General features: G+C 39.8%; 1 protein-coding gene across 3 annotated transcripts; it reads left to right on the forward strand.

Moving 5' to 3' along the window:
• Window positions 1–29,549: 29,549 nt before the first annotated feature.
• On the forward strand, window positions 29,550–186,540 carry FOXN2 (forkhead box N2). Of its 3 annotated transcripts, XM_053712218.1 has the most exons (7): window positions 29,550–29,676; window positions 51,896–52,431; window positions 93,318–93,442; window positions 110,452–110,516; window positions 111,438–111,506; window positions 153,145–153,192; window positions 181,924–186,540. In XM_053712218.1, exons 2-7 carry the CDS (start codon window positions 51,910–51,912, stop codon window positions 182,442–182,444), a joined length of 1,350 nt encoding a protein of 449 aa, XP_053568193.1. In that variant the 5' UTR covers window positions 29,550–29,676; window positions 51,896–51,909; the 3' UTR covers window positions 182,445–186,540. The 3 variants fall into 3 exon arrangements, with proteins under 3 accessions (XP_053568193.1, XP_053568194.1, XP_053568195.1); XM_053712219.1 differs by lacking the exon at window positions 153,145–153,192; XM_053712220.1 differs by lacking the exon at window positions 111,438–111,506.
• The last annotated feature ends 101,818 nt before the right edge of the window (window positions 186,541–288,358 follow it).

Consider the following 288,358-nt stretch of genomic DNA (forward strand, 5'->3'; position numbering starts at 1 on the left):
TGTATGTGTATATATATATCTCCTGTATTAGGCTACAATGTGTGATTTTTTTTTAATTTTGGGATGGTGGTGTGCCACAGGATTTTTTAATGTAAAAAAGTGTGCCACGGCAAAAAAAAGGTTAAAAATCACTGATTTACAGTTTGTGTCAAAGGTTGAGTAACTGTATGCTCACAGTCTTTGATCCTTTCTCTGCAGACATAATTTTCTATGACACCCCTGGGTGTTCCTATACCTTTGTTGAAAATTATTAGTCTAGATGATAACTGGTATATTAATTTTGGGTAGAGTCCCAAAACATGCAGGTTGTCTGCTATTGGTTTAATTCATTCGTTTAATTTGCTGAATAAGCCTGTGCTATAGAACAACTGTAATAAAAACAGATAACAAATGCAATAAATGTTTCAAGGCCCAAAAAAACTACCATTGTGTAGTTCAAGTGGAATTTGAACAATTCTTAATCTGAATAGTGATAGTCTGTAACTAGTTGGAAAATGGTTAGCACTATGAGTGTAATAAAAAAAGCAAAGAGAAAAAATAACCTTGTGCAGCTGTTCCCAGCATACAACTGACCAAGCAAAGGAATACAGGACACTTAAAATATCCATTTTGTGAATGGAAACCACATAAATTTACTGTGTTACTAGTATTCATGGGAGGTGTTAAAACACTGATCTTTGTGTTTTACATTAAGTCATTGGGGTATAATGTCTTTTTACTGTAAATTATAGGTATGTACAAACATTGCTATATGTTTGCTACTGGCAGTCAAGGGCTCTCAAATCACTGCTGTATTTTTGTGGAGACAGCAGGAAACCCTATTTGCTTGATGATAGCTGAACACCTCAGTGCTAAGAGGAGATACCATTGTGTGACTAAAAAAAGAGAAAAAGTGAAAAGGATTACACAATTCATGCCATTTACAGGCCTTTATCACACCCAAATCAGCTGGGGAAAAAAGTCATCTTATGACACAAAAGACAGATCAGATCTTCTTCTGGGCAGAAAGGAATGTAAGTTCATCTTTCTGAACCAGAGAATACACAAGTGACTTACCTAAGCAGGTCTCAGGTTTACCAGGAGGATGGAAACTCAACAAGTGCATATTCCAGAAAACTTTCAGGACATATGGCCCACAACCCCTTAACAACATTATTAGCTTCTAGTTTAGTCAGCCAGATCAGACAGCTTATGTGACAAATACTTTCAGTCTAACTTGAAAATTTAGCTAGATAGATAGATAGATAGATAGATAGATAGATATATCTCCACCCTGTACTTCCAACAGATCTGTGCAATAATCTTAAAAACAAGACAGGCAACAGCAATTTAACCATATTGGCCAAGCCATCCTTTGGAAAACTAGTATGTAGCTGCTTTGCAATGCATGAAAGAAGACAATCTGATAAAGTTACTGAAATGCTGCCTAAAATAAGAAAGCATCTTATGTTGCATCCACTGGTGAAAATTAGATTCCCCACATGGGATTTTCCCTTGGTTTTAGAAACACTTATGCTGCATCCATTTGTTCTATTACAAGTCTCTATAAAATATGAAATTGAAGGTGCTCTTGTTGGCAATAACTTTGGGTTGCAGAATGGCACAATTACATACCTTGTGTTCTTCCTCACACATTTTTTTACCGTGAGAAAATGGTTTTATGTTTAGTGGAAGAATTTCTCCCAAAGTGTCTCAGTTTCACACCATATAAGCAAACAGTGTTTCTTTAATATGCCCTTTAAAGTAACCTGTGAACAATTCCCCATTGTACACTTTAGATATGATTTAAAAAGTTCATATTTATGTAGAACAAACTAAAGAGAGAGAGCGGGTAATAGACTCTTGCTGGTTCCCTAAGCTTCAAGATGTCAAATGCCTGTCAAATGTATAATTTCCAGAGGGATTGTACTCTGTGGAGTTCACCCTGGAAATATTCTGTGAGGTTAAATACTGTGAGTCTTCAATACATAGGTGAAGGGTGCCAAAAACAGAATTTATGCTTACCTGATAAATTACTTTCTCCAACGGTGTGTCCGGTCCACGGCGTCATCCATTACTTGTGGGATATTCTCCTCCCCCACAGGGAAAGGCAAGGAGAGCACACAGCAAGAGCTGTCCATATAGTCCCTCCCAGGCTCCGCCCCCCCAGTCATTCGACCGACGGTTAGGAGAAAGAAAGGAGAAACTATAGGGTGCCGTGGTGACTGTAGTGTATAGAGAAAGAAATTTTTCAAACCTGATTAAAAAAACCAGGGCGGGCCGTGGACCGGACACACCGTTGGAGAAAGTAATTTATCAGGTAAGCATAAATTCTGTTTTCTCCAACATTGGTGTGTCCGGTCCACGGCGTCATCCATTACTTGTGGGAACCAATACCAAAGCTTTAGGACACGGATGAAGGGAGGGAGCAAATCAGGTTACCTAAACAGAAGGCACCACGGCTTGCAAAACCTTTCTCCCAAAAATAGCCTCCGAAGAAGCAAAAGTATCAAATTTGTAGAATTTGGCAAAAGTGTGCAGAGAAGACCAAGTCGCTGCCTTACATATCTGATCAACAGAAGCCTCGTTCTTGAAGGCCCATGTGGAAGCCACAGCCCTAGTAGAGTGAGCTGTGATTCGTTCAGGAGGCTGCCGTCCGGCAGTCTCATAAGCCAATCGGATAATGCTTTTCAGCCAGAAAGAAAGAAAGAGAGGTAGCAGTAGCTTTTTGTCCTCTCCTCTTACCAGAATAAACGACAAACAAAGAAGAAGTTTGTCTGAAATCCTTTGTTGCTTCTAAATAGAACTTTAAAGCACGGACTACATCTAAATTGTGTAACAAACGTTCCTTCTTTGAAACTGGATTCGGACACAAAGAAGGGACAACTATTTCCTGGTTAATATTCTAGTTGGAAACAACTTTTAGAAGAAAACCAGGCTTGGTACGCAAAACAACCTTATCTGAATGGAACACCAGATAGGGTGGATCACACTGCAAAGCAGATAGTTCAGAAACTCTTCTGGCAGAAGAAATAGCAACCAAAAACAGAACTTTCCAAGATAGTAACTTGATATCTATGGAATGTAAGGGTTCAAATGGAACCCCTTGAAGAACTGAAAAAAACTAAATTTAGACTCCAGGGAGGAGTCAAAGGTCTGTAAACAGGCTTGATTCTGACCAAAGCCTGTACAAAAGCTTGTACATCTGGCACAGCTGCCAGTCGTTTGTGTAACAAGACAGATAAAGCAGAAATCTGTCCTTTTAGAGAACTCGCTGACAATCCCTTATCCAAACCTTCTTGGAGAAAGGAGAGGATCCTGGGAATTTTAATCCATGAGAATCCCTTGGATTCACACCAACAGATATATATTTTCCATATTTTATGGCAAATCCTTCTAGTCACAGGTTTTCTGGCTTGGACCAGAGTATCTATCACTGAATCTGAAAACCCGTGCTTGGATAAAATCAAGCGTTCAATTTCCAAGCAGTCAGCTGGAGAGAAACTAGATTTGGATTTTCGAATAGACCTTGTACTAGAAGATCCTGTCTCAAAGGTAGCTTCCCTGGTGGAGCCAATGACATATTCACCAGGTCTGCATACCAAGTCCTGCGTGGCCACACAGGAGCTATCAGAATCACTGAGGCCTTCTCCTGTTTGATCCTGGCTACAAGCCTGGGAAGGAGAGGGAATGGTGGAAACGCATAAGCTAGGTTGAACGACCAAGGCGTCACTAATGCATCCACTAGAGTCGCCTTGGGATCCCTGGATCTGGACCCGTAGCAAGGAACCTTGAAGTTCTGACGAGACGCCATCAGATCCATGTCTGGAATGCCCCATAATTGAGTCAACTGGGCAAAAACCTCCGGGTGGAGTTCCCACTCCCCCGGATGGAAAGTCTGACGACTCAGATAATCCGCCTCCCAGTTGTCTACTCCTGGGATGTGAATTGCAGATAGATGGCAGGAGTGATCCTCCGCCCATTTGATGATCTTGGATACCTCTCTCATCGCCAAGGAACTCTTTGTTCCTCCCTGATGGTTGATGTAAGCTACAGTCGTCATGTTGTCCGACTGGAATCTTATGAATCCGGCCTTCGCTAGTTGAGGCCAAGCCCGGAGAGCATTGAATATCGCTCTCAGTCCCAGGATGTTTATCGGGAGAAGAGACTCTTCCCGAGATCATAGACCCTGAGCTTTCAGGGAATCCCAGACCGCGCCCCAGCCTAATAGACTGGCGTCTGTCGTGACAATGACCCCCTCTGGTCTGCGGAAACTCATTCCCTGAGACAGGTGATCCTGTGACAACCACCAACGGAGTGAATCTCTGGACATCTGGTCTACTTGAATCTTTGGAGACAAGACTGTATAGTCCCCATTCCACTGCTTGAGCATGCACAGTTGTAATGGTCTTAGATGAATTCGAGCAAAAGGAACTATGTCCATTGCTGCAACCATCAACCCTACTACTTCCATGCACTGAGCTATGGAAGGCTGCAGAATAGAGTGAAGAACTTGACAAGCGTTTAGAAGCTTTGACTTTCTGACTTTTGTCAGGAAGATCTTCATTTTTAAAGAATCTATTATCGTTCCCAAGAAGGGAACTCTTGTCGACGGAGACAGGAAACTCTTTTCTACGTTCACCTTCCACCCGTGATATCTGAGAAAGGCTAGAACAATGTCTGTATGAGCCTTTGCTTTAGAAAGAGACAACGTTTGGATTAGAATGTCGTCCAGATAAGGTGCTACTGCAATACCCCTTGGTCTTAGAACCGCTAGAAGGGACCCTAGCACCCTTGTGAAAATCCTTGGATGATATTTGTGGATAGGAATATGTAGATACGCATCCTTTAAATCCACGGTAGTCATAAATTGACCCTCCTGGATTGTAGGTAAAATTGTTCGAATGGTTTCCATTTTGAACGATGGAACTCTGAGAAATTTGTTTAGAATTTTTAAATCCAGAATTGGTCTGAAAGTTCCCTCTTTTTTGGGAACTACAAACAGATTTGAGTAAAACCCCTGACCTTGTTCCACAGTTGGAACTGGGTGTATCACTCCCATCTTTAACAGGTCTTCTACACAATGTAAGAATGCCTGTCTCTTTATTTGGTTTGAAGATAAGTGAGACATGTGGAACCTTCCCCTTGAGGGTAGTTCCTTGAATTCCAGAAGAAAACTCTGAGAGACTATTTCTAGTGCCCAGGGATTTAAACATCTCTTGCCCAAGCCTGAGCAAAGAGAGAGAGTCTGCCCCCTACAAGATCCGGTCCCGGATCGGGGGCTACCCCTTCATGCTGTTTTGGTAGCAGCAGCAGGCTTCTTGGCCTGTTTACCCTTGTTCCAGCCTTGCATTGATTTCCAAGCTGGTTTAGTCTGGGAAGCGTTACCCTCTTGTCTAGAGGCTGCCGAGTTGGAAGCCGGTCCGTTCCTGAAATTGCGAAAGGAACGAAAATTGGACTTATTCTTAGCCTTGAAAGGTTTATCTTGTGGGAGGGCATGGCCCTTTCCCCCAGAGATGTCTGAAATAATCTCTTTCAATTCTGGCCCAAAAAGGGTCTTACCCTTGAAAGGGATATTAAGCAATTTTGTCTTGGAAGATACATCCGCCTACCAAGACTTTAGCCAGAGCGCTCTGCGCACCACAATTGTAAACCCTGAATTTTTCGCCGCTAACCTCGCTAACTGCAAGACGGGGTCTAAAATAAAGGAATTAGCTAACTTAAGTGCGTGAATTCTGTCCATGACTTCCTCATATGGAGTCTCCCTACTGAGCGACTTTTCCAGTTCCTCGAACCAGAACCACGCCGCTGTAGTGACAGGAATAATGCACGAAATAGGTTGAAGGAGGTAACCTTGCTGTACAAAAATCTTTTTAAGCAAACCCTCCAATTTTTTATCCATAGGATCTTTGAAAGCACAATTGTCCTCAATAGGAATGGTTGTGCGCTTGGCTAGAGTAGAAACCGCCCCCTCGACCTGAGGGACTGTTTGCCATGTGTCCTTCCTGGGGTCGACCATAGGGAACAATTTCTTAAATATAAGGAGGGACAAAAGGTATGCCTGGCTTCTCCCACTCCTTATACACTATGTCCGCCACCCGTTTAGGTATCGGAAAAGCATCAGGGTGCACCGGGACCTCAAGGAACTTGTCCATCTTGCACAATTTTTCTGGGATGACCAGATTGTCACAATCATCCAGAGTAGATAGCACCTCCTTAAGTAATGCGCGGAGATGCTCTAATTTAAATTTAAAAGTCACAACATCAGGTTCTGCCTGCTGAGAAATTCTTCCTATCAGAAATTTCCCCATCTGACAAACCCTCCCTCACTGCCACTTCAGGTTGGTGTGAGGATATGACAGAAAAATTATCATCAGCGCCCTCCTGCTCTACAGTGTTTAAAACAGAGCAATCGCGCTTTCTCTGAAATGCTGGCATTTTGGATAAAATATTAGCTATGGAGTTATCCATTACTGCCGTCAATTGCTGCATAGTAACAAGCATTGGCGCGCTAGAAGTACTAGGGTTCGCCTGCGCGGGCATAACTGGTATAGACACAGAAGGAGATGATGTAGAACTATGTCTACTTCCTTCATCCGAGGAATCATCCTGGGCAACTTTACAATTTGTGACAGTACTGTCCTTACTTTGTTTGGACGCTATGGCACAATTATCACACATATTTGAAGGGGGAACCACATTGGCTACCATACATACAGAACATGATCTATATGAAGGTACAGACATGTCCAACAGGCTTAAACTGGTTAATAAAGCACAAAAACCATTTTAAAACAAAACCGTTACGGTCTCTTTAAATGTTAAACAGGGCACACTTTATTACTGAATATGTGAAAAACTATGAAGGAATTATCCAATCTTTACCAAATTTTCACCACAGTGTCTTAATGCATTCAAAGTATTGCACCCCAATTTTCAAGCTGTTAACCCTTAAAATGTTGAAACCGGAGCCGTTTACAATTTTAACCCCCTTACAGTCCCAGCCACAGCCTTTGCTGCGACTTCACCAATCCCAGGGGGGTATATGATACCAAATGAAGCCTTCTAGGAACGTTTTTAGTGGATTTCAGACCCTCACACATGCAGCTGCATGTACTGTACTCAAAAGTAACTGCGCAGTAATGGCGCGAAAATGAGGCTCTGCCTACTACAGAGAAGGGCCCTTCCTGACTGGGAAGGTGTCTTAACAAGTGCCTGGTGCTAAAAACGTTCCCCAATGTTATAAAAGTGTGAAATTCAACTTCAAACTGCATATAATACTTAAATAAAGCAATCGATTTAGCCCCTAAAAGTGTCTACCAGTTTATAGCCCATAATAAGCCCTTTATTCTGTTTGAGACTAAGAAAATGGCTTACCGATCCCCATGAGGGAAAAATGACAGCCTTCCAGCATTACACAGTCTTGTTAGAAAAATGGCTAGTCATACCTTGAGCAGAAAAGTCTGCAAACTGTTCCCCCCAACTGAAGTTCTCTCATCTCAACAGTCCTGTGTGGGAACAGCAATTGATTTTAGTTACTGCTGCTAAAATCATACTCCTCTTTCAAACAGAACTCTTCATCTCTTTCTGTTTCAGAGTAAATAGTACATACCAGCACTATTTTAAAATAACAAACTCTTGATAGAAGAATAAAAAACTACAACTAAACACCACAAACTCCTCACCATCCCCGAGGAGATGCTACTTGTTCAGAGCGGCAAGGAGAATGACTGGGGGGGCGGAGCCTGGGAGGGACTATATGGACAGCTCTTGCTGTGTGCTCTCCTTGCCTTTCCCTGTGGGGGAGGAGAATATCCCACAAGTAATGGATGACGCCGTGGACCGGACACACCAATGTTGGAGAAAAGATACATAAAACCTTTATTGAGGGGTACAATTAAAATAAAATGGGACCCACTTAAAAACACTCTCCATAGAAGATAAATATATATCATAGAAGTTGTGGAGAGTATAAACTGCAGGGAAACAAATCCCAGAAGACAAAACGGGGGCTACAAATGAGACCTTATAGTAATAGGGCACTTATGCTGCAAAGTCCTAATGACACAAAATGTCAGTAGCACTAAATACAAAGACAGCTATGGAAACAAATAATTGTGATACTCTCAGAACAAAAGTTTTATTTATGGAGCTCTTATGTGTTAAAATGCTGCATATGCAAAGCTAAAGAAGCATAGATTATTATAACAGCTGGGGGTAGCAGGTTGGTGTCTTATGTATTTATAAGGGTCGCCAACCCTTTATATATCTTTAGATTCAGTATCAGTACATAGCACCATTACTCATAACATTTGAATCCCAAGTTTTGAGGATTGATTAAAGAGATAAAGATTTCCACAAAACATAATAAGTAGTGCCATTGGTTTCCCTTGTTTTTGATAGGATTACACACTGTAACTTATTGGTTTACCAAGCAATTAAGACATTAAGGGGCCCATTTATCAAGCTCCGTATGGAGCTTAAAGGGCCGTGTTTCTGGCGAGAATACGATTGGGTTGATTGACATCCCCTGCTGGCAGCCAATTGGCCGCGAATCTGCAGGGGGCGGCGTAGCACCAGCAGTTCACAAGAGCTGCTGGTGCAATGCTGAATGCGAAGAGCGTATTGCTCTCCGCATTCAGCGATGTCTGTCGGCCCCTAAACCTCACTCACTGAGAGCTGTCTCTACTTCCTGGACAACAGATGAACCAGATGTGCATTGTGGCTGTTTACCGTATACAGTACTGCTCTGAAGCACTATACGTGGATATTAAAACTTAGGCTGAATAAAAATAAAAAAAATAAAAAAATGTTTATCTGCTTTACCTAAAAAACAAAACAGTTCTGTTTGCGGGCAGTGACATGCCACACAAGCATATGTTTATGTTTCCGCAAAGGATCATCCATATTTTATTTAAAAAAAGTAAATTCATATAAAAATGTTGTATTTTAAATGTAACAAAAGAATAAATTACTTTAAATGTCCCTTTAAAAGGCATTTAAAACAGTATTATTTTATACTGACCATCATTTCTTGGTAATGCTTGAAAGAGTAGGTTTGTTTGTAGCTTTTATATATTTATCCTTGACTAGCACCTAAAAATACAATAAAAGAAAACAGTAGCATAAAAAAACAAAACATTTTATCTTAGATGCTTAGACAACATTCTTGTCACTAAAAAAAAAGTATTTTTGTTTGTTTTCAGGTCAAAATTGGTCCACTATTATGGAAGAAATCACCCTATATACTCTGTTGCATATTTGTCTAAGTTTACTTGTTATGTTATTATATAGAATATTTTAAGTTACGTTTGTTAATAATAAAAGGAAATCAGGCATGTTATGGACCTTTTGCTATGCAAATTAGCACTTACAGGCTGCATTAGGCTGCTATTGCGATAATACTAGAGATATTCTTACTGTGTTGGATGCTATTTTTTCTCATCTTCCTCACTGTGGTGACATGAAGACTACATCTTAGATTGATTTATTTTTTATCTGTACGAACTCTTGATGTTGATATCACACTTGTACAATTCAATTATGTGATAATATACTCTCTGATGTATTGTTATTAGACTTTGTATACGTCTTCAATAAAAATAATTAAAAAATGAATTTTCTTGTCTAGACATTCTATATTATGCTTTTAGATTCTGTTATGGCAGTTGGTGTAATGCTCGTGGGATATTCCACTATCAGACCAAACTCGGCCAATAGTCTTCTTATCCCGGCGTCAATCTGGAATGATAGGGAATATCCCAGAGCAGAGAAAATTCGCGAAATGAGGAAAACAGTACTAACAATATGCAGGGTAGTCTTTGGAGGCAGCAGGTAGGAATCAGCGGTTAGGCAGTTCAAGGGTAAACCACTTGAAGGACTGGAAACAGACAGGATAGTTTTTAACGGCAACAGGCTGGAAATCAGCGGTTAGGCAGTTCAAGGGTAAACCACTTAAAGGACTGGAAAATAGACAGGATAGTCTCTGACGGCAACAGGTAGGGAATCCAGCGGTAAGGCAGTTCAAGGGTAAATCAATAGAATGGTCAGGCTACCAGAGTTCGGCAACAGAATTGCAATCCAATATTTTAGGGTTAAGGCAAGCAGAGTATTCAAAACAGGCAGAGTTCATCAACAGTAAAGAAATCCAGCAATTCAGGGGTTAAGGCAAGCAGCATAGTCAAACAGACAGAGTTCAGCAACAGAGAATCAATACAGCAATTTAGCATAAAGATATACAGCACCCAGGAGCACAGGTGAGAGAGACTGAGGCCTTTAAATCGTGAAGACAGGGCAGGCGGTGATGATGTCATCACTGTGCTGCAGTTACACTGTCGTATCCCAAGCAACAGTAGTGCCTGTGTCCGTAAGCAGTGTGACAGTTGGAATATCAACTGTGACAAAATCATGCACACAGAATCATGGACTGAGATTGTGCTACCCACAACATTGAGGTACGACAATATCCCCAGTCTCCAATCTCAAGCCAGATGAATGGTAACATCATGGTTATAGTTATGGCTAGTTCTAGGGCTAATGCCTTGGGTGCTAGAGAAGGCTTCAACACATTCAAAAGTAATGCTTTGCAGTCCACTCTGGTTAATGGAAGTTGAAAGGATGTAAAGGACAAGGTCAAAAACCACTTCTGAATGTGTGTGATCTTCAAACCCTCAGACGTCACTGTCTCAAAAACCATCATGAGTCTGTAATGGATATCCAGACATAAGCTTGGGAATACTTTGGTAAACCTTTGTCAGTCAACACCATTCACCGCTGCATCCACAGATGCAAGTTAAGGCTTTACTATGCAAAGCAGAAGCCATACATTAAAACAGTCCAGAAACGCCGCTGACTTCTCTGGGCTCGGCCTCATCTGAGATGGACAGTAGCACAGTGGAATCGGGTTTTGTGATTTGACGAGTCAACATTTCAAATAGTTTTTGGGAAAAACAGTCATTGTGTTCTCCGGGCCAAAGAGGAAAAAGACCATCCAAGCTGTTATCAACATCAGCTCCAAAAGCCAGCGTCTGTCATGGTATGGGGGTGTGTCAGTGCCCATGGCATGGTTAACTTGCACATCTGAGGGCACCATTAATGCAGAAAGATATGTATACATTTTGGAGCAATATATGCTGCCATCCAGACGTTGTCTTTTCCAGGGACGTTCCTGCATTTTCCAGCAGGACAACGCCAAACCACATTTTGACCGGATTACAAGCGCATGGTTGCGTTAGCAGAGAATACGGCTGCTAGCATGGCCTGTTTGCAGTCCTGACCTGTCTATGATTGAGAATGTGTGGCGCATTATGATGAAGCACAAAATAAGGCAACGAAGGACCCGTACAGCTGAGCAGCTGAAGACATGCATAATGGATGAATGAGGGAAAATTCTGCTTGCTAAACTTAACCAACTGGTGTCTTCAGTGCTTAAACGCTTAATAAGTATAGTAAAAATACATTAAATTCACAAGTAAAACATCAAATAATGTGTTTTCAATAAAGTACAAGGTAAATTGAATTTTCAAATGATTTTTTTTGTTTGTTTTTTTTTTTGTTGCATTTTCCATACTGTCCCAACTTTTTCTGAATTGGTAAGAAAATGGAAAGGGGAGATCCACCTAAGCATACACAAATAGCACTCCAGAGTCCAGAAAAATTGGCAATTGTTAATTCGCAACAGGATAAATATCAAATGGTCATGGGTAAGGTACTAAGACTCTAAAATTTAAAATATAGCTTTTATTAAGATAAAACTAAAAAACAGGGTTCGTATTAAAATTACACCCTGGGACAAGATAGAGAGTGATTGTTATTGCTTATACTGATAATATAATAGTATTAAATGGTCTCCTTGATATAATAAATGAACAATAAATGTGTTCCAAACCTGAAATTGAATCACTAGCAGCAGTATATCGCTAGAGATATGATTGGTGCATACAATAGCAGGCAGGAGTAACAGTCTGGGCACTTATTAGTCTATAAATGGTCAGTATAAAGTCCATAAACCAACACAAAAATTATTGTAATCTAAATGTGGAAGTTTAAACTCAAAGTTGCCACAATTGAACATACATCACTATAAATATATAAGTGATGTATTTTGGCAAATAAAGTTCATATCTGCATATCCACATGAGTGTTTGGAAGCATAGTAGTCTCCCATTTAAAGGGGCAGTCAAGTCCAAAAAAAACTTTCATGATTTAAATAGGGAATATAATTTTAAACAACTTTCCAATTTACTTTTATCACCAATTTTGTTTTGTTCTCTTGGTATTCTTAGTTGAAAGCTAAACCTAGGAGGTTTATATGCTAATTTCTTAGACCTTGAATACTGCCTCTAATCTGAATGCATTTTGACCACTAGAGGGCATAAGTTCATGTGTTTCATATAGATAACATTGAGCTCATACACGTGAAGGTACCCTGGAGTGAGTACTGATTGGCTAAAATGCAAGTCTGTCAAAACAACTGAAACAAGGGGGTAGTTTGCAGAGGCTTAGATACAAGGTAATCACAGAGGTAAAAAGTGTATTTCTATAACAGTGTTGGTTATGCAAAACTGGGGAATGGGTAATAAAGGGATTATCTTTCTTTTGAAACAACAAAAATGCTGGTGGAAAATCTCTCTTATGTAACCCCAGAAGAATCTCTGTGAGCAGTTACTAGATAAGTACACTGTACAAATATGCCAGATATAGTGGGGAATAAGCGCTGGTACGTAATGCAGTATACATAAACTAAGGGTTAGCTCAAGGGTTCAATGTTGATGCGTAACTACACAAATCGGCGTTCTTAGTGTATATGTGCAGTAAATTACTGAATTATATTGTAATAGTAATATATTACAGGCGTCCCAAGTCCTAAAATATGTGCCTTATCAGAATTAAATCACTAGCAACATTGCATTGCTAGAGACGTGATTGGTGCATACATTATCAGGCAAAGGTAACATTGGGGTTAGTACCAGGTTTGCAAACCAGCACAATTATGATCTTAAATATGCGAGATTGAGCTCCGAATTACCACAATTGAACATGAATCACTATAATGTAAAGTGATATATAGGGGAATATAATTCCACAGCTAAAATCTATATATCCATATAAGGATTGGGAGCATAGTGCCAACCTCCCGTTTTTATACAGGGCACATAAAGTTAACACGAGATCAAGGTGACCGCTCTTATATAGCCACAGATACTCTCTTGAGACAGTTCTTGTGTAACTGCACAATATGTAGATATGCCAAGTGTAATAAGGACATTGAGTGCTGATGCGTTATGCGCTACACATAAGCTAAGAGTTAGCTCATAAATTAAGTATAGATACGTAACCACATAAACCGGCAACCGTTGTTAAACTTGCAGGAGATAAATGCAGTATGTTATTATAGTAATGATGTATTGCAGGCATCCCAAACCCTACAAGCCCAGAAAGGGACTCTATGTTCAGTATCAGTAACGGTATAGGTAGACCATTAAGCAATCAAAAGTAATGAGATCACGCTACTCGTGCCTCCAGGACGCTAACCTAAAACACAGGAGTTCCCTAGACTCCTCACCAAAACCCTAATATGTTTCGCCGCTGATCGGCTTTGTCAAAGGGTGCGCGCGAGGCGCACGATGATGAGTTTTTATACTGTCATCTAGTGAAGCCCAACCTACTTAGTGATGTAATATGAGTGGGCGGTTCTTATCAAATGACGGATCGCAACTTATACACTACCAAGGATATTATTACTCAATAGTATGAATACTTTAACAGATTCGGTGATACATACAACTATGCATACAATGATATAGGGTGTGTGATTAGTCCTGACAAAAAAAAAATGTGTGCTGTGACATGAGCTTACGATCAAATAAATCAAGTTAAATCATTTGAGACAGTGGGGCCTATCTATCAAGCTCTGTTAAATAGAGGCCAGTGTATGTGACATGAGTGACAGAGACACAGTGAGAGCGTGGCTATAAAATAGAGAAATTAAAAATGAAAAGTAATAAGTGTTAGAAAATAAATAAAAGGTGACAAAAAACTAGTGGGATTCAATGAATACCCACTGATGTCAAATTTAAATAATATTTTGAGCGTGATAAGATCATAATGTGAATGACACTTACAAATACTATATTGTTGTGTCATAGAGAAGCTGTGCACTAACTTTCAATGTGAATAGTGTGCATCTTATAGTTGCGGTATTACTACCGATATTATAACATCAGTGCATATATGGTGTGTAGTAAACGTGCTTTATATCAGTGTATGAATTAAAATGGTTTTGTTGTAAAAATATATAGTAAATATTACAATGTGCATTATGTACACCCTTAGGGTACAGTGTTACTGGCAATATTGTAACACCAGTATCTTGGTATCCCATCATAATGGTTAAGATAGAGGGTTTTCGTTTTAATCAGTCTGGTATTATTAAAAGAAGACCCAACCCATAAGTATACTCAAGATGGATGTAGGCATAATTGGGGACACTAGTGTTGGTCATGTTTATAGAAATGGTTCGAAGTTATTCTGTTCATTTAGTCCGAATGGTTGGACTGAATTCAGTAAGAATATCCATCTACTTTCAGCCTTTAATAATGCTTGTTCTGTATTTCCTCCTCTTATACCCCAGTCAACTTTTTGTATACCCCAAATCAGATTATTTGGATTTGTGGGTTTGCAAGAAGTGTCTGGCGACTGAAGTAATGGTTTTGCCCGCCTGTCTATCTTTGTCCGCATTCTTAATGTTTCTCCGATGTTCTTGTAATCTGACTCTGATTCTTCTGGTGGTCATACCTACATAGAATTTTTTGCAGTTACATTGAAGAACATAGATTACACCTTCAGTTTTACAATCTATGTGAGCCTTGATTTCATGTATCTTAACCCACTTGTATCCTATCTCCCAATATAGTTGACAATAGGTGGTTAGATTGCAAAACATGCCAATGTTCTTGTAAGATGTTAATAACTTCTGTTGTTTTAGAGTTATATGTAGTAATAAATCTGACTACTTATTGTGTATCTTTTTGTTGTTGTTTAGAATTCAGCAATTGTAGTCTCTGGGTAAGTTTTCCTCTATACTCAGCTTTTTTTTTTTATAGATCTTTTACTATAAGCTCTTTGGAGCAATCTGTTTTTTTTAATTATTTTGCTCTCATTTGGTACATCTCTGCTGTTGAGCAATTCCCCTATTGGGAGTCATTTCACTGTATTCGGAGCATGGGCACTGGTACTATGCAGAATACTGTTAGTGGCTGTGGATTTCCCAAATAAATCTGTGCTTAGGGTACCATCATCGTTTATGATTTCCAAATCCAGAAAATATATTTTGGTTTTGCTAGCTTCATGTGTTAATTTGATGTTTAGATCATTCTGGTTAAGGTGTTTAAGAAATATATCAAGTTCCTCTTTAGTGCCTTCCCACAGGAAGAGCACGTCATCTATATAGCGTAGCCATATAGGTATTTTATTAATATATTCTTCGTTAGTATCTGAGAAAACAAAATTCTGGTCCCACCAGCCTAAGAAAAGGTTGGAGTAAGAAGGTGCACATGCGGTGCCCATAGCAGTTCCCCTTGTTTGTAGGTAGAAGGCATGGTCAAACGTGAAGAAGTTATGATGTAATACAAAACTCAATAGTCTCAAAATAAATTCATCATGTTCAGTTTCTTCTTCTGATCCCCTTTGTGGAAAGCTTTTAATGGCTCTGAGTCCCAATTCGTGATGTATACTCGTATAGAGGGACTTAACATCTGCCGTCACTATCCAGGTATCTTTATCCACAAATATCCAGTTATCCAGTTGCTTAAGTACATCGGTGGTGTCTTTCACACAGGAAGGTAGTTGGAATAGATATTCTCTTAACCTCAAATCAACGAACTGACTGGCTTTTTCAGTTAAGCAGTTAATGCCCGACACTATCGGGCGCCCTGGTGGGTGTTGTAGATCTTTATGAACTTTGGGTATCAGATAAAATGTAGCTACTGTTGGTTTAGTTAGCTTCAGGAATTTCATTTCTTTAGAAGTTAGGAGTCCATTGTGTTTGGCTGTTTCAATGATGTTCACATATTTTTGTAAGAATTCATCTGATGGATTATAACTTAGCTTCTTATAGCATTTGTTATCTCTCAGTTGTTTTTCAGCTTCTTGTACATATTTATTGATTGGCCAAATCACAATGTTCCCTCCTTTATCTGAATTAAGTATAATCACTCCATTTTTTCATGTCTTGAAGGGCTTGGAATTCAGGTTTTGATAAATTTTGGATAGTCCAGTTCTCTTTAAAATTCAATATTTTATTACAGACCACTTCATTGAAAACTTCCAATTGTGGACAATTATTAGTTTAGCCATGTATTGAGACTTGTTTTTGATATTATCTATCAAGTTTGGTTCTCTTTTCGGTTCATTGTCAGTTAGCAGTTCTTCAAGGGTTTCAAGAGAATTTCTCTCATCTTCAGACCAATTTGAGGTTTCATCCTCCATATTTGTATGGTCTCTAGCGTTAGTATACATTCTTTTGAGTGCAATCTTTCTCAAAAATAACTGAAAATCTTTTATAATATCAAATTTGTCTCCTTTAGATGTAGGGAAAAATGACATGCCTTTAGAAAGTACATTTTTGTGGTCTTGTGTTAGAATCTTATGAGAAAGATTAATTATTCTCATTGTTTCATCCTTAATTCTGAGAACGGACTCGGATCCCTTTTGTATGGTTTACAATTCTTGCATTCTGATTTCTTGTGAGGTTGAGTTTTGTTCTTCTTTTGTCTTTTTGGTTTGCCTCCTACCTCTTCTTGTATGCTTGGTTCGGAAGAGGCACTTTCTTCTTAAAAAAATTCTCTCTCTTTCTGCGAGTCATTCTATTGTTGCTGTTACTTTCTATGTTAGACATTTGTAGTTCTGAATCAGATTCAAGGGTATCTTGTTCTTCCCCTTCTGTATCCGAGACATCACTTTGTACAATATTGACTCTAGGTTTCTCTTTATTATAGTTTGCTCTTTTTTTCCCCATGTATAAACTTTTTTGTTCGCATAATCAGTTTTATCACGACTCAATTTGCCCTGTTTAGTTTGTTTAACCCCTTAATGACGGACCATTTTTCAATTTTCTTACCCTTAATGACAATGGCTATTTTTACATTTCTGCAGTGTTTGCGTTTAGCTGTAATTTTCCTCTTACTCGTTTACTGTACCCACACATTATATACCGTTTTTCTCGTCATTAAATGGACTTTCTAAAGATACCGTTATTTTCATCATATCTTATAATTTACTAAAAAAAAAAAGATAAAATATGAGGAAAAAATGGAAAAAAACACACTTTTTCTAACTTTGACCCCCAAAATCTGTTACACATCTACAATCACCAAAAAACACCCATGCTAAATAGTTTATAAATTTTGTCCTGAGTTTAGAAATACCCAATGTTTACATGTTCTTTGCTTTTTTTGCAATTTATGGGGCAATAAATACAAGTAGCACTTTGCTATTTCCAAACCACTTTTTTTCAAAATGAGCGCTAGTTACTTTGGAACCCTGATATCTGTCAGGAATCCCTGAATATCCCTTGACATGTATATATTTTGTTTTAGAAGACATCCCAAAGTATTGATCTAGGCCCATTTTGGTATATTTCATGCCACCATTTCACCGCCAAATGCGATAAAAAAAAAAAAAAGTTCACTTTTTCACAAATTTTGTCACAAACTTTAGGTTTCCCACTGAAATTATTTACAAACAGCTTCTGCAATTATGGCACAAATGGTTGTAAATGCTTCTCTGAGATCCCCTTTTTCAGAAATAACAGACTTATATGGCTTTGTGGTTGCTTTTTGGTAATTAGAAGGCCGCTAAATGCCGCTGCGCACCACACATGTTTTATGCCCAGGAGTGAAGGGGTTAATTAGGGAGCTTGTAGGGAGCTTGTAGGGTTAATTTTAGCTTTAGTGTAGTGTAGTAGACAACCCCAAGTATTGATCTAGGCCCATTTTGGTATATTTTATGCCACCATTTCACCGCCAAATGCGAGCAAATAAAAAAAAAAACTTTACATTTTTCACAATTTTAGGTTTCTCACTGAAATTATTTACAAACAGCTTGTGCTATTATGGCAGAAATTGTTGTAAAAGCTTCTCTGGGATCCCCTTTGTTCAGAAATAGCAGACTTATATGGCTTTGGCGTTGCTTTTTGGTAATTAGAAGGCCGCTAAATGCTGCTGCGCACCACACGTGAATTAGGCCCAGCAGTGAAGGGGTTAAATTAGGTAGCTTGTAGGGAGCTTGCAGGGTTAATTTTAGAGATCAGCCTCCCACCTGACACATCCCACCCCCTGATCCCTCCCAAACAGCTCTCTTCCCTCCCCCACCCCACAATTGTTACCGCCATCTTAAGTACTGGCAGAAAGTCTGCCAGTACTAAATAAAAGAGTTTTTTTTTTTTTAAATAAAAATTATAAAATATTTTAGTTGTGATGGACCCCTGCCTTAGCACCAACCTCCCTGATCCCCCCCTCCAGCTCTCTAACCCTCTCCCCTACCTAATTACCGCCATCTTGGGTACTGGCAGCTGTCTGCCAGTACCCAGTTTGGCCCCACAAACCAAACTATTTAAATTTTATTTATAACTTTTTTATTTGTATTTTTAATTATTTCTGTAGTGTAGCAGCCCCCCCCCCCACAATACCCCCACCCCCTCCCCCTCCCAGATCCTTTTATATGTAAAAAAAAAAAACTTTTTTTTTAAACTTTTTTTTAACTTTTTTTTTCCCCCTTCCTTCATTGGTGTCAGTGTGGCTAATGCGCGCACGTGCACGCGCATACGCGTGCACGCGCATGTGTGCGCGCATCGTGCACTCGCGCGCACATCGTGCACGCGCGCGCACACGCTCCCTCCTCCCACCGGGCAAAGGCACCATCGGCACCATCACTACCGGTGCAGAGAGGGCCACAGAGTGGCTCTCTCTGCATCGGAGGCTTGTAAAGGGGTATTGCAGGATGCCTCCATATCGAGGCATCACTGCAATACCCTCAGAGCTGCTGGAAGTGATTGTGATCACTTCCAGCACTCTGTTAGACAACTGACGTACCAGGTACGTCCATTGTCATTAACTGCTTGTTAATGCATGACGTACCTGGTACGTCAGTTGTCATTAAGGGGTTAATCTCTTGTTCGTATTTATCTAGTTCTTTTTAGAATTTTTTGTATGACATGTCAAATTCTTTAAGCGTTTTGAAATCTTTGAGTTTAATATTTAGTTCTTGTATCTGGGCTTCTAGAATTTTGTATTCTGATTTGTCATGTTTAATTAGGATTTGCATCAATTTTTCAGAGCATTCGGAGAGTGCCTCTTCCCATTCTGTGCTCAAATCGGTGTTGTGAAACTCGAAGGCAGGAAATAACTGGATCCTCAATCCCCTTGGTATAAGTTTCAATTCAATATATTTTTCAAAAAAATGGTGGTTCCACCATAATTTGTCTTGTTTATGCATAATTTTATGAATTTCCCTCAGGGATTGGTTCATCATATCTTCAGTATTATTTGGGCTTGTGGATGGATTTTGAAAAACTTTGTTAAAATCTGCTTGTCTTTTTTGTTGTCTTGAGTACCTATCTTGTTCCCATTTAGTTGACATATTTGATAATAATAGTATAATCCTTGTTTAAGTCGTTACCCGTGTGCTCTATTGGTAGAAACACCTAATTATCAGGTGCAAGATTAGCAAATAGATATAAGAAACCAATGGCACTACCTTAAATGTTTAGAGACTACTGCCCTATTTATGAAATCCACAATATTGTCACTCTAGATTAAAGGGGAGGCGCTTTGTATGATACTTATTGATAAGAAAATGGAAGTGGGAGATCCACATAAGCATACACAAATAGCACTCCAGAGTCCAGAAAAAGCGTTAAGCGAAAAATTGTCAATTGTTAATTCGCAACAGGATAAATATCAAATGGTCATGGGTAAGGTACTGAGACTCTAAAATTTAAAATATAACTTTTATTAAGATAAAACTAAAAAACAGGGTTCATATTAAAATTATGCCCTGGGGCAAGATAGAGAGTGATTGTTATTTAATCTACAGTGACAATATTGTGGATTTCATAAATAGGGCAGTAGTCTCTAAACATTTAAGGTAGTGCCATTGGTTTCTCATCTCTATTTTCTGAAATGGGGTTGTATATATGATTATATATAGGTAAAGAGATATATATATATATATATATATATATATATATATATATATATATATAATTTTTAAAAATAGAACATATTCCCATATGTGAAGAACATTGGAATGTGAAATATTTAAAGTAAATGCACAGTTAAACATTTTATTAAATATGAATATTGCATAACAATGATTTTACATGTATTCAGCTACTTGACTGCAAAGGGCTCCAATGCACATATATATATATATATATATATATATATATATATATATATATATATATATATATATATATATATATATATATATATATATATATATATATATATATATATATATATATATATGAGTTTGTGCATATGGCTGTAAATACATATATAAATACATATGTACATACAATACACATGCATACATTTATAGATATGTTTATGTATTTCTGTGTTAAAGGAATATAAAAACTAAAAACTTTTTTTCATTCGTTCAAAACTTCATCATATAATAAAGCTATTTGTTGTAATTTTAATAGTAAAAATAATGTGCATTGCCATCATTACTACGCATGTGAATACCATAAATTACAAGTATGCATGCGATCAGGGCCGTCTTTAATATTGACTGGACCCTGTGCAAAAATTTTCTTGCCCCCCCCCCATGCAATTTCGCTCTCCACCCCAACATCCCAAAAAACAACTAAATCATTTTTAAAAAAAATTACCCAGCAGTGGATTATCCACTGCTGAGCTAATCATTTTAAAAAATGAAATAAATTGCAATATGTGAAACTGGACCTAAGCAGTACTAATAAGTAAATAAATACATAAATTCCTCCACTGTGGATTCATTTAATATTCTTTTGAATGTGATTCTGGTGTGAGGTTAGCTGCTTAAAGATATTTAGGGCAGCCAACAGGAGCAAAGCAAGGTAAAGACTGAAGAGGAAGCATGGAGGTGCAGTATAAGTTTACTGACTGGAAAAGCAGAACTACTATGGGAAGCCGTAAAATCTGAGACAGAGAGAAAACAAAAATTATAAAAATAAACCTTACATTAATGTGTAAAGTATCAGCATGACATTATACATCAGCCACAGCAGCACATGTCCCTTCTTTGCTAGGAACAAGTTCCCTCTCACCTTGCACTAGACAATGCTGCATGGGGAGGGGTGTGTGTGTGCACTCACTTATTCTTCCCACTGACACCTCTCTACAAAGCACTGTTCCCCTAACAAACTTCAGTTAGTTGATCTTAGGGCCACAGCAGAAAGAGCAGGGCTAAGGGGACCAGCAGACTGGATGCTGTCTGTCCAAGGCTGCATGGATACAGTGTGAGATGAGTCACACAGCCTCAAGACTGAAGAGAGCAGTGCACAGATGCTCAAATCCTCACGTGCCTGCCGCTCCAGCTTTCTGCTGCATGCGCCTACAGTCAGCCCTACCCAGAAACAATCCCCACCACCAGAGCAGTTACCTGGTAACAGTGGTAACCCCAGTAGGACCTTTTATGATGCAGAGGGAATGGCTGGATGCCGAGTTAGGGCTTAGCATTCAGTGCTGTACAGTGCACATCTAAAACAGCACATGGCACTAGCTTGGCATATCACATGACACTGACACGGTCTGGCACAGTTTAAAAAAAAATATATATATAAGCAGAGTACTTTTGACTGTGACAGTATTAGCACTGAATGTGTGTGTTGCCCATGTCACATCAGCAGTCTGGTATGAACCATAAAAAAAAAGGACTCTTGGGCCCCTCAACAGAAACTGGGCCCTGGGCAGCTACCCTTTTGCCCAGTGTTAAAGACCATCCTGCATGCGATGTACACTGAATTTAATATGAAAATTAACCCTGCCATACGCTTCACAATTTGGGGGGGGGGGGGATTCATTTACATAAACTATGTCTACTTTTATGGGCAGTCATTGACGCTTGTGTCATGATAAATTATACTTAAAAATGAAGGTATGTAAAATCTTTCGGCTAGATTACGAGTTTTGCAGTAAAGTGAAAAAGCAGTGTTAACAGGTCCTAACGCTGCTTTTTCACGCCCGCCGCTATTACGAGTCTTGTAGGTACAACTGTCCCGCACACTTTTTTGGCCTTACCACAAATCAACTTACGCAATTTGCGTATAGTCTATTTTCAATGGGACTTCCATAGCGCCGGTATTACGAGCTTGTCCTGGAAGGCCAAAAAGTGAGCGGTACAGCCTATCCCGCAAGATTCCTAACGCATTTTAAAGTCAGTAGTTATGAGTTTTACACTACAAAGCTGTAGCATAAAACTCATAACTAAAGTGCTAAAAAGTACACTAACACCCATAAACTACCTATTAACCCATAAACCGAGGCCCTCCCGCATTGCAAACACTAAAATAAAATAATTAACCCCTAATCTGCCGCTCCGGACATCGCCACCACTAAAATAAACATATTAACCCCTAAACCGCCGCACTCCCGCCTCACAAACATTAGTTAAATATTATTAACACCTAATCTGCCATCCCTAACATCGCCGCCACCTACCTACATTTATTAACCCCTAATCTGCCGCTTCCAATGTCGCTGCCACTATATTATATTTATTAACCCCTAAACCTAAGTCTAACCGTAACACCCCCTAACTTAAATATAATTTAAATAAATCTAAATACAAATTACTATCATTACCTAAATAATTCCTATTTAAAACAAAATACCTATAAAATCAACCCTAAGTTAGCTACAATATAACTAATAGTTACATTGTATCTATCTTAGGGTTTATTTTTATTTTACAGGCAAGTTTGTATTTATTTTAACTAGGTAGAATAGTTATTAAATAGTTATTAACTATTTAATAACTACCTAGCTAAAATAAATACAAATTGACCTGTAAAATAAAACCTAACCCAAGTTACACTAACACCTTACACTATACTACAATTAAATAAATTACCTAAATTAAATACAATTAACTAAATTAAATTAGCTAAATTACAAAAAAAAAAAAAAAAAACCCACTAAATTACAGGGGCCTTTTGCGGGGGGGGGGGGGGGGGCCTTTTGCTGGGCATTGCCCCAAAGAAATCAGCTCTTTTCACCTGTAAAAAATATACAAACAACCCCCCCAACAGTAAAACCCACCACCCACACAACCAAACCCCCAAATAAAAGCCTAACTAAAAAACCTAAGCTCCCCATTGCCCTGAAAAGGGCATTTGGATGGGGATTGCGCTTAAAAGGGCATTTAGCTCTATTGCGGCCCAAAGTCATAACCTAAAAGTAAAACCCACCCAATACACCCTTAAAAAAATCCTAACACTAACCCCCGAAGATTCACTTACTGGGAGAATCTTCATCCAAGCGGCAAGATGTCCTCAACCAAGCCGGCAGAAGTGGTCCTCCAGACGGGCAGAAATCTTCATCCAGACGGCATCTTCTATCTTCATCCTTCCGACACGGAGCGGCTCCATCTTCAAGACATATGGCGCGGAGCATCCTCTTCCAACGACATCTTCTTGCTGAATGAAGGTACCTTTAAGTGACGTCATCCAAGATGGCGTCCCTTAGATTCCAATTGGCTGATAAAATTCTATCAGCCAATCGGAATTAAGGTAGAAAAAATCCTCAGCCAATAGGATTGAACTTCAATCCTACTGGCTGATCCAATCAGCCAATAGGATTGAGCTTGCATTCTATTGGCTGATTGGAACAGACAATAGAATGTGAGCTCAATCCTATTGACAGATTGGATCAGCCAATAGGATTGAAGTTCAATCCTATTGGCTGATTGCATCAACCAATAGGATTTTTTCTAAATAAATTCCGATTGGCTGATAGAATTCTCTCAGCCAATCAGAATCTAAGGGACGCCATCTTGGATGACGTCACAAAGTGAAGGTAAAGTTCGCTGTATTACTATGCACTTATCTGCAATACAGCACAAATCAATGGTACTTTCATTCATGAAAATCTTCAATTTTAGCTCTATTATTAGTTTTAGAATATTTTAACCGCAGTCTAATAAGCCTTCGATTCAACCCGTTTTTTTGTTATTTTTTTAGCTTGTTGGTCACGTTTTAATAACAGCCAATTGACTTCCTGGCCGCTAGGCGGCCTTCATTTGACGTCACCGCTATCTACAAAGCTCTGCGCATGCATTGGCTTCCTTCCTCTCCCTGGAAAACCAAGCGCGGCCCTGTTTAGCGCATGCTTACTGACCAATGATTCTTTCAACAGCAATACGTAGCAGCCTTATGCTGTGTAAATCAAAGACTGACCGATGTTTTGCGCATGCGCAGTAGTTTTCTTAGCCGGGCACGAGCATTGTAGGCAAGTATAGAGCGGGTGGGAACGCTCTATACGTCATCAGCTAAACAGAGAGGAAATGGATCGTGGGCGGAGCTTGTAACGGAACGGTAGGGGAGAAAAACATACATTTATTAACTAAATATGTTAGGTAAAAAAAAAAAGTTAGCGACTGTGGATTTTACAAGGCAATAAATTAAATAATGTTTGCAGAAAGAGAAAACTTTACCTTCATTTTAAAGGTATCTTCATTCAGCAAGAAGACGTTGTTGGAAGAGGATGCTCCGTGCCGGATGTCTTTAAGATGGAGCCGCTCCACGTCGGAAGGATGAATATAGAAGATGCCGTCTGGATGAAGACTTCTGCCCGTCTGGACCACTTCTGACGGCTTCGTTGAGGACATCTTGACGCTTGGATGAAGACTTCTCCCGGTAAGTGAATCTTCGGGGGTTAGTGTTAGGATTTTTTAAGGGTGTATTGGGTGGGTTTTATTTTTAGGTTTGGGCTGCAATAGAGCTAAATGCCCTTTTAAGGGCAATGCCCATCCAAATGCCCTTTTCAGGGCAATGGGGAGCTTAGTTTTTTTTTTAGTTAGGCTTTTATTTGGGGTTTGGTTGTGTGGGTGGTGGGTTTTACTGTTGGGGGGGTTGTTTGTATTTTTTTACAGGTGAAAGACCTGATTTCTTTGGGGCAATGCCCCGCAAAAGGCCTTTTTAAGGGCTATTGGTAGTTTAGTTTAGGCTAGGGTTTTTTTTTTATTTTAGGGGGGGCTTTTTTTATTTTGATAGGACTATAAGATTATGTGTAATTAGTTTAAAGATCTTGTAATTTGTTTTTTATTTTCTGTAATTTAGTGTTTTGTTTTGTAATTTAGCAGATGTAATTTAGTTAATTGTATTTAATTTAGGTCATTTATTTAATGTTGTAGTGTAGTGTTAGGTGTTAGTGTAACTTAGGTTAGGTTTTATTTTACAGGTCAATTTGTATTTATTTTAGCTAGGTAGTTATTAAATAGTTAATAACTATTTAGTAACTATTCTACCTAGTTAAAATAAATACAAACTTGCTTGTAAAATAAAAATAAACCCTAAGCTAGATACAATGTAACTATTAGTTATATTGTAGCTAGTTTAGGGTTTATTTTATAGGTATTTTGTTTTAATTAGGAATTATTTAGGTAATGATAGTAATTTGTATTTAGATTTATTTAAATTATATTTAAGTTAAGGGGTGTTAGACTTAGATTTAGGGGTTAATAAATATAATATAGTGGCGGCAGATTAGGGGTTAATAAATGTAGGTAGGTGGCGGCGATGTTAGGGGTGGCAGATTAGGGGTTAATAATATTTAACTAGTGTGCAGGAGTACGGCGGTTTAGGGGTTAATATGTTTATTATAGTGGCGGCAACGTTGGGGGCGGAAGATTAGGGGTTAATAACATTATGTAGGTGTTGGCGATGTTGTGGGCAGCAGATTAGGGGTTAATAAATATAATGTAGGTGTCGGCGATGTTGGGGCAGCAGATTAGGGGTTCATAAGTATAATGTAGGTGGCGGCGATGTCCGGAGCGGCAGATTAGGGGTTAATAAGTGTAAGATTAGGGGTGTTTAGACTTGGAGTTCATGTTAGGGTGTTAGGTGTAAACACAAAATGTGTTTCCCCATAGGAATCAATGGGGCTGCGTTACTGAGCTTTACGCTGCTTTTTTTCAGGTGTTAGACTTTTTCTCAGCCGGCTCTCCCCATGGATATCTATGGGGAAATTGTGCACGAGCACGTACAACCAGCTTACCGCTGGTATTTGAGTGCGGTATGGAGCACAATTTTGCTCTATGCTCAATTCTTGCCTTTTAACGCCGGGTTTGTAAATACCTGTGATACCAGCGATGTAGGTAAGTGAGCTGTGAGAATAACATGCAAGTTAGCAACGCACCCCTCATAACGCAAAACTCGTAATCTAGCCATTTGTTTTTTAAGAAAAACTCTAGTTATAATATATTGTATTTATAATAGTTATTTTAATCATATTGTTTAATTAGGTTCAAATGTGCATAGTTTTCTAACCCTTTAAAGCCCTTTGCAGCCCTCATATCTTTGAGCCCTTATAACTTTTTTAATGCAGTATTTTTGTTTAATATGTTTTATCAATTATAAGTGTAACTGTACTTTTAAATGTAATTTTTGTGCAACTTGTTTGCCAAGCGTAACAGGCCAGATTATCAGGATTACCTCGGTGAGAGCAGGTTAATAACTATATTTACTATTACTAATCCTCTAATTATTTCACATGTTCAACACTTTATATATCCTATAAATCTGGCCTCTTAGGGGGGCCTCAGACATGTTTGAAAACCCCTGGTATAGAGGAATGCAACCACTGCAAAATCGTACAGCTCCGCTGTGTTCTGCACTTAATGTCAATTGCCCCATGTTTTAAAAACCTATTAAAAACGGGGCACTTTCATTCATCAAACTTTACATTTCACTTGTTTTGTTAAAATATTTACCTTTTAATCTTCAAAGCCGCTCCAGCGCTTCCCCCGTCCGTCGCAAGCCTCTTCATATGTCAAAAATGACGCATCCTCCAATCACGGTGTTGCCTCAGGGAATGATTCCCCTAGGGGGGAAGCCGTGATTGGAGGATGCCGAATTAGTCATTGCTGACATATGAAGTGACGAGCGGCAGGAGGGGGAAATCGATGGAGCGGCTTTCAAGATTAAAAGGTAAGTATTTTAACAAAACAAGTGAAAGTAAAGTTTGATGAATGAAAGTGCCCCTGTTTTTAATAGGGTTTTTAAAAACCGGGAACTGATTCATCAAACTTAACATTCACTTTAAACTGAAGCTTGTCAAGAAGACAATATCACTGATCAGTGAATACACATTGCTTCTTTCACAGTGTGTGAGAATGATTAAAGGGACAGTCAACATAAGAATTTTTGTTGTTTAAAAAGAAAGATAATCCCTTTATTACCCATTCCCCAGTTTTGCATAACCAACACAGTTATAATAATACACGTTTTACCTCTGTAATTATCTTGTATCTAAGCTTCTGCTGACTGCCCCCTTATTTCAGTTCTTTTGACAGACATGCAGTTTAGCCAATCAGTGCTCACTCCTAGGTCACTTTACGTGCATGATCTCAATGTTATCTATATGAAACATGTGAACTAATGCCCTCTAGTGGTCAAAATGTATTCAGATTAGAGGCAGTCTTCAAGGTCTAAGAAATTAACATATGAACCTCCTAGGTTTAGCTTTCAACTAAGAATACCAAGAGAACAAAGCAAAATTGGTGATAAAAGTAAAATTTAGAAGTTGTTTAAAATTGCATGCTCTATTTAAAAATCAAGAAAAAAATTTTTGGACTTGACTGTCTCTTTAAACTCCACGTTGGGAACGCCCAGTGTTGAAGATACATTATCACTAACTTGCACTTGTAATAGGTTAAAATTAGAGTAAGGCTTTAATAAAAAATAAAAAAAAAACCTGCAGCCACAAAAGAAAAGCAATTGCATAGCGAGTAATAACTATAGTGGTTGTGCTCAGAAGTTTTATGTCCCTATAAGCAGATGTTATTGCAAGTATTCGACAAATTTGAATCCAAATTGATTGCATCTTTGTTACTTCATGAAAAATCACTCAACAGGAGCTGGTCGCTGTGATGTATTTTGTCTGCTGTGCAATTTCCATAGTTAAAGTGAAAGTAAAGTTTTTCTAAGTGCAATGCATCTTATAACATATAATCTGACCAACATCCTAGTCGCTAACTTTGTTTTTTGAATAACACCATTGCTTTCAAGTAAATCTTATATTTATTCATACCCTATTTTCTCCGCTTCCTCCTCCCCCTTGCATTCTTCCTGCTTTGTCTCTCTAAATGATTTATGCGCTCCTCCTGAGTGCGCGTTCTCGATGTTTGGAACTATGCGCATGCGCAATTCTGCCATCTACACTCCGATACAGTATATCAAAGTATGTAAATATTTTTTAAGAGTGTGTATATATATATCAATTGCATTTTATTATATCTAAACTTACTTTGAAAAAGGGATTGCAGAAAGAAGAATGTTTTGGTCCGATGCCGATCGATTGTTCAAAGTGCGCATGCGGGAGTTGTGAACGCGCAGATCCAGAGTACTAGAGATTAATCTCTAACGCATGCGCAATACAGGAAGTGGGAGTCATCAATTCCTATGTAGACGCCAGTGGGGGACCCAATCCGTTAGATACGGATGAGAACGTCACTACTAACCGAAAAAAAATTTGTATGCGGGTGGAGGAAGGAGGTTATTAGACGGGATAATAAATAACTAAATTACTGCATTAAAAAAGGTATTTAAAAAAAAACGATGAATGAAACTATACTTTATTTTTGATGTTATTTGCATTGGTAGCGAACTGTCAGTTTAACTTTACTTACACTTTAAATAACATTCTGTGAGTTATTAATTTAGAACGCACCTGTGTGCGTACTGCTGGCACTGCAGCACGTGCAATAGGACACCATAGAGCCTGCACAGCAACTCCTGCTTGCCTCACACCCAGCATCCTGACATCACAAAGCCGCGTGCTCGAGCTCCCGGTCTCCATGGAGACGCATCGCGTGACCTAACCACGAGCTTTAACGCGTCAGAGGTTCTTCCTTTTATTATGCTACTTTGCAACGTTCTCGGAGGGTTAACACACGTCACGTAAAAATAGCCATGTATATATAGGACATATAGCAAAGCAAAGCAAGCTGTTGCAGGATATTAGCGACTGAGTACGTGACACACTAAACGCTCAACACTGCTGATGAAAATGTGGAATAAAAAGAGACCACTTATTCATGTATATACAATGGCGAATTTATAGTCATTCAGTCCAATGCATTTACCTGCGTAAAAAACGTTTCAGAGAATAAACAAAAAAACCTATACACACAATGCAAACGTCGGCAAATAAGCACCACACGCTCGGTTCATGAGCTAGAAATTAGAATATAAAGCTCTCGTGCCAGTTGACTGCCCGCGGGGAGGCACGTGGGCGGGGCCCAGCCTGCTTGCCCTCGCGCTGTGGGCGGGAGGCGGTGCTATTGGGCGCCGCGTTGCCATGGCGACTCGGTGGGGGATTTGGTGGCGTTGCTTTTGCGCGGATGGAGGGAGCAGCTGCTGATCTCTGACACATTCTCTTTTCCCCCCAAGCACCACTGCCATATTGTACCGGGACGTGTTTCATGCCGGTGAGTAAGCCCGATACTAACTCGTGCTGCTGGCTTTTCTGAGGCCCTGTAGTGCATTGTTTTTGTCATTCTTCATCCCGGATGGGAAAGAATGCTGAGGTGCGCGCGTTGTTTAGATTGATGGCAGCGATCACGCTGGTGTGAATTTGCTCGGGGGCATATGTTAACTCCTTGTTTACCAGTGTGTGGAATGTAACGAATTTGTCGTAGTCTTCTTGAGCAATCAAATGCTTGAAATATATTTTTGGATAATATGGAGCTTTATACGGAGAAGTAACCTTCACCTTTGGTCGCCTTTTCCCCTGCAGTGTCTGTGCTGCACACAACGTGCTCGGTGATGAGCTCTTACACTGGGGTGCTGCTCACATATGGCAGGCTTTGTCTTCCTACTTAACCCCTTTGCTGCCAGAGAGGCCTATGCCACGTCTTTTCTCATAACAGCATGCGTGCACGAATTATTTAACTCCTTCGGCTGCCACGACATTGGCTCACAGCCTGAGAACCAAGGGGTTAACCTGTATTTTCTTTAATTTACGTTTTTACTTCACTAGCATTCACGGTTTTAACCAATTTGGATTTTAAGTGTAAACATTCCTAATTTATTTTTTTAATATAGTCTGGCCACACATCTTTATTGTTAGGTTCTTATCCGTTGTCTTTTATTTACGTGATACTTTGTCATGTGTCATTTCCTGTTACAATATCCAGTATAGCGATGAAGAGGTCAATTTATTCTTGAGAGGTGATTTACTCATTTCTGAAAATTGTTACTTTATAATTGTTTTAAGTGAGATATCTTTTGACACTTTTATTTTTGAACACAGGCTTGATGTTGTCAACTCTGTCACTATATTACTTGAAGTGATTGAATGTATATAAATTATTTTGAACAACAGTTGTAGAGTTTTCATAGTGACACTTAAATTGTACAGTCAAAAACAGACACTGACTTTTTTTTTTAAGGACTACAATGAAAATTAGAACTTTGAACTAGAGTATGTCATGACCTCTAAACACACAACACACCCACATACAGTGGAGCTGATAATGACTTGTTTCCAGTGACAAGAATATGTATTGCTTATAATGTGTGCTCATGTTGTTTACTTTTACAATTTGGGAAAATCTTCATACTTTCTGTTCACTATATTATGTTTGCAGATGGTTTTTCTACCTCACCAATTGCAAACAGACCATGTAGAGTAATTCTACATTTAAACCTCTATAGTTGTTATATATGTATGTGTGAGATATATATATATATATATATATATATATATATATATATATATATATATATATATATATATATATATATATATATATACACACACACCTTTGATTGAGTAGCAAATGAGAAGGCCAGAATGTGTTATTGTGATCAATGAAAACACATTTGCTACTTCAAAAAACTGTTATTATTTTTCTGATGAAAAGCTCAGCACTGTTTTCAGTTTAGTGCAGACAACTCATACTCTAAATATAATGGGGTCTGAAAATGTAACTGATAAGCAGGCTCCCAGCTTTGCTGTGAATGTGACAGGCACATGGTAAAGAGAAAGCTGAGCCAGCAGTAGCTTGTGCTGGTTGGTCATAGGTTCAGTAGCTTTCTCCACCCACCTTTTATCCTCTTCCTTTTTGCAGATTTCAACATTCCTGGGTGTGTGTAGCTTGTATAGTCTAGCTTGTTGTCACAATATGCTGCTGCGTAGTTGATCCTGATTATATTTTTTTTTAATGAGAACATAAACTTGCACATTTTATGGTTAAGATATAAAGCAATACACATTATGATTTTACACTTATTAAGAAATTGTGACATTGCAAAATATAATCATGCAGTTTGCTCATGCTGTCATTTCACTAAGACAGTCTGCTTCCTCATTCCACGCACCTACTGCCACTTCTGTGTTTCAGATATGTATCAGTAGGTGTCAATCAAGTAAGACAAGATCATGTAGAAAGTACACAAATTGTGTGTGTATTTTTCTGCTCTGACGTTTGTGGTCACCCAAGTTCTGTCAAGTTAGTTTGTTTTTCACTTTGTTGACACTGTTCAAATGATTATTTTCTCTATTTTTTTTTTACTGTAAAAAAAACATGAAACCCCACATTTGTCTGTCATGATTCAGATAGATTTTCAAACTTTTTAATTTTACTTCTGTTATCAAATGTTCTTTTTTCTGTTGGTGTCTTTTGTTGCCTGGAACACTATTTGGCAGCATTATTGCAAGAATGTTATCCATTTGCGAGAGCACTAGATGGAAGCGCTATTTCCTGCCATGTAGTGCTCCAGACACTTACCCGGGTATCTCTTCAACAAAGAATACAATGAGAACAAAACACTTGTTAATGGAAGTAAATTGGAAACTTTATTATTTTTTTTTTTTATTGCATGCTCTGTCTGAATCACACAATCATTTTTGGGGGTTTCATATTCCTTTAAATATAATCTACATGTGACACAATTAGTGGTTAAACTGCTTCAGGTCATAGTTTTCAGTGTATTTTTATATGGTGATGTCAGAAAAAGAAGCCTACTTATATTTTACAAATTGGTCCCTCGCATTCATTTTGTATTTCAGTCTTGATTCTAGTTTGATTTTGTATAACATTTTTATAACATATTGCTCAGTATTTAGAATTAGGTAACCTATGTTTATCTAACTAAATATTTTTAAAACAAGTGTAAATATTTGTATTAGTATATAAACATAAAGCAATAACTACAGAAAGATTTATCACTTGTCCCCTTACCTTACATATTAGTTTGGTTCTTACTGTATCATCATCATCAGACACAGGGAACTGAAGGAACGATGTAAGGGCAGGAGAGTGTAACTTCACATTTATCTCTGTTGGTGGCAAGCAGAAATGTCTTGCAGCTGTGCCAATATTTTATATCGGGGATAAATAATTACCAGGTGCTTCTGATGGTTCTCCCCTCTAGTCTACAATGTGCATCAACACATCTGCCTGTCATTTCCATATGGCGGCCTTGGACATGCTGCAGTCAGGCTCAGCACTCTCTCCTCCACGTTCTTCCCTTACACATATTTGTATATTTATATTATATGTGATATTTTTCTGCATACGCAGGTAGTTAGGATTAACCCTTTAGACTTAACCACTCATTTGCCACTAATACACACAACTGTAGTTTATAAATTGACTGAGGTCTACGTGTGCTTTTTTGGCAACTACTTGGTTAGTCTTTGAGGCATTGTTCTGTGTCCTTGTGTGTTCTCTCATTGCAGGGATCTGGGAATAGAAAATATTATAGGTTACCCTTGTAATTATAATGTCAAATGTCTCTTCCTTATGTCAATTTGAATTTTGTGAACAATAAAGCTTGTTTATTAAAAAAAAATAAGAAAATATAGATTTCAAGTGCAGCTCCACGTCCCTGTGCGTTCTGTCACTTTAGGGTTCTTGCATTAAAAAACAAAGGAAATCTGAGTTGTGGCTCTGGGTCACCCAGCTCTCTTACTGTAGGGACATGGCAATAAAATATTTGCTGCCCTAAAGTTTTTATAACTTCTTGCATTAATTGCTGCAGGGAGTGGAGGAAAAGCAAAGCAACCTGGCTGCCAACCAAAGGCGCCCTCCAGTAATTGCAGGTATTTTACCTGTTCATGCTGCTGTTCACATTGGTGCAGGGAAGGAGGGGCATAGGGGCCCACAATGCAAGCTTGTCTGATTTTCCGGGAAAAATGTTATAAAGTATATTAATATAGCAATTTTGGCTGTGAAAAGCTTGGGAATTGGTAGTAAAGGCATTATCTATCTTTTTAAACAATAACAATTTTGGTGTTGATTGTCCCTTTAAATCAGAAAATCGAGAGGCTGGAGTGAATCTTGCAATATTCTGAGTTCAAACCCCAAAACATTCTGCCAATCTGTATGTGTGTGTGTATGTGTGTATATATGTATATATATATATATATATATAATCAGAGAATGCAATTTCTTCTGTTAAGTGTGATCAGTCCACGGGTCATCATTACTTCTGGGATATTACTCCTCCCCAACAGGAAGTGCAAGAGGATTCACCCAGCAGAGCTGCATATAGCTCCTCCCCCCTACGTCACTCCCAGTCATTCTCTTGCACCCAACGACTAGATAGGATGTGTGAGAGGACTATGGTGATTATACTTAGTTTTATATCTTCAATCAAAAGTTTATTATTTTATAATAGCACCGGAGTGTGTTATTACCTCTCTGGCAGAGTTTGAAGAAGAATCTACCAGAGTTTTTACTATGATTTTAGCCGGAGTAGTTAAGATCATATTGCTGTTTCTCGGCCATCTGAGGAGAGGTAAACTTCAGATCAGGGGACAGCGGGCAGATTAATCTGCAAAGAGGTATGTAGCAGCTTTTATTTTCTGACAATGGAATTGATGAGAAAATCCTGCCATACCGATATAATGTCATGTATGTATATTTTACACTTCAGTATTCTGGGGAATGGTACTTCACTGGAATTACACTGTGTACATAAAACTTTAGCCTATTTTGCAGGGACTAGCAACAGGCTTTTTAATAACTCTTAATTTATGTTAAACGTTTTTGCTGGAATGTAAAATCGTTTTCATTTTCTGAGGTACTGAGTGAATAAATGTTTGGGCACTATTTTTCCACTTGGCAGTTGCTTGATCTAATTTCTGACAGTTTCTGATCTCTCTCACTGTTGTGTGTGTGAGGGGGAGGGGCCGTTTTTTGGCGCTTTTGCTACGCATCAAAAAATTTCAGTCAGCAGCTCTTTGTATTTCCTGCATGATCCGGTTCATCTCTACAGAACTCAGGGGTCTTCAAAACTTGTTTTGAGGGAGGTAATTCTCACAGCAGAGCTGTGAGATTGTAGTTGACTGTGATAAAAAACGTTTATTCTGTAATTTTTTTTCTGCTATCAGAGTTAGTTGTCTTTGCTAATGGGAACAAACCTTTGCTAAAGTTGTGTTGTTTACAAGGATTGATGCTATAACTGTTTCAGTTTATTAATTTTCAACTGTCATAAATCTTCTGTGCTTCTTATAGGCACAGTACGTTTTTCATAATATTTTACTAGAATTGTATTCCAAGTTGCAAGTTTATTTGCTAGTGTGTTAAACATGTCTGATTCAGAGGAAGATACCTGTGTTATTTGTTCCAATGCCAAAGTGGAGCCCAATAGAAATTTATGTACTAACTGTATTGATGCTACTTTAAATAAAAGTCAATCTGTACAAATTGAACAAATTTCACCAAACAGCGAGGGGAGAGTTATGCCGACTAACTCTCCTCACGTGTCAGTACCTGCATCTCCCGCTCGGGAGGTGCGCGATATTGTGGCGCCCAGTACATCTGGGCGGCCATTACAGATTACATTACAAGATATGGCTACTGTTATGACTGAAGTTTTGGCTAAATTACCAGAACTAAGAGGCAAGCGTGATCACTCTGGGGTGAGAACAGAGTGCGCTGATAATACTAGGGCCATGTCAGATACTGCGTCACAGCTTGCAGAACATGTATTACTAGGGGAGGTGTTAGCGGCTCTGAATGATTGTAACACAGTTGCAATACCAGAGAAAATGTGTAGGTTGGATAAATATTTTGCGGTACCAACGAGTACCGACGTTTTTCCTATACCTAAAACACTAACTGAAATTATTACTAAAGAGTGGGATAGACCCGGTGTGCCGTTCTCACCCCCTCCGATACTTAGAAAAATGTTTCCAATAGACGCCACCACACGGGACTTATGGCAGACGGTCCCTAAGGTGGAGGGAGCAGTTTCTACTTTAGCTAAGCGTACCACTATCCCGGTGGAGGATAGCTGTGCCTTTTCAGATCCAATGGATAAAAAGTTAGAGGGTTACCTTAAGAAAATGTTTGTTCAACAAGGTTTTATATTGCAACCCCTTGCATGCATTGCGCCGGTCACGGCTGCGGCGGCATTCTGGTTTGAGTCGCTGGAAGAGACCATTAATTCAGCTACTCTGGATGACATTACGGACAAGCTTAGAGTCCTTAAACTAGCTAATTCATTCATTTCGGAGGCCGTAGTACATTTAACTAAACTTACGGCTAAGAATTCAGGATTCGCCATTCAGGCACGCAGAGCACTGTGGCTAAAATCCTGGTCAGCTGATGTTACTTCTAAGTCTAAATTACTTAATATACCTTTTAAAGGGCAGACCTTATTTGGGCCTGGTTTGAAAGAAATTATCGCTGACATTACAGGAGGTAAAGGCCACGCCCTGCCTCAAGACAGGGCCAAACCTAAGGCCAGACAGTCTAATTTTCGTTCCTTTCGGAATTTCAAAGCAGGAGCAGCATCAACTTCCTCTGCTCCAAAACAAGAAGGATCTGTTGCTCGCTACAGACAAGGCTGGAGACCTAACCAGTCTTGGAACAAAGGCAAGCAGGCCAGGAAACCTGCTGCTGCCCCTAAAACAGCATGAATTAAGGGCCCCCGATCCGGGATCGGATCTAGTGGGGGGCAGACTTTCTCTCTTCGCCCAGGCTTGGGCAAGAGATGTCCAGGATCCCTGGGCGCTAGAGATAATATCTCAGGGATACCTTCTGGACTTCAAATACTCTCCTCCAAGAGAGAGATTTCATCTGTCAAGGTTGTCAACAAACCAAACAAAGAAAGAGGCGTTTCTACGCTGCGTACAAGAGCTTTTGTTAATGGGAGTAATCCATCCAGTTCCACGGTCGGAACAGGGACAAGGGTTTTACTCAAATCTGTTTGTGGTTCCCAAAAAAGAGGGAACTTTCAGACCAATCCTGGACTTAAAAATCCTAAACAAATTCCTAAGAGTTCCATCGTTCAAGATGGAGACTATTCGGACAATTTTACCCATGATCCAAAAGGGTCAGTACATGACCACAGTGGATTTAAAGGATGCTTACCTTCACATACCGATTCACAAAGATCATTACCGGTACCTAAGGTTTGCCTTCCTAGACAGGCATTACCAGTTTGTAGCTCTTCCATTCGGATTGGCTACAGCTCCAAGAATCTTCACAAAGGTTCTGGGTGCTCTTCTGGCGGTACTAAGACCGCGGGGAATCTCGGTAGCTCCGTACCTAGACGACATTCTGATACAAGCTTCAAGCTTTCAAACTGCCAAGTCTCATACAGAGTTAGTACTGGCATTTCTAAGGTCACATGGATGGAAGGTGAACGAAAAGAAAAGTTCACTCGTTCCACTCACAAGAGTTCCCTTCCTGGGGACTCTTATAGATTCTGTAGAAATGAAGATTTACCTGACAGAAGACAGGTTAACAAGACTTCAAAGTGCTTGCCGCACCCTTCATTCCATTCAACACCCGTCAGTGGCTCAATGCATGGAGGTAATCGGCTTGATGGTAGCGGCAATGGACATAGTACCCATTGCACGCTTACACCTCAGACCACTGCAACTGTGCATGCTAAGTCAGTGGAATGGGGATTACTCAGACTTGTCCCCTTCTCTGAATCTGGATCAAGAGACCAGAAATTCTCTTCTATGGTGGCTTTCTCGGCCACATCTGTCCAGGGGGATGCCATTCAGCAGGCCAGACTGGACAATTGTAACAACAGACGCCAGCCTTCTAGGTTGGGGTGCCGTCTGGAATTCTCTGAAGGCTCAGGGACAATGGAGTCAGGAGGAGAGTCTCCTACCAATAAACATTCTGGAATTGAGAGCAGTTCTCAATGCCCTCCTGGCTTGGCCCCAGTTGACAACTCGGGGGTTCATCAGGTTTCAGTCGGACAACATCACGACTGTAGCTTAAATCAACCATCAGGGAGGGACAAGAAGCTCCCTAGCAATCATGGAAGTAACAAAGATAATTCGCTGGGCAGAGTTTCACTCTTGCCACCTGTCAGCAATCCACATCCCGGGAGTGGAGAACTGGGAGGCGGATTTCTTAAGTCGTCAGACTTTTCATCCGGGGGAGTGGGAACTTCATCCGGAGGTCTTTGCCCAAATACTTCATCAGTGGGGCAAACCAGAGATAGATCTCATGGCGTCTCGACAGAACGCCAAGCTTCCTCGTTACGGGTCCAGATCCAGGGATCCAGGAGCAGTCCTGATAGATGCCCTGACAGCACCTTGGGACTTCAGGATGGCTTACGTGTTTCCACCCTTCCCGATGCTTCCTCGATTGATTGCCAGAATCAAACAGGAGAGAGCATCAGTTATTCTAATAGCACCTGCATGGCCACGCAGGACTTGGTATGCAGACCTGGTGGACATGTCATCCTGTCCACCTTGGTCTCTACCTCTGAAACAGGACCTTCTGATACAGGGTCCTTTCAAACATCAAAATCTAACTTCTCGGAAGCTGACTGCTTGGAAATTGAACGCTTGATTTTATCAAAACGTGGATTTTCTGAGTCAGTTATTGATACCCTAATACAGGCTAGGAAGCCTGTTACCAGAAGGATTTACCATAAGATATGGCGTAAATACATATATTGGTGCGAATCCAAAGGTTACTCTTGGAGTAAGGTTAGGATTCCTAGGATATTGTCCTTTCTTCAAGAAGGTTTAGAAAAGGGTTTATCTGCTAGTTCATTAAAGGGACAGATCTCAGCTCTGTCCATTCTGTTGCATAAACGTCTGTCAGAAGTTCCGGACGTTCAGGCTTTTTGTCAGGCTTTGGCCAGGATTAAGCCTGTGTTTAAAACTGTTGCTCCGCCATGGAGTTTAAACCTTGTTCTTAACGTTTTACAAGGGGTTCCGTTTGAACCCCTTCATTCCATTGATATAAAGTTGTTATCTTGGAAAGTTCTATTTTTAATGGCTATTTCCTCGGCTCGAAGAGTCTCTGAGTTATCAGCCTTACATTGTGATTCTCCTTATTTGATTTTTCATTCGGATAAGGTAGTTCTGCGTACTAAACCTGGGTTCTTACCTAAGGTAGTCACTAACAGGAATATCAATCAAGAGATTGTTGTTCCTTCTTTGTGTCCAAATCCTTCTTCGAAGAAGGAACGTCTTCTGCACAATCTGGATGTAGTTCGTGCCCTAAAGTTTTACTTACAGGCAACTAAGGAATTTCGACAAACGTCTTCCCTGTTTGTCGTTTACTCTGGTCAGAGGAGAGGTCAAAAGGCTTCTGCTACCTCTCTTTCTTTCTGGCTTCGTAGCATAATTCGTTTAGCCTATGAGACTGCTGGACAGCAGCCTCCTGAAAGAATTACAGCTCATTCTACTAGAGCTGTGGCTTCCACTTGGGCCTTTAAGAATGAGGCCTCTGTTGAACAGATTTGCAAGGCTGCAACTTGGTCTTCGCTTCATACTTTTTCCAAATTTTACAAATTTGACACTTTTGCTTCCTCGGAGGCTATTTTTGGGAGAAAGGTTCTTCAGGCAGTGGTTCCTTCTGTATAAAGAGCCTGCCTATCCCTCCCGTCATCCGTGTACTTTTGCTTTGGTATTGGTATCCCAGAAGTAATGATGACCCGTGGACTGATCACACTTAACAGAAGAAAACATAATTTATGCTTACCTGATAAATTCCTTTCTTCTGTAGTGTGATCAGTCCACGGCCCGCCCTGTTTTTTAAGGCAGGTAAATATTTTTTAAATTATACTCCAGTCACCACTTCACCCTTGGCTTCTCTTTTCTCGTTGGTCCTTGGTCGAATGACTGGGAGTGACGTAGGGGGGAGGAGCTATATGCAGCTCTGCTGGGTGAATCATCTTGCACTTCCTGTTGGGGAGGAGTAATATCCCAGAAGTAATGATGACCCGTGGACTGATCACACTACAGAAGAAAGGAATTTATCAGGTAAGCATAAATTATGTTTTTTAACAACTTTCCAATTTACTTCCATTAACAATGTGCACAGTCTTTTTATATTTACACTTTTTGAGTCACCAGTTCCTACTGAAGAATTCACAGTATATACGTATATCCATTTGTGATTGGCTGATGGCTGTCACATGATACAGGAGGAGTGGAAATAGACATAACTTTTACATTTTGTCAGAAAAAAAATCTGCTACTCATTTGAAGTTCAGACTAAGTGCTATTGCTTTCTCTTGTTATCATGCATCTGTTGTTTATGCAAATCTACTGTATTTACTGGCCTTTAAGCAAAGCTCAGACTTCAATAGAGAGTACAACTTAAAGGGACAGTCTAATCAAAATTAAACGTTCATTATTTTATATAGGACTTGCAATTTTAATCAACTTTACAAATTACTTTTATCATCAAATTTACTTTGTTCTCTTGGTATTCTTAGTTGAAACTAAACCTAGGTAGACTCATATGCTAATTTCTAAGTCCTTGAAGGCTGCCTCTTATCACATGCGTTTTTTTTTTTTTTTAATTGCTTTTCACAACAAGAGACTGATACTTCATGTGAGCCATATAGACAACACTGTGTTAATGCCGGGGAGTTATTTAAGAGTTAGCAAAACACAGCACTAACTGCAAGTCAATCGATAATAAATACAAAGTCATGTGAACAGGGGGCAGTCTGCAGAGGCTTAGATACAAGGTAATCACAGAGGTAAAAAGTATATTAATATAACAGTGTTGGTAATGCAAAACTGGGGAATGGGTAATGAAGGGATTATGTATCTTCTAAAACAATTAAAAAAATATCTTGTAGACTGTCCCTTTTAAAAAGAAACCTAACCTTAAAGGGACACTAAACCCAAAATGTATTCATTCATGATCCAGGTAGATAATACAATTTTAAACTACATTCCAATGTACTTCTAATATCTAATTTGCTTAATTTTTAGATATATTTTGTTGAAGAAATAGCAATGCACATGGGTGAGCCAATCACACAAGGCATCTATGTGCAGCTACTGAGCCTAGCTAAATATGCCTTTCAGCAAAGAATATCAAGATAATAAAGTAAATTAGAAAGTTGTTTAAAATTGCATGCACCTTCTAAATCATGTGAAAAATTTTTTTGGTTTCGTGTCCCTTTTAACCCGTGCTAATCTGACACTGTGTTCAACCTACATCGCTAACCCGAAGTGAGTAATAAATATTTCACACACTTGTGTGTGTGTGTGTGTATATATATATATATATAATTTATTAGGTCGGTAATCTAGCCCAGAGAGTGCTATCCAGAGTATGTGTCCCCTTGACATCTGGAGTCTTTCTCATATACTGTATATATGCTTCCAATAAAATATATCATATGGCAAGATGACCTAGGCTATTACTTATGCAAAGACCATTTAAATACATATCTCCTTCAACCAAAGCTCAAATACTCCAGTAGAAAAATAAATAAAGGCATTGCTTAGGATGGATGAGTGCCAGCTTGTTGAAACTAAACCATGAGTTAAGTGAGGTACTTGTGATGAGGAGGTTGCATGGTGACAAGCTTCAACAAGGTCAGCATATTGGGTTAGAATGTGGAGGAACGAAACTACAAACCTTAGAAAATAGTGGGATATCTTGGTTTAATAATGAACTTTCCCTGAAACATTATACATCGGCCACCGCCCAAGCCTCTTTCTTTCATTTAAAGAATTTAGCCAAGACCTAGTGCCTGATTTCCACAAATGATCTTTAATCAGTCATCCATGTTTTGGCGACATTGTTTCTTAACTATTGGTACAGAATGCTGCAGCAAGGCTGCTAATTGGACTGTCAAAAAATTGCCACATGATACTCATTCTCCACTCCCTACACAGATTGCCAAAAAAAAGGCATATACTATTTAAGACTGGCATGCTTTCTTACACAGTATTGCATGATAAGGGACCAATCTATCTAAACAAACTTGTTTTGCACACACTCTTTGATCAGTAAATACCCTGAAGCAAAATATGCCAAGAATTCATCAAAAATATGGTGCTTAAAGGGACAGTATACACTCATTTTCATATAACTGCATGTAATAGACACTATTATAAAGAATAAGATGCACAGATACTGATATAAAAATCCAGTATAAAACTGTTTAGAAACTTACTTAGAAGCTGTCAGTTTGGCTCTGTTGAAATGATAGCAGGAAAGCCCACTGCAAGTGGCAAATAAGACACTCCCCCCCTCCCCCTTCTTTTGCATATGAAAAGACCCTTTACACAAACAGGAGCAAGCTGGAGAAGGTAGCTGACGGTATTCACATAAAACTTTGGGGCTTGGTTAGGAGTCTGAAAATCAGAGCAATGTTATTTAAAAATAAGCAAAACTATACATTTAAAAAAAACAAAAAAAAAAAAAAAAAAACTTTATGGGCTATATAAATAGATCATCTACAAAACATTTATGCAAAGAAAAAATGAGTGTATAATGTCCCTTTAAGCTTTTAATCACACCACCCCAGCTCGGTGAAAGAAGCTACTTCTCTGGTTATGTTCAAAGACTCCCTCCCTACTTGTTCATACAAACCATTTAAGACTAAAATTTCTAACCTTCTTATGTAAATATACCATATGTAAAGTCTAATCAGAAGAAAAGCTATCATTTCTTCTTCTATAAATGTAGACCGGAACCATGGTCCCTGTTCCTATAGTTTAGCCCTTAAAGGAACATTAAACCCAAAAAAATTATTTTATGATTCAGAAAGAGAATACAATTTTAAACAACATTCCAATTTACTTCTATTACTTAATTTGCTGCAATCTTTTGATAGCATCAGGTTAAAGAAATACCAATGTACATGGGTGAGCCAATCACATGATTCATCTATGTGCAGCCACCTATCAGAAGCTACTGAGCCTATCTAGATATGCTTTTCAGGAAAGATTATCAAGAGAATGAAGCAAATTAAATAGATGTGAATTAGAAAATTGATTAAAATGGTATTCTCTATCTGAATCATGAAAGAAAAAAATTGGGTTTAATGTCCCTTTAACACACAGTTGTCCACCCCTAGCGACACCTAGTGCTTAGAGACTACACATAATTTTCCTTTCCACACATATACCTAATGGAGAAGTGCATTCTGAGGTTTTCGTAAACCTCAGAATGCAGAAGAAGGTAGCCTTTTGTGTCACTCGGCTATTTTTGTTGCCAAATTAATTCTTGTGCAACCGCAACACACTAAAATCTGGATTTGCACAGATTTTAGCGTGTTGTTGCACAAGAATGAATTCGACAACTAAAATAGCCTAACGGCATGAAAGGCCAGCACTTTTCGCATTCAGAGGTTCACTCTATTCTCGAATACCGAAGATATTTCTTCGTACCCCCTTCTGGCCTCATGTGATTTTATTTCTGATACATTTCTCCCAGTGTTTATTTCTGATACATTTCTCACAGTGTTTTGGCTTGCTCTTTAGATCTTTTAATTGAAGCTTGTCCTGTAAGATTTCAGAATTTTCTCTTTCACAGGTTGAAACATATCACATAGAATATATATATATATATATATATATATATATATATATATATATATATATATATATATATATATATATATATATATATATATAGAGAGAGATATATAGATATATATATATATATATATATAGATATATATATATATATATATATATATATATATATATATATATATATATATATATATATAGAGAGAGATATATAGATATATATATATATATATATATAGATATATATATATATATAGAGATATATATATATATATATATATAGAGAGAGATATATATATATATATAGAGATATATATATATATATAGAGATATATATATATATATATATATATATATATATATATATATATATAGAGAGATATATATATAGAGAGATATATATATATATATATAGAGATATATATATATAGAGATATATATAGATATGAAACATGTTGATATTATTTTACCTTAGGAGTAGGCTGCAACTGCCCATATTAAAAGGGAGACACATAAAGGAGTAATAATAAAAACCTCTAATGTGCGACCATGAACAGTGAAAATTTCAGAGTGTAACCCCTGCAAGGGCTTAAGCACAGTGAAATTCACTACTGCTCCTGAGCGGAATATAGCCGATGAACCAGTCAGGGGCGGCATATGTGAGTATCCATCAATCAATGGCAGTACTGCATTGCTAATCTGGTGCTGATTTTGAGGGGTTAAATACACAGTTGTGTATGAGGAAACCACAGAAGTGAACTTTTGGTTGAAATTAAGCTGAACCTCAGTGTTTTAAAGCTGTTAGGCTTTTATACATTTACATATACATGTTTTATACATTTGACAGATGACTGTAACGTTGTACACAGTTTCCATTTGTGAACATGCTGACAAAGCTTCCAGGCAAGGAACCTCTCTGTCCATGATTGGGGGCAAGTGATCCAATGTATGGTGCCAGAATTTAAGATTTCATCCCCGCTTGTCAATCCTCCTATGTAAAGTCTGCCAAGAGGTTAGGAAACATCAGTCTAACGGCTGCCACTTCTTAAATTGTAGTTGTCATGTTAGCCCTCTCTGCTAGTGGTCTAAAGCTGCATCCACAGCTTGTTACGTAAAGCTCAATCATTGGTTTATAATATAAAGGCCATATGTAGTAATTCACTGAGTTACGTTGTTTTATTAAATTTCAGTGCAGTTTGTTTAACTCCTAGTTTGTCAGGTTGGTTTAGAAAAAGAAGTGATCCAAGTCACTACTAATATTAATTGTTGAGAGATTTACTTTCTGGGACCAGAAATTTTCATATTCAGAACGTTAAGGGTTTGCATAACCAGTGCATGCTTGATCCGGATAAAGAACCTGCCTTTTACTGAATTGATATATTTTCTCAACTCTTTGAAGAGTATATACCTCTAATCGGGCAAGTGTAGACATTTTTTTTCCTCAAAGTATGCTTTGCAGAGAGTATTCTGTCAAGTGCGCACTGCACAGTACATTTGTGCGATAGAACAGTAATAGCCAACAAGAATTACTATACTTCTGCAGTATTTTTTCATAAGATTTTGAAAATACACAACACATCTGGTCTAAATATGTTGCCCTTTTGTTGTTATGAGTGCAGGTGTTTCAGGTATACTTTAATATGTTTGACACATGATCTAAGCGTTGTACTTTTTTTTTTTCCTCTTAAACATATGGAAGCAATTTCACATTTTTAGCACAATTTTGGACTACTGTATAATCTAACTATTGTTTTTTGCACTCTTCAAATTTAAACATTTAGTTTCAGTGCTTTTTCTGTAAGGTACACATTAATCATACCTTGGGGGTTTTTTTTCCCCAACACACAAAGCACTTTTAGAAACTTTTAGTTTACAGAAATACCAGAATATGGCAAAAAGGTTTATATTTTCTATATAAAACACAAAATAATGTTTGTGTAATTGGCTACAGCATACATGGTAAACAGTGTGGGTTTTGATATTTTATAATTAGTTCAAACATATGGTTTTATAGTTCCATATTTATTATCAGTTCTTCATCCTAAAACCACATTTTATAATTTTATTCAGTAAACAAATTTACAGATCGAAAACTAGGAGAAATTTTCTTTTGGGTCACTCTGAACCATCTTACAATTTATGAAAAATCTAGGAATAAAATATATCTTGTATAATATATATATATATATATATATATATATATATATATATATATATATATATATATATATATATATATATATATATATATATATATATATCATTTTGCATAGAGAATCCACTCCTACCCCAGTACAAATTAATTGAGCATAGTAAAAATTAAATAAATAAAAATACATAGTAAGCATAAAATATCTGCACCAAATAATCATCCTAATCTAGAATTTAACAAAATGTCACCAATTTTTACCCTCACCGAATTCTTGCATCCATATTGATACATGCATCTTTATTAGCTCAGAGAAACAAGGACCTATGAGTCCTGATATTGACAACAAAATAAAATTGGGCTATAGTTTTCTGACGTGACTATTTGTTTCAAAAACAAAACCTTTGGCAGATGTAAGGACGTGAAACACCTTAGCATGTGACTCAATTTTCTTTTTGTAAGAGGGTGTTTTGCTTTCTGTGAAGATGTCACTTTATAATGCTTTGAGGTGCTAGAGCACCCTAAAAGTCATCTAGTTGTCTGGTGATTGCAGTAGTTTCCGTGGCAATCACCTTCTACCTAAAGTGGCATTAGGCATTTTGTTTAAATTTTTATATCTGTATTCCAGCAGAAATCATCCAGATTTAGGCAATGCAACAAAATACATATAATAATCCTATATACATAGAAGACATATTGAATGAGGCATTTTAATGATATTGCTTTTATTTAAAAGTTTGATGCCTCTTTAAGAACTAGATTAAAATTCTGTGGGGTTTTTTTTTTTTTTTATTTTTTTTATTCTTTCTGCCCTGTTTGGATAGGCTGACAGCCTCATGCCCTTTGTTATTTTGTAACATAAGATTTTGTATGTAACCTGGCCAAATGTCTTCCAATGAAAAGCAGTCTGATCACAGAAAGATATTAATGCTTCAGTTGTCCTGGATACAGACATTGTGCAGCATTGTAATAAAATCTGTGCTTTTTGCAGTGTGTTTTCAGATTACAATCTGACCTCCACTGTTGTGTTTTTTTATTTTAACCTTTAACAATCGTGTAGCATGTAATGTGAATTACAAAATGTCTATAAGAACTACATCTTTATAAATAGATGTCTAAAAATGATGTCCCTCTTTTTCTGTGTATTTTGACTGTAATATGCTAAATTCCACAACATTTTTAACCATATTATCCAGTTGCTTAAAACCATTGTTACAAACACTGCTGCTATATAGTTCTCCTGAGTCATCCACAAACTTCAGTGTATCTAGATATGCTCTTAAACAAAGGATACTAAGCAAACAAAGTCAATTTGATAATAGAAGCAAATTGGAAAATTGTTTAAAGGGACAGCCTACTTTGAAAAAAATGTTATTTCTTTAAAAAGATAATCCTTTTTTTATTACCCATTCCCCAGTTTTGCATAACCAACTCTGTTATGCTAATACACTTTTACCTCTGATTACCTTGTATCCAAGCCTCTGCAGAATGCCCCTTTATCACAGTGCTTTTTACAAACCTGCATTTCAGCCAATTAATGCTGTTTCATAAATAACTCTATGGGAGGGAGCACAATGTTATCCAAATGGCACACATGAACTACCACTGTCTATCTCTGAAGAGCTAATAAAATTCACTTGGATAAGAGGTGGCCTTCAAGGGCTTAGAAATTAGCATATGTGCTCCCTAGGTTTAGCCTTCAAAAAGAATACCAAGAGAACAAAGCAAATTTGATGATAAAAGTAAATTGGAAGTTGTTTAAAATTTGCTGCCCTATCTGAATCATTAACATACATCAGATTCATGAAAATTTTCTTTTAACCTTTGTATCCCTTTAAGCATATTGGTGATCATCTATTATTTTAAATATTTTATATTTTTTTGCAGAAACATGTAAATACTATGACTTTTAATTTTAAACTAGGTGTAAATTAGGTATAAGGGAGGCACAATATTAATTTTTTTTAAACCCGTGTATGCATACAGTAGGGCTGGGCAATATGGGGGGAAAAAAATGGAAAAAAAAAAAAAAAAAAAACAGCGATTGCGACTTAATCGCAATTTTCTTAAAAATTACTATAACACCTTAATTTTTCAATAAAAAGTTTATTTAACGCTACAGAATCTTAATGTACATGTTTCTCAATTTCCAATACACTCTGGTAGCATAAAAATACAAGCCACGTGTGTGTATAATTTTTTTAAAAATTTTTTCAAACATTTTATCTTGACTGAAAATGAGCCCTGCTCCCGTCCAGGAATCCAATACAGGCATATAGCAGTAGGGGCGGGGGGCTGCTCCTTTCAGAAATGCTGTGCCTTGCTGATATCAAATATATTGTAGATGCAGTTAACCCAGCAGCTAGCTAGCAGAGGGGGTCTGCAGTTTTAGCCTTTTTGGCAGCTGTGTGGTTAACTGCATTTATGTATTTGAGCTGTTTCTCAGAGACTAGAAGATTGTGTGTGAGGTTCCATAATGATTACATACCCTAAGTTTCAGACTGCAGACGTCCCTAGGGGGAAATATAAGTAAGTGGCTTTCCCTCCTCTTCAGTCTCCTGCATGGGCTCTGCTTTTAGACTTCTATAGATCACAAACAGAAAGTGAAAGTAAAACAGACATTTTACAAATGTGTGCTAAAAGCAACCACTAGATGAAGCTGGTTTGCAAGAAATCATAAACAAATCAATGCAGTATACAAATCTGAAGATTTTTTTTTTTTTTTTTCCAAAAATCACATACTCTCCCGGTTTTAAAACCGCAGCGATTAATTGCGGTTTAAAACCACATCCGTGATTAACTGTGCAGCCCTAACATCCAGCCATTGCCACATTTATTCAGATTTAAAGGGCAATGATACCCAAATGTTGAAACACTTGAAAGTGATGCAGCATAGCTGTAAAAAGCTGACTGGAAAATATCACCTGAACATCTCTATGTAAAAAAGAAAGATATTTTACCTCAAAAGTTCCTCAGTAGCCACATCCCATTGTAAAGGACTTCTAAGCAGCAAATCAGTATGTCTGTCCCGGGACAGCCGAAGGATTGAGCCTTGTGCACTCTCATGTTATTTCCCTATTCAGTTTAAGGAAGTTTACTATAAAATCTCATGAGAGTTTAGTCAAATCTCTTGAGATCACAGTAAAAGAGTTCATAACCTCAGCACTGCTGATGCTGATTGGCTGCTGTTCAGTTCTTCATTTTTTACACAGTATAACTTTTTACACAGAACTTACTGCTGAGCTGAGGAAATTGTGAGGTAAAATATCTTCCTTTTTTACATAGAGATGCTCAGGTGTTATTTTCCTGTCAGCTTTTTACAGGTATAATGCATCAGTTTTAAGTGATTTAGCATATGAGTATTATGTCCCTTTAAACAATTAATCTAATAGATAAACTTGTGTTTATTTATTTTAAATACAAGAACATCCAAATAATACATTGTGTCAATTTTGGTAACTTTAACATTGCTTTAATAATTTTTTATTTTTGATACTATGTTTGTGTACATACAGAGTTAACATTCAGGCTTAATTTTTTTATTTATTATTATTTTTGAATGGCCTCTAACAAACACTAACATATTTAAATAAACATTTTTTGTGAAACTGATTCTACTGTATATAATGTTCCAGACAAGTAAGCAGGAATGTAACCTTATGAGCCGGACCATCTTTGGTTCAGCACCTGGGTAGCGTTTGCTGATTGGTGGATTAATGTAGCCACCAATCAGCAAGCGCTATTCATGGTTCTGAACCAAAAATGGGCCAGCTCCTATGCTTACGTTCCTGCCTTTTTAAATAAGGATACCAAGTGAAAGAAGAAAAATTGATAGTAGGAGTAAATTAGAAAGTTGCTTAAAATTGCATGCTCTACCTTAATTTGTGAAAGAGAAAAAATTTGGGTTCAGTATCCCTTTAATTCCTACATATTCATAAAACTTACATTATTGGACTTTTAATCACCCGTTCCCCCAGGCTTCCTTTTAGTAAGAACAGTTTTACTCTGATTTGACAAGTGACTGGTGCAACCATTAGGAACTGCACGGCTTGCACTACGTATCTCTATTGCAGCATGCTCCCTAACACTGCTGCTAGCCTTAAAGTGATGGTAAACGTCGGCTAATAAAATGCCATATATGCAATGCCATATATGTACCTTTTTTATTTTTTTAAATTTTAATCTATCCATGACAATGGTTAAAGGGACAGTCAACACCAGCATTTTTGTTGCTTTAAAAGATAGATAATCCCTTAATTACCCATTCCCCAGTTTTGCATAAACAGTTTTATAATACATGGTTTACCTCTGTAATCACCTTGTATCTAAGCCTCTGCAGACTGCCCCATTTCAGTTATTTTGACAGACTTGCATTTTAGCCAATCAGTGCTCACTCCATGGTAAAGTCACTTGCATGAGCTCAATGTTATCTATATGAAACACATGAACTAACACCCTCTAGTGGTGAAAAACTGTCAAAATGCATTTAGATTAGAGGCAGCCTTCAAGGTCTAAGAAATTAGCATATGAACCTCCTAGGTTTAGCTTTCAACTAAGAATACCAAGAGAACAAAGCAAAATTGGTGATGAAAGTAAATTGGAAAGTTGTTGTTTAAAATGACATGCCCTATTTAAATCATGGTTTTTTTTGTTTTTTTTTTGGACTTGACTGTCCCTTTAAATCCGTGCCTATAGTAATGCTTACAGAATGTTATGCCGGCACACAATTTTTTTTTTTTTTATGACCATTCCAATGAACATGCAATCAGTGTGTGTGTCATGGCATTCTTGAAGTCCAGCTCTTTTGAAAGTTCTTCGGAAGCCTATGTAGTGAGTAATGGCTTTTGTAAGTTCCTCAAAACACAGACCCAGAATTAACTTTTTTTTTAAATGCAGCAACCAATATGCTCAAGCACTGAAGAGCTATGAGGAACAAAAAGCTAAGCAACAGACTACTACTGGACTCCAATGTATTGCTGTTTAAATCCATATGTCTTATTGAGATATAAAAATAACTTAAAGGGATGGTAAATCCTAGAGTTTGTGAAACGCTAGGATTTACCATTGGAACAAATAAAGGGGACTTACATTCATGAAGTATAAAATACTGCTGAAAGTTCCTTTATTTGTTTGAAACGTTTGCCACACTGAGCTGCTCAGGCAGGCAGCGGCAGAACTCTATTTTGCTGAGAGGTGATGATTCCACCTCTTAGCAAATAGCCATGTGTTCCAACTGCTATTGGCTAAGAGGTGGAAACGTCACCTCTCAGCAAAATAGAGTTCTGCCGTGGGCTGCCTGAGGCGCTCAGCACAATGAACACATCAAACAAATAAAGGAACTTTCAGCATGAAGTATTTTATATTTTAATTACTGAAAGTCTTTTTTTTTTTTTTATTTGTTCTAGGGTTGCACCGATACCGAGTATTTGCATGAGTACTTGAAAGGATACCTCCCGATCTTAGATCTTACCCATCCGCCATCTTGTGGCGTTTTTTTCAAACTGCATGCTTCTATTTAATTTTAAATTTAAATTGTTCACTTTTGTTCTGCCAATACAAACTGCTATGTTATTTGTATTGTACGTTTTTTTTATTGTTGTTTTTTGTTTTATATTGTTGTTATTAATATAATATGTTATTATTAATATATTTTATTGTAATATTTTTATTTATAAACCATGTTCTTTGAAAGTTCTTCGAGGTTTTTACAACTTTGTGACAACAAGCAAATAAAACAGATTTATTATTTCATAATGTCTTTTTGAGTTACAGTTCTTCATAATTATAAAGAAGCTATCTTACATTACTAGTCTGTATTGTGCTTGGGGAAACTGTCACATGACAAAAAAAAGTATCAGTAATTTGGTATCGGCGAGTATTTTAAAAAAAGTATCGGTACTTGTACTCGGTCTTCAAAAAAAAATTGTATCGTGCAACCCTAATTTTGTTCTAATAGTAAATCCTAGTGTTTCACAAACGCTAGGTTTTACCATCCCTTTAAAGGACCATTACAGTATAATTCAATAATCAACAAATGCATAACAAATACAATGCAATAACACTTATTTTGAATTTCAAATAAGCACTAGATTATTTTATTTTTTTTCTGACCATTTTTTTTTCTTTTATTTCCCTGTCCCCTTTTTATCTGACTGCCATCAGCCAATCACAGACTCCTATACGTATGTAAACTGTGTACTTTTAACTAAGGATGCCAAGAAAATGCAACACATTTGATAGTGGATTCAGTTACAAAGACTTTCTTTTTAAATTGCATGCTCTATCTGAACCTAGAAAGCTTGATTATGACTTTTTAAAAGTACTATGAGCAATAGTAGAATGCAAATTGAATTACATGGAGATCCTCACAGAATAGCATTTTTAATAAAATATATTGTTGTTCATAAGGAAGTATAGCTGAATTTTTATTAACCTTTTAAAGCCGTTATGCCGTTCCATTCCGTCATAATTAGACTGGGCTTTAAAGCCGTTATGACGGAATGGAACGTCATAACTAACGGCTGTCCTGAAGCCTTCTGTGCTTCAGGGATTTAATCGCGGTCTGGAGGGCGTTCCTAGGATTGTAGGGACGCCCCCCCAGATGCGATCCAATAATTGAAATCTCGCGATCGTATGCACGATCGCGTAGTTTCAATTTGTCTACATCGGAACAGTTGTTCCGATGTAGGCACTTTAACCCTGTCACGAAAGGGTTAACTTTTAGAATGTAAATATTTTACGAAAAAATAATATATTGTATGTTTATTTCCTACAGAAAAAAATAGTTAAATGGGTCCAGTAACTGGAATGACTCCAGATAAGAACATAGAAACTCCAGGATCTGAGAAGGTTACAGGATTAATTCACATTGACACTATGGGTAGCCTTCCAGAAGAGGTTGGTGCAGCCAGGCCCAAGGCTTCAGCAGTAGACTGTGGGCCAGCAGATGAAGAACTTACAAACTTGAACTGGCTTCATGAGAGTACAAATTTGCTTAACAACTTCAGTCTGGGAAGTGAAGGACTTGCACCAGGTGGTTCCTTGTATGACATTGAAGGTGACAACTCATCAGGATGTCAGAATACCGACAAGTCATCAACTTCTACAAAGCCTCCTTATTCTTTCAGTCTTCTCATATATATGGCAATTGAACACTCTCCCAATAAATGTCTGCCTGTCAAAGAGATCTATAGCTGGATTCTTGATAGATTTCCCTATTTTGCAACTGCTCCTACTGGTTGGAAGAACTCAGTCAGACACAATCTTTCCCTAAACAAATGTTTTCGAAAAGTTGAACGAAGTCATGGAAAGGTAAGGTACACAGAGATGATATGGGTCCAGAATTTAAAGGCTCTCTTCATAACGAAAACATCTCTTTACAGGCAAATACCGAATAGCGTCCAGGTAAGTACAGATATAAAAGCACAGATCAAACAATTTCACTGTGTAGAATGCTGTACACCCAGGGTTCTGACTTCTGCAAGATGCACTTTAGCCTCTATGGTGTAGTGGAAAACACTAATTGTAAAGTTAAATTATAGGAAACAAAGGTAAAATAATAAATTAAATGATAATGTGATATTTTAACTATCCGTAAATTAGCATTTTATGAGGTATTAGATTTGATTGTTCCTTTGCATACTACAGAAAATGTAGGCCAGTATCAGAATGGGGGTATCTGAGTGTATAATGGCAGATTTCAAATAAATAATAAATATATGCACACAGCTTTTTAAATTGTGGTTTGTATTTTTGTTTTGTTTTTTCTTCTGATGATGTCTTCATTGATAAAGAATATTCCCTACCTAAAAATTAATATACATTACTTGGATTTGTTGCCCTGTTTGATATCAACATAGACAGGAAAGCTACATTAATAGTACTGTTCAAACATTATGGGCAAGATGCAGGGCAGCAGCTTCTAAGGCTAATAAGATACTAGCTTGTATTATAAACATTTTTTTCTCACTGTAAGAGCTGTATAATTTTGTAACTCACTACCAGAGGAGGTAGTGAATGCCAATACCTAAAATCTATTTAAAAATGGTTTAGATACATTTCTGTCAGGAAACAGAAATCAGGGATATGATTGCTTGTGTTAAAAGGGTCTCCATTTTAATAGGATTAATTTAGGCTCAACTGAAGCTTTTTTGTAAAAATATTATATTTCTATAGGTTGAACTTGATGCACTTCAGTCTTTTTTTTTTTTTTTTTTTTCAACCTGGTTTACTATGTTTCTATGTAGTTTTTACCAGGTGAATCCGTTGCACGCTCGCTCATTTGAGCCTGCAACTGCTATTTATGAAGAAGCATTTTAAACCGCTGCTTCATAAACCCTCTCCACCAAACTGGAGTTGGCGGATAAAAATCACCCCAAATTCATTAGACCGTGGTGATTGAAAATCTTTCTGCTCACGCAACTGGTTGCGTGATGGTAGGGGGGCGGTATTGCACAAGTATTACCTTGTGCAAGGATACATATGGGGAACACATTCGCCCCACAATTTGCTGCACTATTTTAAACGCTGATGCACCCAGAATATCTAGAAATGCTTTACATGCAAGTGCAGAGAAAAATGCGTACACTTAAATGGTGATAACTTTTACTAGAAGCATTTTTGGCAATACTTTTATATTGCAACTATGTTTCTATTCAAATATGTAATTCATCTATGTGCATTTAAATTTTGATTGGAATGTTCCTTTAAGTAGAGACCATTTAGTCAAATTACTTTTACAAATACTGATACTCCACTTTTTTATGTGCATCATAGACTGCTTCCCAAATTGTACAGTATACAGCTACTTCAGGACTGCAGAATGAGAAAATGTATCCTTTTATTGGGCATGCAGTATGTGTACCATTTATATTTGTATGGGAGCATGCATCAATGTGATACATACACTACCAGGTGTCAGCCGGTGTGTAGAGTTTGAATCCTCGTTACATCTTCTTCATTCACTTTTTTTGAAGCTGCATATTTCTATTTGCGTTGGTTGTCCAATCAGTTCTTAAATTCTTTGTGTGGTATTCACATATTAAGCAGTAGCCTGGACTTGGACGTATATGACTTTTAGACATTCTTTGGCTGTGAATATTGTTTAACATATTTTGCATTTTGAGACAGCATTACATAAGAATATGTGCTTATGTGGTGTGCTATATACAGAGAAGCAGTGTAAAAATATTCTGATTGCAAACATTATCACTTTGATCTCTCTGTCTCTATCATCATCTCTGTCTCTATCATCATCTCTGTCATCTCTATCATCTCTGTCTCTATCATCTCTGTCTCTTCTATTATTTAAGCTCTGAAAAAGTGAGCAATTTCTAATTCTAATAACTTGGAATGTACCCTGCTGACTTCTCAAGGTAACTCTGCTACATACCTCTACCTAATTGGCTTTATCAGATAAAAACTGCAAAGCAATTAACTATACTTATTTTGACAGTGACTAGCCTTGTTGCCTGCAGTCTAAAGCCCAGATTGTCTCCTCCAAATAAGGCAAATGGTGGAGTTTTGCTATTAACAAATAACTGCAATAAAAATTGATAATTTGTCTTGAGGGTTGGCTGATAAGTTATTCTATAGCAACACATCAGAAATGTCTTTGTAATTACAAAGTGTTTACTATCCCTTTTGTCCCTTCATTCGAACCATTACAAGAAGAATCGGTCTCTGGGATTTAATGCCAGATTAAACTGCTGGATACAACTACAGTAGCATAGTTACTGATCACCAGCTATTGTTTTTCCTCCTGTACTTGCAACAGTCTTCAAAATTGTTCTCTTATTGAAACCCCTTACAATTATGAGTAAAGGTCAGTATCTTCACACTGGGTGCCGCCATCTTAGAACTTATACAGTCATGCGAAAAAGAAAGTACACCCTCCTTTGGATTCTATGGTTTTTACATATCAGGACATAACAATCATCTGGTCCTTAGCAGGTCTTTATCGGAGGTTGCATTTACCTAATTTTAACAACAACACATGACATATTACACCGTGGCATGATTTCTTTAACAAAAATAAAGCCGAAATGTAGAAGCCATGTGTAAAAAAACGAAGTACTTTTTATGATTCTATAGTTTGTTAGTACCACCTTTAGCAGCAATAACTTGAAGTAATCGTTTTCTCACTTCATCGTGGAGGGATTTTGCCCCACTCTTCTTTACAACGTTCATTCATTAAGGTTTGCGGGCATTCGTTTATGCACAGCTGCCTTAAAGTGTCATAAAAACATAATTTATGCTTACCTGATAAATTTATTTCTCTTGTAGTGTAGTCAGTCCACGGGTCATCCATTACTTATGGAATATATCTCTTCCTAACAGGAAGCTGCAAGAGGATCACCCAGCAGAGCTGCCACATAGCTCCTCCCCTCACATGTCATATTCAGTCATTCGACCAAAGCAGACGAGAAAGGAGAAACCATAGGGTGCAGTGGTGACTGGAGTTTAATTAAAATTTAGGCCTGCCTTAAAGACAGGGCGGGCCGTGGACTGACTACACTACAAGAGAAATAAATTTATCAGGTAAGCATATATTATGTTTTCTCTTGTTAAGTGTAGTCAGTCCACGGGTCATCCATTACTTATGGAATACCAAAGCTAAAGTACACGGATGAAGGGAGGGACAAGGCAGGAACATTAAACAGAAGGAACCACTGCCTGAAGTACCTTTCTCCCAAAAATAGCCTCCGAAGAAGCAAAAGTGTCAAATTTGTAAAATTTTGAAAAGGTGTGAAGCGAAGACCAAGTTGCAGCCTTGCAAATCTGTTCAACAGAGGCCTCATTTTTAAAGGCCCAGGTGGAAGCCACAGCTCTAGTAGAATGAGCTGTAATCCTTTCAGGAGGCTGCTGTCCAGCAGTCTCATAGGCTAAACGTATTATGCTACGAAGCCAAAAAGAGAGAGAGGTAGCCGAAGCCTTTTGACCTCTTCTCTGTCCAGAGTAAACGACAAACAGGGAAGAAGTTTGACGAAAATCTTTAGTTGCCTGCAAATAGAACTTCAGGGCACGGACTACGTCCAAATTATGCAAAAGTCGTTCCTTCTTTGAAGAAGGGTTAGGACACAGTGATGGAACAACAATCTCTTGATTGATATTTCTGTTAGTAACTACCTTAGGTAAGAACCCAGGTTTAGTACGCAGAACTACCTTGTCTGAATGAAAAATCAGATAAGGAGAATCACAATGTAAGGCAGATAACTCAGACTCTTCGAGCCGAGGAAATAGCCATCAAAAACAAAACCTTCCAGGATAACAGCTTGATATCAATGGAATGAAGGGGTTAAAATGGAACGCCTTGAAGAACATTAAGAACTAAGTTTAAGCTCCACGGCGGAGCAACAGTCTTAAACACAGGCTTAATCCTAGTTAAAGCCTGACAAAAAGCCTGAACGTCTGGAACTTCAGCCAGACATTTGTGTAGAAGAATAGACAGAGCAGAAATCTGTCCCTTTAACGAACTAGCAGATAAGCCCTTTTCTAAACCCTCTTGTAGAAAGGACAATATCCTAGGAATCCTAACCTTACTCCATGAGTAACTCTTGGATTCGCACCAATATAAATATTTACGCCATATCTTATGGTAAATTTTTCTGGTAACAGGCTTCCTAGCCTGTATTAAGATATCAATAACCGACTCCGAGAAGCCACGCTTTGATAGAATCAAGCGTTCAATCTTCATGCAGTCAGCCTCAGAGAAATTAGATTTGGATGTTTGAAAGGACCCTGAATTAGAAGGTCCTGTCTCAGAGGTAGAGACCACGGTGGACAGGACGACATGTCCACTAGGTCTGCATACCAGGTCCTGCGTGGCCACGCAGGCGCTATCAGAATCACCGAAGCTCTCTCCTGTTTGATCTTGGCAATCAAACGAGGAAGCATCGGGAATGGTGGAAACACATAAGCCATGTTGAAGACCCAAGGGGCTGTCAGAGCATCTATCAGCACCGCTCCCGGGTCCCTGGACCTGGATCCGTAACAAGGAAGCTTGGCGTTCTGGCGAGACGCCATGAGATCCAGATCTGGTTTGCCCCAACGAAGAATCAGTTGAGCAAAGACCTCCGGATGAAGTTCCCACTCCCCCGGATGAAAAGTCTGGCGACTTAGAAAATCCGCCTCCCAGTTCTCTACGCCTGGGATGTAAATCGCTGACAGGTGGCAAGAGTGAGACTCTGCCCAGCGAATTATCTTTGAGACTTCCAACATCGCTAGGGAACTTCTGGTTCCCCCTTGATGGTTGATGTAAGCCACAGTCGTGATGTTGTCCGACTGAAATCTGATGAACCTCAGAGTTGCTAACTGAGGCCAAGCTAGGAGAGCATTGAATATTGCTCTTAATTCCAGAATATTTATTGGGAGGAGTTTCTCCTCCTGAGTCCATAATCCCTGAGCTTTCAGGGAGTTCCAGACTGCGCTCCAGCCTAGAAGGCTGGCGTCTGTTGTTACAATCGTCCAATCTGGCCTGCGAAAGGTCATCCCCTTGGACAGATGTGGCCGAGAGAGCCACCATAGAAGAGAATCTCTGGTCTCTTGATCCAGACTTAGTAGGGGGGACAAATCTGAGTAATCCCCGTTCCACTGACTTAGCATGCACAATTGCAGCGGTCTGAGATGCAGGCGCGCAAATGGTACTATGTCCATTGCCGCTACCATTAAGCCGATTACTTCCATGCACTGAGCTACTGACGGGTGTGGAATGGAATGAAGGACACGGACAAGCATTTAGAAATTTTGATAACCTGGCCTCTGTCAGGTAAATTTTCATCTCTACAGAATCTATAAGAGTCCCTAGAAAGGGAACTCTTGTAAGTGGTAATAGAGAACTCTTTTCCACGTTCACCTTCCACCCATGCGATCTCAGAAATGCCAGAACTATCTCTGTATGAGACTTGGCAGTTTGAAAACTTGACGCTTGTATCAGAATGTCGTCTAGGTACGGAGTCACCGCTATGCCTCGCGTTCTTAGTACCGCCAGAAGTGAGCCCAGAACTTTTGTAAAGATTCTTGGAGCCGTAGCTAATCCGAAGGGAAGAGCTACAAACTGGTAATGCCTGTCTAGGAAAACAAATCTTAGGTACCGATAATGATCCTTGTGAATCGGTATGTGAAGGTAGGCATCCTTTAAATCCACTGTGGTCATGTACTGACCCTCTTGGATCATGGGAAGGATGGTTCGAATAGTTTCCATTTTGAATGATGGAACTCTTAGAAATTTTTAAGTCCAAGATTGGTCTGAAGGTTCCCTCTTTCTTGGGAACCACAAATAGATTTGAATAGAATCCCTGCCTGTGTTCCGTCCGCGGAACTGGGTGGATCACCCCCATTAGTAAAAGGTCTTGTACACAGCGTAGAAACGCCTCTTTCTTTATTTGGTTTGCTGATAACCTTGAAAGATGAAATCTCCCTTGTGGAGGAGAAGTTTTGAAGTCCAGGAGATATCCCTGAGATATGATCTCCAACGCCCAGGGATCCTGGACATCTCTTGCCCAAGCCTGGGCGAAGAGAGAAAGTCTGCCCCCCACTAGATCCGTTTCCGGATAGGGGGCCCTCTCTTCATGCTGTCTTGGGGGCAGCAGCAGGTTTCTTGGCCTGCTTGCCCTTGTTCCAGGACTGGTTAACTTTCCAGCCCTCAAATATCAATTGCCTTAGGCAATTGCAAGAATGTACTTGTGTAGCACTCACCAGCAATTGATCTATTTTGGTCCAATGCTACCTTAGGTAAAGAAGCCCAAAGAGGGGCGATTAAAACATAACTTTTATTTTGTTAGTTAAAATCTTTACAACACATTAAAATCCACAAACAGTGTGGGGTGAGGGAATGTTGTTCCAAAAAGGAATAGACCATTAGTACATTTTTGGTAAATCCAAGGGAAAGTACCCTCACTAATATGGGGTGCTACAATATACCTCGGGTGTCACCCTTTTATATGTAGGGTCCTGAGTTATATCTCAGGTGTAGCTAATCCCCCAATAGTTGTGTGTAGTCCGCAATGTGGGGAGTGTGATTACTAGTTCTGGTTTGTGTTTTATTTCGGTTTTTATTTTAGAAACCAAAATGTAACGGTCCCGTACAGTTCTTTGCCACTCCTTTGTTGAAGGATAGGATAGAATTATCACCAGACTGGCTGTGCTAAGGAGTCTATCAGCGGCTTAGTGATGGATTGGATGGATATGCTTATATTGTGGAGATTATAACTGGGGGGTGACAATATAGCACGTTAATGTAGAGAAATTGTTTAACCCACTTATCTACGAGGGTTAGGAGGTATTCTCCTGTTTATATGTGGGATCAGGTTGATCGTGCTACAGTATTGATCTGATATTACAGATATTCTTAACTGTTGTATAGATAGCCCTGTGGGGTAATTAGAATTATTTATAGTTATCAACATATGTTATTATAATTCCATATAGAGAGCTAAATATACCTATACGTTAAATACGCTGTCAATTTGTACTGAATATCTGTTATAGTGTGCGGTGCTTCTACTCGTTTTGTAATACTTGGTATATAGAGAGCCTGAATGGCGAAAATGAGCGGAGCTTAACTGTCAAAGGACAGTAATAGTATTCAGAAAAAATTAATTTCCTGTAGGTCAGAATAGCTGGTTTCTAAACCGGTGATATCAAAACCTGCCCCTGCTTGATTATCTATATATAGGTTTTCTTAGTATTGCGGATGCACCTTTAAATTCCTTATCGTAAAGTAGGACTTATCAGTATACTTCATCAGTCATTACTGTATATATTAACCCCCCGTTTTTTTCGGGTTTTGCTCCCCAATATACTATGTAAATGAGATTAGTTTAGCCGGAAGTTTTCAGTAGTCAGCGTTAATGTAGTGGCTAAACAATTATAATAATCTAGATGGTAAGATTCGAGTTGCCGTTTGGCCTTCCCAGCTTATAGTATAAACACACAAATATCAATCCCTTACCATTCAGGGTTGTAGTACCCTCTAACCATAATATATTAATTTCGTTTTGTCTATTTTTGCGGTAGTGATTAGTAAAGTACTAATACTGGCTATTGACAGCTTGTCTGGCTAGAGGATCTCAAGTTCACACACGGTTCACACATGTACCATTTTAAATTATTTTTCTAATTAAACATTCATACACCAAGTCACACTGTTTGAAAAGTTTAAAAAGGAGAAAAGTTCTCCAGCTGCCCTGACATGTTTCGCCACAAAGGCTTTGTCAAAGGTGGGGCGCCCGCCGAACTTGGGGCTTTTTATTGGCTGGCCGGTGGGAGGTACTCCCTCGTCGGCTGTTGTGATTGGTTCCCAGTTTCTCCTATCGTATCTGTAGGAGAGGGGGGTGTGTTGGGAAACGTCATTTCTGTAGCGCTTGTTGTGTGCCTATCTCTGATTCTCAGAGTCCGATCATGGTATTGGGGCATCTTATAGAGGTTATATACCTAAATGAGGTGGGACACAGCAGGGGATATTAGATAATACGCTTGCTGGATTACTGTGACTAACATCATCCAGATAGGCTTGTCTTCCTTTTTTAGGGTATATATTAATGATTGGATCGCCACCAAATTATAAAACAATAACAATAAGATTGGACAAAGTAAATACATTCCCTGCTTTGCTGTGAGATCTCGAGTAACACATAAAGAGGTTGAGGGAACTTAGTGCAGGACCAATTATATGTGTGAGATTGGAATGTGGTGTGGTTATAAGTGGTGATGTCGAGTGCAGGGAAAACAGAGGTGAACAGCAACAGAAAGGGTTAAAAACTAGTGCCAAACGTGAGACTTTTAGTCTAGTGTCCCATTGTTGAACATACTGGTATTCTAAATCCCAGAATGTGAGTGTGATGTAAAGGGTATGTTCATCATGTGTGAGTGGAAGCCCGGAGTCAAATTGTCCTGGGCTGTCTAGATAATTATATAAAGAATAGTGACAACACTATGTAGGTGTGAGCTTCATAAGCCTATGGGGACTTAAATTTTTAGTGTCCTGGGTGTGCTGGCATCATTAAGTGTGCTGGTGAATTGTAAAGTGCAACATTTAGTTTACTTTAAACAGTGAGGGGTAAATGGATATTTATCAAGTTTGTAATTGGGTATAATAGATAATCAAAGTGAGTGGGACCTGTTCATTTCTGGTTCCCATTATGTATTACTATGAAATTCGATGGTTCAATTTCTTTTAAGTTTCAGGTGATTGGTGCGCCATTTTACTCAGGCCTTGTGAGAATTGACGTAAAGTTATGTTGATTCTATTATGTATCATTCTTGAATTATAACCTTTTTTGGAAAAAGTGAATTCAGGTAATATTATGTGTCATTCTCACATCCCAAGGTGTCCCATATGGATCTGTTTAGGTGTGTATCTTTAGGATGGTTTCTGAATTAGTTTATTTTTACAGAAAACAATAATAATTGTTTTGTTCATTTAATCCCTTAGGATACACACTGTCTAGCAGATATATCCACCTGCACTCTGCTCTTAGCAGGGCTTGTTCTATGTTGCCCCCTCTGATGCCTAAGGATATTTTTTCTATTCCTTGGCACTTTAGCTCTCTTGGATTGGAGAGATGACGTTTAAAGAAATGGTGGGCCACTGAAGTTATGGTTTTCCCATCTTCAAGGTCCTTAGCGGCATTTTTAATGTTCCTTACATGCTCCTGTAGTCTGACTTTGAGCTGGCGGCTGGTCATACCAATATAGATCTTGGGACAGCTGCAAGATAGTGCATATATTATATTGTCTGTTGTGCAGCTGATATAATTCTTGACTTTATGTGTGTGGCCAAACCTATCTTGAATCATATCCGTTCTGCGGATATATTTACAGGAGGAGCAAGTGCCGCAGGGGAAAGATCCTGCCCGGATGGCAGTCCTGGTTTTCCCCACTTGGTAGTGGCTGCGGGATACCCTATCTTTTATGTTCTGGGTTCTCCTGTATCCTATTTGTATCTTATCTCCTACAATTGGCTTCAGATCTGGGTCTAGAGTGAGAATGTGCCAGTGTTTGTTCAGTATGTCATTGACAGCATGCACTTGTGGGGTATAAGTTAGGATTAGTCTAGTTTGTTCATCCTTAGTCTTGGATTTCTTATGGAGTAATTCTGTTCGATTGGTGTGTAATGCCCTGTTTTTGGCTCTTTTGATATTTCTTTTACTGTATCCTCTGTCCTCTAATCGTTGCTCCAGTATTTTTGATTGTTCTTTGAAAAGATGTGTATTGCTACAGTTCCTTCTGATCCTCAGAAATTCCCCAACCGGTAGCGATTTGGTGGTTCCGGGGGCGTGAGAGCTGCTGTTATGTAACAAGCTGTTAGTTGCTGTTTCTTTTCTGTAGAGATTGGTTAGTATTCTTCCCTCCTGGTCTTTGAAGATTGTGAGATCTAGAAAATCTATCTCTTTTTGACTCATTTTGTAAGTTAACTTGATGTTTAGATCATTCTGATTGAGATTACAGAGGAAAGTTTCTAATTCTTGCTTGCTTCCTTCCCACATGAACAGAATGTCATCTATATATCGAATCCAGAACGGTATTTTGTCTGTTTCCGTGGAGTGCCTGTCATTAAATACCACATGTTTTTCCCAGAAACCCAAGAACAGGTTGGCGTAGGTAGGGGCACAGGCCGTGCCCATCGCCGTCCCTTGAACTTGTAAGTAAAACTGGTTGGCAAAGGTGAAGAAATTGTATTTGAGGACAAATTCCAAAAGTTTTAGGATGAACAGGTCGTGATCCTCCTCTTCCGAGGAGCCTTGACTAAGGAAAAATTGAACAGCCCTGAGTCCCTTGTCATGTTCTATGGAGGTGTATAGGGACTCCACGTCCGCTGTGACTAGCCATGTTTCTTTTCCGGCGTTGCTGTTGTCCAATCTTTGTAGGACCTCCATGGTGTCTTTGACATAAGAAGGGAGGGCTTCCACAAATTCTCGTAATCTGTGGTCCACATATCTACTGGCATTTTCTGATAAACATTCGTTGCCAGAGACAATGGGCCTACCCTATCCTAAGGGATTAAATGAACAAAACAATTATTATTGTTTTCTGTAAAAATAAACTAATTCAGAAACCATCCTAAAGATACACACCTAAACAGATCCATATGGGACACCTTGGGATGTGAGAATGACACATAATATTACCTGAATTCACTTTTTCCAAAAAAGGTTATAATTCAAGAATGATACATAATAGAATCAACATAACTTTACGTCAATTCTCACAAGGCCTGAGTAAAATGGCGCACCAATCACCTGAAACTTAAAAGAAATTGAACCATCGAATTTCATAGTAATACATAATGGGAACCAGAAATGAACAGGTCCCACTCACTTTGATTATCTATTATACCCAATTACAAACTTGATAAATATCCATTTACCCCTCACTGTTTAAAGTAAACTAAATGTTGCACTTTACAATTCACCAGCACACTTAATGATGCCAGCACACCCAGGACACTAAAAATTTAAGTCCCCATAGGCTTATGAAGCTCACACCTACATAGTGTTGTCACTATTCTTTATATAATTATCTAGACAGCCCAGGACAATTTGACTCCGGGCTTCCACTCACACATGATGAACATACCCTTTACATCACACTCACATTCTGGGATTTAGAATACCAGTATGTTCAACAATGGGACACTAGACTAAAAGTCTCACGTTTGGCACTAGTTTTTAACCCTTTCTGTTGCTGTTCACCTCTGTTTTCCCTGCACTCGACATCACCACTTATAACCACACCACATTCCAATCTCACACATATAATTGGTCCTGCACTAAGTTCCCTCAACCTCTTTATGTGTTACTCGAGATCTCACAGCAAAGCAGGGAATGTATTTACTTTGTCCAATCTTATTGTTATTGTTTTATAATTTGGTGGCGATCCAATCATTAATATATACCCTAAAAAAGGAAGACAAGCCTATCTGGATGATGTTAGTCACAGTAATCCAGCAAGCGTATTATCTAATATCCCCTGCTGTGTCCCACCTCATTTAGGTATATAACCTCTATAAGATGCCCCAATACCATGATCGGACTCTGAGAATCAGAGATAGGCACACAACAAGCGCTACAGAAATGACGTTTCCCAACACACCCCCCTCTCCTACAGATACGATAGGAGAAACTGGGAACCAATCACAACAGCCGACGAGGGAGTACCTCCCACCGGCCAGCCAATAAAAAGCCCCAAGTTCGGCGGGCGCCCCACCTTTGACAAAGCCTTTGTGGCGAAACATGTCAGGGCAGCTGGAGAACTTTTCTCCTTTTTAAACTTTTCAAACAGTGTGACTTGGTGTATGAATTATGGTGATAGTAAGTGCGCTAAAAGAAAGCTAAAGGTATCCAATATTATCCGGTATTAAAAAGATATGTATAAAAGTGGAAAGTGTGATAAATGTGTATAATTCACAGTCAAAAATAAAAAAGGGGGTGTGAGGGGAAAAAAAGGGGTCTATGCAAAAAAATGACAGTGTCCGCAAAAAATAAGTGATATTGTATCTTGGGAAGAACTAATATAATCTTCTAATCATGATGTGCTAAAAATTCAAAATATGTAACAATAAGTGATGTGTCTATATATTGGTGTAATAATATCAAACTTTAGATAGTGTATGTGGGAAAAAAAACAATACGTTAAATTGTAACGAAAAAACTATAATATCCAAAAAATTATAATATCCAAAAAATTATGCAGCCTAAATCATATATCAAAAATATTTATTTATACACACTCACAAGCAAATAGAAGGGGACGTCTCCCCTAATAAAAAAGTAATAAAAACAGATTTAAGCAAGTAGAAATTCAATTCTAAAAAAGCAGACTTTGCTGAGAAAATGTGTTAAAAAATCCACAATATTGTGCAGAGAGAGACAGTTCCTTATAGCATCCGAACCTTTCGTTGTTGCTTTATAGGTAGATTTTACTGACCAAGTTCAGGATTTAGAAAAAGTGTAGGCTCCTTATAGTACTATACAGTCATTCAACTTTATTGGACTTATTGCTTTAGGATACTTTCTACTTACTTCACCACCCGTGTGGCAACGATATCACCTGTACAGCTCCAAGTATCCAAACTGAGTCAGTGCGCCGCGTGTATCTCGGCGTCTGACGTCATCGGCAAACTTCAGCCGCTGTCACCGTAATAGTTGGCTTTTCTGGATATTATAATCCTAGGTGGTTTTGGAGATAATCACTTCTTGTATTTCCAACAGAGATAGTTCCCTGCACTTAGTGCTAATTGCACGCAGGAAAAAGATGGATGTTGAGAAATGTAAATAGCCCGGGTTAAAGTTGAAAAAATCCTTAAATATAGAATGTCCTCATTCAAGTAGTAATGTCAGATAACACAGCCACTCAGATCAACGCGTTTCGCTCGCCAGGGAGCTTTTTCAAGTGGCTGTGTTATCTGACATTACTACTTGAATGAGGACATTCTATATTTAAGGATTTTTTCAACTTTAACCCGGGCTATTTACATTTCTCAACATCCATCTTTTTCCTGCGTGCAATTAGCACTAAGTGCAGGGAACTATCTCTGTTGGAAATACAAGAAGTGATTATCTCCAAAACCACCTAGGATTATAATATCCAGAAAAGCCAACTATTACGGTGACAGCGGCTGAAGTTTGCCGATGACGTCAGACGCCGAGATACACGCGGCGCACTGACTCAGTTTGGATACTTGGAGCTGTACAGGTGATATCGTTGCCACACGGGTGGTGAAGTAAGTAGAAAGTATCCTAAAGCAATAAGTCCAATAAAGTTGAATGACTGTATAGTACTATAAGGAGCCTACACTTTTTCTAAATCCTGAACTTGGTCAGTAAAATCTACCTATAAAGCAACAACGAAAGGTTCGGATGCTATAAGGAACTGTCTCTCTCTGCACAATATTGTGGATTTTTTAACACATTTTCTCAGCAAAGTCTGCTTTTTTAGAATTGAATTTCTACTTGCTTAAATCTGTTTTTATTACTTTTTTATTAGGGGAGACGTCCCCTTCTATTTGCTTGTGAGTGTGTATAAATAAATATTTTTGATATATGATTTAGGCTGCATAATTTTTTGGATATTATAATTTTTTGGATATTATAGTTTTTTCGTTACAATTTAACGTATTGTTTTTTTTCCCACATACACTATCTAAAGTTTGATATTATTACACCAATATATAGACACATCACTTATTGTTACATATTTTGAATTTTTAGCACATCATGATTAGAAGATTATATTAGTTCTTCCCAAGATACAATATCACTTATTTTTTGCGGACACTGTCATTTTTTTGCATAGACCCCTTTTTTTCCCCTCACACCCCCTTTTTTATTTTTGACTGTGAATTATACACATTTATCACACTTTCCACTTTTATACATATCTTTTTAATACCGGATAATATTGGATACCTTTAGCTTTCTTTTAGCGCACTTACTATCACCATAATTCTTACTACATTTTTGAAAAGATAGAAGGATCTTTTCTTACTTGTAAGTTGTGTGGTATCCTGTTTATAAACCAGCGCTCTGCTTAAACACTTTTCTAATATTGGTGTATGAATGTTTAATTAGAAAAATAATTTAAAATGGTACATGTGTGAACCGTGTGTGAACTTGAGATCCTCTAGCCAGACAAGCTGTCAATAGCCAGTATTAGTACTTTACTAATCACTACCGCAAAAATAGACAAAACGAAATTAATATATTATGGTTAGAGGGTACTACAACCCTGAATGGTAAGGGATTGATATTTGTGTGTTTATACTATAAGCTGGGAAGGCCAAACGGCAACTCGAATCTTACCATCTAGATTATTATAATTGTTTAGCCACTACATTAACGCTGACTACTGAAAACTTCCGGCTAAACTAATCTCATTTACATAGTATATTGGGGAGCAAAACCCGAAAAAAACGGGGGGTTAATATATACAGTAATGACTGATGAAGTATACTGATAAGTCCTACTTTACGATAAGGAATTTAAAGGTGCATCCGCAATACTAAGAAAACCTATATATAGATAATCAAGCAGGGGCAGGTTTTGATATCACCGGTTTAGAAACCAGCTATTCTGACCTACAGGAAATTAATTTTTTCTGAATACTATTACTGTCCTTTGACAGTTAAGCTCCGCTCATTTTCGCCATTCAGGCTCTCTATATACCAAGTATTACAAAACGAGTAGAAGCACCGCACACTATAACAGATATTCAGTACAAATTGACAGCGTATTTAACGTATAGGTATATTTAGCTCTCTATATGGAATTATAATAACATATGTTGATAACTATAAATAATTCTAATTACCCCACAGGGCTATCTATACAACAGTTAAGAATATCTGTAATATCAGATCAATACTGTAGCACGATCAACCTGATCCCACATATAAACAGGAGAATACCTCCTAACCCTCGTAGATAAGTGGGTTAAACAATTCCTCTACATTAACGTGCTATATTGTCACCCCCCAGTTATAATCTCCACAATATAAGCATATCCATCCAATCCATCACTAAGCCGCTGATAGACTCCTTAGCACAGCCAGTCTGGTGATAATTCTATCCTATCCTTCAACAAAGGAGTGGCAAAGAACTGTACGGGACCGTTACATTTTGGTTTCTAAAATAAAAACCGAAATAAAACACAAACCAGAACTAGTAATCACACTCCCCACATTGCGGACTACACACAACTATTGGGGGATTAGCTACACCTGAGATATAACTCAGGACCCTACATATAAAAGGGTGACACCCGAGGTATATTGTAGCACCCCATATTAGTGAGGGTACTTTCCCTTGGATTTACCAAAAATGTACTAATGGTCTATTCCTTTTTGGAACAACATTCCCTCACCCCACACTGTTTGTGGATTTTAATGTGTTGTAAAGATTTTAACTAACAAAATAAAAGTTATGTTTTAATCGCCCCTCTTTGGGCTTCTTTACCTAAGGTAGCATTGGACCAAAATAGATCAATTGCTGGTGAGTGCTACACAAGTACATTCTTGCAATTGCCTAAGGCAATTGATATTTGTGAGTTAGTCTTTCCCTATGTACAGCACCCGGTCTCCCTAATCACTATAGGTATCTCTCTCATATTTAGAGAAGAAATTTAAAAACCAGTGAGACACAGCATCAGTAGTGCCGTCGCCTTTCTCTTGTCAGTTTCTCAACTTTCCAGCCCTGCCTGTAACGAGCAACAGCTCCTTCCTGTTTTGGAGCGGAGGAAGTTGATGCTGCTCCAGCCTTGAAGTTACGAAAGGCACGAAAATTAGACTATTTGGCCCTGTCCTGAGGTAGAGCATGGCCCTTACCTCCCGTAATGTCAGCTATAATTTCTTTCAAGCCGGGCCCGAATAAGGTCTGCCCTTTGAAAGGAATATTAAGCAATTTAGATTTAGAAGTCACGTCAGCTGACCAGGCTTTAAGCCATAGCGCTCTGCGCGCTTGGATGGCGAATCCGGAGTTCTTAGCCGTAAGTTTGGTTAAATGTACGACGGCATCAGAAACAAATGCGTTAGCTAGCTTAAGTGCTTTAAGCTTGTTCATAATTTCATCCAATGGAGCTGTGCGAATGGCCTCTTCCAGAGACTCAAACCAGAATGCCGCCGCAGCAGTGACAGGCGCAATGTATGCAAGGGGCTGTAAGATAAAACCTTGTTGAACAAACATTTTCTTAAGGTAACCCTCTAATTTCTTATCCATTGGATCTGAAAAGGCACAACTATCCTCCACCGGGATAGTGGTACGCTTAGCTAAAGTAGAAACTGCTCCCTCCACCTTAGGGACCGTCTGCCATAAGTCTCGTGTGGTGGCGTCTATAGGAAACATTTTCCTAAATATGGGAGGAGGGGAAAAGGGCACACCAGGTCTATCCCACTCCTTGCTAATAATCTCTGTAAGCCTTTTAGGTATAGGAAACACGTCAGTACACACCGGTACCACATAGTAGCTATCCAACCTACATAATTTTTCTGGAATTGCAACCGTGTTACAATCATTCAGAGCCGCTAATACCTCCCCTAGCAATATGCGGAGGTTCTCAAGCTTAAATTTAAAATTAGAAATCTCTGAATCCAGTCTCCCTGGATCAGATCCGTCACCCACAGAATGAAGCTCTCCGTCTTCACGTTCTGCAAACTGTGACGCAGTATCCGACATGGCTCTCACTTCATCCGCGCGCTCTGTCCTTAACCCAGAGCTATCGCGCTTGCCTCTTAATTCTGGCAATTTAGATAATACTTCTGTCATAACAGTAGCCATGTCTTGCAAAGTGATTTGTAAGGGCCTCCCTGATGTACTTGGCGCCACAAAATCACGCACCTCCTGAGCGGGAGGCGAAGGTACTGACACGTGAGGAGAGTTAGTCGGCATAACTTCCCCCTCGTTGTCTGGTGATAATTTCTTTACATGTAAAGATTGACTTTTATTTAAAGTAGCATCAATGCAATTAGTACACAAATTTCTATTGGGCTCCACATTGGCCTTTAAACATAGTGAACAAAGAGATTCATCTGTGTCAGACATGTTTAAACAGACTAGCAATGAGACTAGCAAGCTTGGAAATACTTTTCTAAATAAATTTACAAGCAATATAAAAAACGCTACTGTGCCTTTAAGAAGCACAAAAAGCTGTCACAGTTGAAATAACAATGAACCAAAATAGTTATAGCAACCAATTTTTCACAGTAAATGTATTAAGTTAGCAAAGGATTGCACCCACCAGCAAATGGATGATTAACCCCTTAATACCCAAAAACGGATTAACAATTTAATAATTAACGTTTTTCTCACAGTCAAAACACACTGTCACAGGTCTGCTGTGACTGATTACCTCCCTCAAAATGAATTTTGAAGACCCCTGAGCTCTCTAGAGACCATCTGGATCATGGAGGATGAAGTAGACAGATTGTGAGTGAATTTTTACTGCGCAAAAAAGCGCTAAAATAGGCCCCTCCCACTCATATTACAACAGTGGGGAAGCTCAGAAAACTGTTTCTATGCAGAAAACAAAGATGGCCATGTGGTAAAAATCATGCCCCAATAAGTTTTATCACCAATTACCTCACAAAAAACGATTAACATGCCAGTAAACGTTTTAAACATACATTTGAAAAGTTATGAATTGTTATTAATAAGCCTGCTACCAGTCGCTTTTACTGCAGTTAAGGCTCATACATTATTTCAGTATTAACAGTATTTTCAGAGTCCATTCCATTCCTTAGAAAAATACATTCAGTGTACACACACTCATCAGCCTAATACCAGTCGCTATCACTGCATTTAAGGCTGAACTTACTTTACATTGGTATCAGCAGTATTTTCTCAGTCAATTCCATTCCTCTGAAAAATAATTACTGCACATACCTCATTTGCAGGGGGGCCCTGCATGCTATTTCCCTTCTCTGAAGTTGCCTCACTCCTCAGATGAGAACAGCCAGTGGATCTTAGTTACGTCTGCTAAGATCATAGAAAACGCAGGCAGATTCTTCTTCTAATGCTGCCTGAGAATAAACAGCACACTCCGGTGCCATTTAAAATAACAAACTTTTGATTGTAGAAATAAACTAAGTTAAAAAACACCACAGACCTCTCACAGTGATCTAGTTAGGCTGCAAGAGAATGACTGAATATGACATGTGAGGGGAGGAGCTATGTGGCAGCTCTGCTGGGTGATCCTCTTGCAGCTTCCTGTTAGGAAGAGATATATTCCATAAGTAATGGATGACCCGTGGACTGACTACACTTAACAAGAGAAACAGGTTGAGATCTGTGCATATCCTAAAAGGGCTAATTAAAAATAGTTTTGCATAAAATTGCTGGAAAGTATTTTAAAATAATTTTCAAAAATACTTATAGCTATGCTGTCTGGAGCACTGTGCTCCACCTCCCTTATCAGTGTTTAGACCAGTGCTTGACAAATATGTTAAAAAAAAATAAGAGCCAGGCATATTTCTTCTATAAGGTACGACGAGTCCACGGATTCATCCTTTACTTGTGGGATATTATCCTCCTGTTAACAGGAAGTGGCAAAGAGCACCACAGCAGAGCTGTCTATATAGCTCCTCCCTTAGCTCCACCCCCCAGTCATTCTCTTTGCCTACTCTAAGTACTAGGAAGGGTAAAGTGAAAGAGGTGATAAAATATTAGTTTTTTATTTCTTCACGCAAGAGTTTTTTGTTTTAAATGGTACCGGTGTGTACTATTTACTCTCAGGCAGCAGATGGATGAAGACTTTTGCCTGGAGGATGATGATCTTAGCATTTGTAACTAAGATCCAGTGCAGTTCCCACAGAGGCTGAGGGGTACAAGAAACTTCAGTGTACTATACAGCAGTGAGGTATGTTCAGTCATTTTTTCTGGAGAGACTGTGTATTTCAGAAAGGCTGACAGTATCCCCATGAGGGTAAGGGTAAGCAGTAATCCTAAGAGCTATAGAAAGGCATTACTAAGCTTGCTTAAGGGGCTATTAAAAAATGGTTGACACTGAGTTTTTGAATGTTTGTGGGCAAACGTTTTATGAACTGGGAGTGCTGTTAACGTTTTGTGGGCAACTTTATTGAGAGTACTCTTGGCTTCTTTTTTGGGTCTCAGAACCCACATGGCTAGTTTAAAACCGCTCTGGTGCGGTTCTTTGAGGCTGTAGAGACATCGAGTGAGATGGGCGGGGCCTATTTTCACGCCTCAGATGCGCAGTTGTTTTCACTCAGCAAGCTCCAACTCCTGAGGGCCCTTGTGGATGTTTTGGGCCAAATCGAAGCTTTAACCCCATATTTTCAATCCTTGAGGGCAGGTAGGCGCCACAGCAGGGCTGTGGCAAGGTGCTGGGGGTGTTTTTTTTCGGATTTAGGCCTTATTTCAATCCGGTTTGCACAATAAAGGGTTAAATGTTAAATTTTCTTGTGGGGCAAACTTAACTACACATATTGAGTCTGCTGTCCAAAATTTGAAAAATTTGGTGCCTTTTAAAGCAGTTTTGCAGAACGTGTATGCTTTTTTTTTTTTCTCTTAAAGGCGCAGTACCGTTTTTTAAGATTGTTATTTTTTTTTTTTTCACTAAATAAAGTGTTTTCATGCTTGTTTGTAGTCATTACTAGCCTGTTCAACATGTCTGACATTGAGGAAAGTCATTGTTCAATATGTTTAGAAGCCATTGTGGAACCCCCACTTAGAATGTGTCCCTCATGCACTGAAAGGTCAATAAATTGCAAAGAACATATTTTAGCTACTAAAAGTATGTCGCAGGAGGATTCTCAGTCAGAAGGGAATCGGGTTATGCCATCTAATTCTCCCCAAGTGTCACAACCATTAACGCCCGCACAAGCGACGCAATGTACTTCTAGTGCGTCTAATTCTTTCACCCTGCAAGATATGGCTTTTAAAAATGATGCTTCTGTTGAACAGATTTGTAAGGCTGCGACTTGGTCTTAGCTTCATACCTTTTCCAAATTTTACAAATTTGATACTTTTGCTTCTTCGGAGGCTATTTTTGGGAGAAAAGTTCTTCAAGCAGTGGTCTGTTTAACCATCTGTCTTGTCCCTCACGTTCATCCGTGTCCTGTAGCTTTGGTATTGTATCCCACAAGTAAAGGATGAATCCGTGGACTTGTCGTACCTTATAGAAGAAAAGTAAATTTATGCTTACCTGATAAATGAATTTCTTCTATGGTACGACGAGTCCACGGCCCGCCCTATCATTTTAAGACAGATTATATTTTTTTGGTTTTAAACTTCAGTCACCTCTGCACCTTTTAGTTTCTCCTTTTTCTTCCTGTACCTTCGGTCGAATGACTGGGGGGTGGAGCTAAGGGAGGAGCTATATAGACAGCTCTGCTGTGGTGCTCTTTGCCACTTCCTGTTATCAGGAGGATAATATCCCACAAGTAAAGGATGAATCCGTGGACTCGTCTTACCATAGAAGAAATTAATTTATCAGGTAAGCATAAATTTACTTTTTTAGGAGCCAGACGGTTGGATATGTATATAGATATATGGAGAATAACCCAAAAAGTTAGGAGCCAGGGGTAAAATTCTAGGAGCCACTGGCTCCCAGGCTCCTGGGTTTGTCGGGCCCTGGTTTAGACACAGTCATTGTATTTCAACTGAGTTAACAGCTTATAGGCATGCTCCCAGCAGATAATCTCTGTTCACTTTTGCATTCTACCAAAACTGTGTGTGTGTGTGTGTATGTATGTTAGGCCTGTCAAAAATAATCGTTTTGACGATGCATCGCGATGCGGCATGAAACGATTCTGCATCGATGCGCTGAGACGCGATAATCGATTAACGTTACCCACGTGACCAGCCTCCAGGAAACGTAAAAGAAAGTGCGCGAAAGTGCGCGGTACATCGTTTTGACGTCACTGACGTCACGTCACCCAATAAAGCAACATGGGCGCTCATGGGCGGTCTCTTGAAGTGCCGAAGTTACGCAGTAGGAGCAAAGCAGCAAAGCAGGAGTTTGTTGCCTGAGATTGATGATGGTACACGGCGGTATACTACAGCTACACGGCGGGCTCATTTTTATTTTGTGGGAGACAGAGGAGGAGACCTATGGTGAGAATTAGACTAACTAACTGTTTGTTTAGTTAATAGTTACCAAAACGTTGTACATTTTGCCAATGCCATGCCATAATTGCCATTGCCATGCCTGCCTATTGCCTCAACTGCCTACTACTTGCCAATAGGTAAGAGCAAATCAATAAGGGGTACACAATCACATTTATTACACAATAAGGGGTAACAATTAAATACTTGCCTTATTTACTTAACGTAGTATGCTGAGCTGACTGAGGCTCAGGCTGCTGCATAATTAATTGCTGCATTATTGAATAATATTGCATATATAAAAAATGTATTATAAATAAATATAGTATACTATTATTGTCTAATAATGTCTCTATTAGTCTAATCTGTATCTATATCTACATGTTTTTCACATGGATGGATGGCCTGGTCTGAAGTTCTAATATTTTAATAATATATTAATTCAAGAAAGTGCATGCAATTTTAAACAACTTTCCCTATTATATAATTTGCTTATCCTTTGTTGAAATGCATAGCCTCCTCCTTGTGCACAAAGTATTATATACTTAGTAAGTAATGTGTGTGCTGTGCAATGCATTGCTAATATGTCATCAACAAACGATATCTGAGAAGTATGAAGCAAATTAAATAATAGAAGAGTTAGTTATGATGTTTATTTAAAATTGTATTCTCTATCTGAATCATGAAAGTAAATGTTTGGGTTTTTGCACCTTTAAGTGTGTAATATATTACAGTAACTGTGTCAGTGAGTGAGTGATGTCCCCTGCAATTATCACAATGCAATTTGTTTTAAAATTTATGTTCGCAAAATGTATGGCATTGGCAAAGTAGTTGAAGTTACTAGTACTTGTTGATTTTACATTTGCGGCTTGACATTTTGACAACTGGAACTTAGTGTATTTTCTTTTTTTTTTAACACTGACAGAGTTTGACGTTGACAACAACATCATCCGTCACATATGTACATGTCATGCTAAAATGACAGAGGGAGACAAAAAAGATAGAGAGATAAAAAATGCACCTAGCATTTTAAAAGCAAGCATCTGGGCACATTTTGGATTTTATGAACATACTGGAAAGCACGAATTGGACAAGACACACGCGGTTTGTAAAGCCTGTCACACAAAAATTAAATACCTAGGGAATACTACTAACTTGAGAAATCACGTTAGACGTTTTCACTCTGAGATGCTAACCCCTGCCGCTGTCGCCAGTGCCACTGCCAAGGAAATAACAAGACTAGCTGAAGCTCATCAGCCAAGAATTGATGCAATGCTGTCAACTTTGCCACCCAACTCTGAAAAAGGGAAGAGAATAACCAAAGCTGTGGCAACTTTCATAGCGAAGGACCTACGGCCTTACTCTGTTGTGGAAAACCTTGGGTTTCGCAACCTGTTGAAGACACTAGAGCCACGTTATAAGATCCCGTCACGCAATCACTTAACAGAAAACGTTATACCTGCACTCTACCAAGAAACAAAAGCTCAGGTAATTGCATCAATGAGCCAAGCCAGTCGAGTCGCACTAACGTGTGATTCATGGACTTCAGTCACGACGGAGTCTTATGTAACAGTAACTGCACATTACATTAGCAAGGACTGGAAGATCTTGTCGCATGTGCTGCAAACGAGAGCAGTTTATGAGTCTCACACGGGTTCTCATCTGGCGGAGCTACTGTCTCGTGTCGTGGAAGAATGGCAGCTGTCCGATAAATCTGTAGTGCTTGTGACCGACAATGCTTCGAACATGATTGTTGCTGCTCAAGTTGGAAAATTCCCTCATGTAAAATGCTTCGCCCATACACTGAATCTCGCATCCCAGCGGGCGCTGAAAGTGGCCACGCTCTCCAGGCTTTTAGGCAGAGTGCGACGAATATCAACATTTTTTCACCGCAGCACTACAGCAAACCACTGTCTGAAAGAAAAACAGAAATGTCTTGGCCTGAAGAATCATAAGCTAATAACTGATGTGACAACAAGGTGGAACAGCTCATATGACATGGTCGAGAGGTTCCTAGAACAGCAACCTGCAATCTGTGCCACATTGTTGTCTCCAGAAGTCAGAAAAAGTGAGTCAGATCTCTGCACTCTCAACGAAACAGATGTGTCAAATGCAGAGGATGCTGTGAGTGCATTAAAGCCAATGAAAGATGCAACCACACTGATGTCAGAAGAGCGCAATCCAACTGTTTCTCTCATTGCCCCTCTAAATGCACAACTGCTCCAGAACATGACAGACACCATGGGAGACACACCCATGATCCATGAGATCAAGAATGCCATCAAAACAGATCTCCTGAAGAGGTACAGCAGTGAGGCAGAGAAGAAGATACTTTATACAGCCTCTGCCCTGGATCCTCGTTTTAAGGGACTGCCTTTTATTCTCACAGAGGAGGAGAGATTGGAGATATACAGAGGAGTGACTGAGGAGGCTGCATCCTTGGAGGTAATTTTAATTGCATCATGTTTCTTGAATAGATGTGAGCTGTTGTATGCATTTATTTATGCATTACTGTCTCTCTGAGCACACACATAGCATTAGCTGGCTGGCTGCTCGAGGTAATAATGAATGCTATTTTTTCTATTCTTTTGTTCAAACACAGATTGAGTGTACTAGTACAGTTACATCTAGGAGGACAAACGTGGATGAAGTGCCACTGCCTGAGGGAAAAGAAACTCTGGAAGAAGAATCAGCCATCGAGGAGGATAACCCTTCTCCTCCCAAAAGAAAGTCCACATCGCTTCTCATGACTTTGCTGGGACAGTCTTTCACTGACACTGAAGGTACAATAGAACCCAAGACCCCCTATGCCAAGGCTGAAGAGGAAATAGAGAAATATTGTAAAGCCCCATCTCTGCCTCTCACTGAAGACCCTTTGAAATGGTGGCATGTACATGAGGTCATATTTCCCCTCCTCTCTCATTTGTCAAAGCGATACTTGTGTATCCCAGGTACAAGCGTGTCTGCAGAGCGGGTTTTCTCCACTGCAGGAGATGTGGTAACGGCTAAAAGAAGCACCCTCAAACCAGAGCATGTGGATCAACTAGTGTTCTTACAGAAAAACCTACATATTCCATAATTCTGAGTAGTGATTCAGGTTTATAATATTAATATTTAATGTTTTTTGGCACATCCAGAAGAAAGTGCTGTGTGCCCCACTGCCCAGTGCAGACTACTGTTAAGTTATTTTATATTTGTTACTGTTATATAGCTTATAGCTTTTTGAAAAATGAAGCTTAAAACCTTGAGTAAATCTTTGTTGGATCACAAAATATACTAGTACACTACACGACACGACCGACCACGTCACTCTGTCACAGTCACACACACACACACACAATACAAAAGAAACAACACACAACTGCACACACCTCATGTGTGCGTGTCAGTGTCACCCTTCACCATGATTCACTCTTTTTATGATGTGTGTTTTTTTTGGTATTGTTTGACTGTGTGTGACTGTGACTGTGTGTGTGTTGTGTAACAATATATTTGTGATCCCATAAAGATATTGATAATCAAAGTTAGTAAATCTAGTAGTTCAATGCTACTTCTTGTATAATGTCTATTACTACTTCTAGTGTTACTGTGATGTTTGCCAATCAGGAAGTGCTCTGTTTTGTAGATGTTGTGCTATTGTTACAGCACACCCCTGTATTGTTTGCAATGCAGTGAGTGCATAGTGCACACTGCATAAGGGATTATTAATATTATTCATTCACACTAAAAAATTGTCTATTTTAAATAGACCCTTTAAGAAAGATATCATATGTTTTTGTTTATGATCCCAATCCCAAATGCCATCCCACCCACTCCCAGGCAGATCTGTAGGGGTTAACCGAATATAACCAACCAGTTAACAATAACAATGTGTGTACTGCAGTGTCTAACTGTCTCTTTATGAGTGTGTGAGTGTGTCTGTGAGTGAGTGCCAGTTTGAAAAGTTTGTATGTATCTCATTCTCTATGAGTGTGTGTGAGATGAGTGTATTAACTGCCTTTGAATTTTTTTGTTTGTATGTGATTGTGTGTCTGTCCCAGTGTCACTGTCTAAGTGTCTATGAGTGTGAGTGTGACTGTGGCTGACTGTGGTGCCATTGAATGTTTTTGTTTGTGTGTGTGTCCCACTGTGTCTCTAGTGTCTGAGTGTCTAGTGAGTGTGACTGTCTAACTGTCTATGAGTGCACTATGCAGAGAGTGAGACTGAAGCCAAACCCCACTATAGGGGAAGGAAAAGCCTTGAGTAAACCTTGAGTAAATCTTTATTGGATCACAAATATACTGTGCACTACAGACAGTACAGCACACACACAGTGCCACACACAACAGCACAATACAAAAATAAAGCACACACACCTCAGGTGAGTGGCGTGCCACCCTTTCTTCACCATGATTTACTCCTTGATGTCTGTGTCCTTTTTTATGTATTGTTTGTTTGTGTGTGACTGCTGTGTACTGTTCAGTGACAGACTCAGTCACTATTCAGTTGTGTGTAGTACTGCTTTAACAGTAACTAATAACTAACTAATTATATTTGTGATCCCATAAAGATAATATAATCATCAAGAAGAAACTGTAGTTATAGTAGTTCAGTTCAATGCTACTTGTTTTAAATGTCTCTCTCTGTCTCTAGTACTATTGTAAGTCTGTAACTGTGTAAACTAATTGTATATGTCACAATCACATGTGTGTTGTGTGCACACTCTGTGCTGTGTGTTGTGTTCCAGATTCTTCACGTGATGTTTGTTTGCCACAAATTGACAGTCATGAAGGCACAGTGGACTGCACCTGTAATTTTGTACCTATAAGGGATTTATGTTTTGTTTTCTGAGGACAATTTTCACACAAATAAGGTATTATGGTGGTAACTTAAGCTTAACCTATCTATTTGGGTTTTAATTTAATGTCTATTATATTATTATTACTAAGTAAGTAAAGAAATTAAATTAAAACCAACATAGATAGGTTAGACATTTATTTGTTGTTCATGTTTCTTTACAAGTGTATAGTGTACTACTTACTAATATATAATATATACATTTAAATATTTTCTTTTACTGAAGAAGTACACTGTGAGCACTGCACTTTTTACACTACGTACTCTGTAACTACAGTTTGATGCCATAATATTGTTTCCAAACCAATACAACAATTGCCATTTAGTATTTACTGTTCTATAAACTGTTGTTGTCTGCTGTGTTCAGACTTTGCCACAGGAAGAGTGTCCTTTTTTGAGCTAATAAAATAAAAAAAGAGTTTATTTCAATACTTTGACTTCTTGAATTTTTTTTTCTGAAAAATTTAAAAATTGGGCAGAAATAGTGCAGTAATCGTGATGCATCGCGATGCATCGTAGAATCGAATCGTATCGAATCGTTACGATGATAATCGTAATCGAATCGAATCGTGAGACAGGTGAAGATGCGCAGCTCTAATGTATGTATGTATATATATCTATATATCTATATCTCATAGAAGGTATTGTGTGGGGGAGTTAAATCTTTACAATTCAGAAACTTAAATTAAAGGCACTGCAGTATAAATTTTCAGGTAAAGTATATATTATATTTTGTCTCTATCCCAACTTGTTTTATGTCCCTTTTAGGTCCCGCCACAGCATTTCAATTGGGTTGAGGTCTGGATTTTGACTGGGCCACAGCAACAACTTGATTATTTTCTTTTTCAGCCATTCTGTTGTAGATTTGATGGTGTGCTTGGTATCATTGTCCTGTTGCATGACCCAATTTCGGCCAAGCTTTAGTTGTCAGACAGATGGCCTCACATTTGACTCGAGAATACTTTTGTATACAGAGGAGTTTATGGTTTGACTCAATAACTGCAAGGTGCCCAGGGCCTGTGGCTGAAAAACAAGCCCAAATCATCACACCTCCACCACCGTGCTTGACAGTTGCTATGAGGTGTTTCTGCTGATAAGCTGTGTTTTGGTTTTTGCCAAACGTGGTGCTGTGCATTATGGCCAAACATCTCCACTTTGGTCTCATCTGTCCAAAGGACATTGTTCCAGAAGTCTTGTGGTTTGTTCAGATGAACCTTTGCAAACTTAAGCCGTGCTGTCATGTTCTTTTTAGAGAGAAGAGGCTTTCTCCTGGGAACCCTTCCTTACAAATAATACTTGTTCAGTCTTTTTCTAATTGTACTGTCATGGACTTTAACATTTAACATGCTAGTTAAGACCTGTAGATTCTGAGATGTAACTCATGGTTTTTTCTTACAATTTCTCTTGGCATTGCACGGTCTGACCTTGGGGTGAATTTGCTGGTATGTCCACTCCTGGGAAAATTGGCAAATGTCTTGAATGTTTTCCATTTGTGAATAATCATGTGCCTCACTGTAGAATGATGGACTTTAAATTGTTTGGAAATGGCCTTATAACCCTTCCCAGATTGATGGGCAGCAACAATTGCTTCTCTAAGATCATTGCTGATGTCTTTCCTTCTTGGCATTGTGTTAACACACACCTGAATGCTCCAGACCAGCAAACTGCTAAAACGTCAGCTTTTTGCTGAGGATCTATTACTCAAGGGCATTTGATTAGCAGCACCTGGCTGCTACTAAGCCTGTTAATTCCTTTGGAAGCAGAAAGGATGTACTTCGTTTTTCGATTATGGCTTCTCCATTTTGGCTTTATTTTTGTTAAATCATGAGACAGTGTAATGTGTTGTTCATCTGAGGTTATATTTACCTAATTAAGACCTGCTAAGGACTAGATGACTGTTATGTCCTGATGCGTAAAACCATAGACTTCAAAGAGGGTGTACTTTCTTTTTCTCATGACTTTATTTGTTATGTAACTTTTTTTAAACTGTGCTAAAAAATGCAAAAATGTATCTCTTCTGTTCTTTATTATGTGAGCTAAACAGAAGTAAAAGGTACAGCTGTCATAAAGGCAGTGACAGCAAACATCTGTGAAAGTGCACTGCTTCTGTCACAGGATGAAACATTAAGTGAGCTTCAAGATGGCGGTGCCCAGTATAAAATGCAGAGCTTTACCAACTGAATTCTGTAATGAGCTAAGAGAACTGTTTAAAAAGAGATTTTGCTACATGAGGAAAAACGGATATATATATATAAAGGACCAGTGTGGAAAATAGAATATTTGTAGAACCGGCTGGTCATTTTAATTAAATTTGAAGAAATCTTTTTGGCAGTGCCTTGTGGTATTAAATCAGCAGTAACTAGTGCTCCGTCACTTTAATTTTCTTATGCAAATTGCTGTGACAAGAATACTTTTTTCAAATAAAGGTAGCCACCATAAAACAAAGCACTGTCATATTGAAATGTTCAGCAGTTATTCTGAATGAAGCATGTTATATTAAAGTGTGGATAAACACTTTTTGGTTTGTCTTTTCAAAGATTTAACAGTTACAATGAAATCTTCCCTGTTCTTCCAATATCAGAAGACAAATGGTTACAATACAGTCACAAGTCTAACTATGCTCTCATGTAACAGTCTGGTTTGGGTTGTCATGGTAGCACTTCCTTCTGCTGGCTCTTTTCTTGAGCTTCTAGTAATGTGAGACCAGCCCGTGTTCTTCCTCACTGGAGGAGCGTAACCTTCTGTGTCTGAGATTAAAATGAAAACCAGGTCTTCTGTTGCTAAAATACACCAAATTTCAGGAGTTTACCAAAAGAAGTAATGAACAGTAGAATATAATTTAATATATATATATATATATATATATATATATATATATATATATATATATATATATATATATATATATCTATCTATCATTGCAGTTAATTTTCTTGATTGACTAATAACAGCAATACTGCCGATAATGATATTATACTACGTGTATTGCAAACCTTATTATAGTATCTGTCCCTTAGGGCTAAATTTATTGAGCTGCATTCAAAGCTTTTTCTTCTGTTATGTGTGATCAGTCCACGGGTCATCATTACTTCTGGGATATTATCTGTTCCCCTACAGGAAGTGCAAGAGGATTCACCCAGCAGAGTTGCTATATAGCTCCTCCCCTCTACGTCACCCCCAGTCATTCTCTTGCACCCAAAGACTAGATAGGAGGTGTGAGAGGACTATGGTGATTATACTTAGTTTTTAGAACTTCAATCAAAAGTTTGTTATTTTACAATAGCACCGGAGCGTGTTATTACCTCTCTGGCAGAGTTTGAAGAAGAATCTACCAGAGTTTTTCTTATGATTTTAACCGGAGTAGTTAAGATCATACTGCTGTTTCTCGGCCATCTGAGGGAGGTAAAAACTTCAGATCAGGGGACAGCGGGCAGTTGAATCTGCATTGAGGTATGTAGCAGTTTTTATTTTCTGAATGGAATTGATGAGAAAATCCTGCCATACCGTTATAATGAACATGTATGTATACTCTACACTTTAGTATTCTGGGGATGGTATTTCACCGGAATTACTCTGTAAAAGTACATTAAACCTTTTAATAGGTATTTTTTATGTTAAACGTTTTTGCTGGAATGTAGAATCGTTTGCATTAATGAGGTACTGAGTGAATAAATATTTGGGCATTATTTTTCCACTTGGCAGTTTGCTTGTTTTAATTATGACAGTTTCGTTTCTCTCTCACTGCTGTGTGTGAGAGGGAGGGGCCGTTTTTGGCGCTCTTTGCTACGCATCAAAAATTTCCAGTCAGTTACTGTTGTATTTTCTGCATGATCCGGTTCATCTCTAACAGAACTCAGGGGTCTTCAAACTTCTTTGAAGGGAGGTAGATTCTCTCAGCAGAGCTGTGAGACTTATATAGTGACTGTGATTTAAAACGTTGCTCTGTAATTTTTATGTTTAAAATTTAATTAGTGTTACTTTACTAATGGGAACAAACCTTTGCTAAAAAGTTGTGTTGTTTTTAAAGAGTGATGCTATAACTGTTTTTCAGTTCATTATTTCAACTGTCATTTAATCGTTTAGTGCTTCTTGAGGCACAGTACGTTTTTGTTAAATAAGATTGTAACCGAGTTGCATGTTTATTGCTAGTGTGTTAAACATGTCTGATTCAGAGGAAGATACCTGTGTCATTTGTTCCAATGCCAAGGTGGAGCCCAATAGAAATTTATGTACTAACTGTATTGATGCTACTTTAAATAAAAGCCAATCTGTACAAATTGAACAAATTTCACCAAACAGCGAGGGGAGAGTTATGCCGACTAACTCGCCTCACGTGTCAGTACCTGCATCTCCCGCCCGGGAGGTGCGTGATATTATGGCGCCTAGTACATCTGGGCAGCCATTACAGATAACATTACAAGATATGGCTACTGTCATGACTGAAGTTTTGGCTAAATTACCAGAACTAAGAGGCAAGCGTGATCACTCTGGGGTGAGAACAGAGTGCGCTGATAATTCTAGGGCCATGTCTGATACTGCGTCACAGCTTGCAGAGCATGAGGACGGAGAGCTTCATTCTGTAGGTGACGGTTCTGATCCAAGCAGATTGGATTCAGATATTTCAAATTTTAAATTTAAATTGGAAAACCTCCGTGTATTACTAGGGGAGGTCTTAGCGGCTCTTAACGATTGTAACACTGTTGCAATACCAGAGAAAATGTGTAGGTTGGATAAATACTTTGCGGTACCGGCGAGTACTGACGTTTTTCCTATACCTAAGAGATTAACTGAAATTGTTACTAAGGAGTGGGATAGACCCGGTGTGCCGTTCTCACCCCCTCCAATATTTAGAAAGATGTTTCCAATAGACGCCACCACACGGGACTTATGGCAAACGGTCCCTAAGGTGGAGGGAGCAGTTTCTACTTTAGCTAAGCGCACCACTATCCCGGTGGAGGATAGCTGTGCTTTTTCAGATCCTATGGATAAAAAATTAGAGGGTTACCTTAAGAAAATGTTTGTTCAACAAGGTTTTATATTACAACCCCTTGCATGCATCGCGCCGATTACGGCTGCGGCAGCATTTTGGATTGAGTCTCTGGAAGAGAACCTTAGTTCAGCTACGCTGGACGACATTACGGACAGGCTTAGAGTCCTTAAACTAGCTAATTCATTCATTTCGGAGGCCGTAGTACATTTAACCAAACTTACGGCTAAGAATTCAGGATTCGCCATTCAGGCACGTAGGGCGCTGTGGCTAAAATCCTGGTCGGCTGATGTAACTTCTAAGTCCAAATTACTTAATATACCTTTCAAGGGGCAAACTTTATTTGGGCCCGGTTTGAAAGAAATTATTGCTGACATTACAGGAGGTAAGGGCCACGCTCTACCTCAAGACAAAGCCAAAGCTAAGGCTAGACAGTCTAATTTTCGTCCCTTTCGGAATTTCAAATCAGGAACAGCATCAACTTCCACTGCACCAAAACAGGAAGGAGCTGTTGCTCGTTACAGACAAGGCTGGAAACCTAACCAGTCCTGGAATAAGGGCAAGCAGGCCAGGAAACCTGCTGCTGCCCCTAAGACAGCATGAACCGAGGGCCCCCGATCCGGGACCGGATCTAGTGGGGGGCAGACTCTCTCTCTTCGCCCAGGCTTGGGCAAGAGATGTCCAGGATCCCTGGGCGCTAGAGATCATATCTCAGGGATACCTTCTAGACTTCAAATTCTCTCCCCCAAGAGGGAGATTTCATCTGTCAAGGTTGTCAACAAACCAAATAAAGAAAGACGCGTTTCTACGCTGTGTACAAGATCTATTATTAATGGGAGTGATCCATCCGGTTCCGCGGTCGGAACAAGGACAAGGGTTTTACTCAAACCTGTTTGTGGTTCCCAAAAAAGAGGGAACTTTCAGGCCAATCTTGGATTTAAAGATCCTAAACAAATTCCTAAGAGTTCCATCGTTCAAAATGGAAACTATTCGGACTATCTTACCCATGATCCAAAAGGGTCAGTACATGACCACAGTGGATTTAAAGGATGCTTACCTTCACATACCGATTCACAAAGATCATTACCGGTATCTAAGGTTTGCCTTCTTAAACAGGCATTACCAGTTTGTAGCCCTTCCATTCGGATTGGCTACGGCTCCAAGAATCTTCACAAAGGTTCTGGGTGCCCTTCTGGCGGTACTAAGACCGCGAGGAATTTCGGTAGCTCCGTACCTAGACGACATTCTGATACAAGCTTCAAGCTTTCAAACTGCCAAGTCTCATACAGAGTTAGTTCTGGCATTTCTAAGGTCGCATGGATGGAAAGTGAACGAAAAGAAGAGTTCTCTCTTTCCTCTCACAAGAGTTCCATTCCTGGGGACTCTTATAGATTCTGTAGAAATGAAGATTTATCTGACAGAAGACAGATTAACAAAGCTTCTAAATGCATGCCGTGTCCTTCATTCCATTCAACTCCCGTCAGTAGCTCAATGCATGGAGGTGATCGGCTTAATGGTAGCAGCAATGGACATAGTACCCTTTGCACGCCTACATCTCAGACCGCTGCAATTGTGCATGCTGAGTCAGTGGAATGGGGATTACTCAGATTTGTCCCCCACTCTGAATCTGGATCAAGAGACCAGAAACTCTCTTCTATGGTGGCTTTCTCGGCCACATCTGTCCAGGGGGATGCCATTCAGCAGGCCGGACTGGACAATTGTAACAACAGACGCCAGCCTACTAGGTTGGGGCGCTGTCTGGAATTCTCTGAAGGCTCAGGGACAATGGAGTCAGGAGGAAAGTCTCCTGCCAATAAACATTCTGGAATTGAGAGCAGTTCTCAATGCCCTTCTAGCTTGGCCCCAGTTAAAAACTCGGGGGTTCATCAGGTTTCAGTCGGACAACATCACGACTGTAGCTTACATCAACCATCAGGGAGGGACAAGAAGCTCCCTAGCAATGATGGAAGTATCAAAGATAATTTGCTGGGCAGAGTCTCACTCTTGCCACCTGTCAGCAATCCACATCCCGGGAGTGGAGAACTGGGAGGCGGATTTCTTGAGTCGCCAGACTTTTCATCCGGGGGAGTGGGAACTTCATCCGGAGGTCTTTGCCCAAATACTTCGACGTTGGGGCAAACCAGAGATAGATCTCATGGCGTCTCGCCAGAACGCCAAACTTCCTCGCTACGGATCCAGATCCAGGGATCCGGGAGCGGTTCTGATAGATGCTTTGACAGCACCTTGGAACTTCAGGATGGCTTATGTGTTTCCACCCTTCCCGCTGCTTCCTCGATTGATTGCCAAGATCAAACAGGAGAGAGCATCAGTGATTCTAATAGCGCCTGCATGGCCACGCAGGACTTGGTATGCAGATCTAGTGGACATGTCATCCTGTCCGCCTTGGTCTCTACCTCTAAGACAGGACCTTCTGATTCAGGGTCCATTCAAACATCAAAATCTAACTTCTCTGAAGCTGACTGCTTGGAAATTGAACGCTTGATTTTATCAAAACGTGGTTTTTCTGAGTCGGTTATTGATACCCTGATACAGGCTAGGAAGCCTGTTACCAGAAGGATTTACCATAAGATATGGCGTAAATACCTATACTGGTGTGAATCCAAAGATTACTCCTGGAGTAAGGTTAGGATTCCTAGGATATTGTCTTTTCTACAAGAAGGGTTTATCGGCTAGCTCATTAAAGGGACAGATCTCAGCTCTGTCCATCTTGTTTCACAGGCGTCTGTCAGAAAATCCAGACGTCCAGGCCTTTTGTCAGGCTTTAGCTAGGATCAAGCCTGTGTTTAAAACTGTTGCTCCGCCATGGAGTTTAAACTTAGTTCTTAACGTTTTACAGGGTGTTCCGTTTGAACCCCTTCATTCCATTGATATAAAATTGTTATCTTGGAAAGTTCTATTTTTAATGGCTATTTCCTCGGCTCGAAGAGTCTCTGAGTTATCAGCCTTACATTGTGATTCTCCTTATCTGATCTTTCACTCAGACAAGGTAGTTCTGCGTACTAAACCTGGGTTCTTACCTAAGGTAGTCACTAACAGGAATATCAATCAAGAGATTGTTGTTCCATCCTTGTGTCCAAATCCTTCTTCAAAGAAGGAACGTCTTCTACACAATCTGGATGTAGTTCGTGCCCTCAAGTTCTACTTGCAGGCAACTAAGGATTTTCGACAAACGTCTTCCCTGTTTGTCGTGTACTCTGGTCAGAGGAGAGGTCATAAGGCTTCGGCTACCTCTCTCTCCTTCTGGCTTCGTAGCATAATTCGTTTAGCCTATGAGACTGCTGGACAGCAGCCTCCTGAAAGAATTACAGCTCATTCTACTAGAGCTGTGGCTTCCACTTGGGCCTTTAAGAATGAGGCCTCTGTTGAACAGATTTGCAAGGCTGCAACTTGGTCTTCGCTTCATACTTTTTCCAAATTTTACAAATTTGACACTTTTGCTTCTTCGGAGGCTATTTTTGGGAGAAAGGTTCTTCAGGCAGTGGTTCCTTCTGTATAATGAGCCTGCCTATCCCTCCCGTCATCCGTGTACTTTTGCTTTGGTATTGGTATCCCAGAAGTAATGATGACCCGTGGACTGATCACACATAACAGAAGAAAACATAATTTATGCTTACCTGATAAATTCCTTTCTTCTGTTGTGTGATCAGTCCACGGCCCGCCCTGTTTTTTAAGGCAGGTAAATATTTTTTAAATTATAATCCAGTCACCACTACACCCTTGGCTTCTCCTTTCTCGTTGGTCTTTGGTCGAATGACTGGAGGTGACGTAGAGGGGAGGAGCTATATAGCAACTCTGCTGGGTGAATCCTCTTGCACTTCCTGTAGGGGAACAGATAATATCCCAGAAGTAATGATGACCCGTGGACTGATCACACAACAGAAGAAAGGAATTTATCAGGTAAGCATAAATTATGTTTTTTGCTTTGTGGAGAAGGTTTACATAAGCGAGCCTGCTGCCACATATTTATCAGAAATCGCTTTTTTTTTTTTTTTATTATTCCTCTCTGCAACCTCAGAGGTGGTGAGATTAATCACCCCGACAATCGATTGTTTGGGGTGATTGACATTCCCTGCTTTAGTGCAATTGGTTGCGCCGGAGCAGGGAGGTATAATTGCACGAGAATCCTCTTGTGCAATGTTACATTTTTCTGTGTGATGCAATATCACTACTTGTATATATATATGGATATATACACACACACACAAACACACACACACACACACACACACGTCTAAAAGAGGCTTCTCTCTATATATAAGATTCATAATTTTAAATCGCCATCTCAAAGTTTTTTAATGTCCCTTTTTAAATTCCCTGTACACATTACTATAATTTGGGTATTACTGTATGTGGATGAGTTGACATGAGACAAGTAAGAGGGTAATCAGGGGGCTAAATTGCTGATGCATTTGTTAAAGGGACAGTAAACACCTTGAGATTTAAATATAAAATGTTTAGTTTTGTGTAGCAAAATAACTTCAGTATACTTTCATTATTTATTTTGCCTCCATTCATGTAATTTAACTCTGGAAATTGTGGATATTTCACTCAATTTTTTATGGCTAACTCTAATTTTGGTTTTAGCTGATAACATTTACACAATAATTCACTTTATACTAACTTGCAACTGACCATTTTTTATAGTATGTATGTATTGGGTACTTGTAAAGCGCGGCTAATCACCCGTAAGGGTCTCAAGGCGCTGCTCATTTTATCGACCTCGGTAGGATGAAAGGCTGAGTGGACCTTGCCGGGGATCGAACCTGCAACCCTTAGGTTGCTATAGAGCTCAGCCACAGTTCCTTAGCATGCTGAGCTATCTGTCCAATCTCGAAGGGCAGATACCCTTTTTCAAGGCTTTCTGAATCTTCTGACACTTCTCTGCCACCTCCTAACGTGACAAAAGGCAAAGAATGACTGGGGTAAGGAGGAAGTGGGAGGGATATTTAAGCCTTTGGCTGGGGTGTCTTTGCCTCCTCCTCCTATAGTCACCAGAGTAAGGCAAATGGTGTGTGTGTGTGGGTGGATTTTGGCTATTGACAAACTATTGCAGTAAAAAGGATGCTATTTTGTTTTTAAAACTTTTAGATTTGTATGATATGTTATTCTATAGAAAGGCAACAGAAATGTCTCGTAATTACACTGTGTTTACAGTCCCTTTAAGTTTAAGGGGCTGCATAACGGCTGCATGTGTTGAGGCAACTAATGTGTTGTTTTTGATCAACCATCTAATCCACTGTCTAATTCACTGCAGAACATTAGAGGGCAATAAAGAGCTAGTTGTGCATTTGTTGATTTAGATGATTCTGTCAAATCTGGTTCTTTAAATTTAAAAATGTAATTGCAATGTCAGCCTTCATTTGATTTGTAGACTCCTCTGAAGTAGAATATTGTTTTGTTTGAATATTGTTTGCATTGTCAATACTGTTAACTGTTAAGATAGTGTTCTGTAGGATTTGGTTGATTCATGTAAAACACAGGATTATGATCAATGTATTTACTTCTTTTTAAAGTAGTGTTGGTCATGTTGGGCTTTATGACAGTGATCTAATTGACTTACTTGTCTCATATGATTTCCTGTGTGATGTGGCCAAAAGGGTACATTATTTTAGTTCTAATTTTCCTGACTTTTGTGTTGTTGAGCATGTAAATTCTCTGGTCTCTTCTGATGTTCTGAATTAATGCAGCACGAAAGCTACTGAGTTATAAAACAATTTGCCTATTTAATTATCACTTTGTATTTTCACTAAAGTTCCCATTAGACCTGTTCACTCATATACTCCTGGATATTTGGATCCTGATGAGTATTACACTGGACAGTCTAGTTTTTCAACTTGAGGTCCAGTTGTTTTATTTAGAAATCATGGACATTATTAAATGATTAAGTCTTAGCTGTGATCATATGAAGGACATCTGGCAACCCTAAAACCCTTCAAGCAGTTAATTCTAAAAATTTGCCATCCCATGCTGAAAAGTGATAGCATGGTTTATGGAAGCTTTAATGTGCTTCTAGTAATTAAAAATCCTATTTGAATAGAAAAAAATATATAATTTAAATTGATTGTTAACTTTAAGTCGGTCATTGATACCCTGATTCAGGCTAGAAAACCTGTCACTAGGAAAATTTATCATAAGATATGGCGAAAATATCTTTATTGGTGTGAATCCAAGGGTTACTCATGGAGTAAGATTAGGATTCCTAGGATATTGTCTTTTCTCCAAGAAGGATTGGAGAAGGGATTATCAGCTAGCTCCTTAAAGGGACAGTTATCTGCTTTGTCTATTCTTTTACACAAGCGTCTGGCAGATGTTCCAGACGTTCAGGCGTTTTGTCAGGCTTTAGTTAGAATCAAGCCTGTGTTTAAATCCGTTGCTCCGCCATGGAGCTTAAATTTAGTTCTTAAAGTTCTTCAAGGGGTTCCGTTTGAACCTATGCATTCCATAGATATTAACCTTCTATCTTGGAAAGTTCTGTTTTTAGTAGCTATCTTTTCGTCTCGAAGAGTTTCAGAGTTATCTGCTTTACAGTGTGACTCACCTTATCTTGTTTTCCATGCAGATAAAGTGGTTTTGCGTACCAAACCTGGATTTCTTCCTAAAGTTATTTCTAATAGGAATATCAATCAGGAAATTGTTGTTCCTTCTCTGTGTCCTAATCCTTCTTCCAAGAAGGAACGTCTGTTGCATAATCTTGATGTGGTTTGTGCTTTAAAGTTCTACTTACAAGCAACTAAAGATTTCCGTCAAACATCTTCTTTGTTTGTTGTCTATTCTGGAAAGAGGAGAGGTCAAAAGTCTACCGCTACCTCTCTTTCTTTTTGGATGAAAAGCATCATCCGTTTGGCTTATGAGACTGCTGGCCAGCAGTCTCCTGAAAGGATTACTGCTCACTCTACTAGAGCAGTGGCTTCCACATGGGCTTTTAAAAATGAGGCTTCTGTTGAACAGATTTGTGAGGCGGTGACTTGGTCTTCGCTTCATACTTTTTCCAAATTTGATACTTTTGCTTCTTTGGAGGCAATTTTTGGGAGAAAGGTTCTACAAGCAGTGGTGCCTTCCGTTTAGGTACCTGTCTTATCCCTCCCTTCATCCGTGTCCTAAAGCTTTGGTATTGGTATCCCACAAGTATTGGATGAATCCGTGGACTCGATACATCTTGCAAGAGAAAAAAGAATTTATGCTTACCTGATAAATTTCTTTCTCTTGTGATGTATCGAGTCCACGGCCCGCCCTGTCTATTTAAGACAGGTAGTATATTTAATTCAAAAACTTCAGTCACCTCTGCACCCTATAGTTTCTCCTTTTTCTTCCTAACCTTCGGTCGAATGACTGGGGGGTGGAGCTAAGGGAGGATCTATTTACACGGCTCTTCTGTGGGTGCTCTCTTTGCCACTTCCTGTTGGGAAGGAGAATATCCCACAAGTATTGGATGAATCCGTGGACTCTACATCGCAAGAGAAATAAATTTATCAGGTAAGCATAATTTCTGTTTTTATATACTTGGCAGTAATTTATTAAAGTTAACAATCACTTTCAATGAAAGAAATCTGATATTTTATTTATTTTAAATAATTTATCCAACATGTTTAGAAGGAAATGTTGCTTCTTTTTTGGCTAGAGAGGGGGTGGAAACAATATGACAGAACCTTTTAAACTACAGGTAGCCCTCAGTTTACGCCGGGGTTAGGTTCCAGAAGGAATGGTTGTAAATCGAAACCGTTGTAAATAGAAACCCAGTTTATAATGTAAGTCAATGGGTAGTGAGGGAGAGAGGTTCCAGGCCCCTCTCAAAATTGTCATAAGTAACACCTAGTACATTATTTTTAAAGCTTTGAAATGAAGACATTAAATGCTAAACAGCATTATATACCTAATAAAATAATCACACAACACAGAATATATAATTAAACTAAGTTAAATGAACAAAAACATTTGCTAAACAGCATTATAAACCTAATAAAATAATCACACAACACAGACTTCACTTGCATTTTTCTGCAAACAGTACTTTCTGTGCACTCAAATCTGGACTGTTTATAGACAAGATCTTGTTCCTTTGAAATCTGCTCGACAGCTCATATCTGGTTAAACTGATTAATTTCAGCTTGCTTGGCTTTTACTGCCATTACCAGCTGTAAGTAGCAAGAAATCAGGGAGGCTCTTTATACTTTCTTGTACAATATATGCTGATTCTTTGCTGGACCTTAAAGGGACAGTAGACGCCATTTTTCATATAACTGCATGTAATAGACACTACTATAAATAAGAATATGCACAGATATTGATCTAAAAATCCAGTATAAAACTTTTTAAAAACCTACTTAGAAACACCTAGTCTAGCACTGTTGATAAGTTAGTCTCAGACACCCACTGAAAGGGGCTGGGTAAACAAAAAGAGCACTCCCTCCCCCCCGACATATGAAAAGACAGATAACATAAAGGGGAGCCTGTAGGAGTCTGTAATCTTGTGTATACATAACACTGTGGGGATTGGTTAGGAGTCTGAAGATCAGCACAATGTTTTTAAAAAATAAATAAATAATTAAGCAAAACTATACATTATTACCAAAACAATCCCAGATGGGCTATTTAAATGTAAAAAGCAAGTTTCCCTTTGTTGTCTTTTATGTAGTAAATTTTTATTAAGGAACATGAAAAGACTACATACAAGAGAAAACTTAATGAGCGAATGTCCTTGATTTGTGGATTTATTATAGAAGATATAAAAGTCCATGAAAGCATAAATTCTTGAATTGTCCTCAGATTCTGAATTGGCAAACAAAGAGAAAGTCCAGATATTAATGCATTAGTGGAGTAAATTATAAGCATGGACTTCCCTCATGTTCTTTTTGTTTGAGTCCAAGGATAAGATACCATATTTAACAAAATCAGCAAACAATCGATGGACTATTAAGAGAGAAGAAGAAATAACTTAAAGAAAAATAAAGTCCAAAACATTGGCGATTCACCACTCAATTTTTTGTTTATGTATTTATTCTATTAAGTGTTCTAATTTCACTGTGGGGTAATTTAAAGGGATACTGAACCCACATTTTTTATTTCATGATTCAGATAGAGCATGCAATTTAAAGCAACTTTCTAATTTACTCCTATTATCAATTTTTCTTCATTCTCTTGCTATCGTTTTTTATTTTAAAAAGCAGGAATGAAAGCTTAGGAGCTGGCCCATTTTTGGTTCAGGACCCTGGGTAGCAAGGGCCGGCTTCTAACCTTACATTTCTGCTTTTTCAAATAAAGATAGCAAGAGAATGAAGAAAAATTGATAATGGGAGTAAATTAGAAATTTGCTTGAAATTGCATGCTCTATCTGGATCATTAAAGAAAAAAATGTGGGTGTTGTGTCCCTTTAACTAATGTTTATATATGTATAACTGTATTTACTGTAATGGAGTAATTCTTGTGAGGAACCAAATGAATAGCAGCCGACGAAATAGCTATTCTCCCTTTTTATAAATCGTACATTTTTTGTTTTATTAATATTTTTTTATGAATATTTAAGGTTTTTAGCTATGAAATATCTTTCCACTGAGCTTATCTGCAGTTTGTTTTTTTTTACTATGAAAAAATGTCTTTGTTAATGTATGCATGTGTGTGTATATGTGTGTATTATTTATTATATATGTGTGTGTCTGTGTGTGATTTTATTGAGCATAAAATGACATTAGAACAGAATAACACTTAAGATGCCTGATATTATGAATATGTTTTAATCCATTATGTGTAAACATTTTTTCTTCAGAGTAGTTGTAATATTTTTATTTTCTCATCATATTTTGTAGGTGAATGGAAAAGGTTCATTATGGTGTGTTGATCCAGAATATAAACCTAATCTTATCCAAGCACTGAAGAAGCAGCCATTTTCTGCAGCACTTACACTGTACACCCCTCCTGCCTCACCTACAGGGTAAGTTGAAGTTTTAACTGGGGGCCTGTTTTCCTCATGAATGTGCAAACTAAATTAAAAACAAAATAGTTCATTATCCCATACAGACCTTTTTAATTCGCATATAAGTAAAATGTATTAATTAATTTTTAAATAGAACAGATACTAACGAATAATACTGAGCGGATGTTTGTTCCTGGTATAGCGCTTCTCTTTCTGAACGCATTTGTATTATCATCCTGGGGAAGTCTTCCTAAGGGTGATGGGGGAAGCCAGACTGGGACTCCTTGCCCCAATGTGCTTAGAGGAAAATGGCTGCACCTCACTGACGAAGCCCAATGAAGGCCGAAACGATCGTCTGGGGTTGTCATGTTACTTGTTCAAAGGAGGATTGCCTGGTATTTCGGGGACTGTCCTTACTAGGCGGAGTCAGACTGATATACTTTAGGAAAGTTCTTCTCTGTTAAAAGCAAAATTGGGTTAATTGCTCCTGGGTGGTAACTTGCCAAAGAACAAGCTACTGAGCTGCTGTTCATTCCTGGTAGAGTGCTTCTCTTTCCTCATGCATTAACTAATAGTTGCTTACCCCATATCATCCTCATTGGTTAGTTAGCAGTAGTATTTTCTTTATTGCGATAAAGGGATAGTTTGTAGGTCTTAATGTTTTTAAAACAAATTTAACCACCTTTTTACTATTCTTTTTCAATAGCCAAACTCCACCCACCATTTTTCTTATTTGGAGGAGCCAATATGAGCCTTAGTCCACAGTCAATAAGGCAAGCCACTGTCATAAAGTTAGTATAAAGTATGTGGTTTTGCAGCAGTTTTCTGATAAAGCCAATTGGGTCCAATATGTAGCAGAATTTTCCTTGATATGTCAGCAGGGTGCATTTTTTGTTTTTGAGAATTAGAAATTGTTCAACTTTCAGAGCTACATTACATGAAAAGGGGACAAAATAAATAATGAAAGGTATCCGCATCGCGATTGAGATTGCAGGTGAAATGTAATAAAGGAATGAAATCACTGTTTGAAGGCAGCCTCACTAAGAGACGTCTTACTATACTTCACTGTGAGAGGAAATAATTATCTTCCACTGGCAGGCGAAATGTTAAAAGCAAGTGCAGTGAGGGTGTATTGTAAATGATCCCTTTTAAACAGTATTAAATGAGAATATAATTTACATGTACAAACTGAAAATCGATAATATAGTGAAACTAGAGTATGAATAATAAACCTATCTGCGTTGGGGGATTGTTGGAACAAGATTTAGTGTGTGGGGTATTAATATCCCATATTCACTACTTTCATAATGTGGTGAGAGTCTGAGTCCATTACTTCTGAGATATAATTTCCAAGCCCACTAAAAGGAAGTCAAGATTTCCCAAAACTCCAAGAGTATTCCATCCCTCCCACTTCAGTGATTATCCAGTTTAATCTTTGCCTCCCAGGAGGTGGGTGAAGACTTTAAGGGACCGTCTACACCAGAATATTTTTTTTTGGTTTTCAACAGAGCTTTATTGAATATAATAAAATAAGTACAGCGTAATGCAATTTTATGTTTTGGTATGTCTCTAGGTCACCTCTTTGGAAATAGCCATACTCTTCTAGGAGTAGTGTCTACTCCATGAGCTTTTCCCATGTAGAGTGAGTAGGTGTAGTTGGGGACTTCCATAGGGCGGCAATGAGAGATCTCGCTGAGTCTAGCGCTAACTGAATTAAGCACAAACGGAGTTTACAACGGCATCTCGGAAGTAAATTTAGTAATGCTGCAGTTGGTTGAAGTTGGTACCTAGCGTCTTGATCAAGAATGGAGTTTATGTATGTTTCTATGGAGGCCCAGAAAGGTTTCAGTTTGGTACAAGACCACCAGATATGTATCATGGTTCCCCCTCCTCCCACAACCTCTCCAGCAAGTATCAGAGGCATTTGGATATATGCGTTTGATTCTAACTGGAGTAAGATACCATCTTGTTAAAACCTTATAGTTGGTTTCTAATGATTTCGCTGAGCGAGAGGATTTTTTTTAGTGTTTCTCATGATGAGTCTCCAGTCAGTGTCGCTAAGTTCTTTGCCCAAGTCAGTGTGCCAGCGCTGAATATAGTTCGGTGGGAGTGTGTACATTGTATCTGTTAGTATTCGCTTTGCCCACACTAATGTGTGACACAGTGGTTTGTCTATCAGACAGAGTTGTTCGAAGGGTGTTTTTTTTCTGGTTGTTAGGTTTTTATCTGGTGATGTAGACAAAAAGTGATGTAACTGAAAATGCTTAAAGGGACACTGAACCCAAATTTTTTCTTTTGTGATTCAGACAGAGCATGAAATTTTAAGCAACTTTCTAGTTTACTTCTATTATAAAATTTTCTTCATTCTCTTGATATCTTTATTTGAAATACAATGTAAGTTTAGATGCCGGACCATTTTTGGTGAACAACCTGGGTTGTTCTTGCTGATTGGTGGATAAATTCATCCACCAATAAAAAAGTGCTGTCCAGAGTTCTGAACTTTCTTTCTTTTAATGACACGATGAGTCCACAGGTCATCTTAATTACTATTGGGAATACCACTTCTGCCCTTCAGGAGGCGACAAAGAGCACCACAGCAAAGCTGTTAAATATCGCCTCCCTTCCCTCCCAACCCAGTCATTCTCTTTACCTACGTTAAGAGCAAGGAGGTGGTAAATTAGGTGTTAGAAAAGATTCTTCAATCAAGAGTTTATTATTTTTAAAGTAGTAAAAGATTGTGCTGCTTCATCCTGGGATGTAGTCCGTATCAGTCTCTTCAGTAGAGCAGTGGTGGATTTAGAGCAATGGGAACTTGTGGGACAGAATTCTCACTGTGCCTCCCATACTGATGCTGCCCTAACTCTGAAAAAGTGAGAAGTCTTACTCAGTCCTTTCTTTTTTTGCCACAGGTCCATGTGAGGGAGAGGACCTCTCAAACCTGGGATCTGCTTTGCTATCAGACAGAAGAGGAGGTAAGTGCAGACTTGATTTCTAGGATAACGGAGTCAGAAAAAGTTGGGCACATTACTTCATATGAGGGACATATAAGGAAGCCTTTATTCAGAAAGGGGCACTTTATATTGTATTACATAAATTATCCTGGTTATCAGGAGACACTATGAGACAGCAAAGTCGCAGGCACTGGGGCAGGTATCTGTAATGGCGGTTATTATATCTCCCGGCATTTACTTTAACAAGTATACAGACCGGGAGATTGATACATTGGCTACGCCCACGATGGGCGGGACAAGAGGAGGCGGCATTTGTGTATGCGTGCCCTTTTTTCCCATTCACTTCCTACAACGGAGGAGAAGTTATGTCGCTATCTGTCTAATACGCATCTCAGAATTCATTTGCGTGTTTAAACAGAGACTGTACTCTTCTGTTGCTGCGAGTCCCAGATCTGAAACGGCTCCTGCTCAGAGGTTTCATCGGTCAGGTAGGCACCTCAGCAAAGTATTGCTGAGGTGTAGAGGTGCTCTGTAGTTTTAGTTTAGCCTTCTAGCCTGTCTAACTTCAATTGATAATTAAAGGGGAAAAAAAAAAGTTGCCGTTTTTAAATTTAAAGGGACAGTAAAAATTTTTGTATGTTAATTTTTATTAAAGTTTTTTGTGTTTTATGAAAAATTGTTTCATTTAAAGTCAGAATGGACCAAGAGGCCTTGCAAAGTGTCACTTTGTTCCTTATGTTTTGATGCCAACGTGGAACCACCAATCCCTTTCTGTTTCTCGTGTATTGAGAGGACTTTAAGCTACAGGGATAGAATTTTTTCTGAGCCAACATTCTCTAAAGAGGATGCTGTTCAGGAATCCAATGACAATGTTCAATATATGCCGCAGCTTTCTCCTCAAGCATCCCAAATTTCACCGCCCTTACATGCAGTGCCCTGCACTTACTCTCTAGCTCCTGCTGGGGGTTACTTTAAAAGACATCGCTTCTCTCATGTCTTCTGCAGTTTCAGATGCGTTGTCTGCTTTCCCAATGTTGCAGGGAAAGCGTAAGAGGAAAATCAGACATTCAGTAAGCGAGGTTTCTGACGCAGTTATTGCTATCTCAGATGTCCCCTCACAGAAGCCTTAGGAGGATAACGTAGCAGCATCTGAAGGTGAAATTTCAGATTCTGACAGTGTAATGCCTCTTGCTGATACTGAAGTTGTATCCTTCAGGTTTAAGCTAGAACACCTCCGTTTGTTACTTAAGGAGGTTTTAGCTACATTGGATGACAGCGACTCCACGGTCGTTGTTAATCCTAAGAAATCCAGTAAGCTGAACAAATATTTTGAGGTATCTTCCTCTATAGACGTTTTCCCGGTACCAGACCGAGCTTCTGAGATCATTGCTAAGGAGTGGGAGAGACCGGGTATACCTTTTTTCTCCATCTCCTATATTAAAAAAGATGTTTCCCATAGCCGACTCTGTTAAGGAGGCTTGGCAAACAGTCCCCAAGGTGGAAGGAGCCGTTTCCACCTTAGCTAAGTGAACTATTCCCATAGAGGATAGTTGTGATTTCAAAGATCCTATGGACAAAAAATTAGAGGGGTTTCTCAAAAAGGTGTATGTACACCAGGGCTTACAATGGCAGCCAGCTGTGTGCATTGCTACCATCACTAGTGCGGCGGCATATTGGTTTGATGCATTGTCTGATGCTATCAGGACTGAAACTTCCCTGGATGATATCCAGGATAGGATTAAAGCTCTTAAATTGGCTAATTCCTTTATTACGGATGCTTCCCTTCAAGTTATCAAACTGGGAGCAAAGATTTCAGGTTTCTCTGTTCTAGCTTGCAGAGCCTTATGGTTAAAACCTTGGTCTAAGCTTTTAGCAATTCCTTACAAGGGAAAGACCTTGTTTGGACCTGGCTTGATGGAAATAATCTCTGATATTACAGGAGGTAAGGGTCATCTTCTCCCTCAGGATAAGAGAAACCAACAAAAGGGACGACAGAGTAATTTTCGTTCCTTTCGAAATTTCAAGGGAAATTCTTCCTCTTCCACCTCCAAGCAGGAACAGTCTAAACCTTCATGGAGACACAATCAGTCTTGGAATAAGGGAAAACAATCCAAGAAGCCTGCTATTGAATCAAAGACAGCATGAAGGGCCTGCCCCCGATCCGGGACCGGATCTTGTAGGGGGTAGACTTTCCTTCTTCGCTCAGGCTTTGATTCGAGATGTGCAGGATCCCTGGGCAGTAGAAATGGTGTCCCAGGGATACAAACTAGAGTTCAAAGGCTTTCCTCCCAGAGGCAGGTTTCTGCTTTCAAGATTATCTGTAGACCAGACAAAAAGAGAGGCGTTCTTATACTATGTAAGAGACCTCTCCGACCTGGGAGTGATAGTCCCTGTTCCGATTCAGGAACGCGGTCTGGGATTTTATTCCAATCTGTTTGTGGTTCCCAAAAAAGAGGGAACCTTCAGGCCTATATTAGATCTCAAGAGTCTAAACAAATTCCTCAGAGTACCGTCCTTCAAGATGGAAACTATCCGTTCCATTCTCCCTTTGGTCCAAGAGGGTCAATTTATGACAATGGTGGATTTAAAGGACGCGTACTTGCATGTTCCCATTCACAGGTTTTTAAGGTTTGCCTTTCTAGACAAACACTTACAATTTGTGGCTCTGCCCATCGGTCTTAAATCTCAAAGATTCTGGGTTCGGTTACGGGGCATTGCAGTGGCGCCCTATCTGGACGACATCCTAGTCCAGGCGCCATCCTTACAACAGGCAAGATCCCACATGGAAATGCTGTTATCCTTCCTGCGATCTGACAGATGGAAGGTACATTTGGAAAAGAGTTCCTTAGTCCCAAATACAAGGGTAACTTTCCTGTGAACCATAATAGATTCCCTATCAATGAAGATATTGCTGACAGAAGTCAGGAAATCAAAGATTATCAATACTTGTCTAGCCCTTCAGTCCACTCCTCGGCCATCAGTGGCCCAGTGCATGGAGGTAATCGGGCTGATGGGGGCTTCAATGGACATCATCCCGTTTGCCCGGTTCCATCTCCGACCTCTGCAGTTAAACATGCTCAGGCAATGGAACGGAGATTATGCGGATTTGTCTCCTCGAATACTTCTGAAGCAGGAGACAAGGGATTCTCTTCAATGGTTGTTGTCTCTGGATCATCTCTCCCAGGGAACCTGCTTTTACAGACCATCTTGGGTGATTGTGACAGACTCCAGCCTTCTTGGATGGGGAGCAGTCTGGGGCTCCCTAAAGGCTCAGGGAGTTTGGACTCAGTCTGTTCTACCTATAAACATTCTGGAACTGAGAGCGATCTTCACGCGGAATTACATGGTGGATTGGAACACAAACTAGATAAACTTAATCATTGGGAAATGGAATACATAGTTCCAATAATTAACCCTTTAAGGACACAGCTTTCAGTTTGCTCAATTGTTTTATGACGGAAAAATTCCGTCATTTGTCCTTAAGAGATTAAATTGATAACCAATAGTAAACTGAAAAGGGACACTGAACCCAATTTTTTTCTTTTGTCATTCAGATAGAGCACGCAATTTTAAGCAACTTTCTAGTTTACTCCTATTATCAATTTCTCTTTGTTCTCTTGCTATCTTTATTTGAAAAAAGAAAATTTATGCTTACCTGAAAAATTTGTTTCTTTTTTTTGACACGATGAGTCCACAGATCATCTTAATTACTATTGGGAATACCACTCCTGCCCTGCAGGAGGCGGCAAAGAGCACCACAGCAAAGCTGTTAAATATCACCTCCCTTCCCTCCCAACCCAGTCATTCGACCGAAGTAAAGGAGAGACAGGAAGTAACAAGGTGTAGAGGTGTCTGAAGTTTATAATAACCCACAACCTGTCTTACAAAAACAGAGCGGGCCGTGGACTTATCGTGTCAAAAAAGAAACAAATTTATCAGGTAAGCATAAATTCTTTTCTTTTTATTGACACGAAGTCCACGTATCATCTTAATTACTATTTGGGAATCAATACCCAAGCTAGAGTACACAGATGAGACGGGAGGGACAAGACAGGGAACCTAAACGGAAGGCACCACTACTTAAAGAACCTTTCTCCCAAAAGCGGCCTCAGCCGAGGCAAAAGTGTCACATTTGTAGAATTTTGAAAAAGTGTGAAGAGAGGACCAATTTGCAGACTTGCAAATCTGTTCCACAGAAGCTTCATTCTTGAATGCCCATGAGGAAGCAACAGCCCTCGTGGAATGAGCCGTAACTCTCTCTGGAGGCTGCTGTCCAGCAGTCTCGTATGCAAAACGTATAATACTCTTCAGCCAAAAAGAAAGAGAAGTAGCCGTAGCTTTCTGTTCCTTACGTTTTCCTGAGAAAACCACAAACAAAGCAGAAGACTGACGAAAATCCTTAGTCGCCTGCAGGTAAAATTTTAAGGCACGAACCACGTCCAAATTGTGCAGAAGCCATTACTTCTGAGCAGTAGGATTAGGACACAAGGAACGAACAACAATCTCCTGATTAATGTTCCGATCAGAAACAACTTTAGGAAGAAATACTAATTTAGTACGTAAAACTACCTTATCTGAATGAAATATAAGGTAAGGGGACTCGTACTGCAATGCCGAGAGCTCTGACACACTGCGAGCAGAAGAAATATCAACAAGAAATAAAACTTTCCAAGATAACAACCTAATATCTAAGGAATGCATAGGCTCAAACTGAGCCCCTTGAAGAACTTTGAGAACCAAATTAAGACTCCATGGAGGAGTAACTGGTTTGAACACAGGTCTGATCCTGATCAAGGCCTGACAAAAGGATTGCACATCTGGAACATCTGCCAGACGTTTGTGTAACAAAATAGATAAGGCAGAAATTTGACCCTTTAGGGAACTTGTCGCTAATCCTTTCTCCAGACCCTCTTGGAGAAAGGACAAAATTCTAGGAATCCTAACTACTCCAGGAGTAGCCATTGGATTCACACCAATAAAGATATTTATGCCATATCTTATGGTAAATCTTTCTAGTTACAGCTTTATGAGCCTGAATCATGGTCTTTATGACCGATTCTGAAAAACCCAGCTTGGGTAAAATTAAGCGTTCAATCTCCAAGCAGTCAGCTTCAGAGAAACTAGATTTGGGTGAAGGAAGGGTCCTTGAATTAGAAGGTCCTTCCTCAACGGAAGTCTCCAGGGTGGCAGAGATGACATGTCCACCAGATCTGCATACCAAATCCTGTGAGGCCAAGCCAGTGCAATTAGGATCACCGAGGCCCTCTCCTGCTTGATTCAAGCAATAACCGGAGGAAGAAGAACAAATGTAGGAAATAGGTATGCTAAACTGAAGGTCCAAGGTACCGCCAGGGTGTCTATCAGTACTGTCTGAGGGTCCCTGGACCTTGACCCGTACCTTGGATGCTTGGCATTCTGCCGAGATGCTATGAGATCCAATTCCGGCTGACCCCATTTGAGAATCGGGCTGGAAAACACTTCCGGATGGAGTTCCCACTCCCCCGGATGAAAGGTCTGCCTGCTCAGGAAGGCCGCCTCCCAGTTGTCCACCCCTGGGATGTGAATCCCCGACAGACAGCAAGAGTGGGATTCTGCCCACTGAATTATTTTCGTTACCTCTGTCATCGCTAAGGAACTCCTCATTCCTCCCTGATGATTGATGTAAGCTACTGAAGTTATGTTGTCCGACTGAAACCTGATGAACTGGACCGAGGCTAACTAGTTTGTGATTGAACGTATAATCTTGAGGCAACAAGGCCTTTCAGATTTAGTGATAAATACTTTAATTGAGGCAAGGAATCCTGTTACGAGAAAGATTTATCATAAGATCTGAAATGTTTTCTTTTTTGGTGTGAAAAGCACTTTTTTTTTTTTTTCTTGGCTTTCTTTTAGAATTCCTAGGATTTTTTTAAATTTTTACAGAAGATTTTGGATAAAGGTCTGTCTGCTAGTTCTTTGAAGGGTCAGAACGCAGTGCTCGGTTTTTTTTGTTTGTTTGTTTTGTTTTTCATAAAAAAGATAGCTAAACTTCCTAATGTACAAAGTTTTGTTCAACCTCTAGCAGATTAAGACCGGTTATATCTCTCCTCCTTGGAACCTCAGATTTGGTTCTAAAACTTTTACAGTCTGTTCAGTTTAAACATGTGCACTCTCTTGACATTCATTTACTGTCTTCTAAAAAATTTTGTTTCTCTTAGCATTTTTTTTTTGCTAGGAGAGTCTCAACTTTCTGCTCTTTCTTGTGATGCCTCTTATTTTAATTTTTTTCATCAGGCTAAAGCAGTTCTAAAAACTGTTTGATTTGTTTACGGAAAATGTGTTTTCTTCAGATAACATTAGTAGAGAAATTGTAGTTCCTTCTTTGTCCCAATCTGCAAAATTCTAAAGGAAGACCTTTTGCTTAATTTGGATGTGGTTCATGCCTTAAAGTTTTATCTTCAGGCTACTATGGACTTAAGACAATCTTCCAGTCCTCCAAAACGTATTACTGCTCATTCTACCAGATCAGTTTCTACTTCCTGGGCTTTTAAAAATGAGGCTTCAGTAGAACAAATTTGTAATGCAGCAACATGGTCATCCCTACACACTTTTACTAAATTCTAACATTTTGATGTCTTTTCTTATTTGTAAACTGCTTTTGGTAGGAAAGTCCTACAGGCTGCATTGTCTGGAAATTCGGTACCTGCCTTTATTTTTATCCTGCCCTCATGGACTCCACGGCTTGGGTATTTGTGCTTACTTGATAGATTAATTTCTTTTGATATGACGAGAGTCCATGACGCTCGCCCCAATTTTATGTGCAATTTTTTTTTATAGTGGCAGTTAAATAATTGCACATCATTTCTTTCCTAAGATATGGTGAGTCCACAGAATCATCAATTACTAGCGGGAATATCACTCCTGGCCAGCAGGAGGAGGCAAAGTTGCTATGTATGTCACTTTCCCTTACCCATAAACCCTAGTAATTTTCTTTGTCTGCGGTGCAAGGAGGAGGTGAAGTTTTGGTGTCTGCTTTTAAAATAAAAAAATCTTGAATGTAGATCAGAGTAGGTTTGCTCTGATCTTTTCCAAAGGGTCTAGCCTTAGTCCATGTCAGCCTCTTCAGTAGGGCAGTGGTAGCTTTTAAGCAATTGGGAACTTGTGGGGTACAATCCTCACTGCGTTTTCCCAAGTTATTTTGCTGACTAAATTTAGATAGCCTGAGTAAGTTTACTCAGTCTTTCCGTTTTTCCACAGGTCCATGTGAGGGAAGGCATCCTCTCAAACCAGGTGAGCTGTCCTGTTGCCGGACAGATACATTTTAAGGTAAGTGCCAATTTTTATTTTTATATATAATAGGGAAAATGTGGCACTTATTCAGCTTTAAAAGCTGCAGGGGGATGTTTTTTATTTCCTGAGTGTGCAGGTTATAATGGCAGTTTTGCAGGCACTGTTAATATGGGGAGTTTTTTTTAATTTTTTTGATGGCTCAGTGTGTTTAATCCATTACTAAAAACGGATTAAAGTGTGCTTGTTTTGTTTTTATTTGTTTAGCCTTTTTAAAGCCTTTGACATGAACGGCTTTTTTTCGTCTGAGGGACCGCCCCTTTTAGGGCATTTCCGTTTTCTCTGACAGAGTATTTTTCACGCTTTTTTTCCTCACTTCCTATAAAAGTGGAGTGAGGTGCGCATGTTTCAGATGGCTCTGCTGTTTAGGAGGCTTCTTGCTGGATTCGGATTGTAACGGGATCGCTTTTCCTTCAGTCTGCTGCAAGTTGCTGGTCAGGTAGGGCAGGTGGGGCATGTTTCCTTAATTTATAGGTAATATTTAAGGGGAAATATTTTTTTTTTCTTGCCCTATTTTGTGTTATCCTTTGTTAAAGAATTACAAAAAAAAGGAGTTTTTTCCTTTCTTTGCTTTGTAATTATGGAGGCTGTACAGGATGTTACTTGTAGCTTATGTTTTGATGCTCAGGTAGAACCCCCAGTACCTTTTTGTTCTTCTTGAATTCAAAGAACTTTAGCTTACAGAAATAGACTTTTTGATCCTGAGCCATCATTAGCTGAAGCGGGATGCTGTTCAGGAGCCTCCTGTTTCAGATGTGTCGCAGCTTTCTCCTCAACCTCTGCTTTTCCCATGCTACAGGGAAAGCGCAAAAGGAAATTTTAAAGAAACAGTATGTAAGGTTTTGGATCCTGAAGTGGCTACTCCAAGTATTTCTACTCAGAAGTCTGAGGATGAAGATTCTTCAGGGGGCATCTGAGGGTGAAATTTCACTCAGGCAGTTTAATTCCTCCTTCTGATGCTGAAGTTATGTCTTTCAGATTTAAGCTGGAACACCTCCGCTTGTTACTTAAGGAGGTTTTGGCTACCCTGGATGACTCTGATACTATCGTTGTCAACCCTAAAGAAATCTAGTAAATTGAACAAGTATTCTGTTTCTGAGATTATTGCCCGGGAGTGGGAGAGACCTAGTATTCCTTTTTCTCCATCTCCTATTTTTAAGAAGATGTTTCCTATAGCTGATTCTATTAAGGAGTCATGGCAAACAGTTCCTAAGGTGGAAGGTGCCATTTCCACTTTGGTTAAGAGAACCACTATTCCCATAGAGGATAGTTGTTCTTTTAAGGATCCAATGATAAGAAATTGGAGGCATTATTAAAGAAAATGTATGTTAACCAGGGTCTTCAATGGCAGCCTGCGGTTTGTATTGCTACTGTCACCAGTTTGGCAGCCTACTGGTTTGATGCCTTGTCTGATTCTATTCAGACAGATACTCCTCTTGAGGAGATCCAAGACAGGATTATGGCTCTTAAGTTAGCCAATTCTTTTATTACAGATGCTTCTTTACAAGTCATTAAGCTAGGGGCAAAAATGTCTGGTTTTGCAATTCTAGTCTGCAGAGCTTTATGGTTAAAATCCTGGTCTGCGGAAGTTTCGTCTAAGTTGATAGCAATTCCCTACAAGGGTAAGACCTTGTTTGGGCCTGGCTTGGCTGAAGTAATTTCAGATATCTCGGGAGGAAAGGGCTCTTTCCTTCCTCAGGATAAGAAGAATAAGCAGAAAGGATGTCTGAGTAATTTTCGTTCCTTTCGTAACTTCAGAGGTAAACCCTCCGCTTCTTCTTCCAAACAAGATCATTCCGAGTCTTCCTGGAAGTCTGGTCAGTCTTGGAACAAGGGTAGATAGTCTAAGAAACCCTCGCCTGACTCTAAGTCAGCATTAAGTATCGGCCCCTGATCCGGGAGTGGATACAGTAGGGGGCAGACTCTCTCAATTTTCTCAATCCTGGATACATGATGTCCCAGACTTGTGGGCCATGGACATCGTATCCCAGGGGTACAGAATTCAAGACTTTTCCTCCTAGAGGCAGGTTTCTTCTCTCAATATTATCTGTAGACCAGATAAAGAGAGAGGCATTCTTAAATTGTGTTAAGGATCTTTCTGCTCTAGGAGTTATAGTTCCAGTTCCCCTGCAGGAACTGGGTCTAGGATTTTACTCAAATCTGTTTGTGGTTCCCAAAAAAGAGGGAACTTTTAGACCTATTCTAGATCTAAAATGTCTAAACAAGTTCCTCAGATTACCGTCTTTCAAGAAGGAGACTATTCGTTCCATTCTTCCTCTAGTTCAAGAGGGTCAGTTAATGACAATTATAGATTTAAAGGATGCGTACCTTCATGTTCCCATTCACAGGGATCATCACAAGTTTCTGAGGTTCGCTTTTTTGGACAATCATTTTCAGTTTGTGGCTCTTCCATTCGGCCTTGCCATAGCTCCCAGAATTTTCTCAAAGGTTCTAGGGGTTCTTTTGGCAGTGATCCGGTCTCGGGGCATTGCAGTAGCGCCTTATCTGGACGACATTCTGGTTCATGCGCCGTCTTTTCAACAAGCAAACTCTCACACAGAGATCTTGTCTTTTCTTTGTTCCCACAGATGGAATTTGAATCTGGGAAAGAGTTCTTTGATTCCAGCTACAAGAGTAGTGTTCTTGGGGACCATAATAGATTCTCTCTTAATGAAGATTTTTCTGACAGAAGTCAGAAAGTCAAAGATCTTCAACTCTCGTCTTGTCCTTCAGTCCTCTCTTTGGCCGTCAGTGGCTCAATGTATGGAAGTAATTGGTCTGATGGTAGCCTCCATGGACATCATCCCGTTTGCTTGGTTCCATCTCAGACCTCTGCAGTTATGCATGTTAAGACAATGGAACAGGGATTATGCGGATCTGTCTCCGCAAATAGATCTGGATCAGGCGACAAGTGTCTCTCTTCTGTGGTGGGTGTTTCAGGAACACCTCTCCCAGGGAACTTGCTTCTGCAGACCTTCCTGGGTGATCGTGACCACAGATGCCATCCTTCTGGGTTGGGGAGCAGTTTGGGACTCCTTGAAGAGTCAGGGTCTATGGTCCCGGGAGGAGTCAGTTCTCCCTATAAACATCTTAGAACTGAGAGCGATTTTTAATGCTCTGCTGGCCTGGCCTCAGTTAGCTTTAGCCCGGTTTATCAGATTCCAGGCGGACAACATAACCTTGGTGGCATATATCAACCACCAGGGGGGAACTCGGGGTCACTTGGCCATGACAGAGGTGGCCCGAATTATCCAGTGGGCGGAGTCTCACAACTGTTGTCTTTCTGCGATCCACATCCCAGGAGTGGACAATTGGGAAGCGGATTTTCTAAGCCGACAGACTTTTCATCTGGGGGAGTGGGAACTCCACCCAGAGGTGTTTTCCAGTTCAATCCTCAGATGGAGGCAGCCAGAACTGGATCTCATGGCTTCACGGCAGAATGCCAAGCTCCCGAGGATCCTCTAGCTTTCTTGATAGATGCTTTGGCGGTCCCTTGGAATTTCAGTCTAGCATATCTTTTTCCTCCATTTGCTCTCCTGCCAAGAGTCATTGCTCAGATGAAGCAGGAGAGGGCATCAGTGATTCTCATAGCGCCGGCATGGCCTCGCAGGATCTGGTATGCATATCTAGTTGATATGTCGTCTCTGCCTCCGTGGAGACTCCCTCTGAGCAAAGACCTTCTACTTCAGGGTCCTTTTCTTCATCCAAATCTTGTCTCTCTGAAGCTGACTGCTTGGAGATTGAACGTTTAATTTTGTCTAAGCGTCGGTCATTGAGACTATGATTCAGGCTCGTAAACCTGTGACTAGAAAGATTTACTATAAGATATGACATAAATATCTGTAATAGTGTGAATCCAGGGCTACTCTTGGAGTACAGTCACGATTCCTAGGATTTTGTCTTTTCTCCAGAAGGGTCTGGAGAAGGGTTTGTCAGCTAGTACTTTGAAGTGTCAGATTTCTGCATTATCTATTTTATTGCATAAGCGTTTGGCGGATGCGCCAGATGTGCAATCTATTTGTCAGGCCCTTGTCAGGATCAGGCCTGTGTTTAAACCTGTTACTCCTCCATGGAGTCTTAATCTTGTTCTTAAGGTTTTGCAGCGGGCTCCATTTGAGCCTATGCATTCCTTAGATATTAAGATGTTATCCTGGAAGGTTTTGTTTCTTGTTGGTATTTCTTCTTCTCTGAGAGTTTTGGATCTTTCTGCTTTGCAGTTTGATTCTCCTAATCTTATTTTTCATGCTGATAAGGTGGTCCTATGTACTAAATTAGGTTTCTTACCTAAGGTTGTCTCAAACAGAAATATTAATCAGGAAATTGTGGTTCCTTCTTTGTGTCCTAATCCTTCTTCTCCTAAGCAGCGTTTGTTGCATAACCTATATGTCGTGCGTGCTTTGAAGTTTTATCTTCAGGCGACTAAGGACTTTCGTCAGTCTTCTGCTTTGTTTGTTTTTCTGGGAAGCGCAAGGGTCAGAAAGCTACGGCTACTTCTCTTTCTTTTTGGCTACGGAGTATTATTGGTTTAGCCTATGAGACTGCTGAAAAACAGCCTCCTGAAAGAATCGCTGCTCATTCTACGAGGGCTGGTTCTTCTTCCTGGGTATTCAAAAATGAAGCTTCTGTGCAAGGCTGCAACGTGGTCCTCTTTGCATACTTTTTCAAAATGTTATAAGTTTGATACTTTTGCTTTGGCTGAGGCTTCTTTTGGGAGAAGGGTTCTACAAGCGGTGGTGCCTTCTGTTTAAGTCTACCTGTATTGTCCCTCCCTAATCATCTGTGTCCTCTAGCTTGGGTTATGGTTCCCACTAGTAATTGATGATTCCGTGGACTCACCATATCTTAGGAAAGAAAACATAATTTATGTTTACCTGATAAATTTATTTCCGGATATGGTGAGTCTATGGCCCGCCCTTTATTTAAGACAGTTATTTTTACTGAAACTTCAGACACCTTTTTATGTTATCTTTTTTTCTTTTTCCTTCGATCGATTGACTGGGGTTTGTGGGTAAGGGAAGTGACATATATAGCAGCTTTGCTGTGGTGCTCTTTGCCTTCTCCTGCTGGTCTGGAGTGATATTCCCACTAGTAATTGATGATTCCGTGGACTCACCATATCCGGAAAGAAAGCAATTTATCAGCTAAGCATAAATTCTGTTTTTCCCCCGTTTCTGTACTTTCCTTCCTTGTATTCTATTTCCCTTTCTTGGCTATACGTTAAACTGTATAATCAATGAGGTGGGAGAGATGGAATACTCCTTGGAGTTTTGGGGAAATCTTTGCCTCCTCCTAATGGCTAGGAAGTGAATCCCAGAAGTAATGCACTCGTGGACATTCACCACCTCGAAATAATAATTTAATTTATCAGGTAAGCATACATTTAGTTGTTTTGTTTAACTAGTGTTTTGTTTTTTTTGTTTGTGTTTTTTTTTTTACACTGCTCTGAAATGTGTTATTGGAAAAAGTTTTTTAAGCATTGTATTTGTATAGTCACTAGTCACACTCTTTTAGTACTTTTGTTTTTTATATTGCAAATGTACCATACCAAACGTGTTCTATTTAAATAGTACAATTTTTACTGTGCAAAAGAAAATAACACACCAAAAGTAAAAACACATTAATTTGTTTGTTTTCTTTTGTTCTTTAGCAACAATGGCGATCACATACTGTACATAGTGTGCATGTGTGTGTATGTGTATATGTGTTACGTGTAAAGTAAGAAATCTGGGCATTACCCAAGCGGCTGTGGGTACAGCCCGATGTACTGTAATTCCCCCATCTACACTATTTATTTTGCCTCCGCCTGGGAGATTCAAGGAAGGCGCCCCGCTGATCCTCTGGCATCCACCCCAAGTGAACCTTGGGTAATGAGTCTTACAAGGGGGGCTTCGCACCCCTTGAAGCCCCCAGACTTAGGCAAAAAAGATAGTGAAGATGGGGGAATTACAGTGCATGCCGTATGTGTTTCATGCGGTGACTCCGCACTCTGAAGGGATTTATGATAATACATCTGGCTTTTTTACCCAGGTAATCCTAGGATTACCCAATATCTGACTTCACCCTTAACATGGGAATTTCATGGGCGTTCTATGGGAGTAACCTGTATTACAATTACAATGAGAAAACATAACTGGGAAGTTCTAGTGTTCTGAACAATATCTGACTGCTTCTCATACCTGTCTTGCCACCCTTTCAGTGGCAGGATTAGCAAATGTAAGAAATCTGCTGCATTTACAGTGAAATTAAGTTATTTTTTGAACGCTTACTAAATAGAAACCATTTTTATATTTACTAAACATGCATTATATGTTTTGTAAACATGCCTCCTCCACATTGCCAAGATCTGCATTCACTGTAAGCATGATGTAGTGGGATTGTTTAAAAGGAAGCAAGCATTATACTATCCTATGGAAGCAAGGGTCAGCCCACTTTTTTTTTTTTTTTTATAACATTTAGCCTGTTGGGTGATTTTGTGAGGCATACGAGACTAAAATAAGCATTTTTTACAGACCTGACGATCCTTTAAACATCAGGCCCGTAGAGGTGTTTATCAAGCTTTTTTGTGCTAGATACAAGTCTGTACTTCAACACAAAATGTTTTATACACTTCCCCCTGCCCAAAAGCAAGTACAATTCATTTGGGTGAAAGGCAGTGTTTTAAGTTGTTGTTTAATCTATTAAAATGTCTAACTTATTTTTATAAATAACTGAAATGAGACTGATGAAATACAACTTCAAAATCTCTTTTAGTGCGTCATCACCTCCGCATTTCTTAAGTTCTATGCTGAAACAGAACCATGGAAGCTCGGCAAAAGGTATGCCACTTTATTAGTATTTGTTAAGGGGAGAAAGATGTTCATTGGTTTTTTTTGTGTTTTTTTTTTTTTTTTTTTAAACTTTGTATTGCATTTTTATGTAAACTGTTATGTATTAAACATTCAAACTCTTGGAGTAATATGGCATTTTAAATCAGAGCTATTTTGATGTACCAAACTGTTATTATTTTGGTTTATTTTGTTCTGGGTAATTGAGTAAATTCTAGATTTATTTATATTTCCAGTTGGCATGACCTAGTATCTTCTAGAATACACTTTGTCATAAAATGCTATTGGAGTAAACAAAAGCTAGCAAATAAGCATAAGAGGTTTCAGAATATTACATTACAATAATAGTGTTAAAGTGAATGTAAACTTGAGTGTACTCACTCAAGTCATAGGATAGAATTTTAATAAATTCTTGACTTTCATTCATAAAATTTGTACTATATACTGATCTTTTGAGATATTTTTTTTTTTAATGCTGTAACGATAAATACTGTTCTTCCGCCCGCCATATCACTTAATTGATTGACAGATTTTGAATCTGCAATCCACTAATCGTTGTTTCCCACTGGGGCGTTCAGCCCCTTTGCACAAACGTCACGCCCCGGGGGGAAACAACAATAAGTGGATTGCAGATTCATCATCTGTCAATCAGTTGAGCAATATGGCTGGTGGAGAAATGGCACTTAAATTAGCATTAAAAGGTAAAAATCTCAGAAGACTAGTATATAGTACAAATTTGACGAATAAAAGTCTCACAAATGTTTTATATTCTATCCTATGACGTGAGCGAGTACGCTCAAGTTTACATTCACTTTAACAAATACCTTACAGATTGTCATGGCATGCAGTCTACTTTCAGTTCAATCGTACATTCTTTAAAGCTTAGAATACAAAGTGTTTTGTTTCTTTTAGATTCTGACATTGATGCTGCCACTGCAATGATGCTCTTAAACAGCTCTATCAAGCAAGAAGCATTAGATTGTAAGATTAAGTTTTATTTTATATGTGTATGTGTTCTGAAAGCAAGGAACAATTTAAAACTTAAGCAATATCATGCCCCAGTGTGTAGTTATACTTCTGTTAAGAGTTATCTGCCTATACCAGATATTCAGTGAGTAGTTGCATGGAGCCTTCCTCTAGCTCTTGGATTTGAAATTATTTTCATGCTTATGCTCCTTCATGTGACCCAGACTGGATCACCTCTTTCATGTCAGTTTTATAATAATTTAATCTGGATGTTAATTTGTGCATAGATGTTTTAATGAAAGGCTCGACAATTTTTTTTTTTTTATTATTATTTTTAAATCTAGGAGCCACCCTGTAAATTTAAGAAAAAGGAAACTTTTGGTCATCCCTATGAGATAAAATTTACTGAGACTGGATGTTTTCTAGGCCTCAAAGCTGTGAAATATAAGTGTATGTGTATTTGTGTGTATATATGTATATAACTACCTTCATTGTGGCCTTAATAACATCTATTTCACACTTACACCTGTTGTGTAGACAGCATGTACCATGAATTATTGTGATTATTTTTGATATATGAATAAGAGTGAAAATATGATAGTACAGTATATTTATAGACAAATATGTGTATGTGTGTGTGTATATGTATGTATGTATATATATATATATATATATATATATATATATATATATATATATATATAATATATATATATATATATATATATATATATATATATATATATATATATATATATATATACATACATACATACATACATACATACATACATACATACATACATACATACATACATACATACATACATACATACATACAGTGGATAAAAAAAGTCTACACACCCCTGTTAAAATGTCAGGTTTCTGTGATGTAAAAAAAATTAGTCAAGATGTGTCATGCTGGTAGACTCATACCCAAAAAGACGTGAGTGCTGTAATAAAATCAAAAGGTGCTCCAACAAAGTATTAGTTTAAGGGTGTAAACATGTATGCAACCATATTTTACTTTCGCTTGTTAAGTGTAGTCAGTCCACGGGTCATCCATTACTTATGGAATATATCTCTTCCTAACAGGAAGCTGCAAGAGGATCACCCAAGCAGAGCTGCTATATAGCTCCTCCCCTCACATGTCATATTCAGTCATTCTCTTGCAGCCTAACTAAAGATAGGTCGCTGTGAGAGGTCTGTGGTGTTTTTTAACTTAGTTTATTTCTTCAATCAAAAGTTTGTTATTTTAAATGGCACCGGAGTGTGCTGTTTGTTCTCAGGCAGCATCAGAAGAAGAATCTGCCTGCGTTTTCTATGATCTTAGCAGACGTAACTAAGATCCACTGGCTGTTCTCATCTGAGGAGTGAGGTAACTTCAGAAAAAGGGGAATAGCATGCAGGGCCCCCCTGCAAATGAGGTATGTGCAGTAAATTATTTTTCTGAGGAATGAAATTGACTGAGAAAATACTGCTGATACCAATGTAACGTAAGTTCAGCCTTAAATGCAGTGATAGCGACTGGTATTAGGCTGATGAGTGTGTGTACACTGAATGTATTTTTCTAAGGAATGGAATTGACTCTGAAAATACTGTTAATACTGAAATAATGTATGAGCCTTAACTGCAGTAAAAGCGACTGGTAGCAGGCTTATTAATAACACTTCATAACTTTTCAAATGTATGTTTAAAACGTTTACTGGCATGTTAATCGTTTTTTGTGAGGTACTTGGTGATAAAACTTATTGGGGCATGATTTTTACCACATGGCCATCTTTGTTTTCTGCATAGAAACAGTTATCTGAGCTTCCCCACTGTTGTAATATGAGTGGGAGGGGCCTATTTTAGCGCTTTTTTGCGCAGTAAAAATTCACTCACAATCTGTCTACTTCATCCTCCATGATCCAGATCGTCTCTAGAGAGCTCAGGGGTCTTCAAAATTCATTTTGAGGGAGGTAATCAGTCACAGCAGACCTGTGACAGTGTGTTTTGACTGTGATAAAAACGTTAATTATTAAATTGTTATCCGTTTTTGGGTATTAAGGGGTTAATCATCCATTTGCTGGTGGGTGCAATCCTTTGCTAACTTAATACATTTACTGTGAAAAATTGGTTGCTATAACTATTTTGGTTCATTGTTATTTCAACTGTGACAGCTTTTTGTGCTTCTTAAAGGCACAGTAGCGTTTTTTATATTGCTTGTAAATTTATTTAGAAAAGTATTTCCAAGCTTGCTAGTCTCATTGCTAGTCTGTTTAAACATGTCTGACACAGATGAATCTCTTTGTTCACTATGTTTAAAGGCCAATGTGGAGCCCAATAGAAATTTGTGTACTAATTGCATTGATGTTACTTTAAATAAAAGTCAATCTTTACATGTAAAGAAATTATCACCAGACAACGAGGGGGAAGTTATGCCGACTAACTCTCCTCACGTGTCAGTACCTTCGCCTCCCGCTCAGGAGGTGCGTGATTTTGTGGCGCCAAGTACATCAGGGAGACCCTTACAAATCACTTTGCAAGACATGGCTACTGTTATGACAGAAGTATTATCTAAATTGCCAGAATTAAGAGGCAAGCGCGATAGCTCTGGGTTAAGGACAGAGCGCGCGGATGAGGTGAGAGCCATGTCAGATACTGCGTCACAGTTGGCAGAACATGAAGACGGAGAGCTTCATTCTGTGGGTGACGGATCTGATCCAGGGAGACTGGATTCAGAGATTTCTAATTTTAAATTTAAGCTTGAGAACCTCTGCATATTGCTAGGGGAGGAATTAGCGGCTCTGAATGATTGTAACACGGTTGCAATTCCAGAAAAATTATGTAGGTTGGATAGATACTATGCGGTACCGGTGTGTACTGACGTGTTTCCTATACCTAAAAGGCTTACAGAGATTATTAGCAAGGAGTGGGATAGACCTGGTGTGCCTTTTTCCCCTCCTCCCATATTTAGGAAAATGTTTCCTATAGACGCCACCACACGAGACTTATGGCAGACGGTCCCTAAGGTGGAGGGAGCAGTTTCTACTTTAGCTAAGCGTACCACTATCCCGGTGGAGGATAGTTGTGCCTTTTCAGATCCAATGGATAAGAAATTAGAGGGTTACCTTAAGAAAATGTTTGTTCAACAAGGTTTTATCTTACAGCCCCTTGCATGCATTGCGCCTGTCACTGCTGCGGCGGCATTCTGGTTTGAGTCTCTGGAAGAGGCCATTCGCACAGCTCCATTGGATGAAATTATGAACAAGCTTAAAGCACTTAAGCTAGCTAACGCATTTGTTTCTGATGCCGTCGTACATTTAACCAAACTTACGGCTAAGAACTCCGGATTCGCCATCCAAGCGCGCAGAGCGCTATGGCTTAAATCCTGGTCAGCTGACGTGACTTCTAAATCTAAATTGCTTAATATTCCTTTCAAAGGGCAGACCTTATTAGGGCCCGGCTTGAAAGAAATTATAGCTGACATTACGGGAGGTAAGGGCCATGCTCTACCTCAGGACAGGGCCAAATCAAAGGCCAAACAGTCTAATTTTCGTGCCTTTCGTAACTTCAAGGCAGGAGCAGCATCAACTTCCTCTGCTCCAAAACAGGAAGGAGCTGTTGCTCGTTACAGGCAGGGCTGGAAAGTTAACCAGTCCTGGAACAAGGGCAAGCAGGCCAAGAAACCTTCTGCTGCCCCTAAGACAGCATGAAGAGAGGGCCCCCTATCCGGAAACGGATCTAGTGGGGGGCAGACTTTCTCTCTTCGCCCAGGCTTGGGCAAGAGATGTTCAGGATCCCTGGGCGTTGGAGATCATATCTCAGGGATATCTCCTGGACTTCAAAACTTCTCCTCCACGAGGGAGATTTCATCTTTCAAGGTTATCAACAAACCAAATAAAGAAAGAGGCGTTTCTACGCTGTGTACAAGACCTCTTACTAATGGGGGTGATCCACCCAGTTCCGGGGACGGAACACGGGCAAAGATTCTATTCAAATCTATTTGTGGTTCCCAAGAAAGAGGGAACCTTCAGACCAATCTTGGACTTAAAAATCCTAAACAAATTCCTAAGAGTTCCATCATTCAAAATGGAAACTATTCGAACCATCCTTCCCATGATCCAAGAGGGTCAGTACATGACCACAGTGGATTTAAAGGATGCCTACCTTCACATACCGATTCACAAGGATCATTATCGGTACCTAAGATTTGCTTTCCTAGACAGGCATTACCAGTTTGTAGCTCTTCCCTTCGGATTAGCTACGGCTCCAAGAATCTTTACAAAAGTTCTGGGCTCACTTCTGGCGGTACTAAGACCGCGAGGCATATCGGTGACTCCGTACCTAGACGACATTCTGATACAAGCGTCAAGTTTTCAAACTGCCAACTCTCATACAGAGATAGTTCTGGCATTTCTGAGGTCGCATGGGTGGAAGGTCAACGTGGAAAAGAGTTCTCTATTACCACTTACAAGAGTTCCCTTTCTAGGGACTCTTATAGATTCTGTAGAGATGAAAATTTACCTGACAGAGGCCAGGTTATCAAAACTTCTAAATGCTTGCCGTGTCCTTCATTCCATTCCACACCCGTCAGTAGCTCAGTGCATGGAAGTAATCGGCTTAATGGTAGCGGCAATGGACATAGTACCATTTGCGCGCCTGCATCTCAGACCGCTGCAATTGTGCATGCTAAGTCAGTGGAACGGGGATTACTCAGATTTGTCCCCCCTACTAAATCTGGATCAAGAGACCAGAGATTCTCTTCTATGGTGGCTTTCTCGGCCATTGGACGATTGTAACAGACGCCAGCCTTCTAGGCTGGGGCGCAGTCTGGAACTCCCTGAAGGCTCAGGGATTATGGACTCAGGAGGAGAAACTCCTCCCAATAAATATTCTGGAATTAAGAGCAATATTCAATGCTCTCCTAGCTTGGCCTCAGTTAGCAACTCTGAGGTTCATCAGATTTCAGTCGGACAACATCACGACTGTGGCTTACATCAACCATCAAGGGGGAACCAGAAGTTCCCTAGCGATGTTGGAAGTCTCAAAGATAATTCGCTGGGCAGAGTCTCACTCTTGCCACCTGTCAGCGATTTACATCCCAGGCGTGGAGAACTGGGAGGCGGATTTTCTAAGTCGCCAGACTTTTCATCCGGGGGAGTGGGAACTTCATCCGGAGGTCTTTGCTCAACTGATTCATCGTTGGGGCAAACCAGATCTGGATCTCATGGCGTCTCGCCAGAACGCCAAGCTTCCTTATTACGGAGCCAGGTCCAGGGACCCGGGAGCAGTGCTGATAGATGCTCTGACAGCCCCTTGGGTCTTCAACATGGCTTATGTGTTTCCACCATTTCCGATGCTTCCTCGTTTGATTGCCAAGATCAAACAGGAGAGAGCTTCGGTGATTCTGATAGCGCCTGCGTGGCCACGCAGGACCTGGTATGCAGACCTAGTGGACATGTTGTCCTGTCCACCGTGGTCTCTGCCTCTGAGACAGGACCTTCTAATTCAGGGTCCTTTCAACCATCCAAATCTAATTTCTCTGAGGCTGACTGCATGGAGATTGAACGCTTGATTCTATCAAAGCGTGGCTTCTCGGAGTCGGTTATTGATACCTTAATACAGGCTAGGAAGCCTGTTACCAGAAAAATTTACCATAAGATATGGCGTAAATATTTATATTGGTGCGAATCCAAGAGTTACTCATGGAGTAAGGTTAGGATTCCTAGGATAATTGTCCTTTCTACAAGAGGGTTTAGAAAAGGGCTTATCTGCTAGTTCGTTAAAGGGACAGATTTCTGCTCTGTCTATTCTTCTACACAAACGTCTGGCTGAAGTTCCAGACGTTCAGGCTTTTTGTCAGGCTTTAGCTAGGATTAAGCCTGTGTTTAAGACTGTTGCTCCGCCGTGGAGCTTAAACTTAGTTCTTAACGTTCTGCAAGGCGTTCCATTTGAACCCCTTCATTCCATTGATATCAAGCTGTTATCTTGGAAAGTTCTGTTTTTGATGGCTATTTCCTCGGCTCGAAGAGTCTGAGTTATCTGCCTTACATTGTGATTCTCCTTATCTGATTTTTCATTCAGACAAGGTAGTTCTGCGTACTAAACCTGGGTTCTTACCTAAGGTAGTTACTAACAGGAATATCAATAAAGAGATTGTTGTTCCATCACTGTGTCCTAACCCTTCTTCAAAGAAGGAACGACTTTTGCATAATCTGGACGTAGTCCGTGCCCTGAAGTTCTATTTTTCGTCAAACTTCTTCCCTGTTTGTCGTTTACTCTGGACAGAGAAGAGGTCAAAAGGCTTCGGCTACCTCTCTCTCTTTTTGGCTTCGAGGCATAAGACGTTTAGCCTATGAGACTGCTGGACAGCAGCCTCCTGAAAGGATTACAGCTCATTCTACTAGAGCTGTGGCTTCCACCTGGGCCTTTAAAAATGAGGCCTCGGTTGAACAGATTGCAAGGCTGCAACTTGGTCTTCACTTCACACTTTTTCAAAATTTTACAAATTTGACACTTTTGCTTCTTCGGAGGCTATTTTTGGGAGAAAGGTACTTCAGGCAGTGGTTCCTTCTGTTTAATGTTCCTGCCTTGTCCCTCCCTTCATCCGTGTACTTTAGCTTTGGTATTGGGATTCCATAAGTAATGGATGACCCGTGGACTGACTACACTTAACAAGAGAAAACATAATTTATGCTTACCTGATAAATTTATTTCTCTTGTAGTGTAGTCAGTCCACGGCCCTCCCTGTCTTTAAGGCAGATCTAAATTTTAATTAAACTCCAGTCACCACTGCACCCTATGGTTTCTCCTTTCTCGTCTGGTTTTGGTCGAATGACTGAATATGACATGTGAGGGGAGGAGCTATATAGCAGCTCTGCTTGGGTGATCCTCTTGCAGCTTCCTGTTAGGAAGAGATATATTCCATAAGTAATGGATGACCCGTGGACTGACTACACTACAAGAGAAATAAATTTACCAGGTAAGCATAAATTATGTTTTTTTATTTTTACTTCCCTTCACCTGAGTGATTTCAGTCTTTTTTCCAATTGAGTTGCATAGTTTATAGGACACATTAAAGGTGGAAAAAGTTCTGAAATGATTTATCTTCGTCTAATTTTTTTACATCACAAAAACCTGCCATTTTAACAGGGGTGTGTATACTTTTTATATCCACTGTGTGTATGTATATGTGTGTGTGTATATATATATATATATATATATATATATATATATATATAATATATTTATTTATATATATATATATATATATATATATATATATATGTATATATATATATATATGTGTGTGTATATATATATGTGTATGTGTGTATTTTTTTTTTATATGTGTGTGTGTGTGTGTGTGTGTAATTTTAGCATCATCAAAAGATAATTAACTTGATATTCAGAAACTCTGGAATAAACATTAAAGTACAGATGCATCAAAATTTATTTTAACAGTGCAGCCGTGTACAGCCACAAGTTGAACTCTCAGACATGAGCTTAACAGTGCCCCCTTTTAGATCATTTTACATCAGCGGTAAAACAGAGTATATGGTACATACCGGGTCTGCTCATAACCGGTTACCTCTCTTTCTCTCTACCGCTACTTTAAAATGATCCACAATAGGGACTCCCCATCATAGGGATCACTCAAGCCATCCTAGGTACTGTGAGCTGATTGCATATCACAGATGTTCGATGGTGCGGTTCCTTATTTCAGTATTATCACCAATAGAACAGTATCCTGGGCCCTTAGGTGTAACCACTCCTGTCGTGTCTGGTCTAATTCAGGTTCTAATCTTGCTGCCAAGATAGAAATACTAGTGTGTTCAGCTGATAACTTGCTCGTTAAGTTAAAAAGCTATACGCATTTCACCCAAGTTACACTGGGCTTCATCCGGCTCCATTTAATTGGTACACGTCTTGATGTATTTATTTACAATGTTGGCCTCATTTCCATGCTTGGGTGAAATATACATTGTATATATTTAACTCTGTTGCCGACATTGTGCATTGTTTATAAACTTCATTAAAAAGTTCACCATTATTAAAAATCTATTATAATATGATGTTTAACTTGTTTTTAAAAAAAAAAAAAAAAAACATATTGGTGGCAGATGGGGAAAATATAAATAGTAACGAACATACATTTTGTTTCCTTTTTCAACCTTCTATTATCCAAGGTGAATCAAAAGGACTATTCATTCATTATTTTATACTATCAAAACATCACACAAATTAAAAAGAAATCTCCTCTTTCATACCATTAGGTTTGAATGTTCTTCGATTGTAATTCCATTTACATTCTATTTGCAAACGTCTTTGATCTATATTTCCTTCTCTCTCTTGCATACTCATTATTTCTTAGCCTCTAAATTCCAATGCTTTTTTGTTGCCATTATGATCTGCAAAATGTCTGGCTACACTACTCGCAGTTATACATAAATTTTTAATATCTTTTTTATGTTCTTTAATTTGCTCCTTCAACTCTCTATGCGTTTTACCAATATATAGTACATTTGGCACTTGCAGAAGATCATATATATTGTTATCGGTTATTTGTAGAGCACCAACAGATTCCCCAGTGAAATAAACATAGGCGGAATACAATGAAACATTTATAGGGATCAGACTGGTAGAGGGCCCTGCCAAGAGTCGCACTGTTGTAGTCAGCTCTAAAGAAGGTGATCTACAAACAGCATGTCTCTTAGGCTTACATACTAAGGGGGTTCAAGGGAATAGCAATGGAGGAGAGGAAACTGTATAAAGAAAGGTTTAGTGTAGGTTGTATACATCCCTGAACAGTAGAGTCTTTAGGGAGCGCTTGAAGTTTTCAAAACTAGGGGATAGTCTTGTGGAGCGAGGCAGAGAGTTCCACAAGATGGGAGCCAGTCTGGAGAAGTCCTGTAAGCAGGAGTGTGAGGAGGTAACGAGAGGAGGAGAGTAGGAGGTCATGAGCAGAGCGAAGGGGGTGGGACGGGACGGAGAGTATCTGGAGACAAGGTCTGAGATATAGAGGGGAGCAGTGCAGTTGAGGGCTTTGTATGTCAAAGTGAGAATTTTGTGTTTAATCCTGTAGGCAAGAGGAAGCCAGTGAAGGGATTGGCAGAGAGGTGCAGCAGATGAAGAGAGACGTGTAAGGTAGATGAGCCTGGCAGAGGCATTCATTATGGATTGTAAAGGAGCTAGGCAGCAGCTGGGGAGACCAGAGAGGACAGAGTTGCAGTAATCAAGGCAGGAAAGGATGAGAGATTTGATTAAAATCTTAGTTGTGTCTTGTGTAAGGAAATGTCTCATTTTAAAGATGGTTTTTAAGGTAGAAGCGGCACGATTTAGCTAAGGACAATGTGAGGAGTGAAAGAAAGATCTGAGTCAAGTGTGGCTCCAAGACATCGGGCATGCGGGGTAGGGCTAATAATGGAGTTGTCGACAGTTATAGAGAGATTGGGGGTAGAGATTTTGGAAGAAGGAGGGAAAATAAGGAGCTCAGTTTTGGAGAGATTAAGCTTGAGGTAGTGAGAGAGACAGTTAGTGACACAGGTTAGCAAGAAAAGAGTTAGGTCTGGTGCAGAGAAGTAGATTTGGATGTCGTCTGCATACAAATGATATTGGAACCCGTGGGACTTTATTAGGGAACCTAATGATGACGTGTAGATTGAGAAGAGAAGGGGACCGAGGACAGAGCCTTGTGGTACCCCAACAAAAAGTGGTGAGGAGGCCCCAGAGAAGGCTACACTAAAGGTATGGTTTGACAGGTAGGAAGAGAACCACAAGAGGGCTGTGTCACAAATATCAAGGGTTTGGAGCAAATGAGGGTAGTCAACAACAGTATCAAAGGCTGCGGACAGATTAAAGGGCCACTGTAAGTAAATATTTTCTATGCATGTTACCAACTAACTACCCCAAATACACTTTTTATCAATAGCATTTCATTAACATATCTCTACCGTATATCAGAAATCTTGTCTGCAAATTTAATTGTTTTCCAAACCCACTCCGTGGGTATCCTTTGCTCTGTACCAATCCGTTTACAATACATAGGTTTCAAAATGGCGCTTTAAACACAAAGTTATTGGTTTAAGTATTTTGAACATGCAGTGCTGAAAATAGTGGGCAGGATAACGTGACATCATCGGCAAATAAAAGATATAACTTTTAGAACGTTATGAAACTTCGTTTTGGAGAAAATATATGTCAGTAGGTTTTAATTAATGTTTATTAACTTTAATATGTTAGTTGTTTAGCTTAAAAATTATAACAGAAAGTAATCCTTTAAGGAGGATAAGCAGAGAGAATTGGACTTTTGATTTTGCTGTATGTAGGTCGTTGGTAACCTTAACGAGTGTGGAGTGATGGGGATGAAATCCAGATTGCAGTAGGTCGAGGAGGAAGTTTAATGTAAGGAAATGGGATAGGCATGCATATACTGGCTTTTGAGAAGCTTTGAGGCAAGAGAGGGAGTAGGGAAATAGGGCAGTAGTTGGATGGGGAGGTTGGATCAAGAGAAGGTTTTTTGAGGATAGGTGTGACCAGTGCATGTTTCAGAGATGAGGGAAATATACCGGTGCTGAGGGAGAGGTTGAAAATGTGTGTGAGTATAGGGGTAAGGGTAGAAGAGAGGCACTTTTACATGTTATGTTCTTTCGCCTTATGATAAACACCAAATTTGTCTGTGAAGCAGTTTCCCAGTTTCCTATTGTTAAAAACTGAACAATGGTTGCATCTAAAATTGCCACTTCTATTTTGCAACTTGGTTAACCATGTTTCATAAAGTTTGTTTAGTTATTTTAATCTTTTTTTTTTTTTTTTTTTTTTTATTGTAAAGTTTTGGCAAATGTCACAACAAGGTTTATTTTGTAGATAACTATTCACTAATTTATCTTTAAGATTAGGGTGTGTGCGTATGTGTATGTGTATGTATGTGTATATATGTGTGTGTGTGTGTATATGTGTGTATGTATGTATATATATGTGTGTGTGTGTATATGTGTGTCTGTGTGTGTGTGTGTGTGTGTATATATATATATATATATATATATATACATACATATATATATACATATACACACACACACCTTGGACTTGTATTTTACAGCTGTGTGGCCTAGAAAGTATCCAGCCTCATCAAGCTAAATTTTAGGTTCGGCTAATGAGGACGTTGGGGCACCCATGGGTGTCTTGGGATGCTAGGGACTCCTTTTAAAGGGACAGTATACACTAATTTTCATATAACTGCATCTAATAGACATTACTATAAAGAATAAGATGCACAGATACTGATATAAAAATCCAGTATATAAAACTGTTTAAAAACTTACTTAGAAGCTCTCAGTTTAGCTCTGTTGAAAAGGTAGCTGTAAAGCCCACTCCAGTTTATCCTAAACCTTTGGGGCTTGGTTAGGAGTCTGAAAATCAGAGCAATGTTATTTAAAAATAAGCAAAACTATAAAAAAAAATATATATATATGGGCTATATAAATAGATCTACAAAACATTTATGCAAAGAAAAAATGAGTGTATAATGTCCCTTTAAGGCACCTGTGACTGACTCCCTTGCGCTTGTGTTTGTCAAGCCCTATTTTAATGCACCTGCTATTATAATAACTTATTGTTGTTAATTCTTGATTTCAAAGCAACCTTTAATGGACATGATTTCTTAATTTTAAATACGGATTTGTTTTCTTACTTAAGCTAACTTTCATGTTATTAACATTATAAATTAGTTTAAAGGGACAGTAAACATCTTGTAATTGCAAAATATATCTGTGTTTTTGCTATAGAATAACATATAAACCAAGTCTTAACACTCTTTAGCAAATTAAAATCTTTTTTTTTACTGCAATTATTTATCAATAGCTAAACTCCACCTACAATTTGGAGGAACCAATCTGGACTTTAGTCCTCAAACAACTAGCCCAGGCTATACTATTTAGTATAGAATGCATTGTTTTGAGCTATCAGTTAAATTCAATTAGAAGGTACAAATCCAGATCTTAGTATGTTGTCCTTTCACAAGAAGAAATCTAGCTCCAAAATGAGCCGAACACCGAGAGAGGCCGCCACCTTCGGCACATATACAGTGGATATAAAAAGTCTACACATCCCTGTTAAAATGTCAGGTTTCTGTGATGTAAAAAAAATGAGACAAAGATAAATAATTTCAGAACTTTTTCCACCTTTAATGTGACCTATAAACTGTGCAACTCAATTAAAAAACAAACTGAAATCTTTTAGGTGGAGGGAAGAAATAAAAAAAAAAACTAAAATAATGTGGGGATGTAGCTGTATTCAGAATTAAGCAATCACATTCAAAACCATGTTAAATAGGAGTCAGTATACACCTGCCATCATTTAAAGTGCCTCTGATTAACCCCAAATAATGTTCAGCTGCTCTAGTTGGTCTTTCCTGAAATTTTCTTAGTCGCATCCCACAGCAAAAGCCATGGTCCACAGAGAGCTTCCAAAGCATCAGAGGGATCTCATTCTTAAAAGGTATCAGTCAGGAGAAGGGTACAAAAGAATTTCCAAGGCATTAGATATACCATGGAACACAGTGAAGACAGTAGTCTTCAAGTGGAGAAAATATGGCACAACAGTGACATTACCAAGAACTGGACATCCCTCCAAAATTGAAAAGACGAGAAGAAAACTGGTCTGCGAGACTACCAAGAGGCCTACATCAACATTAAAGGAGCTGCAGGAATATCTGGCAAGTACTGGTTGTTTGGTACATGTGACCACAATCTCACATATTCTTCATATGTCTGGGCTATGGGGTAGAGTGGCAAGACGAAAGCCTTTTCTTACGAAGAAAAACATCCAAGCCAGGCTACATTTTGCAAAAACACATCTGAAGTCTCCCAAAAGCATGTGGGAAAAGGTGGCATGGTCTGATGAAACCACGGTTAACCGTTTTGGCCATAATTACAAAAGATATGTTTGGCGCAAAAACAACTCTGCACATCACCAAAAGAACACCATACCCACAGTGAAGTATGATGGTGGCAGCATCATGCTTTGGGGCTGTTTTTCTTCAGCTGGAACTGGGGCCTTAGTTAAACTAGAGGGAATTAGGAACAGTTCCAAATACCAGTCAATATTGGCACAAAACCTTCAGGATTCTGCTAGAAAGCTGAACATGAACATCTTTCAGCATGACAACGACCCAAAGCATACATCCAAATCAACAAAGGAATGGCTTCACCGAAGAAGATTAAAGTTTTGGAATAGCCTAGCCAGAGCCCAGACCTGAATCCGATTGAAAATCTGTGGGGTGATCTGAAGAGGGCTGTGCACAGGAGATGCCCTCGCAATCTGACAGATTTGGAGTGTTTTTGCAAAGAAGAGTGGGCAAATCTTGCCAAGTCATAATGTGCCATGCTGATAGACTCATACCCAAAAAGAGTGCTGTAATAAAATCAAAAGGTGCTTCAACAAAGTATTATACAACCATATTATTTTATTTTTATATTTCTTTCATGTAATTAGCAAGAGTCCATGAGCTAGTGACGTATGGGATATACATTCCTACCAGGAGGGGCAAAGTTTCCCAAACCTCAAAATGCCTATAAATACACCCCTCACCACACCCACAATTCAGTTTTACAAACTTTGCCTCCTATGGAGGTGGTGAAGTAAGTTTGTGCTAGATTCTACGTTGATATGCGCTCCGCAGCAAGTTGGAGCCCGGTTTTCCTCTCAGCGTGCAGTGAATGTCAGAGGGATGTGAGGAGAGTATTGCCTATTTGAATGCAGTGATCTCCTTCTACGGGGTCTATTTCATAGGTTCTCTGTTATCGGTCGTAGAGATTCATCTCTTACCTCCCTTTTCAGATCGACGATATACTCTTATTTATATACCATTACCTCTGCTGATTCTCGTTTCAGTACTGGTTTGGCTTTCTACAAACATGTAGATGAGTGTCCTGGGGTAAGTAAATCTTATTTTCTGTGACACTCTAAGCTATGGTTGGGCACTTTGTTTATAAAGTTCTAAATATATGTATTCAAACATTTATTTGCCTTGACTCAGAATGTTCAACATTCCTTATTTTCAGACAGTCAGTTTCATATTTGGGATAATGCATTTGAATCAAACATTTTTTCTTACCTTAAAAATTTGACTCTTTTTTTTTTCCCTGTGGGCTGTTAGGCTCGCGGGGGCTGAAAATGCTTCATTTTATTGCGTCATTCTTGGCGCGGACTTTTTTGGCGCAAAAAATCTTTTCCGTTTCCGGCGTCATACGTGTCGCCGGAAGTTGCGTCATTTTTTGACGTTCTTTTGCGCCAAAAATGTCGGCGTTCCGGATGTGGCGTCATTTTTGGCGCCAAAAGCATTTAGGCGCCAAATAATGTGGGCGTCTTATTTGGCGCTAAAAATTATGGGCGTCTCTTTTGTCTCCACATTATTTAAGTCTCATTTTTCATTGCTTCTGGTTGCTAGAAGCTTGTTCTTTGGCATTTTTTCCCATTCCTGAAACTGTCATTTAAGGAATTTGATCAATTTTGCTTTATATGTTGTTTTTTCTCTTACATATTGCAAGATGTCTCACGTTGCATCTGAGTCAGAAGATACTTCAGGAAAATCGCTGTCTAGTGCTGGAACTACCAAAGCTAAGTGTATCTGCTGTAAACTTTTGGTAGCTATTCCTCCGGCTGTTGTTTGTATTAATTGTCATGACAAACTTGTTAATGCAGATAATATTTCCTTTAGTAATGTACCATTGCCTGTTGCAGTTCCTTCAACATCTAAGGTGCAGAATGTTCCTGATAACATAAGAGATTTTGTTTCTGAATCCATCAAGAAGGCTATGTCTGTTATTTCTCCTTCTAGAAAACATAAAAAATCTTTTAAAACTTCTCTCCCTACAGATGAATTTTTAAATGAACATCATCATTCTGATTCTGATGACTCTTCTGGTTCAGAGGATTCTGTCTCAGAGATTGATGCTGATAAATCTTCATATTTATTTAAAATGGAATTTATTCGTTCTTTACTTAAAGAAGTACTAATTGCTTTAGAAATAGAGGATTCTGGTCCTCTTGATACTAATTCTAAACGTTTAGATAAGGTATTTAAATCTCCTGTGGTTATTCCAGAAGTTTTTCCTGTTCCTAATGCTATTTCTGAAGTAATTTCTAAAGAATGGGATAAATTGGGTAATTCATTTACTCCTTCTAAACGTTTTAAGCAATTATATCCTGTGCCGTCTGACAGATTAGAATTTTGGGACAAAATCCCTAGAGTTGATGGGGCTATTTCTACCCTTGCTAAACGTACTACTATTCCTACGTCAGATGGTACTTCGTTTAAGGATCCTTTAGATAGGAAAATTGAATCCTTTCTAAGAAAAGCTTATCTGTGTTCAGGTAATCTTCTTAGACCTGCTATATCATTGGCTGATGTTGCTGCAGCTTCAACTTTTTGGTTGGAAACTTTAGCGCAACAAGTAATGGATCATGATTCTCATAATATTATTATTCTTCTTCAGCATGCTAATAATTTTATCTGTGATGCCATTTTTGATATTATCAGAGTTGATGTCAGGTTTATGTCTCTAGCTATTTTAGCTTGAAGAGCTTTATGGCTTAAGACTTGGAATGCTGATATGGCTTCTAAATCAACTCTACTTTCCATTTCTTTCCAGGGTAACAAATTATTTGGTTCTCAGTTGGATTCTATTATCTCAACTGTTACTGGTGGAAAAGGAACTTTTTTACCACAGGATAAGGGTAAAAACAGGGCTAATAATCGTTTTCGTTCCTTTCGTTTCAACAAAGAACAAAAGCCTGATCCTTCATCCTCAGGAGCAGTTTCAGTTTGGAAACCATCTCCAGTCTGGAATAAATCCAAGCCTTCTAGAAAGGCAAAGCCTGCTTCTAAGTCCACATGAAGGTGCGGCCCTCATTCCAGCTCAGCTGGTAGGGGGCAGGTTACGTTTTTTCAAAGAAATTTGGATCAATTCTGTTCACAATCTTTGGATTCAGAACATTGTTTCAGAAGGGTACAGAATTGGTTTCAAGATGAGACCTCCTGCAAAGAGATTTTTTCTTTCCCGTGTCCCAGTAAATCCAGTGAAAGCTCAAGCATTTCTGAATTGTGTTTCAGATCTAGAGTTGGCTGGAGTAATTATGCCAGTTCCAGTTTCGGAACAGGGGATGGGGTTTTATTCAAATCTCTTCATTGTACCAAAGAAGGAGAATTCCTTCAGACCAGTTCTGGATCTAAAAATATTGAATCGTTATGTAAGGATACCAACGTTCAAAATGGTAACTGTAAGGACTATCTTGCCTTTTGTTCAGCAAGGGCATTATATGTCCACAATAGATTTACAGGATGCATATCTGCATATTCCGATTCATCCAGATCATTATCAGTTCCTGAGATTCTCTTTTCTGGACAAGCATTACCAGTTTGTGGCTCTGCCGTTTGGCCTAGCTACAGCTCCAAGAATTTTTACAAAGGTTCTCGGTGCCCTTCTGTCTGTAATCAGAGAACAGGGTATTGTGGTATTTCCTTATTTGGACGATATCTTGGTACTTGCTCAGTCTTTACATTTAGCAGAATCTCATACGAATCGACTTGTGTTGTTTCTTCAAGATCATGGTTGGAGGATCAATTTACCAAAAAGTTCATTGATTCCTCAGACAAGGGTAACCTTTCTGGGTTTCCAGATAGATTCAGTGTCTATGACTCTGTCTTTAACAGACAAGAGACGTCTAAAATTGATTTCAGCTTGTCGAAATCTTCAGTCACAATCATTCCCTTCGGTAGCCTTATGCATGGAAATTTTAGGTCTTATGACTGCTGCATCAGACGCGATCCCCTTTGCTCGTTTTCACATGCGACCTCTTCAGCTCTGTATGCTGAATCAATGGTGCAAGGATTACACAAAGATATCTCAATTAATATCTTTAAAACCGATTGTACGACACTCTCTAACGTGGTGGACAGATCACCATTGTTTAATTCAGGGGGCTTCTTTTGTGCTTCCGACCTGGACTGTAATTTCAACAGATGCAAGTCTCACAGGTTGGGGAGCAGTGTGGGGATCTCTGATAGCACAAGGAGTTTGGGAATCTCAGGAGGTGAGATTACCGATCAATATTTTGGAACTCCGTGCAATTTTCAGAGCTCTTCAGTTTTGGCCTCTTCTGAAGAGAGAATCGTTCATTTGTTTTCAGACAGACAATGTCACAACTGTGGCATACATCAATCATCAAGGAGGGACTCACAGTCCTCTGGCTATGAAAGAAGTATCTCGAATTCTGGTTTGGGCGGAATCCAGCTCCTGTCTAATCTCTGCGGTTCATATCCCAGGTATAGACAATTGGGAAGCGGATTATCTCAGTCGCCAAACGTTGCATCCGGGCGAATGGTCTCTTCACCCAGAGGTATTTCTTCAGATTGTTCAAATGTGGGAACTTCCAGAAATAGATCTGATGGCGTCTCATCTAAACAAGAAACTTCCCAGGTATCTGTCCAGATCCCGGGATCTTCAGGCGGAGGCAGTGGATGCATTATCACTTCCTTGGAAGTATCATCCTGCCTATATCTTTCCGCCTCTAGTTCTTCTTCCAAGAGTAATCTCAAAGATTCTGAAGGAATGCTCGTTTGTTCTGCTGGTAGCTCCGGCATGGCCTCACAGGTTTTGGTATGCGGATCTTGTCCGGATGGCTTCTTGCCAACCGTGGACTCTTCCGTTAAGACCAGACCTTCTTCTGTCGCAAGGTCCTTTTTTCCATCAGGATCTGAAATCCTTAAATTTAAAGGTATGGAGATTGAACGCTTGATTCTTGGTCAAAGAGGTTTCTCTGACTCTGTGATTAATACTATGTTACAGGCGCGTAAATCTGTATCTAGAGAGATATATTATAGAGTCTGGAAGACCTATATTTCTTGGTGTCTTTCTCATCATTTTTCTTGGCATTCTTTTAGAATACCGAGAATGTTAGTTTCTTCAGGATGGTTTAGATAAGGGTTTGTCCGCAAGTTCCTTGAAAGGTCAAATCTCTGCTCTTTCTGTTCTTTTTCACAGAAAGATTGCTATTCTTCCTGATATTCATTGTTTTGTACAAGCTTTGGTTCGTATAAAACCTGTCATTAAGTCAATTTCTCCTCCTTGGAGTTTGAATTTGGTTCTGGGGGCTCTTCAAGCTCCTCCGTTTGAACCTATGCATTCATTGGACATTAAATTACTTTCTTGGAAAGTTTTGTTCCTTTTGGCAATCTCTTCTGCCAGAAGAGTTTCTGAATTATCTGCTCTTTCTTGTGAGTCTCCTTTTCTGATTTTTCATCAGGATAAGGCGGTGTTGCGAACTTCTTTTGAATTTTTACCTAAAGTTGTGAATTCCAACAACATTAGTAGAGAAATTGTGGTTCCTTCATTACGTCCTAATCCTAAGAATTCTAAGGAGAAATCGTTGCATTCTTTGGATGTTGTTAGAGCTTTGAAATATTATGTTGAAGCTACTAAGTCTTTCCGAAAGACTTCTAGTTTATTTGTTATCTTTTCCGGTTCTAGAAAAGGCCAGAAAGCTTCTGCCATTTCTTTGGCATCTTGGTTGAAATCTTTATTTCATCTTGCCTATGTTGAGTCGGGTAAAACTCCGCCTCAGAGGATCACAGCTCATTCTACTAGGTCAGTTTCTACTTCCTGGGCGTTTAGGAATGAAGCTTCGATTGATCAGATTTGCAAAGCAGCAACTTGGTCCTCTTTGCATACTTTTACTAAATTCTACCATTTTGATGTATTTTCTTCTTCTGAAGCAGTTTTTGGTAGAAAAGTACTTAAGGCAGCGGTTTCAGTTTTGAATCTTCTGCTTATGTTTTTCATTAAACTTTATTTTGGGTGTGGATTATTTTCAGCAGGAATTGGCTGTCTTTATTTTATCCCTCCCTCTCTAGTGACTCTTGTGTGGAAAGATCCACATCTTGGGTAGTCATTATCCCATACGTCACTAGCTCATGGACTCTTGCTAATTACATGAAAGAAAACATAATTTATGTAAGAACTTACCTGATAAATTCATTTCTTTCATATTAGCAAGAGTCCATGAGGCCCGCCCTTTTTTTGTGGTGGTTATGATTTTTGTATTTTATTCCAATTCCTTATTTTATATGCTTTCGCACTTTTTTATCACCCCACTTCTTGGCTATTCGTTAAACTGAATTGTGGGTGTGGTGAGGGGTGTATTTATAGGCATTTTGAGGTTTGGGAAACTTTGCCCCTCCTGGTAGGAATGTATATCCCATACGTCACTAGCTCATGGACTCTTGCTAATATGAAAGAAATGAATTTATCAGGTAAGTTCTTACATAAATTATGTTTTTTCTTCCCTCTACCTAAAACATTTCAGTTTGTTTTTCAATTGAGTTGTACAGTTTATAGGTCACATTAAAGGTGGAAAACGTTCTAAAAAGATTTCTTTGTCTCATTTTTTTAAATCACAGAAACCTGACATTTTAACAGGGGTGTGTAGACTTTTTATACCCACTGTATAGCAAGATTATCTTTGAGAAGTCAGCAGGGTGCAGTTTAAGTTCTATGAATTAGAAATTGCTAAATTTTCAGATCTAAATTACATTAAAGGGGCCAGAAAATAATAATTTAAAGGGACACTGTACCCAAAAAATTTCTTTCGTGATTCGGATTGAGCATGAAATTTTAAGCAACCTTCTAATTTACTCCTATTATCAAATTTTGTTCATTCCTTTGGTATCTTTATTTGAAATGCAAGATTGTAAGTTTAGATGCCGGCCCATTTTTTGTGAACAACCTGGGTTGTCCTTGCTGATTGGTGGATAAATTCATCCACCAATAAAAAAGTGCTGTCCAGAGTACTGAAACCAAAAAAAAGCTTAGATGCCTTCTTTTTCAAATAATGATAGTAAGAGAACGAAGAAAAATTGATAATAGGAGTAAATTATAAAGTTGCTTAAAATTGCATGTTCTTTCTGAATTACAAAAGAAAAATTTTGGGTACTGTGTCCCTTTAAGTATACTGTATTGCAAAGTTTTTTTAATTACGCATAACTAAACATTTGATATACAAATCTCAAGGTGTTAACTGTTCTTTTAACTAATGAATGCTGTCTTTTTCAATTAGCTATACACCTTTACTGATTTAATGTTGTTACAGAAAGTGTTTTTCATCATTACTGAGAAAATGTGATAATATAGTCTCCAATGGGGGTGTAATTGAAAGTATAATAATAATAAATGCAGTATTTTGTAAGAGCATTTAATTGTTAAATAAAATTCCTGTTTTCACTATATTTTTAGTCCTTGTAAAGTCACCCACCAAGTATAATAGAATATGATGTCCTGACTTTAACTGTTTTAACCCCATAGCAGGGGTTAAACAAAGGGGGGGGGGGGGAAACATTTTGGTTAAAAATAAAATGCTCTTATAAAAGTGTAATAATAATAAAAAAAATTTTTTATCTCCTTAGATATACAGTAAAAATTGATTTGTACTCCTATTTGTGTGCCAGTGTATTTCTTTCATGTAATTAGCAAGAGTCCATGAGCTAGTGATGTATGGGATATACATTCCTACCAGGAGGGGCAAAGTTTCCCAAACCTCAAAATGCCTATAAATACACCCCTCACCACACCCACAATTCAGTTTTACAAACTTTGCCTCCTATGGAGGTGGTGAAGTAAGTTTGTGCTAGATTCTACGTTGATATGCGCTCCGCAGCAAGTTGGAGCCCGGTTTTCCTCTCAGCGTGCAGTGAATGTCCGAGGGATGTGAGGAGAGTATTGCCTATTTGAATGCAGTGATCTCCTTCTACGGGGTCTATTTCATAGGTTCTCTGTTATCGGTCGTAGAGATTCATCTCTTACCTCCCTTTTCAGATCGACGATATACTCTTATTTATATACCATTACCTCTACTGATTCTCGTTTCAGTACTGGTTTGGCTTTCTACAAACATGTAGATGAGTGTCCTGGGGTAAGTAAATCTTATTTTCTGTGACACTCTAAGCTATGGTTGGGCACTTTGTTTATAAAGTTCTAAATATATGTATTCAAACATTTATTTGCCTTGACTCAGAATGTTCAACTTTCCTTATTTTTCAGACAGTCCGTTTCATATTTGGGATAATGCATTTGAATTAATCATTTTTTCTTACCTTCAAAAATTTGACTCTTTTTTTCCCTGTGGGCTGTTAGGCTCGCGGGGGCTGAAAATGCTTCATTTTATTGCGTCATTCTTGGCGCGGACTTTTTTGGCGCAAAAAATCTTTTCCATTTCCGGCGTCATACGTGTCGCCGGAAGTTGCGTCATTTTTTGACGTTATTTTGCGCCAAAAATGTCGGCGTTCCGGAAGTGGCGTCATTTTTGGCGCCAAAAGCATTTAGGCGCCAAATAATGTGGGCGTCTTATTTGGCGCTAAAAAATATGGGCGTCACTTTTGTCTCCACATTATTTAAGTCTCATTTTTCATTGCTTCTGGTTGCTAGAAGCTTGTTCTTTGGCATTTTTTCCCATTCCTGAAACTGTCATTTAAGGAATTTGATCAATTTTGCTTTATATGTTGTTTTTTCTCTTACATATTGCAAGATGTCTCACGTTGCATCTGAGTCAGAAGATACTTCAGGAAAATCGCTGTCTAGTGCTGGACCTACCAAAGCTAAGTGTATCTGCTGTAAACTTTTGGTAGCTATTCCTCCGGCTGTTGTTTGTATTAATTGTCATGACAAACTTGTTAATGCAGATAATATTTCCTTTAGTAAAGTACCATTGCCTGTTGCAGTTCCTTCAACATCTAAGGTGCAGAATGTTCCTGATAACATAAGAGATTTTGTTTCTGAATCCATCAAGAAGGCTATGTCTGTTATTTCTCCTTCTAGTAAACATAAAAAATCTTTTAAAACTTCTCTCCCTACAGATGAATTTTTAAATGAACATCATCATTCTGATTCTGATGATTCTTCTGGTTCAGAGGTTTCTGTCTCAGAGATTGATGCTGATAAATCTTCATATTTATTTAAAATGGAATTTATTCGTTCTTTACTTAAAGAAGTACTAATTGCTTTAGAAATAGAGGATTCTGGTCCTCTTGATACTAATTCTAAACGTTTAGATAAGGTATTTAAATCTCCTGTGGTTATTCCAGAAGTTTTTCCTGTTCCTAATGCTATTTCTGAAGTAATTTCCAAAGAATGGGATAAATTGGGTAATTCATTTACTCCTTCTAAACGTTTTAAGCGATTATATCCTGTGCCGTCTGACAGATTAGAATTTTGGGACAAAATCCCTAGAGTTGATGGGGCTATTTCTACCCTTGCTAAACGTACTACTATTCCTACGTCAGATGGTACTTCGTTTAAGGATCCTTTAGATAGTAAAATTGAATCCTTTCTAAGAAAAGCTTATCTGTGTTCAGGTAATCTTCTTAGACCTGCTATATCATTGGCTGATGTTGCTGCAGCTTCAACTTTTTGGTTGGAAACTTTAGCGCAACAAGTAACAGATCATGATTCTCATAATATTATTATTCTTCTTCAGCATGCTAATAATTTTATCTGTGATGCCATTTTTGATATTATCAGAGTTGATGTCAGGTTTATGTCTCTAGCTATTTTAGCTAGAAGAGCTTTATGGCTTAAGACTTGGAATGCTGATATGGCTTCTAAATCAACTCTACTTTCCATTTCTTTCCAGGGTAACAAATTATTTGGTTCTCAGTTGGATTCTATTATCTCAACTGTTACTGGTGGGAAAGGAACTTTTTTACCACAGGATAAAAAATCTAAGGGTAAAAACAGGGCTAAACAGTACAAAGAATTATAGGAGCTCCAATGAAGGCTAAAGTAAACTACAGGTACCTTGATATACAGATGACATAGAACGATGTCACCAATTAGATGAATCCAATAAGTTTAAAAAACAATATCCCCAATTTGAATGAATCGATACAGTTCAAAAATATAACAGAAGAAGGAATAAAATATATCCTTTTTAAAATATATCCTTTTTAAAAACACACACTGGGTTTAAAGTATAAAATTACAGTTTATTAATACGACCTGATCAGATGACTTCACTGATCACTACTTTATTTATAACATAGAGGTCACTTATAGTATAGGAAAACTACTATTCTGGTTTGGTACATCCAATTGGAGCTACTCTATATGAGCCTAAAATGTGCATAAAGATGATAATTGAAATAAAATAATATTGATGATGATTGGGATAGAGTAATATCAATTCTTAGGTGAATGTGCAACAGACACGCAAATCGTGAGAAAACAGAAAGAAAACAAATATATTCACTTGTGAAAAAAATGTACCATTAAATGTGTACCAAAAAATGTGGGTACAAAAAATATACCAAAAAATATAAAAAATATATAAAAAATATATATATACCAAAAATATATATACAAAACGATCCAATACCGGTATGATCTGTGAATAAAATCAATACATAAAAATGTGAATTACCTATGTCTCTAAGAGACCAGGTGGATAACCAGAGCTGTCCTTAGCTGTTTTATCTAAGAACCAGGTTTTGGTTATATCAGAAGCTGTTAGTTTCCTAAACAAATTTCTGAATACTATAGCTATCAAGAGCTGTAAGTTTCCTACACAAATTTCTAAATGCTATAAATATCACAATACAATATATGCCAGCATCTAGGAATGACATAAAAATAAAAAAGGAAATAATAAAACAATGTTTTGACACTATTAAAACCCAATTAAATGGGGGAGCAATGAAATGTTAAAAAGCAAAGTCCGGACTTCCGGTGGGCGGGCCATAGGAACGGTCGCATGAAGAAGGAGCTCCGCGACCGCTCCTGTAATAACAGTAAAATCTGTTACCTAAACCCGACCAGACAACTACCTTGGGCTGTAGGGAGAGAAGCTAGCCCGGTAAATAAAAGGAGGGAGCGAGAGATCGGCTCCACCACCGGAGGGTAAAGTATTTAGTAGCGCGATAGGCGCAGTACGATCCACTCACGTGGACGAAAAGTAACTGACATTACAAGTTGATTAATGGCACAGACACACTGAACGGAGTGCCTTGACAATCGGAGTTGACAGGAGAATAGTACAGAGACACAAGGCTGTATATCATCTAGCTTACCGCGACCACGAGGTATTTCTGTCTCAGGCCACATAAAGCAACACTGAAAACAAAAAGAGACAATTACCGATGTTATGGCATCCAGCACTTGCAACACAGTTAATAGGCTTTTCAAATCTGCCTATAGCACACAATACGGGGATGCAGAAAAGGGACATTAAATGACCGAATTATAAATGACCGGATATCTCCCTCTCCGGACTTAAACAGCTACAAGGCCCCGGATGTGAGGGCAGAAGGCCACACTAATGTAACATTGAGAAGCTAGGTGGGTGCTTTTATATCATTATCAGGACATTACATACTCATAATTAAAGCTGCAAGCACCCCCTATAAGGAAAGGCAAATAAAAAGTGGCGTATACTTCCAACACAAACAGGGAATAAAAGAGGGATCTGATCCTGGGTCAAGGACACAACACCCAGACATACTAGGAACTACACTTAGACCTTGCGGTTTGGCTCAGGCTCGGTGGCCTTTATTCTTATAAAAATCACTGTATGCAGAAATATTACAGCAGCTTTCAGAAAGCTACGAGCACAATGGCGGCAAGAAATAAACAAACAGACAGGAAAGCCAAACATCAGGCTGAGACACAGATGGCGGCAGGAGGAGGGGAGATTGAATACGACGCCATGAATCCAGACCCACACCCTATAGTCGCACAGCTCTCAGCCTTATTTCTCCCCAAATTGGAGCACCTACAAACTGGCCAAGACGCCATGGCGGCTGACCTGAAACAGATGGCCAACAGAATCACCAGAGCGGAACATCGGGTGTCAGGGGTAGAAGATCTGCAAAGGTCCCAAGCCACAACTATAACAGCACTACAAAAGCAAAATACAATACTATCAGAGAAACTAGATGATCTAGAAAATAGATCACGAAGAAATAACCTTCGTATAGTGGGGCTGCCAGAAACTGTGGCCAGCACCACCCTCATTAACTTTGCTGAACAAACACTGCCAGAGATCCTGAAAATACCAAACTCCTTGACGCCCTTTTGTGTAGAGAGAGCACATAGGGTGGGGACCCCAGGAGGGAACAGAGACCAGTCAAAATTCCCGAGACAAGTAATGGTCAAGTATCTAAACTTCCAACATAAGGTGACCATCCTAAGAGCATACAGACAAAACGGCCCGATACAGTTTGAAGGGAGAAGGTTACTGATCTTTCAAGATTATTCAATCGAAGTAACCAGGAGAAGACGAGAATTTGCACCATACTGTAAAACACTCATAGAAAAAGGAAGACAAGTTTCACTACTGTACCCTGCAAAGTTAAGGATCCACACACCAACGGGACATAAACTCTTTGACTCCACTAGACAGCTGCAAAAGTTTCTAGAGGAAGAAGAAAAAGACACTGCTGCAGGAAGAAATGTCCCAGACTGACATTGAGAGAGTCTAAGATCCATTCTCGGGATGCCATTTAGGGGGTGAAATTGAATTTATTGTTGTTCTGAGGGATGGGGCCTAATCGCCCTTAGAGTCATGATGAGAACCCTCGATGCACATTCTAAATACAGAATCAGGAAGATCTACATACAGTAAATTAACTTGAAGGTAAAGAATCTTGTCATAATTGTCTATAAGAATCACTTAAACAATCATATCATAGGTGAGGGAGATAAAGGTTAAATAGTCCCTACTCATAGGAACTTATAAAAGAGATTTAAATGCTGATATTATTAGCTATGTTTGTTTTGTTGTTTCATCATGTTGTACACAGTAATTATGTATGTTATATTTCACCTGTTGAGCATGTTGTGCGGATAACCTTGTGTAACGTTTACTCAAACCTGAGCAGGGGTGGGGAGCTTAAAACTGATAATTTCTTGGGTATGTATTGTGATGTTGACCCTAACCAAATACTCAATCTTACAGACAGCAGTGTGTTACTTTGCCATATGACAGGCTTGACTGAGACTGCTTATGACACCATGAGCCGGCATAAGACACGTAAACACGGTAAGATACTTCCTTATACAAGCAGTGCGGAGCCATGGCACAACTAAACATCATTGCGTGGAATGTGGGAGGCATTACGTCTCCCATCAAACGCAAAGCCATTCTAAAACACCTTAGATCCCTTAAAACTGACATAGCAATATTGGAGGAAACTCATCTAACTCAAGTAGAACACCAGAAACTGAAACAGGGCTGGGTGGCAGAAGTAGTGTACACCCCATACGAATCACGCAGAGCGAGGGGAATAGCGGTCCTCTTTAAAAAAGGACTCCCATACACCATAATTAACAAGACAATAGACACGGAAGGGCGTTACATTATCCTACACCTTAAAATACAGGAGCTCGCTCTGGTGCTATGTGGAGTATATGGGCCACCCAACCAGAAGCATGAATTTTGGACCGGGTTGCACAATAAACTATTACCATTTATTCACCTACCATTGGTGATAGGAGGGGATTTTAACATTGCTCCGCACACGCCCGTAGATAGATTTAGAGACCCGGCCTGGAGGGGTACCACCCCTGGAATCAACAGGAATGCTAAAATAGAGACCCGCATCATGACTAAATTTCAAAACACACTGGGACTCAGAGATATTTGGAGAGATAGGAACCCGGAATGGAAAAATTACACTTGCATTTCCACCGCAAAACACACCATGTCCCGCATAGACTACTTCTTACTCTCCATGTCACTGACCCCAAAGGTGGAAAACGCAAAAATACTAGATATAACCCTCTCAGACCACACACCCATTCAGTTGCGATTAAGTCTGGGGGCACCAGAACGGAGGGGACACACATGGAGATTCCCAGCATACCTATATAATGATGTTAACTTTCACACCTTCCTTAACAAAGAGTGGCAGTACTATAGCGAGGCCAACTCTGCCCATAGAGATAAACCGATGTTATTCTGGGAGGCCGCTAAAGCGGTCTTGAGAGGAGCAATCACAACCTACACGATAAAACTGAAAAAACAATATAAAGCAAGAGCAGAACTCCTCCGACAACTTAAAAATGCATACAATAAATACTTAAGATACCACACCACACAAAACAGAGAACATTACTATGCGGTCAAACAACAAAGGGACACATACCTATTGGATAGCTCCTTGAGAACATTAAATAGGGCTTCAGGCCTCTTCTACAGGCATGGTAACAAGACAGGCAAATATCTGGCAGCACTGACAAAGATTATAAGGCCAAACAATTTAATAACTAGCATAAAAGTGGGGGACTCCATGGAGAAAGACAATGATAGGATAGCGCAGGCCTTTAGGGAGTACTACCAAAACCTTTACTGTCCCGCAGACATTGACACTGAGCTTAGAGACCAATTTTGGTCACATCTGCAACTGCCTCGCCTGTCTGACTCAGAGTCGGATGCCTTGAATTTACCCATAACCAAACAGGAAATAACCTGTGTTATCAGGGGGTCCCCACAAGGGAAAACGCCAGGTCCTGATGGACTGCCAGGCGAATTTTATAAGATCTTGCTCCCAAATGTTGTGGAGGACCTAGAAACACTATATAACGGCCTACTGGCTGGACAAATTGATATCTCAAATAGATTTGTAGAAGCTAATATTACGCTGATAGCCAAACCAGGAAAAGACCCAACTTTGAGGGAGTCGTACAGACCTATCTCGCTCCTAAACAGCGATTATAAAATCCTAACTAAAATCCTAGCAAATAGATTAATGAAAATTCTGCAATCCCTCCTTCATAAAGATCAGACAGGATTTGTTAAGGGCCGCTCCTCTGTCTCGAATATTAGAAAGCTTCAGTTAATTCTCTCCCACTACTGGGTTAACTATAACATATCGGACATACCGTCCCCGCTCCCGGAACCGTGCCTTCTGGCCGTGGACGCGGAGAAGGCTTTTGATAAAGTCTTATGGGGACACTTATTCTATTCTTTGGAGAAATTTGGGATCCGAGGGGAATTTCTGCAAATGGTCCGGCGGCTTTATTCTGACCCTAGGGCAGCATTGATTATTAATGGAGGACTCTCCGAATCCTTCAAACTAGGAAGGGGGACCAGGCAGGGATGCCCCCTCTCCCCACTATTGTTCGACTTGGCATTGGAACCGCTGGCAGTGAAAATTAGGAATACACTACAGGGCCTTAAGATAGGGAAGGAGACGATTCATCTGTCTCTGTACGCAGATGACATGATTTTAGCTATTCCCAACCCGCCTACCAATCTACCACCCCTGATCTCCATAATTAAAATGTTCGGGGAAATTTCGGGGTATCAGATAAATAACAGCAAATCAGAACTTCTGTGGCTGCATCCTGAGGGAGGAGTGAGGCTGCCAGATTTTCAATTTAAGATAGTAAGGAGTAGCTTCAAATATTTGGGAATCCAGCTGAGTGCTAATCCACATAAATGGTATGACCTCAACTACAGACAATTGATAGGATCCATAGTGTCTCAACTAAAAGCTTGGGGGGGCCTGCCTTTGTCCCTGACGGGTAGGATCAGCCTGATAAAGATGTCCATTTTTCCCAGGATATTGTATACAATGCAGATGCTGCCTCTCACGCTTAGAAAATCTGACCTCAATACCCTTAATAAAACGATTCTGGCCTTTGTCTGGAACAACAAAAAACATAGAGTCAGCCTACAAAAACTTACAGCTACAAGAGGAATGGGAGGTTTTGGCCTACCTAATATCAAGCTATATAATTGGGTCACATCTGGGAAAATAGTGTTAGACTGGCTGACAGGGGAGGGCTGTTTTGCACACTCACAGCTAGAGCAGGAGCTGATTGCCCCCATGTCATTAGAAATGTTACCACACCTAACTAGAACACAAGCTGAGAAGGCGATGGGTTCACATCTGCCCCTTATTGAACCACTGAGAGCATGGCAAAAAGTATGTAAATGGTTGAAAATAGACAATACATATTCTAAACATCTTCCCTTGAGGGGAAACCCTAATTTTATAGCAGGCTACTCTACCAAGCCCTTTTTGATATGGTACGAGAGGGGCCTAAAGAAGGTTAGTCAATTGTTCAAAATGGTAACAAGTGAGGTCAAGACTTTTCAGGAGTTGCAAAGAGAGTTTGAAATACCGAATATACATCACTATGCATATCTGCAAACCAAGCACTATGTTAACCAGATAATTAGAGGCTCACCGTCCCTAGTGGGACACTCAGGGTTGGAGGCTACTATATCAGTCTTCAAACATGGCAAACATTCCATCTCATTGCTTTACAGAACATTACTACACGACATTGAAAAGCACACTATAAATAACATAGTTTTCTCCAACATAGGTGTGTCCGGTCCACGGCGTCATCCTTACTTGTGGGATATTCTCCTCCCCAACAGGAAATGGTAAAGAGCCCAGCAAAGCTGGTCACATGATCCCTCCTAGGCTCCGCCTACCCCAGTCATTCTCTTTGCCGTTGTACAGGCAACATCTCCACGGAGATGGCTTAGAGTTTTTTAGTGTTTAACTGTAGTTTTTATTATTCAATCAAGAGTTTGTTATTTTGAAATAGTGCTGGTATGTACTATTTACTCAGAAACAGAAAAGAGATGAAGATTTCTGTTTGTATGAGGAAAATGATTTTAGCAACCGTAACTAAAATCCATGGCTGTTCCACACAGGACTGTTGAGAGCAATTAACTTCAGTTGGGGGAACAGTATGCAGTCTCTTGCTGCTTGAGGTATGACACTTTCTAACAAGACGATGTAATGCTGGAAGCTGTCATTTTCCCTATGGGATCCGGTAAGCCATGTTTATTACGATCGTAAATAAGGGCTTCACAAGGGCTTATTAAGACTGTAGACTTTTCTGGGCTAAATCGATTCATTATTAACACATATTTAGCCTTGAGGAATCATTTTATCTGGGTATTTTGATATAAGAATATCGGCAGGCACTGTATTAGACACCTTATTCCTTAGGGGCTTTCCCAAGGCATAAGCAGAGCCTCATTTTCGCGCCGGTGTGGCGCACTTGTTTTTGAGAGGCATGGCATGCAGTCGCATGTGTGAGGAGCTCTGATACTTAGAAAAGACTTTCTGAAGGCGTCATTTGGTATCGTATTCCCCTTTGGGCTTGGTTGGGTCTCAGCAAAGCAGATACCAGGGACTGTAAAGGGGTTAAAGTTTAAAACGGCTCCGGTTCCGTTATTTTAAGGGTTAAAGCTTCCAAATTTGGTGTGCAATACTTTTAAGGCTTTAAGACACTGTGGTGAAAATTTGGTGAATTTTGCACAATTCCTTCATGTTTTTTCGCAATTGCAGTAATAAAGTGTGTTCAGTTTAAAATTTAAAGTGACAGTAACGGTTTTATTTTAAAACGTTTTTGTACTTTGTTATCAAGTTTATGCCTGTTTAACATGTCTGAACTACCAGATAGACTGTGTTCTGAATGTGGGGAAGCCAGAATTCCTATTCATTTAAATAAATGTGATTTATGTGATAATGACAATGATGCCCAAGATGATTCCTCAAGTGAGGGGAGTAAGCATGGTACTGCATCATTCCCTCCTTCGTCTACACGAGTCTTGCCCACTCAGGAGGCCCCTAGTACATCTAGCGCGCCAATACTCCTTACTATGCAACAATTAACGGCTGTAATGGATAATTCTGTCAAAAACATTTTAGCCCAAATGAACACTTGTCAGCGTAAGCGCGGCTGCTCTGTTTTAGATACCGAAGAGCATGGCAACGCTGATACTAATATCTCTGAAGGGCCCCTAACCCAGTCTGATGGGGCCAGGGAGGTTTTGTCTGAGGGAGAAATTACTGATTCAGGGAACATTTCTCAACAGGCTGAACCTGATGTGATTGCATTTAAATTTAAGTTGGAACATCTCCGCATTCTGCTTAAGGAGGTATTATCCACTCTGGATGATTGTGACAAGTTGGTCATCCCAGAGAAACTATGTAAAATGGACAAGTTCCTAGAGGTGCCGGGGCTCCCAGAAGCTTTTCCTATACCCAAGCGGGTGGCGGACATTGTTAATAAAGAATGGGAAAGGCCCGGTATTCCTTTCGTCCCTCCCCCCATATTTAAAAAATTGTTTCCTTTGGTCGACCCCAGAAAGGACTTATGGCAGACAGTCCCCAAGGTCGAGGGAGCGGTTTCCACTTTAAACAAACGCACCACTATACCCATAGAGGATAGTTGTGCTTTCAAAGATCCTATGGATAAAAAATTAGAAGGTTTGCTTAAAAAGATGTTTGTTCAGCAGGGTTACCTTCTACAACCAATTGCATGCATTGTCCCTGTCGCTACAGCCGCATGTTTCTGGTTCGATGAGCTGATAAAGGCGGTCGATAGTGATTCTCCTCCTTATGAGGAGATTATGGACAGAATCAATGCTCTCAAATTGGCTAATTCTTTCACCCTAGACGCCACTTTGCAATTGGCTAGGTTAGCGGCTAAGAATTCTGGGTTTGCTATTGTGGCGCGCAGAGCGCTTTGGTTGAAATCTTGGTCGGCTGATGCGTCTTCCAAGAACAAGCTACTTAACATTCCTTTCAAGGGGAAAACGCTGTTTGGCCCTGACTTGAAAGAGATTATCTCTGATATCACTGGGGGTAAGGGCCACGCCCTTCCTCAGGATCGGCCTTTCAAGGCAAAAAATAAACCTAATTTTCGTCCCTTTCGTAGAAACGGACCAGCCCGAGGTGCTACGTCCTCTAAGCAAGAGGGTAATACTTCTCAAGCCAAGCCAGCTTGGAGACCAGTGCAAGGCTGGAACAAGGGAAAGCAGGCCAAGAAACCTGCCACTGCTACCAAGACTGCATGAAATGTTGGCCCCCGATCCGGGACCGGATCTGGTGGGGGGCAGACTCTCTCTCTTCGCTCAGGCTTGGGCAAGAGATGTTCTGGATCCTTGGGCGCTAGAAATAGTCTCCCAAGGTTATCTTCTGGAATTCAAGGGACTTCCACCAAGGGGGAGGTTCCACAGGTCTCAGTTGTCTTCAGACCACATAAAAAGACAGGCATTCTTACATTGTGTAGAAGACCTGTTAAAAATGGGAGTGATTCATCCTGTTCCATTAAGAGAACAAGGGATGGGGTTCTACTCCAATCTGTTCATAGTTCCCAAAAAAGAGGGAACGTTCAGACCAATCTTAGATCTCAAGATCTTAAACAAGTTTCTCAAGGTTCCATCGTTCAAGATGGAAACCATTCGAACTATTCTTCCTTCCATCCAGGACGGTCAATTCATGACCACGGTGGATTTAAAGGATGCGTATCTACATATTCCTATCCACAAGGAACATCATCGGTTCCTAAGGTTCGCATTCCTGGACAAGCATTACCAGTTCGTGGCGCTTCCTTTCGGATTAGCCACTGCTCCAAGGATTTTCACAAAGGTACTAGGGTCCCTTCTAGCTGTTCTAAGACCAAGGGGCATTGCTGTAGTACCTTACTTGGACGACATTCTGATTCAAGCGTCGTCCCTTCCTCAAGCAAAGGCTCACACGGACATCGTCCTGGCCTTTCTCAGATCTCACGGATGGAAAGTGAACGTGGAAAAGAGTTCTCTATCTCCGTCAACAAGGGTTCCCTTCTTGGGAACAATAATAGACTCCTTAGAAATGAGGATATTTCTGACAGAGGCCAGAAAAACAAAGCTTCTAGACTCTTGTCGGATACTTCATTCCGTTCCTCTTCCTTCCATAGCTCAGTGCATGGAAGTGATCGGGTTGATGGTAGCGGCAATGGACATAGTTCCTTTTGCGCGTATTCATCTAAGACCATTACAACTGTGCATGCTCAGTCAGTGGAATGGGGATTATACAGACTTGTCTCCGAAGATACAAGTAAATCAGAGGACCAGGGACTCACTCCGTTGGTGGCTGTCCCTGGACAACCTGTCACAAGGGATGACATTCCGCAGACCAGAGTGGGTCATTGTCACGACCGACGCCAGTCTGATGGGCTGGGGCGCGGTCTGGGGATCCCTGAAAGCTCAGGGTCTTTGGTCTCGGGAAGAATCTCTTCTACCGATAAATATTCTGGAACTGAGAGCGATATTCAATACTCTCAAGGCTTGGCCTCAGCTAGCGAGGGCCAAGTTCATACGGTTTCAATCAGACAACATGACAACTGTTGCGTACATCAACCATCAGGGGGGAACAAGGAGTTCCCTAGCGATGGAAGAAGTGACCAAAATCATTCTATGGGCGGAGTCTCACTCCTGCCACCTGTCCGCTATCCACATCCCAGGAGTGGAAAATTGGGAAGCGGATTTTCTGAGTCGTCAGACATTGCATCCGGGGGAGTGGGAACTCCATCCGGAAATCTTTGCCCAAGTCACTCAGCTGTGGGGCATTCCAGACATGGATCTGATGGCCTCTCGTCAGAACTTCAAAGTTCCTTGCTACGGGTCCAGATCCAGGGATCCCAAGGCGGCTCTAGTGGATGCACTAGTAGCACCTTGGACCTTCAAACTAGCTTATGTGTTCCCGCCGTTTCCTCTCATCCCCAGGCTGGTAGCCAGGATCAATCAGGAGAGGGCGTCGGTGATCTTGATAGCTCCTGCGTGGCCACGCAGGACTTGGTATGCAGATCTGGTGAATATGTCATCGGCTCCACCTTGGAAGCTACCTTTGAGACGAGACCTTCTTGTTCAGGGTCCGTTCGAACATCCGAACCTGGTTTCACTCCAGCTGACTGCTTGGAGATTGAACGCTTGATCTTATCGAAGCGAGGGTTCTCAGATTCTGTTATCGATACTCTTGTTCAGGCCAGAAAGCCTGTAACTAGAAAGATTTACCACAAAATTTGGAAAAAATATATCTGTTGGTGTGAATCTAAAGGATTCCCTTGGGACAAGGTTAAGATTCCTAAGATTCTATCCTTCCTTCAAGAAGGATTGGAAAAAGGATTATCTGCAAGTTCCCTGAAGGGACAGATTTCTGCCTTGTCTGTGTTACTTCACAAAAAGCTGGCAGCTGTGCCAGATGTTCAAGCCTTTGTTCAGGCTCTGGTTAGAATTAAGCCTGTTTACAAACCTTTGACTCCTCCTTGGAGTCTCAATTTAGTTCTTTCAGTTCTTCAGGGGGTTCCGTTTGAACCCTTACATTCCGTTGATATTAAGTTATTATCTTGGAAAGTTTTGTTTTTAGTTGCAATTTCTTCTGCTAGAAGAGTTTCAGAATTATCTGCTCTGCAGTGTTCTCCTCCTTATCTGGTGTTCCATGCAGATAAGGTGGTTTTACGTACTAAACCTGGGTTTCTTCCTAAAGTTGTTTCTAACAAAAACATTAACCAGGAGATTATCGTACCTTCTCTGTGTCCGAAACCAGTTTCAAAGAAGGAACGTTTGTTGCACAATTTGGATGTTGTTCGCGCTCTAAAATTCTATTTAGATGCTACAAAGGATTTTAGACAAACATCTTCCTTGTTTGTTGTTTATTCCGGTAAAAGGAGAGGTCAAAAAGCAACTTCTACCTCTCTCTCTTTTTGGATTAAAAGCATCATCAGATTGGCTTACGAGACTGCCGGACGGCAGCCTCCCGAAAGAATCACAGCTCATTCCACTAGGGCTGTGGCTTCCACATGGGCCTTCAAGAACGAGGCTTCTGTTGATCAGATATGTAGGGCAGCGACTTGGTCTTCACTGCACACTTTTACCAAATTTTACAAGTTTGATACTTTTGCTTCTTCTGAGGCTATTTTTGGGAGAAAGGTTTTGCAAACCGTGGTGCCTTCCATTTAGGTGACCTGATTTGCTCCCTCCCTTCATCCGTGTCCTAAAGCTTTGGTATTGGTTCCCACAAGTAAGGATGACGCCGTGGACCGGACACACCTATGTTGGAGAAAACAGAATTTATGTTTACCTGATAAATTACTTTCTCCAACGGTGTGTCCGGTCCACGGCCCGCCCTGGTTTTTTTTTTTTTTAATCAGGTCTGATAATTTATTTTCTTTAACTACAGTCACCACGGTAACATATGGTTTCTCCTATGCAAATATTCCTCCTTAACGTCGGTCGAATGACTGGGGTAGGCGGAGCCTAGGAGGGATCATGTGACCAGCTTTGCTGGGCTCTTTGCCATTTCCTGTTGGGGAGGAGAATATCCCACAAGTAAGGATGACGCCGTGGACCGGACACACCGTTGGAGAAAGTAATTTATCAGGTAAACATAAATTCTGTTTTGAGGTGGTCTGACGCTCTGGACATTGAGGTGACACACCAGGTGATCATTGATAGCTTTCAACACATTAGAAAGGCCACTTTGGCCACAGATCTCAGGGAAGCCCATACAAAGATGCTCCATCAGGCCTACATGATCCCGAAAGTCCTTAAGAAATGGAATACAACAATACCTAACATATGTCCGAAGTGTCAGTTCATGGATCCCAGCATACTCCACTTAATACTCAACTGTCCACATATTAGGAAGTACTGGGCTCAGATAGCTTATTGGATTAAGGTTCTCACTTCAACTGACACCCCTCTCAGAGAGGAACAAATCTTGTTCCTGAAACTAGATAATACCCCGGTAGCTGCCAGACCCTTTATTATTAATGTGATTATTTTGGCCAAGAAACTTATTCTGAAACATTGGCCTTCTGGCAAAATCCCGAAACTTAATGAGTTGAAAAACCTCATCCTCACACAGCTCACTAAGGAAAAGTGGGACACATTGGAAGACCCAAATAAAAGAACAGCGAAATTTTTTGAAAAGTGGGAACCCTTTATGCACACACTAGCCAGAGAGACACAGAAACAAATTATCTATCCATTTAGAGACACTATTTACATCTTAGAAAAACAGCTCACAGGACAGTGGACTTTCGACTGACAGTGTTGTGAGAGAGGGAACGTTTATACTCACGCTATCACATATGAACTATGTCACAAAACAGGTTGTGCCAGGTAAAACCAGAACTGTACAGATGAATACCAAGATTGTAATGCCAAGCTACAGCATGCTCACTGTTCATTGTTGAATGTTAATTGTTAACTGATCCCCTTGAGAGGTTCCTTTAGGGGTCAGTCTATCTTAGTATAATTTGTTTATGTTTATTATAAAATGGCTGGAAAGAACGAACTCTATTGAATCACATAAATTCACTAACATTACTAGCAGAACTGATTGGACTTTGAATTGAGTATGGTACCCTCATAATAGTGAACTCTGCAATATGTATCTTGGATCATTTGTCATACTTATCAATGTATTGTATTGTTCTGAAAAGCCGAAATAAAGAAAGTTTATAAAAAAAAAAAAGCAAAGTCCATAGTCCAATGATTAATTATTCAAATAACAGCCAAATGATGAAGATAATTCTTGGGTCCAAAGGTCTCCGGAAACGGTTGGGAAGTGTGTCCGCTTGTTGCAATGAAGTGCCTTGACAAACACAGCGTGTTAGGTGAAACTGCAGCGTCTCTGAGGCCTGTTACGGATCAGCCGTGACGTCACGCTGTGGGTGTGAGACCGATGTCCAATCAGGAGCTTAGAAAAACGGCAGCTCCGACAGCAGAGAAATACGAGCCGTAATATGTTTGTTTGTTGGCGGTTATAACAGCAATGAGCAGGGGATGTCTGTTGAAAGTTCTACCCCTGTTGGAGAGTCCAGTTTCTGGATACAGATACAGCTGTAAGGTTCGTTGATATGGTGAACAGTTTGTTAAGTGGAGAGACTCCTGTCTCAATTAGTAAAGCAATGTGAGAATCTTTTGAATAACTGCAGCAAGCACTATAAGTATGAATCCTCTATTTGAATTTATATCCCAGTTGTAGAGGAATGAAGAAATGAGAGATAGCTTGAGTTCATTTAGTCAGGCTTCTTAGTTTCTGCACAAACTCAGAATAATTGACCATTTAATTAAAACCCATTTAATTGGGTTTTAATAGTGTCAAAACATTGTTTTATTATTTCCTTTTTTATTTTATTTTTATTTTTATTTTTCATTTTATTTTTATTTTTATGTCATTCCTAGATGCTGGCATATATTGTATTGTGATATTTATAGCATTTAGAAATTTGTGTAGGAAACTTACAGCTCTTGATAGTTATAGTATTCAGAAATTTGTTTAGGAAACTAACAGCTTCTGATATAACCAAAACCTGGTTCTTAGATAAAACAGCTAAGGACAGCTCTGGTTATCCACCTGGTCTCTTAGAGACATAGGTAATTCACATTTTTATGTATTGATTTTATTCACAGATCATACCGGTATTGGATCGTTTTGTATATATATTTTTGGTATATATATATTTTTTATATATTTTTTATATTTTTTGGTATATTTTTTGTACCCACATTTTTTGGTACACATTTAATGGTACATTTTTTTCACAAGTGAATATATTTGTTTTCTTTCTGTTTTCTCACGATTTGCGTGTCTGTTGCACATTCACCTAAGAATTGATATTACTCTATCCCAATCATCATCAATATTATTTTATTTCAATTATCATCTTTATGCACATTTTAGGCTCATATAGAGTAGCTCCAATTGGATGTACCAAACCAGAATAGTAGTTTTCCTATACTATAAGTGACCTCTATGTTATAAATAAAGTAGTGATCAGTGAAGTCATCTGATCAGGTCGTATTAATAAACTGTAATTTTATACTTTAAACCCAGTGTGTGTTTTTAAAAAGGATATATTTTAAAAAGGATATATTTTATTCCTTCTTCTGTTATATTTTTGAACTGTATCGATTCATTCAAATTGGGGATATTGTTTTTTAAACTTATTGGATTCATCTAATTGGTGACATCGTTCTATGTCATCTGTATATCAAGGTACCTGTAGTTTACTTTAGCCTTCATTGGCGCTCCTATAATTCTTTGTACTGTTTAACTCCCAAGGACCTATTAGGGGGTCCTTTATAGTGCAGCAGGTAAACAGATCTAGGCGCTGTTCTGAACTCCACTTCTAAAAACAGGGCTAATAATCGTTTTCGTTCCTTTCGTTTCAACAAAGAACAAAAGCCTGATCCTTCATCCTCAGGAGCAGTTTCAGTTTGGAAACCATCTCCAGTCTGGAATAAATCCAAGCCTGCTAGAAAGGCAAAGCCTGCTTCTAAGTCGACATGAAGGTGCGGCCCTCATTCCAGCTCAGCTGGTAGGGGGCAGGTTACGTTTTTTCAAAGAAATTTGGTTCAATTCTGTTCACAATCTTTGGATTCAGAATATTGTTTCAGAAGGGTACAGAATTGGTTTCAAGATGAGACCTCCTGCAAAGAGATTTTTTCTTTCCCGTGTCCCAGTAAATCCAGTGAAAGCTCAAGCATTTCTGAATTGTGTTTCAGATCTAGAGTTGGCTGGAGTAATTATGCCAGTTCCAGTTCCGGAACAGGGGATGGGGTTTTATTCAAATCTCTTCATTGTACCAAAGAAGGAGAATTCCTTCAGACCAGTTCTGGATCTAAAAATATTGAATCGTTATGTAAGGATACCTACGTTCAAAATGGTAACTGTAAGGACTATCTTGCCTTTTGTTCAGCAAGGGCATTATATGTCCACGATAGATTTACAGGATGCATATCTGCATATTCCGATTCATCCAGATCATTATCAGTTCCTGAGATTCTCTTTTCTGAACAAGCATTACCAGTTTGTGGCTCTGCCGTTTGGCCTAGCTACAGCTCCAAGAATTTTTACAAAGGTTCTCGGTGCCCTTCTGTCTGTAATCAGAGAACAGGGTATTGTGGTATTTCCTTATTTGGACGATATCTTGGTACTTGCTCAGTCTTTACATTTAGCAGAATCTCATACGAATCGACTTGTGTTGTTTCTTCAAGATCATGGTTGGAGGATCAATTTACCAAAAAGTTAATTGATTCCTCAGACAAGGGTGACCTTTCTGGGTTTCCAGATAGATTCAGTGTCCATGACTCTGTCTTTAACAGACAAGAGACGTCTAAAATTGATTTCAGCTTGTCGAAACCTTCAGTCACAATCATTCCCTTCCTTATGCATGGAAATTCTAGGTCTTATGACTGCTGCATCGGACGCGATCCCCTTTGCTCGTTTTCACATGCGACCTCTACAGCTCTGTATGCTGAATCAATGGTGCAAGGATTACACAAAGATATCTCAATAAATATCTTTAAAACCGATTGTACGACACTCTCTAACGTGGTGGACAGATCACCATCGTTTAATTCAGGGGGCTTCTTTTGTGCTTCCGACCTGGACTGTAATTTCAACAGATGCAAGTCTCACGGGTTGGGGAGCTGTGTTGGGATCTCTGACGGCACAAGGAGTTTGGGAATCTCAGGAGGTGAGATTACCGATCAATATTTTGGAACTCCGTGCAATTTTCAGAGCTCTTCAGTCTTGGCCTCTTCTGAAGAGAGAATCGTTCATTTGTTTTCAGACAGACAATGTCACAACTGTGGCATACATCAATCATCAAGGAGGGACTCACAGTCCTCTGGCTATGAAAGAAGTATCTCGAATTCTGGTTTGGGCGGAATCCAGCTCCTGTCTAATCTCTGCGGTTCATATCCCAGGTATAGACAATTGGGAAGCGGATTATCTCAGTCGCCAAACGTTGCATCCGGGCGAATGGTCTCTTCACCCAGAGGTATTTCTTCAGATTGTTCAAATGTGGGAACTTCCAGAAATAGATCTGATGGCGTCTCATCTAAACAAGAAACTTCCCAGGTATCTGTCCAGATCCCGGGATCCTCAGGCGGAGGCAGTGGATGCATTATCACTTCCTTGGAAGTATCATCCTGCCTATATCTTTCCGCCTCTAGTTCTTCTTCCAAGAGTAATCTCCAAGATTCTGAAGGAATGCTCGTTTGTTCTGCTGGTAGCTCCGGCATGGCCTCACAGGTTTTGGTATGCGGATCTGGTCCGGATGGCCTCTTGCCAACCGTGGACTCTTCCGTTAAGACCAGACCTTCTGTCGCAAGGTCCTTTTTTCCATCAGGATCTGAAATCCTTAAATTTAAAGGTATGGAGATTGAACGCTTGATTCTTGGTCAAAGAGGTTTCTCTGACTCTGTGATTAATACTATGTTACAGGCGCGTAAATCTGTATCTAGAGAGATATATTATAGAGTCTGGAAGACTTATATTTCTTGGTGTCTTTCTCATCATTTTTCTTGGCATTCTTTTAGAATACCGAGAATTTTACAGTTTCTTCAGGATGGTTTAGATAAGGGTTTGTCCGCAAGTTCCTTGAAAGGTCAAATCTCTGCTCTTTCTGTTCTTTTTCACAGAAAGATTGCTATTCTTCCTGATATTCATTGTTTTGTACAAGCTTTGGTTCGTATAAAACCTGTCATTAAGTCAATTTCTCCTCCTTGGAGTTTGAATTTGGTTCTGGGGGCTCTTCAAGCTCCTCCGTTTGAACCTATGCATTCATTGGACATTAAATTACTTTCTTGGAAAGTTTTGTTCCTTTTGGCAATCTCTTCTGCCAGAAGAGTTTCTGAATTATCTGCTCTTTCTTGTGAGTCTCCTTTTCTGATTTTTCATCAGGATAAGGCGGTGTTGCGAACTTCTTTTGAATTTTTACCTAAAGTTGTGAATTCCAACAACATTAGTAGAGAAATTGTGGTTCCTTCATTATGTCCTAATCCTAAGAATTCTAAGGAGAAATCGTTGCATTCTTTGGATGTTGTTAGAGCTTTGAAATATTATGTTGAAGCTACTAAGTCTTTCCGTAAGACTTCTAGTCTATTTGTTATCTTTTCCGGTTCTAGAAAAGGCCAGAAAGCTTCTGCCATTTCTTTGGCATCTTGGTTGTAATCTTTATTTCATCATGCCTATGTTGAGTCGGGTAAAACTCCGCCTCAGAGGATTACAGCTCATTCTACTAGGTCAGTTTCTACTTCCTGGGCGTTTAAGGATGAAGCTTCGGTTGATCAGATTTGCAAAACAGCAACTTGGTCCTCTTTGCATACTTTTTCATTCAATTCTACCATTTTGATGTGTTTTCTTCTTCTGAAGCAGTTTTTGGTAGAAACGTACTTCAGGCAGTGGTTTCAGTTTGAATCTTCTGCTTATGTTTTTTCATTAAAATTTTATTCTGGGTGTGGATTATTTTCAGCAGGAATTGGCTGTCTTTATTTTGTCCCTCCCTCTCTAGTGACTCTTGTGTGGAAAGATCCACATCTTGGGTAATCATTATCCCATACGTCACTAGCTCATGGACTCTTGCTAATTACATGAAAGAAAACATAATTTATGTAAGAACTTACCTGATAAATTCATTTCTTTCATATTAGCAAGAGTCCATGAGGCCCGCCCTTTTTTGTGGTGGTTTTGATTTTTTTGTATAAAGCACAATTATTCCAATTCCTTATTTTATATGCTTTCGCACTTTTTTCTTATCACCCCACTTCTTGGCTATTCGTTAAACTGAATTGTGGGTGTGGTGAGGGGTGTATTTATAGGCATTTTAAGGTTTGGGAAACTTTGCCCCTCCTGGTAGGAATGTATATCCCATACGTCACTAGCTCATGGACTCTTGCTAATATGAAAGAAATGAATTTATCAGGTAAGTTCTTACATAAATTATGTTTTTCTTGTTTTTTCAAGGAATATTTTAATTGAATTTTATGGGTTTTCCTTTATAGAATTATTCATCTTTTATTTGAATTTCAGGTGTTTGCTGCAACATTAGAGAGAATGTGAAGCTGGAGGTCATTGACGGTAAGCTGTTACTGTATTTCTGAATTTCTGTATTTTATTTTCTTATATTAATGTAATATTTTATGCTGATATCTGTGCGTGCTGCAGTATTTTGATTACAGTCCTCAATAATAACAATTTACTCTAAGGTCATTACTCAAGAACGGTAAAGTCATTTGCATTTTATTTTGTTTTATTGTTTCCTGAACAATTTCTTTCATAAGATAGTGAGAGTCCACAAGATCATCACATGTGGGATGTTTTGTATTGGTGCTGGGGAAGCACAAATTAGGCCTTCTGATCGTACTGAAAAAGGGAAACTGACTTATGAACATTTTTACAATAACACAAACCTGTAATCAGCTTATTATTGTATCACAATTAAAGGATTACTTTCTGTTATAATTTTTAAGCTAAACAACTAACATATTAAAGTTAATAAACATTAATTAAAACCTACTGACCTATATTTTCTCCAAAACGAAGTTTCATAACGTTCTAAAAGTTATATCTTTTATTCGCCGATGATGTCACGTTATCCTGCCCACTATTTTCAGCACTGAGTGTTCAAAATACTTAAACCAATAACTTTGTGTTAAAGCGCCATTTTGAAACCTAGGTATTGCAAACGGATTGGTACAGAGCAAAGGATACCCACGGAGTGGGTTTGGAAAACAATTAAATTTGCAGACAAGATTTCTGATATACGGTAGAGATGTGTTAATGAAATGCTATTGATAAAAAGCGTATTTGGGGTAGTTAGTTAGTAACAGGCATAGAAAATATTTACTTACAGTGGCCCTTTAAGCGTTACAATATAGTAATAAAAGGAAGTTATCAAACTTTAAATGCATTATCTTCAGGTTTTGGATAAGGTATTAATAGCACGTAACAGCGCTGAGAGTCATCATTCGGTGTAACACAGGCCAGGGAGTAGATTCCACAGGTGCTATATGAAAGTTCTCTCCAATATGTTAACTGTAGACTCCCCCCCCCCCCCCCCCCCCCCAGTGAACAGGGAATTACTGCCATTTAGATCAGAAGATTGTTCAAATCTCAATCCTGGTGGATAGACGGCTTTTCAGTTACCCTTGGGGCATCCTTTCTTCGGCCGTCTTGGGTAATTGTAACTACAGATGCCAGTCTCTCAGGCTGGGGCACTGTTTGCGGAGTTAAGTGTGCAAGGAGTTTATTCTCCTCAGGAGGTGAGGTTAACCAATAAACATTTTGGAAATAAGACTGATTTTTTTTTTTTAACTCTTCAGTCTTGGCCTCTCCTGAAGAGGCAAGATTATATTAGTTTTCAATCAAAGTCACAGCTGTGCCTTACATCAATCATCAGGGAGGGACTCTGAGTCCCCTAGCATTGAAAGAGGTAGCTTGGATTTTGTTTTGTGCAGGGCGCTGTCAATGTACCCTGTCAGTGATCCACATTCCGGCGGTCAACAATTGAGAAGTGGACTATCTCAGCTGTCAGTCTTGCACCCAGGGAAGTGGTCCCTGGATCAGCTGGTTTTCAGAAGGGGTTTTACGGAAATTGCCCTTTTAACCATTAATAAACATGTATATTATTTGAAAGCAGACATAATGGGCTTGAATAAGGACCCCCATCTCATCATACATAACCAATAGTTGACTAGTTAAATAAAGCCACTCAAATTCAATTCCCTATTCAAGCCATGGGAAAACAAAGTTGTCACGGATACCAGACAGCTAAGGCTACCCCCAACCCCCCCTACAACCTCACCCCTGTTGTTTTGGGCTCCTCAGAGCAACCACAATCTCTGGAAGCTTTTGTTTGCTTGTTTTGTGGAGAGCTGGTGTATGACCAGGAAAACCCTCCTAGGCTGGCCGGGCTTCTGGAATTCCCGGTCGGCCGCCTCACAACGGACACCCGCCTAACTCCTCTCAGGCTGGCCGGGCTCCTGGAACTCCCGGTTGGCCACAGAACAGCAGGACACCCGCTAACTTTACCCCTGGTTGCTCCAGCAGCCCTCTGCCCAGAACTCCGCTCTATGGGGTATTGGTTGCCCCTAGGGAGGACAAGAGCTGTGGCAATTATCAGAGGGGAGCTCCTTTGGGAACTGGGGGTTTTGGACACCCCTAACCCCATAACTTCAACAAACTGTAACTCCGGTCCCCAGTAACGAATCATGCTAATTTCTCCAACATTGGTGTGTCCGGTCCACGGCGTCATCCTTACTTGTGGGAATATCTCTTCCCCAACAGGAAATGGCAAAGAGTCCCAGCAAAGCTGGCCATATAGTCCCTCCTAGGCTCCGCCCACCCCAGTCATTCTCTTTGCCGTTGCACAGGCAACATCTCCACGGAGATGGTTAAGAGTATGTGGTGTTTAGTTGTAGTTTTTTATCCTACTATCAAGAGTTTGTTATTTTAAAATAGTACTGGCATGTACTATTTACTCAAACAGAAAAAGATGAAGAATTCTGTTTGTGAGAGGAAGATGATTTTAGCAGACAGTTACTAAAATCCTTTGCTGTTTCCACATAGGACTGTTGAGATGAAGTAACTTCAGCTGGGGGAAACAGTTAGCAGACTTTTCTGCTTAAGGTATGACTAGCCATATTTCTAACAAGACTGTGTAATGCTGGAAGGCTGTCTTTTTCCCCTCATGGGGACCAGTAAGCCATTTTCTTAGTCTCAAGCAGAATAAAGGGCTTAATATGGGCTATAAAACTGGTAGACACTTTTATGGGCAAAATCGATTGCTTAATTGGGCATTTTATACATGTTTATGCTGGTATTTCACACTTATAAACTTGGGGAACGTTTTTTAACGTCAGGCACTATGTTAGACACCTTTTCCAGTTAGGAAGGGCCTTCCCAGTTGTAGGCTGAGCCTCATTTTCGCGCCATTATTGCGCAGTTGTTTTTGAGAGCAAGACATGCAGATGCATGTGTGAGGACCTGAAGATAGTTGGATAAGTTCCTAGAAGGCGTCATTTGGTATCGTATTCCCCTCTGGGCTTGGCAAAGTCGCAGCAAAGGCTGTAGCTGGGACTGTAGAGGGGTTAAAACTGTAACCGGCTCCGGTTTCGTTAGTTTAAGGGTTAAAGCTCTGAAAATTGGTGTGCAATACTTTTAATGCTTTAAGACACTGTGGTGAAATTTTGGTAAATTTGAACAATTCCTTCATATTTTTTCACATATTCAGTAATAAAGTGTGCTCTGTTTAAAATTTAAAGAGACAGTAACGGTTTTGTTTTAAAACGTTTTTTGTGGTTTACTGACAAGTTTAAGCCTGTTTAACATGTCTGTGCCTTCAGATAAGCTATGTTCTATATGTATGAAAGTCAATGTGTCTCCCCCTTCTAAATTATGTGATAATTGTGCCAAAGCGTCCAAACAAAGTAAGGACAGTACTGTCACAGATAATGAAGTTGCCCAAGATGATTCATCAGATGAAGGGAGTAGACATGGTTCTACATCATCTCCTTCTGTGTCTACACCAGTTTTGCCCACGCAGGAGGCCCCTAGTACTTCTAGCGCGTCAATGCTTATTACCATGCAACAATTGACGGCTGTAATGGATAACTCCATAGCAAATATTTTATCCAAAATGCCTGCATATCAGAGAGAGCGCGATTTAAACACTGAAGAGCATGAGGGCGCTGATGATAATTGTTCTGTCATACCCTCACACCAATCTGAAGGGGCTATGAGGGAGGTTTTGTCAGATGGGGAAATTTCAGATTCTGGAAAAATTTCCCAACAGGCTGAACCTGATGTTGTGACATTTAAATTTAAATTAGAACATCTCCGCGCACTGCTTAAGGAGGTGTTATCTACTCTGGATGATTGTGACAACCTGGTCATTCCAGAAAAATTATGCAAGATGGACAAGCTCCTAGAGGTTCCGGTGCACCCCGACGCTTTTCCTATACCCAAGCGAGTGGCGGACATAGTGAATAAGGAATGGGAGAAGCCCGGCATACCTTTTGTTCCCCCTCCTATATTTAAGAAATTATTTCCTATGGTCGACCCCCGAAAGGACTTATGGCAGACAGTCCCTAAGGTCGAGGGGGCAGTTTCTACTCTAAACAAGCGCACTACTATTCCTATCGAGGATAATTGTGCTTTCAAAGATCCTATGGATAAAAAATTGGAGGGTTTGCTTAAAAAGATTTTTGTACAGCAAGGTTACCTTCTTCAACCCATTTCGTGCATTGTTCCTGTCACTACAGCAGCGTGGTTCTGGTTCGAGGAACTAGAAAAGTCGCTCGGTAGAGAGACTCCATATGAGGAGGTTATGGACAGAGTTCACGCACTTAAGTTGGCTAACTCTTGTTTGTTTTAGATGCCGCTTTGCAAATAGCTAGATTAGCGGCGAAAAATTCAGGGTTTGCAATTGTGGCGCGCAGAGCGCTTTGGCTAAAGTCTTGGTCAGCGGATGTATCATCCAAGACAAAATTGCTTAATATCCCCTTCAAGGGTAAAACTCTCTTTGGACCAGAATTGAAAGAGATTATCTCAGACATAACTGGGGGAAAGGGCCACGCCCTCCCACAAGATAGGCCTTTCAAAGCCAAGAATAAGTCTAATTTTCGTTCCTTTCGTAATTTCAGGAACGGACCGGGCTCTAATTCTGCATCCTCTAAACAAGAGGGTAATACCTCACAGACCAAACCAGCCTGGAAACCGATGCAAGGCTGGAACAAGGGTAAGCAGGCCAAGAAGCCTGCCGCTGCTAACAAAACAGCATGAAGGAGTAGCCCCCGATCCGGGACCGGATCTAGTGGGGGGCAGACTCTCTCTCTTTGCTTAGGCTTGGGCAAGAGATGTTCAGGATCCCTGGACGCTAGAAATAGTTTCTCAGGGTTATCTGCTGGAATTCACGGAACTACCCCCAAGGGGAAGGTTCCACATTTCTCACTTATCCTCAAACCAAATAAAGAGACAGGCATTCTTACATTGTGTAGAAGACCTGTTAAAGATGGGAGTGATACACCCAGTTCCAACGGCGGAACAAGGAATGGGATTTTACTCAAATCTGTTTGTAGTTCCCAAAAAAGAGGGAACTTTCAGACCAATCCTGGATTTAAAGATCCTAAACAAATTTCTCAGAGTACCATCGTTCAAGATGGAAACCATTCGAACGATTCTACCCACAATCCAGGAAGGTCAATTTATGACTACCGTGGATCTAAAGGATGCGTATCTACATATCCCTATCCACAAAGAACATCCTCAGTTCCTAAGGTTCGCCTTTCTGGACAAACATTACCAGTTTGTGGCCCTCCCATTCGGGCTAGCCACTGCTCCAAGGATTTTCACAAAGGTACTCGGATCCCTTCTAGCGGTTCTAAGACATTCTAATACAAGCGTCGTCTCTTTCAAAGGTAAAGGCTCACTCAGACATCGTTCTAGCCTTTCTCAGATCTCACGGATGGAAGGTGAACATAGAAAAAAGTTCCCTGTCTCCGTCGACAAGAGTTCCCTTCTTGGGAACAATAATAGATTCCTTAGAAATGAGGATTTTCTTGACAGAAGTCAGAAAGTCAAAGCTTCTAAACGCTTGTCAAGTTCTTCATTCTATTCCTCGTCCTTCCGTAGCTCAGTGCATGGAAGTAGTAGGATTGATGGTTGCTGCAATGGACATAGTTCCTTTTGCGCGAATTCATCTAAGACCATTACAACTGTGCATGCTGAAACAGTGGAATGGGGACTATACAGACTTGTCTCCAGTGATTCAAGTAGATCAGAAGACCAGAGACTCACTCCGTTGGTGGCTAACCAGGATCACCTGTCCCAGGGAATGAGCGTCCGCAGACCAGAGTGGGTCATCGTCACGACCGACGCCAGCCTAGTGGGCTGGGGCGCGGTCTGGGAATCCCTGAAAGCTCAAGGACTATGGTCTCGGGAAGAGTCTCTTCTCCCGATAAACATTCTGGAACTAAGAGCGATATTCAATGCTCTCAGGGTTTGGCCTCAGCTAGCAAAGGCCAGATTCATAAGATTCCAATCAGACAACATGACGGCTGTTGCGTATATCAATCATCAGGGGGGAACAAAGAGTTCCCTAGCGATGAAAGAAGTGACCAAAATAATACAATGGGCGGAGAATCACTCCTGCCACCTATCTGCGATCCACATTCCAGGTGTGGAAAACTGGGAAGCGGATTATTTGAGTCGTCAAACATTCCATCCGGGGGAGTGGGAACTCCACCCGGAGATCTTTGCCCAGTTGACGCAACTATGGGGCATTCCAGATATGGATCTGATGGCGTCTCGTCAGAACTTCAAGGTTCCTTGCTACGGGTCCAGATCCAGGGATCCCAAGGCGACTCTAGTGGATGCACTAGTAGCGCCTTGGACCTTCAACCGAGCTTATGTGTTTCCACCGTTTCCTCTCATTCCCAGGCTGGTAGCCAGGATAAAACAGGAGAGGGCCTCTGTGATCTTGATAGCTCCTGCGTGGCCACGCAGGACTTGGTATGCAGACCTGGTGAATATGTCAACGGTTCCACCATGGAAGCTACCTTTGAGACAGGACCTCCTTGTTCAGGGTCCATTCGAACATCCAAATCTGGTCTCCCTCCAGCTGACGGCTTGGAGATTGAACGCTTGATTCTATCAAAGCGTGGGTTTTCAGATTCTGTGATAGATACTCTAGTTCAAGCCAGAAAACCGGTAACTAGAAAAATTTACCATAAAATATGGAAAAGATATATCTGCTGGTGTGAATCCAAGGGATTCTCATGGAATAAGATCAAAATTCCTAGGATCCTTTCCTTTCTACAAGAGGGTTTGGATAAAGGATTATCAGCGAGTTCTCTAAAGGGACAGATTTCTGCTTTATCTGTCTTATTACACAAACGACTGGCAGCTCTGCCAGATGTTCAAGCATTTGTTCAGGCTCTGGTTAGGATCAAGCCTGTTTACAGACCTTTGACTCCTCCCTGGAGTTTAAATCTAGTTCTTTCAGTTCTTCAAGGGGTTCCGTTTGAACCTCTACATTCCATAGATATTAAGTTGTTATCTTGGAAAGTTTTGTTTTTGGTTGCTATTTCTTCTGCTAGAAGAGTTTCAGAGTTATCTGCTCTGCAGTGTTCTCCGCCCTATCTGGTGTTCCATTCAGATAAGGTTGTTTTGCGTACTAAGCCTGGTTTTCTACCAAAGGTTGTTTCCAACAAAAATATTAATCAGGAGATAGTTTGTACCTTCTTTGTGTCCGAATCCAGTTTCAAAGAAGGAACGTTTGCTACACAATTTAGATGTAGTCTGTGCTCTAAAATTCTACTTAGAAGCTACAAAAGAGTCAGACAAACTTCTTCTCTGTTTGTCGTCTATTCTGGTAAAAGGAGAGGTCAAAAAGCAACTTCTACCTCTTTCCTTTTGGCTTAAAAGCATCATCCGATTGGCTTATGAGACTGCCGGACGGCCGCCTCCTGAAAGGATCACAGCTCACTCCACTAGGGCTGTAGCTTCCACATGGGCCTTCAAGAACGAGGCTTCTGTTGATCAGATATGTAAGGCAGCGACTTGGTCTTCACTGCACACTTTTGCCAAATTTTACAAATTTGATACTTTTGCTTCTTCGGAGGCTTTTTTTGGGAGAAAGGTTTTGCAAGCCGTGGTGCCTTCCGTTTAGGTAACCTGATTTGCTCCCTCCCTTCATTCGTGTCCTAAAGCTTTGGTATTGGTTCCCACAAGTAAGGATGACGCCGTGGACCGGACACACCAATGTTGGAGAAAACAGAATTTATGCTTACCTGATAAATTACTTTCTCCAACGGTGTGTCCGGTCCACGGCCCGCCCTGGTTTTTTTTTTTAATCAGGTCTGATGAATTATTTTCTCTAACTACAGTCACCACGACACCCTATGGTTTCTCCTATTTTTTCCTCCTGTCCGTCGGTCGAATGACTGGGGTGGGCGGAGCCTAGGAGGGACTATATGGCCAGCTTTGCTGGGACTCTTTGCCATTTCCTGTTGGGGAAGAGATATTCCCACAAGTAAGGATGACGCCGTGGACCGGACACACCGTTGGAGAAAGTAATTTATCAGGTAAGCATAAATTCTGTTTATTGGACTGTGGGATCACCCGAAACCGCCACCCCTAGGTATTGGGATTATGTGAGACTGTGGCTCCTATGGATGTGCCGGGCTGTCTGGAGGGGCGGGAATGGCGGTAAAATTGTGGGATTGTCCTTTGTGTTTCTAAGGAAAACCTCTATTTTCATATTTTTTAACAAACAAAATTATAAAACACAATCAGAACAAAATTACCTTCATTGTCAAATATTAACAGTAAGTAAAATCCCCAGTAGATAATGTATCAGCCACTTTTGGGCTGCAATAGATTAAATAGAACTAAAAAGGGGAATGGTAAAATAAATAAGGGAAAAGACCGCTTTTGGGTCCAAAATCTAGAATGGTCAATCTTAACTTGTGGGGAGCCAGACTATGTTATGCTTTAGAAAATGGAGAGTAATAACCTCGTACAATAAAAAAGAGAAATTAATAACTATGTGGGAACATATATAACAGTCAAACCAGCAGATGCTATTTCGTAAAATGGGAATACATGGAGGGTACTGCGTCTCTACCTAAGTGGGAACTATGGCGTCTTGTAATGAAGGGGTGTGAGGAATAAGAGCCTTCCTTACTAGTTCTGGTATGAGCGGGTACCATCTAAGAACAGTGTCAGTAGTCGGTACAGGAAATCAAGATGTGCCATCTCGGCCGCAGACAGCACATCTCCCAATTAGTGTAACTTACCGTGACCAACCAATTACAAACAGGTCTCTGCCGTCTATTTCGGAGTAATAGCGATCCAGTTTAAAGTAGGGTTCAGATATTACAGTATGCGATTGTGTATGAGCCAACTGTAGCTAGACTACAAGACTAATTGGGGAAGATAATGGATTCAAACTTTTGCAACACCCCTATAGGCATGGAGATTATTATTTTTCAAATCCTACAAAATAGGGCATATCTACCTATAGCTTCCCCTGCCCACAAAAGTGCAGCTCAAATTGAGGAATTGACCTACACATATTAGAAAAGTAAAAAACACAAGTAAGCAGCTCATATCCCTGCATTCTACCAAAGCAAGCAAAAGATCTCCAGAAGGACAGAGTATGAAATGAAAATATGTTGTGGCTATTATTGAGTTAAATAAAAGTCCCCTTGCCTTCTATGGAGGCTTAATAATAATCCAGCAGGGTTCAGCTATTACAGTATGTAGTTATGAATGAGCCTACTATACCTAGCCCATAAGACTATTTAAGGAAAATGATGACTGGGCATTATGTGGACAGATTCCCGATTACAAAAAAAGGAACTAGTAAACTTTTGCAAAATCCCTATAGGCATTGAGATTGATGTTTTCCAGGTGTTACAAAATAAGTCATATCTACCTATAATATCTTCAACTTGTAAAAGTGTGGCTCAAATTGAGCAATTAACCTACATATGTTAACGACAGAAATAATACACAGGACTGGGACAGTAAGAAAAATAAATCAAAACAAAAAATCTTTAAAGGGAACAAAATGTAATGTAAGGATATGTTATGAGTTAAAAAGTTCCCTGAGACATAACTGATGGCTGTGCTTTTAAATCACAAGTCTGTATAGAAACAACAACTTGCAGCATATATGCCTGTCCCAGTAGATATATCATGTTTATCCCACACCAAGTCTCCAGTCTTGGGGGACGCTCTTTTGGGAATAATTTTCAAAGCAATAAATTTGCCAGGTCCATCCATAAGCCCCCATAGACCGACCTAGTGTCACATACCTCTAAATGGGAATGAGGGAAAGCTTGCAATCAGCCTGAACATCGGCTTTAACGGTAATAGCATGTGTGTAGCCTTTCATGTCCACTCCGGTCAGATCGAAATATCCTGGCAAGATAGGTCCAGCATGGGTCCTGCTCCTACGTACAAACACATGCTCCACTTCCATACGAGCACCATGGAGGGAATTCCCCAGCACCGTTATGACAAAGGGGGTCACAGTGCTTTCACTATCCCTACCAATATCCCAGACCATGGTCAGAGTTGGACCTGAAATGTAGTCAATACGCATATCTTTACATGTGGCCCCATTCACCCCGGCACTCTTGACACTCTGGTGGGTAGCTCCCGGCATCTGCAAAGGAATCCCAGCATGGTGGATAGGTCCACGTGTCTCGAGAATCTATGTGTCACTCACCTGCCCAGGCCTGGCCGGCGACTCAGAAGGAACAGCAGGGGTCCGCTTACAACTTGGTGCGAGGTAATCATCCACAGCAACCGCTGCTTCTGTTCTTCGCAGTGTGGCATCATCACACTTGAGCTCATCACAGGTATTGCTCAACACCATAGGATCAGAAACAATCCGCTATCGGCAGCTCGCCTCATGCTCTCCTGTGGAGCATGGAGTTCAGTATGTTCCTGCTCAGGGGCGGCATAATCTTTACCAAAATATCCTCTGACCAGACGATGGAGCATTGCAAAGTGTTCCTCAAACATCTGCGTTAAAGTAACTTGGAGGTTCTGCGCTTCTATATTTATTACGGTGTCCATTTTACCTCAGGGCAATAATTCCTGTAGGCGCACACTTGTAGCAGAAGATTGCAATCCAATAGGGAATGCCATACCCGGATAACTGGGGAGGGTGCTGAGGTCTCAGAGGAGGCCGCCGCCAGATGCCTCAGCGGTCCAGATCAGTGCTCCAGAGTCATGAAGTCAGCAAATTTGACATAGATCAGTTCAGTGGATTATACTGCGGACAGATATGTTTTTTTTCTATAGATGCTGCAATTATCTGGGTGTAATCGGCGGATTGTACAGATCTTTTCCTAGAGCTCCTGATAACACGTCCTGTCATGGACGCCGCCTAGACGCGCCCCATGGCTAACATTTTAATAGTGTAACTGTATAAACTCAGGTTATGGCTGGGAGTGCGTTGTCGAAAGCATAGCATATTCCTCTTTGCCCATCCACAAGCCGACCGAAATCCTGTGTTGTAGGGGTCTTATGTTGATATGTAAGCCAAACGAGAGTGTCCCAGTTATCTCCAATAAAGGATGTGAGTGTAGGAGCATGGGAATCCCCTATTCCGTCTTTTATGGTAGGAAAAATGGTCTGCTGATTGTGAGGTATATACTGACCACTGTAGCTCATTTCCTTTGTCATAGATTGATAGTTCTGGTCAGCAACTGTAGTTTGTGAGTCTCCCCCGGGATTAAGTTGTGTCGGAATAACCATGTGGTTCCAGCTGGCTAGCCGGCAGAGTCCCACGATGTCTTGTACCTTTTCGTTCAGCTGCATGGTGTAGTTTGCCCACTGATTTTTGCTGGATCTTGTCAGATTCCTGTTTATGTCTGGTGAACCTGCAACCTGAGATAAGGATATTGTGGTGGTCTGTTTTTTCTGCTGCTGTGTCTCCACATGGCTTGGTGGGGACAGTAGTCCCATTTGATGTTTCCCGCTGGCTTCCTGGGGGGTAAGTGCTGCCGATATTGGCAGGAGGTCTAGCCTCTGTTTTATTTAGTATAGGGTCCTTGATGCTTTTAGTGAATAATTTTAACAGATGGTCTGCTGAATAAATTAGCAGAAATGATATACACTGTGACGAGACTGAGCATAGCCAAGTCTTGGAAATCAACCCATCCTATGCATATGTATTAAACAAATTAGAATACCTCTATCATAGATCTGAATTAACAGCAAACATCTTGGATAAGCAAAATCAATTCATAACAGAATGGGAACCCTATATAATGTACCATGAGGAAACAAGTCGGGAGAATAGAGAAATAGAGTTAGGAACATAAGTTAGAAATAACATTCTTGGATGTCTGATTGTTTTGGTAGAGTCCATTTGAATTGACTCTGATATTGACTGATTGTCATTACTATACAAATTGTAATATTTTTGTACAATTGTGCATTGTTTTTCTTTTTTGTTGTACTCGTTTTATATATTTTAATAAAGAAAAATTATTTTGTTAAAAAAAAAAAAAAAAAAAAGCTGGTCTGCCGGAGCTCTCTCCATTAGGGATTGCATGAGGCAATCAAGTTTACTGTAGCAATGTTCTGCAGTTATTCTCCCCATAGCTGCCGTTTCTAAGGATATTGCTGTGACTTATTTGTTGGTCTGGATGTTACCTAGTGGTTTCTTAAAGATGTGTGTTGGTGTATATCTATTAGAGAGAGTTATTTTCAGTTGTGGCCAAGATATCTCGGAAGAACCAAGGGGGATAGTGCCGTCTGTGATGAGCCGTCGCTCCAGGCCCTAGATGTCAGTTCTAGAGTTCAGGTGTTAAAAACACAGCTACTGTACAGTTGATTGACTCCGTACAGAGCTTAGAAGTGATATAATGTCTGGTAGTGAGTCTGCTGAGCAACTTAGAGGTCTCGGCCTGCTGTGGATAACACTGTGTGTGCTCCTTCTACCTGTGAGTTGCCATTTGTCTGTCCCCCTATATGTTTATTCGATCCACGTTAATTCACTATTATGCGCCTCTCTGTCTTCTGTTTCTCCAGAATTTGCTACATCACCATCATAAGTTAGATGAATGGGGGGGCGTAAAAAAATAATTACACATTGTGATATGTGTCAATTCAGTAGCCTCAAGAGTGAAAAATACTGTGAGACAAAAATGTATGAAAATGACAATGTATTTAGTGTTAGTGTAATCATTCTTTTAATAGTGCAAGGAAGAAAAAACAAAAAGTGGCAAAATGTGATATGTCAATCCAGTAGCTTGAAGAATAAAAAACATTGTGAAAAAGTAACTAATTTATTTACTGCTAGTCAAATTCATTCTACTAATAATAGTGCAAGAAAGGAAAAAAAAAAGTGGCACATTGTGTGTTGTCAATCCATTAAAGGGATATTTTTTTATTTCATGATTCTGATATCTGATAGAGCATGCAATTTTAAGCAACTTTCTAATTTACTCCTATTATCAATTTTTCTTCGTTATCTTTATTTAAAAAAGCAGGAATGTAAGCTTTGGAGCCGACCTATTTTTGGTGAGGGGCCAGTATAATCCATGTTTATCTTACCACGTCACTATGATCATATATATATATTTTTTATTGTTAATCATTGTCCAGTATAAGTTCCCTGACATGTTCACGCTTATATATACAATTCACTATATTAGTCTGTCACACATTTGATTTAGTCTCTTATGTCACCAATGACCCCCCATTAGTATGGACCCGGCTAGAGTGTCCGGGGTACGAATCTATGGGTCGTTGACTTTCTTATTGCACTATAGGTGACCCTTATCTATTTTACACATTGTTGTATTTAAGTCTTATTGTATTTCTGGTTGTGTACACTCCATGCACTTCGGTTGTTTATGCTCCATGATTGGGTGTGTAGCATCATGCATACACGTCACCTTTCACGCCCTGCACATATCTATTACTAGAGAGACAAATCACATTCCCAGGGTGCAGCAGATAGGTAAATAGAAAGTAATGAAGAGTGCACTCACCAGGACTTTTCAAAGTTTTATTCCAATTATGTGCATAATTGGAATAAAACTTTGAAAAGTCCTGGTGAGTGCACTCTTCATTACTTTCTATATATATATATATATATATATATATATATATAGATATATATATATATATATATATATATATATATAGATAGATAGATAGATAGATAGATAGATAGATAGATAGATAGATAGATAGATAGATAGATAGATAGATAGATAGATAGATAGATAGATAGATAGATAGATAGTCCATCAACTGGCTTATATAGTAGCTATTTAGGGATTCAAGTGGCTATCTAGGATCTGTTGTTGTTATGACATTCGTCAGTAGATATACAGATCGCTGTTTATTATTATTATTGTTTACCTAGGATACAACTGATGGTCAAGTTTTAATGACAGGGTGACGCTCTTAACATCATACACATACGTCTGTCGACACGCCACCTTAGACACTGACTATAGGTCAGATGATTGGTTAGACTCATACACACACCCCTCTGACGTAACTGTTGGCGTTGTTGGAGCGGCTATGTTTGAACACTTTCTTTATACTAAATGGTATGTTTACTTTGACACTTTATATTATGTATATTACATTACTTGCGATCTTCACATATATATGCATCAGCTTATGGAGATGACTATGACGGATCATATTCACTTCTAGTGTCAATCAAACAAATAGGGCATTTCCCCAATGGGATTAATATATAACCCATCATTTATATTTTAGGCACTTAGTTTCTCTATCATGATTATATGCAGTTTCATTTAAGGAATCACTGTTTGAGATAAGTTCATACCCCTATTATATACACATAACTAATGGAGTTTTAGTGGTATATCCTAAATTACATCATTAATAAGATTTTTTATCAGCTGTGTAGAAGTTAGAATGTAGGAGTTAACAAATATGTGTACACAGATGGCATAGGATTTGGGAAGGGGGAGGGCTTAGTCCAATTAACGATTCGAAGGGTATTTAGCAAGTGTATCAAATTTTATATTTTTATTGTATAGCCTGAGGAAACGGCCCTTGAGGGGCTGAGAAACGCGTTGCTTTGTTTTAAATACATATCTGTTTTTATGATACACTTGCTACTATCGTCTGGGATTATTCGTTTGTACACATACCGTTTGGTTGTTAAGTGGACTCCATCAATGCCTGATTAGTCTACTGGGCGACTGAGAGGCCCCAGTCTGCCTTTATTGCACTTGGAGGTGTGCTGCTTTATTGTAAGTTTGACCATTAATCTTGAAATCCCTATATCCGAACTGTACTAGGCTATGGGTGTCGTTTTTCATTACTCATAGGTATAGAAGTTTGGTTTGCTGCCCTGCAGTGTCTCCATTGTGAACTTACAGTGAGCTGGACCACTGCTAATTGATCCAGCCTGCGTTTTTTGCACCTTTTGGGTGCCCCAGTTTTGTGAGTACCACTTCACCTACCATTGTTTTGCTCTGTGTCCAAACGTTACTAGGCCATATTGGCGCCTCTGTATCTCCTCTTTTCCAGATAATCTCCTTCAGGGACTGACCACCCTTCTGACAGAGTGCTGCCTCCTGTTGGATATTGGATATTAAGGACTTTTTTAATTGTTATACACATGCTATGTTATATTGTTATATTGCCAATTTATGTGTTTGTTTATATGATTTATGTTATAGTTTGAACATTTTGTTTTAGGTTTTTTATTTAGGAAGTGCCACCTTTGGGATTATTTTGTATTATCTCCCTTTTCTCTATGGGTGCTAAGATTTCACGTTTTACTGTCTTAGCTCACAGAGCTCTGTGGTTAAAATATTGGTCTGCAGATGTTACATCCATATCCAAGCTTTTATCTCTGCCTTATAGGGGTAAAACCTTGTTTGGACCAGGTCTGGCAGAATTAATTGTTGACATTACAGGTGGAAAGGGTTCTTTTCTACCTCAGAATAAAAAGAATAGACCTAAGGGTCGTCAGAATTCAAATTTTTGTTCCTTTCGTAACTTTAAGGAGCAGAAGTCCTTCCTCTTCCAAGTCGGATCAATCCAAGTCTTCTTGGATTTCCAGTCAGCCTTGGAATAGGGAGAAGCAAGCCAAGAAGTTGACTCTAAATCAACATGAAGGGGCCACCCCCGATCATGTAGTGAATCAAGTTGGGGGCAGGCTTTCTTTTTTTCGGCAGGCTTGGATACGCGATGTTCCAGATCCTTGGGCCATAGATATAGTATCCCACGGTTACAGAATAGGATTCAAATCTTGTCCTCCCAGGGGCAGGTTCCACCTGTCAATGTTATCTGCGAACCAGATAAAGAGAGAGGCCTTCTTAAACTGTGTAAAGCGCCTATCATCCCTGGGAGTGATTGTTCCAGTTCCTCTAGAGAAACAGGGTCTACTATTCTATTTAAATCTATTTGTAGTTCCCAAAAAAGAGGGCACTTTTTGTCCCATTCTGGACCTAAAGTGTCTTATCCAATTCCTCAGGGTTCCGTCCTTCAAGATGGAAACCATCTGTTCTTTTCTTCCTTTGGTCCAAAAGGATTAGTTCATGACGACCATAGATCTGAAGGACGCGCATCTTCATGTTCCTATTCACAGGGATCATTACCAGTATCTAAGGTTTGCCTTCCAGGACAAACATTTCCAGTTTTTAAAAATTCTGGGAGCTGTAGCAAGGCCAAAAGGAAGGGCAACAAAGGTTCTGGGGGCTCTCCTGGCAGTGGTCAGGTCCCAGGGTATTGCTGTGGCACCTTACTTGGACGGCATTTTGATTCAAGTGCCATCTTTTCATCTAGCAAGATCTCATACCGAGATGCTGTTGTCTATTCTACGTTCCCACGGGTGGAAAGTAAATCTGGGAAAGAGTTCCCTTGTTCCAGATACAAAGGTGTGTTTCTTGGGAACAATCATAGATTCCCTGTCCATGAAGATTTTTCTAACAGACGTCAGAAAATCCAAACTTCATGTTTCTTGCCTGTCTCGTCAATCTGTGGCTCAATGCATGGAGGTGATTGGACTGATGGTTGCCTCCATCGACATCATTCCTTTTTGCTCGGGTCCATCTGAGACCTCTGCAACTATGCATGCTCAGTCAGTGGAGCGGGGACCACTCAGGTCTCTCGCAGAAGATACATTTGGATTCCCCAACAAGAGTCTCTCTCGTGGTGGATTTCACAGGACCATCTGTCTCGGGGCACATGCTTCCGGAGGCCTTCCTGGGTGATTGTGACCACAGATGCCAGCCAGTTAGGATGGGGTGCAGTTTGGTTTTTTTAAAAGCACAGGGTCTTTGGACTCCAAAGGAGTCGTCTCTTCCAATAAACATCTTGGAGTTGAGAGCAATTTTCTATGCTTTAATAGCTTGGCCTCAACTATCTTTGGTCCGATTGATCAGCTTTCAGTCGGACAACAACATCGTCAGTGGCCTACATCAATCACCAGGGAGGAACTATGAGTTCCTTGGCAATGACGGAGGTGACTCACATTCTCCAGTGGGCGGAGTCTCACAATTGCAATCTCTCTGCCATCCACATACCAGGGGTGGACAACTGGGAGGCGGATTTTCTGAGCAGGCAGACTTTTCATCCCGGAGAGTGGGCTCTCCACCCAGAGGTTTTCAAAATGATAACTCTTAGGTGGGGGATTCCGGAGTTGGATCTGATGGTGTTTCGTCAAAACGACAAGCTTCCAAAGCACGGTTTAAGGTCAAGAGATCCTCAAGCCGTTCTGGTAGATGCTCTAGCAGTTCCTTGGAGCTTCAATCTAGCATACCTGTTTCCTCAGTTTGCGTTGCTTCCATAAGTATTTGCTCGCATCAAACAGGAGAGAGCTTCTGTGATTCTAATAGCTCCTGGTTCGCAAATCTGGTGACAATGTCATCTCTTCCGCTTAGAGGTTACCTTTCAGGAAGGACTACTTGGAGATTGAACATCTAAGTTTGGCTAGATGTGGCTTCTCTGAGAAAGTCATAGATGCTATGCTTCAGGCTTGTAAACCGGTTACTCGCAGAATATACCATAGTGTATGGTGTAAATACCTTCATTGGTGTGATTCAAAAGGTTTTTATTGGAACAAAGGAAGGGTTCCTCGAAGGGTCAGATTTATGCTCCGTCTATTCTTCTGCATAAACGTCAGGCAGTTATGCCAGATGTTCAGTCTTTTTTGTTCAGGCCTTGGTCAGAATCAGGCCTGTGTTTAAATCTGTTGCTCACCCTTGGAGCATTAACCTTGCTCTTAGAGTTTTGCAGCAGGCTCTGTTTGAGCCGATGCATTCTGTTAATATTACCTTACTATCTTGGAAGGTTTTGTTTCTTCTTGCTATTTCTTCTGCTCGCAGAGTTTCCGAACTTTCGGCTCTGCACGGTGATACCCCTTACCTTATTTTTCATGCTGATAAGGCGGTCCTTCTTACTAAGCTGGGGTTTCTCCCTAAGGTAGTGTCGGATCACAATATTAATCAGGAAATTGTTGTTCCCTCTTTTTGTCTTAACCCTTCTTCCCAGAAGAAACATCTTTTGCATAACTTGGATGTTGTGCATGCTCTTAAATTTTATCTTCAAGCAACTAAAGATTTTCGGCAGACTTCTCCCCTGTTTGTTGTTTTCTCTGGTAAGCGTAGGGGTCAGAAGGCCACTTCTACCACTCTTTCTCTCTGGTTGAGAAGTGTTATCCGATTAGCTTATGAGACAGACTCCTGAGAGAATTACGTCTCATTCCACTAGAGCTGTTTCTTTTTCGTGGGTTTTCAAAAATGAAGCTTCTGTGGAACAAATCTGTAATGCGGCCACTTGGTCCTCCATACATACTTTTTCCAAATTCTAAAAATTTGATACTTTTGCCTCAGCTGAGGCTTCTTTTGGGAGAAAAGTTCTTCAAGCGATAATGCCTTCGGTTTAGGTCCGCCTTTCTTGTTCTCCTTCTCTATTCATTCAGTGTCCTCTAGCTTGGGTATTGGTTCCCACTAGTAATTAGAATGTTTTGTGGACTCTCCATGCGATAGGAAAGAATACCAAATTTATGCTTACCTGATTGTATTTATTTCCGGACATGGAGAGTCCACGACCTGCCCTTATTCTGTTTAAAACTGCAGTTTTTTTGTATAGTCCTCAGGCACCTCTATTACCCTTGTATTATCTTCTTTTTCCGTTTCCCTTCGGCCGAATGACTGGGGTTGGTAAGGGAAGTGATACTTAACAGCTCTGCTGGGGTGCTCTTTGCCTCCTCCTGCTGGCCAGGACTGAATATCCCACTAGTAATTAGAATGTTTTGTGGACTCTCCATGCCTGGAAAAAAATTTTTTTATCAGGTAAGCATAAATTTTGTTTTTCTTCAGTATGTTTCTCATCTAGAATCTATAGGGGTTATAGTCCCAGTTCTTCCTTCAGAACACAAAAAGGGGTTTATTGTTCACAAGTAATAGGGAACTTTTCGGCCTGTTCTAGATTTAAAGATTTTGAACAAGTTTGTCAGGATTTCAGCTTTCAAGATGGAAACCATCAGGACAGTCCTTCCTTTTTATTTCTCAAGCTCACTATATATCGACCATAGACTTAAAGAATGCATACCTGCATGTTCCTATTCATTTGGATCATCACCAGTTTCTAAGGTTTGCCTTTCTAGACAAACATTATAAATTTGTGGCTCTTCCATTCGGTTTGGACACTTCACTGATTATTTTAACAAAACTTCTGGGTGCCTTGATTTCAGTAATAAGGTCTCTGGGGATTTCTGTTTTCCCCTATTTGGACGATATCTTGGTTTAAGCTCCATCTATACTTTTAGCAGAATATTATTTCATCCAACTGTTGTCATTTCTTCAGGGTTGGAATATAAATTTGCCAAAAAGTTCTTTTGATTCCTCAGAAAAAGGTAACTTTCCTGGGATTTCAAATAAATTCAGTCTCCATGAGACTGTCTTTAACTGAGGCAAGGATGTCCGTTAATGTCTGCTTGTCTGAATCTTCAAACTCAGTCTTTTCCTTCAGTATCTTCTTGCATGGAAGTAATAAGTTTGATGGTGGCAGCATCAGACGCGATGTCAGACGCAAGGCCTCTTCAGCTTGGCATTTTAAATCAGTGGAACAGGGATCACTCCCAGTTATCGCAAGTTATCTTCCTGAGTTCTCTTGTAAGGCAATCTCTCTCGTGGTTTGTTCCCCAGCACATTTCTCAGGGAGCATGCTTTGCTCATCCTCTGACTATAATTTCAACAGATGCAAGTCTGTCCGGCTAGAGTACTATATGGGTTTCACGCCTTGCTCAAGGGCATCTTGCGAGGCCTTATAGCTAAAATCTTGGCAAGCAGATATAAAACTAGACTATTTTCCCTTCCTTTTCAAGGAAAAAAAATCTGTTTGGCCCAGGACTAGATGCAATTATTGCCACAATCACTAGAAGCAAAGTATCATTCCTGCCTCCAAGATTAAAAATAAATGAAAATCAAGGGCAATCAGAGGCCTTTAGGATGATTTAATTTCTTTTGGCACTCAGAAAATTAGAAAGTGCCTTCCTCTACCCAACATTCAAGTTCACCCAAAACCTCTTGTAAGAATGCTTCCTGGTCTAAACCCGAATAGGCCAAGAAGCTCTATCCCCTGCGTCAAAATCTACCTAGCAGCATCTAGTGCAAACCAGAATCTTGTAAAGACAGATTTAATTTTTTTTGTGGTGGCTTGAAAAAGATCTGTTGAGGATTGGCAATTGGGCATCATTTCTCAAGCATATCACACTTTCAATCAAATCCCCCCAAGGGGAAGATTCCTCCTGTGTCAAGTCCCTCAAAATCTAGTAAAGGCTTGTGTTAAAGAGTTAGAATCAATGGGAGTCATAGTTCCAGCCTCAGAGCTAAATCCATCTAATCTGTCTGTTGTGCCAAAGAAAGAGGACACACGTCTGCCTATTCTAGTTCTCAATATTTTATTTTTAACAAATATTTAAAAGTTACCACCTTACAGTAATTTATTATAAATGCAAACTGTAATATTATTTTCAATGCTAACCTCAAAATGTTACATTTACCTGTGCAGAGCATCACCAAACGTGGCTGAGATAAAGCAATGGTGATGTTCAGATGTCCAGTTGCCAACCTTGGCCACTTCCATTAAGGCCGGACCTTCTTTCTCAAGGTCTGTTTTTCCATCAGGATCTCAAATCATTAAATTTGAAGGTATGGAAATTGAACGCCTAGTGCTTAATCATAGAGGTTTCTCTGACTCGGTGATTAATACTATGTTACAGGTTTGTAAATCTGTTTCTAGGAATATTTATTATCAAGTTTGGAAGACTTATATTTCATGGTGTTCTTCTCATAAATTCTCCTGGCATTCTTTTAGAATTCCTAGAATTTTACAGTTTCTTCAGGATGGTTTGGATAAAGGTTTGTCTGCAGGTTCCTAAGGCAGTTTTGCAGAATTCATTTAAGTTCTTACCTAAGGTTGTGAATTCTAACAACATTAGTAGAGAAATTGTTGTCCCTTCTTTGTGTCCTAATCCTAAGAATTCTTTGGAGAGATCCTTGCATTCTTTGGATGTGGTAAGAACGTTGAAATATTATGTTGAAGCTACTAAAGATTTCAAGAAGACTTCTAGTCTGTTATCTTTTCTGGTTCTAGGAAAGGTCAGAAGGCTTCTGCCATTTCCTTGGCATCTTGGTTAAAGCTTTTGATTCATCAGGCTTATTTGGAGTCGGGTCAGGCCCCGCCTCAGAGAATTACAGCTCATTCTACTAGATCAGTCTCCACATCGTGGGCTTTTAAGAATGAAGCTTCAGTTGATCAGATTTGCAAAGCCCAAACTTGGTCTTCTTTGCATACATTTACTAAATTCTACCGTTTTTATGTATTTGCTTCTTCGGAAGCAGTTTTTGGTAGAAAAGTTCTTCAGGCAGCTGTTTCAGTTTGATTCCTCTGCTTATTTTAAGTTTTTGTTTTTTCTTTCATGTAATTAGCAAGAGTCCATAAGCTAGTGACGTATGGGATATACATTCCTACCAGGAGGGGCAAAGTTTCCCAAACCTCAAAATGCCTATAAATACACCCCTCACCACACCCACAAATCAGTTTTACAAACTTTGCCTCCTATGGAGGTGGTGAAGTAAGTTTGTGCTAGATTCTACATTGATATGCGCTCCGCAGCAGGTTGGAGCCCGGTTTTCCTCTCAGCGTGCAGTGAATGTCAGAGGGATGTGAGGAGAGTATTGCCTATTTGAATGCAGTGATCTCCTTTTACGGGGTCTATTTCATAGGTTCTCTGTTATCGGTCGTAGAGATTCATCTCTTACCTCCCTTTTCAGATCGACGATATACTCTTTTATATACCATTTCCTCTACTGATTCTCGTTTCAGTACTGGTTTGGCTTTCTACTACATGTAGATGAGTGTCCTGGGGTAATTAAGTCTTATTTTCTGTGACACTCTAAGCTATGATTGGGCACTTTTATATAAAGTTCTAAATATATGTATTCAAACATTTATTTGCCTTGACTCAGGATGTTCAACGTTCCTTATTTCAGACAGTCAGTTTCATATTTGGGATAATGCATATGAATAAATCATTTTTTCTTACCTTAAAATTTGACTTTTCCCTGTGGGCTGTTAGGCTCGCGGGGGCTGAAAATGCTTAATTTTATTGCATCATTCTTGGCGCTGACTTTTTTGGCGCAAACATTTTTTCTGTTTCCGGCGTCATACGTGTCGCCGGAAGTTGCGTCATTTTTGAAGTTTTTTTGCGCCAAAAGGTGTCGGCGTTCCGGATGTGGCGTAATTTTGGCGCCAAAAGCATTTAGGCACCAAATAATGTGGGCGTCTTTTTTTTGGCGCTAAAAAAATATGGGCGTCACTATTGTCTCCACATTATTTAAGTCTCATTATTTTGTGCTTCTGGTTGCTAGAAGCTTGTTCACTGGCATTTTTTCCCATTCCTGAAACTGTCATTTAAGGAATTTGATCAATTTTGCTTTATATGTTGTTTTTTCTATTACATATTGCAAGATGTCCCACGTTGAAGCTGAGTCAGAAGATACTTCTGGAAAATCCCTGCCTGGTGCTGGAGCTACCAATGCTAAGTGTATCTGCTGTAAACTTTTGGTATCTGTTCCTCCAGCTGTTGTTTGTACTGTTTGTCATGACAAAATTGCTAATGCAGATAATATTTCCTTTAGTACTGTTACATTACCTGTTGCTGTTCCGTCAACATCTAATACTCAGAGTGTTCCTGATAACATAAGAGATTTTGTTTCTAAATCCATTAAGAAGGCTATGTCTGTTATTCCTCCTTCTAGTAAACGTAAAAAGTCTTTTAAAACTTCTCATTTTTCAGATGAATTTTTAAATGAACATCATCATTCTGATACTGATATTGGTTCTTCTGATTCAGAGGATTCTGTCTCAGAGGTTGATGCTGATAAATCTTCATATTTATTTAAAATGGAATTTATTCGTTCTTTACTTAAAGAAGTCCTAATTGCATTAGAAATTGAGGATTCTAGTCCTCTTGATACTAAATCTAAACGTTTAGATAAGGTTTTTAAATCTCCTGTAGTTATTCCAGACGTTTTTCCTGTCCCTGGTGCTATTTCTGAAGTAATTTCCAGAGAATGGAATAATTTGGGTAATTCTTTTACTCCTTCTAAACGTTTTAAGCAATTATATCCTGTGCCATCTGACAGATTAGAATTTTGGGACAAAATCCCTAAGGTTGATGGGGCTGTCTCTACTCTTGCTAAGCGTACTACTATTCCTACGGCAGATGGTACTTCCTTTAAGGATCCTTTAGATAGGAAAATTGAATCCTTTCTAAGAAAAGCTTACTTGTGTTCAGGTAATCTTCTTAGACCTGCTATATCTTTAGCGGATGTTGCTGCAGCTTCAACTTTTTGGTTAGAAGCTTTAGCGCAACAAGTAACAGATCATAATTCTCATAGCATTATTATTATTCTTCTACAACATGCTAATAATTTTATTTGTGATGCCATCTTTGATATCATTAGAGTTGATGTCAGGTATATGTCTTTAGCTATTTTAGCTAGAAGAGCTTTGTGGCTTAAAACTTGGAATGCTGATATGTCTTCTAAGTCTACTCTGCTTTCCCTTTCTTTCCAGGGTAATAAATTATTTGGTTCTCAGTTGGATTCTATTATCTCAACTGTTACTGGAGGGAAAGGAACTTTTTTACCACAGGATAAAAAATCTAAAGGTAAATTTAGGTCTAATAATCGTTTTCGTTCCTTTCGTCACAACAAGGAACAAAAGCCTGATCCTTCATCCTCAGGAGCGGTATCAGTTTGGAAACCATCTCCAGTCTGGAATAAATCCAAGCCTTTTAGAAAACCAAAGCCAGCTCCCAAGTCCACATGAAGGTGCGGCCCTCATTCCAGCTCAGCTGGTAGGGGGCAGATTACGTTTTTTCAAAGAAATTTGGTTCAATTCCGTTCACAATCTCTGGATTCAGAACATTGTTTCAAAAGGGTACAGAATTGGCTTCAAGATAAGGCCTCCTGCAAAGAGATTTTTTCTTTCCCGTGTCCCAGTAAACCTAGCGAAGGCTCAAGCATTTCTGAAATGTGTTTCAGATCTAGAGTTGGCTGGAGTAATTATGCCAGTTCCAGTTCTGGAACAGGGGCTGGGGTTTTATTCAAATCTCTTCATTGTACCAAAGAAGGAGAATTCCTTCAGACCAGTTCTGGATCTAAAAATATTGAATCGTTATGTAAGGATACCAACATTCAAAATGGTAACTGTAAGGACTATCCTGCCTTTTGTTCAGCAAGAGCATTATATGTCCACAATAGATTTACAGGATGCATATCTGCATATTCCGATTCATCCAGATCACTATCAGTTTCTGAGATTCTCTTTCCTAGACAAGCATTACCAGTTTGTGGCTCTACCATTTGGCCTAGCTACAGCCCCAAGAATTTTTACAAAGGTTCTCAGTGCCCTTCTGTCTGTAATCAGAGAACAGGGTATTGTGGTATTTCCTTATTTGGACGATATCTTGGTACTTGCTCAGTCTTCACATTTAGCAGAATCTCATACGAATCGACTTGTGTTGTTTCTTCAAGATCATGGTTGGAGGATCAATTTACCAAAAAGTTCATTGATTCCTCAGACAAGGGTAACCTTTTTAGGTTTTCAGATAGATTCAGTGTCCATGACTCTGTCTTTGACAGACAAGAGACGTCTAAAGTTGATATCAGCTTGTCGAAACCTTCAGTCACAATCATTCCCTTCGGTAGCTTTATGCATGGAAATTCTAGGTCTTATGACTGCAGCATCGGACGCGATCCCCTTTGCTCGTTTTCACATGCGACCTCTTCAGCTCTGTATGCTGAACCAGTGGTGCAGGGATTACACAAAGATATCTCAATTAATATCTTTAACACCGATTGTACGACACTCTCTGATGTGGTGGACAGATCACCATCGTTTAGTTCAGGGGGCTTCTTTTGTTCTTCCGACCTGGACTGTAATTTCAACAGATGCAAGTCTGACAGGTTGGGGAGCTGTTTGGGGGTCTCTGACAGCACAAGGGGTTTGGGAATCTCAGGAGGTGAGATTACCGATCAATATTTTGGAACTCCGTGCAATTTTCAGAGCTCTTCAGTCATGGCCTCTTCTAAAGAGAGAATCGTTCATTTGTTTTCAGACAGACAATGTCACAACTGTGGCATAGATCAATCATCAAGGAGGGACTCACAGTCCTCTGGCTATGAAAGAAGTATCTCGAATTCTGGTATGGGCGGAATCCAGCTCCTGTCTAGTTTCTGCGGTTCATATCCCAGGTATAGACAATTGGGAAGCGGATTATCTCAGCCGCCAAACGTTACATCCGGGCGAATGGTCTCTTCACCCAGAGGTATTTCTTCAGATTGTTCAAATGTGGGGACTTCCAGAAATAGATCTGATGGCCTCTCATCTAAACAAGAAACTTCCCAGGTATCTGTCCAGATCCAGGGATCCTCAAGCGGAAGCAGTGGATGCATTGTCACTTCCTTGGAAGTATCATCCTGCCTATATCTTTCCGCCTCTAGTTCTTCTTCCAAGAGTAATCTCCAAGATTCTGAAGGAATGCTCGTTTGTTCTGCTGGTAGCTCCAGCATGGCCTCACAGGTTTTGGTATGCGGATCTTGTCCGGATGGCCTCTTGCCAACCGTGGACTCTTCCGTTAAGACCAGACCTTTTGTCGCAAGGTCCTTTTTTCCATCAGGATCTCAAATCCTTAAATTTAAAGGTATGGAGATTGAACGCTTGATTCTTAGTCAAAGAGGTTTCTCTGACTCTGTGATTAATACTATGTTACAGGCTCGTAAATCTGTATCTAGGGAGATATATTATAGAGTCTGGAAGACTTATATTTCTTGGTGTCTTTCTCATCATTTTTCCTGGCATTCTTTTAGAATTCTGAGAATTTTACAATTTCTTCAGGATGGTTTGGATAAAGGTTTGTCTGCAAGTTCCTTGAAAGGACAAATCTCTGCTCTTTCTGTTCTTTTTCACAGAAAGATTGCTAATCTTCCTTATATTCATTGTTTTGTACAAGCTTTGGTTCGTATAAAACCTGTCATTAAGTCAATTTCTCCTCCTTGGAGTTTGAATTTGGTTCTGGGGGCTCTTCAAGCTCCTCCGTTTGAACCTATGCATTCTTTGGACATCAAATTACTTTCTTGGAAAGTTTTGTTCCTTTTGGCTATCTCTTCTGCCAGACGAGTTTCTGAATTATCTGCTCTTTCTTGTGAGTCTCCTTTTCTGATTTTTCATCAGGATAAGGCGGTGTTGCGAACTTCTTCTTTTAAATTTTTACCTAAGGTTGTGAATTCTAACAACATTAGTAGAGAAATTGTGGTTCCTTCATTGTGTCCTAATCCTAAGAATTCTAAGGAGAGATCATTGCATTCTTTGGATGTTGTTAGAGCTTTGAAATATTATGTTGAAGCTACTAAGAATTTCCGAAAGACTTCTAGTCTATTTGTTATCTTTTCCGGTTCTAGGAAAGGTCAGAAGGCCTCTGCCATTTCCTTGGCATCTTGGTTGAAATCTTTAATTCATCATGCTTATGTCGAGTCGGGTAAAACTCCGCCTCAAAGGATTACAGCTCATTCTACTAGGTCAGTTTCTACTTCCTGGGCGTTTAGGAATGAAGCTTCGGTTGATCAGATTTGCAAAGCAGCAACTTGGTCTTCTTTGCATACTTTTACTAAATTCTACCATTTTGATGTGTTTTCTTCTTCTGAAGCTGTTTTTGGTAGAAAAGTACTTCAGGCAGCTGTTTCAGTTTGAATCTAATGCTTATAATTTAAACTTTATTTTGGGTGTGGATTATTTTTCAGCGGAATTGGCTGTCTTTATTTTTATCCCTCCCTCTCTAGTGACTCTTGCGTGGAAAGATCCACATCTTTGGTAGTCATTATCCCATACGTCACTAGCTCATGGACTCTTGCTAATTACATGAAAGAAAACATAATTTATGTAAGAACTTGCCTGATAAATTCATTTCTTTCATATTAGCAAGAGTCCATGAGGCTCACCCTTTTTTGTGGTGGTTATGATTTTTTTGTATAAAGCACAATTATTCCAATTCCTTTCGCACTTTTTTCTTATCACCCCACTTCTTGGCTATTCGTTAAACTGATTTGTGGGTGTGGTGAGGGGTGTATTTATAGGCATTTTGAGGTTTGGGAAACTTTGCCCCTCCTGGTAGGAATGTATATCCCATACGTCACTAGCTCATGGACTCTTGTTAATATGAAAGAAATGAATTTATCAGGTAAGTTCTTACATAAATTATGTTTTTTTCTTTCATTTACGAGAAAAACTTATTTTTTTGGTTGTGGATTTAATTTTCTCAGCGGAAAATGGCTGTTTTATCCCTCCCTTTCTAGTGACACTTGTTTGGAGTTCCACATCTCACCCCTCACGTGGTGAGGGGTGTATTTATAGGCATTTTGAGGTTTGGGAAACTTTTCCCCTCCTGGTAGGATTGTATATCCCATACGTCACTAGCTCATGGACTCTTGCCAATATGAAAGAAATTAATTTATCAGGTAAGTTCTTACATAAATTATGTTTTTTTATTATCAGACAAGGCAGTCCTTCGAGCACTATTCCTTTTTGTATCTACAGATACTATCAACAAAAAATTGTGGTTCCTTCTTTTTGCCCAACTCTTAAGAATTCTAAGGAGCATCTTCCTCACAACCTTGATTTTGTGAGGAGACTCAAATTTTATGTTGAGGCCACACAAAAATAGCCATTCTTCTTTGATTATCCCTTTTTTTTTTTTTTTTTTTTTTTTGCATCTCATAAGGTGTTACAGCTATTGCCTTACTCACTTGTCTCAAAGCTTTAGTTTGCAAGGTATATTTGGTCATTGGGAAGACTACACACACCCTGAACACATTACTGCTCATTCCACTAGTTCAGTTGCTACTTATTGGGCTTTTCATCATGAACCTTCTATAGATAAAATTTGCAAGGTGGCTACTTACTCCTCTCTTCACACTTTTACTACATTTTACCATTTTAATGTGTATTCCTCTTTTGAGGCTGCGTTTAGCAGAAAAAGAACTATGCATTGCAGAGCCTGATCAGTAACGTAAATGCATTAACTGTATTGCCCCTGAACATTGTGGTCTTGTGGTCATTGCTTGGGTAGTAAGATCCCACATGTCATGAGCCTGTGAACTCTCACCATCTTATGAAAAAAAACTAAATATATTCTTAACTGATAAATTAATTTATTTCATGATGGCGAGAGTCCACAAGTCGCACCCTGTTTTGTATACATTTGATGGTGGAACTTGTTTTGCAATTCAATTGGCCCGCTTTGACTTTCCTGCTTTCTAGTTTCCTTTCATCTACTTGGCCATCTGTACGACTGAGTGATTCTGGGAGGGGAGGAATTAAAGCTTTTATATGCATGTGATGTTTTTACCTCCTAATGGACTGGAATGTAATACCACATGTTGTGATCTCGTGGACTCACCATCGTGTGAGAATTTTGTTTTTCGTCTTTTAAAAGCACACACAAAGCCCTGTAAGTTTAGATTTTTTTTTAAATGTATGATTTTCCTAAATAAATTATTTCTCTTACCGAGGCATAACCCTCTCTACCAATAAAGGTATAGGAGTTGTCCTTATCAGCTATTGAGCATTATTAGGATGTAGACATCTGATACTGCAGTATTAGTTTTATTTTAAATCTGTACCTATGAATTCCTATGCAAAAAAAGTGCTGCTCTTATAAAATGTTTGCGTTCAATATCAATTCAATTAAATTTCTGTTTTTCTTTATTTTAGGTCAGAAACCTCAGCCTCTCAAAGTGGTGTTGCCTAAGAAGCGCAGCTATGCTAGTGCATTCAAACACCATGCTTCTCTATCCCTTCAAGAAAATGATTCTGCAGTTATTAACATTGATCCAAAGGAAGATCACAACTATAGTGCTAGTGGTACAGACTCCCAGCGATGTGACTCCCGGTCCAGTGTGTCTTCCCTGTCCTCTGTCGATGAGGTGTATGAATTCATCCCAAAGAACAGCCGGGCAGGAAGTGATGGCAGTGAAGGTTTCCACAGCGAGGATGATACAGATATTGACTGTGAAGACAACACGCTTGGAGATAGTGGCTATACATCCCAGCCATGTGAAGATACCTCCAGCAAAGATTTGCAAATCAAAAAACAACGGAAAGAAGCATGTCAAGATATTGATGATGAGCTAAAAGAAGCTGCTGGTTCCTTGCTCCATCTGGCTGGCATACGCACATGCCTGGATTCACTTTTAAAAACTGCTAAAGCCCATTCCCAGAAGCATAGAAAATAGCGAAATGGCCAGCCTACCCAATTTGTTTTGTTTTCCCCCCATCCTCTTCTCCAGCGTGGCAATACTCTTCAACTATGGTTCTTCAAGCAGGAGATCAAAGCCATAAATAACTTGAGGCTTATTTTTTGTAGCTAGTTCAGCCTATTTTCCCTCCCTAATATTACTGCCTTAGGAAAATTTACAGAATTGTTTTCATTGCAGCCTGGAATCTACAATATGCTAATGACCCTTAATAAGATGTTTGCCTCATCCAAATGTAATCTTTTTAAGCAAAATGAGGTTTTCAATTGTAATTTAACCCTGCATGAAGGCTGCTTCCTTGCATTACTATTTTTTGCAAACCAATGACATAAAATGGACTGCTGAATGCACATTTATGCCATAATCCGATAAAGTGATAAAAATAGCAGTGTTAGTGATACATTTGCCAACTATTTATATTAAAAAAAAAAAAAAGAAAGAAAAAAATATAATATGGTGCATAATGCACAAAAGAAATGTAATATTTGTAAACAAGTTAGTTTTTATTTTATCCCTTTCTTCCCATAATGTTTTATTTTTCGTGCTTGGACTATAAAATGGTTTTATTATAAACACAACCAGCTACAGTCACTGCGATCTTATAATCCTGTTACTGACCTTCATGCATATAGGAAAAAGTGTGCTTGTGCTCCCTGAAAGGACACACATTTGTGTATTATTTACTTATAAACACATCCCTGGCATTTCATATATTATATCAACTCAGGTCTGGTCTGTTGCTATGCTATACCTTTTGTGAAATGTAGTGTAAAATAATTGCATGTTAGTTATAATATGGTTTTTAATAGTGCATACCATTGAAAGATTAAGAAAAATTTAAACTTCAAATCTTTATTTTTAAAGTAAGCACTTAAATAAGATACGTTTTGATTAAAATGAATAATTGCTCCCCGAAAGAAGCAAACATAATGACGGCGCTTTACCTTTAAGAATCTACATATGTCAATGTCCTCTTAAGAGAGAACAGTATATTCCTTACCAACAAAGTTCAAAACTGTAAAATAAATGTGATAAAACATCTTTTTTTAGATGTTATCTAATCTACAGGATTTGTGAAATTACATTTAGCTACACACTGTAACCAATCTGCTTGATAAACATAGGCACTTAGTACTGCAATATTTATGCCGTAAGTATAGGAAAGCCGTGAATACTTTTGGATCTATAATATATTTGCATTTTGTAATCTGATTATCTCACTTTTCAGGTAACTAATTTTTCAGTCACTGCCGTAAATTTATTACATTGGTTATAGCTAGTTCTTTGTATTTTTTTTAATCCGTACTTTTATTTTTCCTCTGCCATGTTTGATCCAGAACAAACTGTATTTCATAAAGTGTAAATTCTCATATTCAGTAGTCTGTTGCAGCTAGGTTTAAAGGGACACTGAACCCAAATGTTTTTTTTCTTTCGTGATTCAGATAGAGCATGCAATTTTAAGCAACTTTCTAATTTACCCTTATTATCAATTTTTCTTCATTCTCTTGGTATTTTTATTTGAAAAGCAAGAATGTAAGTTTAGATGCCGGCACATTTTTGGTTAACAACCTGGGTTGTTCTTGCTCATTAGTGGATAAATTCACCCACCATTAAACAAGTGCTGTCCAGGGTACTGAACCAAAAATTGTCTGGCTCCTTAGCCTAGATGCCTTCTTTATCAAATAAAGATAGCAAGAGAATGAAGAAAAATTAATAGGAGTTAATTAGAAAGTTACTTAAAATTGCATTTTCTATCTCAATCACGAAAGAAAAAATGTGGGTTCAGTGTCCCTTTAAAGGTTGTGGTGCCTTTTAGATTGTATGCATTTGATGTTTCGTATAAGCAAACCTAATCACAAAGTACCTCAAATAAATGCTTTTAGAAATAGGAAGTAATCTGCATTCTGCTTGTTAGTGAAGCTGCATGAGAATTGTTACATTAATCACATTTTAATCTGCCCTGTGGAACATAAACATTTCCATTTGCTGGTCCCTTGCATATAAGTGCGTTCTTATAGCCTTAGTACAGCATATACTAAAATGTATGAAGTTTGGTTATGAACGTTAGCTATTTTTTCCCTTAGATCTTCATATGTGTTTATCTTATATCATGTAACATCAATCGCTGTTTTGTGAGCAAACTCCCCCTTCCATACTAAGCCTATGCTTGGGAAATATCATGTGCTTCCTGTTTTATGTTACATCTTATGTAACTTTAGCACAGACAGTTCTTCTGTCTACCACTCCGTTTTTCTTTGCATTTTTTTCATACACAGTATAAACAAATTGATATTTTGTTCGGTGACTAATAATTTAGTGGGCATGGATTAAACTATTTGGATAGTTTATAATGTGTATAAAACATTCATTCACGTAAAAAATTGAGAGTGTACCCTATTTTGAGTTAAGCATTTGACTCCCTTACTATTTGAGTGCCTGTTTATCCTGAAATTGAACTGTGAGCAGTTTACAGTCACATTTGGTTGTATTTTATTTGTGTGTGTTTATGCAGTTATTCTCTCAAATTACTATCACTGGGATGTGTGTCTTAAAAGAAGCGCCACTATTGAAGTAGAAGCTAATGATATAAACTGAAGAAGGAAGCTACTGTTATTTCTATTCACTTTCTTTAAACATTGCATTCTGGTAGGCTGGCTCCCACTGACGCTGTAGTTTGCCCCTTAAACCGACAGTAAAGACAAAATTAAACTTTTATGATTCAGATAGATTATGCAGTTTTTAACAACTTTCTATTTGCCTTTTATAATCAAAATCACTTTGTTTGTTTGGTATCCTTTGTGAAATAGTAAACCTAAGTAGGGTCTTAGGAGCTCAGGAGCGTGCAAGTGTCTTTAGCAGTCTATGGGAGCAGCGTTTGTAGCACTGTTACACTGCTGTCATAGATACCAAAAGAACCAAGCTAATTTGATAATAGAAGTAAATTTGGAAAGTTGTTTAAAATTGCATGCTACAGCAAGTTAATTTATACACACAGATTCATTTTCAGACTTATTTTGTTATACTGTTTTATGAATATGTATCATAAAATGCAAAGCCATCATTTTAAGTAAAGCTACACAGCAAAACTTTCCTTATACCAGCTGTGTAAAAATGATATCTTTACTAATAAATGTTTGTTGCCTTACTTAAAGGTTACTACATGATGCTAGTCTCTGATGTTTGCAGATATGCCATTTCCCTTCTTTGTGCCTATGGTAGGTCTGAATTCTTAAAGGGCCATTATAGTTTTAAATTGCATGCTCTAACCCTTTTGCGGGAGTTAAACACATAGCATTACGGTGTCACTAGTGTTAAAATGACATGCTAGAGCAGAGTAGAGCATGTCATTTTAATACTGTAATGGCCTTTAAAATAAAAAGTGGATTCATACTACTGGAATGCAACTAATGTAATTCTTAATACCTATGTCCTGGTGGTGGCAGCGTCTTTTTTTTTTATTTTTTTTTTATTTTTTTATTAGGTGCTTCTAATAGATTTGCCCTATTTTGATATTTACCTTTGCTTCATTCTCAGAATGTTCTCCTCTTTCTTCTAAATCTTTTACAACTGCACATACTAGTCACACAATCAACTGATCTGTTGATTGGCCGATCTGCACACATTATTTTCTAGAGGAGGCACAGATACAAGTTTTCTTTGGTGCATAACCCTTTTAAAAGGGTTAACACATAGGCAGAAGAGGATATTTAAAACCATTATAATAAACCACTCCAATGTAATGGAGCACTTTAATTTGTTTGGTTATGATGGGGGGGTTTAAGCCATATTTCCTGTCATTTTAAATTTAAAGAATATTTTAATTCCCTCTTGGATGAGACATTGTTTACTTCCTTACCAATTCCTTTATTGTTCCCTCATAATCTCTCTCCTGACCACACCATCCTCTCCGTACATACCCTCCTCTTATTCCGCTAATGAAGATTTACTTTGATGAAGCACTCAGTGCTAGAGAAGTTCTTTAACGCAATCTTAGTTTGGAGTTAGCCTTTGTAGACTACCAATAAATGCATTAACAAGTTATAATTATTTCCAGAAGTACCAGTATCTAAGAATATTTCTGTATATAACACTTCTCATATTTCTGATTTCGCTATTTTCATACATTTTTGTAATGGGCAAACTAGACTATTATAGTCATCAGCTTTGAAAAGAATAGTTAAATATGATTTATAGCAGTCAATGGTGACCTATCTTCAAGTCTTTGTAGTTGCTTTGTTACTTTAACCCCTTAAGGACCAGCGACGTACCTTGTATGTCGCTGGCCTTTTTTTGGGACTTGATTGTTTTATAGCGCGGTCTTGCTACCAGCGTTGAGACTGCTCTATTCCACAAAGCCTGCTGGAGGGAGTGCATTAATAGTGTGTTCTTGCTAGATTTGTGCTATTATGTCCTGAAAAAACCCTTAACGACCAGTGACATACAGGGTACATTGTGGTCATTAAGGGGATATAAAATGTTTCTCTTTTGCCCAAAGTGATTTAATTGTATTGCTTCATCATTTGGTTCAGAATCATCTAGTGATTGGTTGCTTGTTTCTTCAGAGTCTGGTCATTATATTTTGTGTAATATGTAAATGTCAAGTTTCTTTTATCCCTATGTAATATTTTTGCTCAGTTTAAGATGTGCAAGTCAGTCTTTGTTTACTGCTTTAAATTATGGAATTTCTCCAGCTATGATTACATAAAAATAGCATGTAATAAGTGAACTATATAACATCATTACTCATTTGTGAAGATGACAATTTGTCTAACAGTAAATCTGTTGGTGGAGTATAAAACATCATTTAAACATACTTTTATATTTGCCACATTTAATCGCCATGAATCCTACATTTTCCACTACAATGTACTGCTTATTCCTACAAATAATGTCTGTGCATGTATATAGTATAAGTAGCGTAATGGAGGATTAACCATATGTAAATGATTTGGAAATTGATAATATTCAGTAATGTATTAAATAATTTGGAACCATTTGTTAAATTAACCACTATTTTTTCTAGTATAAGAAATTTTCATCTAAATCTGAATTTATTTTTTTTCTTCAGGGATGTAAAAATAATTGTTCCAATCCAGAAAAAACAAACAGATTATGCTATTTGCTTATCGGAATCCTCACTTTTCCATGATCAGTGCAGAGTGTAATTAATAAGGTTGTGATTTAGGACATTACATGTACCATTTTACATTCAAGGCTTTGGTTAAGAAAAAAACAATGTATGCTAAATATTTATTCAAAAATTGTGTTTTGACTCTTAAACCTGAAAATGTGCAACCCTCCTTTTTAGAAGGCTGGGGATAAAGCATTGTTTATAATGTACTTCTTTATTATTTACTGCCAGTGCCATTATTTCTGTTTTACATGTTATTTTAAATCTAAAATAAGTGCTTAAATTAACAAAAACAAGTATTATGTTGCCATCCTATAGTGATATACACCATTTGTGATTGCCAATTCATTGTGTCTACTATTTATTTGAAAAGTGTAAAAATACTTTTTGAGCAATGTGAGACTAATATTATTTTCTATTAGTTCAAAAAGTGCATAGTTTTTATGTAGATTTACTGCCATTAGAAAACATACAATTTTCCCTTTTTTTCTTTTTCTTGTGAATAACTGTCAACCCCAACTTAAAGATAGTTTACAGATGTTTAGTTTTTTTATGCTAACCTCTGTTAATTGAAAGGTTTATAAAGTTTATTTTTACCAAAGATATGCAATTCATTCTGATAAAGTATTGCTAAATAAACTTTTGTTTTATAACATTCAAGAGTCAAGTGTTATATATTTCCTCTGTTTCTTTGAAAAATGCAAGTTGCTGTCCATTTACGAGTAAATGTTCAGTTCATGCAGTAATTCAACAGTTTTAAATGGTTTATTTTCTTTGTTTTCTTAGCAGTTTTATTCTGTATTGCCAAAATCCTAATTTTATCTCACACTGTCCTTGAACATATCAGTACTGCTGGGTAGAGGGCCTCCAACCTCTGTAGTAGGTAAAAATGCCTCCAGTAAAGTTCAAAGGAGTGCACCCCTACATATACACCTCTTGTATTTTGTCAGCTCCAGCTTAAGCATTTTGTTCGGCACAGGTATAGATAGTTTAATCCCTCTCTGTAAAGCACGCTCACTAATGTAAGGGTGCAGTAGCCCTTGACCATTTATTGAGGCCCCTTCCTGTGACCTTGGATATGGTTCCAGCATACAAGCACCCCTATATACTTGACGAGATTATCTCTGTTTTCCCAAATTGATTTATGCACTGTTGCTGATTCTTAGATGGATTATTCAGATTAATCACTAGTGTATATCCAGATGGTACAGCCTTTTTCTGAAATACAGCTTGGGAATCCAATTTTATGTTCCTTTTTCAATGTAATTGCGGGGCTAATTGGGACTGTATGTGTGCCTCAATTTCTTTCATATGTATACGAGTCCACCAGACATCACTTTATACTCCTGTCTACTAGGAGGAGGCAAAAACACCCAGCATACTAGATCTTTCTTTCATGTAATTGGCAAGAGTCCATGAGCTCGTGACGTATGGGATATACATTCCTACCAGGAGGGGCAAAGTTTCCCAAACCTCAAAATGCCTATAAATACACCCCCCACCACACCCACAATTCAGTTTTACAAACTTTGCCTCCTATGGAGGTGGTGAAGTAAGTTTGTGCTAGATTTCTACGTCGATATGCGCTTCGCAGCATGCTGAAGCCCGGTTTTCCTCTCAGAGTGCAGAGAATGACAGAGGGATGTGAAGGGAGTATTGCCTATTGAATGCTATGGTCATCCTATCGGGGATCTATTTCATAGGTTCTCTGTTATCGGTCGTAGAGATCTCTTCTCCTACCTCCCTTTTCAGATCGACGATATACTCATATACCATTACCTCTACTGATTCTCGTTTCAGTACTGGTTTGGCTATCTACTATATGTAGATGAGTGTCTTTTGGTAAGTATGTCTTATTTTATTTATGACACTCTCAGCTATGGTTTGGCACTTTATATGTAAAGTTCTAAATATATGTTTTATACTTATATTTGCCATGATTCAGGTTAATCAGTATATTTCCTTCATTCAGACTGTCAGTTTTATTTTTTGGGAAATGCATATGAATAAAAAAATTTCTTACCTGAAAATTTTTCAAATTGACTTTTCTTTCTAAATTGCGGGCTGTTTGGCTCTCGGGTGCAAAAAATGCTAGCATTTATTGCGTCATTTTTGGCGCAAGACTTTTTTGGCGCGAAAATTACATTTGTTGACGTTTATGACGTCATTTCCGACGTTGTAGTTGACGCCGAGAGTTTTCACGTAGTTGCGTCATCTATGACGCTCATGTTTGTTGCAGACGTTTTTGGCGCCAAAAAATTTGTCAATTGTGGGCGTCATACTTGGCGCCAGTTTTTTTTAAATTAAGTCTCAGTTTCTTTTTGCTTCTGGTTCCTAGAGGCTTGTTCTGTTTGCATTTTTTCCCATTCCTGAAACTGTCATTTAAGGAATTTGATAATTTTGCTTTATATGTTGTTTTTTCTATTACATATTGCAAGATGTCGCAATCTGACCCTGTATCAGAATCTACTTCTGGAAAGCTGCTGCCTGATGTCGGTTCTACCAAGCTAAGTGCATTTGTTGTAAACTTGTGGTAACTGTTCCTCCGGCTGTAGTTTGTGTTAGTTGTCATGATAAACTTTCAAAAGCTGATAATATTTCCATTAGTAGTAGTCCATTACCTGTTGTTGTTCCTTCAACATCTAATGTTCAAGATATTCCTGTTAATGTAAGAGAATTTGTTTCTAATTCTATTCAGAAGGCTCTGTCTGTTATACCACCTTCTAATAAACGTAAAAGATCTTTTAAAACTTCTCCTAAATCAGATGAATTTTTAAATGACCGCCAACATTCTGATTTATCTATCTCTGATGAGGATCTATCTGGTTCAGAAGATTCTGCCTCAGATATTGACACTGACAAATCTTCATATTTATTTAAGATGGACTTTATTCGTTCTTTACTAAAAGAGGTGTTGATTGCATTAGATATGGAGGAGTCTAGTCCTCTTGATATTAAAACCAGTAAACGTTTAAATTCAGTTTTTAAACCTCATGTAGTTATTCCAGAGGTTCTTCCAGTTCCTGATGCTATTTTAGATGTAATTTCTAGGGAATGGAATAGTTTGGGTACTTCATTTACTCCTTCTTTAAGGTTTAAGAGACTGTACCCTTTGCCGGCTGATAGATTGGAGTTTTGGGAAAAAATCTCCAAAGTTGATGGGGCTATCTCTACTCTTGCTAAACTTACTACTATTCCTACGGTAGATAGTACTTCTTTTAAAGATCCTTTAGATAGGAAGCTTGAATCTTTTCTAAGTAAGGCTTATTTATGTTCAGGTAATCTTCTTAGGCCTGCTATTTCTTTGGCTGATGTTGCTGCAGCTTCAATTTTTTGGTTGGAGGCTTTAGAGCAACAAGTACCAGATCATAATGTGTATAGCATTGCTAAGCGTCTTCAACATGCTAATAATTTCATTTGTGATGCCATTTTTGATGTCATTAGAATTGATGTCAGGTATATGTCTTTAGCTATTTTAGCTAGAAGAGCTTTATGGCTTAAATCTTGGAATGCTGATATGACTTCTAAGTCAACATTGCTATCTCTTTCTTTCCAAGGTAATAAATTATTTGGTTCTCAGTTGGATTCTATTATTTCTTTTTTTTTTTTAATATATTCTTTATTAGTTTTTCAAATAAAGTAAACAAGTATAACATTAGTACGACCGAAGCGTACTATACCAGTTACAAACATAAATAATGGATACATAAGAAAACGCAGAGCGTGCAACAAAAGATCTTATAGATATATGTAGTCTCTATATCCAACAAAGTGGGATACAAAGTTGTGCACATGCATCAAAAGTGAGTAATGAAGGGATGGGGGGGGAAGGGGGGAAGGGGATCATCCAAGGAGGAGAGGGGGGGGGGGGGAAGCAGGACCTAGGGTGTCGGGTATGGACCTACCATGGACACTAGTCAAAACTGAGTAGGTGTGGGATGGCGTACCGACCCTACTGGGCGAAGATATACTGCCTTAAGTCTCAAAATTGGGGAGCCATGTCGTATCAAATCTGTTCTTCCATTCTGCCCATATTAGTTCAAAAAAGTCAACTCTACCCTTGGAGTAGTAAATAGGCTTTTCCATGGTGTAGATATAGGCCATTGTTTGAGTAATGTCAGACCAAGGTGGGGGGTTAGTTCTCTTCCAAGCTTTGGGAATGTTAAGTTTAACCGCTGAAAGGAGGTAAATGCTTAATGAAGCGTAGTGTCTGGGGAGTTTACAAGTACCCACGTGGAGTAAGGCAGCTTCTGGAGTGCAGGGAAGAGAAATACCCATATTCGATAAGTTTGAAAAGCACTTGATCCAGGTGGGCCTCAGCTTGGGGCATGACCACCAAATGTGCGTCATGTCTCCTACCATGCCGCAACCTCTCCAGCAAATCGGAGATGCCTCAGGGAAGATCGCTGCTAATCTGGTAGGCACAAAATACCATTGTGTAAGCAGTTTAATGTAAGTCTCGTGTATAGTGACACAGTGAAGTGTTTTATTTGTGAGAAGTAGTGTGCGGTGCCATTCTTTAGTGGGGGCAGCGAAGTCAAGTTTCTGCTCCCATTTAGCGATGTGTAATGCCTTGTCTGTAGGGGTGGCTCCCACCATGATGGAATAATGAAAAGATAGTGGCTTGCCCAGCCTTAGTCCCTGGTGCCATCTGGCTTCCCAGATGGTTAATGGCCGGGATAGGGATGGTTTAAAACCCCAGCTAGACAGAAAGCTGAGGACCCTAACGTATTCAAAACACATGTAGGGCAGGGGAGGCGATGAGTCACCTAGTTGGGCAAAGGGCACAAACGAATCACAAGGCGATGAGGACCAAAGGTCTGCCACTCTCGAGACACCTAGTCTCTGCCACGTCAAAGGGTGAGAATCTGGAAGGCCAGAGAGGAGGCCAGTTAAAGAAGTGATGGGGGATGGATGGGGAGCCACCTGGGGGCAGTGTCTCAGCTGCTCCCAAGAAGCTAGGCATTCTCGAATTATCTGGTTCTCTATCCCCAAGGATCTCCGACAGTGAGGAGGGGTCCAAATCAGGTCCCTCAGGGTGAGGTCAAAAGGTAGGGAGGCCTGTTCAATCGACCTCCATCTACTATCAGAATTCTTTACTCCCCATTGGGTAATGTGTGTAAGCATGGCGGCTTCGTAGTATCTGGAAATAGATGGGGAGGCTACCCCCCCGTGCATTCTGGGGTACTGTAGAAGTTTATGAGCTACTCGTGGGGGTTTATTCTGCCATATATATTTGGTGCAGGCGCCTTGAAACTGGGTAAGAAGAGATCTAGGAACTCTGATAGGGAGGCATCTCATGACATATGTCAGTTTTGGAAGATAGCTCATTTTAAGGGCTGCTACCCGACCTAACCAAGAGATACATCTATAGTTCCACTGCTTTGTCAGAGCATGCAATTCAGCTTGCGTGTAGAGTTCCGATTTGGATTGGTTTAGTCTATAGAAGGATAGGCCACTGAAAGTATCCAGTATGGATAAGAGCTTAGGGAACTCACTTAGGGGGTTTGCAGAGAATATGGTAGTATCATCTGCAAACCGAGCCACTTTGTGAACTGTTCCATGGAGGGTAACTCCAGATATTCCTCTATCTGCTCTAAAGGCAGCTGCTAGGGGTTCTATGGCCAGCGCAAATAGAATGGGTGAAAGGGGACATCCCTGCCGGGTGCCATTTGAAATAGGGAAGGGAGAGGAGTAAAACCCCAGGCCTCTGACTGAGGCTGTGGGGGCCGAGTATAGAGCCCGCACCGCTTGGATGATGGAAACCGGGAAGCAAAATGACGCTAATACCTCCCAAAGGTAGTCCCACCGAACCCGGTCAAACGCTTTCTCAGCGTCAAGAGAAAGCATGGATATTGGTTTGTTAAGTCTTTTGGCTTCTAGGAGAATATTGAGGAGTCTTCTTGTGTTGTCAGGTCCTTCCCTTCCAGGTATGAAACCAACCTGGTCAGGGTTAATAAGCGAGGGGAGAAGTTTCGTGAGCCTATTGGCCAGGATTTTTGCGTATATTTTAACATCAGTGTTGATTAGGGATATGGGCCTATAGCTGGCGCAGAGGGTCGGGTCCTTGTTGGGCTTGAGTATCGCGATGATAGAAGCCTCTAGGAACTCCCCTTGAAATTTACCCTCGTCCATAGCCAGGTTATAGAATCTGGTCAGGATGGGGGCAATCTCCCGTAGGAACGTCTTATAAAAGATTGCAGTGAAACCGTCCGGCCCAGGGGCCTTGAGAGACTTCAAATTTTTGACAACAAATTTAACCTCTTGATGCGTGATAGGGCTATCTAGACTGTCAATAGTAGACTCCTCTAAGGCAGGTAGTTTTAGGGAGCGCAGGAAGGGACCTATAGCCTCCGACGGGGTTGGCTGGGATGAAGCATCGTTATGGATATTATATAAAGCCGAATAGTACTCGTTGAACTGCCGACCGATTTGCGAGGGGAGTTTAAAGGACTGAACGCCTTTTTTAATCTCGTGAATACGAGATATGCTAGTACGGTGTCTTAACTTGTTAGCTAAGAGCGCGTCTGCTTTGTTACTCTTAGAGTAAAATAGCTGTTTCAGCTTAAGCAAGTTATTTTGGGTCTTAATGTATTCAAGTTTACATATATGTCTCCTCAAATCTCTAATCTCCTCCTCGGAGTTTGAGTTAACTCCTTTCCGTCTTTGTGACTCAAGTCCCCTTAATTTACAGTGGGACTGAGATAGGGAGAGACCTGCCTGTTTCCTCAGATGGGCTTGTTTTCTAATAAAGATTTGTAGGGTGAAGTTTATTTCTTGCCTAAGTTCCTCTCTGAAGGGAATATCGGATAAGAGGGCGTGGGGAAGTTTCCAGTTAGGTCTGGATCTGGTGGTGTCCTGTGACTCTAGGTCCATTAGAACCATTTCATGGTCTGACCATGGGCACACACAGATCTTTGTGGAGAGTATAAGGTCCAGGGAGTCTGGGTGGCAAAACAGATAGTCTAGTCTGGAATATGTAGAATGGGGTGTGGAGTAGTGGGTAAAGTCTCTGTCTAGAGGGTGCAAAGATCTCCAAACATCAAAGAGATTATACTGGGACATAAGTTCCCGAAATCTCTGACTTGTAGTCTCCGGGCTAAGGGGACTCTTTTTAGGTGACTAAGTCCATCTATCAAGGCCGCCATCCCACACCATGTTCAGATCTCCTGCCAAAATTACCCTACCCTGTCGAACCTGGTCCACTTTACGTAAGATTTTCTTTAGGTATCTGGGTTGAAGGGTGTTAGGCAAATATACGGATACTAAGGTATATGTGACATGGTCCAGGTTGCATATCAGGATAAGGTACCTAGCCTGTGGGTCTGTAATCTCGTGGAGAGGTTCGAAGGCCACTCTTTTGTTAATCAAGATAGCTACGCCTCTAGCCTTCTTAGAATAAGAGGCAGTTTTTACAACAGGATAGTCACGGAGTGACGGGCCGGGGGAGGAGTCTCTTAAAAGGTGTGTTTCCTGGAGGAAGGCCACATCGGCCTTGTGGAATTTTAGCGTTCTGGACAGCAGGCTTCGCTTGCCAAAGGTGTTTAGACCCCTTACATTTAATGTCAATAATCTAAGGGGCGCCATTAGCAAAACAGTAAACACTCGAGGATTAGGGATAAGGAAAGGTCAGTGGGGAGGGTGAAAGGTATAGGAAAGGGGATTAAGGACAGGGGGAGGCTGGTGGAAATAGTCCACCTAAGTGGGACCCAAGCGTGGGTTCCGAAATCTGGGGGGGGAGCTAAACCAAACTAATAGGGTAGGGCTAATAAACACATAGCCCCGCTCTCAAAAGGAATGCAGGGTGGCTAGCAGTCCGGCCGGGTCACATATCAGCCATGGTAATCTTCCATGTCAATATTAAGTTACATCTCATACAACCGTCTAGCCAGAAGCTAGCCAACCCGCACTGCTCTTAATAATTAAACAGGAACATCTGCATATAGAGTAAAAAACGTTAGCAAAAATCAATTAACATTCAAACAGGTGTAACAGAAAATCATCAGGTAGGTGAGGCTTGAGGCCTCTGAATATGGTCAGGTGGATTGGGTTTCTGGCGCTTAGGCCTCTGCTCTTTGACAGACCATGCTGGGGCTGAGACACGTAGCTTAGACTGGGCAACTGTCTGAGATTCCACTGCAGGCTGCAGGCCCCAAGTAGTCAGGAGAGTGCTGCCCACCGCGGGGGAAGAGACAACATGAGACTGATTGATTGTCCTTTGTCACTATTAATTTAGTGGGGAATCCCCATCTTTACTTGATGTTGGCCTTCCTGAGTTGTGCAGTGATAGGGGCATAAATCTTCGTTGTTGCAGCGTGTGCGATGAGAGGTCCGGGAGGAGCTGAATATCCCTGAGGTTATCGGGCAGACTGGGTTTATTATAGGACGCCTGCATCAGGCGGTCCTTAAATTTGAAGTTATGGAAGCAAACTACCACATCCCGTGGCTTGTCTGAAGACATTGACCTCGGCCTAAGAGCCCTATGCGCTCGTTCCATATTGTGGCTATCACCCTCCAGTGGACCAAGCAGAGCAATATAGAGGTATGTGAGAAATTCTTGTAGATCCGCTGGCAGAACTGACTCAGGTATGCCTCTAAACCGTATATTATTTCTTCTAGCCCTATCTTCCACATCGGCCAGTTTCAATTCAAGCTGAGAGATCTGCTCTGCCAAGTTTTCAGCGTATGCTAGGATGTTAGTTGTCTGTGGCTAGGTCATCATGTTGTCTCTCCAGAGTATCAATCCTGTCACCCATCTCTCCTATGTCTTTCCTGAGTTCCGCTGAGCTCCTCTGAATCTCAGCCGTGATGGATTTAGTTTGAGCCGCAAGCATCTTTTGTAGCGTGCTCTCCGTGATGTAATGGTTTAAGTGGGCACCTGATTGGGAGCTAGATTGAGAGTCCTCATCTTGCGACTCAGGGTCGCTTACTTCTTTCCGCATAGGGAGAGGGTCCTTATTGGGCTGAGAGAAATGATCAAGCACAGTTTTTTTGATTGCTGCAGGGGTTCTAGGATTCCTTCTAGATGCGTGAGGCATGGCCAACACCTCTAAAGAGCAGCTGCAGGTTTAAATAAAGAACCACCTTGACCACACCAGGACCTGTGGAAACAACTGTTAGTGCAGAAGGACTACCTAGTAAAAGTTATACCATCTAAGGAGAATTACAGTAATACAGAGATTTATATAAGATAAAGAGAGCGGGGCTAGGCATAACCCACGCATAGAATTGATACTTAGAACATGATGGCTTATCACTGAGCTAGCGGCTCAGGGAAAGTTGGCTCAGTAACCCCTTACAGGGGATAGGAAGGGGGCCCCAGGAACCCCCACGGACCTCAGGGAGGGGGATACGACCAGAAGGAAGGGGAAAGGGTAGGGGACGTGACCAACCCAGACAAGCTGGGCCGGAAAGGGGGAGGTGCGGATGGGGGGGCCAAGTAGAGCGGTCCCCACCCCCAGGCACACAGATAACCGGTGCCCCGGGTGTAAACACTCGAGGATTAGGGATAAGGAAAGGTCAGTGGGGAGGGTGAATGGTATAGGAAAGGGGATTAAGGACAGGGGGAGGCTGGTGGAAATAGTCCACCTAAGTGGGACCCAAGCGTGGGTTCCGAAATCTGGGGGGGGAGCTAAACCAAACTAATAGGGTAGGGCTAATAAATACATAGCCCCGCTCTCAAAAGGAATGCAGGGTGGCTAGCAGTCCGGCCGGGTCACATATCAGCCATGGTAATCTTCCATGTCAATATTAAGTTACATCTCATACAACCGTCTAGCCAGAAGCTAGCCAACCCGCACTGCTCTTAATAATTAAACAGGAACATCTGCATATAGAGTAAAAAACGTTAGCAAAAATCAATTAACATTCAAACAGGTGTAACAGAAAACCATCAGGTAGGTGAGGCTTGAGGCCTCTGAATATGGTCAGGTGGATTGGGTTTCTGGCGCTTAGGCCTCTGCTCTTTGACAGACCATGCTGGGGCTGAGACACGTAGCTTAGACTGGGCAACTGTCTGAGATTCCACTGCAGGCTGCAGGCCCCAAGTAGTCAGGAGAGTGCTGCCCACCGCGGGGGAAGAGACAACATGAGACTGATTGTCCTTTGTCACTATTAATTTAGTGGGGAATCCCCATCTGTACTTGATGTTGGCCTTCCTGAGTTGTGCAGTGATAGGGGCATACAATCTTCGTTGTTGCAGCGTGTGCGATGAGAGGTCCGGGAGGAGCTGAATATCCCTGAGGTTATCGGGCAGACTGGGTTTATTATAGGACGCCTGCATCAGGCGGTCCTTAAATTTGAAGTTATGGAAGCAAACTACCACATCCCGTGGCTTGTCGGAAGACATTGACCTCGGCCTAAGAGCCCTATGCGCTCGTTCCATATTGTGGCTATCACCCTCCAGTGGACCAAGCAGAGCAATATAGAGGGATGTTAGAAATTCTTGTAGATCCGCTGGCAGAACTGACTCAGGTATGCCTCTAAACCGTATATTATTTCTTCTAGCCCTATCTTCCACATCGGCCAGTTTCAATTCAAGCTGAGAGATCTGCTCTGCCAAGTTTTCAGCGTATGCTAGGATGTTAGAGTTGTCTGTGGCTAGGTCATCATGTTGTCTCTCCAGAGTATCAATCCTGTCACCCATCTCTCCTATGTCTTTCCTGAGTTCCACTGAGCTCCTCTGAATCTCAGCCGTGATGGATTTAGTTTGAGCCGCAAGCATCTTTTGTAGCGTGCTCTCCGTGATGTAATGGTTTAAGTGGGCACCTGATTGGGAGCTAGATTGAGAGTCCTCATCTTGCGACTCAGGGTCGCTTACTTCTTTCCGCATAGGGAGAGGGTCCTTATTGGGCTGAGAGAAATGATCGAGCACAGTTTTTTTGATTGCTGCAGGGGTTCTAGGATTCCTTCTAGATGCGTGAGGCATGGCCAACACCTCTAAAGAGCAGCTGCAGGTTTAAATAAAGAACCACCTTGACCACACCAGGACCTGTGGAAACAACTGTTAGTGCAGAAGGACTACCTAGTAAAAGTTATACCATCTAATGAGAATTACAGTAATACAGAGATTTATATAAGATAAAGAGAACGGGGCTAGGCATAACCCACGCATAGAATTGATACTTAGAACATGATGGCTTATCACTGAGCTAGCGGCTCAGGGAAAGTTGGCTCAGTAATCCCTTACAGGGGATAGGAAGGGGGCCCCAGGAACCCCCACGCACCTCAGGGAGGGGGATACGACCAGAAGGAAGGGGAAAGGGTAGGGGACGTGACCAACCCAGACAAGCTGGGCCGGAAAGGGGGAGGTGCGGATGGGGGGGCCAAGTAGAGCGGTCCCCACCCCCAGGCACACAGATAACCGGTGCCCCGGGTGTTGTAATTATGAGCTTAACCTCTTATTAGCAATACAGTGTAAACCCAGTATTTCATGTAGAGACACAGGAAATTGGATGACTGGTTAAATTAATCAGGAACAGTATAATTTAGGCTCGCTGTGTGGGCCCACGCCTAGTAGCGGCAGTGATCAAACATCAGGCCTTCTGGAGGTTGCAGGCACGGCCGAGGAGCCACCAAGTGCCCCCTCTGGACTCAGGGAGTGGGGGATACGACTCAAAGGAAGGGAGAAGGTAGTTGGAGGTGACCAGCCCACCACTTGAGTGGGTCGGAAAGGGAGAGTCCCGAGGGGGTACACTGCAATATTACCACACAAAACTAATCCACAGCACTAACAAAAATAGGGAGAGAAAGCATGGAAGCTGCAGAGAGAGATCAAGCAATTATATGCACAAGATGTAAAATGCAGCTTTTAAGTCTAGTACTGTAGATAGGGCCTGTAGACAAAAGTAAGCGTTAGTAAGATATTCAAAAGCAAAAACACTCCACTTTGAGCTGGGAGCCCAAAGGCACACAGGCTGGCGCAGCAGCAGTAATGACACAAAACAATGAGGCAGGCTATTATGTTAAAACAGGCTCTGAAGTCACACTCTGGGAATGGGCTGCAAGGGTATATTCACTGAGAGGTTGCAGTCCCTCAGAGTTTAAACATTTTTGTGTAATGTATGGATACAAGCAGCAGAGGAGGTGGTTATTGGCACAGTTATTTTCCTGTGGGGGCTTTATATTTATTTTGCAGCTTGCAGGTATTCACAGTACAATTGATAGTTAACCCTTGCATCAAGAAAGTCCTCAGTATTGTGAGTGTTTGCTTGGCCAAGTTGAGCAATTGAATAACCAAGGGATGTTCAGTATGTGAGTGGTCTGACCCCTGATTGAGTGATAATGAGGTGTAAAACAGCCCGGCTGCCTAAGTAAAGTATAAGTGGACTGCGCTTAAGATGTAGGTGGCTTAGGGAACAGTCCTGCTCAGGAACCACAGTTCATATAGATGATATGCCCATATAGGTGTACCAGGACCCAAGGGGTTAACATGAGCAGAGAAGGAGCCTCAGCAGGGAGGAAAGTTAAATGCACTAAGCGACCCTTCTATGTGAAAGTGGCCCAGAGGGGCAGATTCTGGTGGTGGGGGGAAGCAGTTCTAACACCCTTCAGCTCCGGTACAGGAATTGCAAAGTCTGGGAGAGTGCGGGCTTACCGGTGTCCCAGGGAGTCTGTCACAGAGGCTGGTCGTTGGTTGGAAGAGGAGGCAACCAGTTCAGGATCCAGGCGCTGCGTGGAAAAGGTAGTCTTACCACCGACTCTCCGGTGTTCTAATGAGGCTGGAGCTGTCCGGGAGGGGAGGCGCCCCGCTTGCCGTGTCACCTGTTTGCAGATCTGGATAGGGGAAATAATCCCAACTCTCGCCCGACCAGAAGGAAGGGGAAAGGGTAGGGGACGTGACCAACCCAGACAAGCTGGGCCGGAAAGGGGGAGGTGCGGATGGGGGGGCCAAGTAGAGCGGTCCCCACCCCCAGGCACACAGATAACCGGTGCCCCGGGTGTTGTAATTATGAGCTTAACCTCTTATTAGCAATACAGTGTAAACCCAGTATTTCATGTAGAGACACAGGAAATTGGATGACTGGTTAAATTAATCAGGAACAGTATAATTTAGGCTCGCTGTGTGGGCCCACGCCTAGTAGCGGCAGTGATCAAACATCAGGCCTTCTGGAGGTTGCAGGCACGGCCGAGGAGCCACCAAGTGCCCCCTCTGGACTCAGGGAGTGGGGGATACGACTCAAAGGAAGGGAGAAGGTAGTTGGAGGTGACCAGCCCACCACTTGAGTGGGTCGGAAAGGGAGAGTCCCGAGGGGGTACACTGCAATATTACCACACAAAACTAATCCACAGCACTAACAAAAATAGGGAGAGAAAGCATGGAAGCTGCAGAGAGAGATCAAGCAATTATATGCACAAGATGTAAAATGCAGCTTTTAAGTCTAGTACTGTAGATAGGGCCTGTAGACAAAAGTAAGCGTTAGTAAGATATTCAAAAGCAAAAACACTCCACTTTGAGCTGGGAGCCCAAAGGCACACAGGCTGGCGCAGCAGCAGTAATGACACAAAACAATGAGGCAGGCTATTATGTTAAAACAGGCTCTGAAGTCACACTCTGGGAATGGGCTGCAAGGGTATATTCACTGAGAGGTTGCAGTCCCTCAGAGTTTAAACATTTTTGTGTAATGTATGGATACAAGCAGCAGAGGAGGTGGTTATTGGCACAGTTATTTTCCTGTGGGGGCTTTATATTTATTTTGCAGCTTGCAGGTATTCACAGTACAATTGATAGTTAACCCTTGCATCAAGAAAGTCCTCAGTATTGTGAGTGTTTGCTTGGCCAAGTTGAGCAATTGAATAACCAAGGGATGTTCAGTATGTGAGTGGTCTGACCCCTGATTGAGTGATAATGAGGTGTAAAACAGCCCGGCTGCCTAAGTAAAGTATAAGTGGACTGCGCTTAAGATGTAGGTGGCTTAGGGAACAGTCCTGCTCAGGAACCACAGTTCATATAGATGATATGCCCATATAGGTGTACCAGGACCCAAGGGGTTAACATGAGCAGAGAAGGAGCCTCAGCAGGGAGGAAAGTTAAATGCACTAAGCGACCCTTCTATGTGAAAGTGGCCCAGAGGGGCAGATTCTGGTGGTGGGGGGGAAGCAGTTCTAACACCCTTCAGCTCCGGTACAGGATTTGCAAAGTCTGGGAGAGTGCGGGCTTACCGGTGTCCCAGGGAGTCTGTCACAGAGGCTGGTCGTTGGTTGGAAGAGGAGGCAACCAGTTCAGGATCCAGGCGCTGCGTGGAAAAGGTAGTCTTACCACCGACTCTCCGGTGTTCTAATGAGGCTGGAGCTGTCCGGGAGGGGAGGCGCCCCGCTTGCCGTGTCACCTGTTTGCAGATCTGGATAGGGGAAATAATCCCAACTCTCGCCCTGTTTAGCTGCGTCACTGCTCCACTATCACTGCACCGGGCAAGATGGCGGCTGTTCGCGCCGCGCAGGGTAAGTTCAAGGGGAGTGTAGGCTGGTAAGTACCAGGCGTCGGGTGCTCACCAGTAGGTTTCTTGGTAGGGTGTGAGGTCGGCACCAAGGGTACGATGAGATGCTTCTAGCCGTACCAATTAACGGGCACCAGGGTGTCCTATGCTGAGCTCCGGCTCATGGGTGAACTCCACGCAGCTACAGCCGAGATGGCTCCGGAGCGGAGCCCCGACCCTCCGGAGTCACCAGTGTTGGTAGGAGGAGATCTAAGCCTTCTCAGACTGGGGACAAATAGCGGTGTTGTAAGCAAATGACCAGGCCCCTTGTAAAGCCAACCGGGTCTCAAGGAAAATTTTATTTAGCCAGATTGAGCTGAAGCTCTGCACTGAAAAGGTGCTAGGATGAGTTTGGGGGCTTCAGGGATAATATAGACCAGTCCCCAGATTGAATTTTAACCAAAAAGTGCACTTTTAATCCAAATTTCTGGCAGAGCTCACTGAGTGTGCAACCGCTCAGTTCAGGAGTTAGCTCCGCCCCCGGATTCTATTATTTCAACTGTCACTGGGGGGAAGGAAGCTTTTTTGCCTCAGGATAAAAAATCTAAGGGTAAATTTAGGGCTGCTAACCGTTTTCGTTCCTTTCGTCAGAATAAGGAACAGAAGCCTGACCCTTCCCCTAAAGGAACGGTTTCCAATTGGAAGCCTTCTCCAGTCTGGAATAAATCCAAGCCTTTTAGAAAATCAAAACCAGCCCCAAAGTCCGCATGAAGGTGCGGCCCTCATTCCAGCACAGCTGGTAGGGGGCAGATTACGATTTTTCAAAGATGTTTGGATCAGTTCAATTCAAAATCATTGGATTCAGAACATTGTTTCTCAAGGGTACAGAATAGGTTGCAAGGTAAGACCGCCTGTGAGAAGGTTCTTTCTCTCACGCATTCCAATAAACCCAGTAAAGGCTCAGGCTTTTCTGAAATGTGTTTCAGACCTGGAGTCATCTGTGGTAATTGTGCCAGTTCCATATCTGGAACGGGGTCTGGGGTTTTATTCAAATCTGTTCATTGTACCAAAGAAAGAGAATTCTTTCAGACCAGTTCTGGATCTAAACATTTTGAATAGTTATTTAAGGATACCAACATTCAAAATGGTGACTATAAGGACTATTCTGCCTTTTGTTCAGCAAGGGCATTATATGTCCACAATAGACTTACAGGATGCATATCTTCATATTCCAATTCATCCAGATCACTATCGGTTCCTGAGATTCTCTTTTCTAGACAAGCATTACCAGTTTGTCGCTCTTCCTTTTGGCCTAGCAACAGCTCAAAGGATCTTCTCAAAGGTTCTTGGTGCCCTTCTCTCTGTAATCAGAGAGCGGGGTATTGCATTGTTTCCTTATTTGGACGATATCTTGGTACTTACTCAGTCTTTACATTCTGCAGAATCTCACACGAATCAACTTGTGTTGTTTCATCAAAAACATGGTTGGAGGGTCAATTTACCAAAAAGTTCCTTGATTACTCAGACAAGGGTAACCTTTTTGAGATTCCAAATAGATTCAGTATCCATAACTTTGTCTCTAACAGACAAAAGACGCAGACAAGAGACGTCTGACATTGGTTTCAGCTTGTCGGAACCTTCAGTCTCGGTCATTCCCTTCAGTAGCTATGTGCATGGAAGTTTTGGATCTCATGACTGCAGCATCGGACGCGATCCTTTTGCTCGTTTTCACATGAGACCTCTTCAGCTTTGTATGCTGAACCTTTGGTGCAGGGATTATACAAAGATATCACAATTGATATCCTTAAATCCCAATACTCGACTATCTCTGACTTGGTGGTTAAATTACCACCATTTAGTTCAAGGGGCCTCTTTTGTTCGTCCAACCTGGACTGTGATTTCAACATATGTGAGTTTTTCAGGTTGGGGAGCTGTCTGGGGATCTCTGACAGCGCAGGGGGTTTGGAAATCTCAAGAGGCGAGATTACCAATCAATATTTTGGAACTTTTGTGCGATTTTCAGAGCTCTTCAGTTCTGGCCTCTTCTGAAGAGAGAATCGTTTATTTGTTTTCAGACAGACAATGTCACAACCGTGGCGTATGTCAATCATCAAGGTGGGACTCACAGTCCTCAGGCTATGGAAGAAGTATCTCAGATACTTGCATGGGCGGAATCCAGCTCCTGTCTAATCTCTGCGGTTCATATCCCAGGTATAGACAATTGGGAAGCGGATTATCTCAGTCACCAGACTTTACATTTGGGAGAATAGTCTCTTCACCCAGAGGTGTTTCTTCAGATTGTTCAGATATGGGGGCTTCCAGAAATAGATCTGATGGCTTCTTATCTAAACAGGAAACTTCCCAGGTATCTGTCCAGATCCAGGGATCCTCAGGCGGAAGCAGTGGATGCGTTGTCACTTTCTTGGAATTATCAAACTGCTTATATCTTTCCGCCTCTAGTTCTTCTTCCAAGAGTGATTTCCAAAATCATAATGGAACGTTTGTTCTGCTGGTGGCTCCAGCATGGCCACACAGGTTTTGGTATGCGGATCTTTTTCGGATGTCCATTTGCCAACCTTGGCCACTTCCGTTAAGGTCAGACCTTCTATCTCAAGGTCCGTTTTTCCATCAGGATCTCAAATCATTAAATTTGAAGGTATGGAGATCGAACGCTTAGTGCTTAGTCATAGAGTTGTCTCTGACTCGGTGATCAATACTACGTTGCAGGCTCGTAAATCTGTGTCTAGAAAGATTTATTACCGAGTTTGGAAGACTTACATTTGATGGTGTTCCTCTCATAAGTTCTCTTGGCATTCTTTTAGAATTCCTAGAATTTTACAGTTTCTTCAGGATGGTTTGGATAAGGGTTTGTCCGCAAGTTCCTTGAAAAGACAAATCTCTGCTCTTTCTGTTCTGTTTGCTAATCTTCCTGACATTCGTTGTTTTGTACAGGCTTTGGTTCGTATCAAGCCTGTCATTAAGTCAATCTCTCCTCCTTGGAGTCTTAATTTGGTTTTGAGAGCTTTACAGGCTCCTCCGTTTGAGCCTATGCATTCTCTGGATATTAAGTTACTTTCTTGGAAAGTATTGTTTCTTTTGGCTATCTCTTCTGCTAGAAGAGTTTCTGAATTATCTGCTCTTTCTTGTGAATCTCCTTTTCTGATTTTTCATCAGGATAAGGCGGTTTAGCGGACTTCATTTAAATTTTTACCTAAGGTTGTGAATTCCAACAACATTAGTAGAGAAATTGTTGTCCCTTCGTTGTGTCCTAATCCTAAGAATTCTTTGGAAAGATCTTTGCATTCTTTGGATGTGGTAAGAGCTTTGAAATATTATGTTGAAGCTACTAAAGATTTCAGAAAGACTTCTAGTCTATTTGTTATCTTTTCTGGTCCTAAGAAAGGTCAGAAAGCTTCTGCTATTTCTTTGGCTTCTTGGTTAAAACTTTTGATTCATCATGCTTATGTGGAGTCGGGTAAATCCCCGCCTCAGAGGATTACGGCTCATTTTACTAGGTCAGTTTCTACTTCCTGGGCTTATAAGAATGAAGCTTCTGTTGATCAGATTTGCAAAGCAGCAACGTGGTCTTCTTTGCATACTTTTACTAAATTCTACTATTTTGATGTTTTCTCTTCTCAGTTTTTGGTAGAAAAGTTCTCACTTTCAGGATGTTTATTTGTATGCGTTTTGTTTTTTTTCTGTCCTGCCTCACTCTGCCAGTGACTATCTTTCATTACAGCAAGGCTGTTCCCTGCTGAGCGGCTTGTTTAGAGGGGGTAAGATCCCTATACCAGTAGCAAAGTGGGGTCGTTTTTTAAGGGGATTAAGCAGTTTAATTGTACTCAAAATAATTTCTTTCCTAAGATATGGTGAGTCCACGGAATCATCAATTACTAGTGGGAATATCACTCCTGGACAGCAGGAGGAGGCAAAGAGCACCACAGCAAAGCTGCTATATATGTCACTTTCCTTACCCATAACCCCTAGGTATTCTCTTTGCCTTTAGTGCAAGGAGGAGGTGAAGTAATTGGGTATTCTGATTCTTCTATCAATATTTTTTTATTTTGAAGTCTGGCCTTCCATCACAATTTGGGTATAGCTGTACTCCACGTTAGTCTCTTCAGCAGGGCTGTGGTAGCTTTAAAGCAGTTAGGAACTTGTAAAGTGGGCTTTGCTGCATTTTCCTAACAGGTTGCTGCCCTGGTATAGAAAGCCTGAGTAAGTTTACTATGTCTTTCTTTCTACACAGGTCTCTGTGAGGAGCGGCATCCTCTCATACTTTCTGAGTCATCTGACTGCCGGACAGCTAGTATGCATGTAAGTGCCTTTTGTTCTTCTGGTGCTGGAAGGCTGTCATTGAAGGGGTTAAGACTCTCTGCTTTTAATGGGACAAAATCCTTTGTGGATGGTTGAGGCAGTTGGCAGGCACGTTATTGCATGTGTTGGAGACTTAGGGGTTAGCCTTTAAGGAAGGGGTTAACTGTTTTTGGGGCTCTGATCGAATTTTCTCATGATTTGGGAGCATTTTTATATATTTCTGTACAGAATGAAAAGTATGTGGCACTAGCGTTTGTGTCATGTATGTAAAGCAATCCTGTTTGGTGCATGAGTGTTTAAAGAAGAGCGCAAATGGCACCACTCTAAGGGGCTGTGTTGATGTGTTTGTCTTTATTTTGAGAGAAGACTGAGCACACATTTGTTTACTCCTTCCCCGCTATTAGTAATACTTGTCAGAGTGGTAAGGAGAGGAAACTGCTCGCTTATGCCAATGTATTTTACTATTTTTTGGTTAGGCAGAGAAGCTTAACTTAGAAGAGGTACCTTTCCAGAGAAGTTTTCCTAACTGAGTTAAGAGCGGTATGAGGGAGAAGTCCAGCTTCCATTCCGTGCCGATTTTAGCCACACCTCCAAGTTATCGGAGCGGCGCCATGTTCTTAGAGGAGTCTGTGTTTTATTTTTTAATATGCAAGGGAATCCCCGCCTCGTTTCTCCGGCATGGAGTTAATGGTATGTTCCGTATTCCTTGAAGTTAAGGACCTGCGGATGTTGTTATATTGCATTCACTTTTTCTTGTGATGTAGCCATAGGGGCTGTTCTTTTTGCTTTAGCAGCATTGAGAGTCGTTGCTAGGAATATACAAGGTTTATTCTGGTGCTAATGTTTTTATTTTTTTAAATAAGGGTGAAATAGGCAGGAGCCTAATTTATTACACATGGAATTATTGCTGGTCAGTGCTCTGCTGATGACATAAAATCCTTGTTGGATGTACAGAGGTTTCCTATCCTCTGTTTTTTACCACGGTAGTTTAGTGTTTCTCTGAACTGCTCTTGCATTTCTTTTTAATAAAGTGTATATGATGGAAGCACACATACTGATCACATATGTTTAAAAAAAATTATTTATTTTTTATTTTTTGTTGGGTATGTCTTCAGATAGAATTATAGACATTGTCCTATATACATTAAAGCTGCTTGAGTAACAATTGGTTAAGTACGCAGTTATTGTCTGGAAGTTCTGTTTTTGTTTTTTCTTATTCTGGGTTAACAACTTAAAGAAATATATTTTTTGAACGCACATTTTAAGAGATCAAATAGATTGTTGCCCTCTGAGCCTCATGTCTCCCAGGAAGATGTTTAGTCAATGCTGCAACTTTCTCCTTCTATGTCCCAAGCCTCTATGGAGTCAGATGCAGTGCCCTGCGGTTCCTCTTAAATCTCCTGGAGCAGGTTATTTGCCTGTAGAAATTATTGCCCAGGTGTCTTAGCGGTATCTGTGGCATTATCTGCTTTTCCTATACTAAAGGGAAGTTGCAAAAGGAATTTTTGAAATTCAGATAGCAGGGTTTCTGTTCCCCATGCTCTACATAGATTGTCCTTCCTCATAGGTCTGATGTGGAAGATACAGTATGTCGGTAGCCTCTGAGGGTGAGATTTCAGATTCGGTCAGTATAATTCCTTCATCTGATGCTGAAGTAGTATCCTTCAGACTTAAGCCTGGACACCTTCGTGTATAGTAAATGAGGTTCTGGCTACTTTGAGAAACTCTGATACGTGTGTCGTTGTCAATCAACCCTAAGGAATCTTGTAAGCTTTATATGTTAGGATTCCTTTGTGGTAGTCTTTACTGTTCCAGTTTGTGCTGGGAGACTTTTCACAGGAATTGTCACTGTCTCCATTTTTTATAGGGTGCACGGCCTAAGCAGTAGGACATTTCTACTCTGGCTAGGAGAACTACGGTTCCTAGAGAGGATAGCTGTTTTTCAGGATCAATGGACTCAGCTGGTGGCTTTTGGGTTTGTATTGCCACTGTGCCAAGTGCGGCATCTTATTGGTGCATTGCCTTTCTGATTCCAAATTGTTAAAGATCCCTTTGGAGCAGATCTAGTTAAGAATTGAGACTCTTAAGCGGGCCAATTCCTTATTTCTGATGCTACCAAGCAATTTCACCCGGGAGCCAAGATATTTGGCTTCGCTGTTTTAGCCCTCGGGGAGTTATGGACAGTGGGTTTTTCCTCTGAGTCTAAGTTTTTGGTGCATCTATACAAGGATGAGACTTTGTTTGGTCCTGAATGCTCCGATTACAGGAGTTTACCCCCTATCTGAGATTGGTCCAAATAGGGGGTTGATTCTCTTTGTTTTCCTTCAGACATAGCTTCGATATGTCCCAGATAGTCTGTGGACATAGTACTTCAGGGTTGCTATGTTGTAGCCATTCCCTCCTTGCCTGAGGCAGGTCCAACGTCTCTTGGGGTTCCAATAAGGAGGGAACTTTTTCCCCTATAGTAGGCCTAAAGGGTTTCAACAGGTTGTCTCAGGGTACCGTTCTACATATGGAAGCCAGTGGTTCCATTCTTTATTTTGTTCTAGGAGGGTCAGGTTATAGTGACCATTGTCCTGGAGGACGCATTCTTTCAGGTTCCTGAGGTTTGCCTTTCTATCAAACTCTTTGAGCTGGTGGTTCTCCCCTTTGACTTTGCATGGTTTTCAGAGGGGACTGTATTGGTAATGACCAATTTTAGGGCATTGCTGTGGTGCCATTCCTGGACGTCATAATGGTTCAGGCGCCATCTTTTTTACAAGCAAACTCTCATTGAGATCTTGTTGCCTCTCTTCATTCCTCGAATGGAAGTGAATCTGAAGATGAGTTTCCTTGTTCCTGCTACAGAGGTAGTTTCTTAGGGACCAGATTGGTTTACTTCTCTCTGAGGTTATTACAGAGGATTTTTTCTTCTTTCCTCTTTCGGCATTCTACGATTTGGCCTTTTAAGGGCCTGATGTTTGGAATGGTCTGATGATTGCGTCATTGGATATCATCCCTTTGTCTGATCCATCTGAGAGTCTGCATTTATGCATGTTCAGATAGTGGACCAAGGATTTTATGGCTCTGTCTTAGAGGATAGATCTAGATCTGCCGACATGAGATTCTTCCCTGTGATTCAGAGAGGGGAATTAGTGGTAGAGCGCTTGCTTTGCTTTTCGAGAGGTAGCAGGATTGTTACCCGCATTCTCCAGAGTCTTTTGGGTTTCGCATTCTCTCAAAGACATTTCTAGCCTGTTGGGTTGGTGACTGTGTACTTGGGAGAAGCTTGCTCTCCACATCACCTTCTTGGAGTGGAGAGCGATCTACAATGCTCTGTTGACTTGGCCTCCGTTGTCCTATCTGGTTTTTCAGGTTGCTATTTCTTCTCAGTGGTTTACATTAACCACCTGGGAGGACCCTGAAGTTCCTTTGCCATGATTAGCGTGGATTGTTTGGTGGGAGGACACTCACATTCTAGTTTATCCACTATTTACATTTCAGTGTATACTGGGTGCAGACTTCCTGAGCTGTTAGTTTTTTTTTCATCCGGGGAGTGGGTTCTCCCAGAGGTGTTGTCCAGGTTTATTTTCACATGGGGAGTGCTGGAGTTATAGATAACAGTATGCCACGTTTCCAGGTTATGTGTAGGGTCAGAGATTAGCAGGCTGCTCTGCTAAATACCTTGGCGGTTCCTTGGGATTTCAGTCTGATGGCTCTCCTCCTCGAGTCTTTGCTCGTATCAAATGGGAGTGAGCATCAGTATTGTTAGAAGTTCCTGCATAATCGCAGGATCGTGTTTTCAGACCTAGCGGAGATGTATTTTTTACGTCTTGGTGGTTGTTCCTGTGGAATGACCTTCTAGTTCAGGGTCTTTTCTTTCATTCAACTTCTTTTTCTCTGAAGCTTTCTGCTTGGAGATTGACTGCTTAGTTATGTCTAAGAGTGGTTTTTCTGAATCAGTTATTGAAATCATGATTCAGGCCCACAAGTCTGTTTCTAGTTTCTTTTACCATAAGGTATGGCGTAAATTCCCTGATTGGTGTGAATTCATGGACTTCTCTTGGAAGTAGGGTCAGGAGTCCTAGTTTTTTTTTACCTTCTCCAGGTCAGTCTGGAGGATGGTTTGTCTGTCATTTCTCTGAAGGGTTAGTTTTCTGTGTTATATTTTTTTTGTCTGGCTGATGTGCCAGACGTGTATACTTTTGTCAGAACCTGATATTATCAGGCCTGTTGAAGTCTGTTGCTCTTCTTGGAGCTTTTTCTTTCTTTTAGGGTTTTTATAGCAGGCTCAGTTTGAGCCTTTGCATTCCATAAGATTTTAACTTTTTCATTCTGCTCGGAGAGTTTAGGTACTCTGGGCTTTGCAGTGTAATTTGTTTTATCTTTTCAGGTAAAGCGTTTTTTCTTTCATGTAATTAGCAAGAGTCCATGAGCTAGTGACGTATGGGATATACATTCCTACCAGGAGGGGCAAAGTTTCCCAAACCTCAAAATGCCTATAAATACACCCCTCACCACACCCACAAATCAGTTTTACAAACTTTGCCTCCTATGGAGGTGGTGAAGTAAGTTTGTGCTAGATTCTACGTTGATATGCGCTCCGCAGCAGGTTGGAGCCCGGTTTTCCTCTCAGCGTGCAGTGAATGTCAGAGGGATGTGAGGAGAGTATTGCCTGTTTGAATTCAATGATCTCCTTCTACGGGGTCTATTTCATGGGTTCTCTGTTATCGGTCGTAGAGATTCATCTCTTACCTCCCTTTTCAGATCGACGATATACTCTTATATATACCATTACCTCTGCTGATTCTCGTTTCAGTACTGGTTTGGCTTTCTACAACATGTAGATGAGTGTCCTGGGGTAAGTAAGTCTTATTTTCTATGACACTCTAAAGCTATGGTTGGGCACTTTTTTTATAAAGTTCTAAATATATGTATTCAAACATTTATTTGCCTTGACTCAGGATGTTCAACATTTCCTTATTTCAGACAGTCAGTTTCATATTTGGGATAATGCATTTGAATATATCATTTTTATCTTACCTTAAAATTTGACTTTTTCCCTGTGGGCTGTTAGGCTCGCGGGGGCTGAAAATGCTTCATTTTATTGCGTCATTCTTGGCGCGGACTTTCTTGGCGCGAATTTTTTTTTTTTTCTATTGCGTCATTTTTGACGTTTTACGCGCCAAAAATGTCGGCGTTCTGGATGTGGCGTCATTTTTGGCGCTAATAGCATTTAGGCGCCAAATATTGTGGGCGTCAAATTTGTCTTCACTTATTTAAGTCTCATTATTTGTTGCTTCTGGTTGCTAGAAGCTTGTTCACTGGCATTTTTTCCCATTCCTGAAACTGTCATTTAAGGAATTTGATCAATTTTGCTTTATATGTTGTTTTTTCTATTACATATTGCAAGATGTCCCACGTTGCAACTGAGTCAGAAGATACTACTGGAAAATCGCAGCCTGGTGCTGGAACTACCAAAGCTAAGTGTATCTGCTGTAAACTTTTGGTAGTTGTTCCTCCAGCTGTTGTTTGTATTAAATGTCATGACAAACTTGTTAATGCAGAAAATATTTCCTTTAGTAAAGTACCATTACCTGTTGCAGTTCCATCAACATCTAATGTTCAGAGTGTTCCTGATAACATAAGAGATTTTGTTTCTGAATCCATTAAGAAGGCTATGTCTGTTATTCCTCCTTCTGGTAAACATAAAAAGTCTTTTAAAACTTCTCTTTATACAGATGAATTTTTAAATGAACATCATCATTCTGATTCTAATGATTCTTCTGATACAGAGGATTCTGTCTCAGAGGTTGATGCTGATAAATCGTCATATTTATTTAAAATGGAATTTATCCGTTCTTTACTTAAAGAAGTCCTAATTGCATTAGAAATTGAGGATTCTGGTCCTCTTGATACTAAATCTAAACGTTTAGACAAGGTCTTTAGATCTCCTGTGGTTATTCCAGAAGTTTTTCCTGTTCCTGGTGCTATTTCTGAAGTAATTTCCAGAGAATGGAATAATTTGGGTAATTCATTTACTCCTTCTAAACGTTTTAAGCAATTACAGGGAGTGCAGAATTATTAGGCAAATGAGTATTTTGACCACATCATCCTCTTTATGCATGTTGTCTTACTCCAAGCTGTATAGGCTCGAAAGCCTACTACCAATTAAGCATATTAGGTGATATGAATCTCTGTAATGAGAAAGGGTGTGGTCTAATGACATCAACACCCTATATCAGGTGTGCATAATTATTAGGCAACTTCCTTTCATTGGCAAAATGGGTCAAAAGAAGGACTTGACAGGCTCAGAAAAGTCAAAAATAGTGAGATATCTTGCAGAGGGATGCAGCACTCTTAAAATTGCAAAGCTTCTGAAGCGTGATCATCGAACAATCAAGCATTTCATTCAAAAAAGTCAACAGGGTCGCAAGAAGCGTGTGGAAAAACCAAGGCGCAAAATAACTGCCCATGAACTGAGAAAAGTCAAGCGTGCAGCTGCCAAGATGCCACTTGCCACCAGTTTGGCCATATTTCAGAGCTGCAACATCACTGGAGTGCCCAAAAGCACAAGGTGTGCAAAACTCAGAGACATGGCCAAGGTAAGAAAGGCTGAAAGACGACCACCACTGAACAAGACACACAAGCTGAAACGTCAAGACTGGGCCAAGAAATATCTCATGACTGATTTTTCTAAGGTTTTATGGACTGATGAAATGAGAGTGAGTCTTGATGGGCCAGATGGATGGGCCCGTGGCTGGATTGGTAAAGGGCAGAGAGCTCCAGTCCGACTCAGACGCCAGCAAGGTGGAGGTGGAGTACTGGTTTGGGCTGGTATCATCAAAGATGAGCTTGTGGGGCCTTTTCGGGTTGAGGATGGAGTCAAGCTCAACTCCCAGTCCTACTGCCAGTTTCTGGAAGACACCTTCTTCAAGCAGTGGTACAGGAAGAAGTCTGCATCCTTCAAGAAAAACATGATTTTCATGCAGGACAATGCTCCATCACACGCGTCCAAGTACTCCACAGTGTGGCTGGCAAGAAAGGGTATAAAAGAAGAAAATCTAATGACATGGCCTCCTTGTTCACCTGATCTGAACCCCATTGAGAACCTGTGGTCCATCATCAAATGTGAGATTTACAAGGAGGGAAAACAGTACACCTCTCTGAACAGTGTCTGGGAGGCTGTGGTTGCTGCTGCACGCAATGTTGATGGTGAACAGATCAAAACACTGACAGAATCCATGGATGGCAGGCTTTTGAGTGTCCTTGCAAAGAAAGGTGGCTATATTGGTCACTGATTTGTTTTTGTTTTGTTTTTGAATGTCAGAAATGTATATTTGTGAATGTTGAGATGTTATATTGGTTTCACTGGTAAAAATAAATAATTGAAATGGGTATATATTTGTTTTTTGTTAAGTTGCCTAATAATTATGCACAGTAATAGTCACCTGCACACACAGATATCCCCCTAAAATAGCTATAACTAAAAACAAACTAAAAACTACTTCCAAAACTATTCAGATTTGATATTAATGAGTTTTTTGGGTTCATTGAGAACATGGTTGTTGTTCAATAATAAAATTAATCCTCAAAAATACAACTTGCCTAATAATTCTGCACTCCCTGTATATCCTGTACCGTCCGACAGATTAGAGTTTTGGGACAAAATCCCTAAAGTTGATGGGGCTATTTCTACCCTTGCTAAACGTACTACTATTCCTACGGCAGATGGTACTTCCTTTAAGGATCCTTTAGATAGGAAAATTGAATCCTTTCTAAGAAAAGCTTATCTGTGTTCAGGTAATCTTCTTAGACCTGCTATATCATTGGCTGATGTTGCTGCAGCTTCAACTTTTTGGTTGGAAACTTTAGCGCAACAAGTCACAGATCATGATTCTCATAATATTATTATTCTTCTTCAACATGCTAATAATTTTATCTGTGATGCCATTTTTGATATTATCAGAGTTGATGTCAGGTTTATGTCTCTAGCTATTTTAGCTAGAAGAGCTTTATGGCTTAAAACTTGGAATGCTGATATGTCTTCTAAATCAACTCTACTTTCCCTTTCTTTCCAGGGTAATAAATTATTTGGTTCTCAGTTGGATTCTATTATCTCAACTGTTACTGGTGGGAAAGGAACTTTTTTACCACAGGATAAAAAATCTAAAGGTAAAAACAGGGCTAATAATCGTTTTCGTTCCTTTCGTTTCAACAAAGAACAAAAGCCTGATCCTTCATCCTCAGGAGCAGTTTCAGTTTGGAAACCATCTCCAGTCTGGAATAAAACCAAGCCTTCTAGAAAAGCAAAGCCAGCTTCTAAGTCCACATGAAGGTGCGGCCCTCATTCCAGCTCAGCTGGTAGGGGGCAGGTTACGTTTTTTCAAAGAAATTTGGATCAATTCTGTTCACAATCTTTGGATTCAGAACATTGTTTCAGAAGGGTACAGAATTGGTTTCAAGATAAGACCTCCTGCAAAGAGATTTTTTCTTTCCTGTGTCCCAGTAAATCCAGTGAAAGCTCAAGCATTTCTGAAATGTGTTTCAGATCTAGAGTTGGCTGGAGTAATTATGCCAGTTCCAGTTCTGGAACAGGGGCTGGGGTTTTATTCGAATCTCTTCATTGTACCAAAGAAGGAGAATTCCTTCAGACCAGTTCTGGATCTAAAAATATTGAATCGTTATGTAAGGATACCAACATTCAAAATGGTAACTGTAAGGACTATATTGCCTTTTGTTCAGCAAGGGCATTATATGTCTACAATAGAATTACAGGATGCATATCTGCATATTCCGATTCATCCAGCTCACTATCAGTTCCTGAGATTCTCTTTCCTGGACAAGCATTACCAGTTTGTGGCTCTGCCGTTTGGCCTAGCTACAGCTCCAAGAATTTTTACAAAGGTTCTCGGTGCCCTTCTGTCTGTAATCAGAGAACAGGGTATTGTGGTATTTCCTTATTTGGACGATATCTTGGTACTTGCTCAGTCTTCACATTTAGCAGAGTCTCATACGAATCGACTTGTGTTTCTTCAAGATCATGGTTGGAGGATCAATTCACTAAAAAGTTCATTGATTCCTCAGACAAGGGTAACCTTTTTAGGGTTCCAGATAGATTCAGTGTCCATGACTCTGTCTTTGACAGACAAGAGACGTCTAAAATTGATTTCAGCTTGTCGAAACCTTCAGTCACAATCATTCCCTTCGGTAGCCTTATGCATGGAAATTCTAGGTCTTATGACTGCTGCATCGGACGCGATCCCCTTTGCTCGTTTTCACATGCGACCTCTTCAGCTCTGTATGCTGAACCAATGGTGCAGGGATTACACAAAGATATCTCAATATCTTTAAAACCGATTGTCCGACATTCTCTGACGTGGTGGACAGATCACCATCGTTTAATTCAGGGGGCTTCTTTTGTTCTTCCGACCTGGACTATAATCTCAACAGATGCAAGTCTTACAGGTTGGGGAGCTGTGTGGGGGTCTCTGACGGCACAAGGGGTTTGGGAATCTCAGGAGGTGAGATTACCGATCAATATTTTGGAACTCTGTGCAATTTTCAGAGCTCTTCAGTTTTGGCCTCTTCTGAAGAGAGAGTCGTTTGTTTTCAGACAGACAATGTCACAACTGTGGCATACATCAATCATCAAGGAGGGACTCACAGCTATGAAAGAAGTATCTCGAATTCTGGTTTGGGCGGAATCCAGCTCCTGTCTAATCTCTGCAGTTCATATCCCAGGTATAGACAATTGGGAAGCGGATTATCTCAGTCGCCAAACGTTGCATCCGGGCGAATGGTCTCTTCACCCAGAGGTATTTCTTCAGATTGTTCAAATGTGGGAACTCCCAGAAATAGATCTGATGGCTTCTCATCTAAACAAGAAACTTCCCAGGTATCTGTCCAGATCCCGGGATCCTCAGGCGGAGGCAGTGGATGCATTATCACTTCCTTGGAAGTATCATCCTGCCTATATCTTTCCACCTCTAGTTCTTCTTCCAAGAGTAATCTCCAAGATTCTGAAGGAATGCTCGTTTGTTCTGCTGGTAGCTCCAGCATGGCCTCACAGGTTTTGGTATGCGGATCTTGTCCGGATGGCCTCTTGCCAGCCGTGGACTCTTCCGTTAAGACCAGACCTTCTGTCACAAGGTCCTTTCTTCCATCAGGATCTCAAATCCTTAAATTTAAAGGTATGGAGATTGAACGCTTGATTCTTGGTCAATGAGGTTTCTCCGACTCTGTGATTAATACTATGTTACAGGCTCGTAAATCTGTATCTAGAGAGATATATTATAGAGTCTGGAAGACTTATATTTCTTGGTGTCTTTCTCATCATTTTTCCTGGCATTCTTTTAGAATTCCGAGAATTTTACAGTTTCTTCAGGATGGTTTAGATAAAGGTTTGTCCGCAAGTTCCTTGAAAGGACAAATCTCTGCTCTTTCTGTTCTTTTTCACAGAAAGATTGCTTATCTTCCTGATATTCATTGTTTTGTACAAGCTTTGGTTCGTATAAAACCTGTCATTAAGTCAATTTCTCCTCCTTGGAGTTTGAATTTGGTTCTGAGGGCTCTTCAAGCTCCTCCTTTTGAACCCATGCATTCATTGGACATTAAATTACTTTCTTGGAAAGTTTTGTTCCTTTTGGCCATCTCTTCTGCCAGAAGAGTCTCTGAATTATCTGCTCTTTCTTGTGAGTCTCCTTTTCTGATTTTTCATCAGGATAAGGCGGTGTTGCGAACTTCTTTTGAATTTTTACCTAAGGTTGTGAATTCCAACAACATTAGTAGAGAAATTGTGGTTCCTTCATTATGTCCTAAGAATTCTAAGGAGAAATCATTGCATTCTTTGGATGTTGTTAGAGCTTTGAAATATTATGTTGAGGCTACTAAGTTTTTCCGTAAGACTTCTAGTCTATTTGTCATCTTTTTCGGTTCTAGGAAAGGTCAGAAAGCTTCTGCCATTTCTTTGGCATCTTGGTTGAAATCCTTAATTCACCATGCTTATGTCGAGTCGGGTAAAACTCCGCCTCAAAGGATTACAGCTCATTCTACTAGGTCAGTTTCTACTTCCTGGGCGTTTAGGAATGAGGCTTCGGTTGATCAGATTTGCAAAGCAGCAACTTGGTCCTCTTTGCATACTTTTACTAAATTCTACCATTTTGATGTGTTTTCTTCTTCTGAAGCAGTTTTTGGTAGAAAAGTACTTCAGGCAGCGGTTTCAGTTTGAATCTTCTGCTTATGTTTTCATTAAACTTTATTTTGGGTGTGGATTATTTTCAGCAGGAATTGGCTGTCTTTATTTTATCACTCCCTCTCTAGTGACTCTTGCGTGGAAAGATCCACATCTTGGGTAGTCATTATCCCATATGTCACTAGCTCATGGACTCTTGCTAATTACATGAAAGAAAACATAATTTATGTAAGAACTTACCTGATAAATTCATTTCTTTCATATTAGCAAGAGTCCATGAGGCCCACCCTTTTTGGTGGTTATGATTTTTTTGTATAAAGCACAACTATTCCAATTCCTTATTTTATATGCTTTCGCACTTTTTTATCACCCCACTTCTTGGCTATTCATTAAACTGATTTGTGGGTGTGGTGAGGGGTGTATTTATAGGCATTTTGAGGTTTGGGAAACTTTGCCCCTCCTGGTAGGAATGTATATCCCATACGTCACTAGCTCATGGACTCTTGCTAATATGAAAGAAATGAATTTATCAGGTAAGTTCTTACATAAATTATGTTTTTTTATCCTAAGTGGAAATATTGTTTGGGAATTGTTCTTCCCTCTCGGTGTCCTCGTTTTTTTGAGGTACGTGTGTGCACAACTTTGATGTTGTGCAGGCTTCTGTTTTTGTTTGTTTTCTCTGTTTTAGAAACTACTTCTACTTCTCTTTTTTCTGGTTGAGAAGTTTTCTTTGTTTGCTTTACAGTCTCTGGGGCTGCAGTTTCCTGAGAGAGTTATGGCTTATTATTTGAGGGCTGTCTCTTCTTTTTAGATTTTCAAGATGAAGCTTCTGTGGAACAGATTTGCAAGTCCGCCCCTTAGTTTTTCTTTTCATATTTTTTTCCCCAAAATTTTCAAATGTTATACTTTGTCTTGGTTGAGGCTTCTTTTGGGGTTTAAAGGTTCTTCAAGCAGTGGTACCTTCAGTTTAGGTTACCTGTCTTGTTCCTCCCTAATCATCTGTGTCCTCTAGCTGGGGTATTGGTTCCCACTAGTAATTGATGATTCCGTGGACTCACCATATCTTAGGAAAGAAAACATAATTTATGCTTACCTGATAAATTTCTTTCCGGATATGGTGAGTCCACGGCCCACCCTTTATTTTAAGACCAGTTATTTTTACTAAACCTCAGGCACCCTCTACACCTTTGTGTCATCATCTTTTTCCATTTACCTTCGGCTGAATGACTGGGGGTTATGGGTAAGGGAAGTGACATATATAGCAGCTTTGCTGTGGTGCTCTTTGCCGCCTCCTGCTGGCAAGGAGTGATATTCCCACTAGTATTTGATGATTCCGTGGACTCACCATATCCGGAAAGAAAGAAATTTATCAGGTAAGCATAAATTATGTTTTTTGGAACATTTGAATAACTATTTGATCATACTTTATTTAGTGTTTTAGTTTTATCAGTAGTCTTGTTACTACTTTGTGTTCAAACATTCTGTCATTGTACAGTATTATTTTTTTAAATATAATTTTTTTTAATTTAGATTTCATATTAACACAGAAATGTTTCTTGTAACAGGTCAATCCTATATACTACTACAAATTACATTGGCTCATTTTTAATCATAATATTGATACACTCAAGAAAACAAAGCATCACTATATTGAAAACAGAGAAAAGAAAAAATCGCTAAACAATAAGGACCTATTCTAATCTAGATATTCACTCCCTTTATCAATATAGCTGTTCTTTTCACATCTCTATATTAAACTAAGTGATTAACTTCTCCCAAAAAAAACTATCAAAAGAAATACATCATTGACCTGTAGAAATTATTTTTGTGTATATTTTTGTGAAACCTAAAACTGAAAACTATCTACATTTGATCCCTATACACCAAATTGCATAATAACGATTTCAAACAACCCTTTCACAGAAGCCGCAGCTTCTCATATTGTAATAGTACATACTGGGAACACAACTTCAGTTATTATACATACATAATCACATTTTCCGGGTGTAAATATCCCTATACCTGTCCCTTTTCTTTTTCTTATGTAGTGAATGTAGTCCAGCGCTAGATTAGCACGGTTAGAGTATTTAGTTAGATTCTATAATTTGAATATATTGTATTTTGTGATTGGATAAATGTTTAATGTATGTACTGTAATGTTGTTATTATATATTTATTGTAGGTAATCCTAAATATTTATCAACATTCGGTTAATAAAAAGATATAAACTGGTATATACAACTGATATATATAAACTTGTTGTCTAATGTGAGCTTCTTATCTATATATAAAAACTAATAAAACATTTGTTTAATTAGACAGAAATTTAATAACTTGTTAAAAGCATACATAAAATAAAAAGGGGACGTCTCCCTTATAACATCAATTTCATCAGAGAAAACAATTGAATAACTGTAGTATATATTTCAGCTATTTGATAATCAGGTACCTGTTATATAGTGTAACATATGATAATGTCCAGAAATTGGATTAAAAAAAATTAAAGATCCAAACGAGATTACCTCCCCGCTATTGTGGCGGGTGTGTGTTATCGGTCCGTTAGTGAGAGACTGGTATTTAGAAATATGTCATGCGACTTTTCCTACGTCACACTTGTGATCGTAGCTGTTTCAATATAGTTGTAATGTAACCAGTGATCCTTGATATTCTATCAAGTGCTTATTATGTTGCAATTTTTTTAACTTTAATCTGTAAGTGTAGCAGAAGGTGTATTCCCCTATTCCGTGTGTAATTAGGGAGTCTTGGGGGAGATTGCAACTTACGCTGGTCTCTTGGCACACCTGATTTCTCTTTTAGTGTGGTCTTTGCGGTCACATTCAGTGACTTGGATGTTAAACTTTGCGGTCACGTGCAGTGACTATAATGCAATCCTCGCAGTGTGGACTTGGCGGTCACTTGTAGTGGTGGGAATTGAACTTGTGACCTTTAGGGTTAGAGAGGGAGATCTTAACCATTAGGCTATGTGTATCTCACTTTCTGTGTTAGCGTAGTGGACTTGGCGGTCACTTGTAGTGACTGTAATGAGGTCTTTGCGGTCACGGAGGTGACTAGTGGTGGGGTCTTTGCGGTCACAAGTGGTGACTAGGAGTAGAATCTTTACCGGACATCAGTGATGTTATACAGCAAGGTCTTTGCAGTCACAGATTGTGACTTGCATGTATTAACTTGCGGTTGTATCTTTGCGGTCACAGATTGTGACTTAAAAGTGGTCTTTGCGGTCACTAACAGTGGTGACTTAGAGGAAATCTTTGCGGTCACTAGTAGTGACTAACAGAATGATCTGTATCATTGGAGATCAAAGTAAAACTTGGCAATCTCTCTGTGCAACTTAGTAGAGCTGATTAGAAACAAATGCAGGTCGTAACAACGTCCAGCTGCAATGTTGCAGGAGGTAATCGGCAAAGGAAGTCTTGTAGTAGTTGTCTTTCCTTTCTTGGCAATTATAACAGCAATCAAAATAAAAACATAAAGTGCAGAGTGACAACAGTGTCAAGGTCAACGCGTTTTGCCCTTAGGCTTTATCAATGTCCACCTCCTCGACCACCATAGTTATCAAGAAAGGCGTATTTTTTTAGGGGAGCCATGAATTGAATCTGTCCTGGCCTCGGCCAAGATAGAATTACTCTCTTCCATTTATTAATAAACATTCTGAATACTTTTTCCGAGGCCAGTACTAAATGTTGTCTTTCTATATACATTTGCATTTTTATATTGTTTATGAACTCATATACACTAGGGGCTTCAGGGGATCTCCACTTCCTAAATATCAGAAATCTGGCCACTAAAATGACCATATTTAATAGCTGTCTATCAGCTTTTGAGCCGCCGACATCTTTCAAAAAAAGAATATGACTCCAGCGTAAAGAGCATTTCTCTTGCAGGTATCTGTTAACCCAATACTGGATTTTACTCCAGAATTGCCTGATTTTTGGACATTCCCATAGACAGTGGCTCAGATCGGCCCCTTCTCTATTACATTTAAAACGGTTTACTTTTTGCCCCTCCTGTGACCATTTCCTGGTCCTCATCGGAGTTAGATAATAATTCTTTAGTAATTTAATCTGTGATTCCTTCCAACTTACTAATACCGTTGCCTTATCAGCTAACTTGAAGCTCTTTTCTATTTCCTCTTCCTGGAGCGTATTATGATATCTCCGCAACGCCTCTTTTGTTCTGTTCATGTGTTCTTTCCCGGAAAGCTTTTGTAATAATCCGTACCAATGAGATATAGCTTTTTTCCCTGCCTTATATAATTTCACTCCTGAATCAATTCCCGGATCCCAGACCATCCTCTGGGTTTGCAACACCTTTGTTAGAAAATTTCTAGCCTGGAGATATGCGTAAAAATTTCTAGTTGGTAAAGAGTATTGTCTAGCTAATGTCCCATATGTTTTTGGCACTTGCCCATCCGGTTCTACTAATTGTGAAAAATAAATTATCCCTTTTGTTTTCCATTCTCTAAAGACCATACTATTCATCCCCGGCAGGAAATCCGGGGTGCCAACAATTGGCAAAAATTTAGATAAACGGAATTCTTGACCCAAAAAGCCGCAATAAATTTGCCATACACGCACCACGTTACAGAAGGTTAACCTGAAGCTCACATTTTCTGTATTCGTAATGTAAAATTGCTTTAAGGTCAAAAGGCTTTATCATTTCTGCTTCTAGGTCATAATATGTCACGTAATTCTCCTCCGTGAGCCAATCTATACCGTATTTAATTATTGAAACAATATTATATTTAGTAATATTTGGTAACGCAAAGCCACCACAATTTTTATTTTGTGAAAGTTTTTCCATTGCTATTCGGGGTCTTTTCTTACCCCATATAAAAACCGCACAGGCTCTGTTATACCTTCTGATATCTTGTTTAGTAATGAATAAAGGTAGATTTGCATCAAAAACAATACTTTTAGAAAAACAATTGTTTTGATCAACATGGTTTTAGCTGATACTGATAAGTAATGGATATTCAGTAGAAATATGGTGTAGTGGCCAAGCGCTAAGACAATCCCTAAGCTAAGTACAAATAGAGGGCCTAACCAACCCCCAAAGGAATGAACTAACAATAGAATAATATGTACAGCGCCAATAAAGGCTGAGGGATAAATATAAGCACTAAAAAATAAGGTGTAGGACTACCAGGGCTAAAATGATAGTTTAATACAAAATGGTAGGTAAAAACAATGGTATAGGTAAAAAGTGGCCAGGGATATAATGACAGATCCCTATAATAAAAAGCTCAAAATTACGTTAATTACTTAACAGTTAAGATCATGGATCCATGAGTTATACGGTGAGAAAATAATATAAACTCCACGTATGGACATAAACAAGTGTGCAAAGTGATTTACAGCATAGGTGGGCAATAAACACACAAGTGTAATAATAAAAATATAAACAGTGTATAAATATACAAGATTAAAAAACAACCCAAAAGTAGCTGAACAGTTCTGCTGATAGCACTGCAGTGCAAAAAATAATCACAAATAAGTGGATACAAATAAGTGAAAAATGTGAAAAATGGTATGAGGTGACACAGTAATGTGAAAAAATGAAAAATGAAATGGGTCAAGAATCCAGTGAAAAAACGAAAAATAAAAAAATATAAAAAATAAAAAATAAAAATGATGTTCAACAAATGTTAATGAAGATCAAAAAATGTGTTTTTGTAATCCAAATAAATAAACAGTTGAATTGAAAATAAAGTCACAAGAAAGAACCTTGGATCCTGAGGGTGAAAGTTCCCAGGTGAATCCTGACAGCGGTCAGCTGCTTATCCAATATCCTAGAAATGTCCCTGTAAAAAAAGGATGAACATAGCGTAACAAGTCCTTAAAATAGTGAAAATCTTAAAATGGTGCTTACCAATAGGTCTACGCGTTTCGGCCCTAAAAAAGGCCTTTATCAAGACTGCTGAATTGGTAAGCTAAGAGGCTTTAAATAACAGTATCACTTAAGTGACCGGATGTAGCTCTAAGGTGAACTTCCGGTTTCGCCATAGGATGAAAAAAGTTTTAAACATGTATAAAATATGTCACTCAGAGATAGTATTGTCCTATATTTTATTCCTAGAATATATATATTTGATTAAAGGTCGCCACTTAAATTAATTGCTTAGATGTCATTAAGCTCAGTGTATCTGGGCACCCATAATCGTGATGTCACTTCCGGTTCACGGGGATAAACTTTATAGATGATCTTATATTTTTAATGGCCTCAAATAGTGAACTCGAGTTAGAAGATGTAATTTATAGATGTGTTATTATATTTTGAGGCTTGATCGAACTATACTTTTGTGGTGACGATTTTGCAGGGATTTGATTGGTCGTGACATCACGGCCCAGATTCTATGATCCTATTGGTGTTAGAAAAAAGGTGTGTGGGTAATAGCCCTCCTGATTGGGTATTGGACGCTGAGATGTCAATTGGCTTTTTTAGCAAAGGGGACAGATTGTTTAAATGACAAAACAAAGTAAATAATAAAGATATCAATTTCATAAAAAGAACAGCTTGAAAATAGTTAGAGATATGTTTCATCAGAGGTGATTTATATGCCTTCTCCAGTGTGTATGTATATGATTATGAGTCATCTCATAAATCATATACCATAAGGAGATATAATTTACATGTCTTCTCCAGTGTGTATGTGCATGGTTATGAGTGATATCCTTAATCATATGCCATAGGTTTAAATGAGAAGATAGGAGGTCTGTTAATCCTCTCTTACAAACTGGTTACGTTAAAAATGGTAATGCATTAGACATTTAAGGCACAACATCAGAGTGAAGGAGTTCTATCAACATCAGAGTTAGGAAGTGAAATCCAATAGTGGCACAGTAACAAAGAGGGGAGAGGATCACTTATCCTATATACCTAATCAAACTAGTGTGACTAGGTTAAAAAAGAAATAATAAAAAGAGGATGCAATAGCAGTGTGGATGATTTATCTTACACAGTTATATATTCAAAGTCACAAGGGGCTATAGCTTTAAAAAAGAAGAAGGAGGAGGAAGAGACTTAAATCTGTAATGCGAAAGAAAGAGACTTCATGTCTTTTAAGGACATGTCGATATATCATAAGTCAAAGTATATACATACTCATCACTGGGTCCAATGGCCTCAGTAAATCTAGTAGAGAAGGGTGTATTAGTACCCCTTGCATACCACCAGAGTGAAATCTTATATAAGACATTTGGAACACTAAGGTCTGCAATGTCATGTAATTTAGAAGCAGTATTTAAGTATAATAAAGGGGATGTATGGGGGATATATAAGCTAACCAATGATTAAGAGACCTGATGGTGACTAATATAGGCGTAGGCAAACCTAATGTTAACTTTTATGAGCAGAGGATGATAAACTTCTGGAATAGAAATTGCATATGAGACCAGATACCTAGACTATGCATAAGATATAAATATTCACCCTTGGGATGTAGGGAGGTCCTGATGGGAAACTATGGATTCAAAATGAGGGGATAGTGTGATGAATGTTCTGTGATGGAGTCCTTCGTTTAACTTTAAGTCAGGGGTATAAGGGTAATAAAAGCAGAACATTTTTTTTGGAAAAGAGCATAGTCAATCTATGTCTAAGGTATATACTCCTAGTTATAGATTTGGGAGTTAAGGATGGATAGGTTTGGTGGGGAGTCTGGAGAGAATCACATAATATAGTATCATAATGCTATCAGATATATTCATAAATTGAAGAGATGGGTTAGATCCTCTCTGTTGTTTAGACCTTTCGGATGTAAGCTATCCAACAGAAAGATCCATTTAGATTCAGCTTTGAGAAGACTTTTTTCAAAGTCACCACCTCTCCAATTTTTTTATAACTTTTTGTATGCCAGTAAATTTCATGTCTTGTATATTGCCTTTATGTTTAGTTGCAAAATGCTTGTAAAGTATTGTGTCTTTATTCTGTTTTTCAAGCAGCAATTTATGCTCTCTTAGCCTATCTCTGAGGCTTCTTGATGTCTGGCCAATATACTGGAGGCCACATGAGCATTCTATAAGATATATGATCCCTTTGTCCTCCCATCTTATTAAATCTTTAATAGCAAATTCTTCTCCAGTCTGGTTTGATTTGAATTTTTTGGTCTTAGTGCCTCTTTTGCATGCTTTGCAGGTGGGACACGGGTAGAAACCTTTAATTGATTTCCCCTGTACATCATATGTTCTTGAGTTACTCTTCCTTTGCAGACTTGGCGCTAGTTTGTTTTTGAGATTTCCTGTTTTTTTGTAGACTAATTTTGGTTGATTTGGGAGTTTATCTCCAATAACATCGTCATTTTTCAACAGGTGCCAGTGTTTTTTAAAAATCTTTTCGATAATGTACCGATTACTGCTGTACTCTGTAATCATAGGTATATTTAGTAGTTCTTCTGTTTCCGGTCTTTGTATTTAGTTAGCACTTTTCTCTCCACCTGTCGTGCTTCCTGTATCTTGAGATCCAGATGTTCCTCCTTATAACCCCTTTCCATGAATTTTTCTTTTAATCGTTTCACTTGCTTTTACCATGTAATGATATTTGAACAGTTTTTCCGGACCCTTAAAAATTGACTTTTTGGGATGTTGTTTTTCCATTTTGCATGGTGACAGCTCTCATAGTGTATATAGCTGTTGCTGTCAACTGATTTAAAATGTGTAGATGTTTCCCATTTGCCTTTTATAACTTCTATTTTTAGATCTAGAAAGACAATTTCTTTTGGACTCCATGTGTAAGTGAACTTTAAATTTAGGAGGTTCTGGTTCATGATCTCGATCGTATATATAAGATCTTGTATCGAACCTTTCCAGATGATCAAAATATCATCAATATATCTGCGGTACAGGACCAGGTCCGCGCTAGCTGGGCATGAGTCCCAGAAGATGCTCTCCCATCTTCCCATGTACAAGTTGGCATAGCTGGGCGCGAACCTGGTCCCCATAGCTGTACCGCAGATCTGTTGGTAGTATATCCCCTCATTGCAGAAGTAATTATGTGTCAATATGTATTGGATACTATCCAATATGAACTCAGCCTGATCTTCTAGCATTGATGGATCTTTGTCCAAAAACCATTTTATTGCTTCACGACCCTCCTTGTGTGGTATACTTGTATATAAAGCTGCTACATCACAGGTCGCCATGATGTAGCCTTCCTCCCATGGGATATTCTCAAGGATATTCAAAACTTGTGTGGAATCTCTTAAATACGATGGAAGAGCTTTTACGTACTTCTGTAGATGTTGATCAACGTATTCTGACAAGTTACTTGTAAGAGATCCAATCCCGGAGATTATAGGGCGGCCCGGAGGGTCTTTGAGGGTTTTATGTATCTTTGGTAAATGATACAAAATTGGTGTTATAGGATGATTAATGTCCAAATATCTATATTCCTTATCATCCAATATGCCTGATGTCTTGGCTCCTTCCAGTAATGATCTTAGTTCTTTTTGGAAGTTATCCACAGGATTATGCCTAAGCCTCAAGTATGTTGTATAATCACTTAATAGGCGTTGGTTTTCTGCATTATATTTGTCCCTATCGAGGATGACAATTCCCCCGCCTTTGTCAGCTGGTTTAATGATCAGTTGATTATTTGCTTCGAGTTTTCTGATGGTCTCTTTGTGTTGCTTGGATAGATTTTGTTTTATCCTTTTCAGTCTCTTTTGTTTGATGTCTCTAATCTCTTTAGTGACCATAGTCTCAAATGCATCAATAGCGTTTCCTTTGGCATAGGTTGGATAGAAACTGGACTTTGGTTTAAGACCCGTATGGATGTAAGGGTTTTGAACATCTGCTGTAGTGTAGCTCTTGGGGACCATTGTTTCCAGAGGGGATTTAAGGAAATACCTCTTTAGGGTTAATTTCCTTATGAAGTCTTTAGTATTGGTGAACGTTTGAAATTTGTCCAGACTTCTTGCCGGAGCAAAGGAGAGACCATATTTCAAGACTTCCCTCTCTTCTTTTTTAATGTCATAAGAGCTGAGATTAAAGATGCCATCCCCGGTAATCTTATCAGCAGAGTCATTAATTTTATTCTCCGAATTGGATGATGTAGGTGTCTGGATCAAGTCCCTAACATCAACCTCTATATCTATTTGTGTATTTGTATTTATTACGTCAGTCTTTTTCTTTAGTTTAGTGCCGCCACGTTTGCCTCTAGTTTTCCTTCTTCGTGTTATTATTGTCCCTCCTATTTCATCCGTTATTGTGTTGTTTTGTCCTTTACTGTTGGTGGATTCATCTTTAAAAAATGTGACGATGAGGCAATCTGATTCAAAGAGGTGCCCAAATTAATGTCCGCATCTGATTTGTCTGTATTAGATTGTTCACCATGTCTGGCATTTGTATCGGACTTATTGGGTCCCACCTTATCGTATGGTTCGTATGGTCTTCTTCCATGGTCTCCATATGTTGTGTCCTTCCTTTGTATCCCAGTATTGTCCTGGTGTGTATACCTTTGTCTTGGAGTATGATGGTAATTATTCTGTTCTTCTCTGTAGTAATGAGTTTGAGAGTGATTTCCTTTCTCTTCTCTATAGTGATGTCTCTGAGCCCCTCTTCTGTGGTTCCATCGTGGATAATATTCATTACCATAGTTTTCTTTGTTTCTGTAATTGTTCCTATAGAACCTCTGATGAGGAGCCATTTCCCATGGTTTTAGGGGACTGCCATATTGTCTATGGTGGGGTTCTGGTCTATAGTGTCGTGACTCCCAATGATATTTATCATCCCTTCTATAGTTATATGGATCCTGATAATTATCATGATAATTATCAGCGTCATTCCATTTGCGTCTAGCGGGGCTATGTTCTCTATATAGCCTGTCCCTTTGGTATCTATTCATGTGGGGTCTTGAATGTTGTGTTTTGGATCTATTGTACATAGTTTGTTGTGTTTTCTGGTGTGCCCCTTGTAATTGATCTTCAGACACCCTTTCCAAATTTATTTGCTGTAATGTGTCACCCCCCGTGTTATTCTCAGTAGATTTAAAATTTGTTATTTCAGTTGTTTCATTGTCACAATCCTCACTTGCTTTTTTATCAAGCTCTCTTTTTAACTTTTTAGTTTTCTTTGTAATTACATCTTCTCTGATCTTAGTGACTTTTTTAACTAGATTTGATTTTCTATCAGATATATCAATACCTGAACTTTCTAAGTTCATCAGGATCTGCTCATCCTCTTTTATCTCACCATCGGTTTCTTGCATTAATTCTTCCCTATAATCTATAATAATATTCATTAGAGAAATGGAAGCAGTGGCTAAAGCTTCCATCCATCTAGTAGAATATTTAGATTTGCATATAGGGAAAGCACAGTCTTTAGTGACTAATAAGCCCTTGGGAATAATATCAAGTTCAATACATTTTCTAAGAAACGATATATCGGCCTTGTACTTAACCTCAGAAACCAATAGTTTCTCCAGATTTTTAAAAATGGTCTGAACATCTATACATTCATCTCCTCCTTTATTGTCTAGATATAGACTATCAAATTCTATCTCTTGTCGGAGTGCACTAAAAGAGTCCATGGTGTGACTTGTGTTTATATTCAAAGCTGCTTGGATACAGGTTAGAGAAACAGATCTATAGAAATATGGTGTAGTGGCCAAGCGCTAAGACAATCCCTAAGCTAAGTACAAATAGAGGGCCTAACCAACCCCCAAAGGAAGGAACTAACAATAGAATAATATGTACAGCGCCAATAAAGGCTGAGGGATAAATATAAGCACTAAAAAATAAGGTGTAGGACTACCAGGGCTAAAATGATAGTTTAATACAAAATGGTAGGTAAAAACAATGGTATAGGTAAAAAGTGGCCAGGGATATAATGACAGATCCCTATAATAAAAAGCTCAAAATTACGTTAATTACTTAACAGTTAAGATCATGGATCCATGAGTTATACGGAGAGAAAATAATATAAACTCCACGTATGGACATAAACAAGTGTGCAAAGTGATTTACAGCATAGGTGGGCAATAAACACACAAGTGTAATAATAAAAATATAAACAGTGTATAAATATACAAGATTAAAAAACAACCCAAAAGTAGCTGAACAGTTCTGCTGATAGCACTGCAGTGCAAGAAATAATCACAAATAAGTGGATACAAATAAGTGAAAAATTTGAAAAATGGTGAAAAAATGGGATGAGGTGACACAGTAATGTGAAAAAATGAAAAATGAAAAATGAAATGGGTCAAGAATCCAGTGAAAAAACGAAAAATAAAAAAATAAAAAATAAAAATGAAAATGATGTTCAACAAATGTTAATGAAGATCAAAAAATGTGTTTTTGTAATCCAAATAAATAAACAGTTGAATTGAAAATAAAGTCACAAGAAAGAACCTTGGATCCTGAGGGTGAAAGTTCCCAGGTGAATCCTGACAGCGGTCAGCTGCTTATCCAATATCCTAGAAATGTCCCTGTAAAAAAAGGATGAACATAGCGTAACAAGTCCTTAAAATAGTGAAAATCTTAAAATGGTGCTTACCAATAGGTCTACGCGTTTCGGCCCTAAAAAAGCCAATTGACATCTCAGCGTCCAATACCCAATCAGGAGGGCTATTACCCACACACCTTTTTTCTAACACCAATAGGATCATAGAATCTGGGCCGTGATGTCACGACCAATCAAATCCCTGCAAAATCGTCACCACAAAAGTATAGTTTGATCAAGCCTCAAAATATAATAACACATCTATAAATTACATCTTCTAACTCGAGTTCACTATTTGAGGCCATTAAAAATATAAGATCATCTATAAAGTTTATCCCCGTGAACCGGAAGTGACATCACGATTATGGGTGCCCAGATACACTGAGCTTAATGACATCTAAGCAATTAATTTAAGTGGCGACCTTTAATCAAATATATATATTCTAGGAATAAAATATAGGACAATACTATCTCTGAGTGACATATTTTATACATGTTTAAAACTTTTTTCATCCTATGGCGAAACCGGAAGTTCACCTTAGAGCTACATCCGGTCACTTAAGTGATACTGTTATTTAAAGCCTCTTAGCTTACCAATTCAGCAGTCTTGATAAAGGCCTTTTTTAGGGCCGAAACGCGTAGACCTATTGGTAAGCACCATTTTAAGATTTTCACTATTTTAAGGACTTGTTACGCTATGTTCATCCTTTTTTACAGGGACATTTCTAGGATATTGGATAAGCAGCTGACCGCTGTCAGGATTCACCTGGGAACTTTCACCCTCAGGATCCAAGGTTCTTTCTTGTGACTTTATTTTCAATTCAACTGTTTATTTATTTGGATTACAAAAACACATTTTTTGATCTTCATTAACATTTGTTGAACATCATTTTTATTTTTTATTTTTTTATTTTTCGTTTTTTCACTGGATTCTTGACCCATTTCATTTTTCATTTTTCATTTTTTCACATTACTGTGTCACCTCATCCCATTTTTTCACCATTTTTCACATTTTTCACTTATTTGTATCCACTTATTTGTGATTATTTTTTGCACTGCAGTGCTATCAGCAGAACTGTTCAGCTACTTTTGGGTTGTTTTTTAATCTTGTATATTTATACACTGTTTATATTTTTATTATTACACTTGTGTGTTTATTGCCCACCTATGCTGTAAATCACTTTGCACACTTGTTTATGTCCATACGTGGAGTATATATTATTTTCTCACCGTATAACTCATGGATCCATGATCTTAACTGTTAAGTAATTAACTTAATTTTGAGCTTTTTATTATAGGGATCTGTCATTATATCCCTGGCCACTTTTTACCTATACCATTGTTTTTACCTACCATTTTGTATTAAACTATAATTTTAGCCCTGGTAGTCCTACACCTTATTTTTTAGTGCTTATATTTATCCCTCAGCCTTTATTGGCGCTGTACATATTATTCTATTGTAAGTAATGGATATTCCACTTACCCAAATTTCCTTCGATATTCTCGAAAAATTCCTCGAATTTCAGATAATACCAATCTTTGGGATTACTCCCTATTTTGATTCCTAAATAATTTAGAACCTTAACTTCCCTTAGCCCATGATTTATTAGACTGGTGGCAGTTTTATTAACCCACAATAACTCTGACTTCTGCGTATTGATTTTATACCCCGTAAAAAGACTAAAGTTGTTACTAATCGCGAGACTTTTTGGAATGCTTATCTTAGTGTCTTGTAAAAATAACATGAGATCGTCCGCGTATAATGAGACCAAAAATTTGTGTCCCCAAATTTCCATGCCGTTGACTTCCTGTCTGAGTAAGACCGCCAACGGCTCCAGGGCAATGTCAAACAAAAGTGGGGATAACGGACAGCCCTGTCTGGTCCCTCTTTGCATTGTTATATACTGAGATAACTCAAAATTCAGATAATACCAATCTTTGGGATTACTCCCTATTTTGATTCCTAAATAATTTAGAACCTTAACTTACCTTAGCCCATGATTTATTAGACTGGTGGCAGTATTATTAACCCACAATAACTCCGACTTCTGCGTATTGATTTTATACCCCGTAAAAAGACTAAAGTTGTTAATAATCGCAAGACTTTTTGGAATGCTTATCTTAGTGTCTTGTAAAAATAACATGAGATTGTCCGCGTATAATGAGACCAAAAATGTTTGTCCCCCAATTTCCATGCCGTTGACTTCCTGTCTGAGTAAGACCGCCAACGGCTCCAGGGCAATGTCAAACAAAAGTGGGGATAACGGACAGCCCTGTCTAATCCCTCTTTGCAATGTTATATACTGAGATAACTCACCGTTTACCAGCAATTGAGATCTCGGACAGTTGTATATCTTTTTAATTGTGGCAGTCACATTCCCCTCAAAACCGAATTCCTGGAGTGCCTTAAATAAATGATCCCATATAATAGAATCAAACGCTTTTTCTGCATCTATTGTGAGAAATGCCACATCCGATAATCTTTTACCACTCTATTCCTTTATTTTATTGTAATAATGGTCCAAAGTCACTAGGACCCTCCGCATATTTCGTACCGGATTCCTGCCCGGGATAAATCCTGTCTGGTCCTTATGAATCAATTTTCCGATTATTTTCTTGATTCTATCCGCTATGATTGCCATAAATATTTTGTAATCTTGATTCAGGAGTGAAATCGGTCTATACAGGGAGTGCAGAATTATTAGGCAAATGAGTATTTTGACCACATCATCCTCTTTATGCATGTTGTCTTACTCCAAGCTGTATAGGCTCGAAAGCCTACTACCAATTAAGCATATTAGGTGATGTGCATCTCTGTAATGAGAAGGGGTGTGGTCTAATGACATCAACACCCTATATCAGGTGTGCATAATTATTAGGCAACTTCCTTTCCTTTGGCAAAATGGGTCAAAAGAAGGACTTGACAGGCTCAGAAAAGTCAAAAATAGTGAGATATCTTGCAGAGGGATGCAGCACTCTTAAAATTGCAAAGTTTCTGAAGCGTGATCATCGAACAATCAAGCGTTTCATTCAAAATAGTCAACAGGGTCGCAAGAAGCGTGTGGAAAAACCAAGGCGCAAAATAACTGCCCATGAACTGAGAAAAGTCAAGCGTGCAGCTGCCAAGATGCCACTTGCCACCAGTTTGGCCATATTTCAGAGCTGCAACATCACTGGAGTGCCCAAAAGGCACAAGGTGTGCAATACTCAGAGACATGGCCAAGGTAAGAAAGGCTGAAAGACGACCACCACTGAACAAGACACACAAGCTGAAACGTCAAGACTGGGCCAAGAAATATCTCAAGACTGATTTTTCTAAGGTTTTATGGACTGATGAAATGAGAGTGAGTCTTGATGGGCCAGATGGATGGGCCCGTGGCTGGATTGGTAAAGGGCAGAGAGCTCCAGTCCGACTCAGACGCCAGCAAGGTGGAGGTGGAGTACTGGTTTGGGCTGGTATCATCAAAGATGAGCTTGTGGGGCCTTTTCGGGTTGAGGATGGAGTCAAGCTCAACTCCCAGTCCTACTGCCAGTTTCTGGAAGACACCTTCTTCAAGCAGTGGTACAGGAAGAAGTCTGCATCCTTCAAGAAAAACATGATTTTCATGCAGGACAATGCTCCATCACACGCGTCCAAGTACTCCACAGCGTGGCTGGCAAGAAAGGGTATAAAAGAAGAAAATCTAATGACATGGCATCCTTGTTCACCTGATCTGAACCCCATTGAGAACCTGTGGTCCATCATCAAATGTGAGATTTACAAGGAGGGAAAACAGTACACCTCTCTGAACAGTGTCTGGGAGGCTGTGGTTGCTGCTGCACGCAATGTTGATGGTGAACAGATCAAAACATTGACAGAATCCATGTATGGCAGGCTTTTGAGTGTCCTTGCAAAGAAAGGTGGCTATATTGGTCACTGATTTGTTTTTGTTTTGTTTTTGAATGTCAGAAATGTATATTTGTGAATGTTGAGATGTTATATTGGTTTCACTGGTAAAAATAAATAATTGAAATGGGTATATATTTGTTTTTTGTTAAGTTGCCTAATAATTATGCACAGTAATAGTCACCTGCACACACAGATATCCCCCTAAAATAGCTATAACTAAAAACAAACTAAAAACTACTTCCAAAACTATTCAGCTTTGATATTAATGAGTTTTTTGGGTTCATTGAGAACATGGTTGTTGTTCAAAAATAAAATTAATCCTCAAAAATACAACTTGCCTAATAATTCTGCACTCCCTGTATGCTCCCATGTCTTCATGCATTTTGCCTTTCTTATGTACTAAGGAAATAATTGAGTCTGTAAAATAAAGTGAATTAGCTTCCCCCTGAACATAATACCTGTTATACAGCTCAACCAATATGCCCTTGATCTCTTCTTTCATGATCTTATAAAATTCTGATGGTAAGCCATCCGGTCCTGAAGCTTTATTGGTTTTGATTTGATCTATCATTTTCATAACTTCCTCTTCTGTTATCGGCTGATTAATCTGTTGTAATTCACTTTTGGTTACTCTGGGTACTTCAACTTTTTGCCAAAACTCTCCCTTCCTGTCCGCATCTATCTTTTCTGTCGAGTATAGCTTCTGGTAGTATCTAACAAAAGCCTCACGTATCTCTACTGACTTGGTATACATTTTTTGACCTTCTCTAATAGCGCCAATCGTATTGTTTTTTTTCCTAAACCTAATTATTTTGGCTAGGTGTTTAGCAGAGATCCCCTGATACCCTGCACAATAAGCTCTGATCTGCATATCCTCCCTAGCCCAGCCTTCTCTTAAGAAGGTTTCTCTCTCTGATTTTGCTGTTTTATAACTATTCCAAGTTGCTGGATTAGGATTATTTACATACCTTGTATATGAATTTTTAAGATGATTGGCCAGGTGAATCTCTCTGGCCTTGCATTTACGCTTTCTTTGTATCATATAACTTTTTATCTGGCCCCTTAAAACTGCTTTGCCCGCTTCCCATAAGATTTCTGCATTACCTCTACATGAACTATTCTGCCTATAATATTCCTTCCAGCTATTTATCAGAAAATTCTGAAATTTCCCATCATGTATCATGTACTTAGGAAAACTGAATGTGTTTATATTTTTATCTTTTTTATTCCCATCTCCTATCTCAAGACTAATTATCGCATGATCAGATATTGTTATCTCTGCCATTTGTGCTTCCAATTCTGAGGCCATTAATTTCTCATCTACCAAAAACATGTCTATCCCCGAGAAGTTTTTGTAGGATTTCGATTTGCACGAGTACTCTCGCTTATCAGGGTGCTGTAAGCGCCATCTATCTTTTAATTTTAATGTCTTCGCGAATTCCCTCAAAAGCTTTGCCTCCTTATTATGTCGTCTTGTGGCCTTAGACCGAAATCTATCTATTGCTGGCCACATAGTTGCGTTATAATCACCAGCCATGACTAAATTTTGCCCTAAATAAGGTAATATTTTATATTTAATTTTTTCCCAAAAGTCTATATTAATTTCATTCGGGCCATATATGTTACATAACGTCCAGATCTTATTATTAATTTCTACTTGGGCGATCATAAATATCCCAAGTGGGTCTTGCACCTGTTTTATTACTTTATACTCCAAATTTCTACTAAACAATATCGCCACTCCACACTTCCTACTACCACATGGTGTGGCCAAGACTTCCGAGATCCAATTGACCCTCAATTTAGATATTTCTACCTCTTTCAGGTGCAATTCCTGCAAGAACATAATATCAGCCTTATGACGTTTCAACATTTTTAAAATATTTCTCCTCTTAATAGGGGAGGTGATCCTCCCCCACATTCCATGAAACAAACTTCAGCATCTTAATATTTTAATTAAAATCTTACTCTGAAAACACATATACACAGATTTCTCTGTCGCAATACCCCAACCCGAAAGACAAAAATTTTTTTAAAACAAATTAATAATAAATAAAAAAATGAATATATAATAAAAAAATAAATAAAAAAAAACCCTATCAACATCGAATAAAAACATCATCCTATGCCTGTTTTTTTTTTTAAGAAAAAAAAGAGACATTTTAACATCACATGGGTTATACTTCTACACCTTTCTCTAAACCGTATTTTTTAGCTTCTTCTACTGTATTCAATACAGTATCATTCCCTTCTGAATTAATCAATTTTAGCTGGATATCTCAAGTTCACCATAATTCCTGCTTTAATTAAACTAGTGCAATAAGAGGCCATAGTTTTTCTTTTCGAGGATGTCTCTGCCGAGAAATCCTGAAACATATATATCTGTTTTGTATTAATCATCAGTGCTGGTACTTTCCTGTATTGTCTCATTAGCTGTACTTTGTCCTGAAAATTAAGATACTTTATAAGTATCATCCTAGATCTTACACTGCCATCTTGATATCTTTTAATATGTCCTATCCTGTGTGCCCTTTCTACCTGGATTTTGCCTGATGTTTGCACTTCTAGAGCTTGTGGTAACTTATTTGCACCAAAAAACAACAGATCGTCATATTCACTCCCTTCGGGAAGCCCTACAATTCTAATATTATTTCTCCGAGATCTGTCCTCTAGATCGTCTATTTTTAGTTGCATTTATTTTTATTTTATCTTCATAGTTTGTCCAATTTACCTCCTTTACATTAAATCTATCCTCTAGATCTGATACTCTCTCCTCCACCTCTAATATACAACTAGAGAATGATCGGATTTCTGTTGATAGGCACGCAATCTCACTTTTTACAGCTTCAAACTTGGGTAATATATCTGCTAACTGGTTTAACGTTGGTTTCTTTTCCGGGCTAGTTATCTGGTGTTCAGTAGGCGTCTCTAGTCCTAAATCTGGTGGCATTTTAGCTCTCTTATCCCTTTTGGTAGGCATGGCAGGAGACCTAGTTTTAAGGTTCGGTATGAATTTTTCCATATATTGTGCAAAAAAAGGAAACCAAAGAAGAAGAAAAAAAAACAAGAAAAAAAAACAATCCAAATAATAAAAATAACCAATTAATAGTAATGGTCTCCTGAATAGGAGAGATAGTGTTATGGGTATCCCTATAATTGGGTCCTAACGTGCACCACTTCGAAGAGAATAATGTAGACTTAAATCTGTCACTAACTATGTTGCTGTGTGTGTAAGTCTACAATCTGTTCGATTTATAGTGATAATCTCCAATTCAAGAGAGATAGTGCTATGTGTATCCCTACAATGAGATCTTGACAAGCCCCCATGTGAAATATTAATAAATACTAATATTTATATTGAAAAATCTTTCAATTGTTTAACCCTTGGGTCCCACTGCCTGCTAATACTTCTGCCTGCTTTACTCAATTAATACAGCTCTATGATATTACTGTACTTCCCCCTTCTGTGTGAAAAGAAGCCTTTTCTTTTCACCCTCTCACACCAATTCTTTCGACCTCTTATTGTTAACACAGTCTTGCCTATACAATTACCACTCACTCTCTCCACCCACTCACAGGTCCTGTTCAAATGCAAGAATATGGAGTCTATTGCAATCTTTATCTCCTCCAACGCGCAGAGCACTGCGAAATATTGTACAGACTACTCTAAATAGTTAACACTTTGTATTTTATCTCAACAATATTTACTATTGCAATATTTTCTATTTGTCACTCTGCCCACTGAAGATACTGGTTACTATTTTCCAGAGTCACATATTCTTTTACCCAATATCCTATCTCATGACAAAAAAAGATATAAAGTATCAAAACACCAATTTTAAACAATAACAGGGTATTCTTCTATCTTAATTGATATGCTGCCAATAAACAGAAAGTCACTAGCCCCCTTCTTATATCCTTCTGAAAGGGGATTGCCGTGGCAGTGTTCAAACAAAAATGATTCTCCCTTTCTATTGTGTCCTGTTCTGGAGACCGAGATGTCCTGTCCCCTTTCCTTTTTCCTTTCTCTTTCCTTTTCCAGATAACTATATGAAGGATCGATAGTTAATTCAATTTCTCCTGGCACAGAAATTCCCTGCTGCCAGTACCCTGGTGTGCCTGTTAACTTATGGCATATAAACTGAAATGACCCAGTCACGTACAGTTAGTAGGGCCTTCCTCTTCCTTGTCCTTTCTTTTCTATATAGCCTTTCTGCTGTGAACGGCTTTTTCTACTTTCCAAAGCCTGTTAACTTAAGGGACATTCATTAGGCCAGCACAGTAACTAGGGTGTTCCTTTTCCTTATCCTTTCTGTATAGCTGTGTTATTAATAGATAGTTTTTCAGGATTTGTTACTCATTGATAATTTTTCAGGCTTACGACATTCTCTCTCGCCTCACAGCGCTCCCTTTAAAAATTATTCCTCATACAGGGGTCTTTATTGCTCTCTGGCCTCTCACCCCAGCTACTTTGCCCGATAAGTAGATGAACACAGTTGTGCCCCCTTTCATACACACACCAGCCTTAGACCGCCAACATCTTAAAACTGATAAAACTTGCGCTTTTCTGATTCACTTTGTTCAGCATTCCGGTGCCGCTGCTCCAAGACTCCTTCTCTGCTACTCCATCTCCCCGGCTGCAATCAAGACACCTCCCGTCCGCGCCGGTTGTTGTGAGCAGGTAACGGTTTCTACTGCTTGGTTGTAATCAGCAGCGAGCTTTCATCGCTACCAGGGCGACTGTCCCGTCTGTAGTAGCCTCTACGCAAGCCACAGTCTGGTGTCTAGGTCAGCCTTCAGAGCGCTGTGATGCGTGTCCCCAGTCGGAATCGGCCGGCCTCTATCGGTAGGTTTCGACTTCCACTCCAGGTGATACTTTGTCCCCCCAGGCAGGGCTCTCACCCCCGGCAATAGGAGCAAGTTTGGCGGGGTATGGTGGAAAAACGTCTCTCTCTCACTGAGCTCTAGCGTGCACAACCTCCACAGCTCCTCCCACAGGAAGTCGTATTATTTTTATTATCGGTTATTTGTAGAGCGCCAACAGATTCCACAGCGCTATAAACAAAGGGGGAGTACAACAAAACAATTATAGGGATTAAATGAGTAGAGGGCCCTGCCAAGAGTTGCACTGTTGTAGTCAGCTCTTAAGAAGGTGATCTACAAACAGCTGGACTCTTAGGCTTACATGCAAAGGGGGTTCAGGGGATAGCAATGGAGGAGAGGAACTGGTATTAGGAAAGGTTAGTGTAGGTTGTATGCATCCCTGAACAGTAGTCTTTAGGGAGCACTTGAAGCTTTTAAAACTAGAAGAGAGTCTTGTGGAGCAAAGCAGAGAGTTCCACAAGATGGGAGCCAGTCTGGAGAAGTCCTGTAAGTGAGAGTGTGATGAGGTGACAAGAGAGGAGGAGAGTAGGACGTCATGAGCAGTTGAGGGCTTTGCATGTCAGAATGAGAATTTTGTGTTTGATCCTAGAGGCAAGAGGAAGCCAGTGAAGGGATTGGCAGAGAGGTGCAGCAGATGAAGAGCGACGTGTAAGGAAGATGATTATGGCAGAGGCATTCATTATGGATTGTAAAGGAGCTAGGTGGCAGGTGGGGAGACCAGAGAGGACAGAGTTGCAGTAATCAAGACGGGAAAGAATGAGAGAGTGGATTCAAATCTTAGTTGTGTCTTGTGTAAGGAAGTGTCTATTTTTAAAGATGTTTTTAAGGTGGAAGTGGCAGGCTTTAGCCAAGGACTGAATGTAAGGAGTGAAAGAAAGATCTGAGTCAAATGTGACCCTGAGACATCGGGCGTGCGGGGTAGGGGTAATGATGGAGTTGTCGAAAGTTATAGAGAGATTGGGGGTGGAGAGTTTTGAGGAAGGGGGGAAAATAAGGAGCTCAGTTTTGGAGAGATTTAGCTTGAGGTAGTGAGAGGACATCCAGTTAGAGATGTGAGAAAGATAGTTAGTGACACGGGTTAGCAAGGAAGGAGATAGGTCTGGTGCAGAGAAGTAGATTTGGGTGTCGTTGGCATACAAATGATATTTTAAACCGTGGGACTTTATTAGGGAGCCTAGTGATGACGTGTAGATTGAGAAGAGAAGGGGACCGAGGACAGAGCCTTGTGGTACTCCAACAGAAAGTGGTGACGGGGCTTAGGAGGCCCCAGGGAAGGCTACACTAAAGGTACGGTTTGACAGGTAGGAGGAGAGCCACGAGAGGGCTGTGTCACAGATGCCGAAGAATTGGAGGGTTTGGAGCAAAAGAGGGTGGTCAACAGTGTCAAAGGCTGCGGACAGATCAAGGAGGACAAGCAGAGAGAAGTAGCCTTTTGATTTTGCTCTAAGTAGGTCTTTGGTATCCTTAGCAATTGCTGTCTCTGTGGAGTGATGGCAACGAAATCCAGATTGCAGTGGGTCAAGGAGGGAGTTTATTGTAAGGAAATGGGATAGGTGTGCATAAACTAGTTTTTCGAGAAGCTTTGATGCAAGAGGGACGAGGGAAATAGGGAGGTAGTTGGATGGGGAGGTAGGATCAAGGGAAGGTTTTTTTGAGGATAGGTGTGACCAGTGCATGTTTCAGCGACGAGGGAAATATACCGGTGCTGAGTAAGAGTTTGTAAGTGTGTGTGAGTATAGGGGTGAGGGTAGCAGAGAGGGAGGGGAGTAGCTGTGAGGGGATAGGGTCAAGGGGACAGGTAGTGAGGTGAGAGCGCAGTATAAGTGCCGAAACTTCTTCCTCAGTGACAGGGGAGAATGAGCTAAGTTTAAGGTTATGTGGGTTGTGGTTGATTGAGAGCATTTGAGGGGGTGAGAGAAAGGAATTATGTTGAGAGCTGATTTCATTTCTGATGGAGTCAATTTTGATATTGAAGTGGCTGGCAAAGTCTTGAGCTGACAGAGAAGTTGTATTAGGAGGTGGGGGAGGGCGGAGAAGGGTATTGAAAGTGGAAAACAAACGTTTTGGGTTTGAAGAAAGATTAGAGATACGAGTAGAGAAGTAATGTTGCTTATGGAAATTAAGGGCAGAATAGTAGGAGTTCAAGATAAATTTTAATTCAATGTTGAAAATCAGCTGAATTGCTAGATTTTCTCCAGTGCCGCTCAGCAGTACGGGAACATCTGCGTAGGTATCGTGTCAGAGGAGTATGCCAGGGCTGAGTGTTTGATTTCCAAGCTATGGTAAGAGGGGCGAGATTGTCAAGGACAGATGTAAGGGTGGAGTTATAGTGGCAGATAGATTGGTCAGGGCAGGAAAAGGAGGAGAAGGATGAGAGGAGAGTTTTGAGGGAATTAGAAAGCTGTTGTTGATCTAATAACATAATGCTTCTGTGAAGTTTGGTGTGAGGAGCAGAAGGAGGGAAAGTATCTGCCTTGTACTGTTAAGTTTGCCTATATATTATGGAGCAAACTGGCACTGTCCCTTTTTGGTTACACCCATCAGAAGGTAGGTCTACAGACTTTATTTTGCCACAAATAAGTGTATGTTTTGCGAATGAATCACTATCTGTTCTCCGGCTCAGCTATGTAGGACTTGCCTAAATGTTGTATTTCAATCGCAGAGTTCTACACCTACCACTTCTATGTGCTCCTAATCTGTGTCATAAGTGTATGTCTAATAGAGGGATTTTTGTTGGCGCTGCAATTAGGTGTACTGTACCTTTTTAAGGAGGCTTAGTAGATCAGTTAGGCCTTAATTGCAGTAGTCTATATTAGCTCTGTGTTTGTAGCATGTGGTTGCGTGTGTATTTAGTTTTCTTCTTAAACTGGGAGAGTACACAACTGCATTCATTACTTTTGGGAATTCAGAACCTGGACACCAGGAGGGGGCAAATACACCCCAGTCAAAGGCTTAAATACCTCCCCCACTTCCCTCATCCCGCAGTCATTCTTTGCCTTTTGTCACAGGAGGTTGGCAGAGAAGTGTCAGAAGATTCTGTTTAGTCTCTTATGGGGAGTAGTACTCTTCAAAATGGGACAGGAGTTTTAAGTAGTCCTGTCAGCCTCTCAGTGAGAGCATGGATGAAAGTTTGAGTCCGGAGATGCAGGGAGAGTCTTTCTGTGAAACCATCCCGACTCATATTAACAGCTCCATAGGCAATCAGCGTTGACGAGTTTCACTGCCTTCTTTCTTCACTCAAGCGATGCTGTTATCTGTCCCACTTAAAGGGCCGTGTTCCTGTACCACAGCGCAGATTCCGGTAAGATCGTTTAATTTTACTTTCAACATAAGAATGTAAGGTAAATGTAGAAGTCAGGGTCTCAGTGGGACTCCTTTTATCTTTATGGAATCTAGGGTTAATATCTCCTGAGAGGGGTTATTGAACAGGGGGGAATTTAACCATGTTTGTTATGTGATTCTGTCTGCTAATGTGTAGTGATGCTTGGGCTCGTGGCTATTTCGGAATATACCAGCCTTTTTTCTCAGGCTGCGCGCTTTTTCTTGGCCTGCACGGTGCACCTTGTCACCGGACGTGGTCTCCATTTCCGTATTCCTGACCGTGTGGCGAAAGAGAGAGTCTGTTTCACTAGTTGTCTGGGTCATAGGAGGTGGTGAGTGCCCCACCCATTGGAGGTGTAAAGTGCCGTTTATTTTTTATTCATATTTTCAATCACCATGTTATGGAGGATTCAGATTTTTTGGAGACTGATGTGTCTGATTCAGATTCTACTTCTTGCGAAGAATATGAAATGGCCCCGGTAATCCATGCCCATCAGTTATGTTCTGAATACCGCTTTAGAGTGTTCTTTTCTCCCGAATCGGGGAACTTAGAGTCCACCAAGCCATCGGCCCCTGAGGATCCCATATCGACCTAGAACCTTCTTTTGCTACGCAAGCAGGTGTTCCAAATGCCATTACACCTTCTCTGGAAGGCAACTTGTTTTCTCCAGAAGTTACAGCATGGTTCCGCATGGCCATATCTATGGCGTTGGCGCATATACATCTTCCAGGAAGATACTGTCCGTGTTCTGTTAACCAGGGCTCGACAGGCGTGGGATCGTCTGGAGCAGTTGTTATCCCACACACTTGCTAACGGCACTAGCTTGTCCCCCTAATACCGTGACCGTAGTCCAACAGTGTCACAAAGCTTGCATATAATATGAAATAAGTGTATGTGCAAAGAAGTTCCCAATGTGATATACTGTAGAGTAATCCGTAACAATATGCAGATTTAACCTATTACATGCAGCAAATAAGAAATGACAAATGCACTCACATATCTTTGTGGGCGATGTCTTCTTGCTTACTCAACTGCAACACCTGTTATAGGATTACACATACCTGTGTTTACTTGCTCCGCTGAGCGAATCCTTGATGTTGCTCTTCTGTCAGTCCGACAGTTATGATCTAATCCTCTACTTCCGGTAGTGAACACTGGATGCAATACCAAGTCCCAACGGATGTTAGGGAGCCCAATAGCTTTCCAATAATCAATAAAGTTCACAAGAAAACACAATGCTAGAACGGCTCAAAACAATGACATTTTTTATTTGTGGTTAAAAGGTTACCAACAAGGGCAAAGTACAAGATACATCCAAAAAATAAAAGGAAGTTAAAAGCAGTAAAGAGTAACACACATCCCCAGACTCAGGACGCATTTCGGGTTTCCCCGTACTCACAGATAGCAGAGGCGGGTACTCTGAATCTAATTATTCTATACTGAAAGCATTAAACACCTGCTGCTAATTAGTGTAGAACCTGAACATAAGTTTACAACAGAATTAAATGCTACCTATCTGGGAATACTTATGGAGATTTCAATAATTAACAATATATACTGGAAGTCACTAAAAGTAACAAACTATTGTGACCAATAGATAATGTGTGACTAACGATATATCCGCAAAATAAACAATATATACAATGATTACATAATAATCTTAGTAGTAAATAATAAAGCTAAGGAAGGGTTCAAACTAGTACCCTAGGCTATATTAATAATCAAAACTTTGACATATTCTGTCATAGGCAGTAACATTTAGCCATTCATGATAAGTTTTATGCTGTGCAGCTAACAGAAAATGTTAAAATAAGTCAAATCAATACTTGTAATGTAGACCCCACTAATCTAATACTTAGGAGACAGTTTTGATGGCGCTTGAAAATAAAAAATTTATTGCAGAAAACAGTTGTACACAACATCATTCTGAACTTAATTTTGATGAGGTATGTAGTATCAGAGATCTAGAAGATCTCATAGCCCCTGATACTATTGACCCCCCCCCCCCCCCCCGTGGAACATAATCTAGTCACCCAACCTTTAACACAAATCATGATTGCCAAATCTCATTATTATCCAATACAAAGTAGAGGGGATGTTCTGGAAATGTTCCACATGAATGTTGAGAAATAACTCACAATGTTACATCTACAACAGGGACCACACAAATAAAATCTGACTAAAATTCAAAGAGAAGCTTTAGAATAGTTAAAAAATAACAAACTGATTGTAATCAGGAAATCGGACAAGGGGGGCACTACAGTCATCCTCAAAAAAGAGGACTATATTTCAGAAGCCTTATTTGAGAGTTCTTTCTATCTCCAGAGGTATAGGACAGCCATGGGGGCAAAATTTGCGCCATCATATGCCAACCTATTTTAGGTTGGTGGGAGGCGTCCCACATCTTTTGGGAATTGAAATCAGTTTCGATCATCAATATCTTTCTATAAGAGATTTATTGATGACTTTATTATGGTTTGGATTGGTTCTTAGGAAGAGGCAAACTAATTTTTGGATTATCTAAATTCTAATGAAGTAGGTATTCAGTTCACCATGGAGTATCATAATACTAATATCACCTATTTAGATATTACTCTATCTGCTGATTTATGTAGTAACAAAATTGAAACCCATACCTAATGAAAACCAGTAGCCAATCTCCTACACTGTTCAAGTAGTCATCCCAGGAATACTGCTAGAGCCATCGCAAAAGTTCAATTTATCTGCATGAAGCGAAATTGCTCTTAAGAGGATGAGTACATTGGGGAATGTGAGAGATTAAGCTGTGATTTGCTACAGAGGGGCTACAAGACAAGAACGATCTTTGAAGCCCGTAAGGAAGTAGATGGTATTCCTAGACATGAGCTCTTGAAAGAGAAAACTCGTGCACCTGATACTAAAAGTAATAATAAATCGCAAGTGACTTTTGTCACAAGCTACAGTGACCAGTACCAAGAAATATGTAAAATTGTGAGGAAGCACATGTCTATTCTCTTGTCTGACACCAAGTTAAAGGAAGTTGTAGATCATGGCTATAGGTTTTCGTATAGAAGTGTCACTTTGGGTAATATCTTATCCCCTACAGTTCTCACCAAACCAGCTAGTTTCAGGAGCTGGTTGACACATAAAGGCACCTTTAAGTGGGGAAATCCAAGGTGAAAGGCATATGACCATATAACAGTCAGCACTCACTTTGAATCTTATAGAACAGGCAAATCTTTTTATTGCTATATTGTTTACAGGTGGCTCTCGGTTTACGCCGGTTAAATTTTCGCCGTTTCAGAATAACAACCTTTTTTTTCAGTCATGTGCACTAATTAAAATAGCCAGTAGGTGGAGCTGTCCACTTGTTTTGCAGCAAAGTTATACAACTTAACAGGTCTGAAATTGATCTGTGTACACAGAGCAGACATTAGCTATTGAGTAAACAAGATCTAACAGCCACTTCCCTATTATCTTCCTGTCCAGCTGCTTGAGGTGAAGGTGCCTAACTACCTATTAATCACTGCAGATTGAAATGCATAGAATAGGTGCAGACCCAATATTATCTAACATGCTAACAATGCAGAGAATTGCTTGCAGAAAAATGCAAGTAAAAAAACGTGTTTGTTCATTAAACTTAGTTTGATGTTGATGCAATCTGTTGTGTAATTATTTTATTAGGTGATGTTTAGCAAATGTTTTTGCTCATTAAACTTAGTTTGATGGTGATACAATCTATATTATTAGGGTTTTAATGCTGTTTAGGATTTAAAATCTTCATTTCAAAGCTTTAAAAATAATTTATTAGGTGTTACTTATGACAATTTTGAGAGGGGCCTGGAACCTAACTCCCTCACTTCCCATTGACTTAAATAATAAACTGGGTTTCAATTTACAACGGTTTCAATTTACAACCATTCCTTCTGGAACCTAACCCCGGCGTAAACTGAGGGCTACCTGTATTTTATCTCTTGTGTGGAATGCAAATTACAATATGTAGGCCTCACCACAAGGGAGGTGAGGTCCAGAATTCGCGAACATTTAAGCAATATCAATTGTAATAAAGAATGTTCAGCTCTAGCTACACATTTTATACATAAATATGGACAATCTGTTGAGACACTGAGATGGCAAGCAATTGAACTTGTAAAGAGCCCCAAGAGGGGAGGGTATAGAGCAAAAGAGTTGTATCGTAGAGAGGCATTCTGGATATTCAAATTAGAGATAAGATAGCCTATAGGTTTCAACTCAACTTATGATATCATGAACCATTGGGAACGATAGCTGAGCTTATAAGACTTATTGACTCATTATTAAGTAGTGTACACTACAAACTTTAAATTCTAATGTTCTGTCCTCTAATTAGTCTAATAGAATTAGCTTTCCACTGTTAATATGTACTGCATACTTTCCATGATTATGGATCAAATAGATTTATTTGTGGAATTATATCTATTTTGCGCAAACATCTGTAAGAGTTAATCTGACTCTGACATTATTCTGTCTCTCAAAACAGAGGGTATTGTTAAGTCTTTTGTGTATATCCTGTACAACTATTTATATATCATTAATCCTAGCAGGATCCTATACTTATTTAGCTTAGCCTATAATTGAATAGATTTTGCTGTATGTTCATTACCTCAGTATAGGAGTTGCAAATTGGTACTATGTTTTACTAATTAATTAAGGGAAGTTAAGCAGGTTCATAATTAGTTTTTATAGTGCAACAAATCTATATTGGTTATTGCTTATTCTAACATATCCTGTATTGGGTACGTTGTTACAGTACAACATAGCCCTAGACACTTTCACATACCTTGTTATTCTTAGTGGGGTCTACATTACAAGTATTGATTTGACTTATTTTAACGTTTTCTGTTAGCTGTATAGCATAAAACTGTTATCATGAATGTCTAAATGTTACTACCTATGACAGTTTACGTAAAAGTTTTGATTATTAATATAGCCTAGGGTTTTAGTTTGAACCCTTCCTTAGCTTCATTATTTACTACTAAGATTATTATGTAATCATTGTACATATTGTTTATTTTGCGGATATATCGTTGGTCACACAATATCTATTGGTCACAATAGTTTGTTACTTGTAGGTCACTATCTTTTAGTGACTTCCAGTAAATATTGTTAATTATTGAAATCTCCATAAGTATTCCCAGATAGATAGGTAGTATTTAGTTTTTATTGACTATACCTTTAATTCCGTTGTAAACTTATGTTCAGGTTCTACACTGATTAGCACCAGGTGTTTAATGCTTTCAGTATAGTATAATTAGATTCAGAGTACCCGCCTCTACTATCTGTGAGTACGGGGAAACCTGAAACGTGTCCTGAGTCTGGGGATGCGTGTTACTCTTCACTGCTTTTAACTTCCTTTTTTTTGGATATATGTTGTACTTTGCCCTCGTTGGTAACCTTCTTTTAGCCACAAATAAAGGATGTCATTGATTTGAGCCATTCTAGCATCGTGTTTTCTTGTGAACTTCATCGTCTGGAGCAGATCAGCCCTCTGGGGAAGCGGTTTCCTCTGAAGCTTCAGGGGTCAAACCCTTGGGGCAGGGGTCATCAGTTGCCCCGGCAGAGTTAAGTCTTGCCTTTCGTTATAGACTGGCGCACCTTCGTGTCCTGCTGAGGCATGTTTTGGCAGTGCTAGAGGATCCCAGTCCTAATGAGTTGATGGATCCTCTGTCTTCCGTTCCAGACGGCAAGCTGGGTTAGACAAATTGGGATGAAGTCAATCTCCTTGTCGTCTCCATTTTTCTTTTTCTGGGGTATCTTATTCCAGTTCTGAGCTTTGGATGAATTGGGTCTCTGACCGGCTGGTCCTGTATAGTGTGTCCATTCTTCTTGGGCGTTCACCTGCGGGTGCTACCCTCATTTACTTTGATCCGGTTAGGATATATTTTAATTCATTTTGAGAAGGTCATGTCTGTTATAGTTTTTCCTTTTGGAAAACATTTCTTCTCTGGAATTTGATACTAGCAATTTTATGGTCGCTTTAGAACTTCCACGGAAGTTAAATAATAAGTGTTAGGACATTGTTATGTCTATCATTTAATTTGTCTATCCCTACTAGGGCTTCAACTTTTCTGTGACCTTGGACAGTTCTGGGGTGCGCTATGCATCAGGCTGGTCCTGGTCGGGCACTAGTTTTTCTGTTCCTTGAGGTTTATATCTACCATGTGGTGCCCGTTATAACTGGCTGGCCCAGTTGGGGTGCTGAGTTGCTCACTCTGCTGAGGAGTTCGTTTTCTTGTTTTTCTTGATTTTAAATGTTATAGGAGGCCTTTTGTTCCTAGACGACAGGCTGGTCCTCATTTAATCCTTTGGGTGGGGCATCAGAGTGGATTGTGCTCAGTCCTCAATGTCCTGTTCCTGATTGTTGGCGGGGTTACAGAGTTCAGATCCTGCTAAGGCTTACTCTGGGGGTTCCTGAGGTCCTTTGGCTTCAGAGCTAGAGTTTCTCCTTCCCAATAGGGTTGGAAGTTCAGATGACTCCTTGGAAATCTGTGGTATCAGCTTTAGGTGGCGATTACCTGTCTCTTCTTTTGGTATTCTTTTTCTTGGATTATCCTTTTTGAATCCTTGGTGATGGTACCTCTTCCTTAAAGGGTCGAGGTTGCTGTGCCGCTTTTATTCCCTCTTGGGGCTGGTTTTCTGGTCATCTGTTTCTGGAAGCTCGGGTTTTTGGCCCTTTTTTTCCCATACAGTATCTTGTCTTCTCCTATATTTTTTGAACTCTGGAGATTGTTTGGTCTCTTTTTTCCTGCGGTTGCTCCTGCATAGGTGCTTCAGTTTGATCTGTCCCTCGCCAGGAGTTTGGGATGTTCGTTCATTCGTAAATTCCTCAAGCTGTAGGGGTTTCCAAGAGGTTGATCACGAGAGGATCTTTTGAGACTATTTATCTTCTCAAACTAGATTTTCTAGGTTTTGAGCTCTGTTCTTTTGTAAGTTTACCTTTAGTCTTTAGGGGTTAAGCTCTTTGTCTTTGGAATATTTACGTGAACGTTCAGTGCCCAAGGACCCTTGGATGTGGCTGTGATTGCATCACCTATAGTGCAAGGTCTTCTCCTAGCTTAAAGCCGGCTCCGGGTTCCGGGTGTCTGATTTTATGGACCTGATCCTTGTCTTTGACTGGACATTTTGGGTTTTCTGTGTCCAGATCTCTTAGATGGATCTGGATGGCCCAGTTTTCCGGTTCCGGAACGTCCTCTTGTCCCTTCTGGCGGGTTTTTCTTTCTCTTCAGAGAATTGGAATATCTTCTGGGCCGGCTGTAGTAGCGGATGGTTCCTATCAATCTATATTGTCCTTTTGATGTCCGTCTACAGCTTTACGCTCCATGCCTATGGGAGGGTGAGCTGTTATGTTTGTGTTCCCCTCCCTTTGGGGAGGATTGGGCATACCACAGTATCTGCCTGGTGCCCCAGAGGTCTTTTGCTTCCTCTGTTCAGTGGGGTCCTCCCTGCTTTGTGTGCAGGATGTCATGTGAAGGGTTGGATTTCTGGTGTCATGCTGTTACTGTAGTTTTAGTATAGGGTCTCCTTTTTGGGAGTGTCCCTTCTCTCAGGAAGGGAGCTGTGTCTGGTTTCTGGAACTTGAGCTCATCCTTGGGGGGGTCTGGCTCCCCTCCTTTTTCCTTCCTGAGGGTTTTGGTGGTTCTGGGAACTTTTAATTCCCTTGTCCTTTCGGACATTGCCAGTCGTTTTGGTGCTGGGTCCGTTGTCTCAGAGTGGAGGTGAGGGATCTGACTGCTCTGTTGATCCTTGACCGCATATCATCAAGATCTTGTGGGCCTTCCTTAGGTGGGAGGCTTCGTGGTGTTTCCTTCTCCCAGCAGATAGCTTGTTCTCTGCTGGTTTTGCGTGCTATCCTTTCTTCCCTGTTTTTCTTGGGAGGGAGTTGCTCTGCACTTCTTTTTCCTCTGTGAGAGTCCTGGTGCAGTTTCCTAGCTTTTGATTAGCTAGTGTTGGCGGCTTGCGACCGCTTCAACCTCTTTTGCAGAAGGAAGCCTGTGGCTTCATCTGGAGCATAAGATGATATGGTGCTGTTTTTTAGTGGCTCCCAGAGGTGGTTTTTATCCCTCGGTCACTATCTTGAGTGCGGGTTTGCACTCTGTGTAAGGGAGGGGGGTCTACCTTTTCCCTCTAGGTTTCCAGGGTTGGGGCGTTACATTGGTCCCTTGGACTCCATGCAGATAGGGGTCTGGGATTTTCCTCCCTTCACTATGCTTGGTCGGTAGGGCTCGTTCTCTACGCGACTTTGTCCTGTTGCAACCTTGGTTGCACTCTTGGAGTTATACTTGGGGTTCTTTATTGCCCTAGTTGTTTGGTTGTCCGTTTGGACTCTCTTATCTGAGTACTACTTCTTCTTCCCTTCTGGGAGAATGTGGAAGTCTCCCTTAGTATCTCTTAGCCGTCTACCTCTCAGGACTTGGCGTTCCCTGATATCACTGCCCTTGCTACATTATCCACTCCACATGCAGTTCCCCGTAGCACATCTAATCCTCCATCCGGAGGGGGCCTTCTTCCTGCGGACTTTGCTGCGTAGTTACAAATGGTGGTGTCTGCGTCCCTCAGTGCATTACCTCGCTCTAACAAACGTAATAGAAAGGTTAAACATAGCTCTCTTAACTCGGAGTCATCTAAATATTTATCGGATTTAGCTATTATGTCCCAGTTATCCTATGATGAGTTAACCTCTGTAGCTTCAGAGGGTGAACTTTCTGGGTCGGAGTCTATAGTGTCTTAGCCTCCTGCTGCGGAGGAACCGTCCTTTAGATTTAAAATTGAGCACTTTCGTTTTTTATTAAAGGAGGTTCTATCTACGTTAGAGGTTTCAGAGGCCGCGCTGCCTGAAGAACCTATGATACCTAAATTAGACAGAGTTAATGAAGACAGGAAAGTTTCTTTGACTTTTCCTGTGCCGATGAAGATAGCAAACATTATTAAGAACGAATGGGAAAGAATTGGTTCTTCCTTTTACCCCTAGTCTACTTTTAAAACGTTGTTCCCAGACTCTCAACTGGATTTGTGGGGCTCCATTCCTAAGGGGATGGTGCTATCTCTATGCTTGCTAAATGTACTACTATACCTCTTGAGTATAGTTCTTCATTCAGAGAGCCGATGGATAAGAACATTAAAACCTTTCTGAGAAAGATGCTTCAAAATACGGGATTTTTGTTTCAACCAGCGGCTGCAGTTGCCGCGGTTGCCGGAGCGGCTACCTACTGGTACGACACTTTGTTGGAACTCATTGAGGTGGAGTCTCTCTTCAAGGCTATTCAAGAAAGAATTAAAGCTCTGAGAATTGCTAATTCTTTTATCAGTGATGCAAACATGCAAATTATTCGCCTAAAGCAAAGGCCTCTGGCTTTGCGGTCCTAGCCCACCGGGCACTCTGGTTGAAGTCTTGGTCTGCGGATATGACTTCTAAGACTCCTTTCTCTTCCCTTCAAGGTAAAGATTTTATTTGGTCCAGACCTGGACTCCATTATTTCTACGGTTACAGGAGGCAAGGGTGCCTTCCTACCGCAAGATAAGAAGAACCAGTCTAATGTACGACAATCTTCTAATTTTTGTTCTGACAAATCCCAACGACAACAATCCTCCTCCAAGCCTGAGAAACCCAAGAGTACTTGGAAGCCGGCTCAGTCCTGTAATAAACCGAAGCAAAATAAGAAGCCCGCTGAAAACAAGTCTGCATCAAGGGGCGGCCCACGATCCGGGATCGGATCGTGTAGGGGCAGACTGTCTCTTTTTTCAGACGCCTGGTTCAAGGACGTACAGGATCTGTGGGTCCTGGAGGTGGTATCTCAGGGATACAAGATAGGCTTCAAAACTCATCCGCCAAGGGGCAAATTACTTCTCTCAAATCTGTCTACCAGACCAGAAAAGAGGGATGCCTTTCTAGGGTGCGTTTGCGATCTATCCTCCTTAGGAGTTGTTGTCCCAGTGCCTATCGAAGAAAGAGGTTTGGGGTTTTATTCAAACCTTTTTCGTGGTCCCAAAAAAGGAGGGAACTTTCTACCCAATTCTGGACCTAAAGTGTTTAAACAAATTTCTCAGTGTCCCTTCCTTCAAGATGGAGACAATAAGGTCCATCCTTTCTTTGATTCAGGAAGGCCAGTTTATGACCACTATAGATCTGAAGGACGCTTACCTTCATATTCCAATCCACAGGGAACACTTTCAGTTCCTGAGGTTTGCATTCCTGGACCAGCACTTCCAGTTCATTGCCCTTCCGTTTGGCATAGCTACTGCTCCAAGAATCTTTACAAAGGTTCTGGGGGCTCTTCAAGCCGTTGCCAGAACTCAGGGTATTGCAGTAGCCCCATACTTGGACGATATTCTGGTGCAAGCACCATCCTTTCGTCTTGCGGAAGAATTCTCGGAGTCCCTTCTCAATCTTCTTCAATCACATGGATGCAAGATAAACTTGGAAAAGAGTTCTCTTATGCCAAGTACCGGGGTGGAATTCCTGGGTACTATAATAGACTCCATATCCATGAGGATATTTCTAACAGACCAGAGACGGTGCAAGCTAACTTCGCATGTCTTGCCCTCCGGACCTCCTTGAGTCCCTCTGTGGCTCAGTGTATGGAGGTGATTGGCTTCATGGTGTACTGCATGGACATCATTCCTTTTGCCAGGTTCTGTCTTAGACCTTTACAACTGTGCATGCTGAGGCAGTGCAATGGCGATCATTCATATCTGTTTGATTGTATTAGACAGCTGGTCGAGAGAATCGCTCTCTTGGTGACTCTGTCCAGATCTGTCTCGAGGGACATGCTTCTTAAGACCATCCTGGGAGATTGCGACTACGGACGCAAGCCTATCCAGATGGGGATATGTTTGGGGTGCCAGGAAGGCACTGGGGTTGTGGACTCAAGAGGAGTCCTCCGTCCTGATCAATATTTTGGAACTACGGGCAATCTTCAAGGCCTTGAACTCTTGGCCACTTCTGGGTTCGTCCAAGTTTATCAGATTCCAATCAGACAATATAACTTTGGTGGCTTACATCAACCATCAGGGGGAACAAGAAGTTCCTTGGCGATGAAGGAAGTAGCTCAGATTCTGTAGTGGGCAGAGGCCCAGAGCTGTTCGCTGTCAGTGATCCACATTTTGGGTGTGGACAACTGGGAGGCGGATTTTCTTAGCAGGCAATCCTTCCATCCAGGGAATGGTCTCTCCATCCCAAGGTGTTTGCAGAGATATGCAGCAAGTGGGGACGCCGGAGATAGATCTCATGGCGTTCCGTCTCAATACCAAGTTACGCAGGTACGGGTCGAGGTCGAGGGATCCCCATGCGATCTAATAGATGCCCTAGCAGTGCCCTGGATGTTCAAACTCATATATCTTTTTTCCTCCATTACCACTTCTTCCTCGAGTGGGGTCCTGCATCAAGCAGGAGCGGGTATCAGTAATCCTGATTGCTCCATCGTGGCTGCAAAGGACGTGGTTGGGGGATCTAGTGGGGATGTTTTAATCTCCTCCGAGGAAGTTACCTTGTCGCAGAGACTTGCTGATACAAGGTCCATTTGTTCATAAAAATCTAGATTCTCTGAGGCTGACTGCATGGAGATTGAATGCTTAGTCTTAGCCAAGAGAAGTCTCTCTGAAAGTGTCATTGATACTCTTATTCAAGCTCGTAAACCAATTACTTGGCGTATCTACCACAAGGTGTGGAGGACCTACTTATTCTGGTGTGAAGAGCGTGGTTTTTCCTGGCACAGAGTTATGGTTTCCAGGATCTTAACTTTTCTCCAGGATGGGCTGGAGAAGGGCCTTTCTGCTAGTTCCCTGAGGGGACAGATTTTGGCCCTGTCGGTTTTATTGCACAAGAGACTGGCTGAGCTTCCAGACGTGCAGTTCTTTGTTAAGGCTCTGATTAGGATAAGACCTGTGTTTAGATCTGGGTCTCCTCCTTGGAGACTAAATCTTGTTCTTCGGGTTTTGCAACAGCTTCTGTTTGAGCCTTTGTATTCCGTTGACATTAAATTGTTATCTTGGAAGGTTCTCTTTTTATTGGCTATTGCCTCTGCATGCAGAGTTTCTGAGATCTCTGCTTTACAATGTGAGCCCCTTTATCTGATTTTTCATGCAGATAAGGCAGTTTTACGTACTAAATTAGGTTTTCTTCAGGAGATTGTGGTTCCTTCCTTGTGTCCTAATCCTTCTTCATTAAAGAAGCGCTTACTTCACAATTTGGATGTGGTTCGCACCTTAAAGTTCTATCTTCAGGCTACTAAAGAGTTTACACAATCTTCCTCTTTGTTTGTTGTCTATTCTGGGAAGGGGCAGAAGGCTACTTCGACTTCCCTATCATTTTGGTTAAGGAGTGTCATCCGCTTATCTTAAGAGACAGAGGAACATTGTCCTCCTGAGAGGCTAACAGCTCATTCCACTAGAGCAGTGGCTTCCTCTTGGGCCTTTAAGAACATGGCCTCTATGGATCAGATTTGTAAGGCGGCTACCTGGTTCTCCTTACATACTTTTTAAAAAATTTACAAGTTTGATGTTTTTGCTTCGGCTAAAGCAGCTTTCGGGAGAAAAGCTTTGCAGGCTGTGATGCCCTCAGAATAGGGTTCGCCTCTTCATTTTTGTTCCCTCCCGTTATTCATTCAGTGTCCTCTGGAGCTTGGGTATAGTTTTCCCAACAGTAAGAAATTAAGCCGTGGACTCTCCCTATCTTAGGAAGGAAAACATAATTTATGCTTACCAGATAAATTAATTTCCTTCAGGATAGGGAGAGCCCATGGCCCCCGCCCGTTTTTTCTTGTCTATGGGCAGTCTCCTATTATTTATTTTATTCTTCTGGCACCATTTATACCCTAATGTTTCTCCTACTTTTCCTTGTTCCCTCGGCAGAATGACTGGGGTAATGAGGAAGTGGGAGGGATATTTAAGCATTTGGCTGAGGTGTCTTTGCCTCCTCCTGGTGGCCAGGTGTTGTATTTCCCAACAGTAAGGAATGAAGCCGTGGACTCTCCCTATCCGGAAGGAAAGGAATTTATCTGGTAAGCATAAATTGATATCTAATTTGTTTTGTTTTCTTGGTATCCTTTGTTGAAAATGATAACTAGGAAGGCTCATGAGCTGCTGATTGGCGGATGCTATTATATATTTCATGTTATTGGCTTCCCACTGCATTCAGTTAGCTCCAAGTAGTGCATTGCTGCTTCTCCAATAAAGGATACAATGCTAATGAAGCAAATTAGATAATAGAAGTAAATTGGAAAGTTATTTAAAATAGTATTCTCTATCTGAATCATAAAAGAAAAAAATTGGGTTTCGTGTCCCTTTTTAAAGTCCACTATTTCAGAGGTTTTGGCTGATATGCCACCATCGAGTAAGTATATACTTATTTACTCTAGCTCTTTGGCTAATGGAAATATACCTATAAATCCTACTACTGCTAAGCCGGTTCAGGTGTCTGCCTCTGATGCTTTTCTTTCCTCATCAGAGAATAAGTTGTCTTCATAAGACCTGTCCATGATCAATCACTGGCTCCATTGTAGGTAGGTAAATCAGCTGCTTTTGAAGACACCTCCACAGACCGGGTTAGCTGCGTTTCAGAGGCTGTCAGAGCAGCGGTATACGGTTGGGTCATTGGGTCAGTAGCCCTGCAGCCTCTCAGTGCAAAAAGAGAGGTGATTTCCGTTGTTAGGGTCTGTTCAATATTCTGTAGACAGAGTTCGAGCGCATGTCGCACTTTCGCTCCCCATGTACTCGTCGCCGCCATCTTAGTGTTATCCTCTATGTCTGGTCTCCGTATTGAGTTTATAACAAACCTTGGACAGGTTGCAGTCGATTTATCCACTCCTCCAAGCTTCAGAAGACATATAGTCTCACAAATTGCAGTATTATACCGCCTCAGTGTCCGAACTTTAGGGAAAATAGTTTAGGAAAGCTGTCTTAGAGAGAGGAGCTTCATGGAAACACGTCCTGTCTTTTCAAAGGCTGGCTCCACCCCCTAAAACACCTTTTTTAATTATTAACAATTACAATTTTTAACTAATTCCTATTTAAAACGAAATACAAATTACCTGTGAAATAAAACCTAAGCTAGCTACAAAATAACTAATAGTTATATTGTAGCTAGCTTAGGTTTTATTTTTATTTCACAGGTAAGTTTTTATTTAGTTTAACTAGGTAGACTAGTCAGTAAATACTTATTAACTATTTACTAACTGCCTATCTAAAATAAATACAAACTTATCTGGGAAATAAAACCTAACCTGCCTTACACTAAAACCTAACATTACAATAAAATACATTAATAAAATACAATTATCTACATTACAAAAAACAATAAACACTAAATTAAAAAACAAAATTATCAAAAATATACAAACCCTAGCCTACACTAAACTACCAATGGCCCTTAAAAGGGCCTTTTGCGGGGTATTGTCCCAAAGAAATCAGCTCTTTTACAAACAACCCCCAACAGTAAAACCCACCACCCACAAAACCAAACCCCCAAATAAAATTCTATTAAAAAAACCTAAGCTCCCCATTGCCCTGAAAAGGGCATTAAAAAGGCATTTAGCTCTTTTTCAGCCCAAACCCTAATCTAAAAATAAAACCCACCCAATAAACCCTTAAAAAAAACCTAACACTAACCCCCCGAAGATCCACTTACAGTTTTTGAAGACCGGACATCCATCCTCAACGAAGCTGGGAGAAGTCTTCATCCAAGCGGCAAAAAGTGTTCCTCCAGGCGGGCAGAAGTCTTCATCCAGACGGCATCTTCATCCTTCCAACGCAAAGCAGCTCCAATTTTAAGACATCCGGCGCGGAGCATCCTCTTCTTTCGACGGCTACTGAAGAATGAAGGTTCCTTTAAGGGACATCATCCAAAATGGCGTCCCTTGAATTCCGATTGGCTGATAGAATTCTATCAGCCAATCGGAATTAAAGTTGAAAAAAATCCAATTGGCTGATGCAATAAGCCAATAGGATTGATCTTCAATCCTATTGGCTGATCCAACCAGCCAATAGGATTGAGCTTGCATTCTATTGGCTGATTGGAACAGCCAATAGAATGCAAGCTCAATCTTATTGGCTGATTGCATCTTGCATCTTTCAACTTTAATTCCGATTAACTGATAGAATTCTATCAGCCAATTGGAATTCAAGGGACGCCATCTTGGATGACGTCCCTTAAAGGAACCTTCATTCTACACTAGCCGTCGAAAGAAGAGGATGCTCCGCGCTGGATGTCTTGAAGATGGAGCCGCTCCGTGTCAGAAGGATGAAGATAGAAGATGCCGTCTGGATGAAGACTTCTGCCCTCCTGGAGGACTACTTCTTGCCGCTTTGATGAAGACTTCTCCCGGCTTTGTTGAGGATGGATGTCCGGTCTTCAAAAACTGTAAGTGGGTCTTCGGTAGTTAGTGTTAGGTTTTTTTAAGGGTTTATTGGGTGGGTTTTATTTTTAGCTTTTAGGTTTTGGGCTGAAAAATAGCTAAATGCCCTTTTAAGGACAATGTCCATTTAAATGCCCTTTTCAGTGCAATGGGGAGCTTAGTTTTTTTTTAGATAGGATTTTATTTGGGGGGTTTGGTTGTGTGGGTGGTGGGTTTTACTGTTGGGGGGTTGTTTGTATTTTTTTTTACAGGTAAAATTGCTGATTTATTTGGGGCAATGCCCCACAAAAGGCCCTTTTAAGGGCTATTGGCAGTTTAGTTTAGGCTAGGTTTTTTTTATTTTGATAGGGCTATTAGATTAGGTGTAATTAGTTTAAATATTTGATCATTTCTTTTTTATTTTGTGTAATTTAGTTAATTGTATTTAATTAATGTAATTGATTTAATTGTAGTGTAATATTAGGTGTTAGTGTAAGACAGGTTAGGTTTTATTTTACAGGTAAATTTGTAACTATTTACTAACTAGTCTACCTAGTTAAAATAAATGCAAACTTAGCTGTGAAATAAAAATAAAACCTAAGATATCTAAAATGTAACTATTAGTTATATTGTAGCTAGTTTAGGGTTTATTTTACAGGTAAGTATGTGTTTAGTTTTAAATAGGAATTATTTAGGTATTAATAGTAATTTTTATTTAGATTTCTTTTAATTATGTTAAAGTTAGTGGGGTTAGGGTTACGTTAGGGTTAGGGTTAGACTTAGGGTTAGGTTTAGGGGCTAATAACTTTAGTATAGTGGCGTCGACGTTGGGGGCGGCAGATTAGGGGTTAATAAGTGTAGGTAGGTGGCGGCGATGTCGAGGACGGCAGATTAGGGGTTAATAACTGTAATGTAGGTGGCGGCGACATTGGGGCGGCATATTAGGGGTTAATAAGTGTAATATACGTGTCGGGGCAGCAGATTAGGGGTTAATAAGTATAGTGTAGGTGGCGGCGATGTTGGAGGCGGCAGATTAGGGATGTTTATACTCAGTGTTTTTGTTAGGGTGTTGGGTGTAAACATAACTTTTCTTTCCCCATAGGAATAAATGGGGCTGCGTTACGGAGCTTTACGCTCCTTTATTGCAGGTGTTAGGCTTTTTTTTAGCCGGCTCCCCCCATTAATGTCTATGGGGAAATCGTGCACAAGCACGTAAAACCAGCTCAAAGCAGCGCTGGTATTTGGGTGCGGTATGGGGCTCAATTTTGCTCAACACTGCCATATTGCCTGCTAATGCCAGGTTTTTGCAAACCTGTAATAGCAGCGCTATAGGGAGGTGAGCGGTGGAAATAACTTGCAAGATAGCACCAAGCCGCTCATAACACAAAACTCATAATCTAGCCGATATATTGATTCCTAATAAATTATTTGGAAACAATGGAGACCCTTTTACAGTGTTTATTTCACTTATTTATTATTATTATTTTTATTATTATTATCGGTTATTTGTAGAGCGCCAACAGATTCCGCAACAAAACAGTTATATGGATCAAATGGGTAGAGTGCCCTGCCAAGAGTTGCACTGTTGTAGTCAGCTCTTAAGAAGGTGATCTACAAAACAGCTGGACTCTTAGGCTTACATGCTAAGGCGGTTCAGGGGATAGCGATGGAGGAGAGGAACTGGTATAAAGAAAGGTTAGCGTAGGTTGTATGCATCCCTGAACAGTATAGTCTTTAGGGAGCGCTTGAAGCTTTCAAAACTAGGGGAGAGTCTTGTGGAGCGAGGCAGAGAGTTCCACAAGATGGGAGCCAGTCTGGAGAAGTCCTGTAAACGGGAGTGTGGTGAGGTAACAAGACAGGAGCAGAGGTCATGTGCAGAGCGAAGGGGACGGGAGGGAGAGTATCTGGAGACAGGGTCTGACATATAGGGGTAGGCAGTGCAGTTGAGGGCTTTGTATGTCAGAGTGAGAATTTTGTGTTTAATCCTAGAGACAAGAGGAAGCCAGTGAAGGGATTGGCAGAGAGGTGCAGCCGATGAAGAGCGACGTGTAAGGAAGATGAGCCTGGCCGAGGCATTCATTATGGATTGTAAAGGAGCTAGGCGGCAGCTGGGGGGAAATAAGGAGCTCAGTTTTGGAGAGATTTAGCTTGAGGTAGTGAGAGGACATCCAGGAAGAGATGTGAGCAAGAGAGTTAGTAACAAGGGTTAGCAAGGAAGGAGATAGGTCTGGTGCAGAGAAGTAGATTTGGGTGTCGTCGGCATACAAATGATGTTGGAAACCGTGGGACTTAATTAGGGAACCTAATAATGACGTGTAGATTGAGAAGGGGACCGAGAACAGAGCCTTGCAGTACCACAACATAAAGTGGTGATGGGGCAGAGGAGACCCCAGAGAAGGCTACACTAAAGGTACGGTTTGACAGGTAGGAAGAGAACCACGAAATGTCTGTGTCACAGATGCCGAAAAATTGGAGGGTTTGGAGCAAAAGAGGGTGCTCCACAGTATCAAAGGCTGTGGACAGATCAAGGAGGATAAGCAGAGAGAAGTGGCCTTTTGATTTTGCTGTTAGTAGGTCGTTGGTAACCTTAATGATTGCAGTCTCTGTGGAGTGATGGGGACGAAATCCAGATTTCAGTGGGTCAAGGACGGAGTTTAATGTAAGGAAATGGGATAGGCGTGCATATACTAGTTTTTTGAGAAGCTTTGAGGCAAGAGGGAGGAGAGAAATAGGCGGTAGTTGGATGGGGATGTTGGATCAAAGGAAAGTTTTTTGAGGATAGGTGTGACCAGTGCATGTTTCAGAGATGAGGGAAATATACTGATGCTGAGGGAGAGGTTGAAAATGTGTGTGAGAATAGCGGTAAGGGTAGAAGAGAGGGAGGGAAGTAGCTGTGAGGGGATAGGGTCATGGGGACAGATAGTGAGGTGAGAGCGCACTATAAGTGCCGAAACTTCTTCCTCGGTAACAGAGGAGAAAGAGCTAAGTTTATGGCTATGTGGGTTGTGATTGTTTGCGAGCATTTGAGGGGGTGAGAGAATGGAATTATGTTGAGAGCTGATTTTGTTTCTGGTGGAGTCAATTTTGTTATTAAAGTAGCTAGCAAAGTCTTGAGCTGACAGAGAAGTTGTATTAAGAGGTGGGGGTGGGTGGAGAAGAGTATTGAAAGTGGAGAATAGACGTTTTGGTTTTGAAGAAAGATTAGAGATAAGAGTAGAGAAGTAATGTTGCTTATAGAGATTAAGGGCAGAATAGTAGGAGTTCAAGATGAATTTGTAATGAAGAAAATCAGCTGAACTATGAGATTTTCTCCAGTGCCGCTCAGCAGTACGGGAACATCTGCGTAGGTATCGTGTCAGAGGAGTATGCCAGGGCCGAGGATGAGTGTGTGATTTCCTAGCTATGGTAAGAGGGGCCAGATTGTCAAGGACGGATGTAAGGGTGGAGTTATAGTGGCAGATAGATTGGTCAGGGAAGGAAAAGGAGGAGAAGGATGAGAGGAGAGGTTTTAGGGAATTAGAAAGCTGTTGCTGATCTAATGACATAATGCTTCTGTGAAGTATGGTCTGTGGAGTAGGAGGAGAGAGAGTTGTAGGGAGGGATGATATGTTGCAATTGAGGAGATGGTGGTATTAAAGAGGAAAAGGGGAGTTTGTGAAGTTTGAGATAGTGCATTGATAGCTAAAGATCAGGTCAAGGGAGTGACCGTCTTTGTGAGTGGGAGAATCAGTCCATTGTAACAAACAGAAAGAGGAAGTGAGTTGCAGAAGTTGTTTTGCAGAGGAGGCAGTGGGATTGTCAATAGGTATGTTAAAGTTTCCAAGATTGAGGGCAGGGGTGTCAGAGGAAAGGAAATAAGGTAGTCAGCCAGCCAAGTGATCCAGAAATTGAGATAAGGAGCCAGGGGGGTCGGTATATGACTGCAACATGTATAGAGAAGGGAGAGAATAAGCTAATCGTGAGTTTCGAATGAGGAAAATGTGAGGGAAGAGATGGGTTATATTTGTTGAAAGGTGCAACGAGAGGAAAGTAAAATACCTACACCACCTCCTTGTCTATTACCAGATCTAGGAGTGTAACTGAAGTGGAGACCCCCATGTGACAGAGCAGCAGTGGATGCTGTGTCTAGGGGAGAGAGCCAGGTTTCTGTTAAGGCCAGACCGTTAAGGGAACGGGAGATAAAGAGGCCTGGATGAAGACTTCTCACTGCCTGGATGAGGACTTCGCCGCCTGGATGAAGATGGAAGAGGCCGTCTGGATGAAGACTTCTCGCCGCCTGGATAAAGATCGTTCAAGCGGGACTTCAAAAACTGTAAGTGGATCATCAGGGGTTAGTGTTAGGTTTATTTTTTAATGGTTTTTGGGTGGGTTTTTTTTTTAGATTAGGGTTTGGGCAGCTAAAGAACTAAATGCCCATACAAATGCCCTTTTCAGGGTAGCTTAGGTTTTTTAGATTTTTTTTTATTTTGTGGATGTGGGGAGATTTGGGTTTGTAATGTTAGTGGGACTTTGTAATTTTTTTCAGGTAAAAGAGCTGTTTAACTTAGGACAATGCCCTAAAAAAGGCCCTTTTAAGGGCTATTGTAGTTTATTCTAGATTAGGTTTTTTTGTTTTTTTTTAAATGGGTATTAGAATAGGAATAATTTTTATTATTTTTGATAATTTGTTTGTTATTTTGTGTAATTAATTTTTTTTGTTTTGGGGTGGCTTTTTATTTTTAGATTAGGACTTGGGCAGCAAAAAAGCTAAATGCCCTTACAAATGCCCTTTTCAGGGCAATGGGTAGATTAGGTTTTACTTTATTTTTTTTTGGGGGGTGGGGGTTTGTATACTGTTAGGGGGTGTTTGTTTTGTTTTGTAGCAAAACAGCTGTTAACTTTAGGGCAATGCCCTACAAGAGGCCTTTTTTTATTTTGGGGTGTTTTTTTTTTTTAAAGGGTATTAGAATAGAAATAATTTTTATTGTTTTGGATAATTTCGTTTGTTATTTTTTTATAATGGTAGGTTTTTGTAATTTTAGTGTTTTTTATTTTTTGTAATGTTAGGTTTTAGTGTAAGGCAGGTTAGGTTTTATTTCACAGGTACGTTTGTATTTATTTTAGCTAGGTAGTTAGTAAATAGTTAATAACTATTTACTGACTAGTCTACCTAGTTAAACTAAATACAAACTTACCTGTGAAATAAAAATAAAACCTAAGCTAGCTACAATATAACTAGTAACTATTCTACCTAGTTAAAATAAATACAGACTTGCCTGTAAAATAAAAATAAACCCTAAGCTAGATACAATGTAACTATTAGTTATTTTGTAGCTAGCTTAGGTTTTATTTCACAGGTAAGTTTGTATTTCGTTCTAAATAGGAATTATTTAGTTAAAAATTGTAATTGTTAATAATTTAAAAAGATATTTTAGGGGCGGAGCTAGCCTTTGAAACGACAGGACGCATTTCCATGAAGCTCCTCTCTCTAAGACAGCTTTTCTAAGCTATTTTCCCTAAATTTCTGGCACTGAGGCGGTATAATACCACATTTTGTGAGACTATATGTCTTCTGAAGCTTGGAGGAGTCGATAAATCGACTGCAACCTGTCCAAGTTTTGTTACAAACTCAATACGGAGACCAGACATAGCGGATAACGCTACTAAGATACTAAGTACATGGGGAGTGAAAGTGCGACATGTGCTCGAACTCTGTCTACAGAATATTGAACAGACCCTAACAATGGAAATCACCTCTCTTTTTGCACTGAGAGGCTGCAGGGCTACTGGCCCAATAACCCAACCGTATACCGCTGCTCTGACAGCCTCTGAAACGCAGCTAACCTGGTCTGTGGAGGTGACTTCACAAGCAGCTGATTTACCTACCTACAATGGAGCCAGTGCCTGCCGTTGGATATCCTTAGCTCGGAGCAATTCACTTGTCCCATGGGAAACATCTAGAGTGATGCTTCAAAGTTATTCACATGAAACTGCGATGCTGTCTCCCATATGTCCTGCTGTGGAGCCAGTGGAAAGATACATAGGCCCTGGGGACATGTTGGACCAGCTTCCCACAGCGGAATTACCGCAGAACCCATACAGGACTAATGAGCCTCCAGTACCTTCTCATGCTAATACGCTGCTGTTGGGGGCAGGAGACCTTATGTATTTGAAAGTGTGGCGAAAATTGAAAGATGACAGCTGGAGGATTACACATCTCCCTCAAGATGCTATATGGTCTACGACTCTACAACTACTGAAGGAGAACCAACTGACAATTTTGGCCACATATCCTACAGAATCGGCTAAACATGGACTGAGTTTGACTTAGAACCACTAGATAGGCTGGCAGACTATCCTACTTCATCTTGGGACAGAACCTATCTATGCAGTTCACAAAGCAGGTGCACAGTCTCTTACACTTTTGATGAGACTTTATATATATACACAGTTAACCTCAGTCTGCTAGTTTTACAGTTAATGTGACTCATAAATATATTCATATGTCTGTTGTACTGTTCAATATTTACTAAATGATACATATCCTATGCTATGGAACAATTATATTTTAAAGGTGGATCTCTACTTGTTGATGTTCAACTTCTTCACCTGTTTCTACCAGTAGGCCAGGTTATGTTTTCTTCATATCTAGCAGTTTATCACGTTCTGACTCTTCTAGTTTGATATATAAACTTAGGTTGCCACATTATGACTTTAAATATTTATATATGTTGTACTTGCATAAAGGTTTCTAATTGTATTAGATTTAGGTAACAAGTAGCTCCCTATTGTAAGATATGTATATACAAGTCACAAGAAACAGAGGTTACTCTAACAAGGGGTTGCAGAGTATGTGTGTTATACAGTTGCCCTCTATATGATTCAATTTATAGTTTTATCCTGCACCGTTTGAATACAAGAGTTGTTGGATTTGGCAGAGGGAAAAATAGGTATGCCTGCTTTGTTCCATTCTTTTGAGATTAAGTCAAAAATTGAATTAGGCACAGGGAAGGTAGATGGCTTTTAAGGAACCATCTTAAAGAATGTATCAATCTTCTTAACAGATTGTTTGTTTGTTTGTTTGTTTGAAGCTGAAAGAAATTCAACCTCCAAGGTTAATAAAACTTCATACCAAAGAGCATGTATATGCTTCAACCTGAAATTAAAGGGCACTTCTTTTGCTACTCCAGAATCAGGGTTTCTGAATAATTGCTGTCAAAAGAGTAGGATTCTGATTCCACTGTATGCCTGATGTAACAACCAGCAAACCACTTTCCTGTCTGAGCATGCATCTTTTCAGTGTCAGGTGGAATGCTGCTGTTTCAAATGTAACGAACTGGAATCAATGGTTGAATGGCTCTGCTCACCACAAGCCCTTACTGATGCACTGAATGTTTACAACACAGTGATTCAACAGAGGCCAAGGATAAGAAATCATCGAGACTAAGCTTTGTAGCTGAATTCTCTCAAATACTTTAGTCAGCTCCTACAAAACAAACGACAACTTAGTACTAATAAGTAACTGTAAGTTTATAAATCTGAATATCAAAGAAAGACATAACTTTGTATAAGGTTAGTCTCGCTATCCAGCTGCATACATTACTTAATGCAGATCTTCTGACAGCAGAAATATCAAGGTTAAAGATAATCTTAGTAAGACAGTCCAGGTCAAGGCCTCAGGGAAAAGCAGCACAAAATCATTTAACAAATGCAATGTCACAAACAAGCCAAAGTCAAATACCAAGTTAGTCACAAGCAAGGGTTAATACAAAAGCGTAGTCAGGAAGAGTAGACCATCAAACCAGTATGTCCAAGAAGTAATTGCCAAAGTACAGGTTCAGAAACTCAATACACAAGCAACAGCGTACTACAAACACAGAGCTAATATAGACTACTGCAATTAAGGCCTAAATGAACTTCTAGGCCTCCTGAAATGTACAGTACATCTAACTGAGATAGAAATCACCATTTTAACCAAGCGGCTGTCATACCATCTGATTTGTGCAGGTTACTTAGAAGGGTTGCTCCTGAGAGATGTTCGTGATTAACTTAGGGCCTGCAATGGGTTTTCTTCTGCCCTTTGTATGCATTTGATTTTAACTGGTGGAGTTATGACAGTCACAGTTCTGAAATTGCAGAGTGAATATATTTTTTCAAATTAGGGGACAGATCAGAAGAGCTGTTATGGGGATAATCCTGATGGGTTGTAAATCCCTCAGCACTCTGCTGCATGACCCTAAATATAATTAGACATAAGGTCAGCTCATCAGTTGTGTAACTGAGTAGGGGCTAGACAAACACATTCTTGCAAAGCAAATGTTGTTGAGAAGTGGTTAAATTATCAGCATAATGTCCTGAGATATGAGATGCACCAGTTTGCTCCATAGTATATTGTATATAGTAAAGTGAGTGCCCAGAAGAGAACCAGAAAAAATTGGACACCGTCTCTTTAAGAAGAATTAAGTGTTTTAACATTTAATAATGACTGAACAGAACAACAAAGGGTTAAAATTATGTAATAAACTTTTTAATAAAGAGTGCTCACCGCTCCCAACGTGCAGTAGAATATTCACTGTTTGTCAGAAAAATGGCCACCAGTCAGTGAGAGGAAGGAGAGTGATCAAGCTCTATTTTTCCCACAAACATTAACCCCCCGAGGTATCCAGAGCAGTTTTACTGCATAAAATAAACATTGCTCCAAAAAGGGCTAAAAAGCCCAATATGGGCGAAAAGCTTCAGGGGGTTGGGGGCTAATGGGAGCTCCTTAATTTTTAACTAGTTCTCTACATCAGAGTTGATTCTCTATGTTGCGGTATTAATATTATTTTAAGCGCTGCTAGTGTGATATATATATATCACTGCCATATACTCTAAAGATGCTGACGCTATATGTTACTAGTCATATGTGATGAACCTGGACTCACCAGGGTCTAAGACTCATTTCTTTGGTTACCAGTTGTCTATTAACTGATACTAATGCCACTGTGAAATAGTTTCAACTAGTAGTTGTAGTGTTGTGCTTACTTCCTGGTTTGGTTAGATGGCACATTGAGGCTTCCATACAAAGATGATGTCATCAAGTGGGCTGTGTTTAGAATCAGAACAGTTCAGAGAAGCCATCTTGTGACAGTGTGATGCAGTTATAAAGTACAAGTAACAAGGACTGAACCTCAGGATCAGACAAGTGCTGCTAATAATAATAAGTGTAATGTCAGCTACAGATCACTGCAGAGGATACAGCATCAGCCAGTCAGGAAGAGTAAGAACTGTCAGTTACACATTATAATTTATATTGCAGTTATACAGTTAACAGTTATAAGTTACCCTGGATTACTATAGTGCGGCATACACAGTGTACAGGACTGCTAATATAAGGAGTGCAGCAGCCATTCATATATAAAGGACTATATATGTGTATCTATCCATATTACTGTGTGCAAATCTACAGGAGCCACCTTGTTATGTAATCCAGTAAATAAAGTGCCAGTTTACATTTAGAAGTTGCAAGGGCATCATTCATATAAAAAGTTAATGTTTGCTATGTAAGGACATTACATCTGGGAACGAGTATACTACCACAAACTCATGCTATAATGGCTGTATTTGGAGCATTGAAAGAATTTGACCCTGACACAGATAACTGGATTTCCTGAACTGAAAGACTACAGCAGTATTTACTTGCCAATGGCATTGGAGATACTAAATCTGTTGCTGTCTGTCTGACAACTATTGGTGCTAAAACATATGAGATTCTAAAAGATCTGCTACACCCAGAAAAGCCAGCCACCAAGTCTTTGTCTGAAATAATACAAATCTTAACACAACATTTCCAACCACGGCCATTAGAGATTGCTGAGCGGTTCAAGTTTTATAGCAGGCGTCAAGGGGTACAAGAGACTGTATCTAAATTTGCAATCAGTTTAAAGAAATTGGCTAGCACCTGTGCTTTGGGGAGTATCTGAATATGGCCCTTAGAGATCAGTTCGTTATGGGTATCAGTACAGAATCTATTCAAAAGCGACTTTTGACAGAGGAGAGCCTGACCTTCCATAAAGCACTAGAGATTGCTTCTGTGTTGGAACAGGCCACACGAGACACTAGTTTACTGCAGACGCATTCCCACACTAAGGAAGAACAGGTATTTTTCTCCAATGTGAAGCAACAGACTAAACCAGCCAGTAAATATTCAGCAAAAGCAGTATCGCCTATTAACTGTTACAGATGTGGAGCACAGAATCATGTAGCTTCTGAATGCAGATTTAAAAATGTTCGTTGTCAGGGCTGTGGTAAAATAGGACACTTAAAGAAGGCTTGCAAAGGATCTCAGCAGAGTGTCTCAAGCAAAACACATAAGAAGGGAAATTACCACATGGCTTATAGTGGAGCCACATCAGATTCAGAAGAGGAAATGACTGTTCAGAGTTTGACTGTATACACCATGGCAGTAGGGTCTGAGCCTTTGACCATTCATGTTAATATTGAAGGAAAAGATTTGACCATGGACTTAGATACTGGGGCTGCAGTTTCAGTTATGACAATTGGAAACAGCTGAAAATTCCAGTATTGCTGAAGCCCACTACCTTGAAGCTACAAACATAATCCAGAGAAGTCTTGACGCCACTGGGGTGTACATCTGTATCTGTGTGTACAAACAGTAAAACTGCCAATCTTACGCTATATATACTAAAATCAGGTGGCCCTCCTCTTTATGAAAGGGACTGGATACGGGCCCTTGGCATGCCTGAGCGCCTCAAAAACAGTGAAGTTCATCATATTGGAGTTGATCGTGCCCAGTGAATTCAGAACATTAAGACCAAATATGCCCGGTGTTTGAAAATGTTCTGGGAAAAGTTAAGAATAAAAGGGTATGGTTACAGTTAAAACCTGGAGCTAGGCCAACGTTTTTCAAAGCACGAACTGTGCCATTTGCTTTAAGGGCAGGAGTTGATGCTGAACTGAGGAGGTTAGAAGAGTTAAAGATTATAACCCCAGTGCATCGTAGTGAGTGGGCTTCTCCTATTGTACCTGTAAGAAAGAAAGATGGACAGATCCGAATATGTGAAGACTTTAGGATGGTGTTGAATGAACAGTTAGCAGTGGATAAGTATCCATTACCCAGGACAGAAGAGGTTTTTGCTTACTTAACTGGGGGACAACATTTCACAAAGATTGATTTAAAAAATGCTTACCTTCAACTTGAAGTACATACAGATTCCTGCAAGTTACTCACCATCAATACTCACCATGGTTTATTTCAATATAATGGACTACCCCATGTCCAATGCCATTTAGATGACATGTTAATCACGGGCAGAACGGAGGAAGAAAATTGACACAATGTAGAGAGGGTACTGCAGCGGCTAATGACCTACAGGTTGAAGGTCAACTTGGAGAAGTGTGTTTTCATGCGTGACAAATTAGAATTTTGTGGCCATGTTATAGATTGTCATGGTCTACACACTGCTAATGACAAAGTCAAGGCCTGGAAAGAAGCTCCTATACCACAGAATGCATCACAACTACGATCATACCTTGGTCTCCTTAACTATTACCACCATTTTCTTTCCCAGCTAGCCCATACGTTACACCCACTACATCAGCTTCTGTTTGTGGAGCAGTGAATGCAATCAAGCCTTCCAGGAATCCAAGAACCTACTCTTGTGTTCCTGCATGTTAATGCACTATGACCTTCAGAAACCACTCATGATAGCATGTGATGCTTCACCTTATGGTTTCGGGGCTGTCTTGTCACACACAATGCCAGATGGGACAGACCGATGGCAGAGAAGAACTATTCCCAATTAGATAAGGAAGCATTGGCCATTGTATGGGCTGTTAAGAAGTTCCATAACTACATTTATGGTAGACAATTTACTCTTTTAACTGACCATAAACCACTGCTGACCATCTTTAATCCAAGGAAAGGAATTTCAACCACTACAGCGGCTAGATTGCAATGGTATGCTCTAACTTTGGGAGCATATCATTACTCCATCAAATACCGGGCCCATGATTCCCATGGCAATGCTGATGCCATGTCGAGGCTTCCACTAATTAATTCCTCACCAGTTGTTCAAGAAAGCCTTCCAAGAGTGTGTTTTACAGGTATAATACATGCCTAACAAATTGCAAAGGAGACAGCTTGTGATACTGAATTACAACTTCTGGCAAAGTATTTGAGAGATGGCTGGCCAAGAACTGGCTGTGATGTGCAGCGAGCATACATACTATGAGCAAAATAACTCACACTCAGAAATGGATGTATTTTATGGGGTGAGAGAGTTCTGGTTCCTAACGGGCTACGGCAAGCTACGTTAAAACTCCTTCATGAAGGACACTCAGGCATTGTCAGAATGAAACAGAAGGCTAGGGGTCATGTTTGGTGGACGGCCATTGATAAGGACATTGAGAACTATGTTTTGGCATGCAAAGGGTGTGTTCAAGCTCAAGGACAGCTTCCACGAGGAGCTGTACAACCATGGGACTGGCCTACTACTCCTTGGGAGAGACTACATTTGGGCTTTGCCGGTCCTATTGATGGAATCTCATACTTAATCATAATTGATGCACACTCTAAGTGGCCAGAAGTAATTCCAATGACAAGGACTACAACTACTGAAGTTATATCAGCATTAGAAAGACTGTTTTCAGTATTTGGGTTGCCAAGAAAACTGGTCACAGACAATGGCCCCCAGTTTGTGTCACAAGACTTCCAGAATTTTTTACATACAAATGGAATTCACCATCATTGGACGGCACCATATCACCCAGCCACCAACGGGCAAGCAGAGAGATTTGGCCAAACCTTTAAAAGGGCACTGAAAGCTCTAAAAGCAGAGAAGCAGGTTAATACTAAAAACATTTTACAATTTTTGCAACAATATATGGTTACTCAACACCCCACCATGGGAGTTGCCCCATCTCAACTATTGTTTGGCAGGAAGATCTGTACAAAGCTGGATTTAATCACACCAGATGTAGCAGAAACAGTCTGCATCATACAAGATAAAATGAGATTGGGAAAACCTTCACAAACCTACACAGAAGGAGACTTTCGGCTAGATTACGAGCTTTGCGTTAGAGGGTATGCGGTGCTAATGAGCAGTTTTGTCTCACCGCTCTCTTACATACAGCGTGGGTATTACGGGTTTTTACAAACCCGTTGTTAAAAGACAAGAAGTGCGGTGTCAGCGATGAGCTGGTCGTACATGCTTGTGCACGATTTCCCCATAGGAATCAACGGGGAGAGCCGGCTGAGAAAACGTCTAACACCTGCCAAAAAGCAGCATAAAACTCCGTAATACAGCCCCATTGATTCCTATGGGGAAATAAAATTTATGTCAACACCTAACACCCTAACATGAACCCCGAGTCTAAACACCCCTAATCTTACACTTATTAACCCCTAATCTTCCGCCCCAACATCGCCGACACCGCATTATATGTATTAACCCCTAATCTGCCGCTCTGGACACCGCCGCCACCTACATTATACTTATGAACCCCTAATCTGCTGCCCCCAACATCACCGCCACCTTGTATGACGTCACTTAAAGGAACCTTCTTTCGTCGGGTAGTCGTTGGATGAAGAGGATGCTCCGCATCGGATGTCTTGAAGATGGACCCGCTCCGCGTCGGATGGATGAAGATAGAAAATGCTGTCTGGATGAAGACTTCTGCCCGTCTGGAGGACCACTTCGCCCGACTTGGATGAAGACTTCTCCTGGCTTCGTTGAGGATTTTGGCCCGGTTGGATGAAGACTTCTGACACTTCCTTGAGGATGGATGTCCGGTCTTCAGAACTGTAAGTCAATCTTCAGGGGGTTAGTGTTAGGTTTTTTAAGGGTGTATTGGGTGGGTTTTATTTTTAGGTTAGGGTTTGGGCCTGCAAAAGAGCTAACTGCACTTTTAAGGGCAATGCCCATCCAAATACCCTTTTCAGGGCAATGGGAGCTTAGGTTTTTTTAGATAGTATTTTATTTGCGGGGTTGTTTGTGTGGGTGGTGGGTTTTACTGTTGGGGGGTTGTTTGTATTACATTTTATAGGTAAAAGTGCTGATTACTTTGGGACAATGTCGCGCAAAAGGCCCTTTTAAGGGCTATTGGTAGTTTAGTTTAGGCTAGGTTTTTATTTTATTTTGATAGGGCTATTAGATTAGGTGTAATTAGTTTAAGTATCTGTAATTTGTTTATTTTCTGTAATTTAGTGTGGGGGTTTTGTTCTTTAGCTAATTTAATTTAGGTAATTGTATTTAATTTAGTTAATTTATTTAATTATAGTGTAGTGTTAGGTGTTATTGTAACTTAGGTTAGGTTTTATTTTACAGGTACTTTTGTATTTATTTTAGATAGGTAGTTATTAAATAGTTAATAACTATTTAATAACTATTGTACCTAGTTAAAATAAATACAAACTTGCCTGTAAAATAAAAATAAACCCTAAACTAGCTACAATGTAACTATTAGTTATATTGTAGCTAGCTTAGGGTTTATTTTATAGGTAAGTATTTCGTTTTAAATAGGAATAATGTAGTTAATGATAGTAATTTTATTTAGATTTATTTAAATTATATTTAAGTTAGGGGGTGTTAGGGTTAGACTTAGGTTTAGGGGTTAATATATTTAGAATAGTGGCGGCAACATTGGGGGCGGCAGATTAGGGGTTAATAAATGTAAGTAGGTGGTGGCGATGTTAGGGACGGCAGATTAGGGGTTAATAATATTTAACTAATGTTTGCGAGGCCGGAGTGCAGCGGTTTAGGGGTTAATATATTTATTGTAGTTGGCGGCAACATTGGAGGCGGCAGATTAGAGGTTAATAAATATAATGTAGGTGGCGGCGATGTTGGGGGCAGCAGATTAGTGGTTCATAAATATAATAATACAGTTTCAGTTATGACAATTGGAAACAGCTGAAAATTCCAGTATTGCTGAAGCCCACTACCTTGAAGCTACAAACATAATCCAGAGAAGTCTTGACGCCACTGGGGGGAACATCTGTATCTGTGTGTACAAACAGTAAAACTGCCAATCTTACACTATATATACTAAAATCAGGTGGCCCTCCTCTTTATGAAAGGGACTGGATACGGGTCCTTGGCATGCCTGAGCGCCTCAAAAACAGTGAAGTTCATCATATTGGAGTTGATCATGCCCAGTGGATTCAGAACATTAAGACCAAATATGCCCGGTGTTTGAAAATGTTCTGGGAAAAGTTAAGAATAAAAGGGTATGGTTACAGTTAAAACCTGGAGCTAGGCCAACGTTTTTCAAAGCACGAACTGTGCCATTTGCTTTAAGGGCAGGAGTTGATGCTGAACTGAGGAGGTTAGAAGAGTTAAAGATTATAACCCCAGTGCATCGTAGTGAGTGGGCTTCTCCTATTGTACCTGTAAGAAAGAAAGATGGACAGATCCGAATATGTGGAGACTTTAGGATGGTGTTGAATGAACAGTTAGCAGTGGATAAGTATCCATTACCCAGGACAGAAGAGGTTTTTGCTTACTTAACTGGGGGACAACATTTCACAAAGATTGATTTAAAAAATGCTTACCTTCAACTTGAAGTACATACAGATTCCTGCAAGTTACTCACCATCAATACTCACCATGGTTTATTTCAATATAATGGACTACCCCATGTCCATTGCCTTTTATATGACATGTTAATCACGGGCAGAAAGGAGGAAGAAAATTGACACAATGTAGAGAGGGTACTGCAGCGGCTAATGACCTACAGGTTGAAGGTCAACTTGGAGAAGTGTGTTTTCATGCGTGACAAATTAGAATTTTGTGGCCATGTTATAGATTGTCATGGTCTACACACTGCTAATGACAAAGTCAAGTCCTGGAAAGAAGCTCCTATACCACAGAATGCATCACAACTACGATCATACCTTGGTCTCCTTAACTATTACCACCATTTTCTTCCCCAGCTAGCCCATACGTTATACCCACTACATCAGCTTCTGTTTGTGGAGCAGTGAATGCAATCAAGCCTTCCAGGAATCCAAGAACCTACTCTTGTGTTCCCGCATGTTAATGCACTATGACCTTCAGAAACCACTCATGATAGTTGGGGGCGGCAGATTAGAGGTTAATAAATATAATGTAGGTGGCGGCGATGTTGGGGGCAGCAGATTAGGGCTTCATAAATATAATGTAGGTGGCGGCGGTGTCCAGAGCGGCGGATTAGGGGTTAAAAATGTTATTTTAGTGTTTGCAATGTGGGAGGGCCTCGGTTTAGGGGTTAATAGGTAGTTTATGGGTGTTTGTGTACATTTTAGCACTTCAGTTATGAGTTTTATGTTACAGCGTTGTACCATAAAACTCTTAACTACTGACTTTTAAAAGCGTTAGGACTCTTGATGGGGTAGGGTGTACCGCTCACTTTTTGGCCTCCCAGGACAGACTCGTAATACCGGCGCTTTGGAAGTCCCATAGAAAAAAGACTTTACAAAGTTTTCGTAAGTCGTTTTGCGGTAAGGTCAAAGAAGTGTGCGGTGACCCTAAACCTTCAAGACTCGTAATAGCAGGGGGCGTAAAAAAGCAGCGTTAGGACCTCTTAACACTGCTTTTTTACCTTAACGCATAACTCGTAATCTAGCCGTTCGTTTGGTATAGGATGTACCATACAGAGGAAAAATGGGCACCAGGTGTTGTTGCCCAGGTTGAGGGCCCAAAGATGTATGTGATAACCACTCAATCAGGTGTATGTTGTCGCCATGTGAACCAACTACGACCATGGCTAGAGAGGAGAGAACAAGCTGGTGAGGACCATCACATACAAATGCAATCAGACAATGGCCCCTATTTAAGAAAGGTCTTGCGGACCTGATCCGACACTACAGATCAGGTCCGCAAGACCTCGCTGAATACGGAGAGCAATACACTCTCCATATTCAGCATTGCACCAGCAGCTCACAAGAGCTGCTGGTGCAATGCCACCCCCCTGCAGACTCGCGGCCAATTGGCCACCAGCAGGGGGGTGTCAATCAACCCGATCGTACTCAACCGGGTTAATTTCTGGCGATTCCTTTCCGTCTGCTCAGAGCAAGCTGACAGGGTTATGGAGCAGTGGTCTTTAGATCGCAGCTCCATAACTTGTGTTTCTGGCGAGTCTGAAGACTCGCCAGAAACACGGGCCCACAAGCTCCCTATGGAGCTTGTTAAATGGGCCCCAATGACTTTGATATCTGGGGTGGTGTTTGGCATGATCCAAACACAGGCTCTGACGTAACTACAGAAGATGACTCAGAAATACCAGTCTTAATAGAAGAACCTTGTAATGATGAGTCAGGAAATTCTATCCAGAACCACAATAGTCATGCTTGTACTCCCAGGCAACGAACACCTGTTGTTCGTTGGTCTCCTGTAGTGAATCTCAGAGACACTCGCCGGAGACAACATGCAACATATCAGAGAAACTTTCATCAACAGAAGAAACAAGAAGCAGCTTTCACGTCCACAATACAAGAGGATGCTGGAGAAGACTGATTTATCTTACGGTTGTTGTTGTGCAGTTAAGTTTATTAAAAAGAAAGAAAAAAAAATAAGTAGGAAAGGAAATGTAGTGTTGTGCTTACTTCCTGGTTTGATTAGATGGCACATTGAGGCTTCCATACAAAGATGATGTCATCAAGTGGGCTGTGTTTAGAATCAGAACAGTTCAGAGAAGCCATCTTGTGACAGTGTGATGCAGTTATAAGTACAAGTAACAAGGACTGAACCTCAGGATCAGACAAGTGCTGCTAATAATAAGTGTAATGTCAGCTACAGATCACTGCAGAGGATACAGCATCAGCCAGTCAGGAAGAGTAAGAACTGTCAGTTATACATTATAAGTTATTTTGCAGTTATACAGTTAACAGTTATAAGTTACACTGGATTACTATAGTGCTGCATACACAGTGTACAGGACTGCTAATATAAGGAGTGCAGCAGCCATTCATTATAAAGGACTATATATGTGTATCTATCCATATTACTGTGTGCAAATCTACAGGAGCCACCCTGTTATGTAATCCAGTAAATAAAGTGCCAGTTTACATTTAGAAGTTGCAAGTGCATCATTCATATAAAGAGTTAATGTTTGCTATGTAAGGACATTACAGTAGTAATACTAAGCTAATCACTAATTATTGAGAGGATACCAACGTTACTATGAAAGATGTTCCAGTAACGCCAGCACTAGTATATCACAAGTGGAGTGGTGATTTTCATTTATCCGTATTTATCGAAGCAGCATTATATAAATTTAACAAAAATTGAACAGCATGTAATAGTGTTACTTATGCCAGCATAATTTACATACAGCTAGATTACGAGTTTTGAGCGATATAGGAAAATTAACGACCGCCACAAAAGCAGTGGTATATCACCTACCTAAAGCACTGCTATTAAAGGTTTCGTAAAACCCGGATTGTACGGGCGATATGATTGCGTTGAGCTCCATACCTCACCTAAATGCAAGCAGTGTTTTGACGTGCTCGTGCACGATTTCCCCATAGACATCAATGGGGAGAGTCGGCTAAAAAAAAGCCTAACACCTGCGATCACAGAAACAAAAGCGTAACATAGCCCCATTGATGTCTATGGGGAATGAAAAAGTTATGTTTAAACCTAACATAAAAACCACGTCTAAAAACCCCTAATCCTCTGCCCTTAACATCGCCGCCACCTACATTATAGTTATTAACCCCTAATATGCTGGCCCAAACATCTTCGCCCCTAAATACACTTATTAACCCCTAATCTGCCGCCCTTAACATCACCACCACCTACATTACAGTTATTAACCCCTAATCTGCTAGCCCAAACATCGCCGCCCCTAAATACACTTATTAACCCCCTAATCTGTCACCCTTAACATCGCCGCCAGCTACATTACAGTTATTAACCCTTAATCTGCTGGCCCAAACATCGCCGCCACCTACCTACACTTATTAGCACCTAATCTGCCGCTCCCAATGTCAACGCCACTATACTAAAGTTATTAACCCCTAAACCTCTGGCCTCCCACATCACTAACACTACATAAATATATTAACCCCTAAACCTAACCCTAATGTAACCTTAACCCTAAGCATAAGTCTAACCCTAACGTAACACTGAACCTAACCCTAACACCCCCTAATTTAAATATAATTTAAATAAATCTAAATAAAACTTACAATTATTACCTAAATAACCTATTTAAAACTAAATACATACTTACCTGTACAATAAAACCTAAGTTAGCTACAAAATAACTAATAGTTACATTGTAGCTATCTTAGGTTTTATTTTTATTTCACAGGTAAGTTTGTATTTATTTTAACTAGGTAGACTAGTTAGTACCTAGTTAAAATATATACAAAGTTACCTGTAAAATAAAACCTAACCTTCCTTACACTAAAAACTAACATTACAATAAAATAAAAATAAAAAATTAATCAAATACAATTATCTAAATTACAAAAAAAATAAACACTAAATTACACAAAATAAAAAACGAAATTACTCAAAATAAAAACGAATTACTCCTAATCTAATAGCCCTATCAAAATATCCCTATCAAAATAGCCTACACTAAACTGCCAATGGCCCTTAAAAGGGCCTTTTGCTGGGCATTGCCCCAAAGAAATCAGCTCTTTTACCTGTAAAAAAAAATACAAACAACGCCCCAACAGTAAAACCCACCACCCACACAACCAAAACCCCCCGAATAAAAACCTAAGCTAACCATTGCCCTGAAAAGGACATTTGGATGGGCATTGCCCTTAAAAGGGCATTTAGCTCTTGTACATTGCCAAAAACCCTACTCTAAAAATGAAACCCACCCAATAAACCCTTAAAAAAACTAACACTAACCCCCGACGATCCACTTACAGTTTTTGAAGACCGGACATCCATCCTCATCCAGGCGGTAGAAGTCTTCATCCAAGCGGGCAGATAGTAGATACCAAGACGGTATCTTCTATCTTCATCCATCCGGCGGATTGGGTTGTGTGAGTGGTGGGTTTTACTATTGGGGGATTGTTTGTATTTTTTTTTAAAGGTAAAAGAGCTGATTTCTTTGGGGCAATGCCCTGCAAAAGGCTCTTTTAAGGGCTATTGGCAGTTTAGTGTAGGCTAGGGTTTTTTATTTATTTTGGGAGGCTTTTTATTTTGATAGGGCTATTAGATTAGGAGTAATTTGTTTTTATTTTGGATAATCTAGTTTTTTATTTTGTGTAATTTAGTGTTTATTTTTTTTGTAATTTAGATAATTGTATTTGTTTAATTTAATTTTTTAATTTTATTGTAATGTTACGGCCAGATTACGAGTTTTGCATTATGAGGGGTGCGTACTAACTTGCACATTATTTTCACCGCTCACTTTCCTACAGCACTGGTATTACAGGTTTTTACAAACCCGGCGTTAAAAGGCAAGAAGTGAGCGTAGAGCAAAATTGTGCTCCATACCGCACTCCAATACCAGTGCTGCTTAAGTCAGCGGTGAGCTGGTTGTACGTGCTTGTGCACGATTTCCCTATAGACATCAATGGGGAGAGCCGGTTGAGAAAAAGTCTAACACCTGCCAAAAAGCAGCGTAAAGCTCAGTAACGCAGCCCCATTGATTAGTATGGGGAAACACATTTTATGTTTACACCTAACACCCTAACATGAACCCAGAGTCTAAACACCCCTAATCTTACAATTATTAACCCCTAATCTGCCGCCCTGACATCGCCGACACCTACATTATACTTATTAACCGCTAATCTGCTGCCCCCAACATTGCCGACACCTACATTATATTTATTAACCCCTAATCTCCCGCCCCCAATGTTGCCGCAACCTACCTACACTTATTAACCCCTAATCTGCCGCCCCCAACGTCGCCGCCGCCACTATAATAAACATATTAACCCCTAATCTGCCGTCCCTAACATCGCCGCAAACTACCTACATTTATTAACCCGTAATCTGCCGCCCCCAACGTCACCGCCACTATACTAGATTTATCAACCCCTAAACCTAAATCTAACCCTAACCCTAACACTTAAATTAATTAAAATAAATCTAAATAAAACTTACTATTTAAAACTAAATACTTACCAGTAAAATAAACCCTTAGCTAGCTACAATATAACTAATAGTTACATTGTAGCTAGCTTAGGGTTTATATTTATTTTACAGGCAAGTTTGTATTTATTTTAACTAGGTAGAATAGTTACTAAATAGTTATTAACTATTTAATAACTACCTTGCTAAAATAAATACAAAAATCCCTGTAAAATAAAACCTAACCTGATTGGATCAGCCAATAGCATTGAAGTTCAATCCTATTGGCTGATTGCATCAGCCAATAGGATTTTTTCAACCTTAATTCCGATTGGAATCTAAGGGACGCCATCTTGGATGACGTCACTTAAAGAAACATTCATTCCAGAAGAAGCCGTCGATTGAAGAGGATGCCCCGTGCCGGATGTCTTGAAGATGGAGCCGCTCCGTGTCGGAAGGATGAAGATAGAAGATGCCGTCTGGGTAAAGACTTCTACCCGTCTGGAGGACCACTTCTGCCCATCTGGAGGACCACTTCTGCCGGCTTCGTTGAGGACATCTTACTGCTTGGATGAAGACTTCTCCTGGTAAGTGGATCTTCGGGGGTTAGTGTTAGGATTTTTTAAGGGTGTATTGGGTGGGTTTTATTTTTAGGTTAGGGCTTTGGGCCGCAATAGAGCTAAATGCTCTTTTAAAAGCAATGCCCATGCAAATGCCCTTTTCAAGGCAATGGGGAGCTTATGTTTTTTTAGTTAGGGTTTAATTTCAGGGGTTGGTTGTGTGGGTGGTGGGTTTTACTGTTGGGGGTTTGGTTGTAATTTTTTTTACAGGTAAAAAAACTGATTTCTTTGGGGCAATGCCCTGCAAAAGGCAGTTTAGTTTAGGCTAGGTTTTTTTTTATTTTGGGTAGGCTTTTTTTATTTTGATAGGGCTATTAGATTAGGTGTAATTAGTTTAAAGATCTTGTAATAGGTTTTTTATTTTCTGTAATTTAGTGGGGGGGGGGTTGTAATTTAGCTAATTGTTTTGAATGTAGTTAATTGTATTTCATTTAGGGAATTTATTTTATTGTAGGGTTAGGTTAGGTGTTAGTGTAAGACAGGTTAGGTTTTATTTTACAGGTAAATTTGTATTTATTTTAGCTAGGTAGTTATTAAATAGTTAATAACTATCACAAATATCTCAGGATGTAGCTGAGAAGGGGTTAATTCTGTGTAGTTGTGAACTAAGAACAGTTGTTTGTTTTTTTAAAAATAGCTGTGTACTGGGTTTGTTTGTGCTTTCTTTGATGTGCCAGAACCCCTCATAAATAGTTTTTTAAAAAAAACTTCCTCCAAATGTTATTGTGTATGCATTGAGTCAATCTGTCAGCTCCAGAGATACAACAGTGCTTCTCCCCCACATCCTGATGAGGTCAATAAAAGGACATTGGTCTAATGCCTATATATGTTTAAAGACAGGGGGGTTTCTTAGCCCGCCCAGGAGGGTGTGATCAGGCAACATGATCTATGGAAAATAGGTATAAGAATCTTATTTTTTCAGCTATGAGAGTTCATTCTACATGGGAGGCTGCTTGCTACAGCGTGAGTGACCATTTTCTTCTTGCCCATCTCCCTGGGGGCAGACTCATAAGCTAGTGAAGTATTAGGTCTGTTATTTTCTTCATTTAATTTTAACCTGTTTGCATGTGTAATTTTATTTGTAACAACTTTTTATTAATAATGCATTGTGCATAATATTTTTGGCATAATAAATAATCCTTTTATTAAGTTTGGCCTTTGTCTAATAATTGAACCACGTTACTGAAAGAGACTGGAATATTAGAACTGTATAATTTAGGTTATTTTTCTGCTAAATTGTACTCATAGAGTTAATGTGTAAGTCTGGTTTTTTTCTTAGGATTTTCCCTTTAATAGATCCTAAGTGGTGTCAGCTTAGATATTGTAATTAGTTTAGTGTGGGTGGCATTAAAGGGGAGTTTTGGGCATTTCTTTTACGTCTAGTACAGACTGGAGAGTGTTGTTAACCCTTGCATAGGGTGACCATATCGCCGCTTTAAAAAGGGACACATATGAAAAATACATATGTCAGGGCTATTTTTAGGTCTGTTTAAAGAAATGTTTTGTATAAGAACCCTGACATATGTATTTTTCATATGTGTTCCTTTTTAAAGCGGCAATATGGTCAGCCTACCCTTGCACCCACTGAACTAAATCACAAGCTGGCCTGGTGTGGCTGGATTGTGACCTATTAGTGAGAGTAGAAGGGGTCTGATAACCCTTTCTGTGCCAAATAAGTGACTTGCGCAGGGTTGGATAACCTTGGTTCTTCACAATAACTATTTAGTAACTATTCTACCTAGTTAAAATAAATACAAACTTGCCTGTAAAATAAAAATAAACCATAAGCTAGCTACAATGTAACTATTAGTATTTAAATATGAATTATTTAGGTAATGATAGTAGGTTTTATTTAGATTTATGTTAATTATATTTAAGTTAGGGGGGTTAGGGTTAGACTTAGATTTAGGGGTTAATAAATTTAATATAGTGGCGGTAACGTTGGGGGCGGCAGATTAGGGGTTAATAAATGTAGGTAGGTGATGTTAGGGACAGCAGATTAGGGGTTAATAATATTTAACTAATGTTTGCGAGGCGGGAGTGCGGCAGTTTAGGGGTTAATATGTTTATTATAGTGGCGGCAATGTCTGGAGCGGCAGATTAGGGGTTAATAATTTAATTTTAGTGTTTGCGATGTGGGAGGGCCTCGGTTTAGGGGTTAATAGGTAGTTTATGGGTGTTAGTGTACTTTTTAGAACTTTAGTTATGAGTTTTATGCTACAGCGTTGTAGTGTAAAACTCATAACTATTGACTCTAAAATGTGGTACGAATCTTGACGGGATAGGGTGTACCGCTCACTTTTTGGCCTCCCAGGACAAGCTTGTAATACCGGCGCTATGGAAGTCCCATAGAAAAAAGACTATACGCAATTTGCGTAAGTTGATTTGTGGTAAGGCCAAAAAAGTGTGCGGTGCCCCTAAATCTGCAAGACTTGTAAAATTCCAGCGTTAGTAAAAAAGCAGCGTTATGAGGCTTAACGCTGCTTTTTTACTCATAATGCAAGACTCGTAATCTAGCCGTTAGTCTTTAGTGTAAGGCAGGTTAAGTTTTATTTTACAGGTAACTTTGTATTTATTTTAACTAGGTAGTTAGTAAATAATAACTATTTACTAACTAGTCTACCTAGTTAAAATAAATACAAACTTATCTGTGAAATAAAAATAAAACCTAAGCTAGCTACAATGTACCTATTTTGTAGCTAGTTTAGGCTTTATTTTACATCTAAGTATGTATTACTTTTAAATAGGAATTATTTAGGTAATAATTGTACGTTTTATTTAGATTTATTTTAATTATATTTAAGTTAGGGGGGTTAGGGTTAGGGTTAGACTTAGATTTAGGGGTTAATAAATTTAATATAGTGGCGGCGATGTTAGGGACAGCAGATTAGGGGTTAATAATATTTAACTCATGTTTGCGAGGCGGGAGTGCGGCGGTTTAGGGGTTATTATGTTTATTATAGTGGCGGCGATGTCCGGAGCGGTAGATTAGGGGTTAATAATTTAATTTTAGTGTTTGCGATGCGGGAGGACCTCGGTTTAGGGGTTAATAGGTAGTTTATGGGTGTTAGTGTACTTTTTAGCACTTTAGTTATGAGTTTTATACTACAGCGTTGTAGTGTAAAACTCATAACTACTTACTTTAAAATGCAGTACGAATCTTGACAGGAAAGGGTGTACCCCTCACTTTTTAGCCTCCCAGGACAAGCTCGTAATACCGGTGCTATGGAAGTCCCATAGAAACAAGACTATACACAATTTGCGTAAGTTGATTTGCGGTAACGCCAAAAAAGTGTGCGGTGCCCCTAAATCTGCAAGACTTGTAATACCAGCGGTAGCAAAAAAGCAGCGTTATGAGGCTTAACGCTGCTTTTTTTTTTTTTTTTTTTTTTTTTTTTTTTTTTTTTTTAATATTTTTTATATTGACGGGGTTAAAAAAATTGTTACAATGCAGTATATATGACCAGCAAAAAGACACATATGGAAATAAAAAAAAAAGGAAAAAAAAAAAAAAAGAAGAAAAGAATAACTAACTGGGATATAAACATATACATCTTTAGGCATTCAGATTATTTATGTACATTTTAAACATATTATCCCTTACAAACCTGTCCAACAAAAATCTGAGACTAATAAATGTGTATCTCCTCTATTTATAGACCTCCATCCAAATTTGATGGAAAGTTGCACCTAGGTAATGTGGTGCAAAAAGGCTGGGACTTTGCCTGTATGCGCTTGTGTCTTGTCTATTAACTAATTGTGCCCTGGTGCTGCCAGCTCGCAATCTAGCTAATAAGACCTCTATGTTGGCCCCAGCTCCCTTATAATCTACCCATTAATCCTTATTTGTATAGTAAAGAGAGCCACATTCACTTTCCTGTATCTTACATGGTTTTGGCAATGAAATCTGAAATCTAACATCTGGTGCCCTATTCTCCAAAAAGAGAGGAGAACAAGGGAGGATAAAAAAAAAAAAAGGCCCCAACAATTGGGAGCAAAATGCCCTCCAGACGGCCAGTCCCCACCCTCCCTTTTAGATTCTTATAGCCAGTGAGGAGGTAACACTTCCTCCCCAATCAACATCGTGAAGAGAAACATATTTTTCAGAGGAACAGTAAACTGAATCTGCATTCCAACAGGCCAGGACAAAATTTCTTCCACTTATCAAAAAACTTTCTGAATTGCTTTTCCGTCATTCGTGTTAAACCTTGCCTTTCTATTGTCATTTGTAGCTTCATGTTATTTACAAACTCACCCATGCTTGGGGAATCAGGGGATCTCCACTTCCAGAATATTAAATTGCGTGCGGCCAAAATGGCCATATTTGTGAGGAGTCTATCCCCTAATTGTTTAAGATCCTCTTTCAGAAAAAAAAAACATTAAATGGCCGGATTACAAATTCCTCCTGTACGAATCTGTTTAGCCAGTATTGGATTTTAAACCAAAATTGTCTAATTTTAGGGCATTGTTACATTTATAGCAATTCCCTCTGTGCCAGACCTGAGCCCATTTACCCATCCTGTATGGTGTAAGGTAATAATTGTTCATCAATTTGACTTGAGATTCTTTCCAACTCACCAATAATGTTGCTTCTTTTGCTAATTTAAAACTCTTTGCGATATCCTCACCCTGTATCTCATCATAATATCTCCGAAAAACCTCTTTCATCTTGTGTATATGTTTTTCCCCTGAGACTATTTGTGCCGCCTGATACCAGTAAGATATCGCATGTACACCAGCCTTATATAATTTTAAACCTAGGTCAATACCCGGGTCCCAAACAATTCTATATGTTTGTAGCAGTTTTAATAAATAGCTCCTGACCTGCAAATATGCGAAAAAGTTATTTGCCGGCAGCTGGAAATGCCTTGCTAATTCCTCGTATGTTTGGATTATCCCCCTATCCGACTGCATTAGCTGTGAAAAATACCTTATTCCCTTTTGTCTCCATACTCTGAAAACATCATTATTAAGGCCGGGTGAGAAATCAGGGGTGCCTGTAATAGGCAAATATTTCGATAATTGAAAATCTTGGCCCTTAAGAGCGCAATATTTTTGCCATGCACTGACAATATTGGAAAAGGTAAGTGAACTACTTACATTGCTTGGTAGTCTGCTATATGGCTGGTGCAAAATTGCCTTCAGATCAAACAGAGCAATTAATGCAGATTCTATTTCGTAATACGTGACATAATTCGTCTCCGTGATTCAATCTATTCCGAACTTAGCCAATGCAACAATATTATAAATACCAATCGGCTAGATTTAGAGTTCTGCGGCCAAAGGGGTGCGTTAGCTACGCATGCTTTTTTTTCCCCGCACCTTTTAAATACCACTGGTATTTAGAGTTCACAGAAGGGCTGCGTTTGGCTCCAAAAAAGGGAGCGTAGAGCATATTTACTGCCACTTCAACTCTCGATACCAGCGGTGCTTACGGACGCGGCCAGCTTCAAAAACGTGCTTGTGCACGATTCCCCCATAGGAAACAATGGGACAGTTTGAGCTGAAAAAACACCTGCAAAAAAGCAGCGTTCAGCTCCTAACGCAGCCCCATTGTTTCCTATGGGGAAACACTTCCTAAGTCTGCACCTAACACCCTAACATGTACCCCGAGTCTAAACACCCCTAACCTTACACTTATTAACCCCTAATCTGCTGCCCCCGCTATCGCTGACCCCTGCATATTATTATTAACCCCTAATCTGCCGCTCCGTACACCGCCACAACCTACATTATCCCTATGTACCCCTAATCTGCTGCCCCTAACACCGCCGACCCCTATATTATATTTATTAACCCCTAATCTGCCGCCCCCGCTATCGCTGACCCCTGCATATTATTATTAACCCCTAATCTGCCGCTCCGTACACCGCCGCAACCTACATTATACCTATGTACCCCTAATCTGCTGCCCCTAATACAGCCGACCCCTATATTATATTTATTAACCCCTAATCTGCCGCCCCCAACGTCTCCTCCACCTACCTACAATTATTAACCCCTAATCTGCCGACCGGACCACACCGCTACTATAATAAATGTATTAACCCCTAAAGCTAAGTCTAACCCTAACCCTAACACCCCCCCTAGCTTAAATATAATTTAAATCTAACTAAATAAATTAACTATTATTAAATAAATTATTCCTATTTAAAGCTAAATACTTACCTGTAAAATAAATCCTAATATAGCTACAATATAAATTATAATTATATTGTAGCTATTTTAGGATTAATATTTTTTTTACAGGCAACTTTGTAATTATTTTAACCAGGTACAATAGCTATTAAATAGTTAATAACTATTTAATAGTTACCTAGTTAAAATAATTACAAAATTACCTGTAAAATAAATCCTAACCTAAGTTACAATTAAACCTAACACTACACTATCAATAAATAAATTAAATAAACTACCTACAATTACCTACAATTAAACCTAACACTACACTATCAATAAATAAATTAAATACCTACAATTACCTACAATTAAACCTAACACTACACTATCAATAAATAAATTAAATAAAATACCTACAATTACCTACAATTAAACCTAACCCTACACTATCAATAAATTAATTAAATACAATACCTACAAATAAATACAATGAAATAAACTAACTAAAGTACAAAAAATAAAAAAGAGCTAAGTTACAAAAAATAAAAAAATATTTACAAACATTAGAAAAATATTACAACAATTTTAAACTAATTACACCTACTCTGATTCCATCAGCCAATCAGAATTTTCCTACCTTAATTCCGATTGGCTGATAGAATCCTATCAGCCAATTGGAATTCAAGGGACGCCATCTTGGATGACGTCATTTAAAGGAACCTTCATTCGGACTTAGGACGTCGCAAGAAGAGGATGGATCCGCGCCGGAGGTCTTCAAGATGGAGCCGGTCGTCATCGGATGGAAAAACAGAGAAGATGCCGCTTGGATGAAGATGTTTGCCGGTCTGGATCGACTCTTCTGCCTGGATAGGATGAAGACTTCTGCCCGAAGATGGAATTCTTTAGCCGCCGCTTGGATCCAGACTTCAGCCGTCACTCTTCAGCCCCCGCTTGGGCTTGGATGAAGATTTCGGAGGCTCTTCTGGACAGATCGGGACCTGGTGTGGTGAAGACAAGGTAGGGAGATCTTCAGGGGCTTAGTGTTAGGTTTATTTAAGGGGGGTTTGGGTTAGATTAGGGGTATGTGGGTGGTGGGTTGTAATGTTGGGGGGGGTATTGTATGTTTTTTTTACAGGCAAAATTGCTGAATTCTTTGGGGAATGCCCCGCAAAGGGCCCTTTTCAGGGCTGGTAAGGTAAAAGAACTTTTCTATTTTCATTTTAGAATAGGGTAGGGCATTTTTTTATTTTGGGGGTCTTTTTTATTTTATTAGGGGGCTTAGAGTAGGTGTAATTAGTTTAAAATTGTTGTAATATTTTTCTAATGTTTGTAAATATTTTTTTATTTTTTGTAACTTAGTTCTTTTTTATTTTTTGTACTTTAGTTAGTTTATTTAAATGTATTTATTTGTAGGTATTGTATTTAATTAATTTATTGATAGTGTAGTGTTAGGTTTAATTGTAGGTAATTGTAGGTATTTTATTTAATTTATTCATTGATAGTGTAGTGTTAGGTTTAATTGTAGATAATTGTAGGTATTTTATTTAATTTATTTATTGATAGTGTAGTGTTAGGTTTAATTGTAACTTAGGTTAGGATTTATTTTACAGGTAATTTTGTAATTATTTTAACTCGGTAACTATTAAATAGTTATTAACTATTTAATAGTTATTGTACCTGGTTAAAATAATTACAAAGTTGACTGTAAAATAAATATTAATCCTAAAATAGCTACAATATAATTATAATTTATATTGTAGCTATATTAGGATTTATTTTACAGGTAAGTATTTAGCTTTAAATAGGAATAATTTATTTAATAATAGTTAATTTATTTCGTTAGATTTAAATTATATTTAAGTTAGGGGGGTGTTAGTGTTAGGGTTAGACTTAGCTTTAGGGGTTAATACATTTATTATAGTAGCGGTGAGTTTCGGTCGGCAGATTAGGGGTTAATAATTGTAGGTAGGTGGAGGCGACGTTGGGGGCGGCAGATTAGGGGTTAATAAATATAATATAGGGGTCGGCTGTGTTAGGGGCAGCAGATTAGGGGTACATAGGTATAATGTAGGTTACGGCGGTGCGGAGCGGCAGATTAGGGGTTAAAAAAATATGCAGGTGTCAGCGATAGCGGGGCGGCAGATTAGGGGTTAATAAATATTATGTAGGTGTCGGCGGTATTAGGGGCAGCAGATTAGGGGTACATAGGGATAACGTAGGTGGCGGCGGTGTACGGAGCGGCAGATTAGGGGTTAAAAAATTTTAATAGAGTGGCGGCGATGTGAGGGGGCCTCGGTTTAGGGGTACATAGGTAGTTTGTGGGTGTTAGTGTACTTTAGAGCACAGTAGTTAAGAGCTTTATAAACCAGCGTTAGCCCAGAAAGCTCTTAACTACTGACTTTTTTTCTGCGGCTGGAGTTTTGTCGTTAGATTTCTAACGCTCACTTCAGCCACGACTCTAAATACCAGCATTAGAAAGATCCCATTGAAAAGATAGGATACGCAATTGGCGTAGGGGGATCTGCTGTATGGAAAAGTCACGGCTGCAAAGTGAGCGTTAGACCCTTTCCTGACTGACTCTAAATACCAGCGGTAGCCCAAAACCAGCGTTAGGAGCCTCTAACGCTGGTTTTGACGGCTAACGCCAAACTCTAAATCTAGCCGAGAGTTAGGTACTGAAAACCCTACGTGCTTTTTATTTTGTGTAAGTTTCTCCATAGCAATTCTAGGTCTCTTCTTACCCCATATAAAATGAGTACACGCCCTATTATATTTACCTATATCTTGTCTAGAAACAGTGGTAAATTCTGCATCAGAAATAGAAGTTGTGGAAAGACAATCGTTTTAATCAGCATTGTTTTTGCCGATAGAGATAGGTAGTGTATATTCCATCTTCCTATTTTTTCCTCAAGATTATTTAAAAAATCGGTATAATTAAGATAATATAGGTCCTTGGGGGTTTTGCCTATTTTAATTCCTAGATGGTTAATGTACTTTACTTCTCTAAACCTATGTTGCATGAAACTACTCCTTGTTTTGTTAATCCACAATAATTCAGATTTCTTGGAATTGATTTTATATCCAGAGAATTGGCTAAAGTTATTAATAGTCTCTAAGCTCTTAGGTATACTTATATTGGTATTTTGTAAGAATAAAATAATATCATCTGCATAAAGTGAAATAGCCACTCGCTGACTCCCCAAGGGAATCCCTTGAATTTCC

Source organism: Bombina bombina, chromosome 4 (assembly GCF_027579735.1).
Source record: "Bombina bombina isolate aBomBom1 chromosome 4, aBomBom1.pri, whole genome shotgun sequence".
Classification (NCBI taxonomy): Eukaryota; Metazoa; Chordata; class Amphibia; order Anura; family Bombinatoridae; genus Bombina; species Bombina bombina.

Excerpts from the sequence above, each read along its gene's own strand:
- FOXN2 (XM_053712218.1), top strand. The coding sequence starts at position 51,910 with ATGGGTCCAGTAACTGGAATGACTCCAGATAAGAACATAGAAACTCCA. Across the intron at positions 111,507-153,144 it reads CAAGCAAGAAGCATTAGATT|GTGTTTGCTGCAACATTAGA; the intron begins GTAAGATTAAGT and ends TTTGAATTTCAG. Across the intron at positions 153,193-181,923 it reads GAAGCTGGAGGTCATTGACG|GTCAGAAACCTCAGCCTCTC; the intron begins GTAAGCTGTTAC and ends TCTTTATTTTAG.